Source organism: Notolabrus celidotus, chromosome 2, assembly GCF_009762535.1.
Source record: "Notolabrus celidotus isolate fNotCel1 chromosome 2, fNotCel1.pri, whole genome shotgun sequence".
NCBI classification, from domain to species: domain Eukaryota; kingdom Metazoa; phylum Chordata; class Actinopteri; order Labriformes; family Labridae; genus Notolabrus; species Notolabrus celidotus.
In genome coordinates this window covers 40,559,469-40,785,429 of record NC_048273.1, presented here as the reverse complement: position 1 = coordinate 40,785,429, position 225,961 = coordinate 40,559,469, and the positions used below count along the sequence as shown (strand labels likewise).

Sequence of the window (225,961 nt, the reverse complement as noted above, 5' to 3'; positions counted from 1 at the left end):
CCCTTAGCTCTCTCATCCTCAGTGTCCTTGGGTCCCTCAGCATCCTTGCCTTCACTGTCACTACTGCTAGAGTTAATTAATCCTTTTTTTCTGGCAGCCATTCTTCCTCACTGCCACTAGCATCATCCTCACTTTACTTTACTCCACTATCCTGTACGCCTTTCTATCACACTCTGCTATTGAGCAATACAAAACATAAAGATACACAAATACTTAACTTATAGCCATAAAGAGTGACTGATGAAGTATTTTCAAGAGCATCAGTTAGAGTAATGGAACAAACTGGAGCTGAAATATAGCTGGTGATGCGTGATGTCCACTTCAGTGGACAGATGATTCATCAGAACTTTCTCCTAATCTAAAGTCAATACTTAATTATTAATTTAAGAATAATATGACTCCTAAGATTGTACTTGGGGCTACAATCTATTTTTTTTACCTGCAATGCTCCCCTAAAATAGAAGGATTAAACAGATATTCAGGTGGAACTTGGCATTTCTGACTGGCTGTCGGCCATCTTGGATTGGAGGGTAAAAGAAGCACACAGAGTGGCTTCTCATTAGGTGACATTGTATAGAATGATGCACTAGTGTCCACTGTAGTGACTAATGCGCAACTTTACCATCAAACCAATCTATATGCAAGAAAATGTTTTTTGAATAGCTGGGTAACTGTAGTTACAACTATGCATGAAAGGGTTAATAACACTCATAGACAATGTTGGATCAGTACCAAAACACTCGTTCATAATAAGTGCCCCAAGCTGAGAACATCTATATGCGAGTATTTACTTATATCTATAGCGCCCGCTGCTGGCAACAGGAAGTCACATTCTTTTTTTCAAACCACTTAGATTGGGTCTTCAAACCTTGATGAAGCATTACTGGTCACGCTGTGTCCTGTCGTTGAAGGGCGTGTCCCAGCCGGTGCATCAAACGCCGTCTCACCATCAAACAGGAAGTAGTTTTTGAGGGCTGCATGAAAACTCTCCAAATTGTGCACACACATTGGCCATACATCAGAATTTGATATTTTCGGGCTCTCATGAAAACAACTTTAAAAAAATCTGCTCTATAGCGCCCCCTACAGTTTTCAAATAACCCTGCCCCTGGGAGTTTTTTTCCCTGCTTGTTGGTGGAAAATGTGTGAAATATGCCAGCTTCTCTTTTATCAGATGAATTAGACCAGGATTTATTTTGCCTTTCTATTTTTTTCCAGATAATTTAATATGTACACTGCTCATTGTGTTTGGCAGCAATTAAAAACTCAAGAAATGTCTGCATTTTTTTAGTCATTAGGATTGCAAGAGCTAACAATTGTGGCTGTCAGAGGCAAGTTGCTAACTTCCAAATCCTTCTGGGTGGTGTTTTCCTTTGATTGATTTCTGATTTTCCCCTGTGCTGCTGGTACTTCATCCTGATAAGTGTTATTAAACTGTTTTGATGTGTAAAGCCAAATTAGATTTTAAGCCAGTAACTAGAGTGGAGGACTGAATAGATCATTAATGGCTCTATGCTTCTATTCAGCATCTTCTTGTAACTGCACTGTCTTCTGCATATTGAGCTAGGATTTGTGTTGTGGTTATTTTCAGAGGTCATTTATTATATTGGCTCGACGCCTCATTCTAATGAGGTGGAAATCAACACCACCCCCCACAGCCTCTGGGTGAAAGAGATTTTTAATAACTTAAAATTTGAAAGAATTCGATATACATTAAAAGGACCGTCTCGTAGATTCAGAGAGGTGTGGGGCCCCTTCCTTGTTTATGCAGAAAAGAACATTTTCCCACTTGTTCCTGAATAAGATCCTGCTCTGTCCTGCTGCTGGCCTCTGTTTGTTAATTAAGTCTTGTAATTATTGTATTGATGGATGTACTTCTTTAGTGTATCTTCTTTTGTCTTCCCTCTCCTGCTCTGCTTTAAAGACTGAGATTACTATTCATACCAACAGCCATGATCCATAGTATGTTCTAATGTGGTCTGTCTTTGTTTGTTGATGTAAATCTCTCAACACTGTCACTCATAAGTACTGTGAAACTAGGACCTCTTTGTGTACAAACATTTAATAAACAAAACTGTTAAAAAAAAAAAGAAAATAAAAGTCAAGATAATGGGCAGATTTATGATGAAGTAATCATCATGAATCTGATGACCTTTTTAAATTGTTGTATAATAAATTATTTTTAACCATAGCCTCAGATTAATAATACTTCTCTGTAACCTAATGAAAGCCTCAGTTCTGAACAGGATAAGTGGGACAGATGATGGATGGGTTGAGCTTTTTTAGTAATTAGATGACAGCGTGTGAAAAGACAAAAGTAAAAAGAAAAACAATGCAATAAAAGAGGCATTTTAAGCACATTATTTAACAGTAATTTGCTCATTTACAAATTCAAAATATGTGAGCAAAATAAACCATTTACCTTTGTTAAGGCCACTCATGCATACTTGAACATCAAAGTACTTTCATCTTAATGTCAACCTAGTATTTCTTAGATGTCTTGCTGTGTCAAATGCTGTAATGCTACTTTTGTGTATTCATTCTAATTTCATTTGCCTCCAATGTATGCCATGGCTAAATGTCTACTTCACTGTTGAGCTCTACTGAAGAACTAAAACACAATTCTCTTTATCAAAGTGTATATACTGAGATGTACAAAAAGTCAGGCCTTCTGATTGAATGTCCTTTTATCACAGTCCAGTCAGTCAGTGCTGGTGGTGTGTTTGGTAGAAAGGGAGTAAGGGCTACTCCATGATGGCTCTGTAAATCACAGGCTCTATGTAGTCCCCTCTGTAGCGTGAGTTGATCACTCTCTGTCTCTTTGATTCTTTGATGATTTCCTTCTCTTCAAAGATTCCATCGAATCTCATATCTGAGGCTTTGGACTGCAGAGACAAACACAAAGGTATATGACAACACACAGGAGCAGTAATTGCTATTCATTTGTGTTCCAAATTCTACACTTCCAAGTCAAAATACTGAAAACAAGTCCATCTGTTTTGTTGCACTTACCAGTCTGGATTTAACTCTCTTGGGGAGTTCTTCATCCAGAGTGTAAACATCATCTCTCTTTGCTGTCAGCTGGGAGCCATCCTCAAATTCCACCTACAATCCAAAAATGTAAATACACTTAGGAACTATAGTTGAGTTGTGCCTGTTGTTTCAAACACCCCAAAAGACAAACCAAGTCATTCTTACCAGGTACATGTGGACTGCATGAGCTGCCACAAATTTTGCTCCATACACCAGGCCATCAGTCCACCTCACCTGAACCACTTCACCCTGTGAAGGGGGTCCAAGCTGAGAACAGTCCTGGCTCTGACACAATCAAAATAAATCAACAAGTTAATTAATTCATTAAAAAATATCTAATTTCTGAAATGAATGGACTTTAAACAGCTGATCAGTGTGCTGCAGGTGATGGACTACATATGTGTTGTGTCCACAAATGGTATTTGCAGTGCACCTTGAGCTTTCGGGCTAGGGCTATTTAAAAAATCTATTTAAGATAGTGGATCCCCTGTTTGGTAGGTAATGGCTCAAAACAACTATTTTGGAGGTTTTAGCTAAATACATGTCAAGTTATGATTACAATCATAACTTCCACTATCCATTATCTTTAATAGATTTCAAAATATTGGAATGGGGCTTCAAACGTTAAAGCACCATTCCAAAATGGTTTATGCACAGAACAAAAATTAGAACTACAGCAGTTAGAAACACTGCTTGGGCCAACGTAAAAGAAATGGAAAATCTGTTATCTTAAAGCTGCTGTTGGTAGGAATAGTGTAAAAAACATTAGTTTTTTTCTGCTGGGTTTGGAGAAAAGGTCATAATACCCATCGGTACTCATTGGTAAGTGGAGTAATTTGAGACTATTACGAAATCTCTGCTTTTGCCAATGCCTTTGTATCAAGCAATGTTATTATTCCCCTCGTTCCCGTTATGATGGACCAATCATAGCTAATCTCCAATCTTCCGTCCTGATTGGTTAAGGGGCGGCCCCTACTACGTCCTCCGATTGGTTATGAGTCCGGCACTATCATGACTGCACACGCCGATCTGCGTTGGGGGGCTAAGAGGAAATCTGGTTGGGAGGGATAGTGTAGACATTCGAAGTCCCTGAACAGATGTTTATTCTGTGACTACCAACAGCAGCTTAAGTCAAAACTGAATTTAAAAAAGAGGATTAATGCTCCATAAATAAAAATCCAGATTTTTCAGTTTTGTTTTGAAAGACAAACAAAGGGATAAATACAAGATCTATACCACAATGTCCTCAGGGAAGAGATTGTCGCTGAAGGAACCATCATCAAAGTTGACTTCGTAGAACGTGTCTTTGGACAGTTGCACTACATCACACTGGTAGTAGCGGCCATTCTTGTGCTTGCATATCACCTTCTGTCCCACAGTCAGTTCATGCATGGCTGCTTTATTGCGCTGTTGGAGGAGAAAAAAAACATTTTGATGTGTTTTTCTAACAACAACTGGGAACTGCTTTACCTTTGCTCTTACATCTGGAGAATTTATGTGAAAGCACTGAAAAACTCTTTCATGACTGTGCAGACATCGATAGTTCACATATTCTCACTGGCACCTTACTTCATTTGGAATGGGGCCTTTGTGTCTACAGCAGGTAACATGGACCACAAAGGGCCATTCACCTGGCTGCATGAGAACTCTAGCAGCCTGGGCACAGGTGGGATGGTAGGCGGTTGGACAGCGGCCATGAGAACATTGCACACAGCAGCCAGATACTTTCTTCATCCTCTTCTTACAGAAGTAACATTTCTGTAGGAGATTGAAACACAGGCACAGGGGATCCAGAAATTGCACTTCTGATCAAGATAATATTTATTTTGCTGCTGCGTATCTCGGCCAGGATGCTCTTGAAAAACTGATTTTTAATCTTAATTAGTGTTTTTCCAGGTGAAGTCAATAATGACATGACCTTGTTAGAATAAAAGTGCTGCTGCTAGGAAGGTGTGATTTTACATGACAGAGCAATTATCTTTAACTCACCAGTTTAAACCTCTGCAAAGGGATTCCACTCAAATCCACAGGACTTCTTTCCCTGATGTTGACAAAGCGTGCCTCCAACACAGCAACAGCACACAGCACATGTACCCACCTGCAACACACACATAGGCGCAGGAGGACATGCACCCAGACACACGGTTCACAAATGGCTAAATGACTTCATCAAGCAGTAAGCTGCCTTTTCTACACATTTTTCTAAATTGCTTTAAATCTCAATTGTACAGACTCTCTCTGTTTCTAATTTCTAATCGCCTTAAAAAATGCTGTTTGACACTCCATTATAAGGAGATTTAAAATTACCAGTTGTTTTTGTCTTCTTTTATCGTGTGCTCTTGTCAGGCTTGAGTTTAGAGTAATATATAAAAATGCTTTATTGAACAACTGTACTTGGGCTTCTGTACGGTGGCTATTGTCCTTAAGTGGGCGGCCCAGGTTCAATTCCAACCTGCAACCCCTTTCTCACATGTCACTCCTCACTCTCTTACTGTTTCCTGCTGTATCTCCAGTCCTGTCCTCTCTGAATAAGGCTCAAAAGGCCCAAAATGTAAAAAAAAAAAAATGTAGCAATTCAAGGCAAACAGGACCAGACTCTGTATGGGAACCCAACAGACAAAAAATCAAGGCTCCAAATCATCAGAAAAAATCCATTTCCAAAACAATTATGAAATTCTTGTCAATCATCAAATGATAACTATATACATCCCTATGTGAACACCAATCTTGATGAGGAGCTGAACATCATTTAAACCAGTGTTCCTCAGTTCCAGTTTGAGAATAAATCATCTTTATCAAGTAAAGCAGTATTCAGAAAACTATTAGACCACAGAGGCTAGCTCCATGGTAAAACACTCAAACGTGATCTGAAACAAACTTCTAGAAAACTTGAAAGATAATTCCACTTCACCAAAACTCCTTTGGAATCATCTACCAGTCAGGGTCCAGGAGGCAGACACCCTCTCTACTTTTAAGAGTAGGCTTCAAACTTTCCTTTTTGATAAAGCTTATAGTTAGAGCTGGATCAGGCTTGGACCAGCTCTTAGTTATGCTGCTATAGGCTTAGACTGCCGGGGGTTACACCTGTCACATGGATCCTGTCTTTCCCTCTCTCTCTCTTCTCTGTCTGCCTGTCTCTTACTTTAACTCTCCCTGTCCCATTAAAGTAACTAACCGTAGACCTTTCTGGAGTTCATGAGCTCCCTTGTCTCGTAGGTTCTTCTGAGCTGCCGTTGACGTCCTCCTGCTGTGGACGTGCCAAACTCCAGCTGCTACAACTACTATTACCCGTCTCACCACTCCCTCTCTCTCTTATTCTCCTCTATCCCTCTGTCCAGACCCAACTCAGTCTCAGCAGATGTCTGTCTAACATGAGTCTGGTTCTGCTCGAGGTTTCTGCCTGTTAAAGGAAGTTTTTCCTCTCCGCTGTAACTAGCTAAATACTGCGAGGTGCAATGCTCATGGGGGATTAAGGTGGGGTCAGACTGAGTCTTATCCTGTCTTGGTGTTCGGTCTCTGTTCATAATTTGACATAGAGTGGTCTAGACCTGCTCTGTTTGAAAAAGAGTCTTGAGATAACATTTGCTGTGATTTGCGGTATACAAATAAAGATTGATTGACACACACAAAATATCATTCCAGACAAATTTGTGCAATAACTTACTTGTTGTTGTTTGCTTTCTGCAGTGCTCCACCTCTTAGTGAACACAGACAGCAGTTCTGCACAAAGATCAAATGAAGGCAGTGTAGGAAATGTTAGTTAACTATAAAGGGAAAAAAAAAAAAAAAAATTATATATACATATACATATACATATATATATATATATATATATATATATATATATATATATATGCACGCGCGCGCGCACGCACGCACGCGCGCGCACACACGCACGCACACACACACACACACACACACACACACACACACACACACACACACACACACACACACACACACACACACACACACACACACACACACACACACACACACACACACACACACACACACACACACACTTCTACTTATAAAGTCAGCATTCTTAAAACTAAACCCCACTTCTCAAAGTTTATATCTCATTGGTTCATTTAAGCTTCTTGTTTGAAGAAGAGAAAGAAACACTCATTATAATTATGCCAGTAGTGTTGAACAACAGAAAAATAACATTTACTGCCTACCACTTACCATTTTCTGAAATAAAACAAAAAAACATAGATATCAAATCAATATACGGTTTTATTACCTGACTTGTTTTTATTATGATAATGTTTCATAGAGAGTTTTCTTTATTTGTTTATTGAATATATATTGCAGATATTAGTTTGTTTTAGAAACAATACAATTAATCTTTTTTTTTAGGACAATTACACTTACAATGCACCATGTAGAGTAAATCCACCTTGTAAAGTACACTGACCTCTGTCATGGCATTGGCCCTGCAGCGTGCACATTTCCACTCTTCACTCGCACTATCTGGATTCACACCATAACAGCCTGAAATATACAAGCACAAAGACACACCAGTGAAGTTTTTGAGAGACTTGTTTAAAAAGATCCTGGAGACAGAAGCAGCCAACAAGTTTTGTTTCGAGTTCACCACAGCCCTGAGACTTTCAGCTGCATTTGGTACAATTGACCACCAGATAGACTAGATCGATTAATCTATTTTATGAGTTATGCAGGTCTGATAAACATGTTTGACTATTTATCAGATTAACATTGGTTTGTACATGTTAAATTCTCAAAACCCAAAGCATGCATTGAGAACATAAAAACCTGAATACCCAGCAATTTTTGCTACTTAAGTTAAAAGCTCAATTACTGTATTTGGCCTCATTATCCCTGAGATACATTTATACCTATGAGGTAAATTAAATGATATTCACATTAAGAAATGTAGCTGCCCTAGAGGGGATCATTTCAGAAACAAGCATAACCAAAAGCTGCTATTGTTGGCAATGCTTCTTTGCTAATATTAGATTTATTCTTGCCAACATTAGTGTGGTAGATCTGTCTTTTAACTTTCTCTATATTCCATTTTTTTGACACAGCCAGTCGCTGTAGCTGGCTGTTAACCAGCCACTCAAGTACTGTTTGAGGTTTCTGCTTCTTAAAAATACATTTATCTTTGCGATCAGTACCAAATACTTGTTCATGGTTGATTTATGTTTGGATAGCTAAAGTAAGTTTTTTTTCTTTTAAAAGGAAGATCTGGGCCTGCTATTTATTTCAAGTGTCATCAGATATTTTTTGTCGTTATTTGGTGCTTTATGATTAACATTGTCTAGTTGACTGATTGATAGTTGAAATCTTTTACCAAATATTGCTGGCTTAATGTAAAGTAAAACATTTTAGTGCCAAGAAGAACAGAGAAAACTGAGGGAATTAACAGTAAAAGTGTAAAGAACACATCAATCATGACATGCAGGCTGTGCTACATATTTCTAGCATGTATTCTGAGTTGAAGAGAATATGTACTGACTGGTGTGAACCCGGACGTTGCACTGAGAGCAGCTGATGAGAAGGCTGGTTCCATCCTCCTCAAGATGAGGTGTGACAGGTTGCTCCTCAAACTCAGAGTCCTCTTCTGTGGTGGTGGTGAAACATGTCTCTGGGATCAAGGGTTTTGTCTGCATCTGCCCTCCAGTCACAATGACAGGATTGTCTAGACTCTTTGCACGTTCAGTCTGATTGGCACAGCACAAAGAAACATTTAGTTTTCAACACTTTGCAACAAGTAATACATCCTGTACTTTATGAATAACACAGGCTTTCCATATATCAGACTCAAAATCATTGAGATGAGATGCATGAGACAAAACCATATAACACAAAATAAAATCTGATGTTCTAAAGCAGGGGTTCCAAAAGTGTGGGTCGGGACCCCCTCGGGGGTCGCGGGACACAAATGGAAGGTCATGAGATGTCTTCCAGAATGTTTTTTTTCTTTTAAGTTATCTAATATTAGTACATTTTACCCATTATAGTAAAAAATATCTACAAAAATAGTAGCTAACCTTGGAATAAAACCTCGAAAATAGAAAATGTAATGAGTTTTCTGCCTTTCTTTTTGCCAGATGACTCCTAAGTTTATAAGCCATATGCTCATTTAGGTAGGGTCATTTTCTGCAGACCAGCTAAATGAAGACACATTAAATCACTTTGAGGGACAGTGGGGGTCGCAAGTCTTTGGCACCTGTATTTTGGGGGTTGCTGGTTGAAGGATTTGAGAACCCCTGTTCTAAAGTACTAATTACAAACACTAAATATTGAAATTCTATGATCATTATTAAACATTATTAAGTTCCGACCAAGCAATTTGGTTGGACGAGAAACAATCAACGAGTGGCATTTTGTTTGATCCCGCAGCAGCCTGCAGGGAACTCTGCATACTGTAAGTTTCCATGGCAAAATTAGCAATACAGCAAGTAGTCATTGTTTAATTGTTACCAACTTGCAATCCAAAAATGGAAATATTTCCCAAGATAACATCCCAAAGGTTAATTGAACAAGGTCTGATATAATAGAGCTTTTGTCGGTATCAGTCTCTTGTTTCCTCCCAGGAAGTTCCCTCAGATTTGTTGTATCTAAAAATCCAAAGGTCAAAGAAAAAATGCTGCTCACATGATCAGCCAATCAACTGAGAGACTACATGGGGCATGTTGCGATCTTTAGATGCCCCATTTTCTATTCAGGGAGATTTTGCTTCAATCAGACACTCAGTTTGTCCATCAAAGGAGAACTTGGTTGTCTCCTATTGCATTTCCAGGTCAAAACACCATATTGATGAAACCAGTCTCCAAGATTATTTTTAAAAGAGAGGTTGTACTACACTTTTATAACCATGGTATGGACAAAGATGCTATCCAGGGTAGTTTGGAGTGTATAGGCCGGTCTGTGTTAACACATTCAAACTATGATTAATTATCATTCAATATCAATTTAAGAACCAATTAACGTTATGGGAGTGCAATCTCTCTTCCTGTCCTTTCCTTTATTTGTTCTTTGTCTCATGCAGTTACTTGTGCACCTGAATGTCATTCATCTAAGTAAGATTGTTCTCCAAAAGCTTTAGATAACAACCATGAACCTGTCATGGACAAGACAGAGATCCTCTGTCTTACTCTCTGGAATTCACAACCCCATCCCCCTTTGATCCCCAACAGCAGATAAAACCAGATCCTGCTTTGCACTCAAACTCTGACTCCTCCAATCCCTAACCCACTCTCTTTCCTCCTCCCAGTTCAGAGAGACAGTTTTTAATATCCCCACTAGGGATGTAAGATACACTCAGCCCACGATTGGATTGTCCAGTTTTGGTTCACAATACGATTCACTCACGATTCTCTAACAATTTTCAAGAAAACTGGATTGAACTCAAAATTTAAATAACTATTATTTTACTTCAATTCTCAGATATGGACAGTTGGGATATATATTTGTTCTCTTACATTTCTTTGTAAACAAAGTCATCCTTTTTCATTTTTAAGGTGTGTTGTAACTCAAACAAAACCACTGCACACTTTTTTTCAGCAACTTACAAAAAAACTAAAATCACTGTAAAAAAATTTCAGAACAATCATAGAGAAATGGAAAGTGAACAATTCCCAAATGAAAGTATTAAATATTAAAACAAATAAGCTCAATCTCTTTAAATTAAGGATGTACATTTCAATTATTCTCTGTGATCGATCTTTGGAAAAGTTAACGATCAATTATCGTTTTCCATGTCAAAAATAATGACAAATGCAATTTTTTCCCCTAAATCAAATTTTCCTTCTCGACACAGTGTATATTACTGACGGTATTAAACAGCTACGGATCATATTGAGGTGTTCAACATGTTAACACGCTGAATATCAACGTGAGGAGCAGGCTTATAAATAATCTCTGTGGACTCATGGTCATAGAGTTAAGACTCAGACTACAACATGTGGATTTACTGCAACAGGACAACTGAACAGGATCAGATTTCAGACTGTGTCCAGTTTTCTGTCTACTCGTTCTTATTGAGAAAAAATAACCATTTAAACGTGGTCAGGTGTCAGCCGGGAGTGCAACCGGGTCAGAATCAGTCCGGCCGCGGATTAAAAAAACGCTCGTGGAGACCTGTCACTCAGCTGCAACCTCTGAGCATCTCCACTGTGAGCAACACCTTCAGTCAGCTGATTCTGAAACATGCTTTAAACTTAAAACACCTCCACTCAGCGAGTGACGAGAGAGCAGACAAGAGACTTCATGATGTTGAACAAGTGGAGTATAATGCAGATAGAGCCTTCTACTGTTTAAAAATAATATCCAGATACAAATGTTGAAACGATTTTAATCCACCCTTATTTGTATCCATTTTGTACCCTCTTGCGAAATATACTTACATCCCTACTAAAAAGAAATGAAAGTTTCACTCACAAACTTGGCAAACCCTTGGTTGTGTAAAATTATAGTTAAAATAGAGATTTTTAGTAAATTGAAAGCACCAATACTTTGTTCTCTTCATGATGCTGGCAATTTGCATAGCCAAGTAGTTAATCTGTTATGACTGGAGAATGGTGTCAGCCTTGATGCAAATCACCTGCTGGTATGTGTAGAACAGCATGCAGATGGAGCAGTATGGAGGTTTGGAGCCCATGCGCTTGTTGTACTCCCTCTCTTTCTTTAAGTTGGGGGGTCCGTTCTGCCACAGGTAAGCCAGAGGTTTAGCCCAGCTCTCCCCTTCCATTCCACCTTCCTCAGTTGGTAGGGCCTCTTGGGGTGCCTCTAATATATATAAACCAAAACAACAGCATAATGAACATCAACATGGTTAAAGTGGGGATATTAGAGACTCTAACCTCATTTGTTCATAACACACATTAATATATAGCTTATCAAAATTATGAGCACTCCACTTAAATAGGTTATAGTTGATGTGACAGACCTTCATCGCTCATGCCGTCCTTTATGAGCGGATGGTGGCCTGGAAGCTGCCCAAGATCAGGTTTCAGCTCTCCATCTCCTGTTACCTCCTCTGTTACCTGCTGGAGATACAAACCTTGTTTTATAATCAGCATCCTGGCTCCTGGCTCGACAATATTCTTTTTACTTCTCTGAACACTGAACTCCTTTTCTGTTGCTCCCATGATCCTTTGTCATACTAGTGATATGTAAGAGTCTCCTGAATGTATGTATACTGGATTCACAGGCTTGAATTCAAAATCTCATTTATAAAAACTGCTTGACAGTATTGTTACAACTCGTTACTAGTTACTCGGAGTGAAACAAATGGATCTGAAGTCTTGTAACCAACAAACCTTTCCAAAGCAGCAACAATTTGGCTAATTCTTGAAATGGTTTTGTCAGGATTTGTTTTTCTTTTGCCCCCTGAGCATACTTATGTTGAACAATTATGTGAAATAACACTTTTCTAAATCATGAATCCAGTCTGAATCTCATGACTCTCTTTTCAAGCAGACTGATCCTTTATTTGTCAGCATTTTGCAATTTGTTCTAGTTGGTTGATTTTTTCTATTGAATATCTCAGCTTTATTATAATGTTAACTTTATGCTTGGATTTCACTGTGTTTTGTGTACAATTTGCTCTAAACCAACTGTCCCAGGATGTTAATGGACATGGTTCTTAAAATGTGAAAATGAGAGGCTCAAACATGCAAACACCACTGCTAAGATCCATTACCAATGCAGTTACACATCAAATGTGGGCTACCTGTATGTCCACTCACTGCTTTGCAAAAATGTATGTATTCTCTTTCCATCTCACTGTCACTGCCCTCATTCTTCTTCTCTTCCTTGGTTGGGGGTTCTCCTTCTCCATAGTCTCCTTTGGCGTAGCTGTGAACGTGCAGGACATCTGCAGGGCTCATAGTCCTCTGAAACAGGTTGTGTGTCTGGCTGCAGCTGCTGGTTAGCTTGGGCTCTTCACTGATGCCTGCCTTCTCAGAGCACAGGGTGACCCCCGGTTTCTCAAAGGCATCAAAGGTTGACATACTGTTCTTCTCTTTTTTTGGAGGACTCCGTCTGTTTAAGCTTTTCTTTGTGCTGACTTTAAAATTAGACTTAGTCTGCAGCCTCTTGATTTTGTCCAGCTTAGGCTTCAGCTTGACTGTTACGGTGTCTGAAAGAAAAGTATAACAATCATATGCACTACAACACACCAACCAGTTTGATTGACAAGATATAGCAAGGAGTAGGCCTTACTGTGTACTAGTTCAACTAGAAAATTTAAGGGGCTTTCATGAACATGGCTTAAAATTGGCCCAGCTAGTGGAGACAATGGAATCATGGGGTACTGTACTTCAGCCGAAATGAAAACATCTGGGTAAATCCTCATTTGGTTAAGTGTGAGATATGCTGTTGGTCTATTGGTCTGTTAAAGTCTGAGATTAAATTGAAAGTACCATTACATGTGTGAATCCTGGGATGAAAAATGCCAATTGTTTGAGGCAATTGCAATTCTAGCCATGAAAAATGATATGATATGTAAAAGATAAATGTTTTGTCATTTCGATGATCATGAGTCATAACAAATTACATTTGAAGCTGGTATTGACTTACTTGGTCACACATAGGGATGCACTGATCCGATCCTGGTATCGGTATGTTAAATCTAAACCTTCTCATACCGCTTTTTCTAAAGTGATGTGCAGCTGGTTTCTGTCGATGTCCTTCTGCACTATCTTAGTTTTGGATCGTTACGGAACGCATCGTCATGAACGCACCTAGTTCACGTGCAGATCTCCTGTTGTGATGACGGAGTATCAAGAGAAAGATTACAGAAACGCGAGTTGTGTGATTTGGACGCGTTTATAAAATGTGCAGCTGATTATTCTTGTCACAATGTCAGACGCAAAGAAGGGAAACAGTAAGGTCAGAATATTTCATTCCTCTTATCCACTGCTGAGGTTTAAAGTTGAATTTTAATATCTGTTGGTTATGAAGATTAACTCACCAAACTGCTGGTACACATTTAGAATCTCTTGAATAATGATACTGTGAGTTTAAAAATGTTCATTTTATTTTGGTTTACAAAGTCAGAAAAGCCTGAAGTTGCCAAAACATGATTCTTAGTTTTGTCCTCACATTAAAGAATAGAGATTGTTAAATCCATATCGGATCGGTTCAGTATCGGCAGATACCAAAGCCCAGGTATCAGTATCGGGACCTAAAAAGTAGGATCAATGCATCCCTAATTACACATTTTAATTTAGTTGCACACTACTTTAATTTTGTTAGTAGTATTAAGTAAAGAAGTAATAATGATCGCATTAATAAATTCCCTATTTAAACGAGTCTCTTCCAGTTAAAGCACTGCAATGGGCTCTTCTGGTTGATCCTGATCTTCCATTGGAGGATCAGGATGTAATTGCGCAGCACTGCTGTAGCAGTTCTTATGAGTTCAGTACTGCTCAGAATCAGGAGGGGAGTTTTTTGTTTCTTTTTTCAAGGCAGAATAATATGTATTGGCCCACAGGAACATGTAAATGCATCGCATCAAGCAAAGAAACGGTTGAAGGAATTCATTTTTACCTTTACGCATCAAGACTTGGTCACCAGTAAGATCCCCTGTCATCTAAGACCCTGTTTAAGCAAGTGATACTTGAACAGCTCTAAAGTGTTAAGATAAGATAAGATAAGATAGTCCTTTACTCGTCCCACAACGGGGAAATTTAAGTGTCACAGTAGCAAAGTAGACAGTGCAAAAAAAAAAAAAGTATTACTTTATATAATATAAAGCGTTACTTCATATAAAATAGTAGTTTGTTCATCCTGAAACAAAATGCCACTAATACTGGGACCCCCTCTAAAACGAGATGGCACATTTCAAGGGGTTTATCCCAATAAAATAAATTTCTTACTAATATCATCGAGTCCCTTTACTAAGAACTACATATCCCCAAGTCTTAAAATATTATATCAAATACTAACCCAACATATGAATGTAAGATCTTTATGCACTGTGCAGTACCTTTTTCTGGGTCGTCTGTGACTTTGGTCAGTGAGTCCTTGCTAGACTCCTCGGCCGTCTTTGGTTCTACCATCACTGATTCCTTCACCGTTAGCCCAGGCTTCAAGTCTCCGGATTCTTCGAAGGGGTCAAGCTGGTGGTCTGTCCCAAGTTGAGGCTTAAGACTGATGCATGTGAAACATTACTGGTCTAGCAGTACTCAAAGGGAAACATTTCAAGAGCAAAGCCATCATTGTAAGTGAAGTTCAGTTCTATGAAGAACATCTTTAAAAAAAAACCTTCAGGACAGCCTTTCTAGAGAATTGGCTGCTCTGTATCACCATTTTCACAAATCAAATTAGAAACTTGAAAGCATAACTGTCAGGTTACATTTTTATGACATTAATACTTCACCTGAAAATTGCTGTTGAAGAAGTCAGTTATTGGTTTCATGTTTTTTCGAGAAAGTAAGGCACACATGTTTTCAGATAAGCTGCTAAAACTGTGCTTCTTTTCAACATCTTGTCATTTCACGCCACAAGAGAGACTTGGGGTCTATGACTTCGTCTTAGCTCACGATAACACAGGTTTCATGTGTTCACGAGGAGACAAGCAGACCAGTCCGTCTGTCACGTTCTGTCCCTCAATTAGTATCACATTAGTCTTTTGATGGTGTTGAATTTGTGCTACTTTAGGAAGTTGTTCTGACTTGGTGACTGGCTGCACTGTTGCATCCATACCAAAGGTCTTTAAAGACTGTTCAACGTAGAGTAATTAGGGCCCGAGCACCGACAATGTCGGCGAAGGCCCTCTTGTAACCTGAGGGATTCTTATTATTATTAGGGCCCGAGCACCGACAATGTCGGCGAGGCCCTCTTGAAACCCGAGGAATATATCCGCTTGCGGTTTTAATTGCTTTTACATTTGATTAACATACATTAAAACTACTGCGTTCTATTTTAAAACCTAAAATTATAAAAATAACCATGTTAACTGATAATGATGAGAATCCATGTAAAGCAAAGTAAAAGATGCATGAAGGTCATTTTGCGTTGAGGTATCACAGGGTATAAAAATTAATTGCAAATAGCCAGCATAAGAATGATGCTCTGAAAGGTAACAACATAAATGTATCAAGCAAGCTATGTAACATTAACTTGCATGTCATAAAAAACAATAAAGATTAACCTTTATCACATTTAGCACAGTAAAGATTGGATCTGACTGGAAATAAGTACAAAAAATCTATTCTAATTTACCTTTTAACCACATGTATGAATCAATAATCTAGTATTTTGAAGTAATGGTTCAAATATATATTTAAGACGGTTTAGCGGGCAGAACTATCAGATACATTTCATCAAAAAAATGTCTGTCATTTTGTGTTTCATATGCCTTTATCATTAAATCATTATCATTTAATGGATTTTTAATTTTTCAGCTTTGCCCACAATTCAGACTCACAGTTATAAAGCCAGTAAGTGTCTTAAAGGATTTGCTTGTAGAGAAAGTAAAACCAGACCTGTTGTTCTCCTGGACAGGCGTGATTGGCTTTTCAGCTCCATCTTCACTAGGAATAAGTTTGGGAGTCTCCTCCATATCTCTTAGAAACTGAGCAGCCTCCAGGGTAGGTTTGGAGTGGTCAATGGGAGTGGTGTCTTTCCCTGCTTTCCAAAGTTTGTATCGGTCTGGTTGAAACTTGTGCACAAACACATCCATGGAGATCTTTACCATGTCCTGCCGACATGAACACTGGGGAAAACACAAACACACATTTAAGTCTAGGTCTGAACTGTGATTGTAAAATAATTAAAAATGAATCTTTAAGAACAGCTGTTTTCATTATTTAGTTGACAGTAATCTTTTGAGCTATTCACATATTCTGACTTGCATGTCTGATTCTTCTGGTTTCAAGATTTTTTTTATTGAACCTCAGGAAACCAAGATTTACTTCTGCACTGCTTGATCCGAAAAGGCAACTGGACTTGGTTGAAATTCTTGAAGACGTTTCACCTCTCCTCTAAAAAGCTTCTTCAGTTCTGAACAGACTAGGTCAAGGTGGTTCATGAGCCTTGTAGTATAGCTCAGGGTTTTACTATCCATAGGTGGTGGATCTGCTGTGGTGGAAGGAGAAGAAGATGGTGGAAGAGGGAGGCAAAGGACTCAAGAGGTCACAGGACACCATGGACCAAGGCACCAAAATAAATACAGAAATAATTTATTTTTTTTTAATTCTGAACAGACTGTGGACGGAGTTAGAAAATATAAGCCTCTAACAGTTGTTGGTATACCAGTGGTAGTCACATGTGGCCGAGTCATTGACTTAGTTCCTGACAGTCGTTGGCCTAGTTCACAGGTCACATGATCCCTGGTGTGAGTGTGGCCTTACTTATTTTGATAGAGAACTCAAAACGGCATTGTATGTTGGAGGTAAGTGGTGACTTAGGCCACCACCTCTGTTAGGGGATGGTTGTTTCCCGCTTAACATAGATGGTTTCCTGGACACCTCTTTCATAGAAACAGTCTTATCTGTCCAACATCTCAACCTTGCTGTCTTCAATTGAGTGTCCTTTGTCCCTAAGATGTAGATGTACGGCTGAGTCCTGACCAGAGGTGCTGGTTCGTCTGTGCTGGGCCATGCGTCTGTGGAGAGGCTGCTTAGTTTCACCAATGTATAGTTCCCTGAAGTCTTCATTACACTGCATGGCATAAACTACATTTCTCCGTTTGTGCTGAGGTGTTCTGTCTCTCCGAGGAACCAGTTTCTGTCCCAGTGTGTTGGAAAAGTTTGAAATGAACTGGGATGTTATCTTCTGTTAAAAATCCTCTTGAGTTTCTCACATACCCCAGATAAGTAAGCCCCCTTACTTATCTAAAAAACAGTCCCAACAGACTAAAAAACATTCCTCTTCTTAACTGCTTACTCCACCCCTTAAATGGATGCAAACTAATCTTTCAACCTTGGTTTTTATTTCTGTGACTGCAAACTTTGAATTTATTTTAACAAACTGAGTTTTAATTAAATATTTTAACTAATTTTACTTTCTTTCTCTCTTGATCTTATATTTTAAAATATTTTATGTTTTCATGCATATGTTTGTTTAAAGTCATATTTTAAATTGGATATTTTCTGACAAGGTATGGTGTTATGGAATGAACCTGATATTGGATCTATTAGATGTTGGGCATACGGGCACCCTGGGGGGGTGTCAAGAGGCCTGACCCAGCTTCGGGCTGCGACTCGACACAGAAAAGATTCAATGTGTGAGTCTTAATCCTTTGGAAGAAGTTCTGAGATGAATGGAATGATTAAAGGTTCATTTCGGTTAAGACGAGATCAGTTGTGATTCTGTGTCCGGGGGGACAGTAAGACAGCAAGTTACAGACTTCAGAGCAGTGAAGGGGGCTGATTATTTATAATAATCCCTCCTAATTTAAGCAAATAAGACCCAACACTATTTATTATGAACGTTAAGATACATAAGTACAGAGAGAGAGAGAGTAGATCAAACATAACAGGCCGCATATAAAATGTAAATGTTTGAAGTGTTTGCTGTGTGTTTTTGTTGATTGTTACTGTTCTGGTTATTGTTTTGTTTTGAACTATGTAATGCACTTTGAATTGCTCTTTGTATGAATGCTGCTTTATAAATAAACTTGCCTTGCCTCATCTGGGGTATCTGAGAAACTCAGGAGGGTTTTTCAAAACAAATAAGGCCAAACTCACACCATCATGTGACGCCAAGGAATCTCATGATCTAGACTAACGACTGTCAGAACATGCCTGAATGGCTGTCAAGAACAAAGTCAACGACTCTACTAACAGCCACATGTGACAACCGTTGGCAATGACTGTTAGAGGCTTATATTGTCTTGCCAGTTCCCCAGTCTGTTAAAAATGGAAGAAGTCTTACAGAGGAGAAGTGAAACCTCTCAAAGAATTTCTACCACATACAGTTGTTTTTTCGGACCAAGCTTTGAATTAACACGACCTGGATGACTGAGAACCTTCACAGACATTCATCCAACTTGTAATCCATTAAGCAGCACTGAACAGTCCCCCCGCACCTTTGAGAAACACAGACACTTCACTCTGGCTTACTTCGGTGGTATGATCAAATGTAAACTGATTTTCTGGTGATTGACCTACAACTTACAGGTCTTAAGGTTGCTGAAATAATAACACCATAATAAATATGCAAACTTTGTCAGGTCTGTCCAGAAGAGGAGAAGAAAACAAGTTTGAAAATGCATGCTTGTTGAATAGGGGTCAAATGATCATTACTGCTTACTGCCAAGGGGAGTTGGTATGTCATTGCATAGGTATGCATTCAGCACACTCCAAAGCTACTGGTCAATACTGCTCAGACTACAAACTACAAATGGAAACCAGAATCCTTTCCATGCTGAGAATCCAGACCTAGAGTACAGACACTACATTTCCATGGAGAATCTGTAAATAAAGATTAGGTGTGGTCTGTTTCGATGGGCATTGTTTGGTTCATTTTGACCACTGACAAAAAGAAGGTCTGGTAAGTGAATAGAAAAAAAACACAGTAAAAAGGAGGGTCGCAGTGTGCTTCCACTAAGACACTACCTTGTGTCTTTGGGTGTAAAGAAAGTCACTTTTGATTACAGACAATTTTATAATAACAGATGTGTTTTTAGACTAAATTTAAAAAACAAACAACAAATTGAGTTGCTCTGCTTCTTATTTGAATTTAAAATAAATAGTAAATGGTATTTTATAGACTGTATTTATATAGCATTTTCTCTCATCTTCTGACCACTCAAAGCCCTTTTTACATCACATTCACACCACATTCATACCCTAATGCTGTTTGTTTACCAGTTTAGCCTGTTTGCCGTAATCAATCCATCGCTGGGTGGCAAAGTTGGTTGACTCTGCACAGTTGAAACCATGGTTGAAACCAGCATGATAGCCAAATGGAAATGTCACAATAAACTGCCCAGCCTCCTGAATAACCTGAATATAAAACAACACAAAATTAAAATATGTTACACCATTTTAACTGAACCCTTCCATATTTTCTTGATGATTCATTACTTAAAAATTAAGTTATTCTGCCTATAGAAAACACTGCTTCTCCACAGTATATGTTAAGCACAGACATGCTTTTTTGATTGTATTATGGGGTCATAGGAAAGTAAATGCATGTCACCTTCTCAAATGGTATGCCATATTTTTTCAGAACTGAGGGAGAAATTAAAGTCATCTTATGGCGTAGGAAAGCTTCACAGCTCTGGGCATTTCCAGGAAAGAAACCTGTAAATGCAGGAAAGTAAACATCAGGGCAGGTAAACATGTCTGGTTGTGTATGTACACTACCAATCAAAAGTTTGGACACACCTTCTCATTCAATAGTTTATTTATTTTAATTATTTTCAACATTGTGGATTAATACTGAAGACATCAAAACTATGAAATGATCTGGTTTTACCATAATCTGGATTACAACAGGAGTCAAATAGGGCTATCCATTGTGTACTAACCCTACCTCTGAACAACACAACTGATGGTCTTAAACACATTAAGAAGGCAAGTCATTCTACAAATGAACTCTTGACAAGGCTCATGTTCATTACCATTCCAGGAGACCACTTCATGAAGCAGACTGAGAGAATACCAAGAGTGTGCAAAGCTGTCATGAAGGAAAAAGGGGGCTACTTTACAGAATCTAAAATATAAAACAGATTCTGCTTTGTTTAACACTTTTTTGTTCATTCAATAATTCCATATATGATATCTCATAGTTTTGATGTCTTTGGTATTAATCTACAGTGTTTACAATCATTACAATAAATACAAACCCTTGAATGAGAAGGTGTTTCCAAACGTTTGACTGGTAGTGTATATTAAGTAAAACTGTATATGTGAATATAAATGTTGATATGGTCTCAGATTAATTTTTGTCTACATTCTTTAAACCTTGAAAAATTCATTGTATGTCATTGCAACACTTTTCCACAGAATGACAATGTAACTGTGGCGGCCATAAATCTTGAAAGGTTAGATCTTGTCTCTTTCCAGACACATACACTGGCACCTCTGGTATATTACTAAAACAAAGGCTTGTCCAGCCCCTCTCTGACCCTTATGTTGATGACTTTTAATGTCAACAGTTTGTTCAGTAAAGTTGCACAAATAACACAAAATGTTATTTGGATTTTTAGCATGTGGAGACTAGTTGTTGATGAAGTAGCTTATACAAATAATTGAAACTGACATATAACTGACTGACTTTGGCACCAACCACAAGCATGTAAGCTTTAAAACAGAGTCATACATCTGTCCATTTTAAACAGGAGACATCATGTCTCATTCAATCCATTTCCAACAGTCAATCTTTTAATATGTGTAGTTGTGAATCTCTACAGAGCGTGTGTTAAGACAGTTTTCCTGACAAGAATGTGTGAGGCAGAGAGTAAGCGGACCACATGTTTATAAATTGTGGATGTCAATAAAAAAAGAAAAATAATGAAATTGGTGAAATAGCTACTGAAGTGTATTGAGTTCACCTGAGAAAAAAAATTCTGCTCTGCTTTTCTGAATGAACGAGTGAATTATCACGTCATTTCTGAATGAACAAGTTAATACATCTCGGAGTTTCTGAATTAACGAGTTAATTATCTCGGAATTATGAGCCTTACGTCTAATCAGCTGCAGAGTCCTCAGGTGCCAGCGCAAAGTTGACAAGCTAATCATAATACCATCTATGTTACTTAGAGACACTAGAATCTCCCAATGTCTTAAACCCAGAGCAAAATAAAATTGGACTAAACTTAACAATCAGGGCTAGTTTGCTTCCTTGTGTGGCCTTGACATGCTATTGGGATTTTACTATAGAGGTATGTTGCTAATTCAGAAAAACAGAACTGATTTTTTTTTTTTTACAAAAACTTTTCTCATAATTCCGAGATGATTAACTTGTTAATTCAGAAATCCCGAGATAACTAAATGGTTAATTCAGAAATTCCGAGATAATTAACTTATTAATTCAGAGAAACAGAGCAGAAATTTTTTTTTCATGTGAATGCAATACGTCTCAGTAAATAGGTGCACCTCAATAAATTAAAATATTGTGATGAGGTTAATTTATTTCAGTAGTTCAATTCAAAAAGTGAAACTCGTATATTATATAGACCCTCCTTGTGGAGAGTGTCAATGAGTGTCTTCTGGACAACTTTGAAGTCAGCAGTCTTCCCCATGATTGCGTAGCCGACTGAACTAGATTAAGAGACCATTGAAAGGCTCAGGAAACCTTTGCAGGTGTTCCCAGTTAATACACTGATTAGAGTCTGACACCATTAATTTACAATATTGAACTTTTTCCTAATATTCTAATTTTATGAGATACTGAACTTTGGGATTTCATTAACTCTAAGCTAATCATCACAATTCAAGGAAATAAATGCTTGAAATATTTCACTCTGTGTGTACTGAATCTATATAATATATGAATTTTACTTCTTGAATTGAACTACTAAAATAAATTAACTTTTCCACAATATCGTAATTTAGTGAGATGCACCCGAAATACATGGTGAAATGTGTGCCAGAAACACTGAACTGTGAAAATTGTGGTCAAAATTTGAATGAATAATAGTATGAATAATACTACTATGTGTTCTGCCTATCATAAAACATTGATTTTTTATCTTTGAAGTTTTACTACAACTCATCACATACCTTTAGCAAGTCGTTCCAATCTTTTCCCATGCTCTGGTGGGACCACATACCTGGAGAGGAACAAACAAATGTATCAAATGAAGCAATGGCTATAACTTAGCATGGGATATGGTTTGCTTGTTTATAGTTGAAATGTGATTTGTGGACAGAATTATTCAAGCATACATCTCTTGACAACAATGAGCCTTTTTTATCTTCAAGAATGTATCAATTTTTGCAGAGTTACAGAGTTTCCTAAACAAGAGGGTGTGCCTTAGGTAGTCATGACTAAAGGGAGTTCATGTATCCACAGGGGGTAAAGTAAAATGACAACTAGTACGACGACAATTCCAAAAAAGTTGGCACACACTAATAAAATGCAAGGCTTTCACTGAAAAAGCATTTGGTGGCATCACATGTTGCTCCAAAGCTTGTATAAATTGTTTGTCAGATGTGTAAGCTGTCTATCCCAGGGGTTCCCAAAGAGCGATGTCTTCAAGAATGTTTTTGTTTTTTTTAAGTTATCTAGAAATATTTATTATTATTATTATTATTATTATTATTATTATTATTATTATTTATTTTGTTTTTTTTACTTTGTTTTCTTATGTTTATCTTACTCATTGTTTGTACGGTAAATAACTATTATTTCTTTATTATTATTATTATTATTATTATTATTATATATATTTTTATTTTTTTTATTTTTCACTTCTCTTTGTTGGTTTTGTATTACTTATATTTATATATAATTTGTTGACTTGTGGTGAACAAAGAAATACTGAAAAAAATGCAATAAAAAAAGTTGAATGACAAAATGTATCTAGAAATAGAACATTTTACCCATTTATAGTAAAAAATATCAAAACAAATAGTAGCTCAACTTGAAATATTAGAACATAGCTTAAAAATATATCCAATGTCTTTTGCCATTGGACCTGCTGTGTGTTTACATGCCATATGTTTCGCGCTCCTCCAATACTGTAATGTGATGTGAAATCACACACTGGGCAACAATTTTATGCCATTGCAGGGTGCAAAGTATGAGGTAAAAGGTGTAGTTATGGTTGCAATGTTAAAGAGGATATTTAATTGGGGCAGGGCCAGACATTTTTTTGAGCAAAAGACAAGTTCATGCGTGAGGACAATAAAACTGGATCTTCAGAAGCCAATAATGTAGTTTGTGAATTAACACAGATCTTACGTATACATTTGAAACAGTATGAAGCTAAATAGCTAAAACAATGTGGGGTATTTTTCTGTCTGGTAGTGTGAGGATGTGACAGTGACTGTACCAAGATTTAGGCTCTCCAAAGTGAAGGTAGTTGATGCTGTACAGATCCATGTCCTCTGTGTGCCATGCAAAGGCACTTTTCCACATCCCAAAATAGAGGTATGGCATGTTGACTCCTTTGATTTTGATCCCACTTTCATTTTCCACAGTGTCAAGAATGGTGTTGAGATGACCAATGTTCCACTCAGTCACATCCTGCAAAGGAAGGATTGAGATGAGGAAACTGATATCAAATTCAAACAGTGGAACCTTTGAAAGATCAGACAAGTACGGACATAAATGGTGGTTGAGTATGTTTTCCTTATCGTGTGCACTCAGGTAAATGGACTGTGATTATACAGTGCTTTCTCTAATGACCACTCAAAGCGCTTTTACATTACATGTCATATTCACCCATTCACATCACATTCATATACTGATGGCAGAGGCTGCTATGTAGAGCGCATCAGTTTTGAAAGTAAACAGTGCATACTGGCTAAAACATACCTTTCACAAGCAATGCATTTTAGGAATTTTAATTATTGTATAAAAGCAATTCAATTGCTGAAATAACAATTCTCACATTAAAGCCTATTCAATAAAAAAATATCTAATTAAATTCAACACACCATAAAGCTAAAAGGCCTTTGTTAATTTACACAGTTAAAAGAAAAGTTCTTTAAAAATGAGGTCTGAGGGATCTTGGGGTCCAATCCAAGTCAATCTGAACAATTAAACCATTTTTTCTTGTATGCTGGTATATTTATATTGAAATTATTTGTATTACGAATAAATTGTTGAATTTATATTCACCAATTTGTCAAAGAGTTTTCTTAAAAGAAAACCAATTTTACATTAATAATAGTCTGAAGTTTACTTCTTCACAAATTAATCTAAGTTTTAGGTCATAATTATCAAAATGAAAACAGAGTATTGCTTGACATTTCTGAGAATGTATCATTTGATTTGAGTTTCAATATGAATTTAGTTGTATCCCTACAATGACAATAAAGGCTTCTGAAAAACATTTTAGCTTACATATCATGAGTCAAAGAATATATTACATTAAATTGATCAAATTAGTACTTTGCACAACGTATAGAAAATATTGATCTTTTCAGTATTCAACTTTATTGAGGTACACCTTGTACCTTTTTTAATACAATCTCCAGTTTAAAATACATGTAATGATCTCATACAAAAGTAGACTACTTTAAAATGACTGTTATTAAAATAATCAGGACTTTAATCAGTCAAGAGCTGTCTGTGGATTGACCCCTGCACATACAAGCTGTGCCATGACGCACGACGACAGAGTGCTTTCTCAAATTAATTTGTCTATTACTTATTAGAAAGAGCTACTTTTTGCTAGCTTTCTTGAGCTTTCTTTCATGAATCTACTCCATGAATTGTGAGTACTTTCCCTCTCCATCCAGTTCATAAGTTCAGCACCATGAGGATGACAGAATACTGTTCTGTACTGCACACAGTGGAAATGTAGCAGGTCACTTCATTCACAATGGGGTACAAAACTGGAGCAAACCTCAAAGCGCTGTAAAACTTTGTGGGTGTTTTTGCTCTCCAATATCATTATCGCAATTAGCTTTGCAATCCTTGAGACGGAGCAGATTGCAGGGGAAATGATTTGCAATTCCTAGTGAATTCCAAACTAAATTTTAGGGTTTTTGTGCCTGTAATCGATGGGACAGTCTAAGAGAAATGTGTGGAGAAGAAGGGGGAATGATACGCACCAAAACCTGCCAGGACTAGAAATAATTATACCCTATATACAGTATATCCTACGACCCGATGCACTGAACTGAGTACGAAACAGATCTGATCTGCAGCGCTGGCACTACATCAGTCTAATGCTGTAGTTACAGTTAAAAAAGACTTATTCAACAAGTGCTGTCTCAGAAAAAATGGTGGTCTTCATGATAACACCCGTTAGAGTCATAGAGATGTATGAAATTAGGAAGAGGCAGCCACCTAATGTAGGTATTGGGAGGAAAACCTTGGTATGTTGATGGTATATTGAAAGATCTGTTGGAACACAATAAAGAGAACTAAATTCCATTTGGTCTTAAAATCAAACCTGTTACAACTTACTGGATCATACAGCGTTCCACTGACATCAGCCCCATACAGGGGTGGGTTGAAGGTCAGGTTCCTCCAAAACTTTCTCTCCAGCTCATCAAAATCCACACACTGTGGATTGCAGAACCTATCATATGCAATGTTGGAAATATTAGTGAAAACCATTACAAAGCAATCAAAGTGAAATCAACCTGTGAAATCAACCTACTTAAGAAGGTCATAAAGTCCACAGTCATAATATGAATTCCATTTATCAGTTCACTGAAACACATCATTTCACCACTAAACTGACTTGTCAATATTGGAGGTCTTGCGGAACTCCTGAACGGTCATTGGCTTCTTCTGGATGTTGTACTGTGTGAAAAGTCCTGATTGGCCAGTTACCACCTGCTGAACTGGAGCAGGAATAACCAGGTCACCAATATCATCATACGTCTGTCTTGGTTTCCAGCTTTTAGGTGGAATAACCTGCAAGAGGAGGACAGGACAGAAACAGCTTGAAAAAGGCATACTTCTAAGAAGTAGAGAGACTAAAGGTGAATAAGATCTGATTCTGTTGCTGTGTTCTTGTAGCTCTGGAAATGCCATCAACAATCTATAAACGCAAAGAGATGCTTTAAACAGAATTCCAAGTGTGCCACCTTAGCCACCTTTAGAATTGATTTTAAAGTTATTTTACTTGTTTTTAAAGCTTTTAAAAGCCTCGCTCCTCCATACATCACTGATCTCCTGTCATTTATGTTCCAGCCCGATCACTGAGGTCCTCGAATGCTTCCTTTTTAAATGTTCCTCGTGTGTCTCACACACAGAGAGAGCTTTCTGTTCTTATGTCCCTAAGCTTTGGAACTCTCTGTCACTGGACATGGAGCTCTCTGAGTGTTTTTTAAAGTACTTAAGACTTACCTTTTTAACCTAGCTCTTAATTTGAAGTAATGTTTTTTTTAGCCCTGGACTGCATTATTATTATTTTAATCATTGCTTTAAAATGTATCTATCTTATTTAATTATTTATTTATCTATTCATTTCTTGTATTCATCTGATCTTGTCTAAGCCACCTTATTTTTAACTTTGCTTTCCACAGTTACTTATTTTATAAATTTTACTGAATTGATTTTATTTTATTTTATTTTTAAGTCTTTTATTTATAATCATGCCTTTTATAATTTTACCATCGCTGTTGTTTTCTGTCTCACTGTTATTCTGTGAAGCACTTTGGGCTGCATGTTTTTATGTATGAAAGGTGCTATATAAATAAAGTGGAGTGGTGAGCTGAGTTAGCCAAGCCAAATGGAACATAATATTTTCACACTAAATGATTTTATCAGCCCAATGGATGTGAAAATTAGTACCCGAGAGGATTTTGCCATGTCAGAGTGCTAAAATTGGCAAAAAGAGAAGTGAATTAAGTTATGCATTAAGTAGTGTCATAAAATGTACATCAAATGAACAACAATCTGTATGAATTATTAAAGTAAAGGTGAATCTACTAATACATTGACACAAAAATCCACTTTTTTTAAAAACCTCAACTGAGCCTGTTGCTTAACAGTAAGAGATGTTATAATAAATAACCTTCTGTGGAAGGCTTTAACCAGGAGGCACTGACATACAAAACACCATACTTAGAAGTCAGTTTAGTTCATTTATTACCCTCATTCATGAAAAAATGCTTTATAACACAAATGGTATATTTGATGAGAAATGATAAGACTACTGTACTTGACAGAACACAACAGACCCGACTTACTTTTGCTATTCCAGCTTTGTGTGCTCCTTGTGACTCCATGTAGGCAATGTACCAGCTGAAGTCCTTGAACTCCTCTACAGAGGGGGTGAAGGTCATGAGCCTGGGGCCCGTACTTTGGACTGGCTTATCCGTAGTCATCGTGAGATTGTTCCTTTGACCTCAACTCTGATTAGTGGAGAAAAGGGACAAAATCATGAAAAGTTACAGGTTACACAATTGACTGGATCTGTCTCACTTAGCAGCAGCTTCACATTTTAGCTAGTGACCAACTCTGCAGTGGTGTGGTGGCACTTTACTGCAAAACATTTGTTGGGTGCTTTAAAGGGTCTGTTAATATAGATTTAAATTTTGATTCTGCTGTAAGAGCTTTGGGAGCTTTGGTTCATTAACAAACTGAAAGTATACATAGGATCTTGGATATTCTACCTACTCTCTACTTGATGCATGTGTATCCCCCATATTGAACTAGGCTGCAGGGCTGTAAGGGTTAGAAAATGTTTGATACTGTACAGAATAGAGCTGTACAGTGCTTATCTCACAGCATTCACTATCAACAGACTCAGACAGCACTATCATTTTGTAGCATTCAGACAGTGAGCTTAGGGCACATCCTTGGCAACGGAACAACCCTATTTCTAGTTTGTCTTACAATGTAGAGACTCAGATCAGGGACTCCATTGAAGTATCCACAAAATTACCAAATAGAAGAGGAAGCAGGGGCACTCATAAAAAAGTAACCCTGTCTAAAAGAACAGTCTACCACTTGTTACTTTGCATGGATAATTAGCCGTAAATACAAATGGCTAATTTCAGGACAAAAGTACAAACTATTTTTTATCCAGAAAAGATTGTAAGTGCTCCGAAAAACAAAGCCAGTGATGAATGCCTTCCAGACAAGAATGTAAAGAAGCCTAAAAAGGCTGAAGTCAACTTCTGTCCCTCAGATCCTACTAAAACTGTGTTCTATAAAAGTCTGAAACTGTGTTTAATAACTGTCTGAAACTGTGTTTTATAAAAGTCTGAAACTGTGTTTAATAAAATTCTGAAACTGTGTTTAATAAAATTCTGAAACTGTGTTTAATAAAAGTCTGAAACTGTGTTTTATAAAAGTCTGAAACTGTGTTTTATAAAAGTCTGAAACTGTGTTTGATAAAAGTCTGAAACTGTGTTCAATGAAAGTCTGAAACTGTGTTTAATAAAAGTCTGAAACTGTGTTTGATAAAAGTCTGAAACTGTGTTTTATAAAAGTCTGAAACTGTGTTTGAGAAAAGTCTGAAACTGTGTTTAATAAAAGTCTGAAACTGTGTTTAATAACTGTCTGAAACTGCGTTTAATAAAAGTCTGAAACTGTGTTTGATAAAAGTCTGAAACTGTGTTTTATAAAAGTCTGAAACTGTGTTTTATAAAAGTCTGAAACTGTGCTTTATAAAAGTCTGAAACTGTGTTTAATAAAAGTCTGAAACTGTGTTTTATAAAAGTCTGAAACTGTGTTTAATAAAAGTCTGAAACTGTGTTTAATAAAAGTCTGAAACTGTGTTTAATAACTGTCTGAAACTGCGTTTAATAAAAGTCTGAAACTGTGTTTGATAAAAGTCTGAAACTGTGTTTTATAAAAGTCTGAAACTGTGTTTTATAAAAGTCTGAAACTGTGTTTTATAAAAGTCTGAAACTGTGTTTAATAAAAGTCTGAAACTGTGTTTTATAAAAGTCTGAAACTGTGTTTAATAAAAGTCTGAAACTGTGTTTGATAAAAGTCTGAAACTGTGTTTGATAAAAGTCTGGAACTGTGTTTGATAAAAGTCTGAAACTGTGTTTTATAAAAGTCTGAAACTGTGTTTTATAAAAGTCTGAAACTGTGTTTAATAAAAGTCTGAAACTGTGTTTGATAAAAGTCTGAAACTGTGTTTTATAAAAGTCTGAAACTGTGTTTTATAAAAGTCTGAAACTGTGTTTAATAAAAGTCTGAAACTGCGTTTTATAAAAGTCTGAAACTGTGTTTAATAAAAGTCTGGAACTGTGTTTGATAAAAGTCTGAAACTGTGTTTTATAAAAGTCTGAAACTGTGTTTTATAAAAGTCTGAAACTGTGTTTAATAAAAGTCTGAAACTGCGTTTTATAAAAGTCTGAAACTGTGTTTAATAAAAGTCTGAAACTGTGTTCAATAAAAGTCTGAAACTGTGTTCAATAAAAGTCTGAAACTGTGTTTGATAAAAGTCTGAAACTGTGTTTTATAAAAGTCTGAAACTGTGTTTTATAAAAGTCTGAAACTGTGTTTGATAAAAGTCTGAAACTGTGTTTTATAAAAGTCTGAAACTGTGTTTTATAAAAGTCTGAAACTGTGTTTGAGAAAAGTCTGAAACTGTGTTTAATAAAAGTCTGAAACTGTGTTTGATAAAAGTCTGAAACTGTGTTTAATAAAAGTCTGGAACTGTGTTTGATAAAAGTCTGAAACTGTGTTTTATAAAAGTCTGAAACTGTGTTCAATAAAAGTCTGAAACTGTGTTTAATAAAAGTCTGAAACTGTGTTCAATAAAAGTCTGGAACTGTGTTTGATAAAAGTCTGAAACTGTGTTTGATAAGTCTAAAACTGTTTGATAAAAGTCTAAAACTGTTTGATAAAAGTCTGAAACTATGTTTGATAAAATTATGAAACTGTGTTTGATAAAAGTCTGAAACTGTGTTTTATAAAAGTCTGAAACTGTGTTTGATAAAAGTCTGAAACTGTGTTTGATAAAAGTCTGAAACTGTGTTTAATAAAAGTCTGAAACTGTGTTTGATAAAAGTCTAAAACTGTGTTTAATAAAAGTCTGGAACTGTGTTTTATAAAAGTCTAAAACTATGTTTGTTGAAAGTCTGAAGCCTATCTTGTATAATTTACACTAGATATTACATATCTTGGTAAAGTGGGTTTCAATTATAACGGTTAATTAAATTTAACTATAAAAGCTGAACCGGAAGTTAACGTCTGCGTCTTGTGTCATCGTGTTTGAGGTCCCCAGTTAGAGGCTGGCTCAGCGGTATGTTCTCCTCATCCTGTGGCCCAGTGTCCGGGCTCCTCCTCCATGTTAGCTAACATGCTAAATGCTTGATATCTTTTGGGTCTCCCGGTCTTTAACTGTGACTGCAAACATATTCAACATCAGTATGTTCTCAGAAGGCTGTTCTCCATAGTTCACATCCCACCTTGTTATCTACGTATTTTGGGGGGTTTCTTCACAGAAACTTGAATCTGCTCATGGTGTTTTAGTTGTATCCCCCGTCACACACACAAGTAAACACACACACACACACACACACACACACACACACACACACACACACACACACACACACACACACACACACACACACACACTGACACACGTTTGTCCCCTGGAGTTAAAGTATAATATAACAGTAACACACAGAGTCAGAGCCAAGTCAACACAGAGATCTGTCTGTAACAAGGAAGAGCTAGCTTCAAGTGTTCCTCCTCCGAGCTCTGACAGCTGCCCTCTCATCGAACCAGAAAGTACTCCTCTCCTGTAGCCGACCTGCTACATCCTGGGACAGTACCCTCCAAACCCAACCTGTCTATAGAAACAAACCCAACCTGTCCACAGAATAAAGAACCTACTGTCTCCGAAGTATGGACGAGTCCCTTACTCCTGGTCACATTTGTAATGTCACAAACGCAGACATCAGGCGGGGTAGTAAAGACAATCCTCCATTACTGTAGTGACGCATGCTCAGTGCGGATTTGTTTACATGTTACTCAGTGGGAGGGGCGTCCGTAGTTCCCGACCAATCATTCTCCGCTATTCAGTAGAATACGTCACAGTGTCATGCAGCCAAGGTTTCTCTTCCTCCCTTTTTTTCTTCTTTTCTTCTCCTTGTCTCCTTTATTTATGGTGGTATATGGAATTGTTCAAGCACGTCTGTAGTGTTTGTAAATGTGTTATTATAAAATGTCAATAAATATAAAAACAAACGGGATTTCAATGTCACATTTGGTTGTAAACAGTGTGAAATCAGGTCGGACTGTCTCAGACCTAATTTTCTATTTTATTTTTAAACTCAACTCAGCTTTATTTATATAGCACCTTTCATTCATATAAACATGCAGCCCAAAGTGCTTCACAGAATAACAAAGTCCTTAAAAATCAGGCACCCTCGCACCCTAAAGAGCTCATAGTGCCCTATTACCCCTCTAGAACACTACACTCCCAACTTGCAGGCTTGCTAGTTATACCCAAGCGGCAGACTCCGGTCTCAAACGATGAAGCCCATGCGGAAGTGTTATAAACTGCAATACATCGAAAATCCGCTTGAGGCTGGCTGCAGAAACACCGGAAACCACATAGATATGAATGGGAAAAAGACGATCTTTGCAGCATTAATAAACATGTTTACAGCCTGGTTCAAAAAACGGCTTGGCCCTACAACGCTAATCTCTCTAATGGCACACACTGTACGGGGGGTGAATTTTTTTCTAACATGACGGTTAAGAAGATATTAAGATTATGAGTTTTGCCCAAATAAGGACATGACTGACGTGACTCCCGGTCGGGAACACACAGCCATTGGCTAAGAGACTCACACTACGTCACACTCTGCCTAGTTGAGTTCCGCATTACCAATATGGCTGCTGCCGTCGATTTGCTTCAAAACAGCTCTCAGGAACAGATGGGTGACGTCACGGATACTACGTCCATATTTTATACAGTCTATGGTTATACCTAAAATCTCTAAAAGTAGTATGGGAGGTAGAACCTTCAGTTATCAGGCCCCTCTCCTTTGGAATCATCTACCTGTCAAGGTCCTGGAGGCAGACACCCTCTCCACTTTTAAGAGTAGGCTTAAAACTTTCCTTTTTGATAAAGCTTATAATTAAAGCTGGCTCAGGCTTGGACCAGCTTTTGTTATGCTGCTATAGGCCTAGATTACCGGGGAAACTGGCGAACAAACACACTGGGATCCTAGCTCACCCCCTTCCCCCCAACCCCTTCATCACTTACTTTAACTCTGCCTGTCCCATTAAAGTTACTAACCATAGACCTTTCTGGAGTCCCTGAGCTCCATTGTCTCATAGATTCCTCTGAGCTGCCGTAGACGTCCTCCTGCTGCAAACGTTCTGGACTCCAGCTGATACAGACGTACTGGACTTCAGCGACAACAGCTTCCACTACTCGTCTCATCTATCACTATCTCTCTCTTACTCCCCTCTGTCTGTCTTTCCAGACCCAACTCAGTCGAGGCATGATGTCTGTCTAACATGAGTCTGGTTCTGCTCGAGGTTTCTGCCTGTTAAAAGGAAGTTTTTCCTCACCACTGTAACTAGCTAAATACTGCGATGTGCAATGCTCATGGTGGATTAAGGTGGGGTCAGACTGAGTCTTACCCTGTCTTGAAGTTGGGTCTCTGTTCTTAATTTGACATAGAGTGGTCTAGACCTCCTATGTTTGTAAAAGCGTCCCTAGATAACGTTTGTTGTGATTTGGCGCTATACAAATAAAGATTGATTGATTGAGAGAGACAGAAAACAACAGCAATGGTAAAATTATAAAATGCATGATTATAAGTAGAATACTTAAAAATAATATGAAATAAAATCAATACAGTAAAATTGATAAAATAAGTAATAGTGGAAAGAAAAAAAAAAAAAAAAAAAAAGTAGGGTTAACAAGATCAAATGAATTCAAGAAATAAAAACATAAGTAAATTATTAAATAAGATGAATAAATGTTAAAGCAATAATTCAAATAATAATGATTCAAATAATTAAAAATGATAAAAATAATATTGATAATGCGGTCCAGGGCTAAAAATAAATTGCTCCAAAATAAAAGCTATATTAAAAAGGTAAGTCTTAAGTTTACTTTTAAAAACACATAGAGAGCTCACCACTCTGATGTCCACAGGCAGAGAGTTCTACAGCTTAGGGGCATAAGAACAGAAAGCTCTCTCTCTTTGTGCGAGACACACAAGGAACATTTCAAAGGGAAGCATTCTAGGACCTCAGTGATCGAGCTGGAACAATAAATGACGAGATCAGTGATGTATGGAGGAGCAAGGCTGCTAAAAGCTTTAAAAACAAGTAAAAGTACTTTAAATTCTAAAAGAAACAGGGAGCCAGTGCAGAGTTTTAAAAAGAGGGGGTTATGTGATCTGATTTTTTTTCCCGTGTTAAAACTCTGGAAGCAGCGTTTTGAACAAGCTGCAGTTTTCTGAGAGATTTTTTGGGCAAACCAGTGAAAAGGGGGTTACAGTAGTTGATGCGGATTGTGATAACAACCTTTTATTGAGTTTGAACAAAGAAAATTACAATACACAAAACTGCACAGTATCCCCCACCCAAAACCGCTACGTCCAATACATAGAAAATTGACCGCATAACATAATAGAACAGAAATAACAATGACAATACTAATAGAAAATAAATAAAGTAAATACGTAGATAAAAATAAAATGTTAAAATAAATAAGCAAATAGAAACAGAAACAAAAAAAGCAAACAAACATGGAATTGAATCTAAATAGACACAGATATTAGATAAAAATAATAATATAAGATAAAGTAAAATGTTGTTTACAGTACACGTGAGTTTAGGGTAACCAGTCATCAGAAGCCGTGACATGTTGTGTGTCCCACTATTGGGGTTGTAAGAGGGGTCGTCCACTCAGAGAAGTGCCCTCCCCTCAGAAGTAGTTTCTTTAGGCTGGTCTACATTGTACGGTTTTGGCCGTCTCAGACGAAAGATTTGCGAAAAAATTGGCCGTCGTAGCTGAAAATCAGTGGTCGTACATCTCCCGGTGTGACAAGTAAGTGATAAATACTCTAGGAATGGTGACCAAACCTTTAAAAACTGCCCATTGTTTCCTTTTATGACAGCATGTAGTCTTTCATGAGGGAGGGCATTAAATATCTCCCTGTACCAGACGGTAACACTTGGCGGAGAGTCTTTAATCCAATTGTGCAGAATTCATTTTTGAGCAATTAAAAGGAGCTTCTCAAGAAGTTTGAAGTGTAATGCAGGGAGGTGCACTTCCTTGGAGGAAGACCCAGGAGAAACACAACTGGGTCTTTTTTTTTTTTTTTTTTACTTTATTTTTCTTGTTCTTTTTTGTAACAGATATTTTACAAACAATACTGAGAATATAAGACAGACAGGTTCATCATCATGAGTAAGGTAAAATGCTTGACATGATATACCACAGTAAGGGACAGAGGAGAAAAACATACAAACAAACAAACAAACAAACAAACAAACAAACAAACAGTGGGGTGGCTAGCTGTGTTATTCAACAGCATTCATTTCCAGTTCTTAAGTGTCTGAGAATTTATTTAGAATCCTTAAGGTCCTGCCAGTTCAAGAGTGTCCACAGGAGGCACAAACAAGGTAGTTTCCACAGCAGAACATATGAAAATATAGACATCATTCATTACACATTCATAGAAGTTGTCCAGTTCTTCCAATATTTTTCACCTTTTTTCGTTGCATTTCTTAGTGAGAAAGTCAATTGTCCCATACAATTGAATTTTTTTTTTCATTCATTGATTGTTGGGGATTCTTTATTCAGCCATTCCCTGGTTATGGCTTTCTTACTACCAGCTAATAGTATCTGTAATAAATACCTGTCCTGCCTTTTTAACCCAGTTGGTATATTTCCCAAGTATATTATTTATTTATTTATTAGTTTACTTGACATGGGCCATGCAAAACAAAAACTGTCAAACCAGAGTTAGCTATAAGCTAATTTTCATCTGTGGTCCCTGGGCAGGAAGATGTTAACAAATGTGCAATACAAATGATAAAAAAAAACATACAAGCATTTAAAACAATACATAGGCTGCTCAACACAGTCCATCACTAATAACAACACATTTAAAATTACATTTCAGTGTCTCTAATTTGATGCATTCAGATGATCACATAATTGTTTTTCCTTGAGCCATAATTTCAGTGTACTTTTAAAAACACTGAGGCTTGTACAGTCTCTAATGTGGGTAGGAATTGAGTTCCATTTTCCTGCTGCTCTGACTGAAAATGCAGACTGTCCAAATGCAGTCTTCCTACGTTTAGCTGAACAGTCTTCTCTTGCTGATCCCCTGGTCTCCCTAAGATTGTTCCTGCAGAGTAACACACAAGTGGCCTGATCATGAATTAATTTATACATCAGACACATATCTGCATAAGAAAAAAACTGGGGGGTCATTAAGTTATATTTCGTAATGATTTTACAGTGGTGGTAGTTCCTTGGTTTTTTATCTAGAGTTTTCAGTGATTGTTTGTAGAGGGTGTATAATGGTTTTAGAGTGGTTGCTCCAGCCTATATGACACTGAAGTTAAACTTAAGCTCTGAGGCAATCATTGATCTGATCACGTTCACTACATCTACCCAATGAAAGATGATTTTAGGACATTCCCAAAATATATGAAAATGACCATCTGACAAACAGCCACACATCCTGCAGCACTGAGCATGCTCAGATCTGTTACTCTGTGACTCTTTGATCTTTGGAGTTATAAAAAACATCAAAATGTTTTTTCCAGGAAAATTCTCTCCAAAGATTTGAGCTTGAGGTTGTGGACTGTGTCTCACATATGTTTAACCATTCCTCCTCAGATAACATATTGTGGAAAGACCCCTCTCATATTGTAGTGATGAGTAAATCTTAAAAATCTGTTTCTTGTGAGTATTTCCTTTAAGTGCATGAACAAAAATATTGATTAGACACATTCCTTCCTCCTCAGTGTTTTTAATATTCTTGTCAAAGTAGTCTCTTAGTTGAAGATATCTGAAAAAATCTTGATTCTCCAAGTTAGAGGTCCCTGTAAGCTGCTGAAATCTACTCAGACCCTTGCTGGAGGACACCGTGCAGTATGAGGTAATACCCTTGTTTATCCAGTGTTTAAATCTGCAGTCTAGTTCGGCTGTGGCGAAATCAGTGTCATATGCCCCCCAATAGAGGATTCTTGAATTTTTTTCAAATTTTAGATCTTTACATTTTTTTTCGCATAATGCTTAAAGCTGCTCTGAGGAACTTTTGTTTTGTATCGATTCTGGCGCCCCCTTGTGGACAAAGTGATACCTCTTATCTCTTGTCCTATACATGCAAAAGTAGTGTTTTCAACAAAAACCTCGTCCTGTTGTCTTTTAACAGTCAACTTTATCAGGCAATGTGATTATTTTTCATGAAACATTAAAATAAAGTCTGTCTCTGAAGCGAGATGTACATCATCTGGTCTGGCACCTACCCCCTCAGGGCGGTTTCAGGCATTAAAAATGACAACAGAGACGGTGTCAGTGTTGTTGCTGATGGTCTTGTTTGCTATTGAAGGTCATAAAGAGGCATCGGTATCATTTTCAGACTGTTTCTCAGATAGTCCAAAACTCCTCACAGGGCCTTTAAAGGGGCTTTGCTCCAGTTGGATAAGTTATCTAAATGTTTATTTATGAGGGTTTTGTCCCCTAGTATACATTGTAGAGGTTTATTTATTTGACTCGGCTCTAAGTCTTTCCATTTGGCATCACATGTTGAATCACACCAGCAAACCAGAGAGGGCAGCTGTGCTGCTCTGTAATATACCTCCAAGCAGGGCACAGCTCTGACACAGCCCTAACCTTTATCCTTAGGAAGTTGTACTGTCTGTAATCGAACTCTCAGTCTTTTCTTTTCCCAAATAAAATTGGAAATCATTCTGCTCCATTCAATGAATTGCTTGGGAGGTATTTCCAGGAGTAAAGACTGGAAGTGAAAAAGTAGTCTGGGAAGTATTTTCATTTTAATAATATCTATCCGGTTGTACATATTCATAGGCAGCAGTGACCAGTGATTTAGATCAGTTCTAATGTCGGCTGTAAGAGAGGAGTAGTTGTGATCATAGATCCTTGATAAATCTTTAGTTAAGTGTATTCCTAGGTATTTGATGACATTATCTTTCCATTTAAATTGACTCATTTTCTGTGTGTTTTCCTGTGGTATATAGTTAAAAGTGAGGGTTTGAGTTTTCTGTAAGTTTAATTTATAGCCAGAGAAAGAACCAAATATTTTGAGAAGTGAGAGCAGTTTTGGCGAGCATGTATTGGGGTCTGTAAGGGTTAACAAAATGTCGTCCGTATAGGCACAGATCTCATATTGTTCATCCCCAATCAATACACCTTTCATATCATTATCTCTCTAATTGCTTGTGCCAATGGCTCAATGAATAGTGCAAACAATGTTGGGCTAAGGGGGCATCCTTGTCGACATCCTCTACTTGAGTGTTTTTGACAAATCCCTGTTTATTTTAATTCTAGCTCTGAGAGAGCAGTAGAAAGATTTTATACAATCTACAACATGATCATTAAAGCCAAAGCGTTTCAGAACAAGATATAAGTATTCTCAGCGAACGGAATCGAAAGCCTTTTCAGCGTCGAGACTGATGACTAAAGATTCTGTATCAGTTACTCATAGAATCAATGAGGTGGAGAGCTCCCCTCACGTTATCTGAGGTTTGTCTGTTTTTCACAAAACCTGTCTGGTCTGTGTCTATCAAATCTGGAATAATATTCTCTAATGTTTTTGCTATGATGGATGCAAATAATCTTTAATCAATATTTAAAACACATATTGGTCTGTGGGAACTACATTCGGTTTTATCTTTCCCTGGTTTTGGAATTACTGAAATTATTGCTTGCCTCCAGGACAACGGGGTCTCCCCACCCCTCAGGATGTAATTAAAACATCCGTTCACTAGAATCTCTCTAAAGATTTTAAACCATTCTAATGGGTAGCCATCTGCACCTGGCATTTTGTGTGCTTTCAGTCTTGATATTTCCTTATTTATTTCCTCCTCACTTATCTCTTCGGTTAGTCTTTTATTCTGTTTTGTTCCAATTGTTGGTAAATCCAAGAAAATAAATGACAGAAACTCTGCACTTCCTTGAGATTAGCTGCTTGGGGTTGAGTATATCATTTTGTGTAGTATCTCTCCAAGGATTTTTGTATGTCAGCTAGTTTATGACTTAACTTGTTACTGTCAGGATCTTTCATTTTAGTTATAAATCTCTCAGCCTGTTGTTTTCATACTCTCCATGCAAGTATCTTTTTGGATTTAGGGGCGTTCTCATAGAAATTCTGTTGAATGAACTTGACTCTCTTCTCCATCTGTTTTTTGTATAGATTATTAAGAGTTTGTTTCGTTTCCGCAATCTGGTTTAAGATGTCAGTGTCATTAGACTTCAAGTGTTTACTCTCTAAAGATTTTAACTTTTCTGTCAAATCCTTAATTTCTTTCTCCTTCCCTTTTTTCTTCTGGGATGACCACATAATACGTTTACCTCTCAAGACAGCCTTTGCAGCATCCCACAGTGCGCTGGGAGATACCGCTCCATTATCATTATACATCATATATTCTTGGAATTCTTTCTTTATCCTTGAAAGTTCGGATCATTTAAAAGGCCAGTATTAAGTCTCCACAACGTCTCTTTAGGTTTGTTGTCTAAGTGTAGTGACATGTAAACCCCTGCGTGGTCAGAAATATCTCTTACACCTATGTCACATTTTGAAATTCTGTGGTTGTCTACAGGTTAAACATAAAAAAAAAATCAATTCTTGAATACACTCTGTGAGGATGGGGGGAAAAGTAAAGCACTTATCATATGGGTGTGATTATCTCCACATATCACTCATGCCTATTTCTTTAAGTAGCTTTTTAACATGTAATGCTTGTGGGAGCATCTTTTTGGTTTTATTTGAAGAGTCTTTGGAGGGATTCAGACAGATATTCCAGTCCCCTCCACAAATTAACACACCCAAAGCTTCTACAGATATTAAATTAAAATCTTATTTATTAACTGTTCATCATAACTTGGCGGTCTATAAACATTTAGGAAAGTTACTCTTGTGATCAATAAAGCCTTTCACCAGTATATAACGTCCTTCTTTATCTGTAATTTTGGAGGAAAACTGAAAATGTACTTGAAATTAAGATTGCAACCCCCCTCGCATTTCCTCTCTCAAACAAGGGAGAAATATACGTTTTTAAAACCAAAGAAAAACCAAAGTCATTTAAATTACCTACTTTAACTATAGGAAAACACACATATTGTCTTAAATTGTCATAGTCTTACCACTCTTTTGTAGCCTTAGCTCAGCCATAGAGTCATTTATGATACAAGAAGGATCTTGAGTTTTTTTTGAGTCAAAACCCCATAAGCTTGTCCTTAATGTTTTTCAGTCGTGCCTCCCGGTGGCGACTTGATGTTGCACCTGCCGTTTCCCAAGGGGGCTGTCTGGGTCTGCCCGTGGGTGGACCTTTCGTGGAGGCATCATCTCAAGAATCCTTCAGGAAAAGTCCCCTTTTCTTCAGGTCGTCCGTAGCCTCCGCTGCGCTGTTATAGATGACGAAAAACACTCTGAGTCTCGTTGGGTGTATAGTCTGAAAGCGGCGTATTCTAGCGTTAGAAAAATGCTGGAATATGCCTTTCTTTTCATGACTACTTCAGTCTTGTTCAAAAAACACTCTTTTCCCATCGTGAAGGATCTACCTTTTTCTCCAGGCGGATTGGAGAACCATTTCCTTATTTTTATACTCCAAAAAAATAGCCGACGATTGACCTCGGGTTGGAGCCCTGCAGTGGTTTTGCTCCGAGAGAGCGGTGGCAGCGTTGAATGCCAAGCGGGCTGTCAGGGAGGTGTAGCTCAACTTTAATAAAATTTTCAATAAATCCATGTATGTTTTCTCCCTCAGCCCCTATTGAATGTTGTTTCTGCATGAATTAGCCTCCAGGTCTGTAAACTTTGTTTGAAACTCCTCATGCAGTTCCAGAGTGTGGCTTAGCATCTCTTTGATTTCGGTACTCCAGTCTTCCACATCGGCAAGTCTCTGCTCAGTCTCTTCAACTCTCTCTGTTATTTCTTTTAGGTCCGTTACGATGACGTTTAGCTTCTGGTTCATTTCCCCTCGAAAGTTGACAAGTTCCAATTTAGCTGTCCAATAGTTTTGACAATTCCTTTTTGACGTCCAAACGAACTGCCTGTATTTCGGCAATGATGTTAGCTTGATGTTAGCTTATATAGCCTCCATATCCTTGTGGAATTCATCAACCACCACCACCACCAGAGTCTGGACTCTTGGGGGATTTCTTCTGCTGCCAAATTCACACATCCTACGCTCACAAAATTATCCCCAGAGTCCTTACCCCAAAGATTTCTATCAAGTTTCATCATTCATTCAGTTGTAACAAATAACATTTCATCTTCTAACTGTGTCTCTCCTGATTGAAATACTGTGATGATCATAAAACACATGAGACAGGTGTTTTATAATTGAAAATCATAAAATAAATAAGGTTGGATTGTCTTTAATTTCAGGTTGTCAAAATGATTTACAACAGGGGTGTCAAACTCATTTCAGTTCAGGGGCCACATACAGCCCAATTTGATCTGAACTGGGCCGGACCAGTAAAATCATAACTCAATAATAACCTCCCATAAATAATGACAACTCCAAATGTTTCCCTTTGTTTTAGTGCAACAAAGTACAAGTACATTCTGAAAATATTCACATTACATGAACTTTCTTTTTAGAAAAACAGCTGTTGTATTTTTCACCATGATGAGTCTCATAGTGGGGCAGAATATGATATTCTTTAAGCCCTGAAACCTGCTGCAAACACACCACACGCACAGCTTTCCCACTCACCTGCATTGTTAAGGTGTGCTCCATCAGCACTATGAGTGTATGCGACCCCCAGAGAACAAATCTGATATAGCAGTTACTTTTGTTGAACAATTGCAGTTTATGTCTTCTCTGTCATTTTTTTCATTTTGGGAAGTCATCCGTGGGCCGGATTGGAACCTCTAGTGGGCCAGTTTTGGCCCGCGGGCCGTATGTTTGACACCCCTGATTTACAACAATGGACAGCTCCACTTATCTGTACAGTGAGTTGGCCAGCCATCACTCAACATTACAGTTTCAACGGGATGGAGAGACATGGTAACCACAGCAAAGTTGCTCAAAAGTAGGACAAATCACCAACAACTCAACAACTGAGGTGGAGTTATAAGTCTTTTTTAAGAAGACTGTTGCAACCAAGCAGAGACATTAAAACACTTTCTAAGCACTGATGTATGTATTTCTTCTGTTTATCTTGTCTTCATCAAAAGAAGTTGTTAATGAACATTTATGGTCATTTTCCTTAACGAAACTGACGCTGGTTGATGGTGTGCGTTACTGCAGGGTTAAATGTTAAATGTTAAGGGTCCAGTGGACAGGCAATGGGCCAAGAGTCCAACAGAAGTCTTGAAATGTTGTCTTTAGTCAGGGGAGGGAATGTGGTGAGTGAGGTATCCGCTGGTGGCTGCAGGCTGAGTTGGTCAGGCTCAGTGAATTGACCACTGATGGTAGAAACCTTATCAGTAATGCAGATGAAAGTGCCCAGAGGAGGTGGTGGAGAAGGAACTAATTGAAATGCATTTTATGTGCATCTGTAGCACCACAGATCTTGTTCGATGATGTGCAGTCTTAGCAGTTTTTACTAGTGATGTTCGTTACCACCGATTTCCTTTCCGATCTGATACCGAGTAAAATTCAGGCTGGTATCGGCGATACTGATCCGGTACCGATACTTTGTGCAAATACAACACAATGTGTCTGGTAAACCTAAAAAAAGTAGTGTATTTCTGAGTAATTTATTTATTTTAAACTTGTAAGTATATCAAGGTAGCGGCCTCATTTATAATATAGCCGAGCTAATACAACAACAGAAAAACCGAACAGAGGACACAATCATACAAAATATGTGAAAATGGTGTTTTAAACACACAAAAAAAGAAAATAAGTCAAACAATAACACCATTTAAATAAATTATTGTTTAATTATTAAGAACTAGAACTTGTAGTTCCCACCAACAGCGTATCATTTAGACAAGATCTCAATGGTTTAGTTACTTCCATTGTGTTCCTGTTAATGATATATATCGCCTCAAATGACTGAAGTATCAAAAGTATCCATATTTTGATTTGAGAATGGATTTTAGAGCATAAAGATCTGGTATCGGAAGTATCGATATTTCAATATCGATCCGCACATCAATAGTTTTTACACTATAGGAGAATGATGCAAGTTTTTGCTGATAATCACTCAATCAGTGGACTGGCTTGATTGATGTCACTTTGTCCCTCCTGTCCAGAGTCCTGCTCTTTGCTCTCTCTCTCTCTCTCTCTTTTGCCCTCTTGACCTCGGTGTGTGCCCCTCATTCAGTGGTAGGAACAGTCTTTCAGGAAAATGTTTCTCTTTATAGAGAAATACTTTAAAATAGGTGCAGTGTGCAGTATTAAGCAGCATTTTGATTTGATTTGATGTCTTTATTTTGATCATGTAAAAGTAGAATAGAAAAAAAAAACATACAAGTAAAAAAGAAGAAATAGTAATACAAAAAAAAACAACCTAACTCAACAGACTTGGTAGAAATTGAATATAATATTAATATGTATTTTTAAATGAGTGTACATCACCTGAACATAAATATCGTTTTGCTCTTGCTAACTAAGAATGAGCCTTTTATACCCACGTACATAGTAGGGCTAAACGGTATATCTTTTCACATTGATTGCGATGACTGCATGCATGACTCAGAATCATTCCACCACGGTGCAAGACTGAACGCTTCAGGCGCTCCTTTGTGCCCACCGCCATCAGACTGTTGGACAGTAACGGAGGCCACCATGCTGACTACTTTGTTTACATCTGTTCAGTTAGGGCAGGGGAAGCAAAATTACAAGGGCCTGCATTTCTTTAGGCCTGGAAGTGGAGGGCCCAATTTGCTGTCAAACTGCACCCCTCGCCATAGTCATGTTCTTTGAACCTTGATGACTAGGTTCAGATTCAAGGAAGATTAATTTAAACATCGAACAACTCAGACAATTCAGTTTGATTTCATTTGAAATGCAGCAAATTCAGAATTGAAACGTAGGTTGTTGTTGTTTTTTACTTTCTATAACAGAAAACAATAAATACAATGTTTCATTTCAAAATAACATGTCCTTGTGTTTATTTCTTTTACACAATACAAAAAACAAGACTTAATGTACAACCAACAAATAAACTGAAGTCTTTATCACTCACCCATAACCAGGTGTCTCCTTTTGACAACTGGTTGAGTGAAGAAATATAAAAAAAAATTAGAACAGAAATTTGAGCTTGTCTGTGCATCTACCCTCCTTGACTTTGCAAAGCCCTACTAACACTGACAGAGAGGTCTTCAAGTAATCAGGGACTGACTACCACATTGTTGTCTTTGATGTGTTCAAAAGCACCTCACAAAAAAAAACGAGGCGTTGAAGTTCTTCCCTGATTTAAAAAAACAAAGTTCATGCATGGAGCATGTTTTTAGCATTGTTGTCTCAATCATTTAAAGAAACGTGAAAAACATGCTGATTGTAATTGTTATACCTGAGTCACTGATATAGGGAGATATGAAAAAGGTAAACATAGATATACTGTATGTCAAACCTTCCAAAGAGCTTTATATTACTTTCAAAGGAAGTCCAGATCCCCGAAAGGCTTTGTAAAAAATAGAGCTGTTGTTAACAGACCTTATCTGATTATTTGATTCGTCTGGTAGATACCAGCATCATCACTCTGATATCATAATAGTCAGACATAAGAGAAAATGAGAATATTGGCGAAACCATGGTGGAAAAATCTATTTTTTAGCAGCCGTGTATAAGCACTCCTTAGTGTGAAGTATGTTAGAAATACATGTAGTCCAAAAAGTCAAGAAAAGGCATATTACAAAAACAGAAGGGGGCAGAGTTACTCAAAATTGGAACTGTTAATTTATTAACAAAGGTTTCACTCATTTTTTTTTTAAATTTACAAACACTTTTAAAGTTTATTAAAAAAAGTAACACTGCTAATTAACGATTAATCAACATGGCTAGGAAAATAATCCATTGAGAATTCATAACACTTGATAATGATGAAGCCAAATGAAAGAGCAGGAAATAATATTTTTGCAATAAGGAGACAGGGGATGACAGTAGGCAAGTAGTCAAATTAAATAGAGATTGAAATAAAAATACATATTGGCATCAAAACATGTATTTTTAAAAGGGCTTTCAAATTATGTATTTTTAAAATCATAATTAATTGCATGAAGTTCATAGTTAACTTTTGATTCATCTCAAATCAATTGCACATTTTATATCTCCTCTAAGTGTACCTTGAAGGGACCTTTTTGAAGTTTTGTTCTACTTTATCAACATGGGGATAGACAAATATGCAAATGTATGTCTGGTATTGTTGCAAAAATCCAAAACAATGACAAATACTGCAGACAATTCTCCAGAATAATCTCAAAGGTACTTCATTCTCAAAAAATATGCTGAGAGCATATGACAATGACACAAATTAGTCCTCAGACGAACTAAAACAGATTACAGACCTGACATGTAAAGAAGCATTTCAGAGCTTTAACTGTGGCTTGGAGAAGAGTGGATCAAGGATAGAGGAAGGAAATCTGAGGATACATGAGAGCTTCCTTCACTGAGGAATTGTAACTGACAGACAACCTCCTATGAATTATCACACACTGGATGCTGCACTGCGTTGGAATGAAACTTCAATGGAACAGCTGGAACTTTAAAAGAAATACAAAGGGGTGCCTTGAAACAGATCATAATCATACATTGTTTTCTTAACATTTGGTATGTGATGAGCTGTAATGAAAACGTGTTTAACAAGAGTATAAAGAACAAAATATAAAGCATAACTTTCGTAAAATCAGTCAAATGCTTCTGAGTGTTGCATCTTTTTTTTTTTCTAACCCTAATCCTGTGTTAATAAGATACAGAGTTCTTAGAATAAATAACTGAATAATGACCAAAGTAAAATTGGTACGTCTGGGTGTGAGCAGAACACAGAAGAAATAGACTACAAGTTGTTGTTCATTTTCAGGTCATGGTAAAACAGGAAAGACATAAAGACAGAACACTGTAACTGTGTGATTTTCAATACAAGTTAATATAGCACACATTTGTGCAGACGCTGTTAAACAGCTGTTAAAGCTACTGAAAGCTTATCAGCAGTAATCAGCTGTCTTATGGATTCACTTCAGAGAACTGAGACTATTGCACACAATTATTAATCATGTGTGTGCATTCCCAGAGTTCAAAATAGTGCAAATGTAATGCTTATAAGGCAAAATAGAGATTAAATCAAACATGTATAACTGTTTGAAACAAAAACCATGTGTTTCCAAATGTCTTTTTTGCTGTCACAATTCCAAATAGACTGTGCACACTATAAAGAGTTACATGATGTACTTTGCATTCCCAGAGTTCCAAAAAGTGCACCAGCAAGATTTAAAATACAAGAGAGATGGATTGTGGGGCAGTGTCTGGGTTGGGTTTTCTAGGACTTTATGGTCTGGTGTGGCTGAGCTTGTGAAGATCTAGACCTGGTCTGACTCCTCCTCCCCTGCTTTCTCTGGGTTGGCCTTCTTGTTGTATGGGCAGCATAAGGTCCAGGCTGCTTATGATTCTTGTGCATGTACAACCACAATTCCATAAGAATTGTGTAAAATGTTATAAAAATAATGCATCACTCCAGCCCTGTGATAGGTTGGTAACCTGTCCAGGGTGTACCCTGCCTTCCGCCCGTAGCCAGCTGGGATAGGCTCCAGACCCCGTGACCCCTAACAAGATAAGCGGCCAAGATAATGGATGGATGGATGCATCACTCCCAAAACAGATTTTGATGGTTTGCAATTCATTGAAACACATTATGTAGTGTCTCATACTGTCATCTGCTTTGGTACACTTTGGCATTGTGTCATGCCGCTACACCACTCTGTCTTAAACGGACTTTTGAACCAGTTTGAAGTATCATTTTTACTCTGCTCTTTTAGTTTCTTCTTACTTACGCTTTAATCTTCACTGCAGGCGGGATTTAAACAATCTGAGTTTTGGATCACAAATCCCATGCGAAAATGACTGAGAAAGTGTCAGAATCAGAATCAGAAATACTTTATTCATCCTGGGGTGAAATTCTATCATTACAGTTGCTCTCATACACAATAAAGCACAATAAGGAGACGTGATCGGGAATGTCCTGATGCAGCCACGCTCCTGTAAAGCAAACTATGCTGCATTCCCGAAACTCGTCTGACTTCTGGCTAGTCCTGTCCATTGTGCTAGCAGGAGATCTCACGTTGCCCATAATGAGAGAGGAGAGACACGGCTTCTATCTCCTCTCCATTAACCTCCTTCTTTTTATACCAGCTCTCCTCCTCGTAGCTCTATGCCTCCTCTGCAGCCCATATGCGTCCTAAATCTCCAGAGTTCTGCAGGAACATCCAGCAATGAGCTGGTCAGCTTCAGCTCAACCAGCTGAGCATGGGTGTAAACAAAGCCGGGTTGCCGGGCAACAGAAATGCGATTAAAAGTTAAAGTTGGCGATTCCACCGTAAAAAAAGTCCACAAGTCCCACCAATGGCAAGACAGAAGAGATCACAACTCAAACAAATTACTAAACAAAAAAGACAGCAAAAAATGGAAAAGAAGAATAAACTAACAGCCGATTGTAACAGGTTGCATAACGCCATGTCTCCATTGTTTCCTTCTCCATTCCTGTGGAACCAGGGCTCCTGTGCAGGGCTAGACTGAAATCCCAGCTAAAGTGCTCCACTCTATTACATCTGGAGCCCTGGTAGCTGGTCGGGGTTGAGAAGAGGGGGAAATGTTCCCACCCCTTCTCCTGTGTTCCCTCAACACAGGAACCTCAGTTTGGGAACCGCTTCCAACCACTAGCTGCAGACCAGTGGCCCACCTCTCTTTCCTCCCAGGTCAAAATATCGGTACTGGTCTCAAGCTAATTTCAGCCTGTGTCCACCTCATAACAGAGATTAGGCGTCTGGACGTGCCATTGATGGTCTGGAGGCCCCTGGAGAGGAGCTGGTTGACCAGACCTCTTCTGGCCAGCAGAGCAAACAAGCGTGGAAGTCCACTTACTATGCGCAAGCTGCTGATGGAGGCTGTGAACCGGCGCTCTGGTGGCTTCCTCGTGTCTACTCACCACAGCACTTACAGACCATCCAGCCACAGGAGGTGAGTTTCCCTCGTCCCGTGGACTCTGGAGGAGCGCTGTCTTCTTCCTACAAGACTCAGTTTTCGTCTCCCATTCCTCTCTTCTCTCCCACTGCACTTATCGATCCTCCACCTGTGAGCTCTCTGTGCTCCATGGCCCCTTCTCGTCATTGTCTCCTTACAACATCCAGACTGCATCCCATAATCCACTTTTATCTCTCACTACACTCATGATAGGCAGTTTCTTCAATGCAACTACCCTCTGCCACCCTGTAATCCTGGAAAGACTCCAGAGCATCCTGCCTTCATGCCAGGCCTCCATTAATGGCCTCATCATACACATGTTGATGTATTTGGTCCCACTGCCTTGCTGTCGCTTGGTGCAGCTCGATTCAGTAGAGCCCTGTACCTGTTAAAGGAAGTTTTTCCTCTCCGCTGTAACTAGCTAAATACTGCAATGTGCAATGCTCATGGTGGATTAAGGTGGGGTCAGACTGAGTCTTATCCTGTCTTGGTGTTGGGTCTCTGTTCATAATTTGACATAGAGTGGTCTAAACCTGCTCTGTGTGTAAAAGAGTCTTGAGATAACGTTTGTTGTGATTTGGCGCAATACAAATAAAGATTGATTGATTGATTGATTGAATATTCCAGTCTGCTGTTCTGTTCCAAAAAGTTTCATTTGGTCTGACTCTTTAATCTATAACGTAACTAAACCATTTATTTATCTATGGAACTTTCAGTGGGGACTTTGGAAAAACATATTATTGAGCCCTTAAAGAATTAAGGTCAGCAGTTATATTTTGTTGCAAATCAGTCAAGTTACCTTTCAAAGTTAAAAATGATATAAGAGAATGTCATAATTTTTGGATTCTTTCATATCAGAAGTTAAAGTAGATTTGATTACTGAAGATAACCCTCCTAGGTTTGGGGTAAGCCCCTGATGTCGATCATGCCTGGCCACAAGAGTCTGTGCCCTTGTTTGGCCACCTTAGTCAAAAAGTCTGGCTCTGCCACTGTTAATCATTATTTTGGATTGATGCTATAATAGTAGACATGCCTTTGCATAAATAAAGTATATTTGTCCACTCACATGTTGATAAGAATATATTACAAACTTGAAAAAAAAAACTTTAGAAGGACATTCAGAAGAGCTTAGAAATGTTTGATTCATTTGTGATTAATTGCAAGTTAGCTATGGACAATCATTCTATTAATCACTCATTCCAGTCCAAAAAGGAGGTGTTCTGCCCCCCTGCTTTTCCTCTACTTCCTTCTGTGGTCATCCTCTCGTCAATCCTCCATAAAGCATCTTTAACAGGCCACAGGGACCGAAGAACCTGAGCTACATGGGTAAGGCTGAAGGCAAACAGTTCTTCCCAGGGTGTCTTTCTTGGTGGAATTATGTTGCATAATGATCAAAGCTTCCTAGGTATTCCAGAGCTGCCCTGTAGCATAGGTGGTACTGGTCCTAGAGAAATAAAAAGTTTGGTCATATTAAAGGCAAACAGCAGAATTTAAGCATTAATGAAGAAAGAGAACTAATACAGAAGGGCAGGGCTGAATAAACAAAATGTTTAATATATGAGCTGAAGCTAATATTTCACCTCCGTCTGCACCATGGCTGGTCTCTGGGTCCGCAGAATCTTAACTGTCTGGAAGACGTCAACCACTCCTTCGTACCTCATCCTCTCTAGGACAATGCTTAAGGTGATGAACACACCAGTTCGCCCAACACCAGCACTGTTGGAAACAGACATTATCAAACTTATTCATTACCAAGGCTAACATTACCAAGGTTATCACACATAATAATATACACTTAGGGCCTGATCTACTAAGATCCCAAATAACGAGCACTATATTGCGTGTGCAAACTAAAACATTGCACGTGTTATTTCTGGGAGTGTTGTGGGTGATCTACTATGATTGCGTGCGTAATTGATAACAGGTGCAAAAGTGTTGCAGGCCACCCTATTTTAATGAGGATTTTGCGTGTGCTCCCGGCTGTCACCATGGAGAGGTTTGGAGAGCAGAGTTGCCGTAAACAAAAAATGAAGTTTGAAGCCATAGAATGGGAGGTCTTAGTGGAGCAGGCAAATAAACACATCGGTGAACTCCAGCAGAGACATCTCAGCGTTAGAAACGCAATTTTGGGAGGCCATCTGTGAAAAGGTGAATGCTGTGAGAAAAAACTGAAGATCTGTCGATGAAATAAAAGGAAGATGACAAGATATCCACAGAAGAAAAAAGGACAAACCTTCCCTTAATAAAATCTCAGCGCATTTCTAATATTGGACACATTTATTTAGTTCAAAATGAATTTGCTTTGTGTGTCTCGTTGAATATAGAATGGAAAAAAAATCGTGAATTCATTATTTGAAAAGTGTTTTTGTAAGTTGTCCGTCATGACCGTAAAAATAATGTTTATCTCTTTTATCTTAAATTGAGAATCTTCAGCAGATGTCTGACAATCCCTGCTATCAAGTTTGCACGTGTTTTTATACTGTAATGGTAAAATCGTTTCTTTTGTGGTCAACTACCCGAGACGCCCCATCTGTTGTCCCCTCATCAAGACACCAGGTCCCATTGTGTTTTAAATTGTGACGTCTAGACCCTGAAACCTTCTTGATGAATACACAATCCCATCCTGGTGCAGATACCTACAACAGACAAAGGGTGTGAAACACACCTTAGGGGGCGGTCCTCAGGTATAAATGTTCAAGCTTTCCCCATGTTCGAAGTCTTTCTTCATTCCAACCGCTCGGGTGTTGACTGACCTTTTCCTTGCAAAGAAAATAAAACCTTGTCGGCCGACAGAAGTCTCTATTTCATTATTCACCAGTAACGGGAGGTAACGGGAAAAACTTCCACAACAATACACGCAAACCTTTAGTAGATTGGGCCCTTAAAGTACTAATCTTAATATGATTGCGTAACAAAATTAACAATTGTCCGTCTGTCTGTCTGTCTGTCTGTCTGTCTGTCTGTCTGTCTGTCTGTCTGTCTGTCTGTCCGTCTGTCACACAAATCTTTACACAAAAAGATGTACCTGCAGTGTACAGTGATGGGTCCAACTTGTCCAAATTGCTCCTTAGTTTTATGAACTTGGCTGATGAAGTCAATGAAACCTTCTCCAGTTTTTGGGACTCCTTGCTCTGGCCAGTCAATGAACTGAAACTGCCTTATGGTTCTTGACTGACCATCCTGGAAAAAACACACAGGAAAATGGAGACTATTGTAAATCACCCAGGATTAAGTATCTTCTTTTGTGTCTGTGAATATATGTATGAAGGGGGTATGGGGTGGGGCATTACTTAGGAGTTAATCATTATGGCCCAAGCACCCAATTGGTTCAAGGAACTAGTTGTAATTCTTTGCTTTTTTAAATTCAATAAATCATGTATTTTAAGTAGATTTAATTTAATTAATCATGTATCTCTCTTTCTCTTTCTCTCTCTCTCTCTCTCTCTCTCTCTCTCTCTCTCTCTCTCTCTCTCTCTCTCTCTCTATATATATATATATGGCAAGCCGTTCAGGAAATAATATATGGAATGAAGTCTGAATATATTGAATGAAACTCGATATATATGGAATGAAGTCTGAATATATTAAATGAAACTTGATATATATTGAATGAAACTTGATATATATGGAATGAAGTCTGAATATATTGAATGAAATATATATTGAATATAACTTGATATATATGGATGAAGTCTGAATATATTGAATGAAATATATATTGAATGAAACTTGATATATATGGAATGAAGTCTGAATATATTGAATGAAATATATATTGAATGAAACTTGATATATATGGATGAAGTCGGAATATATTGAATGAAACTCGATATATATGGAATGAAGTCTGAATATATTAAATGAAACTTGATATATATATGTAAGGAAGTCTGAATATATTGGATGAAACTTGATATATATTGAATGAAACTTGATATATATGGAATGAAGTCTGATATATATGGAATGAAACTTGATATATATGGTATGCAGTCGGAATATATTGAATGAAACTCGATATATATTGAATGAAGTCTGAATATATTGAATGAAACTCGATATATATTGAATGAAGTCTGAATATATTAAATGAAACTCGATATATATGGAATGAAGTCTGAATATATTAAATGAAACTCGATATATATGTAAGGAAGTCTGAATATATTGAATGAAACTTGATATATATGGAATGAAGCCTGAATATATTGAATGAAAGTCTGAATATATGAAATGAAAGCTAAAATAAGTTCTCTGAATACACCACTTATAATCGAATTGTGTCATTGTAATGAAAGAGACCTGTCAGATGATGTACACTGGTATGAGCTCCACCTGTTAACATTAAACAGGATGGTACATTATCACAAGTCATAACAAAAGTTAGTTAGCGAGCCACAGGACTGAACCACCTCAATAAGGAAGCGGCAAAATATTTAGCTTCAGTAGAAGTGTGTAACCTGTGATATTTAATATTTTCACAAGTTCACTGGCACCACCCTGCTAAATGCTTCTGCAGCCCACTGCTCCGTGTTCCTCTCTCGTCTGTCTGTGCAGACGGTCCGATCGGCACTCTTGGATGAAACCAATTTAATTGAGAGGAGGTGTGGGTTTCTTTTTCCAATACGGATTGACTAAACAGCACATGCAGGACCCAAGAGGTTGATAACCCCTTCTGTAAATAAAATTGCAGTGAAAACATCTCGTGCCTCCCTCATGGTTGTATTACTAAAAGCTATGTCTAACCCGAAAACAGCATCTCATCCCAGAAACACAAGATGATGCAGGCCATACATGACGTCATTTTTCTTTCAATATATTCAGACTTTCATTCCATATGTATCAAGTTTCATTCCATATATTCAGACTTTCATTCCATATATATCGAGTTTCATTCAATATATTCAGACTTTCATTCCATATATATCGAGTTTCATTCCATATATTCAGACTTTCAATCCATATATATCTAGTTTCATTCAATATACTCAGACTTTAATATCATATATATCGAGTTTCATTCAATACATTCAGACTTTAATATCATATATATCTAGTTTCATTCAATATATTCAGACTTTCATTCCATATATATCGAGTTTCATTCAATACATTCAGACTTTAATATCATATATATCAAGTTTCATTCAATATATTCAGACTTTCATTCCATATATATCGAGTTTCATTCAATACATTCAGACTTTAATATCATATATATCAAGTTTCATTCAATATATTCAGACTTTCATTCCATATATATCAAGTTTCATTCAATATATTCAGATTTCAGTCCATATATATCGAGTTTCATTCAATATATTCAGACTTTCATTCCATATATATCAAGTTTCATTCCATATATTCAGACTTTCATTCCATATATATCAAGTTTCATTCAATACATTCAGACTTTCATTCCATATATATCAAGTTTCATTCAATACATTCAGACTTTAATATCATATATATCAAGTTTCATTCAATATATTCAGACTTTCATTCCATATATATCGAGTTTCATTCCATATATTCAGACTTTCATTCCATATATATCGAGTTTCATTCAATATATTCAGACTTTCGTTCCATATATATCAAGTTTCATACTATATATATTCAGATTTCAATCCATATATATCGAGTTTCATTCAATATATTCAGACTTTCATTCCATATACACTACCGTTCAAAAGTTTGGGGTCACTTAGAAATGTCCTTATTTTTTAAAGAAAAGCACAGTTTTTTTCAATGAAGATAACATTAAATTAATCAGAAATACACTCTAAACATTGTTAATTTGGTAAATGACTATTCTAGCTGCAAACGTCTGGTTTTTAATGGAATATCTACATAGGTGTATAGAGGCTCATTTCCAGCAACCATCACTCCAGTGTAATGGTACATTGTGTTTGCTAATCGTGTTAGAAAGCTAATGGATGATTAGAAACATCTTCAAAACCATAGTGCAGTTACGTTATCACAGCTGAAAATGGTTTTGCTGGTTAGAGAAGCTGTAAAACTGGCCTTTCTTTGAGCTAGTTGAGTATCTGGAGCATCACATTTGTGGGTTCGATTATACTCTCAAAATGGCCAGAAAAAGAGAACTTTCATATGAAACTCCACAGTCTATTCTTGTTCTTAGAAATGAAAGATATTCCATGCGAGAAATTTCCAAGAAGCTGAACATTTCCTACAACAATGTGTACTACTCCCTTCAGAGAACAGCACAAACAGGCTCTAACCAGAGTAGAAAGAGAAGTGGGAGGCCCCGGTGCACAACTGAGCAAGAAGACAAGTACAGTAGAGTCTCTAGTTTGAGAAATAGACGCCTCACAGGTCCTGAACTGGCAGCTTCATTAAATGGTTCCCTCAAAACGCCAGTGTTAACGTCTACAGTGAAGAGGCGACTCTGGGATGCTGGCCTTCTAGGCAGAGTGGCAAAGAAAACGCCATATCTGAGACTGGCCAATAAAAGGAAAAGATTAATATGGGCAGAAGAACACAGACATTGGACAGAGGAAGATTGGAAAAAAGAATGGACGGACGGACGGACGAATCAAAGTTTGAGGTGATTGGATCACACAGAAGAAGATTAGTGAGATACAGAACAAGTGAAAAGATGCTGGAAGAGTGTCTGACGCCATCTGTTAAGCATGGTGGAGGTAATGTGATGTTCTGGGGCTGCTTTGGTGCAGGTAAAGTGGGAGATTTGTAAAAAATATAAGGGATTTTGAATAATGAAGGCTATCACTCAATTTTGCAACGCCATGCCATAAGCACTGTCCAACCTGTGGACAGCGCTTGATTGGAGCCAATTTCCTCCTACAACAGGACAATGACCCAAAGCACACTTTCAGATTATGCAAGAACTATTTAGGGAAGAAGCAGGCAGCTGGTATTCTGTCTGTAATGGAGTGGACAGCGCAGTCACCAGATCTCAACCCCATTGAGCTGTTGTGGGAGCAGCTTGATCGTATGTTACGCAAGAAGTGTCCATCAAGCCAATCCAACTTGTGTGAGGTGCTTCAGGAAGCGTGGGGTGAAATTTCTTCAGATTCCCTCAACAAATTAACAGCTAGAATGCCAAAGGTCTGCAATGTTGTAATTGCTGCAAAGGGAGCATTCTTTGATGAAAGCAAAGTTTGAAGGACAAAATTATTATTTCAACTAAAAATCATTATTTCTAACATTCTCAATGTCTTGACTATATTTTCTATTCATTTTGTAACTCATTTGATAAATAAAAGTGTGAGTTTTCATGAAAAACACAAAATTGTCTGGGTGACCCCAAACTCATTCAATATATTCAGACTTCAATCCATATTTAGCGAGTTTCATTCAATATATTCAGACTTTCATTCCATATATATCGAGTTTCATTCAATATATTCAGACTTTCATTCAATATGTATCAAGTTTCATTTAATATATTCAGACTTTCATTCCATATATTTCGAGTTTCATTCAATATATTCAGACTTTCATTCCATATATTCTGAGTTTCATTCCATATATTCAGACTTCATTCCATATATTATTTCCTGAATGGCTTGCCATAATATATATAATATATATATATATATATATATATATATATATATATATATATATATATATATACAGTATATGAAATTGTGAAGTGTGAAAGTTTGATGAATCCAGTTAGGTACTGTCGTCTTGCTATTGTAACTCAGTGCAATAACACTAGAGGAACCTACCCTTGCATCCGTGACTTTAAACTCTCTCAGGATGTACTGAGGCATGTTGTACTCAGCCATGGGGTCAACAACAAAGTATTGGTAGCGTGCAGAGCGGTCAGAAGGCCAGTACTGATGACACTTTTCCTAAAGAACGGAGACAGTAAATGTATTACAATAAACTCCATTAAGACTGAATGTCAAGATAAGTTTTGAGTTTCATATTTTTTAAATGGGAAGACCAATGTCAAACCACTTCAAGCTAAATATGAATGTTCCAAAACGGGCTGTAGTCAGTGAGGTCAGCCAGATTCACCAATTATCCCTTTGTTTACACCAGATGCCAGAGTGTGTGTTGGCTGCACAGGGTGTATGGGACTGTTTTTAATCAATTGCAATTTTTTTATTTTCAATTTGAAGAGAATTTTACCATAGTAGCCCTGTGAAGCAAATGTTGCTTTAGTGGTATTCTTAATGTTATATCATAACTTGACATTTGATTGCGATACATTACCCGCCCCATCTCGCGTAGCTTGGTGAGCATGACTACAATTGTGGAGTTTTGTTCCCACAGCATTCTCCAGAAATCCTCAGTGGTCTCTGGCAGTGGGCCCTGGGCTGCCATGTAAGCTTTCTGTTGCCTGCAAATTAGAGCAAATAAATTATTGTCAACTACCGTTCTATAGTATAATGTAATATCACTGACAATAATTATAGCCAGAAGAAGAAATGATGTTGTACTATATCGTGATGTTCAGTAACATGTATACCATCATTAAAAGTCTGTAAAAGTCTTTAAATTGTACTTTATTTTTCCCAGGCATTAATGTGCTTTGTTTTTGGGCATGCATGGCTTATCAGACATCGGTGTGAGCCAAAGGGAAAAATAATGAACACTTCTACACTTCTACACTCCAGTTACTTCAGTATTACTTGACAAAATGCTTCGTCTTTGTGTGGATTAACCATGCCAGTGCTGACTTTATCCAGCTTAGCCTAGCTCTTATATGATCCTGACTCGGATTAGTCAATACCATAGAATGTATATAAAATGGACGTCATCTCGCTCGGCTGGAAGTGAAGCTTCCACAAAAACTGCTCCCCCTGGTGGCTGGCTGCAGTTTAGGTCAAAAACTCTGTCTCCCCCATTCATTTGAACGAGGCTGCAGTCAAACTTTAAAAAATAAAAACACGTGGTATGAATGTTTCTCACATCCGTATGCTGTGGTGATATGTAGTTATTATTTGACTGTTTTGTGTTCAAGGCCTCTTTTTCTGAAAAGTTTCTTCTTCGTTAGTTATTAGAGGTTAAAAAACGGGTTTTACATCCGGGTTTACTTTGATTGACAGCTGCCGTAGAGGGAAACTCCGTAGGACCCTGGGCCGCTACACTGTAGAGCGGAGCTTGTTACCGTGGAAACACAAATTCCCTACTGTGCAGACTCAGGCTGCAAAAAATTTACAAGATGGCAGGGTTCTGGAACGGGATACTTTGTCTTCAAAACCGTTCAATGGAAAAAGGCGGCGCGACGCTCTCCATTATACATACAGTCTATGATCCTGACTCAGACGAGTCAATACCCCTTGGATGTCCCAGAGAGTCAGCTGACTGCCTCAGCACAGTGGAAGTTCTTACTGTACGACCACAGGAACAAAGGGAGCATCTTGCTGTTTCAGACCAAGCTGCTCTTGCTTACAGCGTCTTGTTGAGTTTCATCTGGGCAGCCAGGTCACTGTTTGAACTGACCCTTGAATAAGGCGCTTTACCAAACCATGCTGCAAAAAGTATGCAAAATATGCACAACAACATTCTGTGGCTGTGGCACTGGTTGATGCTAGATAATGTACTGGTCTACTTAGCATATTTCACTGTTTTATTGAATTAGAAAAATATACACTTGATATACACAATCATCTCACCAATAAAATTTGAATCATCAAACTAAAGGAGGGTACACACTACAGGATAATCGGGCTGATTTTTGTCCTGATCTCCTCCTTACGGTCAAAGCCAGCAAAGGCCCGATTGTCGGATGTTTGCAAACGACATGGTGTGTGATTTTCCTGTGGTGTGGGGTGTGTTAAGAGGGATTTTGTCCTGTTGGAGCCACTCGGAAGGCCTCAGAAGGAGAGATTGTAAATAATGAACATGTTTAATATTTGTGACTATAAATCCTGTAGAGTGTGGGATGTAGTGATGGGAATTCCGGCTCTTTGTAGAAAGCCGGTTCTTTTGGATCGGCTCACTACAAAGAGCCGGCTCTTTTGGCTCCCAAGTGGCTCCCAAGATTTTTTCTTGTTTGAATGAATGTATGACCTAAAATAATGTTAAATTATATGTCAAATGAATAACTAATGTAAAAAACATACATTATATCGAATGTGTATCATTTAAAAGGCTTTATTTATATGCTCAACATGGAGCAGAGTGTTACAGAAATTAAATTATAAAGTACAAAAAAGAAGACTCATCTCAATTAGACAAAAAGGGTCAATCTCTGATTGTATGTATATTATTTATAAACTTCTAAACACCTTCATTAACAGCAGGTTCCCTTCACTGTCTTTATTCTTCTAACTGCACTGATGGATAAACAGTTCTAATGTCCATGACCTGGATGACTGAGATCCTTCACAGACAGATCTAATGTGCCTTTGCAGGTTTTTTGTGGAGCCTGATTGATGACATATTTTAACCTTGCACAGTCTACACTCTGCCTTTAAACTGACTATGCCGTTTAAATGTGTCTAAAGTTTACTGTGTTTCCTGCAGTCACTCGTTTTTTCACCTTTCTAGTGCGTTCTCTGTCTGTCGCGCACATTCTCCCTCTCGTCTCCCTCCTGTTGGTGTGCTCACTGTGCTGTGTGTGTCTGGAACACCTTCCCTCCCCATTCTGCTCAATGTCGACACGTGACTGGTCAAGATGCCACCATGTCTTGACCAATAACGTGAGGTTTTAACAGAAAAAGACGAGAAAAATTAAAAAAACAGCTCCCAGTCAGGAGCCGGCTCCCGTCGTTCACTTCAAAGAGCCGGCTCTTAGAGCAGGATCGTTCGCGACCGACACACCACTAGTGGGATGCTCCGAGAGGAGCAGAGCACGCACAGTGTGTAATGTCACGTGTACCAGAGCAAAAGCCAATCAAGAGGCGAGCTGACTCAGATGACTGATGGAGGAGGAAGTAAAAAACAAACAAAAACATGACACCAGTGAAAACAAAAGTCTCTTGGACCTTTTTCCATAATCATGTTTCTTTTTTGTGCGTGTTTTTTTGAAAGTAAGAGGCCAACAACAATCATCATTGTTTCTTCCTTTTCGTCTCCCATGTTTGTTTACACCTATGTCACGTTTTACTATGCAAGATTTGGAATATTGAGTGTGAAGAACCTGAAACTCTGCTGAAGAATTGTTTAGTGTGTGGTGTGCTCCGTAGTGCACACCACACACTATAAGATCAGAAGAGAGAGATCTTGTGCCATCTGTCTTTTGTTGTCATCAAGTGTGTGGCCTCTAAATGTGTGAAGGTTTGAAGAATCCTGTAATGTGTGCCAGCCTTTAGTCTCCTATTCGCCATTGTTCCTTAGATTCCTCTTATTGCGATGTCATAGTTGTCATCAATCCTTTTTCCAGTTTCAACTTCAATGTTAAATACATTTTGTGTACTTGCCTATATCCATCAATAAGGCTGGCATTGATGTAGTCGGACCCCTCCACCCCTCTTATTGGCTGCAGGCAGACACGATTGGATTCAAAAGGCAAGATGTTCACCAGCCGGTTTTTGAATTTGTTACATGGTAGATTGGCACTGATGAATCTTGAGTTGTGTGCATTTGAATTAGCCAGTTTCTGCAGAGACAAAGAAGAGGACACTTTCCTCAGACGACCACATCTCAGCTCTCATGACACTTTTAGAATGATGCATTTCAGTAGCGCTCCAGAAGTATCAGTTTTTCAATGGCCAATGCCAATAATTAGAGAGCAGGTCGGCCGAAGATGCACATTTCAAGTTGTTGATGAAATACAAGTACTTAAAAACAATAACATATTGGGAGGTGTTCTGGGAGGAGGCCACGGGGAAGACCCAGGACACGCTGGCGAGATTAAATCTGTCAGCCAGCCTGGGAACCCCTCGGTATCCTCCCAGAAGAGCTAGTGGAAGTGGCCGTGTAGAGGAGTGTCTGGGCTTCCCTGCTGAGACTGCTGCCCCCGCGACCCGGACCTGGATCAGCGGAGGAAGATGGATGGATGGATGGATGGATGGATGGATGGATGGATGGATGGATGGATGGATGGATGGATGGATGGATGGATGGATGGATGGATGGATGGATGGAACATATGAGAAACAAAGTTACTAACCTTGAAATTAACATTTGAACAAATAAAGTAGGCCAAAAAAATATTTGGCTAAGTATAATATTTTCATAAGGGAATTCTGGATGTCTGTCCAGTCATCTGTAATTATGAAGATTGAAAAACTACATGGTAAATATTTGTGTAAAAAACAAACTTACAAACAAACAAACAAACAAACAAAAACCAGTCATTCATAATAATTATATTCCATGTACATTGCAATCTTAAGAGCCATTTTTACAGACTTGCTTTTATGTGACTTTATCTTTCTAACCGCTTTTACTTCTATTTTATTATGAATTTTAGTTTTTATCCAACTAATTAATTGTCTTACATTTTATTTGATTATTTTATTTGCTTATTTATTGTTTAATTAATTTGTATTATTATTATTATTTTTCATTTATTATTTTAATGTTCCTAATTTATCCTTTTCCTTTTTTCGCATTTTCCCGATGTGATGTCGTCCTCTCATTCTGAAGACCTCTTTTATTGTCCTTTTAATGCTTTTATTTACTTCTCCATTTTTATTTATTACTATTATTATTATTACTATTATTATTATTATTATTTATTTATTTTATCTACTTACCATTGAAAAACCTCTCAACAGTGATTTATTGGTCTATTGTCTCACCACTTCATACTGTTTAATTGACGTGTATTCTTTTTAACCTAATGCGTTGCATTTTGTTTGGCATTGATAAAATTCCTCCTCACTGTCTAAATGTTTACTTTGTAATCTGAACCACACTTTGTTTGTCAAAGCACTTTGCAAACATTTGTTTTTAAAGGTGATATATAAATCAAGTTATTATCATTATTATTATTATTATTATTATTATTATTATTATTATTATTATTATCATATAAATGTCCAGTATTATGGTTTAAATGTATTTGCTAATTCTTATCAATTCATAAGAATTAGCAAATACATTTCGGTCTATTTCCTTTTCACACAGATATCTTTGTGCTCTTTGATTAAAATAAAATCCTCTCTGATTTTTAGATCATTCTATAAAAGCTGAAAATGTCAAATGAAACTTATAAATATTGAAGACTGAGTCAGTGAATAGAGGTCTTATTGGGTCACATCTGGAATCCGGGACCTGAGACATGACAGGGTTGGCAGTATGTTTCTTTTTGCTTAATTAGGTCTTGGAAGGGTCCTTCATTGTGCTTGATACCCAGGTAGTTACACGAAGACCCAAGGTAGGAGCAGATCGCAAGAGAAATCCAATGCTGCTATAGAAATGATATAAAGACCTGAAGTTGAATGGCACTTCTTTAGTCCAGGTTTTGTATTTGTGTGTATAATGATGGCAGAAAGGTAAGCAATGTTAAGTGTTTGTGTGTGGTAATGGGGGACTCAATTCTATAAGGCACATTTCAGAAACAATCTCAACAAAATGAATGACTGAATATTGTTGAACATTATGTAGGCTATAGGTAGAAACACTAGTCGATTTTTAAAAGGTCAATTTTTTCTCAGATCTCTCGCCCCTAAAATACATTATGGGTCCAGGTGTAAAATGTTTTTAAAATGATGTGTCAAATTAAATCTAAGAGCAAATATATTGATTCTGATATAGTAGGGGTCCTACTTTATTTTCTTTTAACTTTGTTGATTTACACAGCAGAAGCATGGCAGGCTTTAAAGTAATAAGATGCTTCACAAAATAATCCTTTAATCTTCAGTGTTTAGTTCAGTTTTTACAAGAGCAGAAATGATCCCCAGAACTGCTCTTTTTCTAATCTAACAGGCAGATCATGTAAATCCAGTGAATAACATTACAAGAATGACATTTATTACTGTGTCTTCCCTTAATTGTATGCTCTTTTTTTTGGCTTAATACGGGACCTGAGAAACGAAATTTCGTTCCATATCATGCGACAGCTTGTATTGGTATGACAATAAAAAACCTTGAATCCTTGAATTGAATCCTTGAATTAACTGCAAAGCTGTTTCCTGGTGGTTTGTGGCTCCAAAATGAAAAGGAAACACTCAAAGGGTGCATGCTTTCCCAAGACCAATATACCAGTCTTCTATGTTCTGATCGTTGATTTTATTATCTGTTGGTAAACAGTGAATATAAATTTCTACATTGGAAGACCAGCTATAGTTTGCCCAACCAGTCCACATGTGCTTTGTGGACCTGGAGAAGGCTTACGACCGTGTCTCCCAAGGTATCCTTTGGGGGGTGTTCAGGGAGTATGGGGTGGATGGCCTGTTGCTATGGGCTATTCAGTCTCTGTATTGTCAGAGCCAGAGTTTGGTTCGCATTGTCGGCAGTAAGTCAAATTTGTTCCCGGTGGGGGTTGGACTCCGCCAGGGCTGCCCTTTGTCACCAGTTCTGTTCATAACTTTTATGGACAGAATTTCTAGGTGCAGCCAAGTGGTAGAGGGTGTACGGTTCGAGGCCTTGGGATTCCATCTCTGCTCTTTGCAGATGATGTCGTCCTATTGGCTTCATCGAACAGTGACCTCCAGCTTGCACTGGGATGGTTTGCAGCTGAGTGTGAAGCAGCGGAGATGAGGATCAGCACTTCCAAGTCTGAGGCCATGGTGCTGTGTCGGAAAAGGGTGGCTTGCCCTCTCCGGGTCGGAGGAGAGTCTTTGCCCCAGGCTGAGGAGTTTAAGTATCTTGGGGTCTTGTTCACGAGTGAGGGGAAGAGGGAGCGTGACATTGACAGACGGAGCGGCGTCTGCAGTGATGCGGACACTGTACCGGTCTGTTGTGGTGAAGAGGGAACTGAGCCTGAAGGCAACGCTCTCAATTTACCGGCCAATCTACGTTCCAATCCTCACCTATGGTTACGAGCTATGGAAAAATAGCATGAATTTGAATGTAGCATTTCCTCAGGACTCCGTCTAACCCCTCCCCTCGGAGCGCCTCCAAAACGACGCCCTTGCTCACATGCACGAGCGCCGCTGATTCCCGACCATATAATGTTGACTGATTCAAAACCGGTCCACAGCACATGGTTTGTGTTTTACACTAAGTCAACTCATGTCTCACAAATCCTAAACATTAGGATTTGATTGGTTTCATCATTTGTCTTCTGATGGCCGGGATTGGTTGGTGTTTTCCCAGGTTTACTCCGGCTGGAGATTGCGGCTTTTTTTACCTCTTTTTTAAGAACACATTATGGATTGATGCCTTCGGGACAGAAAGATCATTTTAACCAGTATAACAAAAAGTGGATCTAAATCTGACTATCAACCCCAGCTTTTACTTAGCATCAGAAAATGTTACACAAGAACAAAAAGTATCATGAAAACTGAAACTTGTTATAAAGTCTGTTTTCATTTAACTCCATGTTTAAATGTATAAACTGTGTAGCAGTTTGTAAGTCAGATCTGCTGATAGTGCTCACTAGTGGGTCTTATCTGGGCCAAGTCCAACATAAGCCGGAGTCAGATTTGGTCCTTAATGTCTTATGTATTATTTATAATGGGGTGGAAATTGAGGTGGATATCTTTAGCCTTTAACAAAGCATCTGAGGATCATGCCAGTAGTTTTTTGTAATCCTGGTGAGAAACATACATTTGGACACAGAAAAACAGGTGATCAACAAAGAAAACTCAAGCTCTTTCACAACAATCAAACAAGGAAAAAGGCTTCTACCTTGAACTCTAGTTCCATGGCGGCAACAGTCTCTCCAGGAGGAATCTGGGTGAGCTTCTGTATGTGGACATACAGGTTTCGGGCAGGGATGTCCGTATTGCCGTATGTGGCAGCTTCTAGCAGGGCTTCATGGATGAATATGTACTGATCCTCAGTCTGCACCATATAATTCCTCTGAGTTCTTATACACGTTACATAACCATAGATGTCCACTGATTTCTCATGTTTCATTCTCTCTAGCATGGCGTCGATCACAATAAAGCAACCAGTCCTCCCCACACCAGCACTGAAAGAGAAAAAGAAGGGCTTTAAATGGAAAGCAAAGTAACTAAAGCTTTTCAATACTTGTTTTACTCAGCAGTAAACAATATGAGACGATACCATTACTAGGCAAAAAAAATGGTGTTATCTTGCATTCAGAGAAACGGTTTTTTGTATAAGCCTTCATAATAATGAAAGATTTTAGTACAGACTCCTTATACATACACTTCAATGCCATACCCTTTTTAGCCCATATGTTCGTCCTTTTCTGGAACAACTTGCCTGCTGACCTTAGGTCCATCACAAATGTCTCTACTTTTGAAACTAAACTCAAAACCAATTTACTTTCCAGAGCGTATGAGTAGTTATACTGTTAGCATGTTAATATGATGACTCATGTTGCTGGCTGCATATGCGGCAATGCTTTTCTATAGGATTTTATTTTCCTTATGCTTTTTTGAGATTGCTGTATTCTGTGTCTGGTGTATGTAGAGTGTGTCCATTTTTGATTCTAATTCTGTAAGCAACAGTTATTTATTGTTTTACTGTCATCCTCAATGGACAGCACATTGAGCTTACCTGTAATGAAATGTGCTTTATAAATTGCTGTCGCTATTACATCATTCATTTTGTGGAACCTCATCCTAACTATGTTCAATTAATCCTACCTGAATTCACTTGAGAAAAAAGATGCACTAATGAGCAAAAAATACTCCACACGTATATTTTTAGCAGATGTAATTAACTTTAATAACTACTTTTCTATCCCAAATCCTAATGGACAATAAAGTTAGATATGGTTGTTTAGATTATTTGGCTCTAGAGAATCACCTGTATCATGGTACAATGTAATAAACTAAACCAAACGCATAACAACAGGCTACTTTGCAAAACTTCACTCAGCCTTCCCTGCATATATTTAAATCATCCAAGGTTAAAATGTCAGATCTTCAGTGTCCTAAATCAATCACCAGCATCAGCAAGACTAAGGAGCTGGTGGTGAACTACCAGAGGAACAGGAGGCCCCCAGCCCCAGTCCTCATCCAGGGGGAGGAAGTGGAGAGGGTGGACTCACTACTCATACACTACAGTCATGGCCAAAAGTTTTGAGAATGACACAACTATTAATTTTCACAAAGTCTGCTGTTTCAGTTTTTATAATGGCAATTTGCATATACTCCAGAATGTTATGAGGAGTGATCAGCTCAACTGCAATTAATTGCAAAGTCCCTCTTTGCCTTGAAAATGAACTTTATCACCAAAAACACATTTCCACTGCATTTCAGCCCTGCCACAAAAGGACCAGCTAACATCATTTCAATGACACACAGGTGTCACACACATTAACACAGGTGTGGGTGTTGATGAGGACAAGGCTGGCGATCAATCTGTCATGATTGAGTGACTGGACGCTTTAAAAGGAAGATGGTGCATGACACCATTGTTCCTCATCTGTTAGCCATGGTTACCTGCAAGGAAACACGTGCAGCCATCATTGCATTGCACAAAAAGGTCCTAACAGGGAAGTTTATAGCAGCGAGTAAGATTGCACCTCAGTCAACCGTCTATCCAATTATCAAGAACTTCAAGGAGAGAGGTTCAATTGTTGCCAAACAGGCTCCAGGGCGCCCAAGAAAGTCCAGCAAGCACCAGGACCGTCTCCTGAAGGTGTTACAGCTGCGGGATCGGGCCACCACCAGTGCAGAGCTTGCTCAGGAATGGCAGCAGGCAGGTGTAAGTGCATCTGCACGCACAGTGAGGTGAAGACTTTTGGAGGAAGGCCTGGTGTCAAGGAGGGCAGCAAAGAAGCCACTTCTCTCCAGTAAAAACATCAGGGACAGACTGATATTCTGCAGAAGGTACAGGGACTGGACTGCTGAGGACTGGGGTAAAGTCATTTTCTCTGATGAATCCCCTTTCCGATTGTTTGGGGCATCTGGAGGAAGGCTTGTTCAGGGAAGACGAGGTGAGCGCTACCATCAGTCCTGTCTCTTGCCAACAGTGAAGCATCCTGAGACCATTCATGAGTGGGGTTGCTTTTCGGTCAAGGGAGTGGGGTCTCTCACAATCTTGCCTAAAAACACAGCCATGAATAAAGAATGGTACCAGAACGTCCTCCGAGAGCAACTTCTCCCAACCATCCAAGGGCAGTTTGGTGATGAAGAATGCCTTTTCCAGCATGATGGAGCACCTTGCCATAAAGCAAAAGTCATAACAAAATGGCTCGGGGAACAAAACATTAAGATTTTGGGCCCTTGGCCAGAAAACTCCCCAGATCTTAATCCCATTGAGAACTTGTGGTCAATCCTCAAGAGGCGGGTGGACAATCAAAAACCCACCAATTCTGACAAACTCCAGGCATTGATTATGCAAGAATGGACCGCCATCAGTCAGGATTTGGTCCAGAAGTTGATTGACAGCATGCCAGGGAGAATTGCAGAGGTCTTGAAAAAGAAGGGTCAACACTGCAAATATTGACTTATTGCATGAATTCTGTGTAATTCTCAATAAAAGCTTTTGATACTGTACTCATACAAGTACCTTGGGGTCCAAATAAACAATAAACTGGACTGGTCCACCAACACTGATGCCATCTACAGGAAGGGACAGAGCAGACTGTTCTTCCTGAGGAGACTCAGGTCCTTCAGTGTCTGCAGCCGGCTTCTGAAGACATTCTATCAGTCTGTGGTGGCCAGTGCTCTCACAAACTGCGAGCCATCCTGGACAACCCCTCTCACCCTCTCCATGATGAGCTGTGGCTGATGGGGAGCTCGTTCAGTCAACGCATCATTTCACCACGGTGAAAGGCTGAACACTTCAGGCGCTCCTTTGTGCCCACCGCCATCAGACTGTTGAACAGTAACGGAGGCCACAGGCTGCACCGCTGACACCCCCCCTCCCCCCATGAACAGATCCATACCATCCCTGCATTGTCTGTCAATAAATAAAAATATTGGAATGAAAAACATGAATTAAAGCTGCATGCAGCATTGAACAGACCCTTGCATCTGCAAGCACATCCGGCATGGCACATGTAGGGCACAGCTTACACTGAGTTGTGGTGAAAGGTGAGGCCTATGTCTTGATGTCAGAGGTAGTTTACCTGCAGTGGATTACCATGGGGCCAGCATCTGGAGGATTTGTGGCTTTGACTCTACGTAGAAAGGCAATTGTTGGGGTGGGATACCCAGGCACTCCATGGTCAGGCCAAGCCATAAACTGGAACTGTCGTATCTCTCTTTTTTCACTTGACCCATTCTGTCAAAGCAGACATAACACACATTTACACATCGATTTGTCATTTTACAAAATAGGATGTTATAATAATTTAAAAAAAGATTAAATTGCAATCAATAAAATAAGTTTATATAGGGAATATCTTTTTGCAAAGTGAATGAACCCTGTCGGACATATAAAAGTTACCAATTCCTGCCACCAATGTCACATAAGGAGCTATTTTCAGCAAAAAAAAAAATGGAGCATAACAAGGATATCATAAGAGAGATAGAGAGAGGGGGGGGGAGAAAGAGGGAGAGACGCTGTGACTATTTTCAATATTAGTGTCTTTCTGACTGGGTTATAAAGCTCCTTGGAGCTAATGGTAAAACGTCCAGTCTGTTTGCCTCAAACAGCCTCAGGTTCAAGAGCATGAAATAACTGGTCACTAAGCCTTCTCAGATGCAAAGTGAAGTGAATTGTTTCTTACTCTTAATCATGGAGCCATACTGTATAATTAAAATCTTCAGCATCATGCACGGATATTTTGAGCCCAACAGTCTTTTTTAAACTTCATTGTTTGATTTGAACACCTTTTTATGTTGTACCGCATAAACAACTGTGTATATACGTTAGGCTGAAATATATTGAATTACCTATGACATTAGAAGGCTTATGTTAGTCCACTTGAGCCCAAACATAATTGGAATATATTTTCACATAAACAACTGTTAAGTTCCACAATTAGCACATTCTGGCAGAAATGGATTGGATGGCCTCAAAGTGGCTAGTAACTCTTGTCTAGTAATAGACCTAATCTTTCCTGTAAACTATAGCCAACTTTATCATATTACTGATCATATCATAACTTTATAATGACATTTTCAACACACTTCTAAAACAGATGCAAAGCAGTGTGTTTGCACACACCCTGCAAGAAGGAGCGCTACTGCAGGTCATTCATCCCATTTGCAATCAGACTGTTTAACAGCAGCACTGCTGTGTCCCGTTAGTCATCTTTCATTGCACTACAGCTACTTTGTGACCTTGCACTATGTTCTGTCTTCCCGGGTCATTATCACACCCACAAACTGACTGTAAACTTGGAGCAATGTTATCTGTGCAATAACAAACCTTACTATCGATTCATAAGATAGAAGTGTACATAGTGTAGATATCTCTTATATTTACTATATTTTATTTTATATTCAACTTATCATTATTACTATTACTATACTACTAAAATTATTTTATTTAAAGGTGCTGTGAGGAACTTTTGTTTTGTATTGATTCTGGAGCCCCCTTGTGGACAAAGTGATACCTCTTATCTCTTGTCCTATACATGCAAAAGTAGTGTTTTCAACAAAAGCCTCATCCTGTTGTGTTCAACAGTCAACTTTATCAGGCAATGTGATTATTTGCAATGAAAACAGTCAAAGAAAGGCTGTTTCTGAAGCAAGATGTCCGTCATCTGGTCTGACACCTACCCCCCAAGGGCGGTTTCAGGCATTAAAAATTACAACAGAGAAGGTGTCAGTGTTGCTGCTGATGGTCTTATTTGCTATTGAAGGTTATAAAGAGGCATCAGTATCATTTTCAGTCTGTTTCTCAGCCATTTCAAAACTCCTCATAGTGCCTTTAACAATTTTTTTTTTAAAGCTGCTGTTGGTAGGAATGGTGTAAAAAACGTTACTGTTTTTCTGCTGGGTTTGGAGAGAAGGTCATCATATCCATCGGTACTCATCGGTAAGTGAAGTCATTTGAGACTATTTCGAAATCTCTGGCCCCTACTACATCCTCTGATTGGTTATGAGTCCGGCACTATCATGACTGCACACGCGGATCTGTGTTGGGGGGCTAAGAGGAAATCTGGTTGGGAGGGATAGTGTTGACATTCAAAGTCCCTCTCTCTGAACAGATGTTTACTCCGTGACTACCAACAGCAGCTTTAACGATGTATTTTTTTAACTTACTAATAAAAAAAAGTCCTAAAAAATCCACAAAAGAAAATCCACGTATGAAACACTGAGGATCACAAGGAAGAGACACTGGAGAATACACTAGAAAGACGAAGCAGGAGAAAAGACATAGAACTCATGAACTGACACAGAAGGGAGGAAACACAGAGACTATATTTTCTCCTCTATCCCTATTTCCAGACCCAACTCAGTCGAGGCAGATGTCTGTCTAACATGAGTCTGGTTCTGCTGGAGGTTTCTGCCTGTTAAAGGGAGTTTTTCCTCTCCGCTGTAACTAGCTAAATACTGTGAGGTGCAATGCTCATGGTAGATTAAGGTGGGGTCAGACTGAGTCTTATCCTGTCTTGGTGTTGGGTCTCTGTTCATAATTTGACATAGAGTGGTCTAGACCTGCTCTGTTTGTAAAAGAGTCTTGAGATAACGTTTGTTTTGATTTCTATACAAATAAAGATTGATTGATTGATTGATTGATTGATTGATTGATTGATTGATTGATTGATTGATTGATTGATTGATTGATTGATTGATTGATTGATTGATCGAAATACCTACAAGGGCCCTCATTTTTGGCCTTCATTTATCAAACGTGCATTCGACAGAAACCATGATCATTTCCACTCAAGATATATAAGACAGCTCAAAGTTACACATTGCCTATGTACGTATAAGGTAAGGTTTTGAAGAAGGATGCTTAAATTAGATGTTTTAACTTCAGCTTGAGTTTGATTTTCAAACCCAGGATGTTGCCTGCTGCAGGGATTTTCTTTTAGACGTGGTATTTCAGACTCCCATTAATGCCTCTTTTCAGGCTGCCAAACATCACATGTTTATGTCCCTTATACCTCTGTGGCTATGGTGTCGATCTCCAGTTCTGAGAAGTTTCCCATGTTGGAAATCCTGAGGGCGATCCTGGCTGAACAGTGAATAATTAGTGGCATTATATTTCAATGAAGATTGTTTTCAGCAGCCACATATATCAACATCTGATCATGCGTTGTGATTGGCACAGATACGCATGTGTCATAGATCACATGTGAACCCGGTCGTATGCTGATTTCTGCACTCAAACCTGCGCAGGTTTCTACACCAAATTAGGGCCCTGATTAGACACAGGTGTGACAAAAGACATAGGTTAACATTTGAGGTGCAATTAAAGTTGAGGGAAACATAAAAGGGCATTAGGTAAAACCAAACCTGACACACAGGGATCAAGAACTACTAAATCAAACAGGAAACACTAAGGACAGAACACAGAGAAAAATACACAGGCAAGAAATACAGGAACAGAAAACATGGTAAAAAAGGCAAAAGACTACAAATAACAAAGACCTAACTAAAGCAGCTCCAGACAACTACAGCAAAAACATTCTACTTAAATATGCTCAAATGAAGTTCTTATATGATAATATTACAGTGGGGCAGTAACTGATCACAGATCTGTCAACATTGCCAGAAGCAATGTAACTAACTGGTTGCTTATGGGAGCTTATCCTTGACTCTTCCATCTTCCAAACATTACAAACGTCTTTCATGTTTTGTGTTTGTGCGTGTCGTGTGCCATTGGTCAAGTGTGTGTGTATGTGTGTGTGTGTGTGTGTGTGTGTGTGTGTGTGTGTGTGTGTGTGTGTGTGTGTGTGTGTGTGTGTGTGTGTCCCGCTACGATCTCTGTTTACTTTGCTACAGAGATTCAGAGCGTGTTATGTTAATCTACAGCTGATACATGTTGCTGTTTCTCATACAGACATGATTACATGAAGAATAGAGAGGAGGAAATGAAATTCACGGCTGATGGACGAGGATCTCGGAAGTGCTGTAAATGCGGGAAAAACAATGCCGCCGAGCGGACCAATCACAGGGGTTACAGTCCACGTCGATTCTACAAGTAGTAACATTTTGAAAGAGGTGCACGTCAGCTGCGTGCGTAGGCCTCTGCGTAGGTACGGGAGCCACGTGGAGCCCCGGCGTAGGCTACGCCGTCAATTCGACGCGGAAGTATAGATAAGGCTTTAGGACCTAAAGGTGTATTTGGACCAAGAGTTCCGGGGTCTTTTAGCCCCCAGAACTACTGTACCCTGAACTAAAAGGTTCCTGTGGCCCCATTGTTGTCTGTGTTTCGACCGTGGGCTGAAGTCCCAGGTAGATTGTGTAAATCAGGCCAGTGAAGTATGGAGAGAAAAAAATAAATGCATTACACCACCAGACCAGTAGAGGGCAGTAAAACAAAGAGGAATGCCATTCATCACAGATGACACCATAGAAGCAGACGGACAGGCAGGTATCATTATGAGCAACACAACAGTTAGCCTGTTAGCATGAAGAGACTCAGCTGGTCTGTTTTAGATGGTGCTATATTTCATCACAGATAGATTCACTGAATCAACACGTGAGAGGAGATAAGCACGAGTAGCAAAGACGTTTCAACACGGCTTTAAAATCCTTTTTAAGGCGAGCGATACGCTGTCAGAACTGAAGAAGCCTTTCAGAGGAGGGCTGAAACATCTTCAAGAAGTTCTACTAAGTCCAGTTGCCTTTTTGGATCAAGCTTAGAATGACCATGTCCTGAATGACTGAGAACTCTCAATGCCACATCAGGCTTCATAATCAAACTTAACTTAACAAGATATCACTGCAGTCTGTAACAGCCAGCTCTTTTGTCCACTTAGTCACAACTCTCCCACTCTGTGTGCTTCACAGATAGTAATCATTATTGTTGACGGCTACTGAGGGTGAACAAGGCTCAGTGTTTATTTGCATATGATGCTTGAAAATAAGATCCCATTTTTATTACTGCTAGCGGAGCAGCCACAGTTGTGAAGCCAACTTATGTCAACATGGAGGCCAAGTAACAATAGCAGGCAAATCAATAGTTTTTTTCTTAAAGGTGACATATCATGCAAAATCGACTTTTTAATGGTTCTCTACCTGAAATATGTGTCCCTGGCATGTCTACAAACCCCCCGAAAATTAAAAAAAAAATCCATTCTGCCCCTGTTTTGATTTCACCACCTTTCTGTAGATGTGTGCTGAAACAAGCTGTTTCAGACTTCCGTGTTTTTCATACGTCACAACGCCATCCGGTCTGTAACGGAGTCAGAGCTCGGAGCTTGTTCAGCCCATAGACTGTTTAAAATAATAATGAACCCCTCCTCCATTTTTCATTACCTGCACACATGTGTGCTAACAAGGAGCTTAGGAGGGAGGCATGCTAGTTGTAGGCTGTCTTAATAAACACAAAGGTCAGTTTTACTCCCCACGTCTGCAGATTTGAAGATCTAGTGGATGATTTTTACTTGTCATGGATAAGTGCTAGCGCTAGTTAGCATAGCCACATAGCTACATGTCGTAGCTGTAGCTGTGAACCAAGACACACGTCGACATACTGACAAATAAAACAACAAGAAACACTAAATCTGTGACCAATCCATCAGAAAGGTTCTGCTGCCTTTCTGGCAGAGGTCGGTTTTACTCCCCAGGCCTGCAGATTTGAAGATCTAGTGGATGATTTCTATTTATCATGGAAAAGTGCTAGTGCTAGTTAGCATAGCCACATAGCTGCATGTTCGTAGCTGTGTACCAAGACACACGTCCACATACTGATAAATAAAACAACAAGAAACACCAAATCTGTGACCAATGGTTCAGAAAGGTCCTGCTGCAGGCGCCTCTCCGTCAGGATCAGATTCTGGATCAGATTCAGAGGGTTGAAGTAACGCGAGTCTGTGAGCAGCCGTGTATATTCAGCCAACATGTAAACATTAGATCAACGTACTGGAGAGCCGAGGCCACATCCACTTCCTGAGGGGGCGTGGTCAGAGGGAAAACAGAGTGTTCTGAGGAGGGCTGAAGAAGAGGGCTTTTCAGGCATGCCAAAATCTGATTTCAAAGTGTTTTTTTGAGCATAAACTTTAAAGACATGTTTTGGGGACCTCTTAGACCAATATATATTGATGAAAAAAGCGTGATATGTCACCTTTAAATTTACTCATGTAGGAATCATGATTTTTTTTTGTACTGCAGATATCGTAACTATAACACTCCTAATCAAAAAAGTCAACATGTCTTATCATGTGGGGTTCCTTTTGAAGGAATTGTTGATTTAAAATGTGGCGATGTGTAAGTAGTGTACCTGACTTGTAGATCTTTCCAATGTTAAACTTCCTTTGTATTTTGAGCAGGAACACAGCATTCTGAAAAATGGTGGTAGTATCCCATGTTGTCGCAAAATATTCTACAATTAATGCTCCACACATCTGACTACTGTGAATTGTTGGAATAGTGGCAGAGCTAAACCAAGAAGGATCAACATGAAAGGTGCATGCCTGCATTGTATGTCTACTTATGCAGCCACACAAAATGTCCAATTAACAATCAGTGAGTGCTCAAAAAATACATGAATTAATCATGAACTGCTGTATTTAAGTAGAAAGTGTAAATGGAGCATACATCAGCAAACTCTTATTGCATGTTTTAATGATTATCTGTAGGGATATAGATATATTGAAAATCGGTAAAAGATCAATACAAATAAGGGTGGATTAAAATCGATTCAACATAATTTGTATCTGAATATTATTTTTAAACAGTAGAAGGTGCTATCTGCATTATACTCCACTTGTTCAACATCATGAAGTCTCTTGTCTGCTCTCTCGTCACTCACTGAGTGGAGGTGTTTTAAGTTTAAAGCATGTTTCAGGATCAGCTGACTGAAGGTGTTGCTCACAGTGGAGACGCTCAGCTGGGGGCTGCAGCTGAGTGACAGGTCTCCACGAGAGCTTTTTTTCTCCGCCGCCGGACTGATTCTGACCCGGTTGCACTCCTGGCGGACACATGACTGCATTTAAATGCTTATTTTTCTCAATAAGAAGGAGAAAACTGGACACTGTGAGTCTGAAATCTGATCCTGTTCAGTTGTCCTGTTACAGTAAATCCACATGTTGTAGTCTGAGTCTTCACTCTATGACCATGAGTCCACAGAGATTATTTATAAGCCTGCTCCTCACGTTGATATTCAGCATGTTAACATGTTGAACACCTCAATATGATCCGTAGCTGTTTAATACCGTCAGTAATATACACTGTGTCGTGAAGGAACATTTGATTTAGGAGAAAAAACGCATTTGTCATTATTTTTGACATGGACATTTTTCGTTTTTTAATGATTAAACGATAATTGATCGTTAACATTTCCAAAGATCGATCAGGGAGAATACATGAAAGTTACATCCCTAACTTAAGGAGATTGACCTTATTTGTTTTAATATTTAATACTTTCATTTGGGAATCGTTCACTTTCCATTTCTCTATAATTGTTCTGAAATTTTCCAACAAGGTACTTCTGTACAGTCATTTTAGTTTTTTTGTAAGGTGCTCAAAAAGTGTGCAGTGGTTTTATTTGAGTTAAAACACACCTTAAAAATGAAAAAGGATGACTTTGTTTACAAAGAAATATAAGAGAACAAATATATATCCCAACTGTCCATATCTGAATTTGAAATAAAATAATAGTGATTTAAATTTTGAGTTCAATCCAGTTTTCTTGAAAATCAAGAATCCTTACATTCCTAATTATCAGTTTACCTTGAGGGCTGTGTACCATGTCTGTGTACCATGTCTGTGTACCATGTCTGTGTACCATGTCTGTGTACCATGCCTAATCAGCAGCCGGTGGCTCACCTTGTAGAGGGCAAATGTCCGTAAGTTGTAAGTAGCAAGCTCCACAGTGTCCACCATGGTCACCTGAATCATCCCATATGTCTCTGTGCCCCGACTAGGCCAATACTGGTCACATTTTACCTGCAAAGAGACACACACCAAATATCAATTACACAAAATAGTAGAATCAATGTTGGAGTTCAGGAGGTAGACAAAACCACAAAACCACCGTACCACAAAAAACACATTTTCCAGCCAAGCTGTGGCTGAAAAAAAGTGTTAAAGGTTTGGATCCTTTTGAGCTGCCGCTTGCTAATGGTAGTATTTGTAGCACAGGTCTTATTTTCAAATGGGGCTCACAACCTCCAGTCGGTTGATCGATTTGTTGATCAGCTCTCCTCCGAGCAAATTCTGATTAGTCAGACAATCTCAAGTGCTACTTTCATAGGAAAGAAGACTGTAATCCATTATGTGCAGGGGTGGGGGTGGGGGGGTGATATATTTTTGAGTGATATTGTGTCATAAGAAAACATTATGAATGAAACTATTAAAATATATTTGACTTAGGCTCAGTTTTAATAATCAAATGGTCTTCAGTCAAAATAGCCAGTATCGACTCTGCCGTTTTAAAAACGCCAGAATGCCGAAACAGCACGTGTCTGCAGACCTGCAGGCTCGTGTAACAGTCCTTTGTGTATTTTCTTGTGTTTCTTTGTGTTGTTTGTCTTGTAGTTTGTGATCCCTGTGTTTCCAGCTTAGTTTTACTTCCTGCCCTTGTGTTTCCCTCCTTTCAACCTTTTTATTTTAAAATCTGCATTTGGGTCCGCTGATAAACAGTCTTATGCCTCGGCTCACTTGGCTATGCATTTCTAAATAATTTCATTCTGCAAGCCGCCTACATTCCTGGCCATGAAAATCGAGTAGCTGATGCTCTTTCTCGCTTAAAATTTCAGGAGTTCAAAACCCTGTGTCCCCATGCCAAGCCACACAGCATTCCCTGCCCTCCTTTCAACCGATGATCTTAGCTTGAGCTCTTCTAAGACCCTGCAAGATGTTTTGTACTCTGCCTCAAATGATATGAGAATTAGTCTATTAATAAGCACCATTAAAGCCTAAAGGCGTTTTTCGACCACAGGAACTTTACTCCGGAACTATGTGCATTTCGACCGGTGTACCCAGGGTCTAAATTTAGTTCAGGGGTAGATAATCTCCCCCCTAAAAAAGCCCCTGCAAGGGGGGGGGATACTTTTCAAAGGTCCCGGGGCTTTCTGGGGGCAGGGCCTGCAATGCTGAACATGTCTGATTGGTAGAATAACCGCAGTGTTTTTATTCCGCCCCCCGTCCACAATAACATCACACACATCTGTGAACACTTGATTTCTCTTTCTTTCATTAGTTTTTATTTGTTCTATCTTTTTTGTATGTGCGTGTACTTTTCAAAAGAAGAAGCTGTGATTCTCTTGATTTAGCAACTCGTAACAGTAGTCTTTTCTCAGTCCACCGTGAATGTGTCTCTCCCGGTGTTCCGGTTTTAAAAGTGACCCTGTAAACTGGAGACCTTCAGCTGAACGTGTCAGTGTTTGTGGAGTTTACACAGCTGTTGAAACACAGAGGGAGTTCCTGGGAATGCAAACTAGTTTAGTTTTTATCAAGATTTCAAAATATCCTCATCAGATATTTAATGATGGTCTAAAGACGTTTATGAGGGATGCATCCGGCTGAGAGTCTCCAGAGAGTCGCTGTTTAAACCAAAACACCGTCCGATCTCTTCGATCACGGCTTTTTGAGTTCAAAAGGATTTTAAAGCCGTGTTGAAACGTCTTTGCTACTCACGCTTATCTCCTCTCACATGTTGATTCAGTGAATCCATCTGTGATGAAATATAGCACCATCTAAAACAGTGCCAGCTGAGTCTCTTCATGCTAACAGGCTAACTGTTGTGTTGCTCATAATGATACCTGCCTGTCCGTCTGCTTCTATGGTGTCATCTGTGATGAATGGTACTCCTCTTTATTTTACTGCCTTCTACTGGTCAGGTGGTGTAGTGCATTTACCTTTTTTTTTCTCCATACGTCACTGGCCTGATTTGCACAATCTACCTGGGACTAAAAGACCCTGGAACTCTTGGTCGAAATGCACCCTATGACTCCTCCTTGTACTTCCATACTTCTTTCTGTGCCAACCTTTTCCTCAATCCTCTTCCAGGAGATTACTCCGCAGATTGTACCTTCATTGTATTTTTTTTGTTGAGTCCCGCCGTCTCTAAATGCAGAATATCAAAGCGATGTTGGCAGGAATTCAGTTTCACATGTGTGAATTTACTTCTCAATGGCCTTAAAAAGGCACGTCCTTCAGGCGATGACAAAAGGTTACCTCTCACTATCAGGATGGTGCATCAGTTGGTTTCTAGGCAAGAACTTTATTCACCATACACTGATATCACGCTGGAAGCGGTTCTCTTGATGTTTTTTGTTTATGGGTTTCTGTGTTGTGAATAGACCACAAGCAAGATCCCTGTTATTAAATCCTAAACAGGATAAGACTAACTGTGTTTGTCCTTTTTCTTCCATGATGACATTCCTACATCAACGGTCCCCAACCAATGGGCCCAATCCATTGTTTGTCCTTGAGGGTTGCAAGTCAATGTCAAAATCCTGGTTCTCCTCCAAGTGGTGCGACCTTTGCCGTAGCTGTGGTCTTCCTCAGGATTGCTATTCACCTCACTATCTCAGAGTCAACTGCAGCTCCCATTCTTCTTCCTACATCGACCTTGAAATCAACTAAAAAACAACAACACAATATTGTCCATCGTCCAACTGCTCAAAGTTAAGAGTCCACTGCTCAAATTTCAAAATAAGTCTAATAACAAGAGCAGAGAACAAATAATAATCAGTCAGCTAACTAAATTGATGACTCCCCTACTCCTACTCCTACTCCTACTCCTCCATCTCCACTTTCTGCAGTCCGAGCATGCTGTGGAGATTCTTTTTTAAGGAGCATTTCGGCATGCTGCGCTGTAAGCCTGCTCCTGTGCTCCTCAATGATAACTGACGCTGTGCTAAAGAGCCTCTCGCTCTCGACACTCGTGCAGGGAGCACAGACCCGTGGTGGCACAGAACCGGGGAGCACACTTTGCTCCCCGGTTCTGTGCCACCACTGGAAACTTGTGCATGACAAGTTTTGCACTCAGCTGCAACGTCTTTTTCAGACTTTAACTAAAAATACTGCCACACAGTATTGACATCACTCCTACTCCTTGCTACTTTTTTAGCACCTTAGCACACGCTGTTGTTGTGATCACATGGGCTCTGCATTCTGGATACGGGCGCTGCTGGATAGAAGTGCTGGAGCGGAGTCTGGAATGGACCGCCTGTATGGGAGTGCTTATATCGGAGATTTTAGATGCAAACCAATATAATCTGATACTCGTTTTTTTCTCGTTCTTTATCCGAACGATATCTGATATCAATATCAGATCGGGACACCCCTTCACATCATCAGTTGTGGACACAAGGATCTGCAGGTGTTTCCACTGTTATCACTAGCCACATGAAGGTTGATGAGTGTCCGGAAAGACACAGGGGGCAGCGGTTTCTTTATGTGTACTCACGTGCTGCTTGTCATTCAAGATTCAAGATTCAAGATTTCAAGAATCATGCTCTCCTCCTTAGGAAAAACTCTACAAAAGGTTGAGCATTTTAACTTAGAGGAGGACAGCTCTTACCATAGGAAAGGTATGATGGAATACATTATGTAAGTGGTTTTGAAACCATAGCTTTTAAAACTGTGGCATACCTTGAAACTAGTTACAGGACCATTTGTAGCGTCAACAAGCAAATTAGACCAAAGTAAATTGGTCAACACTCCTTTGCTGGGATTGATTTGATATGATTTATATATCTAGTTGTCCCTAACATTTCTCTTTATTGTTATTACGAATTAACAAACATTTTCAAAACAGGGGCTTGAACTAAAGAAAATCAAGTACTAAGGGGGTGCCATTGGCCTAGCGGTCTAAGCGCGCCCCATATACAGAGGCCATAGTCCTCGTCGCAGAGGTTGCAGGCTTGATTCCAGCCTTGACCATTTGCTGCATGTCTTCCCCAACTCTCTACTCCCCATACTTCCTGTCTCTCTCCAGCTGTCCTGTCCATTAAAGGCCATAATGACCCAAATATATATATATATATATATATAAAGAATTAAGTTCTTAGCACAGCGAGGTGATTAGTAAAACAGGCCAGGTGAAAGAGTCAAATTTTAATATCAGTCTGTATTCACTGACAATGTATTTTGAGGAAACAAAGTGGTGGAATTGATGTAAATTGTACATTTTGATGGTGGGACGCCCCTAATAAACACTGCACTGCAGTTCAAACCGACTCTTTGCATATTGTAATAATTACACAATAACTGCACATACCTTTAGCAATGCTGAATTGGATGTTATTATGCAGACAATGTGGTCAATTTTGCCTAACATAATGTGTGTGAAATACCTGTCTTTTTTGTCACACTTACACAGGCTTGGTAGTAAAAGAAGCCATGTAATCCTTATGCATATAACTTAACATTTGAATCCAGAATTTGGTGCTCACCCGTGACTTTTCCTCTAGCCTGGTCATCATTACTATGGTGCTGGTCCTCTGCTCCCAAACCATCCTCCAAAAGTCACTCATGGTCTCCTGTAGTGGTCCTTGTGTAGCGATGTAAGCGTTCTGCTTCCTGTGGCCATCAACATAGTTGGCATTGATATAGTCACTACCTGGAACTCCTGTTGTGAGAAGCAAGGTTGACACATTTAGAAAGAAAATAACAAGGAGTGAATCTGAAAACAACAAGGCTTCTTTGTAATAAATAAAGTAAACTTAAAAGAAGAGTTTTGTTTGTTTTTTCTGGTTCTCACTGAAGTTATGGTTAATGTTAAGTCTATTCTCCTAACATGTCTCAGTATATGTCTCTCACCATCTACTGTAGTAAGGATGACCCTTGAGTGATCGTACGCAGTGACATTTGCATAGCGATTCTTTGGTTTGTTGACCTCCAGGTTTGAGTGCTCCCAGGTGAACTGCTGTCCTGGATCAATAGACTGACACAAGAGGGGAGAAATAGGGATGCACAGGGGTTGCAGGGAAAAAGAGAAACCAAGTTATCATTACAACAATAACGTCTATCTTTCTGACTGTGTTATAGAGCTCTTCAGAGCTCATAGTGAAAAGTCAAGCCCAATAAATGTGATACAAAAAAACCCACAGCCTTAGGTGCTATAGCTTTAGCCACACTCCTTTCCCTGCAAGTGCAATCCTTCAAACATTTTCGCTCTGGGGGATTTAAAATGAAATTGCTTTTGGCCAAGTTTTGAAGGCTTCATACTTCTACTTTCTGAGATATGCAACTTTATTTAAATATGTTTAACAATGGAAGCAGAAGGGAGAATAATCTGCCTCAAACTCCTTAATTTGAAGATTCTAAAACTTGGTACTTCTACTTACATTTTGCTTTAAAATGTTCAAAAATCTTTCAAAAATGTTTGTATGACTCCATTTCTTGATATCTTTTAAAGTATTTGGGACTTTACTGTTGAACAACATTAAGATTTTTTGCTCTTTTTCTCACTGTAAAGTTGATGTGTATTGGATGGAATGCTGGCGGCCAATTTCCACCAGATCCATGTCCGGTCCGTCTCCAATCCGTCACGGCAAATGATCTGATTTTCTATTCTAGTCAGTGTGTTAACTCCCACTAGATCCGCTCAGATACATTCCGGCACGCCAGAGCCCTCCAGATCAGACACACAAGACTTATATTTTTACCAGATGCTGGAGCACAACACATAACGGACGAAATTCCACCGGATCTGATAGGTTTCTATTTCAAGTCAATGTGTTAACTTCTACTGGATCCACTCCGTCGCATTCCAGCTGTGTCTCTGATCCGGCAGGTCGGAGCCCTCCGGATCAGATACACAAGACTTCTGGGGGTTCAGATACTGATTGCCAAAATACTGCCAAATTAAAGGGCAGTTCCAACATGTCAATGCTGAATTAACATTAGCTTACGACACATGTAACATTGAATTAGTCTAAATTGAGTGCTGTATGAAAATATCTTTTTGATCTTTGTGCTTGTAGAATCAGTAGTTGTTATGGCAGCAAAGTGAAAAAAAACGACGTAAGCCAGTATCTTCATTAATATAAGAAAAAACATTTGTTCTATTTTCTTTATGTGTTAGACACAGCGTTGCAGCAGAATAAGACAGGCATGTTAAGGTGTGTCCACTTTAAAATGATGCACGCAGTTGAAACTCAGAACATAAATAAGTCATACTAACTACTAACTTCATCAACTGGATGCAGAAGAATGTTTTGGAAATGTATAGAACAATAAGTTGAGTCAACAGTCGTACATTTTAAGTTTGACATACATTGGCCATGGACACCAAACTGGCTACGTTTGCAGTGGGGTTTATACTTTTTTGTTTCTGTGTGTGTCCGGGGATCCTGCGTTTAACCATGGTTGCATTGTTTACATACGAGATCAGCTGTTAGCAGCCCGTAGCATGTTGATGCTAAACGATGCTAGGCCTGATGTTCCCTGTGACCTGAGGAGAAGGAGGCAAGGACGACGTGCTGGTACTGAGGTCCAAGCTAAAAAAGACGACATGAACCTGTCCTTCCACCCACCGTTATGGGGAATGTAAGATCTATCTACGATAAGGTGGATGAGCTAACCCAGCACCAGAGGGAATACTGGCAGAGTAGCATCATGCTTACAAAGCTAACACCGGACACGAACGCCACATTGGAAGGATTTCACCTGCTGTGGGCGGACAGGATACAGGAGAGCAAGACTGAACTAACTGGTGAAGAAGGCCAGCTCAGTCCTGGATCCTGTGCAGGTGGTGATCTGACAGGAGAATTATGGCCAAGCTGTTGTCTCTGATGGACTTTTTTTTTTATATATATATATTCTTGTTAAATTCTTGTACTGTACACCTTCTTGTTTGCTGCTGTCACTCCATGAATTTCCCCCCTGTGGGATGAATAAAGGAGTATCTTATCTTATCTTATATATATAAATTAAAATATGCTGTGAACCAAATAAAGCTGGTACATGTAACATACAGTACATATGTTTTTATATTGAAAGACACATTTGTTATAGGTGTTTTTTTCTGACAACTCCATGAATCATTTCTCAGAATAGAGAAGAATCCTGGTGCAGTCCTGACCTGCAGTCCTGACCTGTCACCCACTGAAAACATTTGGCGTATACTTAAATAAAATATACCACAGAGGAGATCCTATATCAGGCTAGAATGGGAAACTGCTGTGCTGTTAAAAGAAGAGATGATACAACACAATGGTGAACATGTCCTGTTCCAACTTGTTTGGAAAGTGTTGCTGGCATCAAATTGAAAATGATGCCATATCAGTTTCAATGTTTTATATGTTTTTTTGTTTTTTTTGGCAGTTTCTTCAATGATCTGCAACCTGTCAAAATCTGTTTTTATTAATATTTTACACAGTGTCCCAACTTTTTTGGAATAAAAGTTTTAGATTATATCAGAATATACTTATATAACTTAAACTAAATGATACTTAAAATGTGAGTGAAATTGAAATGCTTTACGATAATAGTAATACACTACTATGAAGCTAATAATATGCCAACAACCACAAGCACAAACAATCACATTTCCTAAAAGCATATTTAGCTTGTATAAATTACACAAGGGTTCAAAGTATACCTTTGACTAATATGTTGAAACACAGAAGAATGTACCTTTAAAGCAATTCAAGTTAGTACATTGGGAGTAGGAATGTACTGAAAGCATTCTTTGTGTACTCAAAGTACATTTTAATGCAGTTCAATTCTGTCAAAATTTTAAAAACCGAGGAGGACCCATGTGCAGAAAATTACGATTTAATAACAAAAGAACAAAAAGTACAAACCAAACTTACTAAAATGTCAAAGAAACTAAACCCAAAAAGCCCAAACGAAAACACAGAACAAAAGGAACCACTGGAAGAAAGCACCACACTGAGAACACAGCAGCAGACATAATGATCTAACACAGGAGAGGGGGAACAAAGAAACCAAATACACAGGGTAACAAGCAGCAGGTGTGGACACAGCTGAAACTAATGAGGCTAATCAAAAAGGAGGGAAACACACAATGGCAGGAAGTAAAACTAAACTGGAAACAAGGCTCCATACTTGGACCAATGTTGTTTTCTTTATATGTTAATGATCTACCCAGTGTATGCAAAAATGTGAATGTTCAATTGTACGCAGATGATGCTGTAATCTTTTGTCTATCCAATGTGCAAGAATGGCTCACAAAGTCATGTCTGCTTTTGAACTCAAAAAAACGGTTTGCATGTTGTTTACAAAAAGACCAACCTAAAGGACTCACTCAAATGTGTTCCTGAAAGGAGAAGAACAGGACATTGTGCAGGAATATAAGTACCTCAGTGTCACACTGGACTCCACTTTATCTTTTAAGAACCATGTTAAAAACATTTCAAAAACAATCAAATTTAATCTTCACAACTTCAGGCAAATTAGACCTGCACTACCTGAAAGTGCTGCCAGGGTGTTTCTTCATTCTATGATTTTCTCTCATGTAGAATACTGTATAACAAACTGGTCAACAGCAAATGCAACAACACTCAAACCAATAGTCTCTTTTCAAAAACGCACCAACAGTCTTTGACAGGAAACCAATTATTTTCAATCATTGCATCATACTTCAGAAACATCACCTCCTCAATTTCGAAAATTTTAAAAAGTTTAAGTTTGCCAACTTGATCTACAAAGTCTTACATGGACTTGCTCCACCGCCTCTCTGTAAATATATTAAACTTAAATCTAGAGACAGAACCGCAACCAGATCTTGCACTGGAGGAGACTGTGTGATACCTTATAGGCGTACTACATTAAGTCAATCCGTGCTGTCTGTTAAGGGAGGTGAGGTCTGGAACAAAATACCGGTCTCAATAAGGCAATGCCCCATTTACCCCACATTCACAACCCATCTGAAACGATGGCTCAAGACACAGCAGCTCTGTAATCACTAATCTATATTCATTGCTGTCTCTCTCTGTCTCTTCCGCCGTGTGCATGTGCGTGCATCTGTGCATCTGTGCGTCTGTGCGTGCGTGTGCATGCATGCATGCGTGCGTGCGTGTGTGTGTGTGTGTGCCTGTGTGTTATTTTACAGGTTTAATGTGTGCATTTTTACTTATGTGATATTCTGATACGTTGGTCCATGTTTACCTGGTCCAGCTCGCGTGATTAGGCTCTATGGCACTTTAATGCACTAACTTGCACTTTAGTATAACTTATTATAGCTCTTGTGATGTATTATTGTTTTCATGAACTCTGTTTTGTCCTGCAGGGGACTACAGATGAAAATTAGCCTTATGGCTAACTCTGACATATTTACATTGATGCAGACGCTGAAATGTTCAATAATGTGCACTGTCCCTTTAAATAAATAAATAAACACAGGAATAAAGAACTACAAAATAAAACAGGAAAAACAGTAGATTAAACTAATGTAGTGTTCACACCAGAGGCGAATACAGATGCGAGAATGTTATGTATTTACTCGCTCTATTCGTGCGTCAAAATCGTGTGGACAAGAGTGCTCATGTCGCGAATAATCGCTAGAGCGAGGGGGCTCCTACACAACACTAGTCTGTTGTCATCAAACAAGGTTGAGCTCGTGGACATTGAATCGGGAAGCTGGTTATGCTAAAGGGGGCAGAGCTAACTTCCTACTACAACCTATGACTGGATTCAAGTGACAAAGTTTTTTCACAACTACAGATAGTCCTCTAAACTCTCTGTCCTCACAGTGAGCTCCTGTTTATTCCTGATCCCATAAAAACAGTTAGAGTCACAGAGTTCAGGGAAGCTGCTGTGAACGCCCCATAAGAAACACGAGAAAATACACAAAAGGAAAACATAGGATTACTTACAACTTATAGAGAAAACAAGGCATGAAACACAAGGAATATATGACCGGGGATTACATATTCAAAAATGCATTGCATAGGAAGTCAATTCTTAAACATTTAAATACAACAAAATTACCAAGCTAAAAAATACAATATCTCACTGTGTTGACAGAAAATGTAAAAATCTAAGTAAGACTAAAAAGAGTGTGTGTTTTTTCGTGAATTACCTCGTACTCTTGATAGAAACGCAGACCATCATTTGCCTTTAGTCCCTCTATGTGTTCTGGAAGGTCAGGGACACTAATTGGTGGGTGTTCCCTCATCCCTGCAGTGAAAGATTAACTAGTAAACACATTTCACAACAAATGATGTGGTTTAAGCATAAAAATCCGGAAACATATACATACAGTCATGTGAATGTTTATAAAAGTCCAACATGTACGCTCATGTGACTCTGTGTGGGAAAAAAACACAACTTAGCCATACACATGCACGTGTGGCAAATAACCTGTACCTGCATTGGCAAACATGCGTTTGTACATCTATGTGCACATACTGTTATTGCATATATGCATGCTCATGTGCCACTAATTAGAGCTGATTGGAATTTTTCCCAGTAAAAATAGAATTTTATAGTACATATCATTAAAAGATTCAGAGAAACTCGAAAAATCATTGTACAGAAGGGACAAGGCCCAAATCCAATATTGGATGGCTGTGATCTTTGGGAAATCAGCTGGCACTGCATTAAATATTGACATGACTCTGAAATGAATATTCCTGCATGGGCTCAAAATCACTTCTTAAAAACATCGTTTGTGAACACAAATTGTCGCTGCATCCACAAAGGTCGGTCCAGTGTTCTCAACGCTGCCACCAGACCACCAGAGTGCCCTCTTCCTGATTTCCAGACAGACCACCAGAGTGCCCTCTTCCTGATCTCCGGGGACTTCAACCATGTATTTATTTTTTGCATAGCTTATTCTGTCTTCTGTACATACTTTTATTATCATTATTTTCATTGTATTTGTATTTAGATCTTATTAATTAATTTCTTCTATTAATATTATTTGATATTCTTATTTATTGTGTACAGGAGCAACTTTACTGACTGAATTTCCCCTCGGGATAAATAAAGTATTTCTGATTCTGATTCTGATAACATTAATGAACTTCAGTGAACACTTATGATTGATTTTGATGTGATTAATTTGACATTACATCCATTATGTGTATTCTTCGAAATATTTGTTGTATCATATGTTTTTGTATTTTACGTTTGTTGCTTTCTCTTCAGGGCAGCTGCTGCGACTGTGCTGTGGTGGAAATAGGCTCCAAACTGCTACATGAGCCGACGAGTCTACACTTTCCATCTTGAAGCCATTGCAAGCCTAAAATAATACCATCACACCACAGTATTTCTGCATTTAGTACCGGGAAATGATGCTGTATTTATAAAAACAGCACCTGAAGTACTTTTTTAAAAAGTCACACAAGCGTATGTGCCAGGAAGTCTGTGACTATTGTCACAGGAGAGAGTCTGGGTGCTTGTGTTTGTGATAGATTAATCATGCAGCACTAGTACGCTTCCAATTATGAAAATGAGACCTCATTCAAAAGTCAAATTGTGAGAGCTGAGACGTTTATCAAGAAAAGCTTTGTGGTCAGAGACTTACAGATGGTGGAAAGATGTGTTTGTGTGTGTGTCTCCATGCCTTGGGTCTGATAGTTGATTCTCCTCAACTCCACAGGATCTGAGGCGTTGGTCAGAAGTGAGTCCTTCACCCCTGTCACGTGCTCCTGTTTGGTTGGAGATGTTCGTTTCCTGGGGTGAAGAAGATGCATTGTGAGGTAACCATGAAAAAATGTGACCAAGTAAGGTCAGGTCCAAGTTACTTGACCCTAAAATGGTGAATGATTTTAGACAAAGCATGAAAAATGTCAGGAACAATTGTGACCTGCCAAGGGACTGCTGGCGTAAATGAGCTTAAAACCAACTCTGGTAAAATGCATTAAATGGTAACATTAATGTTTAATATTGTACATGGTCCCTTTATAAACGAATAAAGTAAAATAAATGATGTAAACATTCACCCAGTTCAATGATTTTGTCCTGAAAGGGAAGTGACGCGTTCACACGTCATCATGAACATTGAGTCCTGTTCATGGCCATGTGGCAGGATAGGGCCTCTCCCCTCTCCCTGCCTGTACACTCAGCTGTATGTAATAATCAGATTGCACCTTGATGGCACCACACAGCAGTACAGCTGGATGGTTGTACCAATCTTTGGAAGCACACCCTCTGTCCTCTACTTGGGCACTGGTTTCTGCATCTGCTGTTGTATTGTTTCCACAATCCACTCCAGGGAGTTTAAAGCAAGCATTATTCTATTTCTTACGTCTGTTTATTTCAAAGGTTTATTTCTATATTACTGCATTTCACGTGATAACTGTTTATTGAATTTTTTGTTTGCTCTTTCTTTCTTTTTTTTTATTTCAATGAGCTAACTGTGTGGGTATGTGTGGCATGATATATTTCTGGGCACAGTTAGCTACTGTACATTGGTGATATCAATATCCTATTGGACGCTGGTGTTACAAAAATCCATAATGAAAACATAAACAACCTTCTCGCTTGTAATTGTGTTTACCATGTGGGTCATGAAGAGGCATCAGTAAAAGAATGAGACCTTACAAATACAAGATAAAAACTCCTCAAAGTGCCTTCAAAGTATAAGAAGTATAATGATGAAGTATACACACAGAGGATCTTTCCCATCTAAAGAATAGACTTGGTGGGTGAAGCAGTTTAACAACAAACAAAGGTACTTACCTTTCTTGTGTGCTGCATCCACAAAAAGCAGGCAGACAGACAACAAAGGAGGAAAAACAAACTCATTCTCAAGGGCCCAACAGCAGGAAGTCCACAAAATGTCACAGTAATGAGAAATGCACCTGCAAGAGCACAATATAGCCACTTTGTTACTTATCCTACACTGCTCTATTTAGTATTATGGATTTATTATTAACATTACCATGAGCAGCTTCAACTTCAGCAGTTTTAGAGAATTTTAGCCTACAAAAATCTATTTTTTAAAATGATCTAATCCCACACCCTCAATATTCTACACTGATGTAAGTACAGTGCTGTTCTAATGAAAAACAGAGAGGTGCACAGAGACAACACTTATTTCGGACACACATGAATTGAAACAATCTTGGTGACATTGCTTGATGAACAAGAAGTTACAACACATCTTTCATAGTGTTACTGCCTCATGTTTGACTATATAGTTAAAAATGACAGGAGCATATGGTTTAGAGAGAAATATAAAATGTATTAAAATCATTTTGTAACTTCTGGTCCACATGATTCCATTGTTAGAGTTCCAGTTACTATGTTTGTGCGTCCTGGTATATTTGACACCATTGTTTGAGATGAGAGAATCATTTGGAACATGAGGTAGAGGGTATGAGTTCCTAAAAAGAAGCATGGATTTCTGGCACCATTGATTCATTGTCAAAGAGATTGGATTGGGTCTGCTTATGCCACCACGATGATGTGCTAAAAATAGCTTGGTGTTACGATGCTGTAAAGCAACAAAAGTTGCTATTTTGGCCATTCCAGTTGCAATAATCTCATTTTGTATCTGCATGTTCTGTTGTTGTATTTTCTAACACTTATTCCACAACAAATTTGGCAACAAGGGAGGGATGGATGGAGTGAGACCATCAAACAGGCTACATCTTTGCTCAGGTGACACTGCTTGAGGTCTCATATCTGATGAGAGAATTATTGGTGTTAAATTTTCGTACAGTTTGACCTTGTCCCAAGTGCAGTAGGTATTGTTCAAACGAGGCATTACAACTTTAATTAAAATCCTCAGTGGCTCAGTTGCTTGGTGGTAGTGTTGCCATTTAGTGAACCAAATAGCTTGTCAGTGGCTAAGGATGGCCACACATATAGATGACTTTCAGAAATATTTCTAAAACCTTGCGAGACAGTTTTGTTTTTAGAGTTAGAATAGGTTTTAGAATAGGTTTTGGAATCGATGCAGCTAATTGGGATGGGTGTTGTGGGACACGGCTGGAAAAGAATTGTGTTGGTGGTTCCATGTTTAATAATAATTTATTGCTATAATAATAATTATTATTATTATTATTGTTATCGTTATTGCTGTTATCATTATTATTATTGTAGTTATTATTATGATGATTATTATTATTATTAAGTAATTTTTATTTTTATTATTATCGTTGTTGTTTTTGTTGTTAGGTTCTTCTTTTAACAGTGTTATTTGTCTAATTTCAGCCTGAAAGAAGGTGGGGCCCTTCCCAATGAGTGCAAATATAAAATTAAATAAGAGCATACAATAGGCAAGGTAAGGTTAGAAAATAAAAAACATTAAGGTTTCACTTCAAAAGCAACACATTTGTGCCGTTGTGTCTGTAAGACTCACCTCTTAAAAAGGAGGATAGCAATGACTATGATAATGATGAGAATGACAGCCAGGACTGGACCCATCACCCACAGCATCTCGGAGTCCTCCGCTTGTTGGTCTATTCCACTGTGGAGCATCGTTATTATTGGCTCAGAGAATGGGCTGGATGTAAATGTCCTCTGCTACAAATGATCAGAGGATGATACAGAGTTAGTTAACAGTTGCAGAACCAAACCAGGATAGTATACTAACATAAAATAACATTTTGTACTGAATGAGGTTGTGCTTTTCCTGACACCCGGGGCTCAGTTACCATCAACAAACATGTAACTACTCAAAAATATGTGGAACCATAAAAATGTATAATTCAATTGAACTGTTATTGTATTGAGAGGACTTCAAATACAAAAGTTGATTTATTAATGTCAATTGGCATGTTAGCTTTTCTTCTTAAGCTGAGCCCAAAAAATGAACAATACTTAGTCATGCTTGGCTGCTTTACAGTGAATGCGCTCAAAGATTGATAACTTTGTAAACACAGCACAGATATGGCAGACATACTTTTCAAGTCTATGGCACAATGGTATTATTTTGAGCTTAAATGTTGGAGACCTGGGACCAAACCAGCTCGGATCAAACTTTTCCCAGCCTTCAGATTAATTATTAGCATTTGTCCCTCAAGTGCATAATGGAAATTAACATTCCATCATAAAGTAAACATTTGCAAAAATCGAAAATAATTAATCAAAACTGAAATTGGAGTGCACAGCATGCAAAATATTAAGAACAAGGAAATATCATCAATAATAGATAGTGGGAGTTGTAGGTACAGGTGGTAATAGATGATGTAATGATAATATTATTCATCACTAGGGATGTAAGGATATATATCGCAAGACGGTAAGAAATCGATACAAATAAGGGTGGATTAAAATCGATTCAACATAATTTGTATCTGGAAATTATTTTTAAACAGTAGACATATCTGCATTATACTCCGCTTGTTCAACATCATGAAGTCTCTTGTCTGCTCTCTCGTCACTCGCTGAGTGGAGGTGTTTTAACTTTAAAGCATGTTTCAGAATCAGTTGACTGAAGGTGTTGATCACAGCGGAGAGGCTCAGCTGGGGGCTGCAGCTGAGTGACAGGTCTCCACGAGAGCTTTTTTTCTCCACAGTCGGACTGATTCTGACCTGGTTGTGCTCCCAGCTGACACCTGACCGCGTTTAAATGTTTATTTTTCTCAATAAGAAGGAGAAAACTGGACACTGAGAGTCTGAAATATGATCCTGTTCAGTTGTCCTGTTGCAGTTAATCAACATGTTGTAGTCTGAGGGCCTGATCTACTAAGATCCCAAATAACGAGCGCTAATTTGCGTGTGCAAATAATAATTTTGCACGTGTTATTTCTGGGCGTGTTGCGGTTGATCTACTAAGACTGCGTGCGCAAATGATAACGAGTGCAAAAGTGGTGTGGACCGCCCTATTCTATGAGGATTTTGCGTGTGCTATCGGCTGTCACCATGGAGAGCTTGAGAGAGTGGTCTAAAGCGATAAATGAAGTTTGAAGCCACGGTTAGCCGAATTCCACTCAAAAGTTTCTTCCTACAGTCATGGCCAAAAGTTTTGAGAATGACACAAATATGACATTTTCACAAAGTCTGCTGCTTCAGGGTTTGTAGGTGTTTTTGTCAGATGTTTCTATGGTATAATGAAATACAATTAGAAGCATTTCATAAGTATCAAAAGCTTTTATTGAGAATTACACAGAATTCATGCAATAAGTCAATATTTGCAGTGTTGACCCTTCTTTTTTAAGACCTCTGCAATTCTCCCTGGCATGCTGTCAATCAACTTCTGGACCAAATCCTGACTGATGGCAGTCCATTCTTGCATAATCAATGCTTGGAGTTTGTCAGAATATGTGGGTTTTTGATTGTCCACCCGCCTCTTGAGGATTGACCACAAGTTCTCAATGGGATTAAGATCCGGGGAGTTTCCTGGCCAAGGGCCCAAAATCTTAATGTTTTGTTCCCCGAGCCATTTTGTTATGACTTTTGCTTTATGGCAAGGTGCTCCATCATGCTGGAAAAGGCATTCTTCATCACCAAACTGCCCTTGGATGGTTGGGAGAAGTTGCTCTTGGAGGACGTTCTGGTACCATTCTTTATTCATGGCTGTGTTTTTAGGCAAGATTGTGAGAGAGCCCACTCCCTTGACCGAAAAGCAACCCCACACATGAATGGTCTCAGGATGCTTCACTGTTGGCAAGAGACAGGACTGATGGTAGCGCTCACCTCGTCTTCTCCAAACAAGCCTTCCTCCAGATGCCCCAAACAATCGGAAAGGGGATTCATCAGAGAAAATGACTTTACCCCAGTCCTCAGCAGTCCAGTCCCTGTACCTTCTGCAGAATATCAGTCTGTCCCTGATGTTTTTACTGGAGAGAAGTGGCTTCTTTGCTGCCCTCCTTGACACCAGGCCTTCCTCCAAAAGTCTTCGCCTCACTGTGCGTGCAGATGCACTCACACCTGCCTGCTGCCATTCCTGAGCAAGCTCTGCACTGGTGGTGGCCCGATCCCGCAGCTGTAACACCTTCAGGAGACGGTCCTGGCGCTTGCTGGACTTTCTTGGGCGCCCTGGAGCCTGTTTGGCAACAATTGAACCTCTCTCCTTGAAGTTCTTGATAATTCGATAGACGGTTGACTTAAGTGTAATCTTACTCGCTGCTATAAACTTCCCTGTTAGGCCCTTTTTGTGCAATGCAATGATGGCTGCACGTGTTTCCTTGCAGGTAACCATGGCTAACAGATGAGGAACAATGGTGTCATGCACCATCTTCCTTTTAAAGTCACTCAATCATGACAGATTGATCGCCAACCTTGTCCTCATCAACACCCACACCTGTGTTAATGTGTGTGACACCTGTGTGTCATTGAAATGATGTTAGCTGGTCCTTTTGTGGCAGGGCTGAAATGCAGTGGAAATGTGTTTTTGGTGATAAAGTTCATTTTCAAGGCAAAGAGGGACTTTGCAATTAATTGCAGTTGAGCTGATCACTCCTCATAACATTCTGGAGTATATGCAAATTGCCATTATAAAAACTGAAACAGCAGACTTTGTGAAAATTAATGGTTGTGTCATTCTCAAAACTTTTGGCCATGACTGTACATCCCAGAACTTTCCCCCCAATCCCCCTGTGAAGAGCATAAACCTGTGCCATACGCCATTGCCACAGTGTTTTTTTGTACACCATTAAACAGGAAGTATGTTTTTGAATGCTGCTCATTAGTGATCAGACCTATTCACCTTATTTTTGAATGCTGAAGTAAAGCTATGATGTACTTCCGCGTTTTGTGCTGGACATCCAGTTTGAAATATTCATCATTGTGATGCTTTTTTTTTTCCGTTTGTACCAGCTGTTGTGACATCCTCTGACGGCACACATAATGCACGTTTTCCTCAAAGACATCACTTTGGAGAGATTTGTTGCTCTATCGGCTTTGAATTAGTCAAGCTACTGGCATTTACCATTACCAGAAGTACGGGACCTGAACTGCTTCACAAAATAAGCGTTAACTGCCTGCGTCCGTTCAACCGCCAAAAATAAGGTGAATATAAAAGTAGATAACATGACACTAATAATATCCATTGCTTAATTTGTTGTGTCCAGAAGAGTGACAAAAAAGTCACAAAATGTCTACATCCAAACTGTAGAGAGCCTGAGGCATGCAGAATTATTCTCAATAATGGATCTAAAAGAACTGAAGAGCAGTGCCAACCATCAGCTGTGTCTCTCTGAGTGACAGCAACCAGGCTGCTCTGTTTCAGAACCATGGACACGCTGCATCTGCAAAAGAAGCTAAGCATAACTAAGGATTGTTCATTTTTGGGGCTCAGCTTGAGAAGAAAATCAAACATGCCAATTGACATTAATAAATCAACTTTTTTATCAGCACAAACAACAGTTGCAACTGTCTCCCTGTTTACCCAAATAATCCATGTCCTTGCAATAATACAGGAGTTGCAGTCATCTATTAGATTATATAAAATCACACCTTACATAAATGTTCCTGTCCAGTTTGGTACAGTTTTAATATATTCTGACTTTTTTGTCGTTCTTGTTTTGGAACATAAATTAGGCATTGATATCATATAATGCTACATTATAGTATCTTAATCTTGGTCAGTGACGGTGATTTTAGCCCATACTATTTACATCATCAAGATATACAGTAGTTGTTTGTGGACCATAATCAAAGTTTGTTAACCCTCCTGTTACCCTCAAATTTACAACTTTTATCCTTGGGGTCAATTTGACCCCAGCAATTTAAACCTCCACAAACTGATTGTTCCCCAGGTTTATGTGTCAGGTGCTTTATGTTTCTTTGTTGACTACCTAAATAACCCTTTAAATAAAATATATTTCAAGCGTAAACACAATTTAAAGTATTCAGAAGAACTTTATTTGTAAAACAGAACATCAAACTGTTGCCTGTTTGTCATGCTCTCGTCGGCCCTGCCTTCTTTCTATGTTATCAAAACATATGACACAGACACATCATTGGATGTCTTTAGAGACATGGTGGCTGGAAATATTATATCTCAATCTAAAGGTTGGCGGTTCGATCCCAGCTCCTGCAGTCACATGTGGAAGTGTCCATGGTTGTAGTGACCTCAATATCATCCAAAACAACCAAAACAAATGTGTGCAAAATGTTGAAATTTCTTATGTTATATACAGCTAAAACAGCCTGGGGTCAAATTGTCCCCAATGAACACCGATGTGTAATTATTTTTTCCAGTAAATTGGAATCTTATCAACATTTTAATTTTAAGTTTTCCTAGTTGTCCCCATTAAATTAGGAAAAGTCATGAAATATGAAGTCAAAAAAATGATGTTAGTCATTCATTTAGAGACGTTAAACATTGAATGGGGTCCAATTGACCCCAAGGATAATAGGAGGGTAAACGAATAAACAGCGCCTTAACTTTAGTCTCGTCAATGCTTTATCCACAAGAAATAATTCATAAAAATGAATAGGATTATTGAAAATAATAATGATAATAACTAAAATGCATGACTTTAATCTCAGAATATTACTCTTCTCTTCTCACTCTATTTTTTTCAATGGCCCTCGTGTGCCAACCATAGACTGTATAAAATATGGACGTAGTCTCCGTGACGTCACCTATCTGTTTCTGAAGCGCTGTTTTGAAGCCAATCGTGGGCGGCAGCCATATTGTAAATGCTGAACTCAACATTAGTGCTGTCGAGCTAGAGGGAGGTAAAGAGGCGGGCTTTGAGCCTCCTCGCCAACAGCTACAGTGTTCCCGCCTGTCAATCAAGTTAGCTGTGCCTCTCATAATAGAAAACTCGTCATAATAATATCTTAAGAATTGGCGCGTTATGAAAAAATTCACCCCATACAGTGTGTGCCGATCGAGAAATGAGCTATCAGACTACACTTGTTTTTTGAACCAGGCTGTAAACATGTTTATTTCTGCTGTAAAGAGCGTCTCTTTGAATTGGTGTGAATGTGGTTTCCTGTACTTCCGGAGCCAGGCCTCAAGCGGACACTCGAGAAAATGCAGTTTTTAACACTTCTGCATTGGCTTCAATTCTCACGGCTGGAGGTTGCCGCTTGGTGCCAACACACAAGGCTCACTTCTTGTTAAAAGTACAATGTACTGAAAGTATAAATTCATGTTTTGTATCATATTAATGTTGGTGAAATACACTCTGACCCTATGATGTCTTGTTGAAACAAATATTGCCCCTTAGCATGATTCTGACATTCCCTGCTTTAAAAACAAACACTACACGGTGGATGGGCTTCACTTTTTAATTAAAGATGCACAAACTATTCTAATCCAGTACCTCCCACTTCCCTAACATCATTAGTAATATATTTTTAATCTCTATTCATTCTCTGTGTTGAGTAAAAATCAAAATCTGAAGTTTGACTAAAAAATGGGAAACTACAAATATATCTCTAATATTTATATTGTAAATGCTGTATACATCCTTATAGAACAATAGATATTACTCACAGACTCTTGTTCAGTCAACTCAGCCAAAACAAAGAAGCAGTACTGCTGCTGGCCAGTGAGAGGTTTGTTGTGGTAGCCGTTGTATTTCTTCTCATCACCAAGAGTAAATATTTCAGGCAGATCATCAAGCTTGGCAGTGATATAAGGCTGAAGGAAATCCTGGCTCAGCAAACTGCTGTTAGTACCAGATTCCAGGAGCTGCAAGAGGGATGACAGAACATTACAGAAATAGGCATAGGTTGTATGACAACAGAGCATAACAAAGTTATTATTGCACTTAATCAACATTTTAATCCCACTGAGCCACAGCCTCTCAGTGGTAGCTGTAGACCACTGTGTTAATCACTGTGCTATCTTCCACCTGTCAATGGATAACCATCTTTGTAATCTACCTTCCTGACTAACAGGAGGCAGCAGGTAAGGCTGAGGAACAATACATCCAGGACCTTCAGCACTGGTGCCCTCATGGGGAGTGTTCATGGGGTGTAATCCCCTCGACTGCACCTTAGAGGACCTGTGTCAAACAAAAAGTTTGCATATGACTCCACTGTAATTGGGCTCATCTCTTTCGGGATGGTGACAACTCTGCGCACAGATAGGAGGTGGAGCAGTTGATCCTCTGGTGTGGTCAGAACCATCTGAAGTAGGGATGCACGATATTGGATTATTTGCCGATATACTGTTATTTTAAAACTCATTTAGCCGATTACCAATGTTTTTTTTCCGCACACCTAATTGCAGAGATCATCAATTCTCTTCTATATTGGAATTAACGTACAGTACTATGGTGATACCCTTATCACATTTGTTATATTATATTCATTTATTGTGCAAAATAAGTAAAATACTTAATACTTAAAACTGCATATTTAAGTATAAACTAAATTCATACAGATACAGATACATCCTACTTAAAACTTTGATGATGCTCTCCCTGAGACAATCATAACAACACAACCAGGGCAAATTTGGCCAATTTCACATTTGACATAGTAAGTAAACCTAACCTCTGTTCACAAGGAACATGTGAAAAGTGCAACTGTACAGCAAATAAACCCAAATTAAATAAAATGGTTTACTCTTTGACAGTAAATATGCTTAGATTAGTCAGCTACATATACATTACAGACTGCTGCTTAAATTCAAATTTAACTTAAAAGCTGAGCCCAACATGTGTGCAGCAGCCCATTATTTTATCGGTTAATTATATTGGCGGATATCGGCGTGTTGATCGATATCCGATAGTTCATTTTAAAGCCAATATCATCCGATACTGATAATGTGCCGATAATATCCTGCATCCCTAATCTGAAGCTATACCTGCGCAAAACTGTGGAGATGACAGTTGACTTCAGTAGAAGGTTCCCCACCCCCAATCCTCAACAGCTTTGTGTCTACTGTTGACACTGTCAGGTTTCTGAATCCTCCCACATACAGTAGACAGAAACAAGCCTAGCAGCTGTTATACTTCTTGTGCCAGCTCAGGAAGTTCAACCTACCTCAGGAGCTGCTGATCCAGTTCTACACTGTGATCATTCAGTCTGTTCTGTACATTCCGGTCCAGGGTCAGGACACAGGCAAGTATCATCTCATCTGAATCATCACACTCCAGACACAAACTGTTTCAACTCTTCACCTAAGGTAGGTAGATATTTACACGTTTCTATCGTTCAGCAGCCTTTGCACTATTTTTTATTGTCTTACACATCTTGTTTATATGAGTTAAATGCTTGATGTCTAATGTAGCTTTGCACATATCATCATGTTTTTAATTTTTACAGAGAAAGCCAAGTTTACTGGAGTCAAATTTCTGGAATGTGCACTTGTACCTAGTCAATAAAGCTGATTCTGGTTCTGATGCGGATTGTTATTGTTATGATAGATGGAACAAAATAATTATAATGATGTTATAATAAAATTATACCTAATAATAATATTGAATGCAATCATGTTAAATAAATCTATCTTTTGTTGACTGCAGGGAGTTGAATCTAGTTACAAAAGGGACATTTTGACGAAGCAGAAATATTCATACTGGGATCAACACACCTTTCAAATAGATTATTATTATATCATAACCCAAAAATGTCTTCACCAATGTGTTCATAAAGGTCTCTAATAAAACATAAAGATTAATGGAAGGGGTCCACAGTTATGAGCCAGTTCCAACACTAGATCCAGTGGCTCTTAAAGGAGCTCATCCAATTCAGAAGCTGTAATTGTGGTGAGGACTGCAGCAACCATGAAGCTGCAAGAAGAATGCTGTGAAGTGTATCTCAGCATGCAGAAGTTGTACAGGCAAAGCATGCAAGGACCCTATCCATGATGATGAAGAGTCTGGAGAGGATGAAGACCTAGACTCTTGAGATATTTGACTGTCATTTTTTGACAGCATTGCTTCGTAACTGGTATTTGGGATATTGAAATAAACAAATAAAGCTACTTTTGAATGTATGTGTAAAAGTGGGCGTGGCAGTTTTTCCACCAAGGAGTGTTTTTGCGTTCAAAATAAATTTTTGCACTGAATTCAGAATCCCAAATAACCCCTAGTTTGACCCCTCACAAGATAAGAGATAAGAGATAAGGTATTACTTTATTGATCCCCCGGGGGGAAATTCAGTTGTTGATTCAAGCTGCTGAAGGCAGAATTTAACATTTTCAGGTTTTCACCAATAAGGTTCCAGGTACAGAAACTTTAAACAGCTGTCATGTATTTTGCTACAGGAGTTGAGATTAAATATTTGAATATGTGTTATTAGAGACATTTTTTGGTAAGGAATTTATTCCCAGATTGGCCAAATATGGGCTGAAATTCTCTGACTATAATAAATATTGCATTCTTCCAGAAACATTTCTCTCTCTGAACAATACCAAGCAAGTTAGCAGAGGCCAAAGTTATCAGTCTACTGAGAGACAATAAGAATTCACAGCTCCAAGCTAAAAGTTAGTTATAATACTTTATACAAGCTAATTGAATAGTAGAAAAAATACAATGTATAGAGTGAGGCTGTGACCCAGTGGTACAATGTTAGTAGTCTCTCTTAAGAAACAATCAATCAATCAGACTTTATTTATAAAGCACTTTTCATACAATGACATAGTAACACAAAGAGCTGTACTGTACATAAAAACAACTTCAAGTAGGATAAGTAAAGAAAAAGATCCCACCCCCAGCCCAGACCCCAAACCCACCACACAATCCTAAGGTTAAGAACACAATATATGCAACAATAATAATAAAAACAATACAAATAAAATAAATGAATAAAAAATAAAAAAGAAGTTGCTGAATGAACTGAGGAAACGCTCTCATGATATCTTAATGAGGAAACACTGGAGGAAACATAAGATGTTAAAACTCAACACAGGAAATTAAACTCACCAAAATAAAATGCATTTCTAAGATAATAAAACATTAAAATATTAAACCATTAAAAGAAAATAAGATGATATACTTAAAAAATAAAATAAACAAGTACATAAATAAAAAAATAAAAAGATAAATAGATTAGAAGAAGATAATAGAATAAAAGTGACTAAATTTTGAGCTAGATAATAAATAATTAAATAAATAAAACTGTTATAAGAATGAAACTCAGTTAAAAGCGAGACTAAAAAGGTAGGTCTTGATTTTGCTTTTATAAACTATCATGTAGATAGACAACATTCCTCTGATAAGGCAATCAACACTCATGTCCACTCACCTCGACTATGTCCATGTGGTCAGGGTTCTCCCATTTTTTCAACAAGGCTTGGGATACAGGAACAACAACTATGTAGTACCATCTGCAATAAACACAGAAAAACAACTGTACCCCAAGAGCTGTTGAGGATGATTATAAGCGCACGCACACTCACTCACTCACTCACTCTCTCACTCTCACAAACACACACACACACACACACACACACACACACACACACACACACACACACACACACACACACACACACACACACACACACACACACACAAACATGATGACCTAATGTCGACAGTACATTGCTAGTTGCTGAATGTGTATTTTTAGAGCATCCGATTGCTGACTATGAATATATATATTTTTCACACATATGCAATGCATTCCCACTTCTTATATGACAGAGCAGGAAGCAGTGGTATGGGAATATTCTGTAAGATTTGTTGTTGGTTTGAGCAGAACTAACATTAACTTACATAACCACACCTGTTTTAAATATATGGAATGTTACTGACCATAACATGTTCAATAAACAATGCTTTATGCAGTGGTTGAATCAAATGACTATATGAAATGCATGTGTTGCTCATAACTCATTGAGCTATCAATAGCTCTGCTATGGGAATGAATGCAGCTTTTATTGACTTTTACTTAAAGACATTCCAAAGCCATCTCTGACACTCTGAATCATCCCTTTTTTATTTGCTTTAGCTTAATCTTCCATACAAGACAACCTCACAGACCTGACGTGAGCTCCAGCAGGTACCCTGGGCAGGCTGATAGACACTTTACCATCCCCCTCTGAATCCAGTATGTATTGGGCTGGTTTCACCTTCAGCAGATCCGGAGCTGTCCGAATGGATACTTGTTGTTGAAGGCCACCGGCACCGTTTCCCCGGCTCATTAGCACAAAGGAATAATCTGTAGATGGCTTTAACTGTGTGATCAACTTCCTCTTCAGGTTGCCTTGAACCTCCAAGCTCTGCTGGTTGTACAGGATCTGACGGTAGGATGAAGTTCTTTAGTTGCAGAGGTACAGCTGCATTGATACACATTTACTAGGCTTGTTGTCTAGCAAGGCATCAATTTGAATTAGTCATCTTAAAGTGAAGATAAATAACCCACATCAACAACTAATTATAAAAAAAGAACTGGAAAGCTGTGAGCTCATGTCCATGAACCAGAAAAATGATTGCTTTCGCAAGTTGGACTTGATAACAGTGCCTGTGGATATTTGGGAATCGGGAATAAACAGTAGCTCATGTACGGCTGCAGTCTGCATTGCTCCCCAACCAGATGTCCCTACTGTTCACCACTGTTTGTTGCTTATTTTGATACTTTCTTCAATAGTCAGGACTTAAATCAGAACCAAGCTAAACCGAATGGAATGAATCTCAGACAGCAGTTAAAGTTGGACTATCTCCACTCATAATTTTAAAATCAACAGAGCGTTTCCTGTTGTTTTGTTGAGCATTCAGTTCCTACTGTTTTCTCTGGGCCTCTATGTCTATCAGTAAACTTAACATGTGGTGTTTGGGTGAAACCAACAAATCTGGTTCTTCACTAGACGGTTGTGAAAGAAAGTTAGTATGGAAAAGTGCAAACCCTATATATAAGATTAGCTCACTTTTTCACACGTATTTTAAGGGAAAATACCTGACTTACATTCGGACCAATATGGTTATCTGTATTTGATATTTTTTCCAGCGGACATTTCAGCTGATGTTATCTCTATGCCAAATGTACCCATGATTGATCTCCAACTTTGACCCCATGGCAAGCTGATGTACAAAACCAGTGTTAAAATGCCATTTAGCCTGGCCTATAAGTAGTGATGGGCAAATGAAGCTTCACGAACCAGTGGTTGTATTTTCTGACTCCTCTAGATGGCGCTCTCTGTTCAGCAAAGGGTTGAAAGCACACTGAATTGCCATTCATTGAGGCTTTATTTTTAAACCAAGAGCGCCATCTAGAGGAGTCAAAAAATACATCTACTGGTTCATGAAGCTTCATTTGCCCATCACTACCTATTGTTCGCAATTACGCACAAGAGCATGTATTATTTATACTTGCAGACGTACCGATTAGTTATGATCTCATGTAAATGTACATTCTTACATGTTACTGTGCACATGGAAATGTTTCTAATGAGGCTACTGAAAGCAGCCTCTCTGAATCAATAAAGAAAACATGCATTTGTTATACAAAGAATCATCTAAAAGCTTGCATAAAATCATTTTAAAAGCAATGTATTTTACAGGGATTGGAAGTAGTAGAGTGAAATGTGAAATACATTTTAGGCGTAATATCTAATTTTACTATCTAAATATTAATCAGTGAACCTGCATGTCTCTCGGAAAATGCGCTGCACAAATAATGATCTAAAAAACTTGCTTTCACAAGCTGAGACCCGGCGTCGGGTTTCAGCGTATCCTCCGCCCATGTCAGATGGATACATGCCGATAAGATGGGCAGTGTGCTACAGGTAGCTCGTGTTCCCAGAATAGTGCTAAAATGAACAGGCCTTTAGGCGTCATTGGAAAACACTGACAATTTCCTAATACACATACACTGTGAATAGGGCTTTTTTGAAGTTTGTTAAAATTAGCAAAATTATGTGGTAGACCGGGCCCAGCTTGTGGTAGCCAGTAGCCTAGCTCCCATTCCAGTTTCCCAGACTCTGGCTGTTTCCGAAACGGCCTGCTACATACTACCTACAAATGTCGTAGGCAGTACGTACTACATACTGCGTTTGAATTGTATGTAGTATGACTGCTCTGTTGGATCTGTGTTGCAGTATGCTGAGCCAGACGTCGCTGGATTTCCGGTTTCGGAAGAAAGAGACATGTTCCTGAATCAGTAGACATCCGGGTAGTTTTTGTATACTGCAGATTTTGCTCTTGTTCACATACTTCAGACTGAATTTTGGCCAAATCAGTATGTACTGCTAGTGTAGTAGGCGGTTTGAAAACAGCCAGTTTCTCAAAAATGGACCCAGCTGACCATCATACCCTGTGGATAATACACTTACTATTAACAAATATCCCACACACCACCACTTGGGAAAAAAAATGAAATGTGCTTTTAAAGCTTCTGCTGTGAAGAAGGTGCTTCTCTTACCTTAAGAGGCCCATAAGATTTGTAGGTTTCTGGCATTTCCCAGGTCAGCAGGACCGAGGTTTTTGTCACAGCCTTCACACCAAAGTTCTTGGTGAATACTAAAGGAAGGTGTAAATGATTTTTAGTTTGTAATTTAATTGTGAATATGACAGAGATGTGTCAAAATGTAAGTGATGATGCATAGAAGCATGGAAAGTAAAAACAGAAAATAATAAGTGGAACGTACAATCTGTACACTATGCATCAATACACATTACAGTTAAACAGTATCATTTGGACAAACTGTCACAACTTGGAGTCTACCTACATCTCCCAATAGTTACCACCCTGTAGATGACCTGACTCATGCCTATTTAAAAGGCTGCCTCCCTCCCATTGCTCTCTTTCATGGACAAACTGAATGGCTGCACTCTTTCCCTGTTTACATCCTGAATTCACCTGTCGCTAAGCTTTTCAACACCTGCTTATGTCACCATGTATACCGACCTTGGGATAGACTAACCTTACAGCCAGACATGATATGCCTTAATGTTGCTGGGTGATGATAGCACACCATATGTTGCCCCTAACAGGAATCTAATACGGTTATCCTCCATCCACCACAGGTCCCTCCAGCTAAGTTTCCTCTTGTCTACACTCTCCCAATTGAACCATTGTCCCTGCTGAGCCTGAGCCACTGCCTTTGCACACTGAACAACTTCCTCTTGCCGAAGTTTCTGCTCCACCACCAGCTGCCTTCTTTCTTGAGGAACTGCCTTGTTCCAAACTGGCCTGCCTGAGCTAAGCCCCAAGCCCCTAAGGCCTTGTTGCACCTTCCCTACATCTCTTTGTGCCTAAGAGCTGTCTCTGCTTCCTGCGCTGCATCTTCTGTATTCCATTTCCTACCTCTAGTTGGATTTGGAATCAACCTTCCCACTACTGCGTCTTTGCTCCCAGATAGCAACATCTCTGTCCTGACCTTTGCACAATTGAACGCTGGAGTAAGCCCTTTCCATGCAATGCTACACTACTAGGGGTGTAACGATTCATCTACTACATCGATGTATTGATTTATATTCCCATGATCCAACTACATCGATCTGTGCTCAGAAAGTTGGCCTTCCGGACGACATATATCTATCTTACATCATTTTAAACGGTAATACATTGATTGTATTGATACTAATGAATAACACATTGGATTTAAGCACGGCAGACTTTATATGGATGTGTTTTTTTTACACTTTTAATGATAAAGACGTTAAACGTTACTCAATTCAGGCTGCCTGTCTGTGACGTCATCGCCACGCGCCAGCAGACAACAAAACATAGCATGGTGGACGGCAGAGGAGAAGCCGGCGAGCGAGAAATGATCAAGTCACCATTGTGGTCCAGCGTGTGGAAACGCTTTGGCTTTTGCAAAGATGGAGATGTTCTTAATAAGTCACTCGCTGTTTGTAGGATATGTAAAGGTCAAGTAAAGTTACCACGGCAACACCACAAATCTATCCAAACACCTACTAAGGCGCCATGGGATTTCACACAACGCCGGCCGTCCAGGCACCTCTTGCAGCGTTCATCAAGGTAACATCAGCTCTGCAGAAGCCTCAGGCCTCTCCAGCATGTTTAGACAGAGACTAGGACAAAACTCGGCTCGGGCCAAAAACATCACGGCAATAACAGGAATCTAGGACTGTCTCGTATCAAGGGATTTATTTCACAGTCACACTGGTTGAATTTTTGTCTAAAAAGTTACTGAATCGATTTCAAGTCACTAAATCGTATCGTTCTAAATGAACCAATATCGTCCTTTAATCGTATCGACAACCACGCATCATGATACGAATTGAATCGTTGTTAAAAAGAACCGTTACACCCCATACACTACTAAGACACGGAGGAACCCCTAACCATTTCTAAATGTATGAATTAACCAACCTCTCTTTTCTTTCCACCTTAGATATTGGAACCTCATAAATTGACAGTGGCCACATCAACCTAGGGAATAGACCAAACTGCAAACACCAAAGCTTCAACTTGCCTAAGCTGTTCTACCTGACCTCTATCCTCCAGGTCCCCATTGTACCATCTACCCAAACTCTTCACTGACTTTCCCTAATGGATTGAATTTCTTCCTTATCTGCATGAAACTACCTGTCTGTTAGCTTAAAGAGAATATGAGAAGCTCAAGTGATTACTCATCAATGAAAGTTTTAACAATGCAACCTTTTTATTTTGCATTTCTTCCATTATAATTGCTTTCAGCCTCTCTTCAGTGCTGCTCTAAGCTGTGAATGTGGACAAGTATGCTGCTAAGCCGTCTTCTAAAAAAGAAGAATGTGTGGGACCAGATTAAGCTGTAGTAACAAGCACATGCAGCACTGATATATACAGTTGATACCAAGAGTCTACACACCCCTTTTAAAATGCCAGGTTTTGTGATGTAAAAAAATGAGACCAAGATAAATCATGTCAGAACTTTTTCCACCTTTAATGTGATCTATAACATGAACAATTCAACTCATTTTTTTCATATTTTAGGGGGGGTAGTCAGTATACACCTGTCATAATTTAAAGTGACTTTGATTAATCCCAATAAAGATCAGCTGTTCTAGGAGGATTTTCATCACATTTCCTCAGTTTCATCTTACAGCAAAAGCCATGGTCCACAGAGAGCTTCCAAAGCAGCAGAGGGATCTCACTGTTGAAAGGTATCAGTCAGGAGAAGGGTACAAACATGTTCCAAGGCATTAGATCTACCATGGACCACAGTGAAGATCGTCATCATCAAGTGGAGAAAATATGGAACATCAGTGAAATTACCAAGAACTGGACATCCCTCCAAAACTGATGAAAAGACCAGAAGAAAACTGTTCAGGGGGGCTTCCAAGAGGCCTACAGCAACATTAAAGGAGCTGCAGGGATTTATGAGCAGTACTGGCTGTGTACTACATGTGACAACATCTCTCCTATTCTTCATATGTTTCAGCTATGGGTGGGGTGTGGGGGGGTGTGGGGGGGGGGGGGGGGGGGGGAAGCCTTTTCTTCTGAAGAAAAACATCCAAGCCTGGCAACATGTTTCAGAAACATACATGAAGTTTCCCAAAAGCATCAAATGTTTTATGGTCTGATGAAACCAAGGTTGAACTTTTTGGGCATAATTCCAAAAGGTATGTTTGTCATAAAAACATCACTGCACATCACATAAAGAACACCAGACCCACAGAGAAGCATGGCGGGGGCAGCATCATGCTTTGAGTCTGTTTTTCTTCAGATGGAACCAGGGCCTTAGTCTAGGTGGAGGGGAGTATGAACAGTTACAAACACCAGTCAGTTTAACGCAAAACCTCCAGACCTCCGTTAGAGAGATGAAGATGAAGATGAATTTCACCTTTCAACACGACAACAAACCAAAGCATACATCCAAATCAACAAAAGCATGGCTTCCCCAGAAGAAGATTCAAGTTTTGGAATGGCCCAGCCAGAGTCCAGACCTGAATCCAGGTGAATATCTGTGGGGTGGTCTGAAAAGGGCTGTGCACAGGAGATGCCCTCACTATCTGATGGATCTGGAGCTTTTTTTGTAAAGAAGAATGGGCAAATATCACCGCGTCAAGATGTGCCATGCTAATAGACTCCTACAAAAAAACAGAGTGCTGTAATAAAATCAAAAGGTGCTTCAAACAATTATTAGTTAAAAGGCGTGTTCACTTATGCAACCACATTATTTTATTATTTAATTTTCATTGTTCCCCCGAAAAGATTTTAATTTTGTTTTCAGTTGAATTGTTCATGTTATAGATCACATTGAAGGCGGTAAAGTTCTGACACGATTTATCTTGGTCTCATTTATTTACATCACAAAACCTAGCATTTTAACAGGGGTGTGTAGACTTTCGCTATCCACTGTATAAAGAGGTTCTTACCTGGCATGGAAGTGGACATAGTTCTGCTCTGGATGCTGGGGCTATTTGGCCCTCCCCCTTTGCTGGTAAAGGCTTGGACTCTTATGTCATAGGTTGTGTCGGGCAACAAATCTGTGACAGTCATCTGTGTTTCTGTAGTGCTGTTGGTGTGGTTGTGCTGGCTATTAATATCACGATACACCACCACATACTTGACAATCTTTCCGTTTCGCTCAGCCAAAGGAGGAGGGTCCCATGCAAGCGTTGTGGAGGTGGCAGTAAGTCCTATCACGCTCAAATTATGGGCATAGCTGCTGGGGATATCTTCAGGGGTGCTGATTTCCTTCACATACTCCTCACCATTGCCAGCTCGGTTTTTGGCCCTCAGTTTGAATACATAGGTGGCTCCCTTATAGAGGCCAGTGACTGTGAAATGGTCATCTGTATGGCTGAAGTTTTTGGAAATGAAAGCTTCCTCTTCCACCCTTTTGTACTGCAGATGGTATCCAACATGTTCCCCCACTATTTCCTTTGGGGGCTGCCACTGGATCAGGGCAGTGTTCCCTGTGGTGGTGCTGATCATCATAGTGGGCTTGCCAGGCACTGGAAGACAAGAGATATTCTCAAATACCCCCATATCTTGAGTACTCTAAAAAGGTTTGACAAAATTGATGAAACACTGCAACCATGCTATAAAAAAGCAAACACGTTATTGTAGTTGTGATACAGCTGTGTTTCATGGTTCACCTTTTACTACAAGATTAATTTCCCCTTCAATTACTGACTTTTCCAAGTTGGGTGAAGATGTTTTTCCTGACTCTCATAAACCCAAGGCTATATCGTATTGTCTACATGGAATTAACTGTGCAATTTAATTGAGATTTCAAAAACACATGGGCGTTTTTAAAAAGATGTCATGTCATGTTTATAAAGATTGACACCAGAGACTGTATATTAAAATAGACCCAATAAGTTTTCACTGACTATGAAGCCAGGAGATTTGAAGCTCCCTCTGCTGACTGGCTGCAGTATGGGAAATAAACCCCACCTCCCTAGTCCCTAAAGCTAGCGGGGGAACAGAGGCCAAACTATGACATTGAAATACACCACCATTTGTTTTATCAAACATGGTTTCTGTCATGGTTAGTTCTTATTTTGCTGATTCGTGTGCAAGAGCTCATTTTTTTGGTTTCTTTTTAATTATCTATATAATTTTAAAAGCAGGGGATATGACATCAAGACTCTCTTCAACTGTAGAAAAATTCAGGCTCCTGAAATGTTCCATAGCAGGTTACAAGAGGAGGGACCTCTGCACTTCATCGCGACTGTACTTGATCCACGTTCTAAGGATCATTACTTGGATGTGGGAATAAAGCAGCGTGCACGAGAAATGATCCAGGCCGCGATGGATGCAGAGAACCGCTTGCCTTGATTTTACTGAGGGATGCAGCCGGGAGTGCAACCGGGTCATAATCAGTCCGCAGGGGGAGAAAAAAAACCCACGTGGAGACCTGTCACTCAGCCGCAGCCCCAAGCTGAGTGTCTCCGCTGTGAGCAACACCTTCAGTCAGCTGATTCACATGAAACATGCTTTAAACTTAAAACAGCTCCCTGATAGCTGAACCACATATGAGACCACATGATGTTTGTTCCACCTGATAGAAAATCAAAACAAAAAAACGTGTTTGAGTAAGTTCTTAACAATCAATTAATCCATACTCGATTAATTGTTGACATCCCTAGTACACAGTCATAGCCATAAATGCAATGGTACTAATAATTGGCATAATAATTTGTTTTGGTTTTCGGCCTTGGTTACCTCATTTTCGGTTTTCGGTACGGCCAAGAAGTTTAATTTCAGTGCATCCCTACTCAGTACAAAAAAAAATGTGTATATGGGTAACTGGGGTAAGTACATAGGTCACAGTTAAACATGGAATTTCATCTATATCCTAAAATCATTGCTGAGATCAAACACTCTAGGCCCTATCATATACCCCATGCAAAGCATCTATGGCCAATCATCAGCATTTTTTCATCCAGTTCCCATGCTGTGTAAACAGCCAGTGCTCTTCGCTGGTCTGAAAATGGCATGTGGTCAGGTGCAATGGTGTAATAATGCTATCCTGAGGAATCCGAAAGTGTCTGTGCCTTAGACCGTACCTTAGACTATCACCTCCCTCTCTTAATCCCCTTTATCCCTCTTTCTAGACCCAACTCGGTCGAGGCATGATGGCTGTCTAACATGAGTCTGGTTCTGCTCAAGGTTTCTGCCTGTTAAAGGAAGTTTGTCCTCTCCACTGTAACTAGTTAAATACTGCGAGGTGCAATGCTCATGGTGGATTAAGGAGGGGTCAGACTGAGTCTTACCCTGTCTTGAAGTTGGGTCTCTGTTCATGATTTCACATAGAGTGGTCTAGACCTGCTCTGTTTGTAAAAGAGTGTTGAGATAACGTTTGTTGTGATTTGGCGCTATACAAATAAAGATTGATTGATTGATTGATTGATTGATTGATTGATTGATTGATTGATTGATTGATTGATTGATTGATTGATTGATTGATTGATTGATTGATTGATTGATTGATAGACCAACAATAACTTGGTCTGAAGTCTACAGTCAGTGACTCAGCACTTTCCAAATATTTACAGAGCAAATTAGTGAGATAGTAAGATGGGCATGACATTAAGTTACATGGTAAAAATGACCCCATCTGTAGCAGTTGATGGCCCAGCTTCTTTGCTAGTGCTGAAGTTGGTTTCTTGATTAGGTCGACTGACCTTACCAAAATCTCTTTCAGTAATGTACTTACTATTGACAAGTACAGCATACAAGCCCACTTAAAAAAACAACAACTATCCCTTTACGAGAAAGACCAGTTGGACATTTGGTTAAATGTTTTGCCTTAAAGGGGGATACAACTCACAAGAAGTTCATATAGCACACACCTGCTCCTGTAGTGGTGACAACCCCGGCCTTGCTGCGAGCTCCATCACCCTTTGTGGTGTATGCAGCAGCAGTCACTGAGTACGTAGTCTCTGGGAGCAGACCTGTTATAATGGCCTCCTATATCACAGTGAGACACAGAGAAAAAAGGAGGGATGAAGCAAAATAGAGGAACAAAAAAAGACAGACACAAAGACAAATTCAGAAAAGGTGGGTGAGGAAAAGAAAGAAAGGGAACAATATAAAATTTGAAGCAGTCTCAGGTGAATGTGTGTTCTCAGCCAGTTTATCAAAATGGAAAAATAAACGCAAAATACTGAAATCACTCTTTTGAAGACAAATTAAGTGACAGTGGAGTGTGTCCCGGTGAAAGAAAGAAAGAAAGAAAGACAGACAGAAAGAAAGACAGAAAGAAAGAAAGAAAGAAAGAAAGAAAGAAAGAAAGAAAGAAAGAAAGAAAATGAAGGAAAGAAAGAAAATGAAGGAATAAATACGATTTGTATATGTTTTGAAAAAAAAAAAACAACAATGAACAATCTCTGCATTCAAATCAGTTTAAGCCTAAACTACCACTTTGTTTCAACTTTAATCTCGTTCATTAAGACTTTATTCTCGAATATTCCCACATTTCATTCCCTAAATATCTATTTCTTTTAGCTATGGCCATAATTCTCCACTTACATAGAAAGTAGGTAAAAAAATAACGTGTGCTCTCTGATGATAAATATTGCTTCTTATCATCTCAGTGAGTCATTTTGTTTTTGTCCGTATTCATTGTTTCTCTTACTTTCACTACTCATCCACACATGTCCATACTGAATCACAGTCCATCAGACACACTGCTGAAACTTCCATCGTAGCTGTGCTTCTATTGCCGTCCTCTTGGTGTTGGTGTTGTGGCGTTTGTATTTTTGCTTTTTTTTTACTTATTTCTTTGTGTTTTCCCTTTTGCTGTGAATTGACAAATCGTCTGACACCTCCCAGCAACCGTACTTTACCATTTGGTACTGTGTTAATTGATTAATTAATCTACACTGGCTCCCCATAAAATCTAGACTAGAATTTAAAATCCTTCTTCTGACCTACAAAGCTCTTAATGATCAGACACCTTCATATCTTAAAGAGCTCATAGTGCCCTATTACCCCTCTAGAACACTACGCTCCCAACATGCAGGCCTGCTGGTCCTACCTAAAGTCTCTAAAAGTAGTATGGGAGGTAGAGCCTTCAGTTATCAGGCCCCTCTCCTTTGGAATCATCTACCAGTCAGGGTCCGGGAGGCAGACACCCTCTCTACTTTTAAGAGTAGGCTTCAAACTTTCCTTTTTTAATAAAGCTTATAGTTAGAGCTGGATCAGGCTTGGACCAGCTCTTAGTTATGCTGCTATAGGCTTAGACTGCCCTACCTGGGGAATTGGCGCACTGGGATCCTATCCCTCCCCCCATCACTTACTTTATCTCTCCCTGTCCCATAGAAAGTTACTAACCATAGAGCTTTCTGGAGTCCCTGAGCTCCCTTGTCTTGTAGGTTCCTCTGGATCTCTGCTGTAGACGGCCTGCTGCTGTGGACGTTGCAGACTCCAGCTACCACTACTACTACTACTACTACTATCCATCTCACCACTATCATCTCTCTCTCTTCATCACCTCTATTTTTCTTTCCAACCTCTTGCTGGAGGTTTCTGCCTGTTAAAGGAAGTTTGTCCTTGCCACTGTAACTTACTAAATGCTGCAAAGTGCTCTGCTCATGGTGGATTAAGATGAGATCAGACTGAGTCCTGTCTGTAAGATGGGACTGGATCTGATCCTGTCTTGATGTTGGATCTTTGTTAATAACAGAACATAGAGTACGGTCTAGACCTACTCTGTTTGCGTCTTGAGATAACGTTTGTAGTGATTTGGCGCTATACAAATAAAGATTGATTGGTTAATAATCATTTTATTCTTTTAAGGTTGAATGAGAGACATGTCACAGTGGATGCTAGTCAGCTTGACTCCTTTAACCAGAAACAGCACGCAAATAGGCTACAGTTATATGCAGACAAGGTCAATTCTGCCAAGTAATTTACGGACACACATGGACACTTTTATGAGCCAGAGTTTCAGGAGGAACAAGACGATTCAATGCACCTGAGTAAAGAACAGAGATAGACATGCTAACTGGAGAGCAGAGAGATCCCAGTGTACTGCTGGTGCAGGTGTGTAAACTGCAAGCGGATGTCCACCAACTGAGAAAACTACTTGCTGTCACGAGTGAGACTTAGTAACAACAATGCCTCTGGACCTCTGGGAATCAAAATATACCAGCAGGGCTGCATTCTGCAACGCTCACCAACCAGAGTCCACTGTCAAACTGAAGTTTGTCATCGACTTTCTTCATTTTTAAGGAGATAAATTGGAAAACCAGTAAAGCCGAATGGAAGTGCATCTTCAAAGTAAGCGTTTGGCTCTCATTGTTTCTTTATTTTTTGGCACAATGACACAGCCCATGGTCCACAACATGTGCAATGTCCATAAATGGGCTCTATGGTGGCAGAGTGAAACTCTGAGAAAAATCTTGGTAGAGAATACACCTAAAGCGAGATGAGTGCTCGGGTCGGATTCTCTCAAAATGAGCTAAATTACTTGGCAGATTCAACCCCTTCTGGAAATTACTCTGGCCTAGCTTGCGTGCTGTTTCTCCGGGCAGTTTGTTATTAAAGGGGCCGAGCTGACTGGCATCTAATGTGGCTTGTAAAATTACCAGTGACATGTTACTCATATAACCCCATTTAAAAAAATGAAATATCCCTTTAATAACTTCATATTTTGTAATGGCTCAGTCTTAGTTGTTTCTCTTTACTTTTTTTTAAAGTTATATTTTTTGGGCATTTTTTCCTTTAATGGACAGGACAGCTGAAGAGAGACAGGAAATGTGGGGAGTAGAGAGAGTGGGAGGACATGCAGTAGATAGTTGAGGCTGGAATCGAACCTGTGACCTCTGTGACGAGGACTATAGCCTCTGTATATAGGGCGCACACTTAGCCCGCTAGGCCCCTTACTCTTCTCTTTTTAATTGGAAAAATGCAGGTAAATTTGCTTTTTGATGAAAGAACCCCAATCCTATTTTTATTGTTTGATTTTACTTTCATATAGTTTTCATAAAATTCCATCTACCTTTTAGTGTTGTTTAATAGTACGAAATGAAAATAGTATCGAATTATACCTATGCACTCCCCCATTAACAGCCCACCTTGCCCTTGTGTTAAAAATATAATTGTCAAAACTACTGTAAGGATTTGGAACCAATTTAGGCTGAATTTTGCTCTGCATATTTTCTCAACCTATGCTCCTCCGGCTGCAAACCCCGCGTTCCCTCCCTCCATATCTGATGGTACTTTTACGATTTGGTCCAATCTTGGCATTAAACGGTTTAGAGATGTATACATCGATAATGTATTTGCATCTTTTCATCAACTCCAGGTGCTGTTCTCTATTCCTAAGAGTCACTTTTTTCGTTACCTACAAGCTCATAGTTTTGCTCGCAATACGTATGCCCGATTTACAAACCTGCCTGCCGATACAACCTTAGATACTTTTTTAATTCAAATCCCAATCATGAGAAGAGGTATGATTTCACATATTTATAGTCAAATCCAAGCCCTATCCTCAACCCCTTTGAATATTGTGACAGCCATGATCCATAGTACGACCAGACTGACCACCCTGTTCTAATGTGGTCTGTTTTGTTTGTTGATGTAAATCTCTCAACACTGTCACTCATAAGTACTGTGAACGTATGACCTCTTTGTGTACAAACATTTAATAAACAAAACTGTGAAAGAAAGAATAATAATTAATACCTACCCCTTCTACAGTTTATCGTTTTTCTATCTGAATAAAATCATCAAAAATCTCCTGCTTAACATAACTTTGGACTTGATTAAAAGAGCAGGATGGTACCTTGGCTTCAGAGAAGGAAACGTCCATGATGACTGGCTGGCCATGGGGCTCCCCGTTCTCTAGTCTAGAATAGACCAGGTGGTAACCCCTGATCTGGCCATGCTGCTTTACAGACAGGGGAGGCTTCCAGGTCACTCTGAGGGCAGTTGAGTTGAGGATTTCCACCACCAACTTCCTGGGAGGAGCTACAGGCACTGCAGCACAACACAGCAAACAAGATCATCATACAATGTGAAGGAGTTAGGTTACTTTTCCTTTTTTATTTACCTTACAGTGACTTACCATCCACCTTGCCCTGATCCTGATCCTAGTTCTTTATCTTACAGCTTATGGATTAGTTAAAAGGTAGTTTTTTTTAATAGGGTTGAATGATGTAGGACTACTTGTCAATAGTAAGGAGATAAGATAAGATAAGATAAGATAAGATAAGATAAGATAAGATAAGATAAGATAGTCCTTTATTCGTCCCACAACGGGGAAATTTAAGTGTTACAGCAGCAAAGTAGACAGTGCAAAACAATGTAAAGTAAACAAGAGCATATAGCATAGCAATTATTAAAAAGTTATTAGCAATTAAAATTAAAGAAGTCAAAATAAGCATATCTTACAACGTATATACACAACTAAATAAGTACATTTACAAATATTTACAAAACCAGTGACACAGTGAAAAAAAAGGGGTTGCTGATCATCAAATCAAATCCACAGGAGATGTTGATCATGTCAGCTAAACAAGGCAGAGAACCAGCTTTGTAAAACCATTTAGGAAACCTTTCCCTTCCATTCAGTTAGCTTTGTATTTATGTCGTTATTTCCACGCTACTTGACTTCACTTCAGCTAACTGCCAATGACTGATGGAGGGATCAAATAAGAGAGCCTCCCTCCTCATGGAGCGATGTTCAAATGAGTCCATAAACCATGACATAATGTAACTGCCATGCAGCCTGAAAGCACTCATTTTTCCTAGTTAACACACAGTGAAATCAAAGTGTATTACTTTGGATTCACTTCTAAAAAAAAAGCTGGATTGGAACAACGACAGCTGAGCAGAGATAAAGCTAAAACAGGTGCAGCAGCTATTATCTCATCCACAGGCAAGTTAGGGGCTCCGTCAGGTATAGGATGAGGACCGCTCAGGAAGACGGAGACCAAGACCGAGATTGCCATTGCTACTACAAGCTGCCTACACTATGTCGGACAACAGAGTGGATTATTTAAAGGAGTGCATCGTTTAAAATTTCAGGAATGGAAAGTTAGGAAAGCAAAGAGCTTGCCACTCCCTGAAAAAAGAAGAGGATTAAAGGCAAAGTTTCTGGTCCTCATGCAAGGAGGCTATTGTAAAACACAGAAATAGGGACAGCTAAACCCAGCGACAGACTGCTGACACATTTGACACATCACATTTATTTATCTTTCTAGTATGGTTGGTTTGCCAAACAGCTGATCAGTGTACTCAACTTTAAATCTATCTTGAAGGGTGTTTCAAGGGGTTTATCAATGTTCCTCGCAGCTTTGTGCATGATGGGGTGTGTTGCAGCTGCAAGGTGTGTCTGAGCTGTGGGATATGTTGCAGCAGGTGTTTGTGTTGCAGCTGTGACTGTTCACCAGAAGATATTGTTAGCAACATAATCTACAAACTGAAATGATTGTTTTTGGAGCCAAGGAAGAAAGGTTAAAGGTTACTGCTCAGCTCCAATCTGCAATGATGAAATGTTCAAACCAAGCCAGAAACCTTGGTGTAGTCATAGACTCAGACCTTAATTTCAGCAGCCACATTAAGACAATTACAAAGTCAGCCTACTATCACCTTAAGAATATATCAAGGATTAAAGGACTCATGTCTCAGCAGGATGCAGAAAAACTCGTCCATGCATTTATCTTTAGCAGACTAGACTACTGTAACGGGGTCTTTACAGGACTCCCTAAAAAGTCCATCAGACGACTGCAGCTCATACAGAATGCTGCTGCTCGAGTCCTAACAAGGACCAAAAAAGTAGACCACATTACTCCAGTTCTTAGATCTCTACACTGGCTTCCTGTCTGTCAGAGAATAGACTTTAAAATCCTGCTGATGGTTTATAAAGCACTGAATGGTTTAGGCCCAAAATACATTGCTGATCTGCTACTACTTTATGAACCACCTCGACCTCTGAGGTCATCAGGTACTGGTCTGCTTTCAGTTCCTAGAGTCAGAACGAAACATGGTGAAGCAGCGTTTAGTCATTATGCACCACATATCTGGAACAAGCTCCCTGAAAGCTGTAGGTCTGCTCCAACTCTCACCTCTTTTAAATCAAAGATTAAGACTTTTTTATTTACCTCTGCCTTCCTATCTTAGATTATTTTAACCCACTTTAAATTAAAATTTTAATGTAATTTTTTAATATATTTCTAATTTTCCTTTTCTTTTCTGTTTTATCATATTTGTCATTTTAATTATGTTCTTTTATGCTTGTCTGAATGTCTCCAATGCTTTTAATGTGTTAATGTAAAGCACATTGAGTTGCCCTCGTGTATGAAATGCGCTATACAAATAAAGCTGCCTTGCCTTGCCTTACATGTATGTAGTATGTACACATTTTCAGGCTGAAACTATCATCATACATGTAATAGTTTTGGCATAAAAACACAGTTTAAAAATGATAGTCCCAGCTTTAAAAAGCAGGGGGGGTATGACTAAGACCAAGAGATGAAAATATTACCTATGGATCTGTTCATGACTGTGCATTCATGTAATGTGTTACATTTGCAGATTATATATGATCAGCAATACAGCTTGTCTTCAGTAGATGGCATTATAACTTTGACCAAAAATGTTTATGATCTAAACAGGCTAGGACTGTCATCAAACCTTGGAAATTTGGAGCTGATCAGTTAGTGTTTCTGAGAGGTTGTTATGCCTCTTCCCACAAGGTGGCACTATGACTATAGCTGAAAAATTGGTAAGTCAATGTCTTCATGCATGGGAAATATGAAGCAGATCCAACGCAAAATAAAACAACTCTGTGTGTCATAGTGTGATATAAAATCTCACTATGATGCCAGTGACATGTCAGTCACTGCACTGCAAGTAATTCGGCACTTGCAAAGATTTTAATTCTTAGATTGAGACATGTTAGATGAAGGAGCTTGTTTTTAGAGTTCTTTACTTGTTTTTAATCTTTGTATGTATGGTTGAATCTTAAATTGATTATGAACATGTCTTTTTTGCCTCAGTTAGTCTGGGAATCTTAAATTGTGTGAATGACTGTTAAAATAAGCTACATTGGTTGTCTCACCTAAAGTCTCATCAAAATAAAACTTGTTTCAAGATTGAGTAACAACTTCAAGTTGATTTAAGAATAACACATAAGGCATCTATTCAAGACACAGTTCAGCTTGTATTTTATTGATTGCTCAAAGTTCTGCTGTATGGTGATAGATTTGTTTTGGTTTGGCTCTAAAGACTGTGTTAGAGCCATATTAGTATCAATGTTGTGTCTGTGGACTGTTTCATTTTGTTTGCTGCTCTTTCTTGTGTACACACTAGGTAGCAGGTGTTGTCAAGCAGGGTGCAGAAGGCATAAAGAGAAGAAGACCCAATTAGTGGCAGGTGAGCTGCCTACCGGGTTAGCAAACAGTTTTATACCGTCGTCATTATGTCTTCGTGTGAACATTATCCTGTGAATTATTCTGCAGGTTATGTTGGATGTAAGTGCAGATTGGTCGACGGAGCACAATTGTGTGTGGATGTAACTAAACCCGTTTGATGTCAATGCACAGAGTTTGGACCGTCATTCAATCATCCTGCTGAGGAGGACACGCGTCCACTGAGTCCCGGAAAATCAGCCCCTCTGCGGCTTAGAGGGTTCTGTTTCGATTGGCGAAAGCAAGCCACTATAGACTGTTTGAAATGTCTTGAAGTATGCATCAACCCTGAGCCACTATTAATATGTTCTTGGTGTTATATGTTGTTAATCCTGACGCTTATTAAATGTTGCCAGTAATCCAGACTGCTGTTGTGGTTTCTGTAGAAACATTTCAGAGGTATATTCTAAGAATAAGACCTGGTTTAAAGATTTTAGTTTTAGTTTGAAGATGGATTAGGGTTTATTTTAAGATGAGCCAGCTTATGTCAAGAAACAGTGTAATCATAGTTTTCTAATAGTGAGTCATTTTTTTCTTAAATTGGTGTTTTTTTTGTCCCCAGGCCTTCATTTGCTCAAATAAAGTATTCAAAATAAATAAATGACATGTTCTTTGCTTATATTCAGTATATTTCACTTATGGAGTGCCGCCTGCAAGCTAGTTCAGGCAGACAACTCGAGCTGCGCTCTTTCATACTGACACGTCATCACCCTTCCAATCAGCTGATCTCAACATCCTCTCATTGGCGGTCTATTTAAGCTGCAAGTCTCCCCGTCTCTGACTCTGCTTGCAAGTGCTCCTGTTGTACTGCTCAGTGCTGTGTGAAAACTTTGTACCCACCTCCTCCCCGGCATCCACCTGCGGGCTCCGAGAGGGTTAGTCCTATCTCATTGCTCCTAAATGTCTGCATTTAAATAATCTATCAGGAGTAATGAGGTTCGGAGCTCATACGCCAAACACAATACAGTATGCTGCAATAAACTTTATCTGAAGTAAACGTGAGTTGTCTGACTGAACTAACTGTGCTGTAGGAAGTTTTTTTTTGAAGTAGTTTGAGCTAAAAATCAGCATATTCTACTTAGTTAAATCTAGAAATAAGCTGGCTCTGAAAAGTATTAAAAAGGGTTGAAATATCACATTTTAAGATTTCTTATCAAGTAAAATTAACTTGCTGCATGGACAGATCATTTCACTAGTTTTAAGACATTTTCCCCTTGAATTCATGCAAAAAAACTTTCTACATCTAAACTGCGACAAATCAGACATCAACATCATCCACCCAATCAAAACCACCCAAAACTTCTCCCCTTTTAAAAAACACATCACCCACATCACCAGAACCGCCTTCTTTCAGCTGAAAACATCACTCGACTCCGCCCACTACTCTCCTTTTCTGCAGCTGAAAGCCCGTCTACTCAATCACTCCCGTTCCCGAGATCACATCACCCTTGTCCTCATAAACCTCCACTGGCTCCCTTTCCCCGAACGCATTCACTTCAAACTCCTCCTCCTGACTTACAAAGCCCTCCATCACCTGGCCCCCTCATATCTCACTGACTAAAGCAATAGGTTGTTGAGAAAGTGTGAGAGAAGGGACTCAACCAGAATCAAACACTCTAATACTGCTGCTGTGCTTTCCCTAGTGGTTTCTGAACTTCTGTATATACTAGTTTGTGAGTTAACTTCAAAGAGAAACTTTGAGTGTATGATCCAAAAGGTGCTTTTTGAACAGAGGTAACATGAACTTTTAGTATAAATATAAATATTATTATTATATATAAATCTTTCTCTCTCTTCGTTGTTCTTTTTTCGACTTTTTTTCATATCTGTTTAGTTCTCTTTGTATTTGGAGCCTGTCATGACTTTTAATGACTCATTTGTTGGCCATCGACACCAAACTGTCTACGTTTGCAGTGGTGTTTTTACTATTTTTGTTCCTGTCTGTGTCCAGAGATCCTGCCTGTATCCATGGTAACATTGTTTACATACGAGATCAGCTGTTAGCAGCCCGTAGCATGTTGATGGTAAACGATGCTGGGCCCGATGTTCCCTGCGATCTGAGGAGAAGGAGGCAAGACGTGCTGGTACTGAGGTGCAAGCTAAAAAAGAAGACATGGACCTGTCCTTCCACCCACCGTTATGGGGACTGTAAGATCTATCTACGATAAGGTGGACGAGCTAACCCAGCATCAGAGGGAATACTGGCAGAGTAGCATCATGTTAACAGAGCTAACACCAGACATGAACGCCACATTAGAAGGATTACACCTGCTGTGGGCGGACAGGATACAGGAGAGCAAGACTGAACACAATGGGGAAGAAGGCCAGCTCAGTCCTGGACCCCGTGGAGGAGGTGGCTGACAGGAGAATTATGGCCAATCTGTCGTCTTTGATGAACATCTCTTTCCTATATATATTCTTGTTGAAATTCTTCTTTTTGTTTGCTGCTGTAACTCCGTGAATTTCCCCATTGTGGGACGAATAAAGGACTATCTTATCTTATCTCTTAGTTCCGGGAGCTTCTCTTCAAGGAACTAAATGGTTTGTTTTGATGCATTTCCACTGTGGCCTGAAGTCCAGCGGAGATTATACAAATCAGGCCAATGACATATGGAGGAAAAAAAAGTGATTGTAAAAAAGTAAATACACGCCAGTGCAGAAGAAGGCAGTAAGAAAAAGACGAAGGCCATACAACAAATATGATGTCATACAAGGTGACCAACAGGCTGTAACTGTAATGTGCGACATCACAGTTACAGCCTGTTAGCATTGCAAGCTGTAATTGCAGAACGGAATACAGTAGCTAGCAGTCTGAAGCCGTCATGATGATGTAGGATGTCATTGCTATCCATTACAACAATCATAATAAAAGAAATAAAGTGTAACATTTTAAAAAGTATTCTTTACAACAAACCTTATTCACTGAAACAAATTGTCTACAGAGCGCTGTAATACTTACTGGTCAGGGCAGTCCTGGCATGGATAGGCTGAGTGAAGAGTCCCAAACCCATGTCAGATCTTGCAGCCAGCGAAAACACATACAGTGTATCTGGCTTTAGACCATCAACTGCGTAAGAGCCTGCTGGGTCAAAACTGACATGATGCTGTGGAAAAAAACAGAAACCAGAAGATCACAAGATTGTACACCTTGGACTTTAGCTACAACTCTGGGAGCTGTCACCTCCAGAAGTTCTCCCATGACACAGCCATCGTGGGGGATGTGTGTCTGAGGGGGACGAACTGGAGTACAGGGAGGTCATCATGGACTTTGTCTACTGGTGTGAGCTAAACCACCTTCAGCTCAACACCAGCAAGACCAAGGAGAGGGTAGAGACTTACAAATACCCAAACTGATTAAGAAGGTTGGCTTTGTAATAATGGGCTGCAAGCTGGACTCATCTTGTGGTGGCGGAGGAGAATGAACAAACTGTTATATGTCAGGGAGAATCCAGACCACCCTCTGGACAGACCGTGGAGCACCTTCTCTAGCAGACTGATTCCACTCTGCTGTCAGAAGGACAGATACAGGAAATCTTCCATTCAATAAACTTAGAGAGTAGTATGATTATATGGTACTTGCCTTGTCTGTGGGAATGTTGGCCTCCCAGTAAATCATCTCAAATCTCTCAATAGGGTCCTGGACTGGCCAAAGCCATGAGAGCATGATACGTGAGTCTAGCTCAGCCTCGGCTTCAAAATGAGATGGCTGAGCAGGAACTGGAGGCACAGGCAAAGAGATAAGGAGACTTAAAGACAGGAACAAACACATATACAGTGAAATGGGTATTCAAAAGGGGAAACACAGAGTTTAAGAACCAGATGATGAAACGACTTGAAAAAGCTATGTTTTGGCAGACACTGTATTTAACACTCATCAGTTTTCTGAATGGCAACCAGACTTTACAAGTATAATGCACATTATTGCATTAAAATCATGTTCAGGTAAATAACTGTCAATAAAGAATCACAATTATATCTTTAAAATAACTTATTTCAATGATGCCTGGAGTTTGTTGAGATATTTTGATGCAAATATGGAAGGTGTCTCTAAACCCAAATTGATAGTGTCAGCTCAGATCTGTCATTATTTCTCATAACCGCCTGCTAACCATACGTTATCCCTTACGTAACATTTTAAATGTAGGTGCATCTCACCTTTTTTCTATCTTTTTCATGGGTGAGCTGGCTAAACATTACCTAAACACCAAAATGAAATCCAGAAATCCACAGTGTTTGTTGTTTGTTGCCGAGCAACACATTTCAACATACTGTATAACACTTGAGATCCAAGTATATCAGAGAGCTAAAATCAACCCAGAAACCTCCGGTCTTAAAATATTAAGCCATTGCAGAAGTGTTAAAAACTGCAGTTCATCAAGTGTCCACTTGAGGCTGGCTGCAGAAACACCAGAAATCACATACACACCCATTCAACATACAAGTTTTGCCAAAACAAGGGCATGGTTGGCTGACAGGCAGGCGCCCTGCAGCTGTTAATGAAGAGGCTAGAGAACCCACCTCAACTCCACGTATGTGTGAAATGCTAGATCAACCAAAGTTAGGTTGAGTCAGCATTTCAACATGACAACTGCCAACCATAGTTCAGAAACAGATGGTAGACATCCCAGAGACTATGTTCATCTATTTCAGTGCAATGATAAGCTTTTTGGAACATCAGTTTGAGTCAGAGCAGTGGCAGGAGTACTCTCATAGTCAACACGTAAAGATGCTTCCCTGTAAGTGATTGCTTAAATCAGCAATAGTTAGTAGGGCTGAAGGATTTGGGAAAATAATCTAATTGCGATTATTTTCCTCAATATTGCCATTTAATATGCGATTATTTTTTCAAGGTCCTCTCTTCATATATTTTTCAACAAACACAAGCAATAAATCAATCTGTATTATAATAAACAATATCAGATTGAATTGTTCTTTCTTATAGGCTAGGCTTATGTTAAGATAAAGGCAAATGAAGCATTGAATTAATATGAAAGACAAAAACGTTCATGTTTTTAAATGATTAATTGATAACTGATCATTAACATTTCAAAAGATCAATCACTGAAAATACTTGAAATTAACATCCCTACTTTGTGGTGTTTTTTAAGTGTTGGTAAGGGTTCGTAGTGTTACCTCGGGAGGTAGAAACGTAGCAAGGCAGGTTCTGCAAAATACCTGACATTGCGCAGCATCTTTTTTCAAAGCCAAAGTAAATCCACACAACTGACTTGCTGCCCTCTGCTCCGCTCACAAGTCACGTTGACCAGATCACGTGACCAGTCAAACCGCAGCCTTTGCGGTTAGAATATCTCGTTTTATTATATCGCGGTTTAGTCGCAAATGCAATTAATAGTTCAGCCCTAATAGTTAGCAACAAAACTGATTGGACAAACATTTAAAAGTTGGATTTATTTTTCTATTACTCCCGCTCCAGAGACCACATCACCCCTGTCCTTCAACAGCTCCACTGGCTCCCCGTAAAACAGCGCATCCATTTCAAGATCCTGCTCATCACGTACAAATCCCTCAATAACCTGGCCCCCCCATACCTCACTGACCTTCTCCGGTACTACCACCCCTCCCGCCGCCTCCGATACTCTGACTCCAACCTCCTCACTCCCATCACTAAATCCAAGCACCGTACCTTAGGGGAACGGGCCTTTGCCATAGCCGCCCCCGCCCCCTGGAACTCTCTCCCCCCACACATCCGTGCTTCTGACTCACTTCATTCATTTAAGAAACAGTTAAAAACTTACCTTTTCAAACAGGCATTCCCCACACATTCATTATTCCACCTCTTCCCTTGTCGTCTGCTTGTCTTATATGTCTTTATTGTATTTATTTATTGTCTCTCTTGTAAAGCGTCTTTGAGTTATTGAAAAGCGCTATATAAAACTTAGGTATTATTATTATTATTATTATTAATGTCTCACTGACTGACTGACTGACTGACTGACTGACTGACTGACTGACTGACTGACTGACTGACTGACTGACTGAATGAATGAATGAATATTCTGACCCTGTGGAAAACAACTTAAAATTCAATGCTACATTACTGTGTCTGAGTTTTCTTCAACAATTTGTTTTGAATTGTCTTTATCTGGATCTCACCTCCCTGCTGGGCCTTGATTTGCAGGACATCAGAGAGAGGCCCGTCTCCCACAGAGGTGAAGCCCAGCATCCTCAAGCTATAGGTGATATTTGTAGTGAGGCCTGAGATGGTTGTCAGCTGGCTGTTATCTGTGTTGTGTTCCTGCCAGGCACTCAGTGGAGCACCATGCTCTGAGCTATAGTAGACCCGGTATCCATGTATTTGGCCATTAGGCTCCTCTGGAGGTTCCCACTGGACCAGCATGGTGCTGGAGCTTAGCATGCGTGCCTGGACATGAAGAGGAGGTGATGACGGTGCTTGCTCACTTGTACGGGTGTTAACAATGCTGCTGAGAGGCCCCCGGCCGACATTGTTGACGGCCATGACACGAAACTCATATTCTGAAAATGGGCTGAGGCCTCCAATGCTGTATCGGGTTGTAGCCACTCCATCTATTTCCTGAAAGCCATTGTCCGAAATTTTGGCACGGTACTGGATCACAAAGTAGGACACTGGTTCCGGGTTGCCTGAGTCCCATGTCAGGGTGACACTGGTCGCTGTGGTTTCTGTCACTATGAGGGAGGTGGGCTGTTTGGGCAGAGCTGTTAAAAGGAAGAGACAGAGAGGAAAGTTAATCAAACAAGTCTCGATAATCTTTATACTTCTGCTGGGGATGTAAGGATATATCGCAAATCGGTAAAAAATGGATACAAAAAAGGGTGGGTTAGAATCTATTCAACAACATTTGTATCTGAATATTATTTTTAAACAGTAGAAGGTTCTATCTGCATTATACTCCACTTGTTCAACATCATGAAGTCTCTTGTCTGCTCTCTCGTCACTCACTGAGTGGAAGTGTTTTAACTTTAAAGCATGTTTCAGAATCAGCTGACTGAAGGTGTTGCTCACAGTGGTGACGCTCAGCTGGGGGCTGCAGCTGAGTGACAGGTCTCCACGAGCGCTTTTTTTCTCCGCCGCCGGACTGATTCTGACCCGGTTGTGCTCCCGGCTGACACCTGACCACATTCATATGATTCTTTTTCTCAATAAGAAGGAGAAAACTGGACACTGAGTCTGAAATCTGATCCTGTTCAGTTGTCCTGTTGCAGTAAATCCACATGTTGTAGTCTGAGTCTTCACTCTATGACCATGCGTTCCACACAGATTATTATAAGCCAAACATTTTGAACACCTCAATTCGACCCGTAGCTGTTTAATACCGCCAGTAATATACACTGTGTCGTGAAGGAACATTTGATTTAGGGGGAAAAAAGACATTTGTCATTATTTTTGACATGGGAGACGTTCACGTTTTTTAAATGATTAATCAATAATTGATCGTTAACATTTCCAAAGATCGATCATGGAAAATACTTGAAATTTTCATCCCTAATTTAAAGAGATTTACCTTATTTGTTTTAATATTTCATACTTTCATTTGGGAATCATTCATTTTCCATTTCTCTATAATTGTTCTGAAATTTTCCAACAAGGTATTTTTGTACGTTGATTTTAGTTTTTTTGCAAGGTGCTGAAAAAAAGTGTGCAGTGGTTTTATTTGAGTTACAACACACCTTAAAATGAAAAAGGATGACTTTGTTTAGAAAGAAATATAAGAGAACAAATATATATCCCAATTGTCCATATCTGAGAATTGAAATAAAATAATAGTTATTTAAATTTTGAGTTCAGTCCAGTTTTCTTGAAACTCGTTAGAGAATCGTGAGTGAATCATATCGTGAACCAAGGATTGGAATCGAATCGTGGGTTGAGTGTAACATTACATCCCTATCTTCTACCAATAAGTCTGACAAGTCTCAGTCACTGTCAGTTATCATTCAGGAGCTTATTTATGCCCTCTTCTAATCAGTCATATAAGCATAGAATATCCTACCTATCAACTGAACAATTATTTACAACCATTTAACTGAACTTTTAAACATTTTGGAGCTTTGGGGGCCTTCATTTAGAGGACAGGAAAGTGGACTAAGAAAGGAACTAGGAAGAGAGAGAGGGAAATGTCATGTGGCAAAGGGTCAAGAGCCCGCTTGTAGGACTATCCCCCATGTTCATAGGATATGCAATTCAACCAATGTGTTTTATTACAACTGTATTTATTGTATGAGAAGCCACCAGAGTGGCACTTAGCTAATATAATAAAAATCCATGGGCACAAGAAAAGAGCTTCCCTAATTCGTCCTCTGTAATACCAGCAAAAAAATTATGTCATTCAAACTATTTCAGCAATCATAGAAAAACACATTCCACAGGACCCTAGATTGTGGATCCTTGGACACTTCAAGTCACTAAAGTTGACAAACAGTGTTAAGAACTCTGTGTTGCTAGCCAGCACTGCAGGTTAAAAAAAAAATATTTTGACTAAGTGGAAATGAACTGACATCATACTGTACTCCAGAGAAGATTCTTTATAATGTGAGGAGAAGACCTTTAATGTTCAGGCTGATTTGGTGAGCATTTATGGATGCTTTACCTCAACTAAAATGTGAGGACTGATTCTGGATTATGCTTTTATTTAATTTTTTCCTTTTAAATTCTGGACTTGAACATATATGTACAGTGGATATCAAAAGTCTACACCCCCCTGTTAAAATGCCAGGTTTTGTGATGTAAGTTGTATCTTACAGCAAAAGCCATGGTCCACAGAGAGCTTCCAAAGCAGCAGAGGGATCTCACTGTTGAAAGGTATCAGTCAGGAGAAGGGTACAAACATGTTCCAAGGCATTAGATATACCATGGACCACAGTGAAGACCGTCATCATCAAGTGGAGAAAATATGGAACAGTGACATTATCAAGAACTGGACATCCCTCCAAAACTGATGAAAAGACCAGAAGAAAACTGTTCAGGGAGGCGTCCAAGAGGCCTACAGCAACATTAAAGGAGCTGCAAGGATTTATGAGCAGTATTGGCTGTGTACTACATGTGACAACATCTCTCCTATTCTTCATATGTTTCTGCTATGGGCAGGGTGGCAAGACGGAATCCTTTTCTTATGAAGAAAAACATCCAAGCCCGGCAACATGTTTCAGAAACATACATGAAGTCTCTCAAAAGCATCAAATGTTTTATGGTCTGATCAAACCGAGGTTGAACTTTTTGGCCATAATTCTAAAAGGTATGTTTGTCATAAAAACAGCACTGCACATCACATAAAGAACACCAGACCCCCAGAGAAGCATGGTGGGGGCAGCATCATGCTTTGGGCCTGTTTTTCTTCAGCTGGAACCCGGGCCTTAGTCTAGGTGGAGGGAAGTATGAACAGTTACAAACACCAGTCAGTTTAACACAAAATCTCCAGACCTCCATTAGAAAGATGAAGATGAAGATGAACTTCACCTTTCAACACGACAACAAACCAAAGCATACATCCAAATCAACAAAAGCATGGCTTCACCAGAAGAAGATTCAAGTTTTGGAATGGCCCAGCCAGAGTCCAGACCTGAATATCTGTGGGGTGGTCTGAAGAAGGCTGTGCACAGGAGATGCCCTCACTATCTGATGGATTTGGAGCTTTTTTGTAAAGAAGAATGGGCAAATATCACCACGTCAAGATGTGCCATGCTAATAGACTCCTACAAAAACAAGGGGGTTCAAATAAAATCAAAAGGTGCTTCAAACAATTATTAGTTAAAGGGTGTGTACACTTTCATAAATTAAAAATAATAGTAATAAAAAAAATAAGCACATAGGATTTACTTTGACTGTAAGAAATAAAAATATCATTATAAAGAAATAAAGAATTTCTGACCTTTGACGTTGATCTGGGCTGTGGTCTCAATCATGCCGAGGGAGGATATGGCCACACAGGTGTAGTTGGCAGATTGCCGTATGCTGGTGAGCTCCAGGACATTGCGGCCAATAGGCATCTCCTCCTCCCTGGTCAGTTCCAACTCGCCAATAACCCACTTGACGTAGGGCATCGGGGCACCAACTGCAACACAGGTCAGGTTGACACTGCCGCCTGGCATCACCTCATGATTGGTAGGGGGGATGGAGAAACGGGGAGGCACACGTCGAACTGCAGGAGCAAAAAGAGGGACTGTGAGAGGACCCACAGTGTGTGTTTGTGTTTGTGTGTGTTGTAGTGGTTACAGTCTATGGTTAGGTTCTTAAAAACTACCTGGTTCTTAAAAACAGGTACCCAATAATTACAACAGCTTATTTACCATCATTCTAGTAATATCAAATGACCTTCTTTCATTTATGTACATATATTTTTTTTTAAGTTGTATTTTTGGCCCTTTTGCCTTTATTTGATAGGACAGCTGAAGAGAGACAGGAAATGTGGGGAGTAGAGACATGTCGGGAATCGAACCGGCGACCCCTGCAACAAGGACTTTAGCCTCTGTATGTGAGGCGCTTAGACCACTAGGCCACCAGCGCCCCTCATTTATTTATTTATTTATTTATTTATTTATTTATTTATTTATATATATATATAATATAATATAATATAATATAATATAATATATATATATATATATATATAAATTTAAAGTTATGTTTTTGGCCTTTTTGCCTTTATTAGATAGTAAAGCTGAAGAGAGACAGGAAATATAGGGAGCAAGGAGCTAGGGAAGACATGCAGGAAATGATCAACCAGCCGGGAATCGAACCGGCGACCCCTGCGTCGAGGACTGTGGCCTCTGTATGTGGGGCGTTTAGACCCCTAGGCCACCAGCGCCCCCTCATTTATATTTTTAATCAATACCTTGAATTTTGAGAATTATTATGGATATGATGTTTTTTTTTTTCTTAATTCTTATTTGACAGAGGTAAATCTGAAGCGGTAAAGAGCTTGGTACATAGAAATCACTTTTTAAGCAACTAAATATTTAGGCTGAAATGGATCTAAATCTGTGGTCATGTTTTTCTGATCCATGTAACTTTCAGCAGGTACATGTTGTCAAAAACACCAATCAAAAGCCCCCACATGTAAACATCAAGATATAGCACAGAACTGTTAGAACTGTAAACACCCTAGTCTTAGAGGACTAAGAGTCCTAGAACATCTTTAACATTCCATTGTGTCAAAGCATTTGCAAACATTATAATGGTGCCCGTGTACTGAGAAATACATGACAGAGTATTTAATTTTGTCTATTCTGTTTTACTTTATTGTCAAATGAAATAAAAAGATAGTTTTGATTAGTCTTCCAATCATTTCTACTGCAATTTTCTCTTCAAGTATTTCTCTCCTCACTACAGTACAAAGCTGTGCAAATGCTTTAAACAATTTATGCATGTATATTGATAGGTATAGTTGTCTTATGAGTCAGTACTAGAGCATGAAGCCTGCTCCTCAGTTTATTGATGGTGAGATAGCAGATGACTGTTGGGATGAACCATGCCTTTCAATTCATGAAGACGATGAAATTATTTGCATGCAAAGGCCTTATGCTGCTGACAGTTACAACTGTGTGCCATGAGCACAGACTCTGAGCCCAGATCACATTGCTATTCATTTTGAGTAAAGATTATGCACCCCCACCAAGAAAGGTGTGCAGGATTATACATTTTAAAAACATAATGCCCTCTTCACATGTCAACTTGTGTCTTTCTTGTAAAGGTGGGTACACACTACAGGGTAGTCGGGCTAATTTTTGTCCTGATCTCCTCCTTAAGATCAAAGCCAGCAAAGGCCCGATTGTCGGATGTTTGCAAACGACATGGTGTGTGATTTTCCTGTGGTGTGGGGTGTGTTAAGAGGGATTTTGTCCTGTTGGAGCCACTCGGAAGGCCTCAGAAGGAGAGATCGTAAATAATGAACATGTTTAATACTTGCAACTATAAATCCTGCAGATGTGGGGAGCAGAGCACTGTCAATGTCATGTGTACCAGAGCAAAGGCCAATCAAGACTCGAGCCGACTCAGCTGACTGACAGAAGAGGAAGTAAAAACAAACAGAAACATGGCGCCGGTGAAAACAAAAGTCTCTTGGACCTTTTTCCATAATCGTGTTTCTTTTTTGCATGTTTTTTCGAAAAGTAAGAGGCCGAAAACGATCATCATTGCTTATTCCTGTTCGTCCGCCATGTTTGTTTACACCTAAGTCACGTTTTATTATGTGAGATTTGGAATATTGAGCGTGAAGAACCTGACACTCTGCTGAAGAATGGGTTAGTGTGTGGTGTGCACACCACACACTATAAGATCAGAAGAGAGAGATCTTGTGCAATCTGTCTGTGTGTGGTCTCTCAATGTGTGAAGGTTTGAAGAATCCTGTAATGTGTGCCAGCCATAACGGTGAAAAATGTAGTTAAAATTTCTAATGGAATTTATTTAGTATTTCCACTAGGAATCCAAATCTAAACTTTCTGAGCACTCAAAGCACTTTTACACATCTCGTCACATTCACCCAGAGGCTGCTATATAGTAATGATCCATTAGCTAATCTCATTCGTTCACGTTCACACACTGCTGAACAACAGAGGGAGCAATTTGGGGTTCAGTGTCTTGCTCAAGGACACTTCGGCATGTGACTGCAGGAACTGGGATCGAACTGCCAACCTTCAGATTGATAGATGACTGACTACCCACTGAGCCACAGCCGCCCTATTACCACACAAGCAACTGCTTATTTAATACCTAGTATTCATTAATTATATTAGTTCATGTATTCATTAAGTAGGGTACACACTAGGGTGGATCTTGGACCCAATTTCCCCCTTCCTGCAAAAGTCAGCGGAGGCCCAAACTTTTAATGCTGTAAAGATTATCATGCTAGATTTTCCTGTAGTGTGTAAAAGAAGGCAGGGCACAAGGACTCAAGTATCTTGAGTATATTCAAAATTTGCAAATGAATGCCTGTTGCACTGACAGAAAATACACAGATAATAAGCAATTTGAGAATCTAAAAGTTCTTCTCCTAGAAGGAGACATTTCACTTCACACATTCATATAACCCTTTGCTGGTGAGGGAGTGTGGGGTTGTGGAGAGCACAATGTTGGTTTAGACATGCGCATTACACAAAGTTAGGAGGAGCAGGCTGCATTGGGTGATACAAGTGCATCTCAATAAATTAGAATATTGAGAAAATGTTCAATATTTTCAGTCAGGTATTTAAGAAAGTGGAATTGTATTATATTCTACACTAATTATATGTAAACTAAAATGCCCCAAGCCTTTTGCTATTTTAATTTGGAAAATCATGGCCTACAGTTCAACAAATTTAAGAATACATGCCTCAAAATATTAGAATATTTAATTTAAAGTTTGGGTAAATTGTTGGGGTGTAACGATTCATCTACTGCATCGATGTATTGATTTATTTTCCTATGATCCGTTCTCGGCAAGTTGGCCTTCAGGACGACATATATGGATCTAACATCGTTTTAAAAGGTAATTAATCGATTGTATCGATACGAGAAAATAACACATTGGATTTAAGCACGCTAGACTTTATATGGATGTGTTTTTTTTACACTTTTAATGATAAAGACGTTAAACGTTACTCAATTCAGGCTGCCTGTCTGTGACGTCATCGCCACGCGCCAGCAGACAACAAAACATAGCATGGTGGACGGCAGAGGAGAAGCCGGCGAGCCAGAAATGATCAAGTCACCATTGCGGTCCAGCGTGTGGAAACACTTCGGCTTTAGCAAAGATGGAGATATTCTAAATAAGTCGCTCGCTGTTTGTAGGATATGTAAAGGTCAAGTAAAGTTACCATGGCAACACCACAAATCTATCCAACCACCTACTAAGATGCCATGGGATTTCACACAACGCCAACCGTCCAGGCACCTCCTGCAGTGTTCATCAAGGTAACATCAGCTCTGCAGAAGCCTCAGACCAACATGTTTAGTCAGAGACTAGGACAAAACTCGGCTTGGGCCAAAAACATCACGGCAACGACAATTTTTGGCTAAAAAGTTACTGAATCGATTTCAAGTCTGAATGGTTTCAGATCGTATCGTTCTAAATGAACCAATATCGTCCTTTAATGGTATCGGCAACCACGAATTATGATACGAATTGAATCGTTGTTAAAAAGAACCGTTCCACCCCTAGTAAATTACTATTCAAGCTGCATAAATACTATGCATGTCTTGTCTAGTACAGAACATGCAACCATAATCATGGGGAAGACTGCTGACTTCACATCCGTCCAGAAGAAGAGCATTGGCACTCTGCACAAGGAGGGTGAGCCACAGAAGGTCATTGTTGAAAAGGTTGGCTGTTCACAGAGTGCAGTATCAAAGCTTAGTAATGGTAAGATGACAGGAAGAGGAAAGGTGCCAAACAACAGGGATGACTGCATCCAAGGTGTTTGAAGTCCAGTGTGAGGTTCCTGTAGTCTTATGTTATGTTATCTACTGGTGTTGTTCACTGTGTTTTATCAAGTCCAAAGACAATGCAGTTGCTTCCAGAGTTTGGGGCATTTTGTGCTTCCATCTAACTTGTCCATGTTCCAAATCGTATAGAGATACTGACCTCCTTTTGCAGGAGGACACCCGCCCACGGTGCCAAATCTTCTACCAAATGATTTGATGACCATGATATTGCTCTGCTCGACTGGCCAGCCAACTCACCTGACCATAACCCCACAGAGAGACTGTGGGGTTTTGTCAAGAGGACAATGAGGAACATCCGACCCAAAGATACGAATAATGTGAGGGCCGCTATAAACCGAAAATTGGATGTATAAATGAACACACTCTTCAGAAATTGACATTTTGTATTTTAAATTACCTTTTGTTTTGGTCTTCAGACCAAACCCCTAGATTTCTGATTTTCCCGAACTATAAGCCATAATCATCAAAACTAAAACAAAAAAAAAGGCTTAGGATATTTAATTTTGCATGTCAGGAATATAAGAACATTATGTAAGTTTACCCTTTTTGAAATAAAACAACCCTTTCCTAAATTATTGAGATACACCTGTATAAGATGTTGAGCAAGGCAGCATGTACTGGCATGTAGCAGGGGACAGAGGGGAAGGGTGGGAATTTGGGGTCTTGAAAGAAAGGCCGAGACGGGCCTAAGGCGCCAAGATAAATGCAGGCGCAGCACGGCTCCAGTCTGCCAGGCCTGGGCTGTAGTGAGCTAGAGAGTGAAAAAACCAACCTTCACGCTGATCTGAGTGGTGAGATAAACATTGTATTTTTGGATGGTGCAGTGAAATGATGATGGAGGGATTGAAGATAAAGTAGAAAAATTAAAATGAAAAAGAGGGGCAAAATAAGGAGGAGGGAGAAGAAAGGAAGAAAGGAAGAAACAAACAGAGTAAAACAGGAAAATATCTGCCTATCCAGTCATGAGTATGAAAAAAGCCATAAAGACAATGGCCTATGCAGTGCATTAAAACATTACACTACACACACACACATAATATGCCACATAATCATCTCGCACACTGAAAGCAAAAAAGGACAAGCGTTAAAGACATTTACAAAGATAAGCAGAATTATCACATAGAGCAGGGGTCAGCAACCCCAGGCTCTGGAGCCGCATGCAGCTCTGTCATCCTTATGCTGTGGCTCCCGGTGGCTTTGGAAAATAAATGATGAGTAATCAATTTAAGTGTATTCTATTTTTGTTCGTTAGTTTTTTTTTAATTGTAATTCCAAATTTGAAGATTATTGTGAATTTGTAATTTTAAAATAAAAAGCAGCTTAATTTGTTACATTTTTTGTCGCTCAAAATATGCATCACAATCTTATAAATTCCCAATGGCGGGTCTCACACATCAGCACTTACACTACTGTTCAAAAGTTTAGGGTCACCCAGACAATTTTGTGTTTTCCATGAAAACTCACACTTTTATTTATCAAATGAGTTACAAAATGAATAGAAAATATAGTCAAGACATTGACATGGTTAGAAATAATGATTTTTATTTGAAATAATAATTTTGTCCTTCAAACATTGCTTTTATCAAAGAATGCTCCCTTTGCAGCAATTACAGCATTGCAGACCTTTGGCATTCTAGCTGTTCATTTGTTGAGGGAATCTGAAGAAATTTCACCCCACGCTTCCTGAAGCACCTCCCACAAGTTGGATTGGCTTGATGGGCACTTCTTGCATACCATACGGTCAAGCTGCTCCCACAACAGCTCAATGGGGTTGAGATCTGGTGACTGCGCTGGCCACTCCATTACAGACAGGATACCAGCTGCCTGCTTCTTCCCTAAATAGTTCTTGCATAATTTGGAGGTATGCTTTGGGTCATTGTCCTGTTGTAGGATGAAATTGGCTCCAATCAAGCGCTGTCCACAGGGTATGTGGACAGCGACCCCAAACTTTTGAACGGTAGTGTATATTTTGCAAATATATGTATATCTGGTACACGAAGGATGACGGCAAACAGCATTTTTGTTTTGCAGATGGTTATGACATAAACCTTCACAGCGTGTCCCCCCCCCCCCCCCAGAGTTTAAAAGGTTCAAAATGTTTGCTTTGCATTCAGAAATAAAATGTCATTTTCTCTGTAGCACTTCATTGATTTCCAAAGCAACACACTATACTTTTTATACAAAGCATGAAGGTAGAATAACAATATATGCACTGTTATCTTCATTTGGATGTCAAAAAGGATTTGCGGCTCCCAGTGTTTTCTTTTTTGTGGAAACCGGGTCCAAATGGCTCTTTGAGTGTTAAAGGTTGCCAACCCCTGATATAAACCATCAACTTTTTTAACTGTGCTGTAAAAAAGAACACCTTTGAAGTTACCCACACAAACAGACACAGAAAAGCATGCACAGATAAAAGATTCAAACAGCATTGCTCCCAGTGTAACTGTGTTGCTGTGTTTCAGGCTGTCAGAGCCTTAAACTCAGAGTGCACTGAGGAGACGAGGTTGGGGACACAGAGCTGTCACTGTATTTCAGTTCCCATATTTCGTGCCAACTGGCCCAGTTACCAAACTTATGTGATCCCATAAAATGACACCTGAGTAGCTCAAAACTTAACAACAGAGAAGAGACCAGGCAGACATCAGGTTTGTATGGCAGTTGAATTCAAGGAATCAGCTTGCCTTTTTTTCCTTTCCTTCCAAAGGAAAAGTATTGATGCAGAGCAGTTGATGAGAGAACTTTTATGTTAGGGCATCAATCTACTGTAACTCTCAATGGGCATTGGCCACCTAAGTCAAGAAAAAGCTTACCTCGAACATAAAGGTTGGCTGGGGCCGAGTAGCGAGTACCAGCACTGTTGACTGCCACACACTCATACTTGCCCTGGTCTGACTCCTCACTGTTCTCAATTTGGAGAGCACCTGGAGAGGGAAGCCAGATATCACAGTTCAAGTCTGTATCACACGAGTGTAACCAACATACACAAAGAGAATCATCTGATGCTGACACAAAGCTTCACAGTCCATATCCATTCATAAACTAATTGTAGTTGAAAAATATTTAAGATTTGTTTTTTTTGGTAGGACAAAACTGCATCATATACTTGTGATTAGGGTTGCAAAATTCGGGGAATTTTGTTGGAGACTTTCCATGGGAATTAACGGGAATAAACCAGGAATTTACTAAATTGAATGTTGGCTTTTAATAGGGACCTTACTTATAGTTCGGTACGACTGAATGGGACTTTGTTGGAGGGAGAGGGTTGGAGGGAGAGGGGCTCTTTTCATTTAACATTTTGAATGGGCCTTTGTTGGGATTGCATTTTTGTTCATTTTTGAATGGGTTGGGTCGGGTGGATGAGTACCTAGTTAACTCAACATTCATGTTTTTGTTCTTCAATGAAAGAATTGATTGTTCAATAAAATATTTAACACTTGATAAAGTTCTACTTACAAATAAATCTGTTTTAATTGTATTATTTTGGATGGATGTCTGCTTATAACAAAACAAATATTTATGCTTGGATATGATACCTTTCCATTAAATTCCCATTAATTCCCATAAATTTCCATAATTTCCATGAAAAGTTTCCAATTTGGAATATTTCCAAAATTACCCAGCTTAACTTCCATAGAAATTTATCGGAAATTTACTGGATATTTTCCACCCCTTTGCAACCCTACTTGTGATAATGACCTAATGACTTTTCATTAAATTACCAAGGAGCCCATATATTGCTTAAGTGTCGCTCTAAAGGCTCGGGTCCACAGGATGTGTGGCGTTACGTTACGGCTGCACTGCGCAGCCAATACATTCCCATTCTAGTCATTGTCTAGGGTCCACAGGGTGCGCCAAGGCGCGTCTCAGCTCCGTCTCGGGAGCGTGCCCCCGCGCCGCTCTGCCAGAGATACGCTTCAAGTCTATTTTCAACGGAGCCTGGGCCCAGCATGCATCAATATGCACAGAAAAGAACGACCTGGACAGGAAGTCAGGCACGGGGATCGCATGCAACATCCACCAATCTCAAAATAAAACACCATATACAGACTCCCCACCATTTAAAGATCGTTTAGATCAGAAATACTCATCGTTTATGGATGTAAGCTACAAACAGCCACATATCTGTGATCCAGGTCGACTACAACAGGACTTTAAAGGTGACATATCACGCTTTTTTCATCAATATATATTGGTCTAAGAGGTCCCCAAAACATGTCTTTAAAGTTTATGCTCAAAAAAACACTTTGAAATCAGATTTTGGCATGCCTGAAAAGTCCTTTTCTTCAGTCCTCCTCAGAACACTCTGTTTTCCCTCTGACCACGCCCCCTCAGGAAGTGGATGTGCCTCGGCTCTCCAGCATGTTGATCTAATGTTTACATGTTGGCTGAATATACACGGCTGCTCAGAGATCGCGTTACTTCAACCCTCTGAATCTGATCCTGACGGAGAGGCGCCTGCAGCAGGACCTTTCTGAAGGATTAGTCACAGATTTAGTGTTTCTTGTTGTTTTATTTATCAGTATGTAGACGTGTGTCTTGGTACACAGCTACGAACATGTAGCTATGTGGCTATGCTAACTAGCGCTAGCACTTATCCATGATAAATAAAAATCATCCACTAGATCTTCAAATCTGCAGACGTGGGGAGTAAAACTGACGTCTGCCAGAAAGGCAGCAGGACCTTTTATGAAGGATTGGTCACAGATTTAGTGTTTCTTGTTGTTTTATTTGTCAGTATGTCGACGTGTGTCTTGGTACACAGCTACAGTTACAGCTACAGCTATGAACATGTAGCTATGTGGCTATGCTAATTAGCGCTAGCACTTATCCATGATAAATAAAAATCATCCACTAGATCTTCAAATCTGCAGACGTGGGGAGTAAAACCGACCTTTGTGTTTATTAAGACAGCCTAAAACTAGCATGCCTCCCTCCTAAGCTCCTTGTTAGCACACATTTGTGCAGGTAATGAAAAACAGAGGAGGGGTTGAGTTGTATTTTATACAGTCTATGGGCTGAACAAGCTCCGAGCTCTGACTCCGTGACAGACCGGATATTGTTGTGACGTAACAAAAACACGGAAGTCTGAAACGGCTGGTTTCACACACATTTACAGAAAGGTGGAGAAATCAGAACAGGGGCAGAATGGATTTCTTTCATTCTCAGGGGGTTTGTAGACATGCCAGGGAAACATATTTCAGGTAAAGAACCATTGAAAAGTCAATTTTGCATGATATGTCACCTTTAAGATGATCACTGTGTCAGAAGGTAACAGGACTTTAAGATGATCACTGTGTCAGAAGGTAACAGGACTTTAAGATGATCACTGTGTCAGAAGGTAACAGGACTTTAAGATGATCACTGTGTCAGAAGCTAACAGGACTTTAAGATGATCACTGTGCCAGAAGGTAACAGGACAACAAAATAGAGCTGAATTATTATTATTAAACTCACTGTTAATTCGTTTTTGCAGGTTTAGAACCTGCAAAAATGAAACTTAACATTTCTGCAGCATACTCAGTGATGAATAAAGCACAAAAGTAATAGAATACTGTCCAAATGAGCAGAAATTGAACCACAGAAAGGCTCTGTGACCTGTTGTTTGTATGTGGTTCTCTCTATGCTGGACCCAGCTGATCCTGCCTGCTCTGAGTTGCGCTACACTCCCAACACGCGTCCTGTGGACCAGGGCGCGAGCCCTCGGACGGAGTAAACACACTGCACAGCCGTAACGCGGCGCACACGCATCCTGTGGACTCCTCGGGTAACACTGTCAAGGATATTGCTTTAGAGGCAACAAGGTGACAGTTTAGAGCAAGATGAAGGAGCTGCTCTCCACTGACCATTGAAGTTTCAATGATGAGGGTGCACAGTATGCTGAACACTTACTCTTTTTGCATAAGTTGACATGTTTCTTCATGATCCTCTTTTACATTGTTCGTTTAATATTAATTCCCAAAATAGTTTTCACCTTTGTAAATGTGTTTGGATTTACAAGTGAAAACCTAAAGTGCCATTGGCATAGCTTTTTTCAGAATTGACAGCTACATCATATACAACGCAGCTAAAGTCTAAATGCCTGGTTGTTTTAAAGACAATCAGATCATCTTCAAATGAAAAGTTGGCTGTTGAATCATTGTGGAGAGAAACCTGCAACGTCTGTGTGTTTCATAATATAACATGTTAGTGTTATTAAAGGCACTGGCTGGTTGATTCTAAATCCCCCATATAATATTTGATCCATTTGGTCTAAAGCTTCAGTGCAGCACTATAGACATCTATCACCTGTAACCCTTGCCATTGGTATAAGTTCTTGTGAGGTTTTTATTTAGGGTACAGTACATGTCAAATGTTGTGACTGGGACTTACCTGACATATGATATTCCTCCATTTGTTCCCAAAACATTTTATAACAGTCATACATTTGATATTCAGTTGTCAGTACATAAGTTAGCTTTGAAATATAATGCACTAAAAGTGATTATGCAATTTTAGTTTTTGACAATGAATGTGACAAATATCATGCATTTTTGCTGTAGAAAATAGGAATAGTGAAAAAAAAAAAAGTAAAGAATGTACATATTTCAGAATACAATCCTGAAATGCATCATGAGATGGGTTTGAAACACAGTTCAGTTTTTGATTGAGACAGAAAAGCAGTCACTGTAATTATGTGTGTACAGCCACATGCCTAGTTCTGTGTTGCAGACAGAAAACCCAGAAGTAGAAGGGGAGCAATGTTAAATTAGGATGCACCCAGCAGGGACACTTAAAGAGAAACTGAGAGATTTACTTGAACTTCTCTCTTGTCTCTCCATCTTCTATCTCTCCCTCACATCCAAACGCACACACACACATTTAAAAACCTTTTCGAGGCAGCGAATGGACAGAAGGGCGATGTATAAACATTGGTTTAGGATGCTCTCACACCAAACCTGTCTGCTGCAGTCTACCCATTTGGTTTGGGATGGTTTAAAGCTGTTAATCAAACAACTGGATTGAGAACAACTGAAACCTTTTTTTTTCTCCAGCAAACTCTGGTCTTTGTATTGTAAAATTATACATTACTATCATTGATCTGTATGAATCACTTTATATAGATTCACTCTACTCTGAACTTATTCATTGATCACTGAAACTGTCAGCAAAGTCAGTGGTTACAAATACTTGTTACCGCAACCATGATAGTTAAAAGGCAAATGGAGTTATATGGAGTATTGTTTTGTCGATTTCATATTTTGTTGTCTATTCCCAAATGACTGGTAAATTATAGTCTCTGCCCAGTATATTTTTGATGAGATTCGGATAGGTCCACAGGAGTTCATGTTTATTGTACTTGCTTTATTCTACAGTCACAGCTAAGGTGGCCCTTTTTTTTTTTTTTGCCTGGACAAACTAAACTAAATATAATCAACTCAGTCATTTAAAAGAACTGATGGACTGTCATCCTTCTTCTGGCCTACAAAGCTCTTAATGATCAGACACCTTCATATCTTAAAGAGCTCATAGTGCCCTATTACCCCTGTAGAACACCCTGCTCCCAACATGCAGGCCTGCTGGGCCTACCTAAAGTCTCTAAAAGTAGTATGGGAGGTAGAACCTTCAGTTATCAGGCCCCTCTCCTTTGAAATCATCTACCAGTCAGGGTCCGGGAGGCAGACACCCTCTCTACTTTTAAGAGTAGGCTTCAAACTTTCCTTTTTGATAAAGCTTATAGTCAGAGCTGGATCAAGCTTGGACTAGCTCTTAGTTATGCTGCTATAGGCTTAAGGCTGATTTATACTTCTGCGTCGAATCAACTGTGTAGCCTACGCCGGGGGTCCTTGTAGCTCCTGTACCTACACAGAGTCCTACCTCCTCCAAAATGTCACTACCCGTAGAATCGACGCGGACCACAAGCCCTGTGATTGGTCCACCTGGCGGCTTGTATTTCCCGCATTTACATCACTTCCGGGATCCCCGCTCTTCGGCCGTGTATTTCATTTCCTCCTCATGTAATCATGTCTGTATGATAAAGAGCAACATGTATCTGCTGTAGATTAACAGAACACGCTCTGAATCTCTGTGGACAAGGAAACAGAGATCGTAGCGGGGCCGGAAGCAGGCGACCGGCTATCAGAGAGACCACACTGCTCTCAAGCATCTCGGAGGAGAATTGCTGCGCGACACGGACACATCGACGCACAAGTATATGATGCTCATGTCAACGTTGACCACTGCTGTGTAGGGGAGAAGAAGAAGTATAAATCAGCCTTTAGACTGTCGGGGGAACTGGCACACTGGGATCCTATCTCAACCCCTTCCCCCCAACCTCCTCATCACTTACTTTAACTCTCCCTGTCCCATTAAAGTTACTAACCATAGACCTTCCTGGAGTCCCTGAGCTCCCTTGTCTCGTAGGTTCTTCCGAGTCGCTGCTGTTGACGTTCCAGACTCCAGCTGACACGGACGTGCTGGACTCCAGCGGCAACAGCTTCTACTACTCGTCTCATCACTATCACCGCTCCCTCTCTCTCTTATTCTCCTCTATCCCTCTTTTCAACCCAAAGTCGGTCAAGGCGGATGTCTGTCTAACATGAGTCTGGTTCTGCTCGAGGTTTCTGCCTTCTAAAGGAAGTTTTTCCTCTCCGCTGTAACTAGCTAAATACTGCAAGGTACAATGCTCATGGTGGATTAAGATGAGATAAGATCGAGTCCTGTCAGTAAGAGCGGACTGGATCTTACCCTGTCTTGGTGTTGGGTCTATGTTAATAATTTGACATAGAGTGGTCTAGACCTGCTCTGTTTGTTAAAGTGTCTTGAGATAACGTTTCTTGTGATTTGGTGCTGTACAAATAAAGATTGATTGATTGATTCTCCAAAGACTGATGGAGAAAAAGGGCTTTATCATGGTGCAGCAAACCTTGTAGTTCATTTAACAGCTTTTGAAGGCTTTCAAAATGTTTTCCAAGTAGCTCATAAGAGGTTGTTAAAATGTTTTCTTTCCTTACTTTTAAGTTCCTTTTTTTAACTGGTTCTTAAAGTTTATGTTATTGTCTTTTTTTGCATTTTGTGTATTCACTGTTACCTACCTAAAAACTAGATGGAAGAGTAAACTATTGACAGGGGTTTTATTCAACAAATTGTCTATAGCAGATCTACAGCACCTGACCCTCATTTCCATACACGCTTCTGAAAATGCATTTGGAGGTAGAGCAAGTGTAACAGCTAGGATAAGGACAGAGAGCTGAAAAGGGAAGGGAGACACTGAGGTGACAAGACAAAGACAATGGTTGAGGAGCGTTGGCAGTGGACAGCAATGGTGATGAGCAGAAAGTTTTAGTTTCCAGCATTCTTACCTCTGATTGGTGTACCACCTGGTGAGGTAATTTGAATGCAAATAAGATTAGAAATAACCATTAGATAAAGGCGGGAAAAAGGTTCAAGAGAAGACAAGAATGGCAGGAAATCAGAGAGAGGAAAAATAACAGATAATAGAGACTGCTATTCTCACATTGTTTGACAAATATTAACGGATTTGGAATGTGATATTTCATGTTTATTGACTCAAAGTTTAAACAATAACATTATTTAATATATGCAAAAATGTGTTCTTGATTAGAGGCATTTTCTTTTCCACTATATTGTTTCTTCTGCTCCCTTTTTGATTTGATTTAAATACAAGCAATTGATGTGCACAAATTTGCTTTGCTCGTGTGTGTTTTCATACCACAGAACTGATGTTTGTGCATCTGAAGGCTTCTTACTTTATTACGCCTCCTTTTTGCACTGAAAGAACGTGGCCATCAGTTTTTCAAGCAGTCCTGATGTGGTTTGATAAAGACCCCTTATCAAACCACATCAGGACTGTTTGAAAAACAGGCACTGCTTATTCAGACAATAATTTTAGCAGTTATACACTGTGTTCCAAATTATTATGCAAGTTGCATTTCTGTGAATATTTTAAGAAATATGTTAACAGTTGTTTCAAATTGGTTAAGAAGTCAGATAGTGAATATATTTCTTCAAATGTGTGGTTCAAATTATGCTGTTCAAAGTTTGTTTTTACAGCACCCTGAACCTCTCGGTCCTTTCCGGGTTTATGATGCTGTAAAAGTTTCCTCCATGGAGGAAAAGACATTCAGCTAAAGTAAAGCAGACGCTCGTGTTCATGAGCACAATGCACCGTCACATGCCTCACATTAATTCCAAGATAGGATGGCATCTCAGGGCTTTAAAGCGGATCGCCTCATGAACTGGGCTGCCTGCTCACCTGGTCTCAACCCGACTGAGAACTTGTGGTCAATAATAAAGAAGATAATTTACAGTAATGGCAAGAAATACAGCTCAAAGAGCCTCTTTGGAAAGACATACAAGGTACAGCTCACAGAGTCAGCAGAGAAGTCATCAGAAACTAAATCAGTTTACAGTGACCTCTGACCCTCACTGAAAGAAAAGGAGGTTATAATGGACATGAGAGAAACACTTTAGATTTGAAATGTTTCAGAGACATTAACAGTTTTATTTTGTATACAAATGTAAAGAAAACTTGTTTTTGTTTAACTTTGAATACAGCTGTAGTAAATATTATTTTCAATCAATAGAACGTTAAAAATGGTGCCTAGTTTTTATTTTATAACTCATATGCTCTTATCACCAACTTGCATAATAATTTGTCACACTCATTTCTGCAGATTCTGCATGTATTTAAAAATACAGCCAACGTACTTTGAAAAGCATCATTTAACCACACAGTTGAAGAAATAAATTCACTATATGACTTCTTAACAAATTTGAAAACAACTGTTAACATAGTTTTTAGATTATTCACAAAAATGCAACAAGCATAATCATTTGGAACACTGTGTATATGAGATGCAACTTGAAGATTGCTATTTATATGTCTGTCTAAATGTGTGAAAATCATCAGTCTCTTAATAGTAAGTGAAAAATGTTCACTCACAAGAAAATGTTCAGCCCAAGTATTTCCACAACATAAGAAACAGTCACTGCTTCCCCACCAGTGGGAGGCAGTTTGAACTTTTATTCAAGTGGCAAAGCAGCATAGTTTTGTTCATTATTTAGAGAGGGAATTTGCATATGGCTAATCTTCCTTTTTTCACCTGACAGCTTGGGGGTCCATTACAAAGCCTTATGCTGCGTTCACACCAAATGCAAATTAAATCATTTCGCTCTAGTGAATTGCGTATGTAAACAATGTAAACACAAGTAGATGCAAATTCTTGTTGGTCGCACAAGAATTCACACAAATGAAGCGAATTAAACGCACAAATAGGCTTATCATTCGCTTATTTCCTAGAGTTGAAAAATCTGAACTTCCGCCGATCATTTGTGCCTCCATAGCCAATCAGCATGCAGTCCCTCTGGTGACCTAAGATGTGACAAACGGATAGGCAGAGGTTAATTCATTTGGAAAATATAGGACTTATTGATTGCATCTCTGTGCAGCTTCCCCAAACTCAATTTTAAGCGAACAGAAATAAACTGGTGCGTCTTTGGGTACATGCTAACGAGTGAGTTATTCACGCAAACTAAGTGAGTAGACACAAAACCTTCAGGCGTTCACATAGATCGAGCAATTGTTGGCATTTGGTTTGAAGGCGACATAAGGAGAGGAAAGTAAGTAGACGGTGACAAGACTTGCTTCTTTGTTAGACTATCTCAATGAATGAATTCAGCTTCAGATGAGGACATGCTGAAAACAGGTTGTTAACTTTGATTTCTGGGTATTTCACTTCACTATCCTGAGCTTGTCAAGTACTCGGGCACTGTTAAAACGTTGTGGTACTTCTGCCTTTGATCTTGCCTATCCTTCTTGTAAATAATCACAAGTTAATGGCACCATTTGGGCATATTAGATCATATGCTGCAAAGGGTAGAAAAAGGAGCGGTTACTATGCAGATGCTTATGATCTGGATAATAAACCAATCAGCTGTTAAGGAACACAAAAATGTATCAGATAGGTGATGAACCACAGAAAAAGAGGGACCTGGAAGCTGTGTGTCCCTGGGTTTGATGAAGGGAACATCATCAGCTTCCAGGCTGGACAGTAATGCACAGGAGATGTTTCCTGGATTCAGGAAAAACAAAAATTCTAAAAGAATTCTGTTAAGTGATTTGTCTTCTTTCTGACCAGCGTTATCTATCATATCCAGACTATCTCTCTGCCCAATTACATATTGCATCTCTTATTACAGGTGACTGATCCCCATGAGGCAGCTGACATGGATATTTCTTGGAGACAAACCTCTACATGGCCTATATGTGGGTCCACAAGTAAGGTACAAGAGCACATGGCCTCACAAAATAGTTGATTTCCACTTAGTAGCAAACGTGACAAAAAACAGGGGACTTCAATGTATACTATCTAAGAACCTGTTGGTAGGCAGAGAGCTAGTTTTCAGGCCCCTCTTAGGATTGCTGGATCTTCTTTGAAGGTTGTTGTGAAGGCAGACTTTTAACTCTAGCAACAATTAGCCGTCAGCAAGGCTTTGTGTTCAGGAAGCATTTTGAAGCAGAGGGTAAAAGGCACTTCTAGTCCAAGTTTCAAAATAAGGGTTCTTACTCAGACTCTGGAAAATAATCTGCGCAGCTGTACAGCCCGCTATCTTAGCTGACTGGCTCGGTTAAAAATGCGTGCCATTTTTATTCATTCATGTGTCGACAGGCTAATAGTTTCCTGTTAAAGTCAGTGCCTGCGGCAATTAGCCACGTTGACATCACATACAGGAAGTGTCATCAAGCAGACTGCAGAGATTGGTCTGCACTTTTAATCAGAGTTTCAAAATAAAAGTTTTTACTCAGCCTTAAGGAATTTGCCAAAGAGAGTCTAGAGGAGAATCAGAATGACAAGACAGGCTTCTCTCCTTGCAAACTAAAGAGTGATAGTCTCGGTGGTGATCAGGGTGGCTTTCTTCTAATTACAACTTTGGAAAGAAAGCAGGAGGGTCCTCGGGAGTTGCATTTGAAGGCTGGATCTGCTAAGTCTGTGTTACCACTTCTGCATTTAATCAGCACCCAGTATCTTCATTGGGTGCCTATGAGCTTCTGCAACAGAGGCCAGTATCCTGAACTACCTGGAAAATTAGCTCATACACCCAACAATGGCAAAACAATGTTGTATCCAAATCTCTGTGCTGTTGGAACACACCCAGCGGCTTGAATCGTGCATGACCTCAGAGGAGTGCATGTTCTTGGACATGGGGTTAGATGCCTGGGCTGGACTAGGGGCACTGGACAGGAGAGAAATCTCATAAAGCCTGCCTCTCTCACTTGGGGTGCAGGACAAAGGTCACTTGGAGGTCGTCACTCTGTCTCCTGAGCCTTATGGCGACAACAGGGGGGTTAAGCCAGTTGTATGCCTGCCCCCTGTTAGGTCTTAGCTAAGACTGATCCTAGAGGCACAGACATGGACACATATGATATGGTTTTCTGTTCATGCCCCACCTGAACAGGAGACTCTGTGAACTAAATGGTAACCTGTACTTATATAAAGCTTTCTAGTCTTTCCAACCCCTCAAAGTACTTTTACACTACTCATCTCTTTGATCTATTCACACCACATCTATACATTGATGGCAGAGACTGTTATAGAAGGGAACCATCAGTATATTAACTTATTCTATACGCACTCACTCATCACTGACGATGTCACCAAGAGCAACTTTGGCATGTGATAGCTGAAGCGGGGATCTAACCACCAACCTTCGGTGAGAGACAACCAACTCTCCCACTGAGCCACAACCGCCACAAAACCACACGTTTACCAGGACCTACTGAGTCCAGCACAGGGAACCCTGGCTCATGCTGTGGTTGTTACAGGATATTTCAGGTTGTATCTGACAGTGGTCTTGGGGAAGTTCATTGCAGGCTAATATTTTTGTGGTCTTGCTGTAAACATTGTCTCGTGCTTGTGACAGAGGTGTGCTCTGTGCAGTGGCTTCATGGTCATGTCTATCTTTGTTGATGGGTTCCATCACCAGAATGTTGCAACCAGCACTTCCTTTGGGAAGAATATGCTGTGCATCACAACATGGTAAGACAAGGCTACTGCTTAGCACTGTCTGGCGCAATACATATTCCTTAACCTTCTTGTTCTGTTACGGGTCAGATTGACCCATTTCAAAGTTAAAAATAAAAATGTTAAAAGTATTTTTTCAGTATGAAACTTCTTCTGCTTGGCTTAATTAGCATAATCAACTTATAAAATAAAAATAGTTAATTTAACATATTTGCAACCCCCCCTGCATGTTGATATTACATAGATACTGTTAGTGGGTCAATTTGGCCCGGCAGTCAAAGTGGAGGCTAAAAGGAGTCAGAAGTGACAAATACTAACTGTTTCTTTGTAACTGTGTGACATATTTCACCTCAATTAGAACACACATGAAAAACGACTGAGTTATCCTCATTGAAACAGGATCTGTGAGAATTGAAGAACACCATTGAACTAAATATTGATTTAAATGGTTAGTAATGGAGTTAATAATGAGATTTTTTAAAAATTGCATAGGGATTTTTTGGGTTCTGACACTTTTAGATAAAGAAATATTCCCCGGGTCAAGTTGACCCAGGAACATTATTGCTGTTCCTGAGAAACAAACATAACAGGAGGGTTAAGTCCAGGTAACTGGTTAGAAAAATAGTTTCATCACTCAGATTAAGGTGTGCTAGCTACACGTTTTGTGTGTGCTTAAAAGAAACATGGAGTTAGTGCATGGCCCTGCAGAAACACCAGATTTTAACCTACTTTGAAGTAGGTTATGAAATGTCTTCATTTAAAACCACTGCTAATTCTAAGAGTCAAACAGACACAGTTAAAAGGTGACCATTCCTACATTGCTATTTTTTACATCTCTCATCTTTTTCATATAAATTAAGTTTGAAAAAAGATTACAACTGTTATTTTGGTGTCATTTTGGTGGTCATGCCAAATGTTAGCACTACAGAAGCAGTGTCAACCACTTACTAATTCCCACCTAGAAAAACTACTTTACTAGCATCATCTGAAGCTTTATATCATGTTATTTGTCTGCATAATGGTTGGAAAGCATTCACAGCCTCAATCTTAATAATAATTATAATACCAAACCCATCTTAATGAATAAGTACAAAGATGGCTACTTGAAGCTTACAGAGAAAATATATATGACTAAACAATTATTTCATTACACAAGAACATGAAACTATTGAGGTTAAATGTTGTCCTAACAAAATCTTTGTACAACAAAATACATTCTGAACTGTTCAGCTTATGATTATGAATTTCCAGATCAAATTTACTTGAAGACATTTGATTTTATACATGATAATATTTTTTAAGTTTTTGGGAACTTACTTAAAAGACTCACCCAGACAGAACGGGTAGGCTTCCCAAGTCAGCATTATTCACTGTCATGATGTGCCACTTTCACAAGGTTGCTAAAGTTAAAAGGACATTTCAGTTTTTTTGAAGTGGGGTCGTATGAGTTACATTACACTGTTGCTCCTGCTAGCCACAATGCGTGCCGATGAGCTCTTCCCCTTTAATGAGAACATTTCCAGATGACCGGCAGGCAAGCTAGGCTACAATTCTCTGCAGATGGGGCCGCCTATTTGGCGTAATTTCACTAAAGTTAAGAAAATATGGTCCAGGCACTCATCACGGTGCAATTGCATGCTCTACTAGAAAAAATTGCAGCTCTTGACTTTGCTGTCAGAAACCCCCTTTGTTTTGGCTATTTTCGGACGCACCTCACAGACCAGAATTCTTCGACTGCATGAGCACGGATACACACCGATCAAACAGCTGATTGGCGTGTATCCGTCTGCAGAAAATTGTAGCCTGGCTTGCCTGCCAGTCCTCTGGGAATTTTCTCATTAAAGGGGAAGAGCTCACCAGCACTCATTGTGGCTAGCAGGAGCAATAGTGCAATGTAACTCATACGACCCAACTTCAAAAAAACTGAAATATCCCTTTAATTTGTCTCATAATCAAACACCTTAATCTACAGTTTACTGCACTTTCTGTCAAGCTCCCTGCAACTTGGTGCTATTCTTTGCTGGACAATGGCCTGTCTGAGAGTATGCTGACATGAATGCTTTACCTGAACGTAGCTGTTTTATCCGCCCATTGCTGCTGTCGATGTCCACAGGTAGAAAGTCTTTGAACCAGTAGATCTCAGGGTCAGGGTTGCCACTGGCTGCACACAACATTGTAGCGGTACGTGTTCTTTCCACAACCTTCAGCTGAGGTCCCATGTCGATGGTGGGGAAACCATGAGGAATCTGGTCCTCTGTTGAAAAACATGGAAAAACATTGGCACTGGGACAGCTGCATGATAAGTGTACAATGATAATTAAGAGTTTAGTCAACTATTACATGTCTTTTCCAGTCTAAGATTTCCCTGCTCCTCCAAAATCTTAAACTGCTGAGGTAAATTCTTTAAAGTCAAACATTGTAATATTTAGTACTTATGCAGTATTGCTAGAGGAGGGGTATGGAATTTCTCTTCATGGATCTACAGCTAGAACAAGGGTGATGACATTTTCTGGAGCCATGAGCTCCCTTGTCTCGTTGGTTCCTCTGAGCTGCCGTAGACGTCCCCCTGCTGTGGACGTTCCAGACTCCAGCTGATATGTACGTGCTGGACTCCAGCGGCAACAGCTACTAATACTACTACTATTCGTCTCATCACTATCATTGCTCTCTCTCTCTCTTATTCTCCTCTAACGTGTCTAACATGAGTCTGGTCCTGCTTGAGGTTTCTGCCTGTTAAAGGAAGTTTGTCCTTGCCGCTGTAACTAGCTAAATACTGCGAGGTGCAATGCTCGTGGTGGATTAAGGTGAGATATGATTGAGTCCTGTTAAAGGGGAATGGATGGTATCCTGTCTTGATGTTGGGCTCTGTTCATAGTTTGACATAGAGTGGTCTAGACCTGCTCTGTTTGTAAAAGCATCTTGAGATAACATTTGTTGTGATTTGGCGCTATACAGATTAGGATTGATTGATTGATTGATTGATTGATTGATTGATTGATTGATTGATTGATTGATTGATTGATTGATTGATTGATCAGAGGTATTTATTACCTATGTAACACTAAGTTGCCCCAAATTGTTAAAATTAAACAGAAAATGGCATTTGAGAGCGAGTCAAAATGTGTATTATTAAATTGTCTGTACATATTAGATCCAAGGTTAATGATCTGCAAGGTGAGGTCCTGAATGGAAGCATATAACAGTCAGTGACACAGCAGGAGAGGCAGACATGCAGGTGAGAAAGGTCTTACCCTCCAAGACGGTGAGCTTGGCACTGGTGTTAATTTCTCCAGCATTGTTGGTCGCTGTGCATTCATAGAGGGCTTCATCTCGGTGTGTCCTCAAAGGTTGGATACGCAGCACTGAGCCTGAGCTGTCTTCAAACTCAATCACCTGGCAAGAGAAATGTCTGTTCATATTTTCATATACATGTTGTTATTATAAATTTTTTTAAAACTTTCCATAGTTAACGATTATGAGCACTGTGTGTGTGTGTGTGTGTGTGTGTGTGTGTGTGTGTGTGTGTGTGTGTGTGTGTGTGTGTGTGTGTGTGTGTGTGTGTGTGTGTGTGTGTGTGTGTGTGTACTAGTTCTGATGTAAACATGACTGACAATAACTTAGTACAGCAGCTGGGGATTGACCCTGTTCCCCTTTCTGGTCCAGTTCCTACCAGCTCCCTCTATGATCATCTGCTGGGGACAGTCACTCAGCAGACTATTCCATCCATATACTCCTTTCAGATAACCATCTCTAAACCATCCAATCCATATCCTGAGATCTCCCATCGTGGACTGGGTGATAGGAGCCATCCTGGGGGGGGAGTCAGTCCTGCTATAAAGTACGTCTTCACCAGGTTGCCACCCTTCAGTTACCTGCTCCAGTCTAGTTCCTGATCTGTGTCAGTTGTGCCAGCACCCTCTTTGTCTCCTTCCTGGGGTACAGTGTTGAGAAGCATCCAGATGGACCCTGCTGATTGGCATGCCCCTGATTCCCTTAAGCAACTACAACGACAAGAGGTTCATCCAGGCACTATCACCGCCCCCATCACAGCCTTTAACTCCTCCACAGTGGTGTTCCGGTTCTGACCTTCCATGTTTCCAGGGTCAAGCCTGTTTACGAAAGGCCACTGGTTGCTGCTGCTCTGCCCACTTACTCCATAAGGGGTTATTAGTGGTGGTACAGTCTACACAGGTCTGCTTTAATCTCAGCTCCCAGTGTCTTCCTACTGACCTCTCATCTGCTGGTCTCTGCCTACCTGCTTTCACCTCATCAAGCAGCTCAGTGGGTGTGAGGACCCAGCTGCAGATCATCTGCAATCAAGCCAGTACTGAAGCCTCCACTGTCCATGGACTCTTTGGAAGACTGTTCTCAGCACTGTTCTCTGTTTTAACTACCTGGTACTGACTCCCCATGTGGCTCCAACCCGTCTTCTGCCCTTACTGGATGTTATAATGAACTCGTGTCTGTTTTTGACCCTGCTGCCTCCTCATCAATGTCCTCTGTCTATTGCCTCACATTACTGTTGCTCAGTTTTGAGCATTTACGTGAGTGTTTGTTGGACGCCTGAGCCCCTGAGTCATTTCTTGGTTTGATTCAGACCGCCTGAGGGACTAGACGATTAAAAACTTCTTACCATGGAAATGAACTAAACTGTGTTTATGAATATCTGCATTCCCTGCTGCAGAAGTAACTTCAGGTCAAATAAATGACTTGTGTTCGGTTGTGCAGCTTGTTGGTTCTAATGTTGTTTTGTTTTGTGTAATGTTGTTGTGTTTTGTGTAATGTTGTTGTGTTTTGTGAAATGTCGTTGTGTTTTGTGAAATGTTGTTGTGTTTTGTGTAATGTTGTTGTGTTTTGTGTAATGTTGTGTTTTGTGAAATGTTGTTGTGTTTTGTGTAATGTTGTTGTGTTTTGTGTTATGTTGTTGTGTTTGTGTAATGTTGTTGTGTTTTGTGTAATGTTGTTGTGTTTTGTGAAATGTTGTTGTGTTTTGTGAAATGTTGTTGTGTTTTGTGTAATGTTGTTGTGTTTTGTGTAATGTTGTGTTTTGTGAAATGTTGTTGTGTTTTGTGTAATGTTGTTGTGTTTTGTGTAATGTTGTTGTGTTTTGTGAAATGTTGTTGCGTTTTGTGTAATGTTGTGTTTTGTGAAATGTGTTTTGTGTAATGTTGTTTTGTTTTGTGTTATGTTGTTGTGTTTTGTGTAATGTTGTTGTGTTTGTGTAATGTTGTTGTGTTTTGTGAAATGTTGTTGTGTTTTGTGAAATGTTGTTGTGTTTTGTGTAATGTTGTTGTGTTTTGTGAAATGTTGTTGTGTTTTGTGAAATGTTGTTGTGTTTTGTGTAATGTTGTGTTTTGTGTTATGTTGTTGTGTTTTGTGAAATGTTGTTGTGTTTTGTGTAATGTTGTTGTGTTTTGTGTAATGTTGTTGTGTTTTGTGAAATGTTGTTGTGTTTTGTGAAATGTTGTTGTGTTTTCTGTAATGTTGTGTTTTCTGTAATGTTGTGTTTTGTGTAATGTTGTTGTGTTTTGTGTAATGTTGTTGTGTTTTGTGAAATGTTGTTGTGTTTTGTGTAATGTTGTTGTGTTTTGTGTAATGTTGTTGTGTTTTGTGTAATGTTGTTGTGTTTTGTGTAATGTTGTTGTGTTTTGTGTAATGTTGTTGTGTTTGTGTAATGTTGTTGTGTTTTGTGTAATGTTGTTGTGTTTTGTGTAATGTTGTTGTGTTTTGTGAAATGTTGTTGTGTTTTGTGTAATGTTGTTGTGTTTTGTGTAATGTTGTTGTGTTTTGTGAAATGTTGTTGTGTTTTGTGTAATGTTGTTGTGTTTTGTGTAATGTTGTTGTGTTTTGTGTAATGTTGTTGTGTTTGTGTAATGTTGTTGTGTTTTGTGAAATGTTGTTGTGTTTTGTGAAATGTTGTTGTGTTTTGTGTAATGTTGTTGTGTTTTGTGTAATGTTGTTGTGTTTTGTGAAATGTTGTTGTGTTTTGTGTAATGTTGTGTTTTGTGTAATGTTGTTGTGTTTTGTGTAATGTTGTTGTGTTTGTGTAATGTTGTTGTGTTTTGTGTAATGTTGTTGTGTTTTGTGTAATGTTGTTGTGTTTTGTGTAATGTTGTTGTGTTTTGTGAAATGTTGTTGTGTTTTGTGTAATGTTGTGTTTTGTGTAATGTTGTTGTGTTTGTGTAATGTTGTTGTGTTTTGTGTAATGTTGTTGTGTTTTGTGTAATGTTGTTGTGTTTTGTGTAATGTTGTTGTGTTTGTGTAATGTTGTTGTGTTTTGTGTAATGTTGTTGTGTTTTGTGAAATGTTGTTGTGTTTTGTGTAATGTTGTTGTGTTTTGTGTAATGTTGTTGTGTTTTGTGTAATGTTGTTGTGTTTTGTGAAATGTTGTTGTGTTTTGTGTAATGTTGTTTTGTTTTGTGTAATGTTGTTTTATTTTGTGAAATGTTGTGTTTTGTGTAATGTTGTTTTGTTTTGTGTAATGTTGTTTTGTTTTGTGAAATGTTGTGTTTTGTGAAATGTTTTGTTTTGTGTAATGTTGTTTTGTTTTGTGAAATGTTGTTGTGTTTTGTGTAATGTTGTTGTGTTTTGTGTAATGTTGTTGTGTTTTGTGTAATGTTGTGTTTTGTGTAATGTTGTTGTGTTTGTGTAATGTTGTTGTGTTTTGTGTAATGTTGTTGTGTTTTGTGTAATGTTGTTGTGTTTTGTGTAATGTTGTTGTGTTTTGTGAAATGTTGTTGTGTTTTGTGTAATGTTGTTGTGTTTTGTGTAATGTTGTTGTGTTTTGTGAAATGCTGTTGTGTTTTGTGTAATGTTGTTGTGTTTTGTGTAATGTTGTTGTGTTTTGTGAAATGTTGTTGTGTTTTGTGAAATGTTGTTGTGTTTTGTGTAATGTTGTGTTTTGTGTAATGTTGTTGTGTTTTGTGTAATGTTGTTGTGTTTTGTGAAATGTTGTTGTGTTTTCTGTAATGTTGTTGTGTTTTGTGTAATGTTGTTGTGTTTTGTGAAATGTTGTTGTGTTTTGTGTAATGTTGTTGTGTTTTGTGTAATGTTGTTGTGTTTTGTGAAATGTTGTTGTGTTTTGTGTAATGTTGTGTTTTGTGAAATGTTGTTGTGTTTTGTGTAATGTTGTGTTTTGTGTAATGTTGTTGTGTTTTGTGTAATGTTGTTTAGTTTTGTGTAATGTTGTTGTGTTTTGTGTAATGTTGTTGTGTTTGTGTAATGTTGTTGTGTTTTGTGTAATGTTGTTGTGTTTTGTGAAATGTTGTTGTGTTTTGTGTAATGTTGTGTTTTGTGTAATGTTGTTGTGTTTTGTGAAATGTTGTTGTGTTTTGTGTAATGTTTTGTTTTGTGTAATGTTGTTGTGTTTTGTGAAATGTTGTGTTTTGTGTAATGTTGTTTTGTTTTGGGAAATGTTGTTTTGTTTTGTGTAATGTTGTTGTGTTTTCTGTAATGTTGTGTTTTCTGTAATGTTTTTGTGTTTTGTGAAATGTTGTGGTGATTTGTGAAATGTTGTGTTTTCTGTAATGTTGTGTTTTCTGAAATGTTGTGTTTTGTGTTATGTTGTTGTGTTTTGTGAAATGTTGTTGTGTTTTGTGTAATGTTGTTGTGTTTTGTGAAATGTTGTTGTGTTTTGTGTAATGTTGTTGTGTTTTGTGTAATGTTGTTGTGTTTTGTGAAATGTTGTTGTGTTTTGTGTAATGTTGTTGTGTTTTGTGTAATGTTGTTGTGTTTTGTGTAATGTTGTTGTGTTTTGTGAAATGTTGTTGTGTTTTGTGTAATGTTGTTGTGTTTGTGTAATGTTGTTGTGTTTTGTGTAATGTTGTTGTGTTTTGTGAAATGTTGTTGTGTTTTGTGTAATGTTGTTGTGTTTTGTGTAATGTTGTTTTGTTTTGTGTAATGTTGTTTTGTTTTGTGAAATGTTGTGTTTTGTGTAATGTTTTGTTTTGTGTAATGTTGTTTTGTTTTGTGAAATGTTGTTGTGTTTTCTGTAATGTTGTGTTTTCTGTAATGTTTTTGTGTTTTGTGAAATGTTGTGATTTGTGAAATTTTGTGTTTTCTGTAATGTTGTGTTTTCTGTAATGTTGTGTTTTTTGTAATGTTTTTGTGTTTTCTGTAATGTTTTTGTGTTTTGTGAAATGTTGTGGTGATTTGTGAAATGTTGTGTTTTCTGTTATGTTGTGTTTTCTGTAATGTTGTTGTGTTTTATGAAATGTTGTTGTGATTTGCCCTTTCAGGGCCACCACAGAAAAAACTGAAAAAAAACGAATGAGCCATGTAGCTGCCATAGTATAAGAAAAGGTGTGTCTACACATTCTATCACATTAGACCTCAAAGCGCTGAGAGCTGACTTTCTTCCCTTTCTTCATCCAGGTGATGCGTGGTTTGGGGTCACCCAAAGCTTGGCATACAAATGATGCCACTCCTCCCGAAATCCCTGTCTGATCATCAGGGGTCTTTATGAAGTTAGGCATGCCTATTGAAGTGTGACAGGAAGACAAAAGGAAGGTTCGGAAGATAGAAAAGAACAGTGAAGAAAGGTCACCATTATGAGATGAACAGAATGAACGGAGAATAGTCAGGGAATTTACCACAATAAATCTTCTGTATAATAACTTTGTTTTATCCAGAGCTTTACCACAAAACAAAATATCAGAAAGGTCAGCCAAGCAACTGGATCATTACAGCGGAAGGGAGGATACATATCAACTTGACAGAACACAATTCTGAATATGGGAAGCATAATCATGTAACACACACAAACACTGATCCTAAATACAGCTGAAGATATGCAAAAAGCATCATTTGTTAACTACTCACCTTAATACAGTTTTGAAAAGAGTGTTCTCATCAAAAAGCGGTCACTAAAAGAAGTCATTTAAACAGGTTGTAAAATATTCTTTTTAAAGAATGGTTGTAAGAACTTATGACAACTCAAGGTACTCAGGAGCAAATCAAATTATGATCTTGCCAAAGGCATTCTGCTGGCACAGACTTAAAATATCTTAAAGGGGGTCACTTTGTCACCATGAATAGATATTATTCAACAATTTAATTCATCCAAGTCAAATAGAGTACATTGCCATTTTTGCAGGTAGATCCATTCTGTGTTAACAATCATTCCAACATGAGAGTGGTTATCCTGTTTGTCACTCTAAGCAGGCACCATGCTCTGTTTTGTAGCACTCTAAACTGCATACACCAATCAGCCAAAATGTTATGCTGCTGACGAGTGAAGTGAATTTCATTGATAATCTCGTTACAAAGGCACCTGTCAGTGAGTTGAATTTGTTGGGCAGAAAGTGAATATTTTCTCCTTGGAGTTGGAAGCAGAAAAAATTGGCGAGCATAAGAATGTGAGCAACTTTGGAAGGGCAAAACTATGAATAGTTGACAACGTGGGTCAAAGCAGCTCCAAAAACTGCAGCTCTTGAGGGGCGGCCAAAGAAGAAACCTGTCAAACCAACGACCCTTTCATGGGTGACCAACGCTCATTGTTGCATTAGGGGACAAAGGCTGGTGACGCTAATAAAAGCCTAGAGCTGAAACACGTTCGTTTCTCTAAGCTGCTGTCAATTTCCTTGTTATTATTTTTTTCTTTTTTTAAAAAACTCTTTTATTAGCCAACACAACTCAAAACAATGCGACCATTCGTCTCAGAGGTCGATCTCATGCACAAAGATTTCATTAAAGAAATGAAATAAAATAAAAAAGTCCCGAGTTTGAAAGAGAAAAGTAATAATAAATAATAAATAAATACATACGAAATATATAAATACTTAAAAAAGTAAATAAATACATCAAAATAAAATGACAATAAATACATTTAAATTAATATCATTGATTAAATATAATAAAACAAATAAAAAGTCCATTGTTCGAAAGAGAAAAGTAAGAATTCAATTGAAAATGAATAAATGAATACAAAATAAAAGAAATATGTACAAATAAAATAAAAATAAATCAAGTTTCAAGTGACGTCAAGGATTTCACAATGTCAGGAGGGTTCTGAATATAATCCAGAGCCTGGGAGTCACCTCAGATTTAGCCCTCCTATCAGTAGATGCCGAAAGGCTTTTGATAGGGTGGAGCCTTATCTTTTTAATGTTTTGAAAAGATTTGGATTTGGGACTTCATTTATTAAATGGATTCAGATACTATACCTAAAACCTACTGCAGAAACTATAACCAATAGAAACATTTCAAAGCCAATAGAAATGAAAAGAGGATGTCGTCAGGGCTGCCCTTTGTCCCCGCTGTTGTTTACTTTGGCCATCAAACCGTTAGCAATAGCTGTAAGGGAACACACAGGGATAGCAGGAATAGAAGTGAGACAAGTAGAACATAGGCTCTCATTATATGCAGATGATATTATTTTTTTTATTTCACGCCTCAGTAGAACCATCCCTGCTCTGTTAGAAACAATACAGCTGTTTGGTAATATTTCAGGATACGCAATAAATAAAACCAAGTCCTCGATTTTATTACTTGATGAGAAGGAGAGGGTGAATCCACCAGGAGAAGCTCTCCAATTTAAAGTGGTAGAGCAATTCACATTTTTAGGGATACAAATTAGCTCAAGCTTGGATAAGATTGTTCAAGAGAACTATGAGCCCTTAATGAAAGAAATAGTGGAGTCTACCAATAGGTGGATGTCCCTGCCAATGTCTATAATTGGCAGAATTAACAAACTAAAAATGAATATCCCGCTCCCCCTGCCTGATGGCTTTTTACAGAGACTTAGGAAGTGAATTACTGGATACATTTGGAATAATTAGAATGCAAGAATTAGATTGTCCCTACTACACTTACCATATAGCAAAGGTGGTTTGAAATGCCCAAATATAACCTGGTATTAATGGGCGGTACTACTTCAGTCTATTAAGTTTTATTTGGAAACAAAAGAAATTCCTCAGTGGGCAGAAATGGAATCTGAATTTTTAAGCTTACCTTTACCTTTGTATCTGTACTCAGACACGTTGTCAAGGCTGATGAAACAAACTACTAATACAATAGTTAAAAATATGATTAAAGTGTGGTTTGAAGTGAAAAAACTGATTAAAGAACCCCCTGTCTTATCACAGTACAGTCCTATATTGGGAAACCAGAGAGAGTAGATGCAGTTTTTAAAATATGGTCATCAAAAGGTTTAGCTAAAATATCAGATTTATATTTAACCAGTATGGACAGCATGATGCCTTTTGAGAAAATTAGGCGCAAATATGACATAGATAAAAAAAAAGCTTTATTAGAACAAAATAAAACAATGTGCTTACCAAACCGTTGAAATCAAACTTGGAGAAAATAGTGTCTAAAGACAGTTTAAGCAAAGATGCAATATCAGAGCTTTATAATCTGCTGATGTCCAGCTCAGCAGAGGATTCTGATTACAAGTGGAGAGCCTGGAAGGAGGAGGACTGGGAGTTAGTCTGTACTAAAGGTCCACACTCAATCAATTCTCGACTGAGACTGCTGCAGTACAAATGGATAATGAGATTATACATCACACCAGTTAAATTAAATTTATATAATAAGAATATCCCAGAGTTATGCACAAAATGTTCTGAGGAGAAGGGGACATTGTTTCATTGTGTTTGGCAGTGTACTAAGATTAAAATGTTCTGGGAAGAGATTAAAAAGACAATAGAAAAAATTGTTTTAAAAGATATTCCAATGGATCTCAGGCTTTTTATTTTAGGACTTTACCTGAATAATCTTAAGTTTACTAAAAATGACCAGATAATGATAGATCTGTGTCTTTTGCACACCAAAAAAATCGATGGCAATGTTTATGAAAAAGTGACATATATTATAAAAGGTAAAAGTGACGTGTTTGAAAAAATATGGGGACCCTTTACTGCCTTCATGAAAAGTATTGAGCTGTCAGATGATGAGGAGAAGGAATGAGTTTTCTCTGATAGAAACCTCAATAAATATTGACTGAATCTTGTGGAGATAATAAGTGGGGCAAAAAAGTATTTAGTCAGCCACTGATTTTGCAAGTTCTCCTACTTAGAAAGATGAGAGAGGTCTGTAATTTTCATCAGAGGTACACTTCAACTATGAGAGACAAAATGAGAAAAAAAATCCAGGAAATCACATTGTAGGATTTTTAAAGAATTTATTTGTAAATGATGGTGGAAAATAAGTATTTGGTCAATAACAAAAGTTCAACTCAATACTTTGTATCATAACCTTTGTTGTCAATGACAGAGGTCAAACGTTTCCTGTAAGTCTTCACCAGGTTTGCACACACTGTAGCTGGTAATTTGGCCCATTCCTCCATGCAGATCTCCTCTAGAGCAGTGATGTTTTGGGGCTGTCGCTGGGCAACACGGACTTTCAACTCCCTCCACAAATTTTCTATGGGGTTGAGGTCTGGAGACTGGCTAGGCCACTCCAGGACCTTGAAATGCTTTTTAAGGAGCCACTCCTTCATTGCCCGAGCGGTGTGTTTGGGATCATTGTCATGCTGGAAGACCCAGCCACGTTCCATCTTCAATGCTCTCACTGATGGAAGGAGGTTTTGGCTTAAAATCTCACGATACATGGTCCCGTTCATTCTTCCCTTAACACGGATCAGTCGTCCTGTCCCCTTTGCAGAAAAACAGCCCCAAAGCATGAGGTTTCCACCCCCATGCTTCACAGTAGGTATGGTGTTCTTGGGATGCAACTCAGCATTCTTCTTCCTCCAAACACGACGAGTTGAGTTTTTACCAAAAAGTTCTATTTTGGTTTCATCTGACCACATGATATTCTCCCAGTCCTCTTCTGGATCATCCATATGCTCTCTGGTAAACTTCAGACGGGCCTGGACATGTACTGGCTTAAGCAGGGGGACACGCCTGGCGCTGCAGGATTTGAGTCCCTCTCGGCGTAGTGTGTTACTGATGGTAGCCTTTGTTACTTTGGTCCCAGCTCTCTGCAGGTCATTCATCAGGTCCCTCCGTGTAGTTCTAGGATTTTTGCTCACCGTTCTCATGATCATTTTGACCCCACGGGATGAGATCTTGCGTGGGGCCCCAGATCGAGGGAGATTATCAATGGTCTTGTATGTCTTCCATTTTCTTACAATTGCTCCCACAGTTGATTTATTCACACCAACCTGCTTGCCTATTGTAGATTCACTCTTCCCAGCCTGGTGCAGGTCCACAATTTTCTTCCTGGTGTCCTTGGACAGCTCTTTGGTCTTGGCCATGGTTGAGTTTGGAGTCTGACTGTTTGAGGCTGTGGACAGGTGTCTTTTATACAGATAACCAGTTCAAACAGGTTCCTTTAATACAGGTAACGAGTGGAGGACAGAAGAGCTTCTTAAAGAAGAAGTTAAAGGTCTGTGAGAGACAGAAATCTTGCTTGTTTGTGGGTGACCAAATACTTATTTTCCACTTTTTTTCTCATTTTGTCTCTCATAGTTGAAGTGTACCTCTGATGAAAATTACAGACCTCTCTCATCTTTCTAAGTGGGAGAACTTGCAAAATCAGTGGCTGACTAAATACTTTTTTGCCCCACTGTATATCTTTACTTTTTAATTGTGTACTACCCTTTCATGTTATTATTTTATATATATAGATGCATAAAAGATGGCTTTTGGTCTGAAAAGAAGTTTGTTTTAATGTTTAAGGTTGGTGGGTGCTTTGGTTGTGAGGCACACATCAATTTGTTGTTTTGTCACTAAAATGTGTAAAAATATATTTATGTATATATATATATATATATTGGTTGAAAAAATAAATCAAGTTAAATAAGAAATAAGAAATAATTAAAAATGAGGAATAAATGAATAAGTTCACAGTTTGAAAGAAAAAAGTAAAAAAAAAAAAAAAAAGAAGAATAAATAAATAAATGCAAAATAAAAATGAATACCACTGAAGTTAAATTAGTAAATAAAAACAATTAAAAATAAAAATAGTTAAAGTAATAGAGATAGATACAAAAGAGTCTGCTTTAATTTCACATGAATGTACCAAAAAAATGGTAAATGTGAGTAAAGAGAGCTGGTTTTTAATCTTTTGCAGTAGCTGCTGTCAATTTTCTGAAAATAAAAGTTTTGAACTGTATTGTGAGTGCTAACTTTTTTAAAGTCAACAAAGGCTGGCCCAGAAGAGCTACTGGAGACTAAATAGCTAAAAAAGTTAACACTAGGTATCAGAACCAGTGCATCATGGTTTGTTGTGTTGTACTGTACTGATCCGTCAGGGTGCCCATGCTGACCCATCCACCACTGAATGTGGTTACAATGGGCATGTGAGCATCAGAACCAGACTAAGAGCAATTGTGGAAGGTGGCCTGAGGAACACAAGCGGTCTCCAAATTCTATATCCAAACAAACATCTGTGGAATATGCTGGACAATCAAGTATGATCAATGGAGGCTCCTCCTTGTATCTTTAAGAACTTGCTGGGTATACTGCTTGGTACAGGATACCACATCAGAGCCTCAGAGGTCCAGTGGAATTAAGACTTGCCAGGTCAGGGCTATGTTTGCCCTGATCTGATGAGAGGGGGGCCGACACAGCATTAGAACGGTGTTTGAAATGTTAAGGCTGATCTGATCTGTCATTATACTGAAATGAGTTATAGGCAGGAAAAAACAAGTTTCAGATTTGACCTCTCTATGACCCACAACATAATCAACTGACTATAGGCAGAATGGTGGCCCCAAAATACAGTAATACTTGTGGGTCTTAGGGAAACTGTCAATAGGTTACTTGATTCAAGTATATTCTCATAGGGAACAGAAGAACCATCAAACCACTGTCACTGCATAAGAATCAATGTCAGTCACCACAGCAAAGCCTGACCCCATTTATGAGTGGGTACTCATCATAGGTGTTGCATGTAAGTGACCCATTTTAATGTTTCTCCTGTTCTTTGTTTTGAGAATGAATAGAGGATCTGTAACAATGTTCTACAGACAAATCTTTCTTTCATTTTCTTTTAAATTAAGTTAGCTTTGGAGATAATGACATTTCTCTTTATTAGACTTTTTCTGTTTTTAGTAGAAGATTAAGTAAGCTCCATGGGTTAACTGTCAATTAATTCAGAATTAGAAAACATCATGTAACCGTACCCATTATTGGGTACGGTTACATGATGTTTTTTAATTCTGAATTAATAATTCCGAATTAAATACTTCGGAATTAAAGTTTTCTCCTTCGTGTTTACATGGAAATAGTAATTCCGAATTGAGGTTTACATGGAAAACACGTTTAATTGTTTTTATTTAATTCCTCCTAACGTCTGGGGGTTGGGAAGGGTTCTGATTGGACAGTGGCGGGCGTGACGTATTTACGTTTACCGGAAGAAAACAGACTCCAGTTCCTGCTTCTTTCATTTTCGGTTACAACATGGAAGACCACACAATAAGTTCAAATTTCGCTTTGATTTTGACTATAGTTGTTAAAAAGCAGCTCGACACAAACGTACTGCTTCACTTTCGTCAGCTGAGGAGGAGAAGAGAGATAGACGACCGGAGAAGGGAGGCGGAAGACCGGACTGTGGCGATTCAAAGCCGGTTAGTGCAACGCTGCTCTACCTCAGCCTGAAATATGCAAGAGTACCCTACTGCAGGCAAGATGGCCCCGCCACAACATCCACACCGAAAGTCCATACCGGAAGTCCATACCGGAAGTTACAAAGCTAAAAACGTTGCAATAACATCCACACCGGAAGTCCACACCGGAAGTTACAAAAATAAAAGCCTTCAAAAAAATAAAAGCCTTGAAAAACAGGAACGTGAACGCAAAATAAAAGCCTTCAAAAACACGTAGGTTTACGCGTAATTCTATGAACTTTTTTGCACTTACATTTTAATCGTATCAGTATTATTGACTAGTTGATTGACTCCAAAAGTGTATAGGCTGTTGAGAATTCAAGTTACTTAGAAGCCTGCACGAATCACTAAGTTATAGTGTTAACGTCTCAGCCATGCACAGCCTTTTGTTCCGAGTGTGTGTTGAAATACTTAAAGCTGATTATGATGCTGCCGTGATGACATCTGCATATGCCTCTCTTGTTTTGTCTGGGTCATATGTTATTTTATGTTGTGTTAGCCTGACTGTACCTCACCTGCCCACCAGTTCCCTGTGGTGTGTGTCCTGCCCCTGCACACCTGCTTCCCTTTGACTGATTCCCCCAGTGACCCCTCTTCCTTCCTGCACAGCTGTTCCCCACAGGTTCATTATGATAACTGTGCAGCGTGCAGGAGTCTCTTTCCATGGGGACTTGTCACATTATCTAAGTTTGCTGTAGTGTTTGTTCCAAATTACCTTGCATGCTGTCTGCCTAAGTGATCACATGTATAGATTAATGAATGAATGAAATACAGATCCAGAGTAGATCCACAGTCACGAGAGCAATAATCGACGGATGCATCTGGAAGAAAGGAATAAATATACATTTCAATACGCAAGCACACGCACACACAATGGAAGGAGCAGTGTGCATGTGTGTTCACTTTAATTATTGGAGTGTCGTGTCTCGAGAAGGCTGTTTTATCGCTAGCTTTCTGCTAATTGATTTAGCAGCGACAGACTAATGCAATCAATACGCTACACGAAGAAGAAACTTCCAGTTCGAAGCATCCGGCATTGGGTAGAGAGGGGGTTAAAGAATCACTTCCGGTATGGACTTCCGGTATGGACTTCCGGTGTGGATGTTGTGGCGGCGCCATCTTGCCTGCAGTAGGGTGCCTCTCGAAATATGAGCCCGCCAGCGCGGAGTATGTGCGTCATCGCGACAGGACAAGGGAACGAGCATGCGCAGAACGACCAGAATTAATTTAAAGCGGAATGAACGTATACATGATAGAGGAATTATTCAATTTGGATTTAAAATCAGAATAAACCAGACACTTACATCAGATTTAAGTTTAATTCGGAATTATCATTTTCATTCGGAATTAGGTGTTTACATGGTCATTTTAAATCTTTTTAAAGAGGATTTAATCTTAATTCGGAATTAAAGAGGAATTTAAAGTCTCATGTAAACGTAGCCAATGAGTTTTGAGCTGTGTGTTTAATGGTACTTACTTTCCGTGTGAGAAGGTAGAACCAGCTTGGCCAAAAGCAGGAAATAAAAAGCCCCCTTAGTGAGAAGACCCGACCATCTGAATCCAAGATCCATGGTCTGACTGTAGACGCACTGTCTTCTAGCTCCAACACTTCTGCACGTTGACTACAGCCTCATGATCAATGAGTGACACCTAGTGAGAAACAAGACAGTCAAATCTGAGTTCAAGTCTGTTATGTGGTAAAGTGATGCAGTAAGTCTTTGCCTCTACCTTTCTGTGGATAAATATCAAAAGGTTATTAATTTATTTTTTATTTGCACATCATAAAAATAAAAAAATTATACGCAATGGAATCTTAGACATTGTGCAGGGGAGGTTAAAAGCCCCAAAGAGGCTTATGAAAATACCTTTTCCTCCTGCTAAACAAAAAGTTATAAAAAGCAGAAATACAGATAAGCACATAAAATACAATTCCATAATTGTACATTTACAAGACATAGTAAAACAATTAGATCAGAGAAGTATGTTGAGACTTGTTAAATTAGCAACCTTTTCAGATGATTTTTGAAGATTGATAGTGAAGATGCTAATTGTAGAGATGAGGGCAGATTGTTCCGAAAAGATGTTCTCTGTATTTCAATGTGTACCGATTAAAGGTGAGATATCATGCAAAATTGACTTTTTAATGGTTCTTTACCTGAAATATGTTTCCCTGGCATGTCTACAAACCCCCCGAGAATTAAAAAAATCCATTCTGCCCCTGTTCTGATTTCTACACCTTTCTGTAAATGTGTGTGAAACGAGCCGTTTCAGACTTCAGTGTTTTTGTTACGTAACAACAATATCCGGTCTGTCACGGAGTCAGAGCTCGGAGCTTGTTCAGCCCATAGACTGTATAAAATAATACTGAATCCCTCCCCCGTTTTTCATTACCTGCACAAATGTGTGCCAACAAGGAGCTTAGGAGGGAGGCATGCTAGTTGTAGGCTGTCTTAATAAACACAAAGGTCGGTTTTACTCCCCACGTCTGCAGATTTGAAGATCTAGTGGATGATTTTTATGTCATGGATAAGTGCTAGCGCTAATTAGCATAGCCACATAGCTATATGTTCATAGCTGTAGCTGTAGCTGTAGCTGTAGCTGTAGCTGTAGCTGTAGCTGTAGCTGTAGCTGTAGCTGTAGCTGTGTACCAAGACACACGTCGACATACTGACAAATAAAACAACAAGAAACACTAAATCTGTGACCAATCCTTCAGAAAAGGTCCTGCTGCCTTTCTGGCAGAGGTCGGTTTTACTCCCCACGTCTTCAGATTTGAAGATCTAGTGGATGATTTGTATTTATCATGGATAAGTGCTAGCGCTAGTTAGCATAGCCACATAGCTACATGTTCGTAGCTGTATACCAAGACACACGTCTACATACTGATAAATAAAACAACAAGAAACACTAAATCTATGACCAATGGTTCAGAAAGGTCCTGCTACAGGCGCCTCTCCGTCAGGATCAGATTCAGAGGGTTGAAGTAACGTGATCTCTGAGCAGCCGTGTATATTCAGCCAACATGTAAACATTAGATCAACGTGCTGGAGAGCCGAGGCCACATCCACTTCCTGAGGGGGCGTGGTCAGAGGGAAAACAGAGTGTTCTGAGGAGGACTGAAGAAGAGGACTTTTCAGGCATGTCAAAATCTGATTTCAAAGTGTTTTTTTGAGCATAAACTTTAAAGACATGTTTTGGGGACCTCTTAGACCAATATATATTGATGAAAAAAGTGTGATATGTCCCCTTTAAGGGAAGTCTAGCAAAATGTGAGGTGGAAGTTATATGAGTGCTATTGTATGAGTGAATGTCTGCGCAAAACTTGAAACAAATCTGAAAAGTACAGGGCAGGTCTCTGGTTCGGATAACATATGTATACATAAACACACAGGTCTGATAAATGTTCACATTAAAAACAGAAACAAGTTTGAACATTTTGAAAAGAGGAGCAGATGAGTCACATCTTTTAGAAAAACTTATCATCCTCAAATATTTCTTTTGGACTAAAAAAAAATCTTATTTAGATAAGTGGGACAAGTAGCTGCCCATACAGCATTATAGTAATACTAATGATAATACATTTCATTTAAAGGCACCTTTCTCAGCACTCAAGGTCACCGTACAGGTCAGTGTTTAAAAAAAAGAATATAAAAATCAGACTCATAAAATCGACAAGGCATGATACAGTGTAAATAATAAATACTATAAAATGAACAGGATAAGATACAGTGCAGTGAAGAGGTGTAATCAGAGTGAACATGACAGTTTAAAAAGATGTGTTTTGAGATGTGATTTGATAATGGAAAGAGAGTTGATTTTACGGATGTCTGGTGGGAGGGAGTTCCTAAGGAGGGGGGCAGAGCGACTGAAACCCATGGTGGTTAAGTGGGCGGGCGGTGTAGTGAGGTGAATGGAAGAAGAAGACCTGAGAGTGCGGGTGGGTGTGTTGATGTGCAGAAGTTCAGAGAGGTGTGGAGGGCCTTGAAGGTGAGGATCAGAATCTGAAATTGATGCAAGTTCAGATCGGTCCCCAGTGAAGCTGCTGAAGGACAGGAGGGATGTGATTAATGGACGGGGTTCTAGTAATGATACGAGCAGCAGAGTTCTGGACCAGTCGGAGTTTATGGATTGATTTGAGAGGGAGACCAAAGAGGAGGGAATAACAATAATCAATGCATCATGTTACAAGGGTGTGAACAAGAACTGTTGGGTGTGAGGGACGGGCAGAGGCGGTTGATGTTAGGAAGATGAAAATATGCAGACCGAGTGACATTATTGATGTGAGCCTGAAATGATAGTGTGCTGTCGAGGATGACACCCAGACTCTAAACCTGGGGGTGAGGGAGAACTGTACACAGTGTAAGGATAAATTAAACTGTCATAAAAATGTAAGATACAAGAATGATTTAGCTGTAAACTAACTCTCCTTAGAATACCAATCAACTTCATAATCTTTTTTGTACACATATTCAATGTGGTCGTTCCATGAAAGCTTTTCGTCCACCAGGGCCCGTATGCATGTGCAGCCATTCCACAAACAGGACCATTAGTCTTAATGTTCTGTTATGGAACGGCCCATTTAGCCGTAGCGTTAGCCGCATGCACGACTGCAAATAATTGGCCAATTAACTAATTGCACCATGAAAGTGAGGCTGGTGTAAAACGTCGTAGGTCCAGGGAACCTCCTGGAAAACCCAGATCCAATAAATTCAAACTGCACATGCCTACTACACATAAACAACAATAAACATGGCGAGCGGTACCGGTGTGACTGAGAGAAGATTGTTTTAGCGGAAGAAGAAATGGACATTTGATTAGAAGAATCTAGAATGAACAAACAGATGTTATCAGCAAGTCAATCATCAAAAATAACAAACAAGGAGAAGGGGAAAGTTTGGCTTCAGATCTTGAACCAGGTAAATGAGTGTGGTGTTTCTGAGCGCGCTCAGTAGAAGACCTACAAAATAAAACAAGCAACATGAAAGAGGCTTTGAGCAACAAGCACCGTCACCAACGTGGTCCAGGTGGAGGACCACCCATCCCCCCATTGAAGGATGAGGACTTGTTAACAGAGTTGTTTGAAAAGGATTCACTTCACGGTGTTGGTAGGTTACCTCAGAAATCTAATTTGCTGTATATTTCAACATCGTCATACTTTTCCAATGGATTTGTTCGATCCCTAAATATCCGTTGTCTTCTCATATTTGGTCCTAAACAGTAACACATAAGCACGATGTCCTCCATCCTTTAAACAGCCTAACAGGTGAGGTAATCCTGCCGTTAGCACCTGTAATGGTGGGGTCTACCTCCATAAAATGTAATGCTTTGTTGGGGCGTTAATCAGTATTCGGTTCTCTTCCCTATTAGCACGTGGGTGATATTACTGAACTGGAAAAACGCTGCGCCACCCACCCACCATCATCTCATCCGTAAGTATTATGTCTAATCTTCAGTTGGAAAATATCTGATACATTGTAAATGGCGCCCTCCAGAACTTCCACAGCACTTGGGATGGTTTTATGAACTTTGTCAAGGGTCTTGATGGGCTGCAGTTAGACTGATAAACATCCAGCATATTTGGTATAGTATTAAAATACTCTGACTTGTGTGTGTGTGTGTGTGTGTGTGTGTGTGTGTGTGTGCGTGTGCGTGTGTGTTCTTGTTCGCTTGTTTTTTTTTTTGCTTTTGTTATTTTTACTAACATTTTGATTTACTCCTCAATTTCTTATTTATTAAATATTATTATTATTAGTAATATTAGTATAAATATTATTATCTTACTTTTATTGTACTCACTCTTTTTACCTTTTTGTTTTTTGGGGGGTTTATGTTGATGATCTATAAGTGGTGTTTTGGTAAGTTCCACCAACACCCTAAATGTTCCTTTCTAGTCTAACTTTGATTACACTATGTTTTTTTATACATATTTTGGTCCATATTCACCATTGTGTCTCTGATTATTATCAATGTATATCCATGAAAATGATTTTAATATATATACATAAAAAGAAATAGATGATAGCTCTTCACTTGCCACCTGAATCAAGGTGCCAAAATTACTTGACCATCTCTGGTGTTGTAAAATCGTATGCTTTTCCCAAGTAACTCTTCCAACTGGGCTGTTTTACAATAGGCAGTACCTTGTTGTGGATTATCCTGAACATGACTATTTTAGTTTCCACTGACATCATGTAGTTACTGAAATACATGTAATTGGAACACACACCAAGTACAGTCCCTTTTTTTAACAGATCAAATATATGTGCAGGATTAGTTGCAAAAAAAACAGGCTAAATTTTAAACAAACATTCTTTTGATCGTTCTTAAAGAAATGTAATCTCTGTGCATGCACTTTGTCCAATAATATAATTACAAAATAATTTGACAAGTTACTCAACGATCGACAGTCATGTCAAACTGAATACAGTTTGAAGAGATAGCTGCATAAGAAAGGCAAGAGAGGTTGTAGAAACAGAGACTAGTGGCATTAATGCAGTCCCCAAAACTCATTAATTGATTCGTCCTACACAAGTCACTAGTAGGAATTGCATAAATACTCTCTGTAAATATACATGTAGATATACAATGCAACAATTCTCAAGCAGAATTCCATATTTCTATTTTTTGTATTATTTAACTTCTATTTTATAATGTAAAACTACCTCTGCAACTCACCACTGCACTTAATCATATTATTTTAGCCTGTACATATTAGTCAAGCTATTTGTTGTTTCTTTGTATTTATAGCTAAGGTTATTGTTATTATTTTTTCATTTTATTTTTTATTGTAGTTCTTATTCTTATTCCTATTCTTATGCCTTGTACAAAGAGAGCACAGTTTACCAAAGTCAAATTCCTTGTGTGTTCAAGCATACTTGGCGAATAAAGCTGATTCTGCATGTTATCAACCTTTGTGGCAGCATTTATGGCATACACTTTCAATGTATCGATTACATATGCTGTTTCTTACCTGAGCTTCAACATATGATCAACAGTTACAATTAGGGATGTACATTTTAAGTATTTTCCGTGATCGATTTTTGGAAATGTTAACGATCAATTACCGATTAATTGATAAAAAAAAAAAACATTATTATTCTTACGTCAAAAACAATGCCAAATATGTTGTTTTACCCCTAAATTTTATTTTCTACAGCAACAAAATGCATATAACTGACAGGTTGAATACGGGCACACATTTGACACGCAGAATATCAACGATCAGGCTCATTAAAATATTCTCCGCAGACATAATCTTATAAAGTGAAGGCTCATAATACTAACAGTAAAGTACTTCAGACTCACAGTGTCCAGTTTTCTGTCTACTCGTTCTTATTGAGAAAAATAAACATGTGTATTCGGTCAGGTGTCAGCCAGGAGCGCAACCGGGTCATAATCAGTCCCGCTGGAGAAAAGCTCAGACGGCTCTGATGTTGCTGCTCTGTAAACATAGCGTACCAGAATTTCCCACCTGTCTGTTGCCTTCGTATCCAAAGGTGGGAAATATCCTGTTTAAAGCTGTCAACCTTTGTGTCCGTGTTGTTGTTGGCAGCAGTTTTGTATTGATCCTCTTTTAAAAAGCGCACGTGGAGACCTGACGCACAGCCGCAGCCGCCAGCTGAGCGTCTCCGCTGTGCTCAACACCTTTAACAGCTGATTCACATCCAAACATGCTTTAAACTTAAAACACCTCCCTGATAGCTGAGTGTAATATGAGACCACATGATGTTTGTTCCACGTGACGGAACATTGATAACAAAAATGTGTGTTTCGAGTAATTTCTTAACAATCAATTAATCGATAATCGATTAATTGTGGTCATCTCTAGTTACAATAGCATTGTCATCAATCAATCTTTATTTGTATAGCGCCAAATCACAACAAACGTTATCTCAAGACTCTTTTACAAACAGAGCAGGTCTAGACCACTCCATGTCAAATTATGAACAGAGACCTAACTTTAAGACAGGATAAGACTCAGTCTGACCCCACCTTAATCCATCGTGAGCATTGCACATCGCAGTATTTAGCTAGTTACAGTGGTTAAAGGGTCTTGAAAGAGGGATAGAGGAGAGACTGCTCATTAACATTTAATAAAGCTTATGATATCCAGCGGGCCTCTTTACCCCTCAAAATGCACATTGGTATTTCCACCTCCTCTTCAGTTACCATAAATTTAGTCTTAGTATAATGTTTTACAACTTGTATATACATTTTTATACTTCTTTGGCTGGTCCTCTTATTGGTGGAACAGTGGTTCAGAGATAGTGCAGATCCTCCATCTGCTTGAAGACTGGTATTTACTAGTGCTCTCACAATATACTGGTACAACCATCTTTTTGGCAACAATAATCCTGACGTGAAAATCTGATGTTACAGCTCAAGTACAAACCACACTTCCAGATTGCATGATGAAGTGAACTACTAACTGTAGATATTCTCTGTTGTAAAAGTGAGAAAAAAGGCTTTTATTTCAGCGTGCTAGTCTGACACTGACCCCCTCACCGTGGCTACAGGCAACAAAAATGACCATATGAAAGTTGTTGCTGATGGTCTTGCTTGCTCTTGTAGGTCATAAAAAGAATTGCTGTACATTTCAGTCTGCCTCACGACCAGCCAAAAAACTCCTCACAGTAGCTTTAAAATGTTATCAAAAAGAAATTTGAGCAGGCTTACAAAGCCTGAACTATTGACGCTTCACTACAGACAATGTGTAGAACTTATTTTAGTGCTTACTAAATGAAAAAATAATGTATGCAACCTCATCTCATGCAACCATTGATTTAGTCAATACTTCCCTTTACTTGCAAAGATCTGCTCCCTAGTGTTGTGGACAATGACAGCTTCTGTAATATGATAGTCATTGTAGCCCCAGTACACCATACCTTCCTGACAACACATGATTGACATGGGTTTGCCAAAGTTGTACTCAGAAGTTAAAGCGAGGTCGCTTTGACCCTCAACAAAGAACTGTGAAATACAAATACAGTCCAACTGTTCTGATTGAATTATTCAAATAAATTCTATTTGTTTATGCATGTAACTTGTCTTTCTAAAAATAAATTATTTTGGTAATCAAAATTGCAAAATCTAGCCTGCTTATAGTTTTATATATATACAGTATATATATATATATATAAATCTTATTGTCACCCCTGTGTCAAGATACCTATCATATCCACAGATTCTTGCCAATACACAGCCAGGATACATCTCAAAACTCCCTTCTAATCTTGAACCAAATCTATACAAATAAAAACTGTGAACAGGAGAGCTGGGGCCCGTTTCAGAAAGCAGGTTAAGTGAAAATCCCAAGTTAGTAAACCCTGAATTGAGGGAAACTCCAGTTGTCGGTTTCCCAAAGCCAGTTCAGCGTAACACTGACTCAGTTACCCGGTCAACATACTCCATGAAACTAACCTGCTCGCTGGCAAGTTTGCTTCACCTAATCCTGAGTTACCCCTGCTCAGCCCGCAGACTGAAAGCAGTCGTGCACGGATTAATAAAAACAATATACAGTTCTGCATAAACTCTGAGCTGTTTGGGGAAAGTTAGTGAACCGGTCCTGATAAAGTTAGTGAACTGGTCCTGATAAAGTTAGTGAACCGGTCCTGATAAAGTTAGTGAACTGGTCCTGATAAAGTTAGTGAACTGGTCCTGAGGAAAGTTAGTGAACTGGTCCTGAGGAAAGTTAGTGAACTGGTCCTGAGGAAAGTTAGTGAACCGGTCCTGATAAAGTTAGTGAACTGGTCCTGATAAAGTTAGTGAACTGGTCCTGAGGAAAGTTAGTGAACTGTTCCTGAGGAAAGTTAGTGAACTGGTCCTGAGGAAAGTTAGTGAACTGGTCCTGAGGAAAGTTAGTGAACCGGTCCTGGGGAAAGTTAGTGAACCGGTCCTGAGGAAAGTTAGTGAACCGGTCCTGGGGAAAGATAGTGAACTCGTCCTGGGGAAAGATAGTGAACTCGTCCTGGGGAAAGTTCCTGAACCAGTCCTGGGGAAAGTTAGTGAACTGCCCTTGGGGAAAGTTAGTGAACCAATCCTCGGGAGAGTTCCTGAACCGGTCATGGGGAAAGTTAGTGAACAGGTCGAGGGGAAAGTTAGTGAACAGGTCATGGGGAAAGTTAGTGAACCGGTCATGGGGAAAGTTAGTGAACCGGTCGAGGGGAAAGTTAGTGAACAGGTCAAGGGGAAAGTTAGTGAACCTGTCCAGGGGAAATGAGCCGAGCATGTGCAGGACTGCTTAAGCCACTCGGCCGTGACTCAACTCAACCTTGTCGAAAATAGAAGAATTTGGGTTCCCAGGGCCTTTAAAACATTTTTAAAAAATAAAAGTCTCTACATGACATTTTAATTCACTCAGTTTACCTACAGACAGTAAAACATATAATAAAATATTTGGGAACATAAGTAGGCTACACACAAGACAATTCAATAAATAATAGAATAGAATACGATAATAACTTAGGATAAACAATATACACCCTCCTCTCCCACGGGTAAACCATACAAAGGGGAGAGGGAAGGTGGCAAAACAAGTGACTGATCCTGTTACACTGATGCAGCATTAGTCGTAACACATGCGTCAAACTGGGCTGTTGTTACAAAGAGGGAGCTGAGAGTAATTGCAACTCAAAGATTTACCAGTCAATGTACATTCCAACTCTCACCTATAATCAGCCGCTACTCCTTCACACTGAAAAGACTCTTCAGGTACTTACTGCATCTACTTAGGATGCCTTTCTGATGCCTTTCTTTGGAGGTTTTCTGGGCACACCCAACTGGGAGACTCTGGAGAAGACCCTGCACTTGCTGAAAGGATTACTCCGCCTTCTGCCACTGAAGCCTGACCTTGTATAAGCTGGTGAAAATATATGGATGACAACTTCTTTTTGATAACCTGTCAATGATTCTTCAAGAAGAAACAAATCTTTTGCCTGTTTACTACTTCTTCAATAGGAGTGGGATTTGCTGGGTGACTCACGATACAATACAATACGCAATACTTGGCCTACAATAACAATAATATCACGATACTGCGATCTAACCAAAGAATAAAAACTGCTTATTAAAAGGCAAAGTACAGGATTCATGTATTTATTCACCTTTCTGGAGTCCCCGAGCTCCATTGTCTCGTAGATTCCTCTGAGCTGCCGTAGACGTCCTCCTGCTGTGGACGATCTGGACTCCAGCTGATACGGACGTGCTGGACTCCAGCGGCAACAGCTTCTACGACTCGTCTCATCACTATCACCTCTCTCTCTCTCTTACTCCCCTCTATCTGTCTTACCAGACCCAACTGGGTCGAGGCATGATGGCTGTCTAACATGAGTCTGGTCCTGCTCGAGGTTTCTGCCTGTTAAAAGGAAGTTTTTCCTCACCACTGTAACTAGCTAAATACTGTGAGGTGTAATGCTCATGATGGATTAAGGTGGGGTCAGACTGAGTCTTATCCTGTCTTGAAGTTGGGTCTCTGTTCATAATTTGACATAGTGTGGTCTAGACCTCCTATGTTTGTAAAAGCGTCTTGAGATAACGTTTGTTGTGATTTGGCGCTATACAAATAAAGATTGATTGATTGATTCATTCATTGCACTATGGTTTGGTTTCACTGACATGAAACAATTTTCATGTTTTTGGTCTTTAAATTAAATTTACAGAGCTTAAAAACAACTGTGTTACGGGTGTGAGGGTGAACCCAAAAGCAGCACACTGGAGCCCGGAGGAAACAGCAGGTAACAAGTCTTTGTAGGTCTTTACTAACCCGGTCACACAATGTCTGTTGAGATGCTGGTTTCGCTGTGTGGAGGATCAGGCTGGAAACAGACGAGGAGCAGGCAAATCTCTTGGTCGGGGACAGAAGGCTGAGGTAGTTACCAGGGCAGAAACGAGGAAGGAAGGTCGGGGACAGGCAGGGTCGAAACCGGGAGATCAGTCCGAGGATAAGTGCTGGAGAGTCTTGCATTTGCAGTGAGAACAATCTGGCACTGAGTGGGCTGAGACCGGGACTTAAATACTGGCAGCAGGTAATGAGAAACAGGTGATTTGTGTTGGCTTAATGAGGAGAGTGTGGTTCAGGTAAACGAAGGGGAGTGGAAATGTAGTGGGCTGAGAGGCTGAGCAGGTGTGGCAGGTGATAACTGTGACAAACTGCTGATGTAAAAAAAATGCACGTATCATAAACAATGTCATATTTATAAATGAAATACATTTATTGCTTGAACAAACTCGACCAGCTCGTGTCTGTAAACTGCTCCCATTTTATGGTCAAACTTTAGTACATCTGTTTTAATGTTATCCCGTGTGACTATACCTACTGTGACTAAACTACAGTCTTTACAGTCAGCATCCGTTCCTCTGTAGTCTTCAGTCAAACTTCTGCCATGTGAGCAGCGCTGTAAGTCTCGGAATGCAACACTCGTTTTCAATAAACGAGCAGTAACTATTCCACAGCACTCCATGGCACGTCGCAGGTGAGTGAAACTCGTAGCTGTGCAGACTTGAATATGTCTGCCATCTTTCCTCTCGTCACAACCGGTCTCAGCTCTGCAACAGCTTGTTCTCTTTTTGGTTGAAAAGGGGTTAGCGCATTTCAAGGTCCTTTTCACTGCTGTCTGACATCCCGCTGTCTTCTTCTGGTATTGTATTTAGCCGCTGTCAACTTATTCTGCGATCAATAAACTGATGTTCACGTTCGCCTCATTCATGTCATTAATGCCACTGCGTGGAGTCATTTTTGACAGGGAAATCTAGCGCCATATTCACTTAATTAAAATATCGATATTCAGCCCTTCTTTACGATGCTTGCATCATACAGGTCAGGACCACGATATATTGCCATGTCAAGATTTTGTCTGACCCCTATTCTTCAATCTATAAAACCTCAATTGATAAGCTTTTGAGTACATATGTAGCTTCTACACCAAGCATTTATCTCATCTACTAAACCGCAATTGTTTCAATTTTTAACCCTGTAAAACCAAAATGTGGCAAAAATGGAGGAAAAGATTTGTATTACTACGAATGAACTAAAAATCCAATATTTCTGCCACAAAATTGGGCCACTCAGTCACTACCATTAAATATATGTTTAAACTGTGCCTCTGGTTGGGTGCATAGACTGTAGAAAATATGGACGTAGTATCCGTGACGTCACCCATCTGTTCCTGAGAGCTGTTTTGAAGCAAATCGACGGCGGCAGCTATATAGGTAATGCAGAACTCAACTAGGCAGAGTGTGACGTAGTGTGAGTCTCTTAGCCAATGGCTGTGTGTTCCCGACCGAGAGTCACGTCAGTCGTGTCCTTATTTGGGCAAAACTCATAATCTTAATATCTTCTTAACCGTCATGTTAGAAAAAAATTCACCCCCCCCGTACAGTGTGTGCCATTAGAGAGATTAGCGTTGTAGGGCCAAGCCGTTTTTTGAACCAGGCTGTAAACATGTTTATTAATGCTGCAAAGATCGTCTTTTTCCCATTCATATCTATGTGGTTTCCGGTGTTTCTGCAGCCAGCCTCAAGAGGATTTTCGATGTATTGCAGTTTATATCACTTCCGCATTGGCTTCATCGTTTGAGACCGGAGTTTGCCGCTTGGTTGGGTGCTGATTTGGCATAACAGTACAAGAGTGCACTCCATATATTAAGGCAAGTCTGGCCACAGTATATGGTTTGGCTACTAGCCTCTTTGCTGCATGTCTTCCCCAACTCTCTACTCGCCACATTTTATGTCTCTCTGCAGCTGTCATTTGAAGGAAAAACTGACTAAATAATGAATCAGAAAATGAATATGTGGACATTTATTAATGCATGTAATGTATAGTATTCAAATTGCAATCTTAGTGAAAATGACAGTGTCGTCATGCTATGTATTTTATTGACAGGAGCAATTCAGTCGTCCTTCGAAGGCGAGGTTGCCTCCAGCCCCTTTTGGGTAACAGTTTTTTCGCTTGCAACCAAAACCACTTAATAAAGGTACTTATCTTTGGCATTGGGAATTTACCCAAGTATAATGTGACAGAAGAGAAGTCGACTTTTATTACAAAAAAATATGTCTTTTGCTATCTTTTGCCCATTTGGATGGGTTAAAGGACTGTCAAAAAATGTGATACTGATCTGCCATTAATTTCGTCCAACACTCAACTTCAATAACAAAAAAATAATTTCTTGTGGCAGAATTCACAGATGGATCTTAAACTGTTAGCCCTGACCTTATGTAACGGATGTGATTGGGATTAGCAGGAGCTGACACATCTGGTTTCCAGCATTTATTCACTCTGCAGAAGACAATAAAACATACAAATTGCCTCCCTCAGCTTAGCAAAATAGCACTGTCTGGAGCTGCTGTGCTAATAACATACATACAAATACATTTAAATTACATTAAAGTATGTCATTGAACACACACATATTTTAAGAATTTACCACATTAGCTGGTAAACATTTGAATTTCCGTCATTAAACTAGGAAAATCTGTACATTGACTGGTCCAACAGTGACACCTAGTGGCCAAAGTAAAAACATACAAGTGGCAAAATCTCTGAACACAAACAACAACGATTCTAACATTTTCAAGGGAGACAACATGCCTGCAGAAGACAATAAAACACACACATAGCCTTCTGGTCTCCGCTTTCTGCACCTCTGCTCCTGGAAATACTAAATAAAAAGATGCACTCTTTGAAATTTCTGCAGCGGTATCTTAATCAAGTGACATGGAATGCAAGCTGCGGTACAAATTTGCGCCAACAACATTACAAAATCGTCTAAAACAGTAACATAACGTTCTAGGGGGAAACATTTAACAATTACACTAAAAAGTACATTTTATATGGCAGAACTTTCAAGGTAAAATAACAAAATCAAGAATCACCATGAAGCACCATGAAGCACCTGAAGCACCTGCTGAACAGAGTCCGGCTAAGGCAGGCAGGAGAACACAACAATTCACCAATTGTGGCTCCTTCCCTGCCAATGAAGTGGCGTTCTGAATCCTATGGACCAGTCTGCACTGGCAGATTTAAGTACAAACTGATCTCCACTTGCGCCTGCCACTGAACTATGTAGGAACCTGACCCCATGCCTATATCTGTGGGTGGTGGGTCCACAGTTCTCTTCTCTTATCATAACTTACTGGTCCGCTGGCATACTGAAAATGCTACAACATTGATAATCAAGTAAAAATGACATCTGTGCATTGTTCCACAATATATAAACCAGTTAATTGGGTGGACCTTTGGAATTTGAAGCAGACCTATATAAACATCTGAAAAAAACCACATTATTAATCATACCTAGTTGATCTTTGGACTGTATATTTTATTTAGTTTATCAACGAGCTGATGCATTGAGCTCATAGTGCCCTATTACCCCTGTAGAACACTACGCTCCCAACATGCAGGCCTGCTGGTCAAACCTAAAGTCTCTAAAAGTAGTATGGGTGGTAGAACCTTCAGTTATCAGGCCCCTCTCCTTTGGAATCATCTACCAGTCAGGGTCAAGGAGGCAGACACCCTCTCTACTTTTAAGAGTAGGCTTCAAACTTTCCTTTTTGATAAAGCTTATAGTTAGAGTTGGATCAGGCTTGGACCAGCTCTTAGTTATGCTGCTATAGGCTTAGACTGCATGGGGCACTGGCACGCTGGGATCTTATCTTAATTTAGTTTAATTTTTAATTTTTTCATTAATTAATTAATTATTTTATTTTTTGCCTTTTTTTTCTTGCTTTCACTGACTGGACAGCTGACGCGAGACAGGAAATATGGGGAGTAGAGGGTGGAGGTAGGCATGCAGCAGAGGGCAATGGTGAGCAACTGCTGCGAAAAGGACTATATTATATAAAGTTTCTGCATTCTTCTATGCAGTAGTCTGCTGGGGAGCAGGGAGCACAGACAGGGACAGGAAAAGACTTAACAGACTGGTCAGGAGGGCCAGTTCTGTCCTGGGCTGTCCTCTGGACTCCATAGAGGAGGTGGGTGAGAGGAGGATGTTAGCCAAGCTGACATCCATCATGGACAATCCCTCTCACCCCCTGCATGAGACTGTGGGGTCCCTGAGCAGCTCCTTCAGCAGCAGACTGAGACTCCCACCCTGCAGGACGGAGCGCTACCACAGGTCCTTCATCCCATCTGCAATCAGACTGTTTAACACCAGCACTGCTGTGTCCCGTTAATCACCTGTTCTCATCTTTCATTACACTACATGGAAGTTACTATGTGACTTGGCACATTCACAAATAACTACTGTATCCATCTGAATCACACTGTTCTTCATACTGTGTATGTTTGTTTTTAAATAACCTGGTGCAATTTTTATCATGCAATAACTCACCTTATCTATTTATCAGATAGAAGTGTACATAGTGTGTATATATCTGGAATAGTTGTCATATTTTATTTTATTTTTAATTTATTTTATTTTATTTTATTTTACCCTTGTCATTGCTATTATTATTGTTATTATATTTTTTAACTACATTGTTGTATTCCCCTGTCCCGTATTGTAAGCTGTTGCAACAAAAGAATTTCCCCCAACGGAGGACAAATAAAGTATATCTTATCTCATCTTATCTTATTCTCTGTATATGGGGAGCATTAATAAACCACAAGGCCAACCTGCGCCCCACATTCATTTTCTGGGGTATGAGTATTTATCCTACAACTTATAAAGGTTGAATACTGCAAACTGACTGAGCTATACGGACACATAGAAAACAGTTCAGATACCATCATGATTAACTGTTCATAGATTCAAACACCGGTCTCAGTATACAGTGATCCGGGCAGTTTTGGATTTTCATTTAAAAACTATGATTCCAACCAAAGCATTGCCCTAATTTCCATACATAATAGATGACAGTACAAAGAATAAGAGAGAGAATTGGAATAGCTAACACAAAGAAAAAGAGATTGTTGGAGTTAAATTACGTTAAAAAATATACAACATGCACATTTTAGGCTTTGCATCCATTTTTTACACAGGTGATTTTGACTGCAGATAGTCATGGCATGGATCAGTATGATTGAAATCTTTGCAGGTAAAGATGTGAAAGGAAGACAATTTCCTTGACGGAATAATTACTGGTGCACTTTTTACACACAGTTATATAAAAAAAAAGAAATTTACTGTCAATTATTGTTCCTATGTATTTATATGTTTGAACCATAGATGAATAAAAAATGGACGTTATCTTGCTCGGCTCGAAGTGAGGCTGCCACAAAAACTGCTCCCCCTGGTGGCTGGCTGCAGTATAGGTCAAAAATTCTGTCTCTCCCATTCATTTGAATGGGGCTGCAGTCAAACTTTAAAAAATAAATACACGTGGTACGAATGTTTCTCACATCCGTATGCTGTGTTGATATGTAGTTATTATTTGACTGTTTTGTGTTCAAGGCCTCTTTTTTCTGAAAATTTTCTTTTTCGTTAGTTATCAGAGGTTAAAAAACGGGGCTTTACTTCCGGGCTTACTTTGATTGACAGCTGCCGTAGAGAGAAACTCTGTAGGACCTTGGACGGTACGCTGTAGGGCAGAGCTTGTTACCGTGGAAACACAAATTCCCTGCTGCGCAGACTCTGGCTGCAGAAAATGTACAAGATGTCAGCTTTCTAGAACGGGATATTTTGGCTTCAAAGCCGTACAATGGGAAAAGGCGGAGCGGCGCTGTCCATCATATATACAGTCTATGGTTTGAACACACTCCCCTGTTCCCACTTCATTGTTTGATTTCCTGTTTGTGGATTGTTTTTTCTAAAGTCAATGATCATCTCATTGGTTTTAGAGATACTCCTCGTGAGAAAATAGTTTTCACATCATTGAAGAAAGTCTTTGATTACCAGACCATGGCTGACCTTGTTGTTTTGTAGCAGGCTGTCAATAACAGAATAATTTGCACACCTTAAGCCTATTCTGTTAAAGGGGACATATCACGCTTTTTTCATCAATATATATTGGTCTAAGAGGTCCCCAAAACATGTCTTTAAAGTTTATGCTCAAAAAAACACTTTGAAATCAGATTTTGGCATGTCTGAAAAGTCCTCTTCTTCATTCCTCATCAGAACACTCTGTTTTCCCTCTGACCACGCCCCCTCCGGAAGTGGATGTGCCTCGGCTCTCCAGCACGTTGATCTAATGTTTACATGTTGGCTGAATATACACGGCTGCTCAGAGATCGCGTTACTTCAACCCTCTGAATCTGATCCTGACGGAGGGGCGCCTGTAGCAGGACCTTTCTGAACGATTGGTCATAGATTTAGTGTTTCTTGTTGTTTTATTTATCAGTATGTAGACGTGTGTCTTGGTACACAGCTACGAACATGTAGCTATGTGGCTATGCTAACTAGCGCTAGCACTTATCCATGATAAATAAAAATCATCCACTAGATCTTCAAATCTGCAGACGTGGGGAGTAAAACCGACCTCTGCCAGAAAGGCAGCAGGACCTTTTATGAAGGATTGGTCACAGATTTAGTGTTTCTTGTTGTTTTATTTGTCAGTATGTCGACGTGTGTCTTGGTACACAGCTACAGCTACAGCTACAGCTACAGCTACAGCTACAGCTACAGCTACAGCTATGAACATATAGCTATGTGGCTATGCTAATTAGCGCTAGCACTTATCCATGACAAATAAAAATCATCCACTATATCTTCAAATCTGCAGACGTGGGGAGTAAAACCGACCTTTGTGTTTATTAAGACAGCCTACAACTAGCATGCCTCCCTCCTAAGCTCCTTGTTAGCACACATTTGTGCAGGTAATGAAAAACAGAGGAGGGATTCAGTATTATTTTATACAGTCTATGGGCTGAACAAGCTCCGAGCTCTGACTCCGTGACAGACCGGATATTGTTGTTACGTAACAAAAACACTGAAGTCTGAAACGGCTCATTTCACGCACATTTACAGAAAGGTGGAGAAATCAGAACAGGGGCAGAATGGATTTTTTTCATTCTCGGGGGGTTTGTAGACATGCCAGGGACACATATTTCAGGTAAAGAACCATTAAAAAGTCAATTTTGCATGATATGTCACCTTTAAGATGCACAAAGTTGTGTCTGTTTCCTACATCTTTCTGTAAAAATGATCAGTGGGCAGTGTAAAGAGAGAAACTACTTTTGGTTTTGGTTTAACACAAGACCAGACTTTGTTTTGCCAGTCCAGGTTTCACAGGGCAGCATTTTAAATCATTTGAAGGTTGGGCCTGCTTTAACTCTCTATACCACATTTAAATAGCTCCTTACATAAAGATGTTGATCTGGTTTAGCCTGTGTGAGCATGAAAATGTAGCTTGAACTGCATTTTCTAATTATTTTTTACTACAAATTATTGGGATTTATCTGGCAACTGGTAACCGGTGAACATTTTTAAAAAATGTATAACATAATCAAACTACCTGTGCCCATTCATGTTCATGTTTCTAACATTCCATGGATTCAATGGGTTTTAACAATTAAATCTGTTCCATAGTCCCACTATATAGTGCAATTTACAGAGCAAAAATAAAATATGAGGTGTTCAAAAAGTTGTACTTAAAAATAGAAAACATAAAATCCTGCAGGAACTCTGAGACAGTTGTTGAAAATATCCAAAAATATAAAGGTTCTTTGTGCTGATTTTGAGCTATTTGGAGTTGGTTTAATGCAACAAATAGGTCTGTTTATCTTTATTTTTCTTGGCATGATATTCCCCTGATATGTGACATACAAGGCGTTGAATCTCAGCAATGTCCTGCAGTATCCAGTGGGGTAGCAGATTGCCTGGGCTCAGAGCTTTGCCAGGCTCTGTGGGTTACATCCCCTCGGAGCCTGGTCCAGGCTGCTATCAAGCCAGAGGCCAAACCTCCTGCCATTGGGGACATCACGCTCCCAAAGACACAGGGCCAGCACCTTGCCAATCTTTTCCTTATTCAGCTCACTGCTGACCATAAGGGCACATAATGTACTGGACATATGGGCATGATTCATATCCGCCAAGGGAATTGTAATGTGACAAAATAAGCTGTAAAACCTCCCAGAAAAGGACACTCAGCAAGACTATGACTGAGTCCAATGGGATTTAGAAATCAAAAGCCAGGAGTGACGGTAAGAGTTGGACAGTAGTTCAAGTCTAATGCACATGTATGAAAAAAATCCCTATCCTTTCTTAAATAATAAAATGTAGCTCAGAGACATTTTCCATTTGTGATGCCACTAAAACAAAATTTGCAATACATCAACCAATGTTCAGGTCACTCACTAGAATATGTTTTTAAAGGAAGACCAAATGAAGCTACTTCAAGACAATGTTTTTTCTCCTTGACTTAGTACAGAAACCTGATGAGACAGCGCATTTGAAGGCTGCTGCTGTGAGAGCTTAACCTTAGTAGATGGTGAATAACAATGATGCCCTAAAGTATATTTCTCCTTCTATCTTTCCCCTTGATTAGAATCCACTAAATATGTCATCATTAAGCCACACCACCTTCCAGACCACATTGAAACCTAAACAGTTACTAGCAACAACACAAGTGTTGTAAAAGATCAATAGTAAAACACAAATAAATGTTGAGCTGTAATCCATGAGACTTTGTAAGAAACCACTCAGGGGAAAATGTTGGAGTTTTAAAAATATATATTTAAGAAAAAAAATACAGGTTTTTTTCCCTCTGAGATCAAAGCAATATGTAAACTTTAATCACTGAATTCAAAGCTTCTCTTTGAATTCATTGCAAAACAAGTACCAAAATTCATTGCAAAACAAGTTTACCTACGGGTACAAATAAAGTAACCTGACCTTCTCTTTGTCTTGAGCAAGACACATTTGTGCATAGGAAACTGATTTAGAAAGTACATCTTCTTAGTTTGGCTTTGGGGTTAAGGCACACACCTCATGCACAGATGAACAGCCCTCGTTGTAGCTGTCTCTGGTTTGACTCCCAGTCTCAACCCTTCGCTGCATGCCTTCCTCTAATCTCCACTTCACACATTTCATGTCTCTCTTCAGCTGTCCTAAATAATACAAAGCAGAAACCCCCATCAATAACTTAATTACATTATCAATAAAATACATGAATCAATAGACTACAGTGTCCTATGACAGCATTTTTTTTTATGTTTGTTTGTATTTTGGCACCAAAACAGGCAAAGATTGGCATGCCTTGCTTTATTATGTTGCTATAGTCACATCAGGATGTACAATGTCAGTCATATGACATGAAAAGTGTCATGCTGACACCGGTTTCTTGTTTGCCTGGATTAACCGTCATCAAACACCTGACTGACATCATTTTCATGCAACCCTTCACTTGAACTCGCAGAGAACTGACCACTGTGCAAACCAAGCGGCAACCTGCGGTCTCAAACTATGAAGCCCATGCGGAAGTGTTATAAACTGCAGTTCATGGAGAATCCACTTGAGTTTGGCTGCAGAAACACCAGAAACCACATACACACTCATTCAAAGAAGACGATCTTTACAGCAGAAATAAACATGTTTACAGCCTGGTTCAAAAAACAGCCTATAAATGACTATAAATTGTAAACATTTACCCAATGCAGCTGCCATCACAGATACCCTGGCAAATGATTGATGAAGAGATTTTAAGACAATGTTTTCCTGCTCATCCCAGTGCTTCTTAATGTTGTGTGTACACATACATACTGCCATGGGGTGTTTACTTTTACTGTCTACACTTGAAGCACCTGTACAGTTTGGTGTTGTGAGAATCACCTACACAAAAAGACAGTGACTTTTTATATGAATTAAATGTTCGTATCACCATACTGAGCTGGTGACGCTGATTAAATATAGCCACCTAAACACAACTGACTTGAAAACAGAAAATAGGCTAAATTTTATTGCAGCGCCCCACTTTAATCTGATTAGTCAGGTGCCATCTCAAAATCCTTTCTTTGCATTTCAGTGTGGCACATTCTTTAATTCTTTAAATTTTGAAGTAAATACAGGTAACTTACTTTGATAAATCACAGCATCTATTGTGATTAATCACAATCAGTTGAAAGCACTAGTGATTATGACAGAGTGTTTTAGATAAAACATCTTAGCAGTATTTCACCCAAAAAAGGGAAAAGTAAATAACTTAAGCAATGCTCAATGAATGTAAATCTGTCTTTCTGTTTTATGTCAGTGAGGGGGAGAGCTGTGACTCTGATAGCTGCTGGTGGTCATGTTTGCATGTCAGAGGCATTTGTTTTCCTGCAGAGTGATAGTACAAGCCAGAGCAGCAGGTCTGCTCTGTGGTTGGACTTCAGCCCTGATTTGGCACAATTCATACATCCAGCACATACTTAAGCACAAGAAAGTTTCCGATTTTCGTACAAATATTCATTAAAAAATCCCACACAATATCAGTTAAATTTCATTCAGAAATGCAAATAAAGGATTGCGGAACACCACAAAAATATACATATATATACAGTATATATACACAGCATATATATATTTTTAGGGATAGATTTATTACCATTTCAAAATACATCACACTTTCTTCAGTAAGTTTGCAAAGCAATCAATGGTTTTTGCAAATGTACAGATTAGCTACCACATGTTCCTGCTTAGTTGAAATGGAGATGTTGGGAGGCAGTATCAACAGTTTTCTGCAAACACGAAAGTATCTAGTTTGAATAAACTGTCTCAGAAAGAAATGCAGAATTTGGATAAAGGCTTATCTTGTTTTGTGGGTTATCATTTTGTTTGTTTATGTTGGCTTAATGTTCATTTGGTATTGCTTTGTTAAAGATTCCTTATAATAAAAAACACATCATTTTGTGCCTTGATGTATACATTTTAGTCATCATCCAGCTTTGGAACCCTGATAATGTGGAAGCAAAAAAGCCAAGACAGTCCAGTGGCAGACCTCCACTCTCAGCCGACTCTCTTGCAGGCTCCACTCCACTCTGAGCTCCCCTCCACCGTCAGAAGGAAGTGACGTCAGGATAAAGAGAGTGGAGGTCTGCAGCTGGACCCCTCTCGGTTTGATTACCTTGGTTAACCTGATTCCTCAATAGTGTTACATTGAAAATACAAAGTATAAAATACATGTCATCAATACACAACATAAATTGGTGGGCACCTCCGCTTGGTGTAATGATCTCTGATGGCGTGTAATGGTTGCGTCTTGCCGAGCCTCTGGTTTTCACCGTGTTTACTCGCTGGCTTTCAGTAACGTGAAAACCACAATAATGCCACACTGTGCTGCGTTTGGGTGTCATTTCCAGTCGAAGGGGAACAAGGGGACTGGTGTAAGTCTACACAGCTTTCCAAGAGACAAAAAGAGAAGAAAGGAGTGGGAAATTGCTTGTTGACGTACACAACTTCCGAAGGACCCGTGGCTATGTTCTCGCCACTTCACTCCAGATGTATTTGATGCATTTAGCCGACCCACGCTGGTGAAAGAGCTCACAGGTGCTGCTAGTTATAAACGGAGACTGAAGCCAAATGATGTGCCGACAGTTTTCATTCATAAACAGACGAAACGCCCACGGGAAAAGAGTGAAGTCCGCTCGAGGAAACGCCATAGGCAGGAGACGCTGGATGTGCTCCTGTGGGGATGTCAATAACCCGCTCCTGCAGATGTAGCCTCTGATGGCGAACCATCGGGCACGATCACGACCACGACCACGATCACGACCACGACCACGACCAGGGAGGAAGCTGACGACGAGTCCCCCGATCAGTCAACACAGCAGTCTGTAAGTGTACATTGTTCCTTTTTGATAAAGCTTATAGTTAAGCTGGATCAGGCTTGGACCAGCTTTTGTCATGCTGCTATAGGCCTAGACTGCCGGGGGAACTGGCACACTGACACACTGGGATCCTAGCTCACCTTCTTCCCCCCAACCCCTTCATCACTTACTTTAACTCTGCCTGTCCCATTAAAGTTACTAACCATAGACCTTTCTGGAGTCCCTGAGCTCCATTGTCTCGTAGATTCCTCTGAGCTGCCGTAGACGTGCTCCTGCTGCGGACGATCTGGACTCCAGCTGATACGGACGTGCTGGACTCCAGCGGCAACAGCTTCTACAACTCGTCTCATCACTATCACTTCTCTCTCTTACTCCCCTCTATCTGTCTTTCCAGACCCAACTCAGTCGAGGCATGATGGCTGTCTAACATGAGTCTGGTTCTGCCTGAGGTTTCTGCCTGTTAAAAGGAAGTTTTTCCACACCACTGTAACTAGCTAAATACTGCGATGTGCAATGCTCATGGTGGATTAAGGTGGGGTCAGACTGAGTCTTACCCTGTCTTGGTGTTGGGTCTCTGTTCATAATTTGACATAGTGTGGTCTAGACCTCCTCTGTTTGTAAAAGCGTCTTGAGATAACGTTTGTTGTGATTTGGCGCTATACAAATAAAGATTGATTGATTGATTGATTGATTCTCCAAATAAGAGTGATGTGTGGAAAAACACACATCTGATGCAGCGGTACAGTGGCCAGCTGATGCGCACCAACTTATTACTCAAGACCACGTTTCTGCTGCTAATTGTGAAAATGAGCTGAAAGAACAGTTTCAGGAGGACAGTCAGTCTCTGGATCTTTTCCTCTCAGATGATCACTTTTTCAGCGAGGGCAGTCAGCCACTGTACAGACAGTCTGATCCCAAATAAAACTTCACAGAGCACCCAGGAATCACATGCTTCAGCTGACACGCATGAAGAAAACAGACTGTTGCAACCAAATGACGTCACTACCCAAACAACATTGCGACGCAAAGAACAATGGCGATCTACCAGTGAAAACATTTTTTCCAGTTTTATACAAACCAAGATATTTTGAGAGATTTTATTATCGTTTTTATATAGCTGATACAAACATTCATCATATAGGAAAATGCGTTTTGGTAGCCGGGGTTCCTTTTAAGGGATGGTTAGCCGGTTTGTTGCAGCTGAAGATTGTGATATAGAGTTGGAAAAACAAATAGATAATAATGAAATAAAGAGACTCTGTTGGTTTTTAATACAACATGATAGTTTCATCTTTGAAGTCAAATTGATTAAATCTAGCCTGACTATTTCCTTGTTTTAAAGCTTGTAATGCAGTATAAAAGATCACTAACATTGTCATAAATATGAACAATATGTGCAGATATGGAAATGCATCTAAATCAGTTATCACGTATTCAGCTTTTCATGATCAAATTTTTCAAAAATGAATGATTCCTTTGTGATGTAACCTTTCAAATAGGTTACAAATAGATTGGAAACATCAGTTTCTGTCTTTTTTAAGAAAAAGTAAAAACCAAAGCAAAAAAACGAATACTAAATATCATTAACCAAAAGCAAGGTAAAATTCTCAGTTAAGAAGTATTTTAATCTGAGGCAATATCCCCCAGCAATAGCTACCACACAGAGACATGCTGTTGTAACAGCTGCAACACTCAACATGAATGGACTGGTGTGAGCAACATAAGACCAACTGCAAACATGAACAAGTCTTCAATTGGCTGATCATTATGCTTTAAAAACTCTGGGCAAACAAAGATATCATAAAATATGAAGTTAATCACAGAATAAAATCAACACACCCTACAAGTGCAAATGAAAAGAACAGGCAGATAAGGCAGAAATTTTGCATCAATGCCCAAATTGAGACCTACACCATTACCTTTCCATCATTACTGCATAATAGATCTGACTTTAATTACTCCTCTGAAGCTGATTATTTTCACCAAATTATTCCTGTGGCATGCATGACAGTTATAGACACAATATTTCAGCTGCAGCACCGATTTATAGTGGGTTTTTTTTACATGTGAAGTCATACAAACCAGTGAAGTTTCATACCAGTGTCTCTTCCTCCTACCCTCCCAATCAGCTCACAGTGCTCCACAATCAAGCATTGTGACTGGTTGGTCGGTATGCAGAGTTCTCCACAAACTTTCTGCCTCTACATTCGTCCACACAACTCTGCACCCTCCCTCTTCAGACAATTTTCAGGCTGCCTATCAGTGCAGCGTCTTATTATCAGAGCATCCCTATTACTCAAAAGTGCATGGACAAGGAGGCAAGAAACTAAGAGGCTGCAGAGACTCCACAAAGGCTGCATCTGATGTTTTTTTGTAGGGATGCACCGAAATGAAAATTCTTGGCCGAAACCAAAAATGAGGAAACCAAGACAGAAAACCGAAACACCGAAATAAATTATTATTATTAGTCCAATTTCATTTTTGGCTATGACTGTACTAATCTCACTAAAATCAAGGCATTGCAATAGCATAAATTAATATTAATGCTTCAAAGAATAAATCAATTACAAAATTGACACACATACATACCTTTTTATGTATTTATTTATTGATTGATTCCTTCATTAGTTTATTTGTTTATTTATTTTTCATTTGTTTGTGATTCATTCATCATTTTCCTTTTTATATAGTTGATTCTTTAGGTAATGACATTTTGCAGCATTGCAAAATGAAAAGAGATCACACGTGAAAATATGTTACTCACTGTGACCCCCATCGAACAAGTCTGCAATGCAACACTCACCTCATGTCTGAGCCTGAGACCACAGACAGAGGATTTTATAATCCTCTTTGTGTTCAGAACTCAGGACTTTGTAGCTTCTTACTTAATCTGTATTATCTGAATTTCCTTTTCTCTCCTCCTCCTCTGTTAATATAATTTACACATCTACAGGTACTTTATTTTCTGTCAAGTTACTGCAACTGACAACATGCTGCTTCCTGTTGTACCCATTTCAAAATAAAGTTTTCCATTTCCGTTGTCCATTTAGCTTCAAGTCACAGCTACAGACATCGATCCTTCACATTTTGGACTTTAGAAAACCAAGTTTTAACACTTTGAAGCAGGTAGAGCCGAGGTAACAGAGTGACAGGGTAACAAAGAGAGGAGGGGGACCAATCTACGTTGTTTTCTGTCACATATCAGTCTGCTACGCTACTATGTTTACCTGACACTTCACTTAAATCACACATACACATAGTTGGCCTACTTAGCAGAGCGTCACCACAACATTCTGTTTCGCCCATGTTTATTCGCTGATAAAAGTGTTTTGGCCGAAAATTTTTGGTGGCTGAATTTTGGGTGCATTCCTATTTTTTTTGCAAATGGATTTGAATATCATGTTTGAAAGACAACTAGGATATGTTGTAAAATACAAGTACATGGTTAAAGGTAAATTGACTGTGTTATACATAGTCTTCTGACCACTCAAAGTACTTTTACTTTGTAAGTCGAATTCAGCCTGAGAAACCTGTTTATGCCTGTCAGGTCCAACACTTGCCTGAAGCTACCATCTGGCTTCAGCATCAGGAAATACCGGGGGTAGAATCCTGCCTGTGGACTTTCCTTCCCCACCTCCCTGATGGCTGCCTTTGCCAGGAGAGTGGAGATCTCTGAGTGCAGAGCCTCTCTGTGTTGTTGGTCTGCAACAATTGAAAATGCATCACAGGCGGAGCACTGAGTAATTGAAGCAATTACCCCTTAGTCATTGTTGACACAACCCAGGGGTCTGCCCCAAGGGCCTCCTGAGTAGCACAAAACTCCCCAGGACAGGGGCAAGCATGATGTGATTGGTTTTCAAGTCCAAGGCAGGGGCTGGGTTGGCCCCTGGTAACCGCTGCCTTGTCTAACTGGTCCACCTTGTCCGCCTCGTTTGATCCGTCAGGTGGTATAGCCCCAGATCCTCATATCTTCCTGAGCACAGGAAGGCTATGGCTTCTGAGGCTGCTTTGGCTGAGGCCGGCACCATTCCCGGCTCCACCTCAAGGCACCAGACATCTTGCAGGCTGAGCGTTGGGCCTCCTGTGCCTGCTGCATTGGGCTCAAACATGGCCAACGGTCTCAGTAGGCATGCTCTGTGCTCCTGCTGTAGTATGGACTAAGATAACCACAGGTGGTGCCTTACCGCTTAATGGCCTGGCATGGCCTTACCGACTGCCTCAGCCTTTTCCATTATCAGCTTGGAGACACCTGGTGCAGTTCCCCCAGCAGCTCTGTGCAACACTCCTTCATCTGCTGTGTTAAATGGCATTGGTATATGCCTATATGGCCCCTGTAGTAGCCAGCTGGGTCTGGACCGCCAGTGCAACATTCATTTTGTTGAACAGGGCGTCCATCGATATGGTGTTCTTGCTAGGGCAGCTATTCTTCCCAAGCACTGACTTAGATGGAGACACCAGAGCTGCCGAAGCCAGGTCCACAGGAGGTAATGGCCCACAGCGTGTCATCTCTTTATGTGGACTGAAGCCAAACACCTAAAAAGCCCAGAGAAGCGACCAGCCCCTGCTGCTGTCTGGCACTACTGATGAACCATCTCCTCAAAGTCAGGGAGTAGAAGAATCTGGGGGTGTGTGATCCATCCCCCAGCCTCATCGTGAAGCTGGAAGGGGCGGGCCTCTTATCAGATGGCATCTCAATATCCAGAACTACAGCTGCCCTTATAAAAATCTCATGAAGAAGAGGGGACTGCTCAGACAGACTATCCTCATCTGAGAAAATCGATCTCTTACTTTGACAAGGGGAGGACGGACATCTACTGCCTACCTGTCCCACACGTGATTTTAAAGCTGAAGTCTCAGGATCAGGTGGCCTCCTGGGAAGTACTGTATGCTCAATGGATTTACTACAGTATGAGAAAGGGGCAGTCTTGGAACCACTCCCCCTGTTACTAGTACTGCAGACCAGAGGTGCTGCAGACCTGGGGTGCTGCAGACCTGGGGTGCTGCAGACCTGGGGTGCTGCAGACTTAAGGTGCTGCAGACCTGGGGGGCTGCAGACCTGGGTTGCTGCAGACCTGAGGTGCTTGGCCCGCTGCAGCTATGAACATTAGGGAGAGGTTGTTTATTGAACATGTAGTAACTAGCCTCTCTTTGTCTCGCTGACATACAAAAACTACTTTTACAAGAGGATGGGTCTTCCCACCCTTTCACGAGCAGAGAGGGACACCACACCATGCCTGCCGACTAGGTCAACTTCAGCAGCAGGCTATACCCAAGCGGGTTAACAGAGTGAGTCGTACAATATACAGTACATTTACCCTCTCAGGCTCTGTTTGATCAAGAAGGATGAGGAAAGGCTTACCAGCTATCTTGACAGGGGCCTGCAGACCACCTAGTGGTCGTGGATTAGAGAGTGACATGGGAATGGATTTTCAATCCCACAGAAAAAAATCTTGTCCCAGCCCAATCTCGGGCCAGAGTTCAAAGTTATAAAAATACAACATAAAGCAATAATGAGTGATTCTGACCTCACCGATGTCATGCCGTTTACTGCGGACACACGTGGACACCTTCATGAGCCAAAGTTCAGTGAGGAAAAGTCGATTCAATGCACCGGAGGAAAAAAAAGAGAAACTTCAGAGCTAAACTGGAGAGCAGGAGAGATCCAGAGTTACCTGGTGGAGCAGGTGTGTACACTGTGAGCTCATGTTTACAGTTTACACACAATGCACAGAGAAAACTTCTTGCTGTCACAAGTAAGACTTAACAACAGTCCCTCAGACCTTCCCGCTCCCGTCTGCTCCTGTTAACTTTTTATCCTGTACCGTCCCAATCACGTGATTAAGAGCACATTTGACTCCCATCCCGCGGGAATCCCGTGACCCGTGCGATTCCCGAAAAAATGTCAGCCTACATCGTGGATGCAATCAAAAATGCTTTCGTCCAACTTGATTCTCTTTGTTTTCCACTTTGTCCTTCCTCAAAGTCAGTCCCCGTATATGGAATATGTAACAGGGTGGAGAGATAGTCTTAATTGATAGAGAACACTATATGTTATGTGACGGACATTTCAAAGGTAGCATGCTCTTTGGACAAACAAGACCATAAGATGTAGACCATGGTTTTGAAGAGGAAAAAACAGGCCATGTACCTTGAGTTGAGTCTTTGTAAAACTTTAAAATCCTACACAGATGAACTTTGATTAGACAATGATGCGATTTTAATTAAGGAATACATTAAGTGGAGAATTGATTTATTTTTAAAACTGTGCAGTTTAACCATCCCATACTTGTTGAAAGGGAATTTCTACACTGACTAGAATGAACTGTAAGTGAAACAATAAGTCTGAAAGCTAGCTTTCTTCAATGTAATAAACACTATAGAGCCATATTGTGCTATAAGTGCCTGCCTTGAAATTGATGATGAGGGGCTATTTTACATTCAGAAAGCATCTAGGAGCATGTCCAGGTCACAGTTCTAACACTGGAATCTATTCATCCATACCATCCAGCAGTTTGGAGTTGACTGGAGGAAGCCTCACAAAGAATTTATTGACAAGGTGGTGTGGGATCTTACAGCCATCGCTCATTTATCTGTCTCTGGATTTTACATTTCTTTGAGGTATCACTATAATAATGCCACATTTGGCTGTTCTAACTATTTCTGTCATCAGCATAAAGTTCAGTTCATTGCTATTAGAAAACTGCTATCAATTATTTTAACTGATGTCATTAATTGATTCCATACAGCTAAGAGCATGCCTATGAATCTGACAGTGGAACAAGCAGTAGAGGCAACTGATAAATAAAAAGCAAATATGTAAGAGAGAAAAGATGAAGGCTTAAGCAGCAAATTGAAATACAATGTGTGCACAAGAGCAAAACAGAGGCATGTCAACCTAAGACCTGAAACTTCTAATAAGAACAAAAGAGACCAAATGATTTATTTTCATGGCCCACACCTGTGGAACACCCTACCTGAAGATCTGAGGGCTGCACAGAGCATCAACATTTTTAAGAGCAAACTCGAGTTTTATTTATTTTTAAAACATTTTTTTTATTTTTTATCTAGTTCAAATTTTAGTCACCTTTATTCTATTTTATTTATCTATTTACTAATTTATGTATGTATTTATTTTAAGTTTAGCATCTTATTTTCTTTTAATGGTTTAATATTTTAGTGTTTTATTATCTTAGAAATGTATTTTATTTTGGTTAGTGTAATTTCCTGTGTTGAGTTTTAACATCTTATCTTACTTACAGTGTTTCCTCATTAAGATAACATGAGAGCGTTTCCTCAGTTCGTTCAGAAACTTATTTTTTATTATTTATTTATTTATTTAATTGTTATTGTTATTATTACTAATGTTGCAGGTGGGGATCTTTTTCTTAATTGATTCTATTTGAAGTTGTTTTTATGTACAGCCCTTTGTGTTACAGTGTCATTGTATGGAAAGCGCTTTATAAATAAAGTCTGATTGATTGATTGATTGATTGATTGATTGATTGATTGATTGATTGATTGATTGATTGATTGATTGATTGATTGATTGATTGATGCAGAAAAAATATCTGGTGGACATTAAACTTCCAGAAAATGCTATAACAACTGAAATGAATAGAAAACGTTTTAAATAAGTTGTAGTAGTGTATGTTACATTGAGAGTTTGATGGAAAAGAATAAATGAGAAAGTAGGTTGGTGAGGAAAGGGATGAAAAAGCCTAAAGGAAACCCATGTAATCAGCAGTTTTCTTACCAAATTCCAATCTGCTGCATGACTACTCCCTTATCATGGTGTGTCCCCACTTCAAAAAGCCAGCCTTCAAAAACAAGAAAAAATATACAAAAACTGGGGGTATATTACTTAAACTAAGCAAAATGATCTGCCAACAGAACAAGAACATTTGGCTTGTCAAGACTTTCCAAAACAAGTAAAAATATCCAACCTCAAGGAACCCAGAAATACCTTAAATTAGTGTATTTTTACTAATAACAAGTGCATTCTTCTTGATAGAGATAAAAAATATGAGACTTCTTTCTCAATATGTTGAAAAATATTCCTAAATTAAGTAAATACTAGTGCCATTATCTTGACATAATGACATGCACTAGGCATTATATTTCATGAAACCAACAGTCACACTAAAAACTAATTGACTTTTCTTGATGGAGAGTCAAAAGTTAAGATTACATTTCTCATTATGTAGGATCATTTTCTTAAAATTCTTAAATGAGCCAAAAGCTGTGGAATTCATAAATCATATTAATGACTTGTAACTTGGAAGAACTTATCTGTATGTAATTATTTCAGTTTGAAACGGTTTCAAATGTTAAATGTTTAAATATTAAGTGTCAGTTTACAGTACTGTGCCAACTGTACTAATATATAGTAGTACATACTTTCTATAGTTTCATTGAAAATAAAACAGTGGATTACATTTGGCTGTCATTTGTTTTAATTGTGTGAAGAGATATAATTGTGTCGAAGTCATGATTTCTTATTTCATGCTTGATATAAGAAATCATGACTTTGAAAAAGCAGTTTGATACTTTTGAGTGTTGATGAAACAGCTTTGGAACAGTTGGTATTCTAGTTTCAAGCATGTATTACTCCATATAGTAGGTCATAAAATCTCAGTAACAAGCTGTCGTATCTTACTGAGATCATTTAGGACCAAAACACTCAAAACAAGTGAAACACTCTGACATAAAAACTGCTTAGTGAGAAAAACGACCTTATCAGGCAAAAACAAAAAAAAAGAACATTTCACCCTTATCTGAGATATTCAATCTTACTTAGATTTCAGTTTTTGCAGTTCACAAACTGAAGACTCCAACTTAGTTATATCCACAGAGAGCATGATGTCATCCAATTGGTTCCCTACAAAAAAGACTGACCTCAAAACCATGTTATTCCCCTCTAGAGTGCATGACGTTTAGTTTTATAGTATTTTATGAATCTAAATATTAGCAGGTTAATTTCCTGTTGATGGACTTTGTGCTTTCTCTCCCCTGTTGTTTCACTCCTCCTTTCTGCCTTTGCCCCCTCCTTCCTGTGTGCTTGGTGTAGGTGTAGCTCAGTGCTGCTGCGAGGAGACACACCTGTAAGCAATCCCAATCAGCCCAACTACTTATACCTGGTCCTCCTGCCACTTCAGAGCCGGATTATTCCTCCACCACTGGTGATTATAACTATCATCAAGTCATTTGTTGAGAGTTTTTCCCTTGTGCCTGACCTGCTGTGTTTTTTTCTCTGTGGCAGCTATCTCCCAGCTCACCAGTTTTTTCACCAGGCGTTTGGAGCCAGCTTCCTGGATTTTTTGTTTTCTTCAGTTGTCTGTGTAATAAACTGACTGAACTATTCACCTTGTCTCTGTCTCAGCTCCTGGTCCCTCTATTGAGAACACACCTTGACACTTATCATTTTTATGTTGTTTTAATTTTTTAACACAAGTTAAAAATAATTTGGGGAACACAGTGAGACAGTGGGATACTGAGCTCTAAGTTGGCAGCAGCATGTGTTTGTCATTTGTTTCTGATGTGCACATTTGATGATGCTGATGGCAGAGGCAGTAGTTTAAGTGTTTAAATCAGAAATAAAGTGGCAGAGAAAAATAAAAATAAAAATAAAGAAATAAAGTGGAAATGTCATCATTGTTTAAATACTATGCTAGGGCTGAGAAGCTAAGTAAGCTATTTGTCTTGCAACCTGACATTAGGAGTGTACTTTCCCCAAAGAATGTTTGTCTTTAAGTTTGATCAGAGCTGTATCCAGTCTGTATGATATCTTTCACTATCAACGAAAGTTCATCTGCAAACCCCAGTTAACTTAATGTTGCATGTTAGCTACAACTGGGCACATGTTCTGGGATTGCCCGTCTTTGCGCTCGTTCTGGAACGACATTTTTAAAGCTTTTTCAGATATTTGACAAAATACCATTGAACCTGATCCAATCCTGGCTATTTTTGGAGTTCCAAAGGAAAACACAAATATCTCTGACCCCCAAGCTAATTTGCTGGCAATCACCACACTTCAGGCTCGGAGACTCATTCTTCGTAACTGGAAATTAGACAAACCCCCATCATTTATTAACTGGATCAAAGAAATGTTGTCATTAGCTGCTCTTGAAAAACTCAGGTACAACAGAACCAAGTCCCGTCAGAAATTCATCACTACCTGGGCCCCGTTATAGATTTTACTCTCACTGTTCCCTTTTCACAATCACCATAATTTTGAGTCTCCTGAAGCTTTTTGCTTTTTATTCTATGTGTGGGAATAATAATTGAATGCTCTCCATGTTATTACACTCCTGTTTTTATTTATTCATTTATTTTTATTAATTTTATTCTATATATTTATTCTTATTTACACATTTTTCATTTATTTTCTGCTATTATTATTATTCAGATTTATTTTTTTATTATCATTATTATTATTATTATTATTATCATTATTATTATTATTATTATTATTATAACATATATTTTTTTACCTTTATTTGTCATTTTGCTGTCTGTTTTACAACCTTCCGGGTGTGAGGTGGTTTGGGGGACGTTGGGGATGTATATGTTAGTGTTTGTATGTGTACATATATGTTCAAAATTAAAAAAAAAATTATTAAAAATGTTTTACAAAAAAACTGTTTCATGTAGACATAATTTGTTCCAACAATACATTACAATACATTATAATACGAGACGATAAGCTTCCTGAAGGGGACAATACCCTTTAGAAAAATTGTCTAGAACTCAAGTGCTGCACACGTTTGAGCTTATAATATGCATATCCCCAAGGAACAAGGCGGTGAACATTTTCCATTGTTACTTAGTTTGTTCTATGAACATTATTTTGAGTCAGCTGTTTCTGAATACAAAAAAATGTACAAACAAATTGCAGTTGTGCAAGGGAAAGCAGTAGATCCCCATAGTTTGGATGGCTTGTGATCTGTGTCCCTATTAAAAATGAATCAGCATAATGTACAAGTGCTGGGCAATGTGGCCTACAACAATATCACAATAACTGGACTTATTACAATGATTACAATGAATTAACGATCAGTCTGTTTTATTCTGTGTTTCTTTTTTTAGCTCTCATAGATCATTAGAATGTAAGTATGCTCAACTTTTATAGCTGGGATGTGTTGTCTCATAAAGTAGTACATATCTTATTTTTGTGGGTTTAAAACTTTCAACTTTCAAAGGAAAAACCAAAGAGATGGTGGTGGATTTCAGAAGACGCAAGCCCCCTCCTCCCACACCAGTGAACATCCAGGGAACGGACATTGAGATTGTGAAATCTTACAAGTACCTGGGTGTTCACCTGAACAATAAACTGGACTGGTCAGAAAACTCAAATGCGCTGTACAAGAAGGAACAAAGCAGACTCTTTCTGCTCAGGAGACTCAGGTCTTTTGGTGTGGAGGGGGCTCTTCTGAAGTCCTTCTTTGACTCTGTGGTGGCATCAGCCATCTTCTTTGGAGTGGTCTGCTGGGGAAGCAGCATCTCTGCTGCTGACAGGAAGAAGCTGAACAGACTGGTGAAGAAGGCCAGCTCTGTCCTGGGCGGCCCACTGGACCCTGTGGAGGTGGTGGCTGACAGGAGGATGATAGCAAAGCTATCTTCTCTGATGGACAACACGTCACACCCCCTCCAGGAGACCATAACAAGACTAAGTAGCTCGTTCAGTGACAGACTTCTTCACCCGCGGTGTCTCATGGAGAGATACCGCAGGTCTTCTCTTCCTGCAGTGGTTACACTCTATAACCAATAATATATATATGTTGTAAGATGTGCTTATTTTTCACCTCTTTAATTTTAATTTTAATTGTTAATAACTTTTTAATAATTGTTACTTTATAGGCTATTGTTTTGCTTTATATATATTTTTTGCACTGTCTACTCTATTACTGTGACTTGAATTTCCCTGTTGTGGGACGAGTAAATGACTTTCTTATCTTATCTTATCTTATCTTATCTTATCATATCTTATCTTCACTTCAGTGAATATAATTTATGGTAATGTAAAATGTGAAAAGAGATTTTGGCACCAACCATTTTGATACATTTTCAAACTTTTTTAGCAGTATTTTAGACTTTCAGTATCTCTATAGTTTTTGGTTGCAAACAAGTGGCTAATATACAAAATAGTTATTTTAGTGTTTTCAATTGAGTGGGGTTTTTGTTTTATGCATTTGCAAGATAAGTATGTGAAAAAAATTCAATTTGTTTGTCTTTCAGACTGTGATTACTTTCTTACACACATTTCAGACAGCATAGTCCATGCAATAAAAATGAAATATACATTTTTTCTTTTAATGGGAGTTGTGATTTTGATTAACTGTAAAGAAAACAGACCATTGTGACCATGGAAACGCTCACTCCTGCCTGCATGTGAGTGAGAGAAACATTATGCTGCTTCAGACTGCCCAGTTACATAATATGCATGCATGCACACATAGCGACAACATCCTGGTTATACATAGGGTTGCAAAATTCTGGGAGTTTTCAAAGTTGGAAACTTTCCATGGGAATTAACGTGAATTTATGGGAATAAACAGGAACAAAGCTGGAATTGACTAATTTGAAGGTTGGCTCTTAATAGGGAACTTAAATATAGTTGGGGGAAATATACTTGAGCATAATCCTGACTAAAACAACCAGATTTTATGCAAGTACAGTTGAATATCTATGCTATTCCTCAATCACATGCACATAGCACACTGCTTACTGCAGGGCTATAGAGGCCACGCCCCCTACATGCACTGTGCATTCCTCCATCACATGCACACATGATTTCTAGAATCCTGCAGAGGCTAGTCTTAAGAAGCTTGAGGGAAGATGCTTTTTGATTTGCATGTTGAGTGGGACTTTGTTGGAGAGAGAGGGGCTCTTTTCATTTAACATTTTGAATGGGACTTTGTTGGGATTGCATTTTTGTTAATTTTTGAATGGGTTGGGTCGGGTGGATAAGTACCTAGTTAACTCAACATTCATGTTTTTGTTCTTCAATGAAAGAATTGATTGTTCAATAAAATATTTAACACTTGATAAAATTACAAATAAATCTGTTTTAATTGTATTATTTTGGATGGATGTCTACTTATAACAAAACAAATATTTATGCTTGAATATTATACCTTTCCATTAAATTACCCTAAATTCCCATTAATTCCCATAATTCCAATGGAAAGTTTCCAATTTGGAATATTTCCAAAATTCCCCAGCTTAACTTCCCATGGAAATTTACTGGAAACTTTCCACCCCTTTGCAAACCTAGTTATACAGTTATATAACAATAATTTTCTATATGTGGATACAGCTTCAGGGTTCTTGACCTCAATGGCGTCCAAAGTAGTTGCAGCTTTTTTTGTGAAAACAGAAACTAGGTACTGAACAAAACCTGATCAAACTATATGAGCTGAGCTGTTTGATGATGGTTAATGTTGCATCATATTTTAAAGTGCATCAGAGCCTGTAAATAAACACAAACAGCTATCATGGCTTACCACAGTCTATTTACAAAAAACAGGTAATTTAAACCTCCAACAACCCTCATTCTTTTAATGTTTCAGAATATTCATGATTCATGTTGGTCACCTCTACAAGTCACAAAACCAGATAGTTCAGATAAATCTTGAAGAATCACATCCATACTGACAGAATTTAAAAAATAAAACAAAAAAAGGACATGGGCAAGATTTCATTGAGGTTGTACCAAGCACTATGATGTACCATGTAGCCACGTACCTATGCGGGGTCTTTAATGTCAGTTGTTAACAGGGTCTCAGTACAGGTGCCAAGACCCACTTTGTAAATGTAGAGTTCAGTCTATATTGTTCAATCAAACAGTGCTTTGCCTTTTCTCCTCTCATGCTCAGATTTTTTATGCTATCAGCTGGTGTGTGTGTGTGACTTTAGCAATGTTATCCCACAGCCTGCTGTAATCTGGCCGTGTTACACAAACTCTGTCATACAGCAAGGGGTTTGATCCAAAACTGATGCAATCCCTACACACAAGGGCTGCTTGTTTACGCACACACGCACGCACGCGCGCATGCACACACACATCTCCTAAATGAACAGTGTGCACCTATAACATGTTCAACATAGATATGAAAGGGAGATAAGGTGTGACTGCTTGTGTTAACTATTTGAATAGCATTAGCAGTATTTACTTCTATCCTTCTCATTGTATCTGTGTGGTACTATAAATAATCAATATGAAGGAAGTAATTAATTCCATTTCCCATGGCCTAACTTGGACCCAGTGGCGTGTCCAGAGGGGTGGCCAAGGATGGCACTGGCACACCTTGAAATCCAATTGGCCACCCCAGGGGCCACCCCAAAATCCTAAACTATGATTGGCTGTTTGCCTTGTCAGAGGTGGGGTTTCTGTTAAAATCTAAAATTTGGGATGAGTTAAAAGACTGACAGTAGATTTCTTTATTAGTGCCCTCAAATGTAACTTTGAAAAAACATCTTTTGTAAGTGCTGAGAGAATTAAGCTTAAAATATGTATGCCACCTTGTCATGGTTTTGTTTTTAAGTCAAAGGGAATATAACAACTGTTTAATACTTTAATGAAAGTAGGTTGTGGAGACAGAAAGGGTAAATGTTATTTATTTGTAAATGCCCTGGCCACCCCTGCCTATATGAAAGCCTCAGTTAGGCCACCCCGGTCAAAAAGTTCTGGACACGCCCCTGCTTGTACCCCCTTCAACTCAGCTGTAAATTCTAAGTGAGAACACCAATCATGTTCCATATAATGTCTTTCTATGTTTCTTACTCTTCCTTATTTATTCTGAGAGCATTTTTATCTTATTGTGAGCATTAACAGGACAGGGTTCACCAATTTGTCATGATCTGTTTTCCTGTTCGGTAACTCAAAACACATGATCCTAGTCACATAAGTGACCATTCAGATATGTTTTGTGTTTATTAAATGTGAATTTGTACATTCATATATGTGTGGATGTACATCAAATTATCTCGAGGCACAGTATCTCGTATCTTAAAGAGCTCATAGTGCCCTATTACCCCTCTAGAACTCTACGCTCCCAACATGCAGGCTTGCTAGTTGTACCTAAAATCTCTAAAAGTAGTATGGGAGGTAGAACCTTTCAGTTATCAGGCCCCTCTCCTTTGGAATCATCTACCAGCCAGGGTCCGGGAGGCAGACACCCTCTCCACTTTTAAGAGTAGACTTAAAACTTTCCTTTTTGATAAAGCTTATAGTTAAGCTGGATCAGGCTTGGACCAGCTTTTGTCATGCTGCTATAGGCCTAGACTGCCGGGGGAACTGGCACACTGACACACTGGGATCCTAGCTCACCTTCTTCCCCCCAACCCCCTCATCACTTACTTTAACTCTGCCTGTCCCATTAAAGTTACTAACCATAGACCTTTCTGGAGTCCCTGAGCTCCATTGTCTCGTAGATTCCTCTGAGCTGCCGTAGACGTCCTCCTGCTGTGGACGATCTGGACTCCAGCTGATACGGACGTGCTGGACTCCAGCGGCAACAGCTTCTACGACTCGTCTCATCACTATCACCTCTCTCTCTTACTCCCCTCTATCTGTCTTTCCAGACCCAACTCAGTCGAGGCATGATGGCTGTCTAACATGAGTCTGGTTCTGCCTGAGGTTTCTGCCTGTTAAAAGGAAGTTTTTCCTCACCACTGTAACTAGCTAAATACTGCGATGTGCAATGCTCATGATGGATTAAGGTGGGGTCAGACTGAGTCTTACCCTGTCTTGGTGTTGGGTCTCTGTTCATAATTTGACATAGAGTGGTCTAGACCTCCTATGTTTGTAAAAGCGTCTTGAGATAACGTTTGTTGTGATTTGGCGCTATACAAATAAAGATTGATTGATTGATTGATTGATAGTGAAAGTTAAAACATTAATTTACTTGTTACTGTTGTTTTGTGTTGACAGCTGCCAAATGAATGACCAATTTGTTTCTGTTTTCTGTGTTATTGTGTAATTCATTATGAGGAGCTGTTTTTGTTTGGTGGTTTGTTTGTCTTGTTTTGCTGATTGTGCGTTAGCGTGCATGATTGCATATGTGTTGGACCCCAGGAAGAATAGCCGATGCTTATGCTTGTGCTAATGAGGATCCTAATAAAGAAATAAAAATAAAGAAATAAAAGATGTTTCTGGAGGCAGCCCACAAATAACTAATTTTTGCAAGTGTAATAAAAATCATGATGCTTTACATTTGAAAGAAAAGTCCTCACTAAAAGAAAGCATGGCTCAAAATTGCATTCTTTTCACATTTATATATATGAAATACTTGCAATTAATAATAATTTATTCATGAAGCTTCTTTTTTTCATGGTATAGAATATAATGTGTGTTACAGCGGAGTCTCAACAGACAGCTGGGACTTGTTTTGAAGATGAAATCATGCCGTTTCGCACAAACTTGACCCAAAATGTCATTAATATGAGAAATGTGTGACCAGCCTGGAACTTTCAATGTGCATCATCAGTGTGCTTTTCTCATACAAATGGATATCAAAATAATTATTTTTTTAAGTGACCCAATGTTGTTGTAACCGATTCTGATAAACTCTTGAACTCAACCTGTTAGTTCATGAGGGGGCACTTCCTAAATAAGAGCCGTTTGTAGATGAAAACAGAACAAATAGCCAACTTACAGCATTGCATGATGAAATGCACAACTTTAGAAATGCTAAAAAGTTTTTTTGTTTTTTTTAGTAGTAAATACATGTAGGTACACACATATGTACATCCCGAACATCCCCCGAACCGCCCGACAGGTTGTAAAACAAGACAGGAAAGTGACAGAGGTAAAAAAAAAAAAAAGCAAAATAATAATAATAATGATGATGATGATGATGATGATGATAATAATAATAATAATAATAATAATAATAATAATAAATAAGATACATTTGTAAATAACAATTAATCAATTAAAATGAATTAAAAAATGTAATAACAGGAGTGTAATTAAATGGTGAGCATTCTCCATAATAACAAGCTGTATGGAGATAAAAGGATCAAATGCGTCAACCAACCGCAAGCAGACACCCAGACCTAAAGCAGCATCAAAGGCAAAAGTGTTCATGAACACCAAACTAGATCAACAGGACATTTGACCCCCGTGAACATGAACCATGCACCTATACAAACAGCCCCAAACAATAAGTAAAGGCAGACAGAGAGAAATTGCGTAAAGGGGATACCCTGGCTAAAATGCAAAACAAGTTCAATCCCAATTTGAGGTTGGAGATGTAATTTGGCTGTTAAAAATCATTAACATTATAGTTTTTTAGGTTGTTATCCATCAGTTGTTAGAGGGTGCAACTTCGGACACAAGTGAGTCGTTAAGAAGTGGATTTAAAATGTTGCATGCAGCGCTCCAGCCCGCAGGACGCAAGGATACAGCAAAACACATCTTCACACACATCGCATCTCAGTGAAAACATCTGAGTACTCACCATTTACTAAGGTCTTCTAGGTGTCTGCATGTCGAAAATATATTGATGTCACCAGACTAGATCCTTCAGTCCAACACTTCCTCTAATCCAAGCAGTGAATGTGAAAATGGTCCTTATACGCAGCTTGAGGAGTGTCAGGTAAATCCTTCTCTCAGCTGCAGAAACTGAAGAACGTTAGTTTCCAGTCTCGGCTAGTCTTGCTGGTAAACCTGTGTTATCCATCTGCTCCCTGCTCATCTGCTGTGGCTCCTGTCTGAACGGACAGCATACTCGTTCAAATCCATCCTCGGGAGTAGTCGGTCACAGTCGGTTATTTCCGGGAATACTGTAGTGATAGGTTGTCATCACTCACAATCAGTTTTAGTAAGCACATGTTTGAGCCGCTGTTTAATCTTTGTTTTTAATAAATTTGACTTTTTGTAATTTGTATGTGCAGAAAATGAGAATGGGATTCTATCTTTGATGTACTCAAGAGAGCACCACTGCCTCTGCCTCTCCAAACCCGGGGGCGGGACCCCAAGGGGGGGCCTGGGGTTCTGACGGGGTTGGGGGGGCGGCTAGGCTTGATTAAAACAAAGCACACAGTTCTGCTGACTCAGCATGGCTGATTCTGTTGAAGGACAGAATGGTGAATGTAGGACTGAAATTGAATCCACACCAAACTTTACAATTTCTGAAACAAAGATGTGAAATTATGAAAAGTCGTACCTTGCACTTGGACTTCCCCCCACCAACCGTGGGCTGCCCACTCCAAAATGTGACAGTTACTTAATGATAATAATGATAATAATAATAATAATAATAATAATAATAATAATAATAATAATAATAAAGTTTATTTATATAGCACCTCTCTAGAACAGGCATCACAAAGTGCTTCACAATAACAGAATAGAAAGCAAAAAGTAAGACATAGCAAGAATTACATTGAAGTAGACAAAATACAGAAACACAACAGACAGGTCAATTAAAGGCTAGTCTAAACAAATGAGTTTTCAACTGCTTTTTAAAAATGACCACTGTCCACAGCTCCCAGCTCCAGTGGAATACTGTTCCACAGTTGTGGAGCAACAACCTCAAAAGCACCGTCACCCTTAGGTTTTAATCTGGTGCGAGGGACAGCCAGCAAACCCTGATCAGAGGACTTCAGAGTCCTGCCGGAGTTAAAAGACTTCAGCAGTTCTCCGACATATGCTGGAGCCTGACCATGTGTTGCTTTATTCACAGTCACAAGAGTTTTAAACTGGATTCAGAACTTAATGGGGAGCCAATGCAAAGACTGAAGTATGGGTGTGACATGGGACCTTCTGGATGGTTTTGTGAAGAGCTTAGCTGCAGCGTTTTGGACCACTTGTAGGCGGTTCAAAAATGTGCAGCTGAGACAACTGAACAAAGAATTACAGTAGTCTAAATGAGATGAAACAAAAGCATGAAAAATCATCTCAAGCTCAACTTTGGACACAATGGGCCTTCATTTTGAAACATCTCTTAAATGGTGAAATGAAGAGCGAACCAGACCATTTACATGCTGGTCCAAACTCACTTCATGCAGTGTTCCTTGAAACTGCTTCCTTTATAAAAGTGGCTAGTTGGGGTTTCAGTTTGCTGTCTCACTCTGAAGTTGCAAATTGTATATTTTACAGACAATGTTCGAAATTATTCTAAAGATACAGGAATTTGTTGGCAAAAAGATGTGTCTAATAATGTGTTTTAGTGTAAATGACCATTAGAAGAATGTTTGTGTCAGTCTGTATGGTTAGGGGTAAAGGGGCTTGAAAATAGTTCAATCAGGAAAGACACAGTTTGAAGATTAAATGTTATTTAATACAACTGAATGAATGATGAAACTTGACCGAAATCTTTGGCGTGAGGACTCTATGGGGATAAATTTGAGAGTGTAGGATGTGTGCATTTGGCAGCAGAAGAAATTCCCAGACACTGGTGGTGGTGGTTGATGAATTCTAGGATTGAAGACTTGCAGAGACCAGGTGGAGATGGGGAGGTGGAGGGGTGCGCACCATCGATGCAAGAAGGAACTTGCTGGAGAAAGAGACACATTTACAAAGACAGCAGAAAGTTGATAGGCTGACGATAAGGGCGTGCCACTGAGCTATTGGATGACAGCCACCGCTGATTAACCAATGCTGGAAGCAGGTGAGTTATTGAACCAGGGAGAGGAGAGTTAAACAACTGCTGTGATTGCTTTTGTAGTCTTCTTGTCTGAACTTTTGCTAGAGCTACATTTCCAAAAGTTAGTAAAAGTTTGCTTATGTAAAAAAAAAGGTTAGTAGATAACAGCAAACTTACTCGAAGGATTTCTGTTTTTGTGCCTTCAAAATGTATTATTACAATTTTTGCTAAGTGAAAGGTAGAAAAGTTATATTTTGAATATATTTTTTATTTTACCTATGAGAACATTTTTGGAATCAGTAATCCATGATCTGTGATATGATGTAAACTGTGAGGTTTGTGATCCAATGCCCCCATAGCTATAGCATGAATCAGAATGAGTGCTTTAATAGGAAAAGTGCAGTTACACCCCTTATTCACTTGTTGGAGTGTTTCTCATGAAGGTTAGACCTACGCATTGCTTCCATTCTCTTTTTGCTTTTAGTTTCCCTTGTTTATCCAACACCACATAGACTTGGGAGTTTACATTACATTTACTCTCTAGCAAGAACAGACATGTGCGCATCATGTAAGCTAAGATCTACCTGTACAGTCATGGCCAAAAGTTTTGAGAATGACACAAATATTACATTTTCACAAAGTCTGCTGTTTCAGTTTTTATAAAGGCAATTTGCATATACTCCAGAATGTTATGAGGAGTGATCAGCTCAACTGCAATTAATTGCAAAGTCCCTCTTTGCCTTGAAAATGAACTTTATCACCAAAAACACATTTCCACTGCATTTCAGCCCTGCCACAAAAGGACCAAGAACTTCAAGGAGAGAGGTTCAATTGTTGCCAAACAGGCTCCAGGGTGCCCAAGAAAGTCCAGCAAGCGCCAGGACCGTCTCCTGAAGGTGTTACAGCTGCGGGATCGGGCCACCACCAGTGCAGAGCTTGCTCAGGAATGGCAGCAGGCAGGTGTGAGTGCATCTGCACGCACAGTGAGGCGAAGACTTTTGGAGGAAGGCCTGGTGTCAAGGAGGGCAGCAAAGAAGCCACTTCTCTCCAGTAAAAACATCAGGGACAGACTGATATTCTGCAGAAGGTACTGGGACTGGACTGCTGAGGACTGGGGTAAAGTCATTTTCTCTGATGAATCCCCTTTCCGATTGTTTGGGGCATCTGGAGGAAGGCTTGTTCGGAGAAGACGAGGTGAGCGCTACCATCAGTCCCGTCTCTTGCCAACAGTGAAGCATCCTGAGACCATTCATGTGTGGGGTTGCTTTTCGGTCAAGGGAGTGGGCTCTCTCACAATCTTGCCTAAAAACACAGCCATGAATAAAGAATGGTACCAGAACGTCCTCCGAGAGCAACTTCTCCCAACCATCCAAGGGCAGTTTGGTGATGAAGAATGCCTTTTCCAGCATGATGGAGCACCTTGCCATAAAGCAAAAGTCATAACAAAATGGCTCGGGGAACAAAACATTAAGATTTTGGGCCCTTGGCCAGGAAACTCCCCAGATTTTAATCCCATTGAGAACTTGTGGTCAATCCTCAAGAGGCGGGTGGACAATCAAAAACCCACAAATTCTGACAAACTCCAAGCATTGATTATGCAAGAATGGACTGCCATCAGTCAGGATTTGGTCCAGAAGTTGATTGACAGCATGCCAGGGAGAATTGCAGAGGTCTTGAAAAAGAAGGGTCAACACTGCAAATATTGACTTATTGCATGAATTCTGTGTAATTCTCAATAAAAGCTTTTGATACTTATGAAATGCTTCTAATTGTATTTCATTATACCATAGAAACATCTGACAAAAACACCTAAAAACCCTGAAGCAGCAGACTTTGTGAAATGTAATATTTGTGTCATTCTCAAAACTTTTGGCCATGACTGTAGACTGAGGAGAATAGGATCGGCTGCTCTCTGGTGGTGAGTCTATTTCAAATTCTCTGCACAAAAAGGAAATGCAATTGACGACTGCCATCTCAGTTGACTTCTGCTTATATGGAAAAATTACCAGGCTGATTTAGAGATATAAAGGCACATCAAATATTTGTTTGTTTGTTTACTTCTGTCTTGTACAATTTTAGACGTTTCATAAAAATAGACATTTGAGAGCGTGGAAGAGACGAAGTTATATAGTAGTGCCAGAAGTAAAAAACTGTCCTTCTCAGAGAAATCCCAATAAGGTGAGGAGTTTTCAAGAGCAAAAGAAGGCAGCCTTAATCTCACCCCGCTCCAGTTGAGTTATCCAAATGTGCATATTTCTTTCTTTAGATTTCCTGATCCACACTCCTCCTGCCTGCTTCCTCTTGACTCTTCTGCAAAATGAGTCTCCTCTCTGTTCTGCCTCACCCACACCCAGGCCACAGGTGTCAACAATCACTTGCACCCAGGCCACAGGTGTCAACAATCACTTGCACCCAGGCCACAGGTGTCAACAATCACTTGATTACCTTACTACAGGTGTGGAACACAGGACACAGGTGAAAGAAATCAGATGAATCAAAAAGAGAGGGAAATACACAAGAAGTAAAACTAAAGTGGAAACACAGGGAAAAGAACTACAAAAGAAAACAGGAAACACAAGACAAGACTAAGAAACACAAGGAGATACAACAAGAGACATGGATCACTAAACACACAAGAGAGGCAAAGGATAACTAATACAGAATTAACACGGGGAGGAACCAAGGCAAGAAACACAAGGAATAAACATCAACTCATTCTAAGCATGAGGCCGGTGAGAGGGTCAGTCCATTTAAAGGCATCTGTTTCTGAAAGATCAAAATGGCCGTTCATTTTGAGCGGAATGTGCAGAGCTTTTACTTCACAAATTCACTGCTTGCAATAACAATGTTTTAAGAATTATTAAAGCTGGGGTTGGTAATCAGATTTAGATCCACTTTTTGTTATACTGGTTAAAATGATCTTTATGTCCTGATGGTAATCAATACATAATGTGTTCTTAAAAAAGAGGTAAAAAAAAAGGCACCATCTACAGCCGGAGTAAACCTGGGAAAACACCAACCAATCACTGTCATCAGGAGCCAAATGATGAAACCAACCAAATCCCGTCCCGCCGTTCTGCCCGCCTCCTGCACGTACATTTAAGGTATGCAGTTTAAGGTATGGATTTTTACTTGTGTGACATTCTGATATGTTGGTCCATGTTTTACCTGGTCCAGTTTCGGACATTCGTGTGATTATGCTCTATGGCACTTTAATGCACTAACTTGCACTTTAGGACTTCATACCATTCCTGCAAGCGAGCACGCCAAGCGAGCACGCCAGATCGCTCCATTTTAAAATTACTTTTTAAGAGTGTTAAGCGTCAATTTTTTACCGCTCTTTTCAAGTTCTGCTTATTTGGCTTTTACTTTTTAATGGTGTGAGATTTTAACAATCACTTTCCTGGATCGGGATCTTTATGACAAAGAAACAATTGCCAAGAAACGCCTTGACTTCACTTACCTCGGCCTCTGGCTGCACCAGCTGCCTCTATCTCAACGATAAGATCCCTGAGTTGGAGGAAATCAATCAATCAATCAATCAATCAATCAATCAATCTTTATTTGTATAGCGCCAAATCACAACAAACGTTATCTCAAGACGCTTTTACAAACATAGGAGGTCTAGACCACACTATGTCAAATTATGAACAGAGACCCAACACCAAGACAGGGTAAGACTCAGTCTGACCCCACCTTAATCCATCATGAGCATTGCACATCGCAGTATTTAGCTAGTTACAGTGGTGAGGAAAAACTTCCTTTTAACAGGCAGAAACCTCGAGCAGAACCAGACTCATGTTAGACAGACATCATGCCTCGACTGAGTTGGGTCTGGAAAGACAGATAGAGGGGAGTAAGAGAGAGAGGTGATAGTGATGAGACGAGTCGTAGAAGCTGTTGCCGCTGGAGTCCAGCACGTCCGTATCAGCTGGAGTCCAGATCGTCCACAGCAGGAGGACGTCAACGGCAGCTCAGAGGAATCTACGAGACAATGGAGCTCAGGGACTCCAGAAAGGTCTATGGTTAGTAACTTTAATGGGACAGGAAGAGTTAAAGTAAGTGATGAGGGGGTTGGGGGGAAGAAGGTGAGCTAGGATCCCAAATCCAGGAAGCTGAGAAATTTATGGACACAATTGTGTTTGGAGGCCCTGCACAGGTTTCCGCTTCCCATGCAAAAGAGTGTCTCTCCTACTGCCAACTCCACTCCTGTGGACCCCTGGCACCTGTGCGGAGCTAGACCAAAATCACAGTTCAGGCTCCCCACTCCGGAGCACTGGAAGGTAGTTGGTGAATGTCAGAAAAGGAGGACACGTTCCGCTCCATCCGCTGCTGTCTCAGCAGCAAAGAGCATTCAGCTGGAGAACTGTTTTGAAATTCTGGATGGGGATCTTCCGCTACAAGTCGCGGACCAGTGGTCCTTCCCACCTCTTCCTCCACCCAGGTCAAAACTTCGGCACTGGTTTCTAGCCAACTTCAGCCCACTATTCCCCCCCACCACATTTATAATAGGCGATTCTATAATCAGGAATGTCCGTTTTTTTAAAGCAATGACTGTCTGCCTCCCCGGTGCCACCGTCCCTGTCATCCTGAATAAACTTCAGAGCATCTTACATTCACTACCGGCTTCAATAAATCGCTTCATCAGTCATTCTGGCACTGCTGACATGGCAAAACGACATTCTGAGCTAACCAAAGTCCATTTCAAGCACCTCTTTGAGTTCTTTAAAAAAGTCAGGCAAATCTATCTTCATCTCCGGTCCCACCGCCCCACTTTCACATGGTGCTGGCCGGTTCAGCAGAACCATGTACCTCCACCACTGGCTTCAGTCGGCCTGCAGGGCTCAGGATGTGATTTATATTGAAAATTTTAATCTTTTTTGGAACCGCAGATCCTTTTTTAGAAGTGATGGTATCCACCCGAGCAAACTCGGCTCCCAAATGTTAACCTCAAACATTCAAAATACAGTACTGTACACACCACATGATTGACTGTGTACACCCTCAAGCACCCCCCATTGGTTACCCTTAGCATCATTGGAAGTGGATTTGATATCCAAATCACAACAAACGTTATCTCAAGACGCTTTTACAAACAGAGCAGGTCTAGACCACTCTATGTCAAATTATGAACAGAGACCCAACTTCAAGACAGGATGAGACTCAGTCTGACCCCACCTTAATCCATCATGAGCATTGCACATCGCAGTATTCAGCTAGTTACAGTGGCAAGGAAAAACTTCCTTTTAACAGGCAGAAACCTTGAGCAGAACCAGACTCATGTTAGACAGACATCTGCCTCGACTGAGTTGGGTCTGGAAAGACAGATAGAGGGGAGTAAGAGAGAGAGGTGATAATGTTTTGGTGTTTTCTTACCGCTGAGTGAGACATGAGGGGACGTAGTGCAAAACACAAACCATGTGGTGAGGACCGGTTTTGAATCAGTCACCATCATATTGTCGAGAATCAGTGGCGCTCGTGAATGTGAGCGGGGGCGTCGTTTTGGAGGAGCTCCGAGGGGAGAGGGGGGATAGACGGAGTCCTGAGGAAATGCTACATTCAAATTCATGCTAGTTTTCTGTGACAACCAACCCTAGCTTTAATGCAGCTCTTAAATGGTCCCTTTTCAATATGTTTCATATATGATGATTTGTCATGAAAAAGAGTCCTGCCAGAGGATTTAGAAACCCACCTCTTTTGACAAAAAAAAAACAAAACAGTGTGAGTGATGAAAACCATGAATAACATTGAGTAAACTAGAAGTGTGTTCCTGCTGAAGAAAAGAAGGAAGCAGCAGCTTAGTTCAACTTCTGCTTCTACATGAATGAACCTGTTTACCCGGCACAGCATATTACTGTTATAACATTCCCTGCCTGGCTGTGCTACAGGCAGACATGCTGCTCTGGGAACACTCTTAATCCCTTAAGTTGAGTCATTAAAATCCCCCCATCATGTTAATTCCATATCACTACAACATGTATAGTAGGGGTAATGGATATATTTATTTTCTCAATTGTTACGAGTACATCAAACAGTAGCATGAGGAGTTACATATTTTAGGGACAGAATAAACTGTCAGCTCTGTAAGTAAAACATGGAATTGTATCTGAATTATTCAGCTACTTAGTATGTTGAAACTCAAATTTAATATTTGAAAAGTTTGGAGTTAAAATTCATGACTGAAAAATCTCTGTAGAAATTTGTTAAACTATACATTGTAGATTATACTGTTACACTGCAAGAACTCAGCATTGTCTCATTTTTAGTCAACTCCCACTTGATTTAAGATACATTTACTCAACAAGTAGACGGATAATCTTGATTTAAGACAAACCCTTTACTTGATTTAAGTAAATGCATTTTATTGGAGAATCTGTCAGAAAACAGCTCCATTGATCAAAGAAAGAAAGAAAGAAAAGTTTGTTTTTTTAAGGGTGGGTTACAGTTTTCAGGCACTGTTTCTTCTAAATCAGATAAAAATATACAGGTGCAAAAATATTGTGAAAAAGTTCAATATTTTTTGTCACTCAAGTCAGAAAGTGAAACTCATACATTACATTGATTCATTACACATAGAGTGACATATTTCAAGCCTTTATTCCTGTTATTTTGAAGATTATGGCTAACATATAATGAAAACCAAAATTCAGTGTCTCAGAAAATTAGAATATTATATAAAATGAAAAAAGGGCATTTTAAACAGAAATGTCAGGCTTCTTAATTGTATTTTCATTTCTATGCACTCAATACTTGGTTGGTCTTCCTTTTGCATGAATTGCTGCATCATTGTAACGTAGCATGGAGGTGATCAGCCTGTGGCACTGATGATGTGTAATGGAAGCCCAGGTTGCTTTGACAACGGCCTTCAGGTCATCTGCATTGTTGGGTCTGGTGTCTCTCATCTTCCTCTTGACAGTACCCCATAGATCCTCTATGGGGTTCAGGTCAGGTGAGTTTGCTGGCCAATCAAGCACAGTAATACCATCGTCCCTGAACCAGCTTTTGGTACTTTTGCCGCTGTCAGGTGCCAAGTCCTGCTGGAAAATGAAATCAGCATCTCCATAAAGCTTGTCAGCAGAAGGAAGCATGAAGTGCTCTAAGATGTCCTGATAGATGGCTGCGTTGACTGTGGACTTCAGAAAACACAGGACCAACACCAGCAGATCACATGGCACCCCAAATCATCACTGACTGTGGAAACTTCACACTGGACTTCAAGCAACGTGGATTCTGTGCCTCTCCCCTCTTCCTCCAGACTCTGGGACCTTGATTTCCAAATGAAATGCTAATTTTCATCTGAAAAGAGGACTTTGGACCACTGAGCAACAGTCCAGTTCTTTTTCTCTTTGCCCAGGTAAGACGCCTCTGACGTTGTCTCTGTTTCAGGAGTGGCTTGACACGAGGAATGCAACATTTGTAGCCCATGTCCTGGATTCGTCTGTGTGTAGTGGCTCTTGATGCGCTGACTCCAGCGTCCACTCTCCCACATTCTTGAATGGATTTTGTTTGACGATCCTCTCCAGGCTGCGGTTATCCCTGTTGCTTGTGCACCTTTTTATACCACACTTTTTCCTTCCGAGCCTGGATATATGCTCGGATACAGCACTCTGTGAACAACCAGCTTCTTTAGCAATGACCTTTTGTGGCTTACCCTCCTTGTGGAAAGTGTCAGTGACGGTCTTCTGCACATCTGTCAAGTCAGCAGTCTTCTCCATAATATTGTCCCTACTGAACCAGACAGAGAGACCATTTGTAAGTCATAATCTTCAAAATAACAAGGAATACAGGCTTGAAATATGTCACTCTATGTGTAATGAATCAATTTAATGTATGAGTTTCACTTTTTGACTTGAGTGACAAAAAATGTAGAACTTTTTCAAGATATTCTAATTTTTTGAGCTGCACCTGTACATCCTGAAACTACATGCACACAATGAAACACGTACTTTAGAGCATAGCTGGCTTATCCTGAAGAACAACATGACTGAATATTAGTATATCCAGCTCACTATGAGAAGACATTATATCTCAAAATGCTCAAATTAAACTTTGTCATCTTATTTCAAGTACAAGATGGTCTTAAACCTAGAGAAGTGTCGCTATAATAAAACTCAAATGAAGGAGTTGACATGAAACGTATTAGTGCAAAAATCTTTTTTTGAGTGAAAAAATACTAATTGTTATCATTCTTGACTTATTCTGAGACACTAAGCTTTAAAATACTGGTTAAATATTGATTAAAATAAGTTTTCCCTGCTAATTTTACGATCACAGTTTTCTAAATATTATGTCTTTTAGAAATCTTACAATGCAAAATTTAACTTTTTCTAAAGGCAGATTTTCTTTGCTTATTTCAAGGTAAAAGTACCTTGAAATATTTTTTTTGTCTTGTTTTTGGAGGGGCCTTTTTTCCAGTGTATGTCCACATTTTAGTTGTCTAAGGACAGGATTGTGACCTCCATCCCAGGTCCGGTGGTTGTTAACCTTTGATCTAGTTAAAGCAACTGTTGCTGATTTTTCAAGAAAAGAAAGAAACAAATGAAATGGCTTTTATAATAAATTTTTATAAGATATGCTTACAAAAAAGTATGTTAAAACATTTTAAATGTCAAAATAAATATCTGCATTAAACATAGGAAATCATATCTCTCAAAAATGGTCAGTAAAAATGACGTACTGATTTACTTTGATTAAAAGTTATACTGCTTGCAAGGGAATTAAAGATGTCTGCATGGTGACATCGTGTTACAATTCACTGATATTCTCCCTGTTAACAAAAAAATACTGTCAAACTGAGGTTATCAGGAAATTTGGACATATTGCATCCGGCCTTGGGGTTGGTGAAACAACAGAACAGCAGATGATGAGTGCACACTCATGGTCTAGAGAGGTTATACATACCAACATGGAACTCAGTAGGGCAGAAGATTAAGGGTCCCTGAAGTGGGCATTGCATTAGGGCAGTTGCTACTCAGTGCTCTGCAGAATGACTGAACAAGTCATGTAACTCATAGAGGAAACACTGGTAAATATCTGTGAGTTAACAACTAATGAAACCATAACTTGTGCTTTAAAAAGCTTTAAATTACTTTAATCATTTTTAAATGACAGTCTATAAGAGAACTAATAATAATAAATAATCACATAAAAAATAATCTAGAGAAGTGTTTACAGGTTTGTGTGTGTGTGTGTGTGTGTGTGTGCGTGTGTGTGTGTGTGTGTGTGTGTGTGTGCGTGTGCGTGTGTGCGTGTGTGTGTGTGTGCAAGTGACCATCAAATATGGGCCGGAAATGTCCATCCCTATTTAATGTGCTGACGGAAACCAACATCTGCAATGACTTCTACAAATGTCATGCTAATGGAAGCTAACTATTTTTTCAACAATGTTTGTGAACTCCTTTCAGCATGTTAAAAGAAAATGGATGTCATCTCACTCGGCTGGAAGTGAGGCTGCCATAAAAACTGCTCCCCCTAGTGGCTGGCTGCAGTATAGGTCTGAAAAAACTCTGTCTCCCCCATTCATTTGAATGGGGCTGCGGTCAAACTTTGTATACAAATATAAGGGAAGTGTGGTCAGGTGAGGCAGGTGAGCATCATGAAGAGTAAGAAATAAATAATGATCAAATAAAAATCTTTTCAATTTTAGTTCTCTGGTCTTTATATTGATTTTCTTTTTGAATCCAATAATGATTTCATAGTCCAAATTGCTGAATTTGCATATTTCCCGTTTAAATACACCGACGAGACGCAAAGTGCGGCAGGGAGCAGCCGAGCCTCACCTCAGATTTCGCAAGGGGCTCAGGGTGTTTGGCATTAATCAACAGGCTATGTTTTATCAGGCTGTACTGGAGAGTATCATCAGGTACGGGATGACAGCATGGTATGGTAACCTCTCTGTTCAGCTCAAAACCAAACTCTCTCGCCTGGTGCAGACTGCCATGAAGGTCATAGGGAAGACTGGCAACCCTTCCCTACAGGCCATTTATGAGCAGTGTGTTCTTGGGCAGGCTCAGAGAATACTTGTAGATCCAATGCACATCCTTTACTCTGAGTATGAACTTTTACCGTCTGGAAGTGTAAATTGAACCGTTCTAAAAACTCCTTTGTGCCTCTCTCTCTCTATCAGAGTTTTAAATAGTAAATAGCCTGTTAGGGTGGGGACAGTGTTATGGTGCTCTCTCTTTAAGAGTATGCTGTGTGTTGTATGAATGTGTACTATTTATTGTATTTTTTCTTTTTTATTTATGTGTGTTCTTGTGTCACAGTACCCGGCAGGCTGTTCAGGGTCATTTGATTAAGAAGAGACCAAGAGCTGGTGAGCAGACCTGTTATGTATAGAGCCATCACACTTTGGAATCATTTACCAGTCACTATAATTGAAGCCCCCAGTAAAGCCAGTTTTAAAAGACTCTTAAAGGAACACCTTAATTAGAACTCTAACATTAATGAATTTTAATGAATTTTAATGAATTTTAGTAAACATACTGTTTTGTTTTTTTATTTATTTTATTGCATGTTTGAAGCATTTTCATTTTTTCTATTTTATGTTTGTAGCATGTTTCTGTTTTTGTATTTCATGTTTATAGCATTTTTCTGTTTATTTCTATATAGCATTCACAGTTTTTCTTTGTAATGTTTGTTGAATTTTTAGTTTTGTATTTTATGTATATTTTGTATGTTATGTTTTGTTTTATGTAGACCCCAGGAAGAGTAGCTGCTGCGGTAGTGGCAGCTAATGGGGACCTGAATAAAGAAAGAAAGAAAGAAAGAAAGACAGAAAGAGTTGTGGTGATTTTTTTTAAAGAACAGGTAACATGTGCAGCACTGATGTCAAAGACAAATAAAGGACATCGTATCGTGTCGTATTGTACCGTATCCTGACCATGAAAAGAGTTGTCATAGTCCCCCCGTGTGTTTCAAGCCTTTACGTCCCCAGCCTAAAAAAAGGAATAATACCCCATCCTTACATCCTTACATTCTGAACCTCAAAAAAAGTAGTCGTAGCCCTACCTTACATCTCAAACCTGAAAAAGGTAATCATACATCCTGACTCAGAGAAATGTAGGAACTTATTAACAGTGCCTTAAAACTTCTAGAACGAAAATCTTGTTCTTTGAAATTCAAATGTTCTGTACGTGTGATATCTGTGTTTACAGTGTGGTTGGAGCTCGACCACCTGCCAAGAGCTGCAGCTAAACTAAACCACAAATCTGAAACACCTTGATACGTTTGAGGGCTTAGTGACACATGGAATTTACAGATGTGCACACTAGTGACCAACTGCAGCTGTGTTCATTTTGCTTCACTGCTCATGAAGCCTCTCTCTGCTGTCCCCTGGCAGTGTGCACAGAGCCAACAAACTGTCAGACTGTAGTGCTTCATCTCGTTTCACATGCAAAGGGGGCAAAGAGCATTCTGCTCTGTGACTAATCCACTGAAGGGACAGCACTTTGAGACTTCTCATGTAACCCACATGACGTCATGTAGCTCACCTGAGTGGCATTAGGAATTTTTCTTGCAAAATTTTTACTTTCCTCAAATTCACAGTTTGTTCTTTTACCCTTCCATGCTTGCAGGCTTTCCCTGAGAATCCTATGTTTCACATCCCAATGCTATGAACTCTGGGTAATTCCCTGATGCTAAATCTGCAAAAATGCCCACTTACAGGAGGGGGCATGAAGGGCTCAAAAAGTATGTGAGAGATCCCTCACAGACTTGAAGATTTGACAGTGGGACAGCCTGAAACCCTCACAGACTTGAAGATTTGACAGTGGGACAGCCTGAAACCCTCACAGACTTGAAGATTTGACAGTGGGACAGCCTGAAACCCTCACGGACTTGGCGTGAAAGCACCTCAAAGTCAGCATGCCAGGCATTGCTTCGTTTCCAGTTTCAGAAAGCAGAAGTAAACAACGGCCAAGCTGATAGCGAAACTGTTCTTTAGCATCACTTATGATTTAAAAAGTTAAGAAGTGGTTTATATGGAATTTAATAATTGTCTTGACCACCCTGTTGGGGTTCTTTTTCCCATGACAACAAGATGGGTGATGTCACGGATACTTAGTCCATTATTTATACAGGCTATGGGCAAACCCAGATTATTTCATAGTTTTGATGTCTTCAGTATTAGTAGTACAATGTTGAAAATAATGAAAAGAAATAAAAACCATTGAATGAGGTGTTTTCAAACCTTTGACTGATAGTCTATGTGGACTGAATCAAGCTCTGTCAGGAGTAGAGTGCATAATCTCCTCAATCACACACAAAACATGTAAAAGATGCACTGAGCTGCAAAACTTTGTGGGGTGTGTTTGCGCCAGTTTATCATTCTGAAAAGATGCTTTGTGAAGTGGATCTTGAGACAGAGCAAGTCATGTGTAATTCAAAGTTCTACTAGTGGCAACAATTCTTACTTAATACATTTGCCCCAACAATGATCATGTTCACTGTTTATATTTACTGTTTTACAGTTTATTAATCAATAAACCAATAAATAAATCAATAAGTCAATCAGACTATTTGTAAAGCACTTTTCATACAATATTTGAACAGTGCTGTAAATACAAAAAATGACGGTTCCTTTTACAAAACTTTATATGAATCAGAGACACAAGATTTACAGGATCCAAATACATTTTTAAAGATGATATGATTCAAAAATCTTTCTCATGTTGGAAGCTCAGAAATAGCAGAGGCTGAAATCATGCAAACAATAAAAAGCTTTTCACTCAATAAAGCTCTGGGTATGGACGGACGGACTCCCCATTGAGTTTTATTCTACATTTCAGCACAAATTAACACCTATATTTACTCAAAGGGTTAAATACATGTCAAATTGCCACATTGTTCCCAGGTCTATGTATCAATCAATCAATCAATCAATCAATCAATCAATCAATCAATCAATCAATCAATCGAGTAGTAGTAGCTGTTGGTGCTGGAGAGGACGTCTACGGCAGCTCAGAGGAACCTACGAGACAAGGGAGCTCAGGGACTCCAGAAAGGTCTATGGTTAGTAACTTTAATGGGTAATCTCAGTCATTTTAAAACTAGGAAAGTCTGAAGAATGTCTTCCAATTAGAGACCCATAAGTTTGGTTAACTGTGATAATAAAATACTGACAAAACTTATAAGCAATACAATGGCAAAAACTCTTCCAGATTTGATCAATATGAACCAAACAGGGTTCATTAAGTGTAGACACCTTCAAACAAATACAAGAACAGGTTTTGGGATAGTTCAGCATGCATAAAAGAGCAACATAGCTTTATCAGTAATGGCTGTGGACACTGAGAAAGCATTTGATCGCCTTGAGTGGCCTTTTGTCTTATACGTTTCAGAAAATTTGAGTTTCCAAATGAAATTATATATTTTGTAAAATTATTATAATAACTCCCTACAGCCAAGATTTTTACAAATGACTAGTTGTCTGATGAGTTTACATTGGAGAGGGGCTCAAGACAAGGCTGCCCACTGTCTCCGCTCCTCTTCGCTTTGGCAATAGAACCTCTTGCAGAAAGGATTAGACAAGACAAGTACAAGGGGTTATGATAGGTAAGGAAGAATATACATTGAATTTATTTTGAGATGAGCTTTTATTATAAATAACCAATTTTAAAAAATCCATTCAGCCTTTGTTTAATATTATTTAAATCAGGAGAGACACAATTTGAATATTAAAGATTATTTATTACAACTGAATGAATGATGAAACTTGACAGAAATCTTTGGCGTAAGGACTCTATGGGGATAATGTTGTGAGCGTAGGATGCATGAATTTGGCAGCTGAAGAAATCCCCCTAGGGTCCAGACTCTGGTGGTGGTGGTGGTTGATGATCCTAGGAATTGAAGACTTGCAGAGACAAGGTGGAGATGGGGAGGTGGAGGGGTGCGCACCATCAATGCAAGAGGAACTAGCTGGAGAGAGAGACGCATTTAAAAAGACAGCAGAAAGTTGATAGGCTGACGATAAGGGCGTGCCACTGAGCTATTGGATGACGCAGCTGCTGATTAACCAATGACAGCTCCGGAGTGTGCAGCTGGAAGAGGGTGAGCTATTGAACGAGGGAGAGGAGAGTTAAACAACTGCAGTGATTGCTTTATAGTCTTCCTGTCTGAACTTTCGCTAGAGCTACATTTCAGAGTATTCAAGAGTCTCAGGAAAAACAGAGATAATGGCATTAGGGAAAATCCCAAAACAAAGCACCATCTTTACAACGATCTTTTAAATGGACAAGTAATATAAAGATAAGATAATTATATCCCATTATTAATTCAAATGAAAGCCGACTTTAGCAAATGGTTAAATCTGCCCTGAAATCTTATAAGCAGGTTCAATCTGTTTAAAATGGTATGGCTTCCAAAGTGTTTGTTTTTAGTCTCAACACTTGAGTATACTCAGTGAGTCAATATCAATCCCCAAACAAACTATTATTTGGGACAGTCCTGTCATAACTCTACAAACTCACCTTTAAACTGGTCTGCATGGAGGGAGAGAGGTAGAGAGACAACTGAAGACTTGATCAGTTGAAATAAATGTAGATCCTGGACTGATCTTCAATCCACTTTGTACTTATCTAATGAAGAAGTGTTCAGGTATATGCAGCTTAGAAGTTTATTTAAAAAGTTTCACCTACATTCTTATACAGAGCAGAGTGATTTAGAGGAAACAATGTTTAAATCAGAAACGTGTTATAATTTAATCAGTAAAGTTTATAAGATTTTGCAGAAATCATATTCTGTTGAAACTATGCTGCAAACTAGAACACATTCATGGAACCATGATTTAGGGAGGAAGGATATTAAGTTGAGATGGAAGGACTGTTGGAATTTAACAAGAGATATCACAGTCAACAATAATGTGAGTTTAGTCCAACATAAAATAATGTACAGAGTTTACTGAACAAGAGATAAATCAAACAGTATGACAATAATGCTTCAGGGAACTGTGTGAATGCGGACTCACAGATTCACTGATTCATGCATTTTGGAGCTGTAGTAAAGTTCAGAAGGTTTGGTTGAAATGGAGCATGGGTTGTCTTTGGGAGTTGGAATTAATTTACAACAATATTTATATTTACATCTTTCAAGATGTCTCACATGTAAGAGTCAGATATCCACAAAGCTGTGTTATTCTTTTTTCCTCTATTGTGTTGAGGAAAGTTATTTTAAAACAATGGGAAGCTACATATCCTTCCTCACTTAAACACTGGAGTGACAAACTGCCATATTATTTGAAATTGGAAAATCATCAGCCTTTGAAAAGAACAAAATATTTTGTTTTGAAAACATATGGTGTAAAGTATTAGACCCACTTAGTTCATCTGTTTTAGTGAGAGTTGTGCAACATTTGATTTGTGATCAGAGATTTTCTGTTATTTTGATATATATTTTTTTTTAACAGCTGACATCTATTTAAAGTAAAAAAAAATATGAAATTATGGAGGTGGTGCTTGGTGGTGTGAGTTAATGTATGTATAAGTCCTTTTATTTGTTCTGTTTGTTGATCTTGTTTTTTGTTTGTTTGTTGTTTTGTGTTACTGTTAATGTAACTCTCCCCTGTGTTTTATTGTTTATTTGTCTGGGTGTCATGTGTATAATGTTGAATGTGAATAAAAAATATCATACAAACATAAAATAATGATGATGGTAGGATTTCAATAGAATAAATTGAAAATAAAAAACATAAGAAATAAATCAGGCCCCTGCCCCTTCTGCAGAGTTTGTTTATACACACTCGCTGGCCTAATTAGTAACACTTTGTTCAAATTATAGGATAAAGATAAAAAAAAACAAAGTTCCAGCGGTGAATTTTAAAAGTAGTCTCTATCAGCAGAGCCCCTCACAGATGCACTAACGAGCTAGATCCGCCCCTGCTTCTACATGCTCTCTGTGGCTTGTTCAGCGCTCACTCTCCCATCACTGTAACCCTGCCCACACACACCTGAGGTGTTCGGCTACATCTACAGAGAACTGAGACCAAGCGGCTGACAGAACAAACACGCATGCGCTGTACAGAGGCAGGAAGCACCACACCAGTCATGTGACAATAACAATTCTGCATTTCGTCAAGTAGTACGGTTAAACATGGTACTTCCGGGAGTATTTTCAAAATAAAACTGAAAGTTGCAAAGCAACACAATAAAAATATTCTGTATGAAATGCAGCGAGATATTTCTAAGCAAACCTCAAAGAACAATGTTGTTATTTTTGCCGACAGTTTGTCACAATTATGACTAATCTTTCTAAGATATTAACAGTAATTACTGTCTTCCATTTTTAAACCTTTTAACTAATTTTACCTTTTAACTTTGTCATTTAAAATCTTTTTTTTTTTTTTTAAGTTGGAGATTTTTATATTTAATGTCAGATTTTACAATTGGATTGAGGTCTGAGCCAGCTTAGGGCTGTGACTCGGCACAGAAAATATTCAATATGTGAGTCTAAGGCTGATGATCCTTGGGAAGAAGTTCTGAGATGAATTGATAATTAAAGGGTATTTAAAATAATCCTTCCTAAACAGACCCAAGGGACTAAAAAGCCTTCCTCTTTTTAGCTACAATAATGGATGCAAATTCATTTTTCAACCTTAGTTTTGATTTCTGTAACTAAAAACTTTTCATTTATTTTAACAAACTGAGTTTTAATTAAATATTTTAACTAATTTTACTTTCTTTCTTTCTTGATCTTATATTTTAAAATATTTAATTTTTTCATGCGTATGTTTGTTTAAAGTCATATTTTAAATTGGATATTTTCTGACAAGGTAGGGCGTTATGGAATGAACCTGATATTGGATCTATTAGATGTTGGGCATACGGGCACCCTGCGGGGGTGTAGGCCTGACCCAGCTTCATGCTGCGACTCGACACAGAACAGATTCAATGTGTGAGTCTTAATCCTTTGGAAGAAGTTCTGAGATAAATCGAATGATTAAAGGTTCTTTTCGGTTAAAACGAGATCAGTTGTGATTCTGTGTCTGCAAGTTACAGACTTCAGAGCAGTGAAGGGGGCTGATTATTCATAATAATCCCTCCTAATATTAATAAATAATAAGACCCAACATTATTTACTATGTACGTTAAGATACATAAGTACATACACAGAGAGGGAGAGGGAGTAGATCAAACATAACAGGCCGCATATAAAATGTAAATGTTTGAAGTGTTTGCTGTGTGTTTCTGTTGATTGTTACTGTTCTGGTTTGTGTTTTTAACTCTGTAAAGCACTCTGAATTGCTCTATGTATGAATGCTGCTTTATAAATAAGCTTACCTTGCTTATGATGATTTACACGTGGTATAAGGGCCTAACACTGACAGAACTGCAGTTTTAAAACAGAAAGTCATGTCTCCACTTTTGTTTTGAAAGGTTGACCCGCTGGTTTCCGCTCCAGCATCAGGTGCATACAGCCAGCTTCACTCAGGTATGTTGGGGCAAAAGTGCAGTCCACGCGCTGAACGCTCGTTCATTGGCCCTTAAAGCGAAGAATGTCTTCTCTGAAGTTCTGTGCGAACATCTCCTGGTTATTCACGGAGCTTCCAGAGTTCAGTCAGAGATTATATGCTGCTGCCTCGGCCGGCTTCCAGGCTGTAGAGGCGGCCTGGCTGTACGACTGTGACCTCCAGGACCTCCAGAGGGCCAGGGAGGCCACAGGTGTGGAGGTGATCCTCATCAACACCCCGCCAGGTAAACAAACAGTATGGGACACTCACACAGATGCTCTGTGTCAGACAGACAGCAGATATTAAAGGGTAGTCATAGAGCTGCTGATGATGGCTGAGAGAATAAGATCCCTCTTTACTGGGTAAGTGTTTGTTTGTTTGTTTGTTTGTGATGCAGGAGATGTTAAGTCAGGGGATCTTGGTCTTGGAGCAGTGCCTGGAAGAGAGGAGGAATTCAGACAGAGTCTTGATCTGGCTTTAAAGTTTGCAAGAGCTCTGGAATGCAAAAGGTGAGGCAATAATTATTCATCATTTCCATTCTGAAACTTTGACCTCTAAAATGAAAGTATTCAGTACTTTCTTCTCTCTAACTCATAACAGTGCAAATGTGAAATAGTATTTTAGTTTCTTGATGATCTTAATGATTCAAATAATATTGATAATGCGGTCCAGGGCTAAAAATAAATGACTCCAAATTAAAAGCTAGATTAAAAAGGTAAGTCTTAAGTTCACTTTTAGAAACACCCAGAGAGCTCGCCGTCTTAATGTCCAGAGGCAGAGAGTTCCACAGCTTAGGGGCATAAGAACAGAAAGCTCTCTCTCTTTGTGTGAGACACACGGGGAACATTTCAAAGGGAAGCATTTGAGGACCTCAGTGATTGGGCTGGAACAATAAATGACGAGATCAGTGATGTATGGAGGAGCGAGGCTGTTAAAAGCTTTAAAAACAAGTAAAATAACTTTAAAATCAATTCTAAAAGAGACAGGGAGGCAGTGTAGAGTTTTAAGGAGAGGGGTTATGTGATCTCATTTCTTTTTCTGTGTTAAAACTCTGGCAGCAGCGTTCTGAACAAGCTGCAGTTTCTTTAGAGATTTTTTGGGCAAACCAGTAAAAAGGGAGTTACAGTAGTCGATGCAGCTTGTGATAAAAGCATGGGTTAAAATTTCGGCATCTTTCTGGGATTAAAAAAAGGTTGAACTTTTGCAATGTTTGCAAAATGGCTAAATTACACTGTATTACAGAAATACACAGCTTCTGAAGTATGGGTCCTCCTGGTCAAACATTACTCCAATACAAGTGAAAGTTGTTCAGTCAGATTCTGACTTGAGTTAAAGTCCTGGAGTACTTTCTTTTAAAAATACTGAAGTATTCAAAGTACTTTTTAAAATATCTCTAAACGTATTTTCACAAAGCATGAGGTCAGTCAAGAATGCATGGGTGAACATTCTGCTCCGTTCTGTTTATCTAGAAAACATGATTTCATATCTACAAAGTCTACCATGAAATCTAAACTAAGTTACTACAAGCACAGACAAGTTTACAATGTTCCTCTGGAATCAAAGCAGTGTGTTAGCTCCAGACCTCCACATGCTTTCTCAGGTTAGATGCTGATGTTTTGGAGGCTGTGATGAAGTTTGTGTGGTAAGCATTCTTTATTTCTAAACCTCAAACGTGGGTTTAAAATATGGCCGTGGTGCTCAGGTAGAGAATCATCATCCTCCTCAGTCATAGCCATCATCACCACGACTAAATGAACGCACTGATCTGAAGAACGTTTGATCTACGCTCAACCCAGGTACGGCTACACCACTGAGACAAACCAAACACAAGGACACCAACAGTTTACGGTCTTTGGGATCTGATTTCAGAGAAGAAGACTCATCAGCTGAAGTAGAGAGTAACTAGAGCACTGATAGAAATGTAGAGGAGTCAAAAGGATGAGATTTGTCTTTAAATAAAGTCAAAGTAATAAGTTCCCCAAAAAATAATACTCAAGTAAAGAACAGATACTCAAAAACTGTACTTAAGTACAGTACTCGAGTAAATGTACTCCACTGGTAGCTGTCTATAAAGATATCATAAAGCGGTCTCAACAGATATTATTATTTTGTAATGAAAAAAGATCAAAATTCGACAGGCTGTAGTGTCCAGTATTCTGAAGCTGTTTCCAAATTCAGACTACTGGTGTTTTTTAACTTGATAAGGGGGATGTTGTCACTTAATACCATGCATGCTGCCTAGAGTGATCAGCTGCAGCACAGTGTCTCTCTCTCTCTCTCTCTCTCTCTCTCTCTCTCTCTCTCTCTCTCTCTCTCTCTCTCTCTCTCTCTCTCTCTCTCTCTCTCTCACTCAATTCAATTCAAATTCAAATTTGCTTTATTGGCATGAACAACGAGATATTATTGCCAAAGCACATAAATTCATACAGTACATTATATATATTCACAACACATTACACTCACCATATATACATTAATCACACACCATATTCATTACATATTATATTCATCACATACATATCAACCATATATTACATATTTTATACGCATTAATGAACGATGGTGTCACCTATACAGCATATCTCAATGTCCTCACCCGATTCGGCGCGCTCACAAAACCTCCACCCAAAATCAAACCCCATGGGATGGTGCGTCCCTCAGGCTGTGACAGGCAGACACATATTTAGCAGCCAGAGGAGCTGCTGACCCTTCCCCCAGGAGAACTGACAGTTTCTCTTCTGGGGTTAATGTTGGGAAGTTTGGTACCATGTTAGTAATGTCCCTGTAGTGGGAATCTCTTAGAGAAGAGAACTTGCTGCAGTGGAGGAGGAAGTGCATCTCTGTCTCTATGTCCCCTGTAGAGCAGTGAGCACATAGACGCTCCTCTCTGGGCAGCCATGTCTGCCTGTATCTCCCTGTCTCTATAGCCAGCTGGTGGTCACTCAGCCTGTATTTGGTCAGGATACATCTTTGTTTTGTATCTCTGACACTGTACAGATATTCAGATCATTTAGAATCACGGTTTAGGGTCAAATAACAATTCATTCTACTTTGGGTCTTTGTTTGGTTTCTCCAGTGATCTAAATACAGATCTTTGGAGTGCTTCATGATGAGTTTCATTTGGTTGTGTTTTGGATCAGTGCTGACTGGAGTCTGGCTGATTAGCTTCCTCACCAGCTGACTAAGGGGACAGTTTTCAGGGTTCAGCTCTTGGGTTTTTAGTGCTTTATATTGAAGTGAGTCTCTCACTCTCTCTCTCTCACTCTCTCTCTCACTCTCTTATTCTCATGAGTCAAAGGGCTTTATTAGCATGGAAAACATAGGTAATCATTGCTAAAGCCTAAATAGAAATGGACCACAAAATAACAAACAATTACAGAATACCAAAGATCAATGTTAAACTAACAGAGCTGTGAAGTTTTACAATTTTAATAGTAATAATAAGAATAATTTCATTTAGATTTTCTAAATATTTACAGATGACTACAGATTATTTACAGAAAGGATTATTAAATGAACGCAGGATTGCTAATTGGTCAATAGGTGTCATAAGCACACGTGGTTTATAGAGCAGTCCAAAAAGGTTCAGTGGTCAGACTCTGTATATTATAATAAGACAGTTGTTGCTAATAGACCAGTGTGTTTTCTGTTTACCTTGACATGTTTTGACTCCAGACTTCCTTCAGTCTTCCTCTGAACAGTGGTGTGATGTTGTTGTGTCTGTCAGCTGATTTATGGAGGTTTGGTTGGTTTAAAGAGAAGATCAGTGCTCACGGTCTGATCACAAAGATGTCGTACTAAAAAAACATCTTGTGTGAATGTACCCGTGACATTTTCACACCTTTTCTTGTTTATTTGGAATAGGTTAGCGCCTCCATTTTCTGATGGGAGACGTGTTCCATCATGCCCTCGTTTTTCACTTCTGTCTAGTGTAGCCAAAGACCTGGGGTGGGTGGGGGTCTCTTTTTCCAGATTATGATGAAGTCCAGAACTGACAGATGTGATACCAGTCTACCTGTCTATACCCCAACTTCCTGCCTAAAGCAATCAACAAGAGCGTGTCCAGACCTAGAGGAGTTTGTTGTTTCTCCATACGGCAGTTAATCACATATAAAAAATTGTAATTTTATCATTTCTACTTATAAAGCAAGGAGGACAACGATCAAACTTTTGGCCTTCATGCAGCCGTTGCCTTGTATTGGTGTTACCCCTTGAACGCAGAGCCACTCATTCACATGGCTTCACGACTTTACAAGTTCCATCTGAAGGCAGCATTTGTCACGATTACTTGAAATTCTCAGCATGATAACCTCTAATCATTCTGTGCTACAGTTAGCACCAACGTCCTCATGATGGAAATTAATTATCCATCAGTGTTTGTTGCTGTTAGCTATGGTGTTTTGTAAACTGGACATGTTTTACCATGAGTATCATAAACACATGTTGCCCCTAATGTAGAAAAGAGAAGTCCTGGCAGATTTGAATCCATGCAAACAGCATCTTAAAAATCCACATTACTTTAAAGCTCCTTTGAGACATGAACAATCTTTAAGTAGACGTGTGTACAGTAGCAGATACAAAGCTGATTGTCAACACTACATTTTGATTAGTGTTTAAAGTATTTGTGATGAATCTTACAGGATCCACCTGATGGCTGGGAGGATTCCTGTGGGCTTGAACAGAGCAGAGGTTGCCAAGGAGATGGAAGCCATCTTTGTACAGAACCTAACTTACGCTGCTGATATTCTTTCAAAGGTGGAGGATCTTTAAGGTCTAAGAGAACAAAAACTCAACTGCATGAATGAACTGAAACTGGGTTGCTGCATACAGTTGGTCAAATGATTCAAATAATACATTGGATTTGAATTTGAGGATTCAAGTTCATATGAAATATACAGTTGTGCTCATAAGT

At 39.2% G+C, this 225,961-nt stretch overlaps 3 protein-coding genes and 1 long non-coding RNA gene across 7 annotated transcripts in view; 2 read left to right on the top strand and 2 right to left on the bottom strand.

Annotated features, from left to right (window-relative positions):
* Positions 1–2,264: 2,264 nt before the first annotated feature.
* Positions 2,265–31,536, bottom strand: LOC117830414 (lysine-specific demethylase 4A-like). Of its 4 annotated transcripts, none has more exons than XM_034708525.1 (22): positions 31,405–31,536; positions 27,789–27,953; positions 26,333–26,508; positions 26,053–26,167; positions 23,966–24,159; positions 22,692–22,741; positions 20,164–20,267; positions 19,830–19,967; positions 16,503–16,732; positions 15,002–15,165; positions 12,759–13,150; positions 11,957–12,056; positions 11,612–11,796; positions 8,522–8,726; positions 7,457–7,533; positions 6,698–6,753; positions 5,023–5,131; positions 4,603–4,791; positions 4,270–4,440; positions 3,199–3,318; positions 3,013–3,105; positions 2,265–2,885 (listed from the first exon to the last, which is right to left on the bottom strand). In XM_034708525.1, the coding sequence occupies exons 2-22, from the start codon at positions 27,924–27,926 to the stop codon at positions 2,745–2,747; spliced, it is 3,147 nt and encodes a 1,048-aa protein (XP_034564416.1). In that variant the 5' UTR covers positions 27,927–27,953; positions 31,405–31,536; the 3' UTR covers positions 2,265–2,744. The 4 variants fall into 4 exon arrangements, with proteins under 4 accessions (XP_034564416.1, XP_034564423.1, XP_034564432.1 ...); XM_034708532.1 differs by having other exon boundaries at positions 11,957–12,053; XM_034708541.1 differs by having other exon boundaries at positions 12,789–13,150.
* Positions 31,537–48,902: 17,366 nt separating this feature from the next.
* Positions 48,903–201,888, bottom strand: LOC117805275 (receptor-type tyrosine-protein phosphatase F-like). Its single transcript, XM_034673956.1, has 32 exons — positions 201,477–201,888; positions 161,815–161,987; positions 153,115–153,260; positions 148,036–148,177; positions 146,850–147,038; positions 133,574–133,684; positions 126,214–126,483; positions 122,465–123,046; positions 119,931–120,067; positions 119,310–119,454; positions 112,723–112,916; positions 108,785–108,902; positions 105,857–106,438; positions 101,952–102,049; positions 99,575–99,831; positions 98,835–98,916; positions 95,131–95,328; positions 89,095–89,258; positions 87,468–87,479; positions 86,311–86,459; positions 84,862–84,959; positions 79,632–79,755; positions 79,265–79,440; positions 74,688–74,807; positions 66,923–67,077; positions 63,559–63,844; positions 59,238–59,416; positions 56,083–56,209; positions 55,590–55,715; positions 50,894–51,048; positions 49,449–49,584; positions 48,903–49,312 (listed from the first exon to the last, which is right to left on the bottom strand). Exons 2-32 carry the CDS (start codon positions 161,906–161,908, stop codon positions 49,244–49,246), a joined length of 5,421 nt encoding a protein of 1,806 aa, XP_034529847.1. The 5' UTR covers positions 161,909–161,987; positions 201,477–201,888; the 3' UTR covers positions 48,903–49,243.
* Positions 193,082–193,377, top strand: LOC117805285. The gene is made up of 2 exons (XR_004629392.1): positions 193,082–193,193; positions 193,274–193,377. It is a non-coding gene; the product is annotated as an uncharacterized LOC117805285 (long non-coding RNA).
* A 19,106-nt stretch (positions 201,889–220,994) lies between the features above and the next one.
* hyi (hydroxypyruvate isomerase) overlaps positions 220,995–225,961 on the top strand; it is a 10,249-nt gene continuing 5,282 nt past the window's right edge. Inside the window, exons 1-3 of the mRNA XM_034676148.1 lie at positions 220,995–221,293; positions 221,447–221,558; positions 225,690–225,804. Coding sequence (XP_034532039.1) covers positions 221,095–221,293; positions 221,447–221,558; positions 225,690–225,804 — 426 coding nt within the window. The 5' untranslated portion in view covers positions 220,995–221,094. The remainder of the gene's footprint in view (positions 221,294–221,446; positions 221,559–225,689; positions 225,805–225,961) is intronic.

Excerpts from the sequence above, each read along its gene's own strand:
- LOC117830414 (XM_034708525.1), bottom strand. The coding sequence starts at position 27,926 with ATGACTACGGATAAGCCAGTCCAAAGTACGGGCCCCAGGCTCATGACC. Across the intron at positions 7,534-8,521 it reads CAACGTCCGGGTTCACACCA|GCTGTTATGGTGTGAATCCA; the intron begins GTCAGTACATAT and ends TGTATATTTCAG. Across the intron at positions 4,441-4,602 it reads AAGGCCCCATTCCAAATGAA|CGCAATAAAGCAGCCATGCA; the intron begins GTAAGGTGCCAG and ends CTCCTCCAACAG.
- LOC117805275 (XM_034673956.1), bottom strand. The coding sequence starts at position 161,908 with ATGGATCTTGGATTCAGATGGTCGGGTCTTCTCACTAAGGGGGCTTTT. Across the intron at positions 102,050-105,856 it reads TATGTCCACTTCCATGCCAG|TATTCACCAAGAACTTTGGT; the intron begins GTAAGAACCTCT and ends ACCTTCCTTTAG. Across the intron at positions 51,049-55,589 it reads TTAAAGTCACGGATGCAAGG|GATGGTCAGTCAAGAACCAT; the intron begins GTAGGTTCCTCT and ends TGTTTTTTCCAG.